The 288,358-nt window shown below is 40.6% G+C and overlaps 1 protein-coding gene across 1 annotated transcript; it reads right to left on the bottom strand.

Annotated features, from left to right (window-relative positions):
• Nucleotides 1–69,582: 69,582 nt before the first annotated feature.
• On the bottom strand, nucleotides 69,583–277,720 carry LOC124720295. The gene is made up of 9 exons (XM_047245608.1): nucleotides 277,599–277,720; nucleotides 273,590–273,667; nucleotides 243,915–243,994; nucleotides 215,277–215,383; nucleotides 186,315–186,835; nucleotides 136,451–136,521; nucleotides 117,617–117,828; nucleotides 91,801–91,899; nucleotides 69,583–69,918 (listed from the first exon to the last, which is right to left on the bottom strand). Exons 2-7 carry the CDS (start codon nucleotides 273,629–273,631, stop codon nucleotides 117,666–117,668), a joined length of 984 nt encoding a protein of 327 aa, XP_047101564.1. The 5' UTR covers nucleotides 273,632–273,667; nucleotides 277,599–277,720; the 3' UTR covers nucleotides 69,583–69,918; nucleotides 91,801–91,899; nucleotides 117,617–117,665.
• Between the last annotated feature and the right edge of the window lie 10,638 nt (nucleotides 277,721–288,358).

The raw sequence follows: 288,358 nt of genomic DNA, 5'->3' as shown, positions 1-288,358 counted from the left end.
CACTCGCCCTTAACGAACTCCGTACGCGACAGGAACGGGAAAAAGTATCGAAACTTGTTACCGTTCCAAGTACTCTCTGCCATGCACTTCAGACTGGTTTGGAGTGTAGTCCGGGGATGTAAATGTGACGGTCAACTTGGTGCTAGTAAATACGTCGCGTAAGTGGACGATTTAATAGCAAAATTGTGTACAATCTCGCGAGAAATGCAGCCATCAACAGAAATATACGGCACTTTTCAAAAGTACACTTTTACGTCTCCATATGCGTTTTAGAATCTGGTACGACGGTGATGTATTCTCGCCACCGTGAGTGATGTAATCGCTTGCCGATTCATGGACAAAATGTGAATATTAAGTAACTGAACATACAAATATTTTTTGCTGGGGTCCGCCTTTAACAAAACACTATTTTGTTTCAAAACCCAAACATATTTCACTATAGTTGCTGCAATATCAGTGGGCTTTTATTTTATGGCTGTTAAACATAAAGAATGTTCTTTGTTGTTTCTACACACGTAAATATTATTTTATGAAATCGCAATTACATCTTTTTGAAGGACATTTCTTATGTATTCATACCTTTTTAACACATGTTATAGTTTTCCTGAGGTATTATGTCTTTACAGTCCTTGTTTCCTTTCACAGTTTGTCATCTGCAACCATATAGAACTTAATGTAGACAAGTTGTTTAGCAAAAAGTACGATTTGGAAACTGTTATTGCTATGCCTGAAATTAATTATTTCTATGTGTGTGTGTGTGTGTGTGTGTGTGTGTGTGTGAAGGGTAATGTGGGGGGAGGCCTTTTATAGGTTGGAGTTACCTAATAATTCTTTGAGGGCGGAGAACAGAGTTCCATTGCAGAGAACTGTATATTCATTTATTACCTTTTTTCCTTCAACTATGGTTTTTTGTATTTGATACTTTTCTTCAATTATTACTTTATGTGGGGTGCTGTTGCCGCACATGAGAATTTTCAATTCAGTCCTGATATCTGTTGGGTTATTTATCTTGTACATAATGTGTTCAGCAAATGTGGAATGACAGTAGTTATTTTTTAATGCTCTTCTGCGTTCTGTGTATCTAGTATTAAAGTTTCTGCTTCTCTGTCCTGTATAAACTGATTTGCTATCCTGACATGTTAGTTGGTAAATACCAGATCTGTTGTGTTTATCTGTCTTTTGCTGGTTGTTCTTGGCTTTCTCTGTGATGAGTTGTCTGTCCTGTAGGCTAATTTTAACCATTGTTTTTTGAGTACGTTGCCTATTCTGTGGGCTACCTTGTTGTTGTAGGTGAAAGTGAACCAGCTGTTTATTTTTGTGGGTGTTTCTAGTTCATCTGTGCTCATATGTGTGTTCTGTTTGTTTGTAAGTTGGTGAGAAGGCTTTTGTTTTTATGTGTTGGGTGTCCTTCTTGATTGTGTTTCAATTTTGTGATTCAATTGATCTATAGCATTTGTATCGCATCCATTCTGTACACCTCTCTTTCAGCATCTGCCACAGGAGTTGGGTGAGGATCTCCGGGATGCTTTCGCGCTCACTAAACGATCCTGTCGCGAAACGTGCTGCTCTTCTCTGGATAATCTGTTTCCTCTATCAGCCCTACGTGGTACGGATTCCATATTGATTAGCAGTATTCAAGTATTGGTAGAACGATTGTGTTTTATGCTACTACCTTTTTGATGGATTATATTTCCTGTGGATTCTTCCAATGAATCTCAGTCTGGCATCTGCGTTTCCTCATTTCTACAAGCAGTTTATCTTTGCAGATCGCTGGAGCAACGAAGGGCATTTAACGACAGGAGGAAAGCTCAGGGTCGTACGACACATGAACATAACTACAGACTTTTATCGTTTACGTAAATCTGTTTAAAAATTATAGGACATGTTCAGCGCGACATGTTCAGCGCGCACTATTTTGACGTTCTTGGGTAACGAAAATATTTTCTATAAAAACGCATGCGGATTCTGCAAACAAGGAGTTTGCGAAACTCAGCTCGCTCTGTTCCTCAACAAGGCATCGTTGCTCAGGTTCATGCCGTGTTTGTTGACAGCGGGAAGGCATTTGACACCGCCCCACACTGCCGTTTAGTTAAGAAATGCGAGCTTAGCAGGTATCGCAATAGATTTGCCACTGGCTACGAGACTTCCTTACGGACAGAACTCAACACGTCGCTCTTAACGGAACGAAATAGACAGATGTAACTGTTATTTCTGCCGTACCACAGGGATGTGTCATAGGGCTTTACCTTACACAGTATGTAAATGTTGTAGAACGATGCTTCATGTGACGTTCATGTCACATCCCTGCCGGCGTTTATTACATTTTTGTTGGTGTGTTTTAATGCACGATGTAGGAAGATTTTGCTCCAAGAAGCGAATCTTTTATCACCTATATTTACTGCTTAAATATTAATCCAGAGCTCTAGTGGTGCTGATGACGTTTCTTGCAGCTAGAACATGTTAATAACAACGTCTGATGGTTTATAAGACGATTGTGCCTCTCTTCCTACGACAGCTGTACCACTCGCAATAATAATTTATGAGACATGTCCGTCCATCATTGATTCCCGGTCAGTATTATTTCTTATCGCCAGCAATCAGTTATTTACGAAAGATTATACTTAGTAGTAGGGGAGCACCAGGCTTATAAAGTATGTGTTTGTGCTCTGACATGTGCAAAGGAAATGACTGTGTCCAGTAGTAAGGAAGGTATGGATTTGACGTGGAATACTGTGATAGCAAAGCAAAGAGTATGTCAAGTCATAATAATGGTACAATATTTGAATTTCCAGAGCCACAGCCGTCAGCGGGGTGTATTTCTGATACTTTGCCCATTGTAGCATGTCATCCAATTGAGACCGTGATCCTAATATTTGTTTGTAAGTACAGTGACGAAACATATAAGTGTCCGATGTCGTAGGATGTTTCTGTGTGTGAGTGCTCGGCGCGGCGGTGGCTGTGGCCTGCAGTGGGAATGACCCACGTCTGCCACTGACGGTAGGAGCCCTCCGAATGGAGAGGCCGTCCTCCAGGTTACGTTTTTTATGTGGACTCGGTGTTTGTGCATTGCATTGTTTTTGGGTGTTTAGGAATTTTGAGGGTTTTTGGATAGCATTACACATGCATTATTTCGGTGATCTATGAGCAGTTTGCATGTATGTATGCTGTGTACTGGATTATTACGGTTATTTACAAGTTTTGCGTCTCTGCAGATCAGAGTACTGCATTATTTACGAGTAGTTTCCTGGTCTGCAAATTGTATATTTTGACCCAAAGCATGTCAGGGTTACTGTTTTGTATCAATGTAATAAATAAACTACATGTAATCCGTCTCTAAATAAATTTTTCAAAAAATAATGTGCACTCCTTCCTCTCACCAGCAGACCGAAACAGGCTGACTCCTTATCCCGCAATTTTCCCCTCCAGACCTCTGGGGCGATGAGTAGGCTGGGGCACAAGTGCGGCCAAGAAAAATACGTTACGTCATTATGATACTGTGCTCCTATGGACTGAACTGCATGATCATGTGACCCATAGCGGTGCCCTCTAGCAGTGAACTCGCCAATTAGCTCAGTTCTCTGGTCTGGGGGACTGGAGGGAGTTGTCTCTTTTGTAGTGGGGGCTTATTCATAGGTTTTAGAAATGACAGACAATTCCAGCAGAGACAGATGTTTCCACGCATTGTGTTATGCAAAGCATTTATTTGCAGGACCTTATTCTTCTTCCTCTTCATATTTTCATGCATTAATGCCCCCTTCCATTCTTCATGCATTGAGCTGTGGATGCAGTCCTTGGCTGGATGAGTGCATGTAAGACAGCTATTACAACTCCCCCTGTCTGGCATCAAAATCTCGCTAGTTGAACACACGCTAATTCCACACCTATAGGTCAACAAGCGCTGATATCTCAGCCTCTTGTGGTCATAGCACTACACTAAGCCACTAATGCTGGAGGTGAATAACTAATTTAAACAAATTTCGACAGATTTATACAAATTCGAACAAATTTAAACAAGAATGAGAGTGTGCACTGATATGAAACATTCTGGCAGATTAAAACCGTGTGCCAGACTGAGTTCCTCATTTAGAGTCTTGGTCTGGCACACAGTTTTAATCTGTCAGGACATTTCAAACTTATACAAATTTATACAAATTGAACGACATGAGCAGACTCTAGTGGGGGCAACACCATCTTATCCCCCCCTCAGCTGCATGAGTAAGTTCTTGGAGCAAAAATCCCTCCAAAATTCGAAATCCCCACCCATTTCCCAAGAGGATGACACACCATTATGCAACAAAGTCGGGAGGGGTGGGGACCCATAGAAGCACGTAATTCAATTACCCGAAAAAATCTAATCTTCCAAAGATGGTGGCATGGCAGGGGGCTGCCGTGGTACTTCCCTGCCAAAAGCCGCCATCTATGATATTGGTACTCATGTCATCAGATGACGTGACGGCCGCAATCATGGATGATGTCATGCTCTGTTGCCAAGTCTACAGGCCGCCATCTTGGATGACGTTATCGCCGCCATCTTGAATACATTTGACAACAATGGAGAGTGGGGTGGCATGAATGTTACCCTTCTACACATGGATTCATGAGGTCGTTTTCATACCTGTACGTGTATGAGCAGAACTGCAATGTGAAATGAGACTCGTTCGACCAAACAATGTGTATCCTGTCATCAAAAGTCCAATGTCAGTGTTGACAGGCATATGGCGATGTGTAAGGCTTTTTGTTCTGTGCTCATCAAAGCTGCACGATTGGGTCATCGGCTCAGAAAAACAATATCGATGATGTTTGGTTGAGTGGTTCACATGCTGAAACTTGTTGGTGCCCCAGCATTGGAATCTGCAGCAATTTGCAAGTTGCACTTATGTCGGGTTGAACGGTTCTCTTCACTCGTCGTTGGTACCGTTCTTGTACAATTTTTTTCCAGCCGCAGCGATGTCAGAGATTTGATTTTTCACCGGAATCCTGATAATCATGATACACTCGTAAAATGGTCGCTGGGGTAAATGCCCACTGCGTCGCTACCTCGGAGATGCTGCGTCCCATCGCTCGTGTGCCGACTGTAACATCATAACAACGCACCAGGCACTTGTAGTCTTATATAGGCGATGCCGACCGCAGCGCCGTATTCTGCCTGTTTAGGTATCTCTGTATTGGATACGCATGCCAATACCAGGTTCATTGGGGCTTCAGTGTATTCGCAATACGTTACATCTGTTTGTGCTGAGGCTCCTTTGTTGCTTCCTGCGTCGACCCAATGCAGGTCTCGCTGCCTTTCGCTACAGTCCTCTACCGCCGCGACTTCTCTGCATACAACGGCATTACACGAGTAAAGCCTCATGGAGCGTCTGACGATATCTACTAGGTTCTCCATATATATCGTGAAAAGTAACAGTCCTACGACACTCCCTAGGGGCACAGACGAAGTTACACGTATGTCTGACTGGAACGCTGAGTTCTGTTTGCTGGAAACTCTCCAATCCAGCCACACAGTTGGTATCATATTCTGTACTATAGTATTTCGTTGACTATCCGGCCGTGGGGAACTGTGTGGAATGCCGTAGAGAAGTGAAGGAACGTGGCTGCCCCTACCTGGGCGTCCGCGTCTGCTGCTCTCTGCGCCTCGTGGACGAACGGAGCGAGCTGGGCTCCACACGGCCGTCGCCTCCTGGGCCCACCTCGGTCGCTACACGGGAGTCTTCCAGTCCCCAGAAACGTCACAGTCCGAGAGCATGAGAGATACGGGCCTATAGTTTTGTGCGTCTTTTCATCGACCTCCTCGAAAGACTTACGGCCCACTGCTGCTAGAATAGGGACAAGTTTCACGAATTCTGTGGAGAATCGAACTGGTGTACCGTCACGTCAAGTGGCATTCCCCATGTAAGAGCGATTTCAGTTGCTTTCCTGTCCCTCTGTTACTTATTTGCATAGCTTTCATTTTGTCGTTCGTGCGTCGTTTAACGGGAGTAACTGCAATGTGATGTTTCCTCTTCAAAACATAGATATGCACATGCTGACCACATCTTAATCGTGAATCCAAGGAAATGCGTGAATTGGCGGAATACGAGAGCCGTCGAGTGAGTAAAGTGGCAAACTGCATTTGCGAGAATAATGCTGAGTATTATCAGACGAAAATTACAGTGGTTCAAGTTCGTAATAATACCGAGAAACTGAGTAGCCAGTGTGGATAACTGGAAAGCAAAACGTAATAACATTTCATCACTACCTCGCTAAATGTATGCTTCAGGAAGAAACCATCAAGGTGCCAGATATGTCCACTATTGTCTCTTCTCATATAAGAAACTTGGATACGAATATCGCTGTTGCAAAAACTATTAATATCAACAGAGAAAACCTTACTAGGCATAAAAGAATTGCGTCTGCAGAAGCAATAGAGTCAATACAACTTTTAGAATTATCATTGTCTTTCAACTATTTCCAATTCAATGATAAGTATTACTATCAGGAACAAGCTTTGGTTAGGGGGTATTATCTTGCTGGAACCTTGTCAGATATTTTCTTCAACGACCTTGAGAAAAATCTTTACTAAATACCAAGTATATGGGAAAACACAGTCTATTTTAAGCGATATGTTGACGACATTGTAGCTCGAATCCAAGGTGATAAGTAATATGTAGAGATTTATTTACAATACATCAACAATATGCACACAAAGCTGCTGTACACCGTTGAATTAGAAGATAATGATAAATTAAGAGTTTTGGCTTTGACATTGACAGATCTGGTGGTACGCATTCGTTTCAGATGATCAGGAAACGACGTATCACTGATGTCTGAATATAAACATCGAATCTTGCAGCAGCTAGCCTATCAAATTCTGGCAGTTCGCCTATATGGAGCACTTGCAGCAGTATAGTCAAAACAGTAAGTGTTAACCTCCATCCAGGAGAGAAACATGACAGCTATTATTATTATGTTTGTGCCACACTTATTTAAGAAGATACCAAGAGGATTTCCCATCTCTGTATTTGTCACTCTGACTCAGATTCATGAACGAGGGCGTACTGAAAAGTTATGCCTCCGAAATTTTTATGTGAAAACTGTTAAAGATTTGCAAATAAAACAAATGATTTTATCAGTCTACGTCTTTATTTTTCTGAGCTACATACTTGCAGCCCTCTGCTGCTTGACGGCTCCGAATTGTAGCGTGTAACATGGTGGTGCGTAGTGTAGATATGTCGCTGTGTGAGATACAGTGCAGAAAACTGAGAGCCTTAACGACAGCCACCAACTCACTCAGTGGCAAAGGCTGCCGCACACTACCAGTGGCTGGTGGCAAAAGATAGGGGGTATGAATGTGTTGTTACTCGATTACAAGTATTTCTGGACATCCCTAAACGCCTGAAATTTTGGGTGGAATACTCTTACACCAATGACCACCTCGCACTTGTTCCACAACAAATGTAATTTTGGTCGCCCAATAAAGCACCTCCGAACCCTGTAACAGACATGGATAGCAGTTTTGAACGTCCCTTTGTGTGCAGTCTCCTCCTCTTCCTCTTCCTCCTCCTGCTCCTCCTCCTCCTCCTCCTCACGCCCGTAAGAAATCCATACCCTCCATTAATCGTTAACGTCTCCCCTTCATATTAGGAACACACTTATCAGTGCGCTGCACCAAGGACAGTTGCACCACAGAGACCGTACGTGAAAAAATTCTGAAGCTCTCAGCATGGAAGCTTGTTAGGACTGTCAAAGGATGTCAAACTAAACACCTTTCAGACGTCAAATTTCCAACATTATTTTATTTGGCAGCCAGTTTCAGCATTTTACTACACTATCTTCAGGCCCCTGACCGACGTGTAGGAAGAATCTGTGTTGGTTGTGATCAAAACAGGGGTAGGAATACTGGTACGAGTACATCACAACCCAGGTAGATTTCTCCTATACGTCGGTCAGGGGTCTGAAGATGGCATAGTAAAATGCTGAAACTGGTTGCCAAATAAAATAAGGTTGGAAATTTGACGGCTGAAAGGTGTTTAGTTTGACATCCATTATCGAACAGCCGAGTCCCGCAACTATGTATTAAAAGGCGGACAAACAACGACTTATTAGGACTAGGAACGCCGATTAAGATTCAACATGTAAATACGACTAGAGAAAAATGGTTTCCGAAATTTTGTTAGTCTGAATGTTGTGTCGAATGTAAACGTCGTATCCGTCGTACTGTTAACACTGTGTTGTCAGTAAATACATCGAAACTTTGCAGCAAATATTAAATTCTGGTAGCCCACCTTGATGGAGACCATGAGGCAAAATTTAATAGCTTTTGGTGTAATCAAAACGGTTAATAATTGGAACACTGTCTGCCTCTGGTCAGGAAAAAAACGAGGGCTACTTGTTTCCATAAATTATTGTCCTTGTTTCGTAGGTACATACAAGAGGAGTCAATAATACCGTATTTAACAGTCACTGAGTCATCACTTCTAAATTAAAAACGCTATAAAACTATTTAGTCTTTACTCACGATGAGGGGAGTAATGTGACCGACGAAGTTAAAAGCTTTGTTCCAATTTCAATTATTTAGCAATTGATGAACGGTATGTAGTCTCTCCTTTCATTAATAACGATTGTGTAGGTTTGCTTATGGTGCCCTGTAACAGCGTGACACACATTCTTGTCTCGGTGTTTTTACATTTCCTACTGCTGTAGACAAATATTGTAATCAAGGTACATATGTCTTACTTTGTAGCACCTTTGTTACATCTATCGCATTTCCTACTGTCTACTAGATTTTAAAGTTCTAACTCACGAACATCGTATTCCATAATTATGCCCCTTTTAGCACATGTTACCAAAGAATAAGTATTGGACACCTGAGAATGCGATCATCCTCTCTCACATCATCTCAGTCGTATACAACGCTGCTGGATGACAAAACCTCGCCCAACGAGCCCTGCTGACGTTAAGCCTTTTCTCCCAGTCGGGCCGTCCGCTTACGTTCTCCACATCACTGCAACGCCAGCACGAGCACCACAAAGTCACGTAACCTGTGTCAGATTCGGATGATTATACTGGTTTGGAGTGCATTCAGTCACAAATGCAGATCACAGTATTGCAGAGGCTGAATTTACTTTTCCGTCAGTTCCCCACCACCCGTGGGCAATAAAGCTTTGTTGCTGCTGGCTCTCCGAAACATTGACAATTAAACTCACTCGCGAGTAATGGCGGTCTTCTGACGTAAATGGGAAAATTTTGTACAATCTCCCCACGGCAGGACACCGCGTATCCCGCCAGTTGCGAGATGCGTGTCCATTCCGACATGTGAATCACACTTGCTAATTGCTGGCCAGTTGTACTATTTTAATGCATCCGGACAGTGCTGTTTTGACCCGCACCTTCAGTGGTGGCCTTCAGCTTCAGATGGCTCCAGTTGATGTCAATCTAAACTCCTGAGGGGGAGGATATTGGGTGCTAAGATCTTCCACAATAGAAATCATCAAAAGATACCGCAAAACATTTTTATTCCAGCCAATTAACGTATATGATATTGTTCGACTATGCGCAACTGGATCACACGCGTTGTCCAGTAAGAGGTGTAACTACTTATACTCCAAGATTATGAGGACTAGTAACGGCTGGAAAGAGTCCTCTCGAGACAGGGCGAAATCTTAATCCTGTGTATCAGAGGGTGTGGCTTGAGCCCCCTACTGTCTTCTGCAGGCCTGGCTGTCCAGAGTTGAAGGCGACGTCGGGCTGCCTGGTTGTGTAGTTCCAGCCTCGCCCTCAAACGAACATTATGTTAATGGGCCGAAGTTCTCCACTCATCAAATTATGTTCCATTACCGAACACGCTCTGCTCCACATATATTCAAACAACACAAATATTTTAATATACATTTTGTAAAGTAACAAATGGCTAGGGAAATGATTACTTGTCGATTACTAAACGAAGACCATCTTTTTCATACATTGCGAGGCACAGACTTTTACTTTATCTGTGCCTGACAAAATTTGATTTTAAAGTGATAATATACACTGGAAACGAACAATTATTACAGTTACTGTAAACTGTATAGCATTTGCCACAAACCATGAGAACGAGTATTAAACATTCTTGGAAGAAGTATTGTAAATCTTCGTTCATTTACATCAACGTCATTACAGAACAAAGTATATACAGTTGTTGAGATCAGCGTTACTTCAGATATCATCCGACAAGACGTCAAAATTGGAAATAAATCCGACTGCCAGCTGTCTGTTGCTACTGGTCGGCGGACGGCGCCCCACACAGCTGTTGTGGGGCGTCGCCAAGAGATGGCAGAGCGGTAGCCGGTCCTTTGCTCACAGCAGCACGTGTTGGTTACCTAAGTAGTACTAACACCTTCTAACAATACCACCACTTGCAAAGTAGGTTAGAAATCAGATTAATAATGTTGCTCACGCAGCATATGTTTGCTTTATCAGGCAACAACAAAGTTATTGACTGTGGATGGTATCGTCATAATGGAAATAATGAAGTCACTGTAGAAAAATCATTAATTTTGGCACTTATCTTGAATGGATTCCCACGTAGATTTCGTCGAAGTTGTTATGGCTCATCTTGTTGATTATAGGGTGATTCCACTTTGACTGCTAGAAGATACAGATCTGTATTTTAGCAATATTTGAAGACCTAACAAATGAGTTTTTCAGGAAATTCCTAATGATCAAATAATCCCAGATCAGAATAATGGTATGGTAGAAATAATTTTTTACTTGGTGTTCACGATCCACATTTCTAATATACTTCTTGTAAATACACATATACTTCTTAATTGTCACATCATCAAGAAAACAGTTTTGTATAAATCTTCATATATTTAATTTCCACTTTAACCAAACACAAGACTTGACTGCTCTTTTACAAAGCGAAATAACACCTTAACTTCTGCAAAGTGAAACAAAGACTGCTCTGTGTGCAAGTAAGTCAAAGATTATGACAGTCTCACAGAAATGAATACACGCAAGAACCATATCACTGTAATGTACCGATACATCGGCGTATCTATACATTAATGTACCAAATGTAAATATTGTCACAAAAATATCTCAGTTACTTCGCGGAAAAGTAGTACGATATTACTGGTATCGAGAACTGGGGTTGGAATGCCGTATTGGTCGCGTAAATAATGAACCATTACAACCTGTATGCAAGAATGTAGACCTCTTGGCTGATACCTTGGTTGCCCAGTAAGGGGCAGGCCGATGGCACATAAACCACTGTTCTGTCAAAGTTCAAGCTAGTTAAAACATATTTTAAATTACATAAAAACAGATGGCTATGAAAGATGATTGTTCTTTTAATGCATACCCTACCCGGAAACAACGTCCATATCATCCCTGGCTCTATGTGGAACATACACGTTCTGACGATGTTCACATTGAAGTTTGACAGTCTTTCTCACCTTCTCCAAATGTTTCTGGAATTCAGTTTCCACCCTTTTCATAACACAAGACTTATTTCTAGCATTATCACACTTCCAGCGCATTTGACATTTCTCAATCCTTTCACTAAATTTGTAGAAGCTCTCTGTTCATCTAAAAAATCTTCGACTGTGGGCCACTAAATACACCCTTCGGAAAACGATGTTTCTTCTTTCCATCTGCAATCGGCATCCATTGACAAAGAATCTCTCTACAGTTATTCTTCAGAGAAGAAAAGTAAGCCACATCTAAAGACTGCATAAGACTAGTAGCTTTCGGGGGAATGCAAATGAAATTTATGTTGTTTCCCTCACACAGCCCCATTGTTTTTATTAAGATGTGAGAAGAAGGATTATCTCTAATAATTACTCTCTGTCCTCGTTTCTCTGAGGCAAACAGGAGGAAGTTAGTCTGAAACCAACTGTCAAACACACTCTGTTCTAGCATCTCACTCTAATGTGTTCATTTTCATTCCAGAAGGCGAACTGTGAATACAGTCAGTCCATTTTGGCTTACCTTTATCAATAAGATAAGGGGGAAGGAATTCTCGTGCTGCCTTCCCAAACAATATGAGAGTGAAGCACGGTTTTGAGGTGTCCTCAGTTTACTCAGTGCGTCGACATGTCCGACGAAACAAGGGCTTTCTTTCGCAGGTATGTCACGAAACCCAGTTTCATCAAAACTGAAAACATTTCAAAAGGAACGCCTTCAACATTGGCTTTGTATTTTTCTAAAAAGACATTGATTACATTCTCATTTACATCAGCAGCCTTCCTTGAAATACAGACTGTAAATTTGTGAGACAGTTCAGAATTATTTCCCTAGAAACTACCTTTCCCCAGTCTCCTCCAAGCATATTATCAGCAAGGCAGTACACTTTTCTCCTGCAGGTATCAGGATATGATTTAACTATGCAACTAAAGTCAAAGACTGGTATTAGAAGACCTACGTCACTGACACTGATACAGTGATCAACAAACGATCTTTCTCCAATTTCGGTAAGAATGGTGGAACTTCCAGCCTTGCAGTTGCTCTTCCTTCTGAATTTGGTCACAAATGGTCTGTCTTGGAATGTCATGTCTCGTTGCTTCCCTGTGTCCAATTTGTCCAGTCGTAATTTCCTCTACTATCTTTTTCAGAATTTTCATTCGAGTAACGGGTTTCCTGTCATATCGCCAAGTACCCGGGTTTGAACTTTTTTGCCATCCCGTGGCCTTTAGAAGAAAAACATAGTAAGCCTACAGTACTATTTAAATTCGTAGCTAACTAGAGTCTTAGAATGAATATTTCGGTTTATTTACTATTGAACGTACAGTAATTTTTGAATAATTTGCAAGAGTGTAGAACGATCCTGCTTCGTTCTGCATAAGTCTCTAGCGTTTTTCTCGGTAACTGCGCTGCCTCCAGAACTGGCTGAAAGATGTTAGTTCCACTAATAGTGTACAGCGACATTGTGGTCGACATTGGACGTAGATTTAATACCCTTTAATTACACTCTCACTGAAAATTATTCACCGATATGGCCAGATTTTTCTCTCAAAAGCAAAGCAGAGTGCTACCTACTGCACTGGCTCATAGACTGCTAAAGTGTCCTGGTGTTATTAATAACACAGCACGGTCCAGTGGTTGAAACAGTTCAAAAATATTTCAAATGACTCTAAGCACTATGGGACTTAAGATCTGAGGTCGTCAGTCACCTGGACTTAGAACTACTTACTGTCACGAATTGAGCCCACGAGTGTAGACAACGCACTGCACAATATATGTGAATATTTCAGAATGTTAGTAATCGGACTACAGCACACAGCTCACGACAAGAGACACAGGTGTTGCTCCTTTTACCCTAAGCCGCAGACTGCCTGACCTCAGTTTTTTTTTTTTTTATTGAATTTCAATTCCCCCCAAAGGGGGCGGGCTGGCAGCAGCTTAGGACGCTGCTCTGCAGCCTACAGATTTTCTGACAAAGAGCAGGAGAATAAATAATAATAAAAAACAGGCGATAAAATAGGGGACTTAGTGAGTAACAAGGTGAAAAGAAAATGGGGAAATTAAAACAAGCAACAGAGGGATGATGAAGCGAATAAAAATAGATACGGAGCAGACAGGGAAAACAATAGACAGTTAAAAAAACACGGCGACAGTCTGGAGTCTGTTCGCAAAGTATATAAAATTCACACCCAGCGACAGCATGGTTTCTGTTCGCAACACAACACTGAATAGGCACTAGAACACAGCACGAAAAAGTCGGCAAAGGTGACACCACAGTCGAGAGCAGGTGGGGGGAAACTGGACAGGAGATGGGAAAACAAAAAGGGGGGAAAGGAGAGTAAAAGTGAAGGGGGGGGGGAACCGGGAAAGGAGCTGATGGAGGATGACGACCCATAAGAGGGGTAGGGGGCAGACGCGACAGGGAGGGGGGTAGGCAGAGGAGGGGAATACAAAAGGACTGGGGGGGAGAAGGGAGGTAGGGAGAGCTGTAGTGGGGAGGAAACAGGACGGAAGGGGGGGGAAGAGGGAGCCCAGGGAAAGGACAGAGGAAAGGAGGGGGAGGGAGGATCAGAGTTGATAGGAAGGATAAATGGAGGGAGAGGGCATCATCCGGGAGGGGGAGTTGACGGAAGCCACCTCGGGAAAGGAGATGGAGGGTGTAGAGATGGAGGGTAGGGGGGACACAACGGTGAAGACGTGGCAGGGGGCGGGGATGGGACCTGATCTCAGCTGTGCTAGGTCCATATATAGCTTGGACTGTGAGTGATATGTTCTACACTACTCATTATTGATGGCAGCCATCTTGCTTAAAATGTTTTATAATCCTCAAAATACTGAGCTTTCTTATTAGCTAGTTGATTAACAAATACTGCACGTCAAGTAGAACATAAAAAATTGTTAACAAAATTATAATGGGCAAGTTCAGAACCTAACAGTAATATGCCAGGAAGTTTCATATCAGCGCACACTCCGCTGCAGAGTGAAAATCTCATTCTGGAAACATCCCCCTGGCTGTGGCTAAGCCATGTCTCCGCAGTATCCTTTCTTTCAGGAGTGCTAGTTTGGAAGGTAGGAGACGAGATAGTGGCAGAAGTAAAGCTGTGAGTACCGGCCGTGAGTCGTGTTTCGGTAGCTCAATTGGTAGAGCACTTGCCCGCGAAAGGCAAAGGTCCCGAGTTCGAGTCTCGGTCGGGCACACAGTTTTATTTTGCCAAGAACTTTACATTTCGACATAATTTGTAATTGTAGTTAGCAGTGGTCTAAAACTGTAATGATAAGTAATTCTGAAGATAATTAGTTTCGAACAGGTTTAGATACCTTTCGGAAACGTTGGAGGTACGGACTTTTAAACGATAGTCGTTAACATTTTGAAATACACTGGTGTCCCAAATTAAAGCAACAAACAGCCGCAATTTGTAGAGATCGAAACTGTATCACGAAGGCCAGAGCATGGCCGACCGTGTGTGACATCAGAGAGAGAGAGAAGTCTGTTATGGCTACCTGCGGAGATTCGTTGTTCTCGAGGGTGCTTAAGCACTTGACGCTGGGCAGTCGGTGAGTGTCGTTGGTAGCTTAACACTGAGCTTAGAGTGAGTTGTGTAAGTCTTATGGCTAGCTGAAGTAGTAGAGTGCACCTTTTATTACAGCGATACGTGCATTATATGATCCACAGTTTACACGGGATGGACCACGGTGCAATTTACCAGTTTTAATAAGTGTCTTCTGGCACTTTCTTTGTGCTACCGGAACTTTTATTGTGCAAAGGCTTCCCATCTAGTAATGCTGACATTACTTTGCAGAAGCTTTTCATAAGTGAGTAGGTGTGCATGGTTACATTCTCGTGTGAATGTTTCATTCATTACTGCAGTTTGAATGCTTTCGGTTTCACCTGTGATTTGAAAAATTTACCCTTATGCTTCGCACCACATGGCGCGAACTCGCATCCCGTGTTTGTCAGTGATAATCAGTCGTGTTGCCTTGAGTGAATTTAGGTTTTGTTGAATTCTCTGTGTAATTAATGGATTTTAGAGAAACAAATTTCTTGCAGTTCATTTTATCTCCTTGTGCGGTGCGCATGTAATTTAACCGTTTTGTGAAAATATTGAGGCACCTGGTAAATGTGACCCTTTTTTAGATCTAGTTTTAAGCAACTGCATTTTTTTCGAAAGATTACTACTTCGGAAGGAACGAATCTCTTTCCATGACTCTTTGGTGAGGGCGTGTTCTTTAGTATGGATCTTGCGTAAGTACGTGCATTTACTCTTTCCTCTTCCCAGAATTTTCACATACCTTCCCCTTCATGTGGTCCATCACCATTTAACCATTTGAAACAGTATTAAATTGAACTCATGCAACGGCAACCGTTATTGCAATCTGTTTATTGTATAGTGTTTAACTTGTGTTCTTGCTTAAAATACACTGTGTTTGTACTTAATGTGTTTCCATCAACGCAGCCACCCCTTCCGAAATCGAACTCTGTACACCCAACCTGTCGTTATCAAAGCGCAGTAGTCTAGCAGGCTCAATCTCTGAATTTTAATTATATTCTAAAGAATTATGTTTCAGTTTAACTAACTGCTTTCATTCAGTGTGATCACGCTTTTGAGTAAATTGATTTCAGAGTTCATTTGATGAGAGTACTGACATCTTAATGATTTCTACGCAACAAGTTAAAAATTTCTTTAATTAATTGTAATTGATTTATTCCTAACTTCGTTGTGTGGCAACCCTAAATAATTTACTATAAAAGAAAATAACAGAGTGCTTATTTGCATTAGCATACGGTGGTCCAGTAAGTTTAAAAAGCCACGTACCGCGTTTCAGTATAACCCATTTATATGGCCTACTGCTGTCACAGGGTGAGACTGCCAGAGGCAGTAATGAGAAGCAATAAGTAGTTAGGATGTACTAACCGACACTTCTTGTTCTCTAGCGCTCGAACAACTTCCACGTTCTCCAGAGAGGAAATTTCTGATCAATTCACAGCGTTTTTTTCTGCCTTATTTTTGTGAATTTTTGGGGGTTCTTTTCATGTTATTGCTGTACGCCGATCTATTATGTGTGGCTGTATGTGCTAGGTTGCGTGTGAAATTGTGAGTAAGACATTGCCTTATACTTTGGAGATGCAGGGTTTGTTAGTGTTATAGCAATCCTTTTGCGGAGGTAGGATTGTTCATGGAGACGCGTAAGAGGTCTAAGAGCGTTAGTACACGTATTAATATGAATAACATGATTTTGTAGTACCGGACTCTAGTAATGCCGCCGCACTCTTCAAGCTTCGAAAGTGAGCGGACAACATCCCCAGATTCGTCGGACAGTGCTCGGAAAAGTTTAAGGTGCAGTATCGAAAGCGCGGTCGAAACCAGAATCAGCCCTACGGTTGCACCCCTTTCGATATGGCATAACTAATGAGAACTGCAGCAGATACGCACAGATACAAAGAAAATATCCGACGAAAATCAGAATGTTACAAGAAACCCAAAACATAAGTTCTCCGAGGAAAATCAAAACCTAGCAAAAAAGTTGTCATCAAAAAATCAAAATCATTAAAAAACTTGCGGAATAGAATGAGAATCATGCAAAAAAGTTACCCAAGGATATGGATTAACAGTTTAATAGTTTCGCAGTGAAAATTAGAGAGGATATAGTTACCGAATTTAAAGATCATATTGAAATAGTCGATCGGCGACTTAGTGCACTGGAAGCAGCTCAGGTTCGAGTCGACTAGCAACGTAGCCCGCGGGAAGAACAGCATCTTAGTGATTTCCAAGCAGTAAGTGAGTGGTGCAGCCAGCAGCACAAGGAACTGCTAACAAGAGTAGAAAGGGTAGAGGCGCAGGTATTGGAGGCCATTGAGGTCCAGGTGACGAGAACGCACAGGCGATCCCTGTGCTGGGGGCCGAAATGGCAAAGATAATAGTGAAGATAGGAAATTTGTCTATCACCGACACGAGTGACGAGACTGGACCGTTTGGGGAGGGCAAGACGTCAGAAGTGCGATCCCTAACGAAACTGCCACGAGGTCAGTATGAGATAAATGGGCAGCGTAAGGAAGTTACACACGACCTTTGTGAACGCGTAAAGCATTTAGAGGAACGGCCCAAGTGTGACACTGAAGCAGGGTAGCGTGTACCCAACTGATCCCTCCCCATCCCTGTCGCGAATGGCGAATGTTAAAAATGATTGTCGGTAGCGTTAGCTCTAATTTCTCCAATTTTTTCGTTGTGGTCATTTCGCGAAATGTTTGAGGGAGGAAGTAACGCTCCGTCCGACTCATCCCTTCTCGAAATTTCAGCAGCAAAACTCTCCGTGGTACCCAGCGCCTCTCTTGTAGCGTGTGCCGCTGGAGTTTGTTGGGCACCCCTGCGACGCTCTCGCGCCGACCACACGATGACGAGACGAAACGCGCCGCTCTTCGTTGGTTCTCCTCTGTCCCTTCTATCAGTCCTACCCAGTAACCGCCCCAGATTGTTGAACAGTACCCAAGAATCGACCGTACAAGCATCTTGCAAGCCACGTGTTTCGTGGATGCGTTGCATTTCCTAATTCTTCTCGTTATGAGACTACTCATTGGTTTACATGGTCATTCCACATAGGGTCGCTCTGGATAGTTACTCCTAGATACTGCTTCTATCAATTTGTAATCAATAGTGTAGTTGTGCAGTAGTGGATTTCTTTTCCTATCTATGTGCAATACGTTACATTCATTGACGTTCTGGGTCAACTCATAGAGGTTGCAGCATTCATCAGTCCTCTGCAAGTCATTAAGCAAATCGGTACTGTCTTCTGGCGTCGCCACTCTCTTATAGACCGCCGTATCGTCCGCAAACAGTGTCGTAAAGCTTCCAACAATAACACTACGACAAGAGGGCTACAAAAGCTCTTGTTCAGTATATCGTTTGCCACTTTAGTCACACATCCACACACAGGGATGCAAACCGTAACTCTATCACGACAGACAGCGGAATGAATGTTTGAAATATCGTCTGCCACAATACGTAGACGGGGGTGCACAGTGCCCCTATGTGTGATTCACGTATCGAAGACCAGTGCGTCCTCCCCACACTTCTGGTAACTGATTTGTAGTCGACTTTCTTACCTCGCGTCTCGTATGACTTGCCCGACTAGGTTTCTCTTCCACCGGTCGCGAGCTCTGAAGTTTGAGCTGTAAACAGTGCATAATAATGTGACGGTTGGGTAGTTTGAATGCTAAGCATAATAAGAATCTTGAAATGGTAGGATTCCAACGAAATTTCAAACTTTATTTGACCTACCGTAATATTAGCAAGACGATTTCTAACGCTACTCTATCGTTAGTATCCATGACAAGATTCCTGGTCATTAATCGTTAGTTCCCGAGCAAGAATCAACATGAGAACGCACGGACAAATCTAACAATTGAATCTGTCTTTATGTGGAGCTGCACACACAAGTTCACACGTTGCTGCTTTGGAAGTATCTACATCGCGACGTATTTACGAGCACCGAATATTCACCGTCACGTCTACATCTACATCCCCGTACGTAGACTGCAAGCCACTATGAAGTGCATGGCATTGGGTGCTTGGGACGGTAACAAATCTTTAGTTTTTTTCCCGTTCCGGTCATGAACGGAGTGCGTTAAGGGCGAGTGCTGAGACGTCTCCGTGCTGTGGCCGGCCTGACTCTGCCTTCAGCCTCCTTACGGCAGCTACGGGTAGTGGCTGGAGAGCGCCTCTGGACTCCTCGCTTAGCAGTCGCCTGCGACATTTCGTAAGCGGCCTCTCGTGGGACAGCTTGCGTCTCTCATCATTGAGTTGTTTCAACAATTGCGTGACACTCTCCTGTGGGTCAAACAAACCTTTCACGATTTCTGCTGCCCTTCTCTGTAGACGTTCATTAGCCGCTGTCGGTTCTGGTTGAAATGGTTGAAATGGCTCTGAGCACTATGGGACTTAACATCTATGGTCATCAGACCCCTAGAACTTAGAACTACTTAAACCTAACTGACCTAAGAGCAGCACACAACACCCAGCCATCACGAGGCAGAGAAAATCCCTGACCCCGCCGGGAATCGAACCCGGGAACCCGGGCGTGTGAAGCGAGAACGCTACCGCACGACCACGAGCTGCGGACATGTCGGTTCTGTGTGGTATATATCCCACACAGCTGAGTATCGTGCTACGACGGGACCCACAGATGTTTCGTAACCGATATCGGAGGTCCGAAGTGATCGTCACTATATTTCAGACCAGCTCACCAGTTTTCAGTCCGTAAGGATCAGATAAAGGAACAACTAAGATGACATGTAACGAAAAAAGTGCCCCCAAAACAGCTCTAGGTCGAAAATTTTGTTACAATCGGAAACGGAATTTCTGACGCTCACAGTATTTCTGTTGCGTCAAATTTGAACAAAAATGAAGATTAGGAGGATAACCTCCGTCGGCTTTTGCCAGAACAGCTGACTCGAATCCTGCTGGGACTCTGTTTCTGCACAACGAGACGTAAATAATACTGCAAATTCCTGTGTAGTCTCTTAACCTAAGACAGTACCCGCCCTGACAGTTAAAGTTATTGCTCACTTTCATAACGTGACGGCCTCCGTTGACGGAAATGTGAGCACTGTCAGTTGGATTTGAAGTAATGTGAATAATTGTGGCTAAAACTTAACAGCGGATGTTTACAATCATTGCTAACTATTCTTTCGCATTACTTGAGGTACACATATCGAAGCATCGCAATGTTTCCACTACTGTCACACGAGCTTGAGAGTGTCGGCGAGCAATTGCACGATATGCAACAACGAAAACTCATCGCCATCTGAAAGACATATGCTGACGTCAAACACATTTGCGACGCTATAATTGCTGTATCGTTCAGTAAATGTCTAGGCTTAACATAGCATAGCGATATGAAGAAAAATCGTGATAAAACAAAAAAAATAACGTTATAGAAAAAAATGTTAGACAGTACATATTGATATTAGCAACAAAAACTACTAATTTAACTAAACTCAGAGGACCTCATTTATGGAAAAAACATTGCAGATATCATGTGAAAATTTCTACCACCTATTATCTACTGTATAATCAAATATTCGATACCAGAAAATGAAAGAAGCAGAATCGTATCTCACCGAGAGAGTATATTTTAACTATCGTCCATTTTTGCAAGCATTATTTATTACTTTCATCAAAAACTTTTTGGCATTTATGTTTGCGATAGCACTAAAAAAATCGACTGAACAATACTTAGTTTTTGGTTAACGTTCAATTGTTTTAGGAAGGTTATTATGTATTTTGTTTTTTATGTTGACGAATGATAAATAATTTTCCACTTTTATAGCTCATTTAAATAATATTTTTCAATAACGCTTCTTTTTTTAGTAAACCTACCTAACAAGTTACAAAGATCGATAATTCATCGATTTGCAAAAAAGTTTCCAGTGGGAGAGGGTGGGGGCGGCGCAGCTGTGGCGGCTCTGCAAGAGCCACAAGGATCAGCCCCGCACCGCTGTGTGGGACAGGTGAGGAGGGAATTGGAGGCGAGGGCAGTGGGTGCTGTTGGATGGTGACGAGTTGTGCGTTGCACATTAGTAATGTGTCGAGAGTTAGTCCTAAACGTTTCACTGTCAGAAACAGTGCAACACTGTCGGTTGCAGATGGAGAGTCGGAAACCGGGGCGACGGAGGTGCCGACCGCTCAGCCACGCAGCCTGCAGAGCTGTGTCGCCAGTCGCGGTGCTGCGTGGAGTGCCGGCAGTGTTCAGGGAGCGCCGCGGTTCCGCGCTGTGCGAATTACGGCGCCGCCAGAGCTCTGAGAGTCTGGGACCTGACGCAGCGCCGCCTCGAAACAAAGCCTCACGGCGCACGTCTCAGGCAGCTGTGACGTCACAACACACCGAACTCTTTTGAATCTTTTGCAAGTCCCACATGGTGTGTTGTGCTTCGGGTCGAGGGATTGTTTACATTTTAGATTGTGCTGAACAAGTTACAGCGCTGGTCAGAATGCCACGATGGTGTTGCGTGCCAAAATGGAGAGGCAATTACGGCAATGGACATAACGTTTCTGCATTTTATTTTCCATCTATGAGTCTCTAAGACTGAAATGGATCTGGGCTGTTCACAGACAAGATTGGATGCCCAATAAACATTCAGTTGTAAGTATCGTTGTTTTTCTTAACTACTATAACACCATTACATAAATCGTAACCCATAACTTTTATTCTGAAATATATTATGAATGAAAGCAATACACAGTGCCGCCCATCTTAACGGTCATTTTCATAACATCTTTAACAATCAACTGGACGCTTCTTTTAAGGTCTGTGAGCTGCATTTCAGTGAAGAAAGAATATTAAGCAGTACAAGTATGTACCACCCAAGAACTGGCAAACTGTTAACAGTACCATTGGATCGTTGACGTTTAAGAAAAGGTAGGTTAAAGAACCAAATGTTAGGCAGAGGCTTACATTTGCAAATTACAGTATCATAGGGAGGAAACTGGTTGAATAGTTGCATCTCATTTGATGTTAAGCTTTGCTTTCTCAGATGCTGTACCTTCAAAGTTACTGGGATGCCCTACATATTTGTCCAATACGCCAACATCAGGCCGAGGGGACCCAGAAAGTCTCAGGGAGCGACTAGAAAACAGTGCTCTTCTCACTGACATTCGAGAAACGCAGGAGAAGTTGATAGAAGCGACTTCTCTCTGTAATTTAGAGCAACTAAAAAGTAAAATAAGTGACTGCAATAAGCATAGTGACTGGATCATTGATCACAAATTAGACAGTGTGTGCTTATTTTTAATTAACCACAATCCTTACCCTAGAATTGTTTGTTACTCTGTTATAAACTGTAATTCATTTCTCAAATTTTTATTAATGCAGTGGAATTGAATGTGTTGGAAAGATGATACTTCCAAAAACAGTCTGCACCACACATAAGAGGTGAGTCATGCTCTTAACGAAATTAATTTGGTGTGTAGTAAAGATGAAATCCCTGTTGATAGTTTTCAGTCGTTCGCTGAAGATAATTTGCAGAATTTAGTAGAGATGTTGCCAGAAATGCAAACTGAAATATATTTTTTAAAGGGACAGGTTTCATTCCTGAAATGTAGAAGTTCATCTCAGTTTGGGTATTATGCTGACTCTCTGATTATGTGGTCATTATTAATATGCCAAATCCAAATACACTGTCCAGGCTTTGTACTAAGCTTTTAACGAGACCAGTCATTGAAAAACAAAGTGATCAGCTTATGAATTATATCTCACAGGAAGCCTCACAGGATAAAACAGTTCTTCTGTTAATTGATAAAATACATTTCAAATGCCAGCTTGATTACGAAGGTGGAAATATTGTAGGTGGTGCCTTCAACAGTGACAATTTTTTGTGTGCAACAACTGCTTATGTTTTTATGATACAATGTTTGGATTTACCTCACAAGGATGTTGTATACATTCTCCCACTTAAATCAATTCAGGCTGATGTACTTTTCTCATACATAAAAGAGGTAATTCTTAAATTAGAAGCAGCTTGATTTGAGGTCGTTATTTTAGTGGGAAGCAACAATTCACTTTACAGAAAACAAATACGTAAGTTTAGTACTCTGCCAGAAGTGAAGTACTGTTACCCTGCACAAACTTCTGTAGATCGTCCACTATAGTATTTTGTGGATGCAGTTCATGTTTTAAAGTGTATCTGTAACAACTGTTTCAATGAAATGGAGCAGATTCTGTGTTTTCCTGATTTGAGTGAGAGCATGGAGGGAGGTTTTGCATCAACACTAAAAGAGCTACACATGATTGAAAAAGATGATCTATTGCAATATGGACACTCTCTAACTTTAAAAACTCTGTTTCCAAATTCAATTGAAAGGCAAGTTTTCTAAACTGGTGCTTCGTAGCTTTAATGATATGACAGTTGTTGGTTTGCAGAGACTAGGCTCGAAGAAAGGAATTCAAAATTGGGAAAGCACTGCGACATTTACAAAAATTCAAAATCTTCGGTGGTGATTGTGAACGTGAAAACATTATCTATGAGTCAGAGGCTAATAACTGTTTTGCAGGGACCTGTAAGTTCTAATTCCCGTGTGATATTTGATTTTTTTTTTTTAACTTAGTGTCTTGGTTATGTTTGTGGCATGGGTTGAATGCTGCAGGACACTTTGTAAAGAGACACACTTTGCTCTAAAACATACAACAACTGCTTTGAGTGATTTCAGTGACTATTGTCTGTCTGACCAAAACAGGTCTTATTTGTGCTTGGAAGAGTAAAGACTGACAGTTTGGAAGATAGGTTCGGTAATTACCGCCAACTAAGTGGGGGAAATTATAGCATTTCTCTTAGACAGGTTTTTGAAACAGAGCAAAAACTTAGGGCTGAGAGCACATTGTAAAGTAGTTGAAGATGTGGTTACTAAGGTGTCAGATATTTTTGAAACAAGTTTTTCAAATTCAAGAGTTAAAAGATTTATTAATTGTGGTACCAGATGAGAATGATTTTGAAGGGATAGTAGAGGACACCTAGCCATTATTGCCCTACATACAAGGATATTGCTCACGCCAAGTGCTGAAAAAAACTCACTGTGACTATTGGACTGTGCGTATTTCTCATTTCAGATGAAGTAAAGCACGATGATCGTCTGATAATGGCAGGGGATCGAAGAGGCTTGTCATACCCCAAAAAAGATATAGTGGCATGTGTAGCTTACATTTACTTTGTTGTTGTTGTGGTCTTCAGTCCTGAGACTGGTTTGATGCAGCTCTCCATGCTACTCTATTTTTTGCAAGCTTCTTCATCTCCCAGTACCTACTGCAACCTACATCCTTCTGAATCTGTTTAGTGTATTCATCTCTTGGTCTCCCTCTACGATTTTTACCCTCCACGCTGCCCTCCAGTACTAAATTCGTGATCCCTCGATGTCTCAGAACATGTCCTACCAACCGATCCCTTCTTCTAGTCAAGTTGTGCCACAAACTCCTCTTCTCCCCAATTCTATTCAATACCTCCTCATTAGTTATATGATCTACCCATCCAATCTTCAGCATTCTTCTGTAGCACCACATTTCGAAAGCTTCTATTCTCTTCTTGTCCAAACTATTTATCGTCCATGTTTCATTTCCAAACATGGCTATACTCCATACAAATACTTTCAGAAACGACTTCCTGACACTTAAATCTATACTCGATGTTAACAAATTTCTCTTCTCCAGAAACGCTTTCCTTGCCATTGCCAGTCTACATTTTATATCCTCTCTACTTTGAGTGTCATCAGTTATTTTGCTCCACACATAGCAATACATCTTTACTACTTTAAGTGTCTCATTTCCTAATCTAATTCCCTCAGCATCACCCAAATTAATTCGACTACATTCTATTATCCTCGTTTTGCTTTTGTTGATGTTCATCTTATATCCTCCTTTCAAGACTGTCCATTCCGTTCAATTGCTCTTCCAAGTCCTTTGCTGTCTCTGACACAATTACAATGTCATCAGCGGACCTCAAAGTTTTTATTTCGTCTCCATGGATTTTAAAAGCTAATCCGAATTTTTCTTTTGTTTTCTTCACTGCTTGCTCAATATACAGATTGAATAACGTCGGGGAGAGGCTACAACCCTGTCTCACTCCCTTCCCAACCACTGCTTCCCATTCATACCCTTCGACTCTTATATATTCTCCTTTCGTCAATTAAATTCAATAATTCTTTTGTTACCCAAGGATTTCTACTAGCCCTCGTCTTTTTACCTACTTGATCCTCTGCTACCCTCACTACTTCATCTCTCAAAGCTACCCATTCTTCTTCTACTGTATTTCTTTCCCCCATTCCTGTCAATTGTTCCCGTATGCTCTCCCTGAAACTCTGTACAACCTCTGGTTTAGTCAATTTATCCAGGTCCCATCTCCTTAAATTCGCACCTTTTTGCAGTTTCTTCAGTTTTAATCTACAGTTCATAACCAATAAATTGTGGTCAGAGTCCACATCTGCCCCTGGAAATGTCTTACAATTTAAAACCTGGTTCCTAAATCTCTGTCTTACCATTATATAATCTATCTGAAACCTGTCAGTATCTCCAGGCTTCTTTCATGTACACAACCTTCTTTTATGATTCTTGAACCATGTGTTAGCTATGATTAAGTTGTTCTCTGTGCAAAATTCTATCAGGCGGCTTCCTCTTTTATTTCTTAGCCCCAATCCACATTCACCTATTACGTTTCCTTCTCTCCCTTTTCCTACTACCGAATTCCAGTCACCCATGACTATTAAATTTAACCTTTCAAAAAATTGTAAAAGAAAATGAAACTTTGTTTCTCCAGTAGGCAAATAAAAGGTGTGTGCTTTCGAAGATAGCATTCTGTAATATTTCCAGTGATTTGTTTAGTGATTTCCAATGTAAAAACAGACATAGACTTGAATCTGTCAGATGTTCCATACAGCTCTGTTGTATAAATATCGTATTAAATAGTCATACTATGAGAAGAAAGGATGCAACTATAAAGAAAAACATAATTGTTTTTAAAAGAAAGAAAAATGTAACTAAAGTTTACTTTAATTCTTTTGCTGACACGCAAAAGAGTGTTTTGGAAATCATATTATAAGATGAATTAAAAAATTCACTTTTACTTTTTTATTTAATTATGTTCCATTGCTTCCCACCCCTCGCTTTGTGTGTGTGTGGTTTTTTTCTGTTTGTGCGTGTAAAACTTACATGTAACATAATTTCTCAATTATTTAAATAGTCATGAATGTGTGTTTTCTTAATCATTGATGACATTACATGAAGGAATAGATTCTGTAATGTCTGCATTAATTTGTGTGCTGCTTCTTTAAATTCGTATGAAACAAACATTTGGTGGCTAGTTTTCAGCTAATTCGGTAATGTTCCAGTAACAGAAAATGAACATGGTATGCTCCTGCTATATTTTACAATTAGTGATTCACATCTGCGCTTGTTTCCCACTAAAAGCTGTTAATGTTTTATTCTGATCAACCATATACATATAGACATTTTAACATAAAACATGCACAGATGTGAATCGCTAATTCAAACACAAAAAGGTGCAAATTACGATTTATGTATTGTCACTCTATGAGCAAATGTTAAAATTACAATTTTGCACCTAAAAAAAGTCGAAATATTGCGAATATGAGATTTGCAGTCATAATAGGCATCAGTGAAGGAAATTATGAACATGTATATTTGAAATGACAATTTCTATTTATGCAAGACGCATTAAGTAATGATACATTCAATTAATTGGACAGTCCGTTTAGCAGGGCGTGCCAAAGTTCCGATATTTGCTTGACCCCTGCTGTGACAACACGACGACCGCTGTGAGGCTTTGTTTCCAGGTGGCGTTGCCTGACGACGGCGAGCTCTACGCTACAAACTGCAAACAGAGAGACGTCGCTCACGACAAGCGTTGAGGCTGCTTACCGTGCTGCCATCTTGTGGCGCCGGCCTGCAATAGGGGTTAGTCGCGTGGCGCACCGTTCGATGGCAGGACCATCTGTAGCAGATTCCATTACGTTTTCTTACGCTTTGTAGGAGCATGTCTTAACCAACTGAAGTTCTCATACTTACATCCATTATTTACTTTGTTTTATTTACAACGCTGATATATGTGACAGTGAAGTGTAATCGTTCGAAATTTTGTAGAAGTGTCTGTGCCTCGTTGCAGAAGAAATTATGAAAATTTGCCACGAGTAGTAAAAATGAAAGTAGCAACATTAACGTTTTATGCGAGCAAGTAAATTTAATGGGTGTCCAAAAGAAGGATTACAGATACTCGGCAGATTGTTTTATGTTTTGTACTTACACTTACGTGGATATAAGGAACACACACTGTCTTGTGCTACCCAATGCTAATACACTGCATAAGATTTGTCGGCATTTTCAAACACATTCAGCAGGTTAGAAGCTAGGTGACTGTTACCTATTGTATACAAAACATAAGTTCCAATCCTTTGTAAATCAGATCACATTGCTTCACTAATTAGTCTGTGTTGTTAGTGACAGAAATTCAGTTAACAGATGGGCCACGTCATTCTTTGCTTCCCCTTCTCAACTGTCAATTGTCTACAATCTCCCTTCTAATGACATATAACACATTTTTAGTTTAACATATTTAAATTAGTTTAACATATTTTAGTTTAACATATTAGAAAGTGTCACATACAACTGGATCAATAAAGAAGATCCAGATCAGACAGTAAAATTTCCACAGTTTGAAATATTTCAGAACGTACACAACTAAGTATGGCGAAAATCTCTGCAATTAAAAAGGTGTTATGACTTGGAGAGTTCACAGATAATGAATTTTTGTAAAAAAATTTAATTTAAAGTCTCATTATAAAAAGTACCTGTCAAATCTGTGCTTAATATTTTCAGTGAGAGGACCGTTCAGGGTTTGCTAGCATTGAGGGAACATCATCTTACTGAAACTTTTGACAGCACTGCTAAATTCATCAAAATAAATTTTTACATGGTGGAAAATTTTAAATATTAGCTGATCTGGTAGAGATACCTGTGTCAAGGATGCCCTGCAGAAACCAGTGTCAGATATTTAGAAAAGTGTTTATCATGGATGGATATATGGAAACGTTGTTCTCATCGCACATTTGGATTATCCAATCACACTCATCTGCACATGTCTCGTACCACTCATGCTCTTCTAGAAATGTCCATTATTGCACTGAGAACTCGAATTTTGAACATATTTTGCCAGGAGAGTTTCAGACAGTTACTGTAGAAAAAAATATCGAACAATGGTAGTATGTCACTCTTTGGCATCTCTGGGGCTGGTATTTAAAATTAAGCTAAGAATTCAGGCCTCGCTACCCTTGAAAATTCCATCATCTGTTTTGGAGCAGTTGGAACAGATTTAGATTCTTTGGAAGCTGACTGTGTAGATGGTGTCACCTTACCACCACCACGACCAGATATTGACAGTATAATGGATTTCAGTGAGGATCAAATTTTCTCTTCATAAGAATTTGAGATGTGAGACACGTAAAACATATTTAGAGCGAGATAAAACATTATCAGCAATAGAAAATGATGATGGACAATAAGGTTATTAATGTTGCCACTTCTGCTTATTGGGATGTTAAAAACATGGTCTCTGGAGAATATCAACACAGCTTGATTAGATGCTCTTCCCTGAGAAATTTACTTTTAAGATTAGCTGTCGATGCAATTAAAAAAGAAGACATCATCCTAAGGGAGTTTTGTCATAGCAAGGTGCATTACACGGATGACAGAATTCTTCAGTGTGTAATAAAAAGTAGTGTGTAATATGTTTCTCGATAATTATATTCAAAAAACGATAGCTATAACAGCAATAACAGCAGAAAAAGCAAAATGTCAACTGTAAAGCAGTTTGGAATAAATTTTGTGACAGGTAAACAAACATTAACATTTGTCATTTTTCCCTCAGTCTTAATTTTTTCTTCTTGATCTGTGTAATTGCATTGTTAACACTGAAATTGCGTAATACTAAGCCTATATTTTACTTACAAAGATTTCATTTCGTTAACGGCATTATTCTGGTACATATTTGACAGTTCTGATGACACAGACAGATGGAGGTGTCAGATTTATGAAATCTCTCTATTTGCTTTGTTGGTTAAAACTTGGTAACATGACGATTTACTATTAAACCGATCCTGGCGACAATATCGATAAGATCTTTGGTGAGTCATTTATGTCTCACTGAATTAAATTTTTTTTTTCAATGTGATTAAAATTACGATCACCAGAATAATTCGACGCGCAAGTCGCCGAAGTGGTGTCAACTCGAATGACTTGCACCCAGCGATCGGTCTACACGGCAGGAGGCCCTAGTCACATGACATTTTATTACGACAATATTCATCCTGTCTGATAACTTTTACTAAAACTATCCCTATCACGTAGTGTAAATTACAGGCTGTGTTTTATGTTGGATTTACTTGTTATCTTGCATACAATCTGAAAAACAAGAGAAGGAAATCACAGAGTATTGTAAGTAGCATAATATGCACTACAGCATACAGGATCCACATAGTTTCTTTGTAAATGATAAAAGGCGACACAATTTCTCTGTAAATGGCGTACAGAGTGGTAGTCGAGATGTAAGTCTCGTGATTTTGTTAGGCTTACATGAAAGAAGTGCCGGCTTTTGCGGTAATGCAGCGATGACCCAGCGGCGATGACGTCACAGTTGACCGTGAGGCCTGTGTATCAGAAGCTGTGGGCTCAACCCCCTGCAGTCTTCTGCGCGCCTAACTATCGAGAGCTGAATGTGACGTCGGACTGCCTGGCTATGTCGTTCCAGCCTCGCCCTCAGTCGAACATTTTTTAATGGGCTGAAGTTCTCTATTCATCTAATGAAGTTGAGAGGCACCCACATGCCTTGCTCATACTGTGGCATCAAGCAGTCAGGCCTGCAAGATGAGTGGTCTGCCAAGCGAGTGGATTCGTTCTTATTTATCGACTAACATGAACTCTCGTACTCACAATTAAGTTACAAATTACCCTCCTGTATGAATATTACACAACGGAAGCGCACATCTGACTATCAGTAATTTACAGAACTCTGTTCACTACGCACTGGCAATACCACATTTTCTTTCTTATTTAACGGCTTTGATCAACACGTGGCCATCGCACTGAATATGAATGGCGCACACATTATAAATTCTGGATATCATGACAACATACAATTCGAAGGAAAAGGCCACCAATCTTTTTCTTTTCACTATTTTATTCATTCCGATAAATTCTATAACCTAAACACACAAATTCCATAACCTACAACAATAACACATTAGAAATTCCGCCCTGTGGGCATGGCTTTACATTGGTGATTCTCTGTCTTATGGTCTCGTAATTATTTAATGCTACCGTGCACTTTCTAGATAGGATGGTGGATCTTTTGCTATATCTCACACTTCGACTCTCACAACCATCATCACGAAACTTTCCTCCATACCGAGCAGTACAAAAGGAACATGCATAACCCACTACCTCTGAAACTACCTTGCTACTCTCCCATGCAAACCACACATACTTAAATTACATGACATACACCACACTGCAACATGGAATACAACGTAAGGAATAGTAACAACACTATAATCACATCACTTTCAGCTTTCCCACTTCAATTAGTATTCATCCCAGTTTCACATGTCACTGCCCCACTTTGTAACTTTTCTTTCCTACTACGAACTCTGGACGATATATGCACGTCTTCCTGTACAATGCAAGCCAAGTGGCGTTGCTGGATAGACGGCTGACTCACCTTGCTTCTCTTTCAGAGTATTATACTTTGAATCAAGCGTCACACGAAAACATAACACGCAAAGTAACATTAAGAACATATTCATCACACACACGAGTCCTCAACTGATACCATGGACGAGTACTTCTCTTTATCCTTTGTCTCATACACAGATTGAGACTCACACAGTACTCACCACGTGGAAGTACTCGTCTCTAATTTCAAGTCCTGCACACGCCATTTCTTAAATATTTCCAACTTATAGTACACACGCTAGTAATTCAGCTTAACTTAAGCACTCGGAAGTATTTCAACTTATTGCTACACGTGGTTTCATTGTGACCGTTGGTCACTTCTGAAGATTACTACGATCCCCTTAATATTACCTGCTTGACATTTAATTCTCCCCACAAAAGTTCCTGAAATAGAGAAATTACTATTCTAAACTACTCTTAAGTATTTCACATGCATACCATGTCTCCACTCTTTTGTCCTTACGGAGCACACCTAAGACAGGTCTTACCAACACTAGATCCAGCGGCAGAGTGCTGAAACATGGCCGTTCTTCAGGTCATCTCACACCTCTGTCGAGGTGGGGGAAGACCATGCTACCGTATTGGTCAGCCACATTTCAGGCGCTCAAAGCTCCACTAAGTTTCACCTCTTTGGTTCCACCAAAGGTGGCCAAAGGATCGTCTCAAAGATGATCATATATTCACATTCACTATCTGCGGTTAGCAGACGACCATACATTCATTCATTTCACAGATCTCACCAAACTGGATGAAGGGATTTATTTTGTGGGAGTGCACATGTGATCAATTAAATAAATAAATTGTCATTCTTTCCCACACTGGTATCCGGCTTCGCTGTATTAATTGAAATTGAGTTATTATTAGAAAAAAATATGTTGTTCTGACAAGAATAATGAAGTATGTTGTACCTATTTTCAATGTCGGGCGGTACTGTACCCTTTCAATGTTCCAATATGGAACGTGCTCTGCTCCAACAGAAAGAAGTTGAAGCACGTTCTATTAAGTTCCGTGTTACAAGGGAAGTGATCACCACTGTTGAATATTATTATTTTATAGTGGCTTTATTATTTCTTACAGTGTGATTCCTTCTTGCTCGTTCGAAACGCATCAGTTATAGTGCTTCTAGATTGTGAAATGGGTGACCATTTGACATTATTGCGCATCTTAGTTGACATACATTCCTTAGGGCATTCAGCATATGAGAAATCGTAGCGACTTCAGGTGTGTGGTCAAGCACATTATTGAAGATGTCGCGGTGCAATACTGCCACAGAAAGTTTTCGCTGCCTTCAAAGGGAACTATGAATCAACAGTGACCAGATGAGCCTTTGCATATTAAGCACGATTACCTTGGTTTAGATCACTAACTACAAAAGCGTTACCAACTCTTCAAGAATTGCTTACTTGTTGAACTGTTGTGATTGACTTCACAAGCAGTCTCAGCCTGGCACCCCCAAGTCTCCAGCTAATTTATAGGCACACATCCAACTTGGTGTGTCCCCTCAAAAATTGATGAAGATCTAACCTTCGGTCCCTCATTACATAAAGTTTATATGCTGTAAGCTATATGGCATTGGCCACTGACTACGACAACGAGTATTAAATATTTTTGGAATAAGTACTCTAAAGCATAGTTCACTAATATGAAGGTATTTAAAGAACAAGAGATATTCAGTTGTTCAGCAGAGCTCTAATTCAAATACTTTGTGACAAGACGACAAAATGCGAAATGAAAGTGACTGCCGCTGTAGGCTGCCACTGGACGGCGAACGGTGGGCCACACAGCTGTTGCCTTGCGTCGCCAACAGATAGCAGCGCGGTAGTCAGTCTTTGGCTCACGGCAGTACGTTGGTTAACTATGTAGTATTAACACCTGTGTGCAAGAACGTCAACCTCTTTACAGATATATTGTAAGTAAAGTATAGGCTTAGTATTATGCACATTCAGTGTTAAAAATGCAATTATGCATATCTAGAAGGGAAAATTAGAAATCAAGGAAAAAGGACAAATGTGTATGTTTGTTAACCTGTCACAAAATTTATTCCAAACTACTTTACAGTTGACAATTTTCTCTTTTTGCTGTTATTACCGTTATGGCTATCTTTAATTTTTTAACATAATTATTGAGAAACATATTAAACCCTACTTTTACTACACACTAAAGAAATCTGTAGTCAGTGTGATCTACCTCACAACAAGAAAACTCCCTTAGGTAGAAGTCTTCTCTTTTAATTACATCAACAGTAAATTTCTCTGGGAAGAGCATCTCACGAAGCTGTGTTCATGTTCTCTAGACATCAAGTTTTTAGCAACCAAATAAGTAAAAATAACAGCATTAATAACCTCATTATTAGGGCAATATGTCCTATTTCTGTCCATCTTTCTTACTTGTTCATCATTTTCTATTACTAACAGACTTTTATCTAGCTCTAAATATGTTTTAGATATTTCAGATCTCAGCTTCTCAAGAACAGCTCTGGCATAATACCCTGGCAAGTAGGTGAAAACAGGCAAGTATTCATGAACATATTGAATTTGTTCCTCACTGAACTTCATTATACTGTAAATGTTTGTTGGTGGTGGTGGAGGAGAGGTCACATCATCTACACAGTCAGTTTTAAAAGTATCTGAATCTATCTCAACTTCTCCATGAGCAGATAATGGAATTTTGAAGGACAGCAATTAATTATCAAATACCTGACTCAAGATACCAACCACTGAGATCCTGCCATTGTTCGATTTTTCCAAATCTCGCTTCTAGAGCATCTGTCTGAATATTATCTGGCAAAACATATTTGAAATTCGAGTTCCCACTGCAATACTTGAACATTTCTAGAATGTGAGTGATATCTGATATGGCCAAATGTGTGTTACTAGATAATCCAAATGTGTGATCAGGACAACATTTCCATACATCCAACCATGATAAAAAACACTTTCTAAATATCTGATATCTTCTTCACTTGTGCTGGAAAGTGATTCCTGCAGTGCATCCTTGAAAGGTATACCTCTACCAGGGCAGCAAACATTTAAAATATTCCACCATGTACAGATTAATTTTGATGAATTTAGCAGTGCTCTCAAAACTTTCAGTAAGATAATGTTCCGCCAAGGCTGACAAACTTTGATAAGCGATCTCACTGAAACTATTAAGCACGTTGCTCAATGTCTCTTTTGTAAAAAGACTTTAAATTAATCTTGTTGGAAGATTTTATCATCTATGTACACATTACATCATGTAGTTTTTTAAGTGGCCACAAGCAGTTGTTTCAAACTGTGGGTACTCTATTGTCTCATCAGTATGTTTCTTATTGATGCAGTTGTTTCTGACACATTTTAATATGTGAACAGAATATAAAACACTAAGAGGGGTTTTGTGTCATCACAGGGGTGTTGGTAAGAATTTGACAGTTGAGGAGGGGAAGCAAAGCATGACGTTACCCATCTGTTAACTGAATTCTTGTCACTGACAACACAGACTAATTAAAGCAAATTGCATGTAGTCTGTGAACTATTTTCTTAATTAGATTGTCGATTTCATCACCATTTATGTTCCTCACTGGAGGGATAAAAACCTGAGCACTAGTTGCCACATTTTTAGAACTGAATGCAGCCTCCAAAATGTTACCTCCTGTGTAATCCAGATAAAGTTTCAAGTGAATATTGTCAACTATTAGAGAAACAACATGATCTGATTCACAAAGGAACTGGATATTCTGTTTTGTGTACAACAGAAAATTGCCACCTAGCTGCTTACTTGCTAGGTGTGTTGGAAAATGCGGACAAATCTTATGCAGTGCATAAGGATGGGGTAGCACAAGACAGTGTATGCTCCTTATATACTCGTAAGTGTGTGGTGATATTGAAAACAAAATACCACAAAACGTAATACAATCTGGCGAGTATCTATAATGTTTCTTTTGCACACCCATTTAATTCACTTTCTCACATAAAAAATTAGTGTTGCTACTTTCAGTTTCATAAAAAAACTATATTTTTCAAAAAAAAGGTTATGAATAGCAAGTGGTCCATCGTGAACTATCATTGTTCTTCCTGGTGAAGTTTTCCAAGTTGTCAATAACGTCATGTAAGTCCTCTAAATGGTTTACTGTTAATGGGAACTTCCTTGTACCAAGTTTTGTGGTTTCACTTCCACCAACTGCATACTCTGGTCAGTATTTATCACAACAGAACGCAAAAGTGTAGAAATATATGTCGCTTCTATTAGAACAAAACCAATGGCACCATCTGATTTTATAATATGCCAATATTTGGTCAGCTTGCTGCCCTCTGAGTACTTAAGATAGCCATTCATATTCGCTGTTGACTTTTAGTCACCGGTATTTGCTTTACTTCAGCTAAATCCAGAGGTCTGCACCCATGCTTTACATTTACATCAACAAGGAGGTCGTCATCGTATGAAGATCAGCGATAAATTTGTCTGTCGGGGCGGGTACTGTTACTGTTACTGCGTTAAGAGATAACACAGGAATTCCAAATTTGATGTCTCACTCTGTGGAAGGAGAGTCGCAGACATCGACAGTAGGACTGCAGTCAGATGGTGTGGCAGAAGCTAATATAGGTTTCCACCCTGATCTTGCATTTTTATCCAAATTTTACGCAGCAGAAATACCGTTAGAGTGAGTCTCTGAAATACTGTTCCCGGTTGCAACAAAATTTTCACCCAAAGCTGTTTTGGGGGCATTCTTTTTCTTGCATGTCACCTTAGTTGTTCCGTTATCTGATCCTGACGAACTGAAAACTAATAAGCTTGAGTGAAATGCAGTGAGGGTGACTTCAGATCTCTGGCAGGACACTCGGACAGTGGAGCCAGTCTGCTGTCGATATTGGTTACTAAGCACTTGTGCGTCCCGTCATAGCACGATACTCAGGTGTGTGGGACCCATATCAGACAGCACCGATAGTGGCTACTGAACGTATACAGAGAAGGGCAGCACAAGATGTCACACGTGTGGCTGTCCCAAGGGGGAGTGTCACGCAGGTGTTGAAACAACTCAATCGGCAGACGCTTGAAGAGAGCCGCAAGTTACCCCACGAGAGGCCGCGTGTGACATTTTGCAGGCGATTGTTAAGGAGGAAAGAACGAAAGATGTATAAATTTATTTAAAAAATCATTACAGTCATATTTATCAATATAGAAAACTAAAACTTTGTATGTGTAAAGCAAAAGAGCTGTGATTTAACGGAAAATGTAATAAAATATGCAGGATTAATATTTATATTTTTATGGGTTTTTATAAAAAAGCCATAACTCAAATTCTAATCACGCAATTAATCTGGAAATTGTACTGAACTACAGTTTTTAATTTATAGTATAAACTGTATCATTAACAGAGTTTTTAACTTTGCACATCTAAAATTAACTGTTTCTCCTACAATCTAAAAATGAGAATGTAATTGCAGGATCTCGTATTTTTTAGTTCCAGGGAGACAACAACACGTTGTGAACAGTTGCATAAAATTTCCTAGCATTAGTGCATATACTTTTAGAGGAAAGGCTTCTAATAACATAAAAAAAATAGGTTCAAAGATTTTCTTCTCATACTTCTACATGCAATAAGCTTACCTCCATTTTGAAATCCTCCGTACTAATACTCCTCATCCTCCAGGTTTATCGTCTCGCCTCTTCGAATCTGCCTGGCTTGTATGTGCCAGTAAGACACTGATCTTTTGGCTTTATGGTCCCTGCTATCGTCGATGGTGTAAAAAGCTTTTGTTGTAAACGTACCACTATCTAAACCAGCTCCATTAAGTACCTCAATTCTGCCATTATTTCCGTTATTGTAACATAAAACTGCATCATAGACACTTATTTTAGTACTTCAAGTCCACAGAAAGTCCTTTTTGAGCATCCAATCCAAATTAAATTATTGAGACTTTCATTTGCATTTTGTGTCTTTCCATGAAGACACTTCCTCAATAAATCAGGGTATGCAAGAAACCTGAATGTGGGCTTCATTGCATTCATAACAGGTTCTGGTAGTGAGTGTTTATATGAATACATCTCATTTCCGTTGTTGAACTTAAACCAATCGTCTTTCGGACACAGATTGTGCATTGGTGTTTGGTCACTGGATAGTTTGTGGAAAAGAGTTGCCCACACAGCACACCTCATTGCCTCTAAATTATATGTGTTTTTCCTGATAGCTCTCCTATAAAATAATTGTAGCGAATCAGTTTCTTTCAGAGTAAGCCTGCTTCTTCCTCCTAGTTTTTTTCCATCCTCAAGTACTTCAGCTTTCTTCTCTTTCAGCAAGCGACGAAGCCTGCCACCAAGCCTCTTTTGATTGTGGTCATCACATTCCAACTTTTCTATTGTTGTATTGTACAGCTTTATATCTGTTACAGTTGTGAACTTAGAGGAGTCACCATCAGGAAAGTATTTAGTATATCTAACACCATACTGGTCCTCAAATCTGGAGAACATCCTCACAACTGCAGCAGCCTCCATGCCCTCACTTGAGCCACTATAATTTTTAGATCATGCTACTGCATGCTTTTGTTGCCACAGTTCTCACTGTGTTCATTGTTGGAAAATTTTCCTTGTTGCACGCTAGTGGCAGTATTTAGAAATAATTTCTACTTCTAAAACTTTACTGAGTCAATCCCATTAACAGATACTGCCACTGCTCCATACAGATATGTGTGACCCCTTTTCATTCAGGTCCCATCTACAAACAGACACTGGTCAGTAACATTAGTGGGAGATTCACTGTCATGAATATCCATTCCATGATGTATTTTTATTTTGTTAATTTTCACTGATTCCTTCACTGCTTTCTTCATAGAAACTGTAGCAGTATCGCATATAGCATCAGACATTCCTATATTTGTTATTTCACACCTTACACAAGATGGAGGCAATAATTTACCTGCTTCCATGCCCTGTCCAAGTCCATCTCACAGCATATGCTAACCTAAAATTGCTTTCATTCGTACCAGTGTCAGTGTTTTGAAGGAGGAAAATGAAAATTCATAGCCACACGAATTACAAATTAATTTAAAATCACAAGCCATTCCCACTCTGCTTTCTCCAACAAAAATCATTCATTCCATATTTTTACAGCAGATATATGAACATGAAACCTTTATAGCCTGGCAGAGAAGCTCTAAATCAATAAATCGGAATCCAGCGGAATCCATATCAACATCATTCACGCACCTGTACAGTTCTCCTGTTTTTTTTTTTTTCTTTATTGTGATTTCATTCCCCTGCCCCATACGGGCAGGGGAGGGCTGTCAGCAGCACAATCCGCCGCTCTTCAGCCGAGTGGCACGACAACTAAAACAAGAATAAAATAATACATACACAAGGAGATAAAAAGGGGAACATAAAACAGAGTAAGGGGAGAAAATGGAGGTAAAAAGACATGGACATGTAGACATTCATGGGGGACAGTTAAAAAAGTCACCAGAAAGTTAAAAAACACAGTTGGCGATTCTTAAAACACAGAGAAGACACTGGATGCTCATGCACAGGTTAAAAGTTGGCCACAGTATTAAAAACACTCCGAAACAACACACTTAAAACCCACTTGGATCACACACGACGAAGAATAAAAATACCAGGTGGGACCTGCCGAGGGAAAGGTCAGAGAGGATGGAAAAGGAGGGGAGAGCATGGGGCAGCTGGGGAAGCGGCGGGATGAAGAGAGGAGGGGCAACCGTGGGTTCAGGAAGAGGCAGGAGACACATGGGGCGGGAGAGGAAAAGGAAAGACAGGGCAGGAGATAGCGCAGAGACACTGAAAGAAGGCACAAGAGATGGAGGGGGAGTAGGAGGGGAGATCCGCTCAGAAGGAGGGAGGGGAAGGAGATGGAGCCCGGAGGAGGAGGCAGGAAGAGGGGGTTAGAGTTGGTAGGAAGGGTAGATGTCAGGGCGAAGCTCATTATCCGGGTGGGGTAGACGGTGGAAGTTGTGTTGGGAAAGGAGATGGAGGGTGTGGAGATGGAGAGAGGGACGGACACAACGGTAAAGGCGCGGCAACTGGTTGGGAGTGGAGAGGAAGGGAGACACCAGGGGGTGAGCGGGATCAAGGCGGCGGACAATATATAGTGTGCGGATGTGTTCAAGGAAAAGTGAAGGTGTGGGAAGGGGATGAGGTCATAGAGGATGCGCGTGGGGGACGGAAGGCGGATGCGGAAGGCGAGGCAGAGTGCATGGCGTTCGAGGATTTGAAGGGCTTTATAGAACCAGGGAGGGGCGGAAATCCAAGCGATGCTGGCATAACAATGGATGGGGCGGATCATGGATTTGTAGGTGTGAAGGATGGTGGAAGTATGCAGACCCCACGTCCGGCCGGACAGGAGTTTCAGGAGGCGGAGGCGGTTGTGAGCTTTTTGGATGGTAAGGAGATGGGGAGTCCAGGTGAGGTGGCGGTCGAGTGTGAGGCCAAGGTATTTGAGGGTAGGAGTGAGGTGGATAGGACGGCCATAAATTGTATAGAAATCATGGAGGTGGAAGGAGCGGGTGGTGCGGCCTATGATGATCGCCTGGGTCTTGGAGGGATTAACACGGAGGAACCACTGATTGCACCAAGCGGTGAATTGGTCAAGGTGGGTTTGGAGGGTACATTGGGACCGTTGAAAGGTGGGATAAAGGGCTAGGAAGGCGGTGTCATCAGCGAACTGGAGAAGATGAACAGGAGGGGGAGGTTTGGGCATATCAGCAGTGTACAGGAGATAGAGGAGAGGGGAAAGGACAGAACCTTGGGGCACACCGGCAGAGGCATAGAAAGTACGGGAGTTGGAATTGTGGATAGTCACATAGGAGGGACGATGGGAGAGGAAGGAAGCAACGAGACAGACGAAGTTGATGGGGAGAGCATAGGTCTGGAGTTTGAAAAGGAGCCCGGGATGCCAGAAACGGTCATAGGCGTTCTGGAGATCAAGGGAAACAAAGATAGCAGAGCGACGGGAGTTAAGTTGGAGGGAAAGGAGATTGGTAAGGTTAAGGAGCTGGTCGTCGGCAGAGAAGGAAGGCCGGAAGCCACATTGGGTAAGAGGAAGGAGGCAGTGCTGGTTAAGGTGGCGGTGAATACAGCGAGAGAGGATGGCCTCAAAGACCTTACTGAACACGGAGGTGAGGCAGATGGGATGATAGGAAGTGGTAGCAGAGGGGGGGTTTGTTAGGCTTAGGGAACAGCAGGACATGGGAAGTCTTCCACAGGTCAGGGTAAAATCCAGTGGAGAGGAGGACATTGTACAGGGTAGCAAGGACAGACAGGAAGGATGGAGGGGATTCCTTGAGGTGACGCTAGGTGATGCCATCATGACCAGGGGTGGTGTTGCGTTTGGAGAGGTGGACGAGTGTGATGTCTTGCGTGGTGATGGGAGTGTTGATATCTGAGGGGGGTAGCCGATCCAAGTACTGGAAGCTAGGGGCGAGTGGGGGGACAGAGGTGTCAGTGTGGTCAAGGACGATGGGGAAGAGGGAGTAATCAAAATGGGGATCATCAGGAATGGAGAAGACCTCGGATAGGTGGGAAGTAAAATGGGTAGCCTTACTGAGGTTGTCAGGAAAGGGTCGATCGTCATGGAGGATGGGGTAATGCGGGGTGGGATGGCTACCAGTAAGGTGGTAGAAGGCTGACCAGTACTTGGAGGAGTTGACAGTGAGGGTGGAGTTGAGGCGTGTGCATGTCTGACGCCAGTCCCGGCGTTTCTTTGCTGTAAGGACGTTCCGGATATGTTGCTGTAATTGCCAGTGGCGCGTGAGAGTATCCCGGTCACGAGTGCGGAGGAAGGAGCGGTAGAGCCTGCGGGATTCACGCAGAAGAAGGACGGCCTGTGGAGGAAGCGTAGAGCGGTGAGGGTGGATGAGTTTTGTAGGGACATGAGCCTTCACAGCGTCAGTGATGGTCTTCTGCAGGAAGGAAGAGGCATGGGTGATGTCATCAGGGTTGTGGAAAGTGAGGGGGTGGCTTTTGACCTGTAACGCAATGGATTCCCGGTAGGCATCCCAATTGGCACGGCGGTAGTCATGGACAGACTTTGGAGGGGCAGCTGGGCGGGTGGCTGCAGTGGCGGGACAGGTAGAGGAGATGGTGAGAAGGATCCCACTATCGACGGGATCGAGGACATTAATGGCAATGCGACCAAGGAGGTTGGGGGAAGTGAGGATAACATCGGGGGTGGAGTTACTTTCAGGACGGGTGTGCTATGGGAGAGGAACAAGGTCACCATGGAGGGTGGCAAGGAACTGATGCCACCGCCAAAGGGTGGCAGGGTTACGGCTGTGGATGTTGAGGTCAGCGGCGATCACATAGGTGGAGAAGGTATGGTCAACATGGGAAATAAAGTCAAAGAGGAGAGGAGCTGCGGGACGGATATAGATAGTGGCACAGGTGACGGTGAGGGAGGGAAAAAATAGGCTGAGGAGACGGTGTTCAGTAGGGTCATTGAGGAGGGGTTGTGGCCGGACAGGGAGATGCCGGAGGTGGCCTATAGCAACCCCGCCTCGAGCTAGGGGAAGGGGATTGTCAGTGCAGTGAAGGAGATAAGGGGAGATGTGGACTACATGGTGGGGTTGGAGGAAGGTTTCATTAAGGATGAAGGAGTCAACCTGGTGCTGGAAGAGGGTATGCATGAAGAGGTATTTGTTTGCAGGGAGGGAGCGAATATTGAGGTAGAGGAGATGATACTGTTGACGTGCCATGAGGTTGGGGGTGGGAAGGGTTCGGGAAGGGGAGAGAGAGGCTTAAACGAGGGTGTCTAGGCGGGTGCAGGTAAAGTGGGCCTGGTTGTGGGAGTATGTGGTGTAGGTGTTTAAGTGGAAAACTGAGTGGGCGGCAAGGGAAATCTGCTGGAGTGTGTGGGGGCGCTGGAAGGGGTGGATGTTCTGCAGGACGACGGTGAGGAACCGAATGATGTCTTCTGCTGTAGGGGGAGGGCGGAGGGAATTGTTAGGGTGGATGGGTGGGTCAATGGGGCGAACGGGGACAGTGAGTTCAGGGTTAGTGGGAGGGGGCTTGGCTTTGCATTTGGAGGAATAGGTGGGGTGAGGTTCATTGCAGGTGTTGCAGGATGGGGGGGGGGGGAGGCGAGGTTGGGACACTGTTTGAGGAAGTGGGAGGCTTTACAATGGGGGCAGGTGGGTGGGTTCTTGCAGTTTTGGGTGAGGTGGTCATTGTACAGAAGACAACGCTGGCAGCAGTAGGATTGAGGAGGGGAACGGGACAGGTCAACAGGATTGAAAATCAGGGCTTCCTGCGTTAGGAGGTGGTCAATGGAGGAGGCACACTCTGTAAAGATACGCATGAGGAAAGTAGGGCCAGAGGAGTTGTAAATACGGCTGGCAGAGCAGACTTCCAGGGAGGGGTGGGCATTCAGTTCCACCAACACTTCAGCCTCCGTGACCACAGGGCTGAGTTTTGTGATGACGGCAGTGAGGGTCGGCGGACGACGAGGCGGTTGGGGTTGACGAGGAGAGGAGGATGTAAGGAATGGGGTGAGGGATGCGTGGGGCCCAAAGGTGATGCAGGGAAGGCGCCAGAGGAGATCAGTATGGAAGGACGAAGAGGGAGACTTTATGAGACAGAGTCTCTGCGAGGGATAAGTTGGGTGATGGGTGCACTGTGGATGTACTTCCGTATTTCAAGGGTGAGGGTGCGGGCATCCAGGAATTTCGGATCAGGGTTGGCTAGGACAAAGGTATACAGGGAGGGGGCTGGAGAGGAGGGAGGTGGGGTGGTATCCATAGTGGGGTCGGTGGGAGGTGGGGCGGGCAGTGGCTTTTTGGATGAGGGAGTAGAGGAGAGGTCGCCACTGGGCCGTTTGTAAGATTTTTTGGCGGGTGTTGCCTGGGAGGTGGGATGAGGGACTGGATGAATGGGGAGGTGGTGGGAGGCAGGGCCCTCCTGTGAGGCAGTAGCACCGGATGAGAGGGCAGGGCGCTCTGTGGCGGCGACTGTGGCGCGGCGGGCGGAGACTCTGGCAGGGGAAGCAGTGGTAGTCGCAGGAGGGAGAGGGGGAAAGTCGTCTCGGCGGGTGACAGGAGCGGGAGGGGGGTTGGGAGCAGGGACAGAGGCAGGAGCGGGAGCAGCAGCAGGGGCAGTAGCAGGGGTAGGAGCAGGAGTGACGTACAGATGGGGATGCAGTGATGGAGAGGAGACAGATGGGGAGGAGACTGTGAGTAGGGGAGGTGCATGAGATGGGTGAATCCCAGAGGAAGCACTCCATGACGTTACAGTGGGGGCAGGTGAGGAGAGGTGTAGATGATGGTGGTAGTTGGGGCGTCCATGATTGCAGGCGGCAGCGAACACCGAGAGACGGCGACAGCGACGGCGGCGGCAGAAGAAGCGGCGAGCACCGAGACGGCGACCAGGCGGCGGTGGCGGCGGCGGCGGCGGCGGCAAGCACCGGGCGGCGGCGAACAGACGACGGCGGCGGCGGTGGGCAGCAGGCAGCAGTGACGGCGTGCAGACGGGCAACAACGCGACAGGCACGGTTGGGGGTCTTCCACGTCGAAGATACACCCTGAGAGTAGCCCAGGCAGTGCGAGTCCTCGATGAGGAAGGGAGGGAATCCAACCCTCGAATCCAGTTCTCCTGTCTCAAGTTTCGATGATGAAGCTGAAAGCTTATGTTCTTCATTTCGAGCTCCTTCCTCTTTTTTGTTGGTTAACCGATTTCCATAAAACCTCCGTTTCCTAAACACAGTTTTTCTACTACCATTATGCGTAAATCTTGACTTCGTAAAGGTTTGCAAATTCAGCCTTCCACCTACGAATATGTGTTAGTACTGTCAAAAGGTAAACAAACCAAATGCAAGAAAGTTTTCAGGCAAAGATGTAGTTCTCAGCCAGAGATATAGATGTCACCCAAAAATATCTAAAGAAAATAGCCTTCACACAGACATGAACACAGCTGAAGTAAGTAGTTTCGTAAATGTCAGAAAATACGGGAGTGGCCGCCAGTGCAGAGGTAATCATTATAACAATTTTTAAAGCTGCTATCGTGATAAAATTCAGACACCGTCAGGTGGCTTGCGGAGTATGGACGTAGATGTAGATGTAGATTAAAGAGAGTATATCATGAAAATAATATTTTTGAAAAATCGATTTTTGGACCAAAATCCATTACATTTCCCCTCATGCGAGGAGTGCAGAGGCGGTCTCCAGCCACTACGCGTCGCTGCCGTAAGGAGGCTGCAGGCAGAGTCAGGCCGGCCACAGCACGGAGACGTCTCAGCACTCGCCCTTAACGCCCTCCGTTCGCGAACAGAACAGGAAACAACTTCAAACCTTGTTACCGTGCCAAGTACCCTCTGCAATGCACTACATAGTGGTTTGCAGTGTACGGATGGGGATGTAGATGTAGATGCGACGGTGGATTTGGAGCTTCTAAAGACGTTGTAAGTGGATGATTTAATGTCACAGTTGCGTACATTCGCGTGAGACATGCCATTAACGGAAATACAGGGCACTTTTCCAAAGTACACTTTTACGTCTCTGTATGCGTTTAACAATATGGTACGACTTTGAGGAGTTCTCGCCACCCTGTATGATGTAATCGCTTGACGTAATAACAATGGCATATGAGGAGGGCCCCCCATCTGGTAGACGGCTCGCCTGGTGCAATTCTTTCGATTGGACGCCACTTCGGCGACTTGCGCGTCGATGGGGATGAAATGATGATGATTAGGACAACACAACACCCACTCCCTGAGCGGAGAAAATCTCCGACCCATCCAGGAATCGAACCCGGGGAATTAGGATTGACAGTCTGTCGCGCTGACCACTCAGCTACCGGGAGTGGACGATTCATAGAGACAGATATGAATACACACCCTTAAAAAAAAGTTTTGCATCACCTAGGTTCCCAGAGCTTCTGAAGATAGACGTTGACTGTGGATATTGTATCATAGACACAGTCCCTTCGACTGTTGAGAAATGTCACTAAATGCGCCCAAAGATGTAAACAACCACGCATGAGCAGCTCCTATTAGGCGGAGGGGTTCGACAGCTGATCAGGTCCAGACATTCCACCTGGAAGGAGGTATATGCCTTATGGTGTGTGTAGTTGAATCATGCCTAGGCGGTCAGTGTTGCTCTTCGATCGCGTCCGCATTGTTACTTTGTGCCAGGAAGGGCTCTCAACAAGGGAAGTGTCCGGGAGTCTCAGTGAACCAAAGCGATGTTGTCCGGACATGGAGGAGATACAGAAAGACAGGAACTGTCGATGACATGCTTCGTTCAGGCCGACCAAGGGCTATTTCTGCAATGGATGGCCCAGAGGAACCCTGACAGCAACGCCACCATGTTGATTACTGCTTTTCGTGCAGCCACAGGACACCCTGTTACGACTCAAATTGTGAGCAATAGGCTGCCTCATGCGCAACTTCAGTCTCAACGTCCATTGTCGGGTCCATCTTTGCAACCACGACACCATACAGTGGGGTACAGATGGACCCAAAAACATGCCGAATGGACTGCTCAAGATTGGCACCACGTTCTCTTCACCGAAGAGTGTCGCATATGCCTGCATCCAGACAATCGTAGGAGACGTGTTTGGAGCTAAACCGGTCAGGCTGAACGGCTTAGACACACTGTCCAGCGAGTGCAGCAAGTTGGAGGTTCGTTGCTGTTTTGAGGACGGTATTATGTGGGGCTGCGTACGCCGCTGGTGGTCATGGAAGGCGTCGTAAAGGCTGTATGATACGTGAATGCCATCCTCCGACCGATAGTGTAACCATATCGGCGGCATATTGGCGAGGAATTCGTCTTCATGGACGACAATTCGCGGCCCCATCGTGCACATCTTGTGAATGAGGTCCTTCAGCACAAGGACAGGTCATTCCAGTTCCAAGGCGGGTCGCACGACAGGTGCACATAATTATAGACTTATAGCGTTGATGTCAATTTGCTGAAAAATTGTGGGACATGTTGTGTGCTCTCGTTCTTGGGTAACGGACATATCTTCTATAAAAGTGCTCACGGAATCGGCAAACAGGGACCTTCAGAAACTCAGCTTGCTCTGTTCCCCCGCAAGACATCGGCGCTCAGGTTCATGCCATGTTTGTTGACTGCAGGTAGGCATTTGCCACCGTCGCGCACTGCCGCTTAGTGAAGAAAGGCGAATTTAGCGAGTATCGCCATAAATTTGCCACAGGCTGCATGACTTCCTTACACACAGAACTCTACACGCCGCTCTTAACAGAACACAATGGACAGATGTAGCGGTTGAAACTTCCTGGCAGATCAAAACTGTGTGCCGGACCGAGACTCGACCCCGGGACCTCTGCCTTTCGCGGGCAAGTGCTCTACCAACTGAGCTACCCAGGAATGACTCACGCCCCGTCCTCACAGTTTTAAATCCGCCACTACTTAGTCTCCTACCTTTCAAGCTTTACAGAAGCTCTCCTGTGAACCTTGCAGAACTAGCACTCCTGGGAGAAAGGATATTGCGGAGACAGCCTGGGGGTTGTTTCTAGAATGAAATTTTCACTCTACAGCGGAGTGTGAGCTGATATGACAATTCCTGGCTTATCTAAACTGTGTGCCGCTGTAGAGTGGAAATTTCATTCTGGATGTAACGGTTATTTATCCACTACCCCAAGCAAGTGTCATAGGCCCGCACGTGTATGAGCAGAACTGCTCGATACACTTTGAAACGAGACTCGTCCGCCAGACATCATGATTCCAGTCATCAGCAGTCCAGTTTTGGTGTTGAGAGCACAGGGTGATCCGTAAGGCTTTGTGTTTGCAGCCATCAAAGGTAGACGACTGGGCCTTCGGCTCCGAAAACCCATATCAATGATGTTTGGTTGAATGGTTCGCACTCTGACACGTTTATGTTGCAGCACTGTAATCTGCACTAATTTGCGGAAGGGTGCACTTCTGTCATGTTGAACGATTCTCTTCAGTCGACGTTGGTTCCGTTGTTGCAGGATCTTTTCCCGGCCGCAGCAGTGTCGGAGATTTGATGTTTTACCGGATTTCTGATATTCATGGTACACTCGTAAAATGGCCATACGGGAAAACCCCCACTGCATCGCTACCTCGGAGACGCTGTGTCGCATCGCTGGTGCGCCGACTATAACATCGTAACAATTGCGCCAGACTCTTGTTGTCTTATATAGGCGATGCCAGCCGCTGCGCCGTATTCTGCCTGTTTACGTATCTCTGTGTTTCAATACGCATGCCTACACCAGTTTCTTTGGAGCTTCAGTGTATTCGCAATACGCTACACCTGTTTGTGCTGAGGCTCCTTTGCCGCTTCCTGCGTCGACCCAATGTAGGTCTCGCTGCTTTTCGCTACAGTCCTCTACCGTCGCGACTTCTCTGTATACAACAGCATTGCCTGCGAAAAGCCTCAAGGAACGTCTGACGTTATCTACTAGGTCCTTCATATATATTATGAAAAGTAACAGTCCTATGACACTCCCTTGGGGCACAGCTGAAGTTACACTTATGTCTGACTGCAACACTGACTTCTGTTCGCTGAAATCTCTTCAACCCAGTCACACTGTTGGTATCATAACCCGTACGCTCGTATTCCGTCAATTATCCGGCCGTGGGGAACTGTGTCGAAAACCGTAGAGAAGTGAAGCAACGTGGCGGCGCCTACCTGGGCGTCCGCGTCTGCTGCTCTCTGCGCCTCGTGGACGAACGGAGCGAGCTGGGCTCCACACGGCCGTCGTCTCCTGGGCCCACCTCGGTCGCAACACGGGAGACTTCCAGTCCCCAGAAATGAGACGTGTTCCAGATTTATACAAGAGACTCGCGTCAGATACGGGCCAATAGTTTTGTGCGTCTTTTCGTCGACCCTTCTTGAAAATGATATGGCCAGTGCTTCTGTACAGTCATTGGGAACTCTCCACTCCTCGAGAGACCTATAGTGCACTGCTGCTATTATAGGGGCAGGTTCTTTCATGAATTCTGTTTAGACTCGAACTAGTGTCCCGTCACGTCCAGTGGCTCTATATAGGAGCGATTTTAGTTGCTTTCCTATTCCTCAGCCCCTTTTGAATTCTCCCTTAGAACAATTAGCAAATGGCGAGGAACTTACTATTTTCAGATCCATTGCCTATAGAAATAGATATGGGTAATCCTAAGTAGATGATTATATAACAGGTTATACCAAAGGAATAAGATGAAAAATGAATAACATTTGCTGGTTAAAACCAAGTTCATACCAATGACCTACCAAGGTAGTGTCTCAGACAAGATTGAAAGAAGTCTTCGGAAAACAAATATGAAAGTGGTCTTTGGTACTGCAAATAATTTACAGTTTAAACTACGCCATTACGCTGGATCACCCAGAGATGAATACAGCAAACCAGGTTTGTACAGATTACATTGTGGTGAGTCTGATGGTTTCTACGTAGGGGAGACCAGTACATCCTTTTTTGCGAGATTTTGGTTGCATACAAGTAATCATAATAAAACAACTATTTGTGAGCATTTGTGGCTCTCCAATCATACAGCCCATGACATGGGGCACCGACTGAAAATACTGCATAAAGCACCCAAAGGTAAAAAGTTAATGTACAACTTTTGCAAATATAAAAATCCTAAAAACACCCTAAGCAATGCATTTTGAACGGAAGCAGGAGACCACTACTTCTATAATATTTTTGAAGGTGAATTGTGAAACTGAGTCCCCTTACTGCACCTCCATCTTTTCCTTCACAACCCCTATATCTAGTTCTCCATCAGACCCTCCACCCTCCTCTTTTTCCCTTCCTGATCACCCCCTGTTTACTTCCCCAACTGCCATCCTTCACTGCCCCCACCCCTTTTTTTTCCATCCCCCCTAGATTTCAGACCACCTACCGCCTCGTGTGTCACGACCGTAAATGTATGGTGCACAACTATTTTTAAAATTCCAGTCATCCTTGTTTGCTTATTGATTTGTTCTTGATGAATACCATAGCCACCAACCTGCAAAAAGTTTTATATAATACTGGGGGCTTCTCTTTCAGTAAAGTATTACAAATGATCACACCTGTCTTGTATTATACTGATAAACTTTGAAACAAAATATTTCTGCATGTTAATATCCACAAAATATTTTTTCCATTTAAATTCTCGAATTACACATATCGGGTCCATTGGACCTAGGGTATGAAAATGGGCAGAAAATATATGTCATGCACAGAAGGATTAAATGTCTTAATTGACATTATAGATAACTTGGAAAACTTCACCAGAAGGAACAATGATACTTCAGTAACAGACTAATTACGATACTTCAGTAACAGACTAATTAGTATTCATAACCATTTATTTGAAAAAACGGAATATTTTTTTCTCATAAAACCGAAAGTAATTTCTTATAATGGCAAGTGAATTTAATGGGTGGCCAAAAGAAGCATTACAGATACTCGGCAGATTGTATTTTGTTTTGTAGCATTTTATCTTCAATATGACCACACACTTACTAGTTTATAATGAGCACAAATTGTCTTGCGCTATCCCTTCCTAATACACTGCATAAGATATGTCTGCATTTTCAAACACATTCAGTAGGTGAGCAGTTAGGGGCAATTACCTATTGTATACAAAACTGAGGTTTCAATATCTTTGTGAATCAGTTCATGTTGTTTCACTGAGTAGTCTGTGTTGTCAGTGACAAAAATTCAATTAACAGACGAGCCACGTCATTCTTTGCTTCCCCTTCTCAACTGTCAATTGCTTACAATCTCCCTTGTAATGACTGACATCCCCTTTATTAGTTTAACATTCCGTTCACATATTAAAATGCGTCACATACCATTGGATCAATAAAGAAGATCCAGATCAGACAATAAAGTACCCAGAGTTTGAAACTGTTTCAGAAAGTACGCAAACCCTTATGGCGAAAATCTCTGTAGTTAAAAAGCATATGACATGGAGTGTAAAAAAATAAAAAATTTTGGCCAAAAACTTAATTTAGAGACTCTTTATAAAAGCAATCTGGAGTGTCAAAATTCCAAACTTGTGTTTAATATTTTTAGTGAGAGGACTGTTCAAGGTTTGATGGTCTTGGGGCAACATCATCTTACTGAAAGTTCTAGAACACTGCTAAATTCACCAGAATTAATTTGTGTGTAGTGGAACATTTTAAATATTAGCTGACATGGTAGAGATATCCGCTTCAAGGATGCACTGCAGAACTACTTTCCAGCACAATATCAGATAATCGAAAGATTTCTGTCGTGGCTTGATGTATGGAAACGTTGTCCTGATCACACACTTGGATTATCCAATGACACTCATTTGCACATCTCTCATAGCAGTTATGCTCTTCTAGAAATGACCAAGTACTGCATTGAAGACTCGAATTTTAAGTAACATTTGCCAGGAATAGTTTAGAAGCATGCTGCAGAAAACATGATATGGAAAACACCGAACAATGGCAGTATTTTACTGTTTGATATCTTTGAGACATCTATTTGAAATTCAGGCCCCACTACCCTTGAAAATTCCATTACGTGTTCTTGGAAAAGTTGGAACAGATTAGATTCTTTGGAAGCTGACTGTGCAGATGATGTCACCTTACCACCACCACGAGCTAATTTTGACAGTATAATGGATTTCAGTGACGGTCAGAGTCAGTCTGTCCAGGAATATTTGCCTTTTTTTTACACATACCTGTCAGAGTACTGTGCAAATGCTGTTCTTAAGAATCTAAGATGCGACACACGTAAAATGTATTTAGAGCGAGATAAAATATTATCAGCAATAGAAAACAATGAAGGATAATGAGGTTAATAATGTTGTTATATCTGCTTATTAGGTTGGCAAAAACTTGGTCTCCAGAGAACAGAAACACAGCTTCATTAGATGCGTTTCCCAGAGATATTTACTTTTTAATAATGGAAATTAAAAGACTTTTTCCTAAGTGAGTTTTCTTACAGTCAGGCAGATCACACAGATGACAGAATTCTTCAGTGTGTAGTAAAAGTACCATGTAATATTTTTCTCAATAATAATGTTCAAAACTTAACGATAGCCATAACGGTAATAACAGCAAAAGGAGAAAATCGACTACTGTAAAGTAGTTGGAAATAAATTTTGTGTCAGGTTAACAAACATTTACATTTGTCATTTTTCTCTCATTCCTAATTTTTCCTCATTTACCTTATCGATATGTGTAATTGCATTGTTAAGACATTAAAAATTGTAATAATAAGCCTATATTTTATTTACAGATATTTCATTTCATTAACGGTAGAATTCTGGTACATATTTGACAGTTCTGGTGACACCAACAGAGGGAGGTGTCATATTATGAAATCTGCCTTTTGGCTTTGTTAGTTACAACTTTGCTACAAGAGGGTTTACTATTACACTATTCCCAGCGACAGTATTGATACAGTCTTCGGTGACTCATTTCTGTCTCAGTGAATTACATTTATGTGAAGTAACTGAACTTATTATCACCTGGATAATTACTTCATCCTGTCTGCTAACTTTTACTGAAACTATCTCTATCACAGTAACTCTAATAGTGTAATTTACAGACTGTGATGTATGTGGCTTTCACTCGCAACATTTTTCTTAACGAGAAGTAAAAAACACAACAGAAGGAAATCACAGAACACTGTAGCCACCATAACATGCATTTTGCACCACAGCATACCAGAATGGCATAGATTCTTTTTAAATGATAAAGGCGGCACAATTTCTTTGTAAATGCCACACATATTGATAGTCGAGAACAAAGTCTCGTGATTTTATTACACTTTCAGGAAAGAAGTGCAGGCTCTTGTGGGAACACAAATTTCAGGCGACGGCCTAGCGGCAGTGGCGTCACAGTTGGCCGTGAGGCCTGTGTATCAGAAGTTGTGGTTTCAACCACCACCACCACCACCACCTAGAGAGAAGGCTGCGGCGTGCTCTTGTGACGTCACACAAAGCGGGCCAGTGTTGGCTTGGCTCTGCCCTGAAAGTATCGAGATGCACCGCCTGCAATCTTTGTAAAACAGTTTTACAGAATCTGTTCCGTGAAAAATAAGTGATTTATGAAATACTTGTAACTTTATATGGCAGCTTCAGGCTGAAGTACCGATCATTTTGGCAATGGTCATAACCATTGTGGTATTTCACATATGAGTATCAAATTTGAGAACATTCCAATCAAAAATAGAGGTAGCTTTGTTTTTTTTTGTTGTGCATATTATACATTCTATTGTTGAGTATGAAATACAGATGAGGTTTGAAATTTTCGTAAAACTTTGGATCAATGGCTGCCCCAATCTCGAAAAAATTGAGCATCTGCAGTAAGTTCACTTCCAATCGCCGGCGGGCGGCAATGAAATATTCATAACGCCTCTCATATCTCGTAAACCACTGGAGATATCGAAACGAGATTTTGGCAAATGATCCCACGCAAAGAGGAGAGTACTTTGCCGTATGGTTAAAATACGGAAGTTTATCCATCGCGATACAGCAGAAGCTTTAGTTTATAATTCTTTTTTTTATCGGTAACCTAATTGCTTAAGACTTATCAACAGACAATGGAAACGTACAAGTGCAGGATGTAAATAATATTGCGATATACATGATGAAACAGGGTACATTTGTGAAAAATACACTGTGATAAACTACAGTCTTTCTGGGCCAGACGACTATTATTTGCACTCACTTGAAAAATTCTGCACTAATACTGTGTATATATTAAATTCCTCGGCCTTCAGATACTAAATAAAATATTGTGTAGCTGTTTAAAGAGCTCACAAAGCAAAGCTGAGTACATTCTTATTACTTTTAACTCACCTGTTCTCAGAAAGCCGAAAAATCATGCTTTGTTATTGTAACGTAAATTTCCTTTCCTGTAAAAATGCGGCAGGTTTTGAGCATGTAATGAACCGAATGCAGTTTTTGACTTTCTCACAAGAGTTGCAAAGAACTTTAAAAGCCTGATGGACGATACCCTACAGATAAAAGAATTAACAACGTATGTTTAAGTGAACTTTCGTATGTCTCCCTGACCGTGATGGCCAACTGTTCAAAATGCATGCTGTAAGCCCTGCAAACAACAATAGTTTCATCAAGAGGACGTATATATAAGTTAACAGTGAAAATCTACAAACCTTCAGCAGACATTTGCAGCAGTCGGAATGAGACAATGTATCAAGCTAAAAACGTCAGTAATATGGTAAACCTATTTCTAGGTTAATTTGTTCCATTGTTTGGGAGTTGTTTGTTGCATTGTTGAAGAGTGTTTCATTATGTGTGTACCTACGTGACGGCAGGAGACAGTGACTCATTAAGGAAATCAAGCTATCCTGTAAAACAAAGGTAATGCTGTATAGGATATGAAGAATTGTATTAAACTTCAGGACAAGGGACACTGCAATTCACATTTGCACTTTAGTTACTCCAGGGATGGATCAGAAATCACTGCTGGTGACTACAGCAAATTTAATTCTTTGTAATATGTAGACAAATTACTGTAACATGAAAATTGTAGTCCGCAGCATGCTCAAAATAATATGATTATTAATAGTTTAAGTTAATGTAAGATGTATAAAATACTAGAAGTAATGAACAATAATTTATTTAAGTCAGACATATGTACATGTTCTTCCTGAAAAAGCTGTTACAAAATCCAGTGCAGAACCTGGTTCCATTACAGAAAGACATCACAATTACCATCTTAAGAGGGAGCCAGCCTTTTCTACATTCACTGGAATTACACAGAATTATTGATTAGTTGTACACAATTGATATATTGTATTACATGAAAAATGATGCAGTTACAAAACATGTCATACACATATAACAGGTTACATTACCAGTCTTACTGTCTATAAAATTCAATAATTGTGACTAAATACGACTGATCTTGGTGACAAATGTAGTAACTCCGACAGAGTAATAGAGCAACAAACGTTTGTTGGAATGTACCCACCATGATACAAAGGCGTCACTGGGATGATGCACTATTGAAGGACATTCAACAAAGTGAAAATGTAGCTAGTCATTGGAAACTAGTAAGTAATGGCAGTACTGAGTACGACAACATATCAGTATGAGTATCCTGAAAGTGTGTGGTGATTTGATACATTTAATTTGTCGAAATGTATCGCTGACTAAGGCAGATCTACTTACATGAACGACGTGAACCCTTCCTCTCACAAAGCACACTTGGCTAACTTCCACATTCTGTCGCGCGCGCTGTTCTCGGCTGCTGAACGATATACGGACCATTGTGTTGTGCCACGTAGCAAAATGGCTCTGAGCACTATGGAACTTAACTTCTCATGTCGTCAGTGTTCTGCCACGTAGCAGTTGTTTACCTTTCTCAGTAACTACTACTGTATTCGCGAATCACACATTGTCAGTTCGGCAAGGCATAGGTGAGTAACCAGCATCTGGCATGTGCCTATCATTCCGCCTGAAGGATAAGTTCCTCATTATTTTAATACTGCTCAGATGAAAAAAGGAATAAAATCCTTTCGTAAGTTTCCATTCAGGGTTAAAAATACGATTGGTTCCGGGAATTCAACCAAAATTGCAGCCGAATAGGCAGTTTATTTTTGTGCCAATTATTAACGTTTTCTCATTCGAAGAAGCATCAGCATTTATGAGTAATGGTCACATTTCTCTTATTGACATGTTTAACTGTACTCCCTTTGCCAAAACGCAGCGTAATTTGCACAAACTCATCTCACAGCAGCTATTTCGACTGAATTCTGAAACAGAGTGACTCATTGAACAACTAATTAACAATCAGAGAGCTAAAAAGCTTACGAAAACTTCATAGCGTCGGTTTGCAGTAATATAAGAGATTTCATGTTTATTTTCATACAAGGAAACTCATGTTTCAGTAGCTCTCGATAACTCTTAAAGAATTTCACTGGAGTTAAAAAAATAAAAAAGGAAGTTTAATTACTGATATATCGCCACAGATAAGAAAGTTCCGTGTGTTTACTAATTGGCAAGATACACTCCTCTTCCTGTGCCATCATTCGCCAAACTCTCGTTTCGACGTCTCGAGCGTTTAGGAGATATCAGGGATGTTACGAATATTTCATTCCAGCGAGCGTGAGTGCGCTACACAGCATCCATTTTCTCGAGATCGGAGGCAGATAGAGACCTCCTCCCAAGTCTAAAGAAAAATTCAGCATGTTAGCTAAATTTCATACGCAGCAACATATGGTGCAATGCGCACGGAACGCAAAATCATAGCGATCCCTAATTTTCATTGCAAAACGTTTCCAATTTTGCGTAGCCTCTTACTAAAATGTGTAAACCACAGGTATGAACGTTACCATCGCAAGTAAACGTGATGAATAGTGAGAGCAGTTGAGATACCACACACACGTCTCACAGAAAGGAAAACAACAAATAAACGGCTGTGAACTATATTACAACAAGAGTATTCAAGAGTCAAAACTTCCAACATGAAACGCAACTTAAAAAAACCGTTAAAAACGTATGTTTTGACAGAGCACAGAGAAACTATGTGACAACTGTTGCGTTCATTTGTTGCAGCTTATGAGACAAATTAATATATTTTCAGCATTTCCTTGGAAGTGATCACATTCACACGGTAACGTATTCTTACCACATGACTCATAGACTATTCTATAACCAACGTATAGTATGACAACTGCTTAGCCAGCAGAAAGAGAAGAAACACTGACGGGACGGACAGTTCATAATGTTGTGAAGAAAAGAAAACAAAAGTAAATGGCACGAGAGAGTTTCCAACATGACCCATTTACTTGATAGTCCAACACCATGACCACTTAACCATGACACCGTGGCTATTCAGATCAATATTGCACTTGTCCGTTCACTGTTCGTATTTTTTTCTTTTTTCACAGTTCAGAACACTTTCTTCCTGTTTCCATGCTTGATCTGTGTTCATTTTTAGACGGGCTATCCACTGAGCCACCAAATCTGATGGGGCTGCCATTGGGAGTTTCTGTTGTAAGAACCCTCGGCGGTATGAAGTGCTACGTTACAGGGCAGTTTATTTACGATTCTCCTGTAACAAGAAAGTGCTAGTAAACTCCCAAAGACCTGACCTTCTGCAGAGATAAGTCTTATATCTACACAAAAAAGCAGAGTTTTATTCGCGACGCTTCCAGCTATATCAGTAAATCTGGAAAGTAGGAGACCTACATGGAATGTAATTCCTACATTATTTAACGGAGCATACAAGGTCCCACAACTGTAGCTTAAGGGAAAACCACGCAGCCGTAATAGTAAATCGTCAAAAGTAACAAAACTGTTTCTCGACATGGAACAATTCATTTCAAGAATTATTTGCTAAACCTGGGCCACGAACGGCAAGAATCTTCAACACGTGAACTTTTGAAGCAAAAGTAATTACATTTACAAAAGTACTTGTGGAATAGGAATGTCGAGTGAAGTGTTGGAAAGGGCGAATGACTAGATTCCATAAAATTTTAAGTGTCTTGGAAAGTACCTACATAATAACAACAGACACATATGCTACCCATGCATGACATGTGTTTACATTCTCTTTCTTTCAGCGGAGTACGCTGCAAATACACCTATTCGAAAGAATTTCTTAATAAATATGTTATAGTTTATATCATTGAATCAGTGTGGTTCGGCTGTTTCCACATGTATTTAATGATACTTCAGGTCTCTTGATAACTTCCTAATGCATGAAACTAAGAAATGTGACAATTGTTTCCTGAATTAAGTAGAAAATAAGTAAAAACAAACATTATCCTTAAGACGCATGTGATTGCTTTCTCACCCCTCAGGGCGCTAGAATTACTCTAGCTGTCAAACGGTAAGGGAGTGCGGCCATAAAATCTAGAGCTGTTCCTAAAATATCGATATCTTTTCCAAAATACGAGGGTTATTCCAAAAGTAAGGTCCGATCGGTCGCGAAATGGAAACGACTATGAAAATCCGATAAAGCTTTGCACAGATGTGTTGGGTAGTGTCTCTAGTATAACCCCAGTTAGCATCACGTCACTCTTCTCATTTCTGAGCTCGCAGTGAGTGCGTAAAGATGTCTAGAAAATAGTGTCTGCCGCCAAGTACGAGGGCCTGGTGAGAAATTTCGCCTGAAGCTATGCAGCCAACATTACATAACTGTCGTGCTGTTTCATCTTCACAACAATTCTCAGCCGCATTCTGCAGGGGCAATGAAGATGCTCCTGCATCGTTTTCAAATGGAAATGTTAGATTACCCACAATACAGTCCGCAATTGTCTCCCCCTGAGTTTCATCTCTGGTCACATGAACCGCTGTCTTCGAAGACAACATTTTGACACAGACAACGAGGTGTAGGCCAGCGTGGAGAATTGGCGGAAAGCACTGGCGGCTGCCTTCTATGATGAGGCTATTGAAAAGTTGGTACAACGCTATGACAAAAGTCTAAGTCAGAACGGCGACTACGTAGAGAAGTAGCTGAAAGGTGTAGCTAATTGTTACAAGTAAAACATTTCTGATGTTCACTGTGGTTTCAATTTGGCAATCAATCGGAGCTTACTTTTGGAATAACCCTCGTATATCGAGTTTCAATGACTTGAAATTGAACGCCGATATATCGATATATTTATATTAAAACGGCAATATCGAGTGCAGATATTTTTATTTTATATTCTTTTTCTACTATATTTCCATTATTTATTTTTATTGTTTTCTTTTTATTTTATTTATTATTATTTGTAAGTCTATTATAATCTCTTTTCGTAATTTTCGTTAAATATTTAAGCTGTTTTTTTTTAAATTACAGTAGAACATAATTTATCTTTCACTGTGTGAATGAGTAATTTATGTCCGAGTGAACCACATTTTTGTCGAAGTAATTAAACTTACGATCACCAGAATAATTACGACATCTTATCTACTAAATTTTAGTGTAGATATCTCGGTCACAGTAACTCTGTTAGTGTAATTTACATACTAAGGTGTCTGTTTCAGTCAAAACGTTTTTCTTAGCAAGTAGTAAAAGTTTGCATACGACCTCCAGGAGAATAGAAGGAATTCACAGTGTACTGTAACTAGCTTAACATGCATTTTGCACCTTAGCATACGGCAATGGCACAGTTTCTTTTTAAATGATAAAGAGCGGCACCATTTCTTCGTAAATGGCACTCCGATTGATAGTCGAGAACAAAGTCGTTACACTTTCGGGAAAGAAGTAAACGCTCTTGCGCTGATGCTGGTTTGCAGCAGCGACCTACAGGCAATGACCTCCCAGTTGCGCCGTGAGTCATGCGTATCAGAGGGTGTGGGTTGAGCCCCCTGCTGTCTTCTGCAGGCCTGGCTGTCCAGAGTTGAAGGCGACGTCGGGCTGCCTGGTTGTGTAGTTCCAGCCTCCCCCTAAAACGAAAATTATGTTAATGGGCCGAAGTTCTCTATTCATCAAATTACGTTCCAAGTTCCGATACCGAACATGCTCTGCTCCAGCTTTATTCAAAAATTACATAAATCTTCCAATATATTTTATGAAATCACAGTTAACGAGGGAAGTGACAACCTGTCGAAGTAAGATCATCAATCACATACAGTGCGAGGCACAGATTTATACTCTATCTCTGCCTGCCAAAAATTGGTAGTTACGCCAGCTTTGTTACTGTAAACTGTATAGCATTTGCCACAGACCAAGAGAACGAGTATTACACATTCTTGGAAGAAGTATTGTAAATATTCGTTTATTTACATCAACGTCGTTACAGAACAAAGTATATACAGTTGTTGAGATTAACGTTACTTCAGATACTATTCGACAAGACGTCAAAATTGGAAATAAATGCGACTGCCAGCTGTCTGTTGCTACTTGGCGGACGGCGCCCCACACAGCTGTTGCGGGGCGTCGCCAAGAGATGGCAGAGCGGTAGCCGGTCCTTTGCTAACAGCAGTACGTGTTGGTTATCTAAGTAGTACTAACACCTTCTAACAATACCACCACTTGCAAAGTAGGTTAGAAATCAGATTAATAATGTTGCTCACGCAGCATATGTTCGCTTCATTGGGCAACAACAAAGTTATTGACTGTGGATGGTATCGTCAGAATGGAAATAATGAAGTCACTGTAAAAAAGTCATTAATTTTGGCACTTATCTTGAATGGATTCCCATGTAGATATCGTCGAAGTTGCTATGGCTCATCTTGTTGATTCTAGGGTGATTCCACTTTGACTGCTAGAAGGTCCAGATCTGTATTTTAGCAATATTTCAGGATCTAACAAATGCGTGTTCCAGGAAATTCTTAATGATCAAACAATCCCAGATCGGAAAATGGTATGGTAGAAATAATTTTTGACTTGGTGTTCACGATTCGCATTTTTATTTGACTTCTTGTAAATTCACACATACTTCTTCTCAATTGTCACATCATCAAGACAGTTTTGTATCAATCTTCATACATTTAATTTCCACTTTAACCAAACACAAGACTTGACTGTTCTTTTACAAAGCGAAATAACAACTTAACTTCTACAAAGTCAAACACAGACTGCTCTGTGGGCATTCGCGCCGAAACGGTTACAAGTGAGACAAATATTATGACAGTCTCAGAGGAAGGAATACACACAAAAACCATATCACTGTAATATATCCATACATTGGAGTACCTATACATCAATAAAACCAAATGTGAATACTGCCACAAAAACATGTCTGTTACTTCGCAGAAAAGTAGTGCGATATTAGTGGTATCGAGAACTGGGGTTGGAATGCCGTAATGGACGTAATGTTGATGCAATAAGTTGTTCTGAAAGCGGTGCCGATATTCAAGGCAATAAAAGTGGGTTAAAAGCTGTGAGCTATCTGGGGAAGTTAACCTTTCATTACTGAGCAACTGTTTCCCCAGGTATCCAGTCTAGCTTACCAAATTCCCAACCAGACTAACATTAATAATAATCTTTTAATAGTCATCTTAAGACAACCGGTGATATGTATATAAAAAGAGAATTTAAATAAAAAGAAATAAATCAGTTTATATTTGGTCATTTATATTAACATTTATCATTGTTCCGTTAAAATTTCTGCATATTAAACTTGATTCATAACTAAACTGGTGCCTTATTTAGGATTGTGAAAATGTGAGTTTGAGCACATCAAATATAGAGCCAAGACTGGGAGACTGCATACAGCACTGCATTCATAAAATAACACACGAAGAACGTTGAAACATATGCAAGATGAAATGAAGCACAACCAACTGATTAAATTTTCACCCAAAGAAATTATGGTCGTAGCGCAGTCCTGTCTGCCATGAAATTACACTCACTGGTATACTAAATTCATACTAATTGTCTGTGAAATCTTCTCGAAAAGAATACCTGAGGGCTACTTTAATGATTACACCACATGCTTCACGTGGTCAACTTAGTTTACGCAAAGAGTGTAACTCCACAATAATTTTGAGAAATACAATAAATTACATCGAAAAGAAAAACCTTGAACTGGTTACTATCGTTATACTATTAACCTGATGGGTCAAACAATTATATAAGCACGTGGTACTGGTCTCACAAACTACACGCCACGTGGGTTGAACATAAAGAGAAGTTGCTATATTGCAAAAATGTTTTCAAGACGAGACATTATAATCTCACGCACATTCACATTTAAGACTGATGATCTTAGAGTTACAGATCATCAACACGTGGTTCCACTTTGCTTACAGAGTAGTGACTAAGCAACTACTGAAAAATATTCTGAACTTCACACTCGAATTACACTGCATTGCAAATTTAAGATAACATAAGATATTTTAGATCTAAACCTGAAACAAAGGTGATTAAATTTTCAGTTAGGCTGAAGTTAAGAAATCCATTGTCCTACAGACTTAGCAGAGACGCACTTAGCCGGAGATCTTACCACTTCAGACGCTCACCACGGACAGACTCCCGTGGGTCCCTACCGAGGGTGCTTCACAGATACAAACGGAAGTAACCAGAGAGGCAGCTTCCTATACCAACATGACAACGGACGGACAGGACCATACTAAGAATAGAAACCTCTTTGCTTTTAGAAAGCATAGCTACCTGTTCCGATGTTGGTCCTACTGTTCTCTAGCAGACAGGCTTGTCTGCTACCATCAAGCATGCAACTAGAAATACATTTGCTCATTCATCCTTTCACACAGAAGGGAAGGGGGATGACAGTATCTTATCGTATACACTATATAAAAAAAGCGCATGTAGGTTCCATATGAGACTGCATGGCATGAATTACATATAAATTGTGTTTTAAAGTGTAGTAGTGTGACAGATCGTTCTTGTTTATGTGTAAAAGTAACACGTTTCACTGCTCAGTCTCCTCCCAGAAGGAGTCAGAAACACCACAGTAAATTCAGAAGGGGATTTAAGAAATTAACATGTAAGGTATCCAACAGAGACCTTTCATGGTCACATAAATAATGAACCATTACAACCTGTATGCAAGAATGTAGACCTCTTTGCTGATACTTTGGTTGCCCAGTAAGGGGCAGGCCGACGGCACATAAACCCCTGTTCTGTCAAAGTCCAAGCTAGTTAAAAAATATTTTAAATTACATAAAAACAGATGGTTATGAAAGATGATTGTTCTTTTAATGCATACCCTACCCTGAAACAACGTCCATACCATCCCTGGCTCTATTTGGAACATATACGTTTTGACGATCTTCACATTGAAGTCTGACTGTCTTTCTCGCCTTCTCCAAATTTTTACTGAATTCAGTTTCCACACTTCTCATAACACAAGACTTATTTCTAGCACTATCACACTTCCAGCGCATTTGACATTTCTCAATCCTTTCATTAAATTTGTAGAAGCTCTCTGTTCATCTAAAAAATCTTCGACTGTGGGCCACTAAATACACCCTTCGGAAAACAATGTTTCTTCTTTCCATCTGCAATGTGCATCCATTGATAAAGAATCTCTCTCCAGTTATTCTTCAGAGAAGAAAAAAAAGCCACATCTAAAGAGTGCATAAGACTAGTACCGTTCAGTGGAATGCAGATGAAATTTATGTTGTTCTCCTCAAACAGTTGCATAGTTTTCATTAAGATGTGAGAAGAAGGTTTATCTCTAATAATTACTCTCTGTCCTCCTTTCTCTGAGGCAAACAGGAGAAAGTGAGTCTGAAACCAGCTGTCAAACACACTCTGTTCTAGCCACTCACTCCAATGTGTTCATTTGCATTCCAGGAGGTGAACTGTGAATCCAGTCTGTCCATTTTGGCTTAACTTTATCTATACGATAAGGGGGAAGGAATTCTCGTGCTGCCTTCCCAAACAACATGAGAGTGAGGCACGGTTTTGAGGTGTCCTCAGTTTTCTCAGGACGTCGACATGTCCGACGAAAAAAGAGCTTTCTTTTGCAGGTATGTTACGAAACCCAGTTTCATCAAAAGTGGAAACATTTCAAAAGGAACGCCGTCAATCTCGGCTTTGCATTTCTCCAAAAAGTTATTGATTACATTCTCATTTACAGCAGCAGCCTTCCTTGAAATACAGACTGTAATTTTGTGAGACAGTTCAGAATTATGTCCCTAGAAATTACCTTTCCCCAGGCCCATCGAAAGCATATTATCAGCAAGGCAGTAAACTTTTCTTATACAGGTATCAAGATAGAATTTAATCATGCATCTCAAGTCAAAGACTGGTATTGGAAGACCCACATCACTAATACTGATACAGTGATCAACAAACGATCTTTCTCCAATTTCGGTAAGAGTAGTGGGCTTCCAGCCTTGCAGTTGCTCTTCCTTCTCAATTTGTTCCCAAATGGTCTGTGTTGGAATGTCATATCTCCTTGCAGCTTCCCTCTGTCCACTTCGTCCAGACGTATTTTCTTCAAATATCTTATTTAGAATTTTCATTCGAGTAACAGGTTTTCTGCCATATCACCAAGTACCCGGGTTTCAACCTTTCTGCCATGCCATGGTATGTAGAAGAAAAACGTAGTAAGCCTACAGCACTATTTAAATTCGTGGCTAACTAGAGTCTTAGAATGAATATTTCGGCTTGTTTGTTATTGAACCTACAGCAATTTTTGAATAATTCGCAAGAGTGTAGAACGATCCTGCTTCCTTCTGCATAAGTCTCTACTGTTCTTCTCGGTAGCTGTGCGGCTCCAGAATTGGCTGAAAGATGTTAGTTCTACCAATAGTCTACAGCGGTATTTTGGTGGACATTGGACGTAGATTTAAAACACTTTAATTGCACTCTCACTGAAAATTATTCACCGATATGGCCAGATTTGTGTCTCAAAAGCAAAGCAGACTACTACCTACTACACTGGCTCGCATATTGTTAAATTGTCCTGGTGTTAGTAATAACACAGAACGGTCCAGTGGGTGAAACGGTTGAAAAATGGTTCAAATGGCTCGTAGCACTATGGGACATAAAATCTGTAATCATCAGTCCCCTAGACTTAGAACTACTTAAATGTAACTAACCTAAGGACATCACACACAGCCATGCCCGAGGCAGGATTCGAACCTGCGACCGTAGCAGCAGCTTGGTTACGGGCTGAAGCTTCTAGAAGGACTCGGCCCCAGCGGGCGGAGGAACAATTCTTATGTGACAAAAATTTAACATATCAGTTCACCATGTCACTGCCCTCATACACTTTTAAGGAACTCTGAACAATTAAGATAGTGCAAGACAATAATCAAGTCCCTTAACACTGCCCTGCTAAGTGGTGATTGTTCATAGGAGTCAATGATCAACGTGTAAAAAGTTCTCGCTCAGAATTAATTATTAATTACTGTCAGAAAAGTCACGAATGAAGCCCATGAGTGAAGAAAACGAACTATACACAATGTACGCGAATATTTCATAATGTTAGTTATCGGACTGCAGCACACAGCTCACGACAAGAGACACAGGTGTTGCTCCATTTACCATCAGCCGCAGACTGCCTGACCTCAGTTGTGCTAGGTCCATATACAGCTTCGACTGTGAGAAATATGTTCTACACTACTCATTATTGACGGCAGCCATCTTGCTTAAAATATTTTATAATCCGTAAAATACTGAGCTATCTTGTTAGCTACTTAATTAATAAATACTGCACGTCAAGTGGAACATAAAAAATTATTAACAAAATTAAAATGGGCAAGTTCAGGATCTAACAGTAAGTTCGACAAAAAATTAATTTGGAAGATAATTAGTTTTGGACAGGTTTAGATACCTTGCGGAAACGTTGGAGGTATGGACTTTTAAACGATAGTCGTTAACATTTTGAAATACACTAGTGTCCCAAATTAAAGCAACAAACAGCTGGCAGTCCATAGAGATCGAAACTGTATCCCGAAGGCCAGAGTAGGGGCGACCGTGTGTGACATCAGAGAGAGAGAGAGAGAGAGAGAGAGAGAGAGAGAGAGAGAGAGAGAGAGGTCCGTCATTTGACTGTGAAGGCACAACGGTTCCGCAATAGTTTTGCAAGGCAACTGGGATCTGACCTCGCACCATTGAAAGGTCTCTGTGTACTGCATCGGTATTAAAGTACTAATATTATGTAATTGTTCACATGGAAGCCCTCAATTAGATTTACACTGAATATGAATGAATGCTCCCAGATTTCCATCCTTCTCATTACTGCCCGTGTGAAAGTGCATGTGTATGTATTTTTCGTGTTTCCTTTGGTAGCCAGTAGTATGGAACTTGCTGTGTGCTGTGGTCAGTCTGGCCAATTTTGGGTGTTCAGTCAAAGGAAAGAGGCTTGTGCCTTCTGAGTCGTGTTTATCGACAGTGGGTAGGTTGGTACTGGAAGCAACCCCTTTGGTCTGTTCTGGCTACCTGTGGAGATTCGTTGTTCTGGGGGGTGCTTAAGCACTTAACGCTGGGCAGTCGGTGAGTGTCGTCTGTAGATTAAGACTGAGCTTAGAGTCAGATGTGTAACTCTTGAGGCTAGCTGAAGTAGTATAGTTCTCCCTTTATTGCAGCGATAGGTGCATTATATGATACACAGTTTACGCAGGATAGACCATGGTGCAATTTACCTGTTTTAATAAGTGTCTTCTGGTACGTTCTTTGTGCTACCAGACCTTCTAATGTGCAAAGGCTTCCCATCTAGTAATGCTGACATTACTTTGCAGAAGATTTTCCTAAGTGTGTAGGTGTGCATGGTTACATTCTCATTTATTACTGCAGTTTGAATGCTTTCGGTTTCACCTGCGATTTGATAAATTTACCTTTATGCTTCGCACCACATGGCGTGAACTCGCCTTCCGTATTTTTCAGTGATCAGTCGTGCTCCCTTGAATGAATTTAGTTTCTGTTGAATTCTCTGTGTAATTAATGGATTTTAGAGTATTTTACTGTGTGAAGTTTCAACTGGTTGCTTTGTTAGTCTGAACTAGGTGCTTGGACGGGGCAGTTGAGCCCTCAGATCTCTGTGTCCACCGAGGGACAAATTTTTTGCGGTTCATTTTGTCTCCTTGCGCATCGCGCATGTAATTTAACCGTTTTGTGGAAATATTCAGACACCTCGTAAATGTGATCCTTTTTTTAACTCTAGTATGTCCCCCCGCCCCCGCCCCCATTCCCCTCTTGCATCAGTTTTATTTGTCTGTGAATGTTTAAGCAACTGTATTGTCGAAAGGTTACTACTTCGGAAGGCACGAATCTCTTTCCCTGTGTCTTTGGTGTAGGTGTAATATGTCTTGATCATTGTTCATTAGTATGGATCTTACGTAAGTATTTGCATTTATTCGTTCCCCTTCCAAGTATTTTCACATACCTCCCCCTTCATGTGGTCCATCATCATTTAACCATTTGAAAGTGTTAACTTGTGTTTGTGCTTAAACTCAATTGTGTTTATGCTTCATGTGTGTCCATCAACGTAGCCACACCCTCCAAAATCGATTTTGGTACACCCAACCTGTTGTTACCAAAGCGCAGTATTCTTGCAAGCCCAAACTCTGAATTTCAATTAGATTCTAAAGAATTATGTTTTAGTTTAACTAACTGCTTTCGTTCAGTATGATCACGCATTTGAGTAAATTAATTTCAGCATCCATTTTATGAGAGTACTGAGTTGTAAATGGTTGCTATGCAACAAGTTAATAATTTCATTAATTAATTGTAATTAATTTATTTCCTACTTCGTTGCCTAAATAATTTACTTTAAAAGAAAATATCAGAGTGCTTATTTGCACTAGTATTCACGGGTCCAGTAAGTTTAAAAAGCCATGCATCGCATTTCAGTATAACCCATTTATATGGCCAACCGCTGCCACAGGGTGAGACTACCAGTGGCAGTAATGAGAAGCAGTCAGTAGTTAGGATGTACTAACCGCACACTTCTTGTTCTCTAGTGCTCGAACAACTTCCACATTGTTCAGAGACAAAATTTCTGATCAATGCACAGCGTTGTTTTGTGTCTGATTTTTGTGTATCTTTGGGGGTTCTTTTCATCTCATTGCTGTACGGCGATCTGTTGTGTGTGACTGTATGTGCTAGGTTGTGTGTGAAATTTTGAGTGAGACATTGTCTTATATTTTGGAGATACAGGGTTTGTTAGTGTTACAGCAATCCTTTTGCGGAAGTAGGATTGTTTATGGAGATGCGTAGCAGGTCTAAGGGTGTTAGTAGACGTAATAATTTGAATAACATGATTTTGTAGTGCCGGACTCCAGTAATACCCCCGACTCTTCAAACTTCGGAAGTGAGCAGACAGCATCCCCAGATTTGTCGGACGGTGCTCGGAAAAATTTATGGTGCGGTATTAAAAGCGCGGTTGAAACCACAATTAGCCCTACAGTTAGCACCCCTTTCGATATGGCACAACTAATGAGAACTGCAGCAGATATGCACAGATACGAATCAAATATCCAAGGAAAATCAGAATGTTACAAGAACCGTAAAACATACGTTATCTGAGGAAAATCAAAACCTAGCAAAAAAGTTATCTGATCAAAAAATCAAAAGCATTTAAAAAAACTGGCGGAATAGAATGAGAATCATGCAAAAAAGTTATCCAAGGGTATGGATTAACAGTTTAATAGTTTCGCAGTGAAAATTAGAGAGGATGTAGTTACCGAATTTAAAGATCATATTGAAATAGTCGATCGGTGACTTAGTGCACTGGAAGCAGGGCAGGTTCGAGTCGACGAGCAACTTAGCCTGCAGGGAGAACAGCATCTTGGTGATTTCCAAGCAGTAAGTGAGTGGTGCAGCCAGTAGCACAAGGAACTGCAAACAAGAGTCGAAAGGGTAGAGGCGCAGGTATTGGAGGTCATTAAGGTCCAGGTGGACGAGAACGCACAGGCGATCCACGTGCTGGAGGCCGAAATGCCAAAGATAGTAGTGAAGATAGGGAACTTGTCTATCACTGACAGGAGTGACAAGACTGGAGCGTTTGGCGAGGGCAAGACTTCAGAAGTGCGATTTCTAATGAAATTGCAACGAGGTCAGTATGAGATAAATGGGCAGCGGAAGGAAGTTACACACGACCTTTGTGAACGCGTAAAGCATTTAGAGGAATGGCTCAAGTGTGACACTGAAGCATGGGAGCGTGTACCCAACTGATCCCAACCCTCCCCGTCCCTGTCGCGAATGGCGAATGTTAAAAATGATTGTCGGTAGCATTAGCTCCAATTTTTTTGTTGTGGTCATTTCGCGAAATGTTTGAGGGAGGAAGTAACGAGCCATCCGACTCATCCCTTCTCGAAATTTCAGCAGCAAAACTCTCCGTGGTACACAGCGCCTCTCTTGTAGCTTGTGCCGCTGGAGTTTGTTGGGCACCCCTGCGACGCTCTCGCGCTGACCAAACGATGACGAGACGAAACGCGCCGCTCTTCGTTGGATCTCCTCAGTCTCTCCTATCAGCCCTACCCGGTAAGCGTCCCAGATTGTTGAACAGTACCCAAGAATTGATCCTACAAGCATCTTGTAAGCCACGTGTTTCGTGTATGCGTTGCATTTCCTAATCCTTCTCGTTATGAGACTACTCCTTGGTTTACATGGTCATTCCACATAGGGTCGCTCTAGATAGTTACTCCTAGATATTTTAAGGTAGATACTGCTTCCATCAATTTGTAATCAATAGTAACCGGCCGCAGTGACCGAGCGGTTCTAGGCGCTACAGTTTGGAACCGCGTGACCGCTACGGTCGCAGGTTCGAATCCTGCCTCAGTGATGGATGTGTGTGATGTCCTTAGGTTAGTTAGGTTTAAGTAGTTCTAAGTTCTAGAGGACTGATGACCACAGCAGTTAAGTCCCGTAGTGCTCAGAGCCATTTGAACCATTTAATCAATAGTGTAGTTGGGCAGTAATGATTTTCTTTTCCTATCTATGCGCAATATGTTACATTCATTGACTTTCTGGGTCAACTCACAGAGGCTGCAGCATTCATCAGTCCTCTGCAAGTCATTAAGCAAATCGATACTGTCTTCTGGCGTCGCCACTCTCTTATAGACTGCTGTATCGTCCGCAAACAGTGTCGTAAAGCTTCCAACAATAACACTACCACAAGAGGGCTACAAAACCTCTTGTTCAGTATATCGTTTGACACTTTAGTGACACATCCACGCACAGGGATGCAAAGTGTAACTCTATCACAACAGACAGCGGAATGAATGTTTGAAATATCATTTGCCACAATACGTACACGGGGGTGCACAGTGCCGCTATTTGTAATTCACCTATCGAAGTCCAGTGCATCCTACCCACACTTCTGGTAACTGATTTGTAGTCGACTTTCTTACCTCGCGTCTCGTATGACTTGCCCGACTAGGTTTCTCCTCCACCGGTCGCGAGCTCAAATGTTTGAGCCGTAAACAGTGCATAATAATGTGGCTGTTTGGTAGTTTGAATGCTAAGCATAATAAGAATCTTGAAATGTTAGGATTCCAACTAAATCTGTTTTATTTCACCTACCGTAATATTAGTAAGACCCACAGATGTTTCGTAACCGATATCGGAAGTCCGAAGTGATCGTCACTATATTTCAGTCCAGCTCACTAGTTTTCAGTCCGTGAGGATGAGATAAAGGAACAACTAAGATGGCATGTAACAGAAGAAAAAGCCTCCAAAACAGCTCTAGATCGAAAATTTTGTTACAACTGGAAACGGAATTTAGGACACTCACGGTATTTTTGCTGGGTTAATTTTGAATAAAAATACAAGTTTAGGATGATAACCTCCATCGGCTTTTGCGACAACAGCTGAGTGGATCCTGCTAGGACTCTGTTTCTGCACAACGAGACGTAAGTAATTCAGCAAATTCCTGTATAGTCTCTTAACCCTAAGACAGTACCCGCCCTGACAGTTAAAGTTGTTGTTCAGTTTCATACCCTGATGGCCTCTCCTGAAGTCACACATGGTCGGCCATGCCCTGGTCTTTGGGATACAGTTTTGGTTTCTATAAACTGTCAGCAAATCCGAGAAATGACAGAACGATTCACATTATGCCATTGGTCCAAATCGGTTTCCTGCTGTCCTGTTTCCCTTCTTTCTATGGCCCACCACTGCAGAGTGTCTGGTAAACATCTTCTCTGCACCATCTGTGACTGTGTACAAAGCTATTGTGGCTGTTGGGCTACCTGGCAGACACTACCTTTTTTGATAGGTGCCCTGACATCACCATTGGCACAGTTGTCAGTTGACTGGAATGCCATCTTATATGTAGAACATGATCGTACGGACATCTGTTTGACAGTTTGTATGATTATGTTGTGAACTGGACACAGGTTGGGGACATAACAGTTTGCTGCTTTAATTTTGGACACCAGTGTACGTTTTACATTCTTTAAATTGGGATACTGAAATAATCATCTTACCTGTAAAATCATTGCTCATATCACTTGTTTTCATATTTTCAGTTTTCTCGGTGGTGCACTTACTATTTTCATCATTGGTGGATTCTTTACTATCTTTGCCTAGTACTGAGACTGTACTATTTGGCTTTAATTTTCCATAATTTATTTTATTACTTGATTGGATACTACAAGAAACTTCATTCTTACAAACACCATCATTCTTGTTCTCATACATTATATCATTAGAACCTCCTTTTTGTTCACTGATTTGTTTGTTTCTACTCTTTAGAACTCTCCTTTCTGAATTTCTAAAATGAATTGGGTTTTCAAATTTATTATTTAGACAGTTATTGCCATCTAAAGAATCACTATTCACATCTTTGTCTGAGCCAGGTAGAGATGACTGTCATTCTTTTTTACTTTTCTTTACATTTCTGTCAACTAATTCTTTCTTTTGTTTTGAGTTGACTGCATTTCTTATGCTTTTTGGTGATACTGCCCCTGGATTGTTCAACATCTCACATTTTTTCTTGTCATCTGCACTTTGTACTCTGTTGCTTTTCACAGCCTGTAAAAATAATTAAATAATTAAAAAATGCAAATCAACTGCATTCAAACATAAATCAGTCGCCTACATTACATCATCACAAATAATGATACATACAAAACATTTTAAAATAAATTAAAAATACAGACGGGGAAAGCTTTTAGTTCAATAATTTGTTAATAACTACGGGTGACGACAATCTACTATCACACAGATGGTGTGTTAAGGAGCATACAGATACATAATAGCTACAGACACTACTAAAGCTGGAGCAATCAAAAATGGTGACCGCCATCGTACACAGCCCCAATTTCTGTTACAAATGTCCTCTGCCTACTTCTACCCTCTTGTTCCATTCACTTTTTGCTCATTTATCCCATCAGATCCCACTGATATTCTAGTTGAGAGATACATTCAGACCTTTCACATGTGTGTAAATAGGAAATACATTTCTCCACATTCTGCATGTCCGCACTCTTGCACCAAGCATGTAACAGTCATGCATAAAATCATGTATTACCTGCCCTTTGCATGATTACAAATATTTACAGAGACAAGGAAGATGACTTTAAAAAACTGTAAGATCATTCAGTCATTTGATAAACTGATGCACTGGATAAATGGAACGAAATGTGAAGGCACAGTGATGTGGTAGGCTATTCATCCAGTAGAAATGTCATCGGTTATTTGAGAGATGAAAGAGGAATGAAAAGGTGGGTGAGTATCATGGTGAATTAATAACCACTACTCCACTACAGCCAGTCCATCCGTTTTGTGGCATTCATATCCTAACAAGTCAGTGCAGAGTGTAAATCTCATTTCAAGCTACTTTTATTATTTTAGGACTTGTTGTCATCAAACCCCATGTTATTTTGCTAATTAGTGTACTATGCAGCATATAGTCCATTACAAGAGTGAAAAACTTTGTGCATGTTCACATTTTGTTATGATTGTCAGCCAACAACATGCTTCTCCTTTCACAATAGCAGGGGCTGGCATTGAACTAGCACTAAACAGATTCACTGATTAAATTTTTTCATGTCATTTTGAGCTCACTTTTTTGGTTTTTCTATACAATTTCCTTCCAGGGATAATTTTCTGGATTCAACACTTTATATTATTAATAATACATAAAAACAATCTGTGAGTGTTCATGTTTCCCACTCACTGATACATTGTTGTCACTTCATTAGTTTTCCTACAGTTTCCTGCTTCACCTGACATAATTTTAAGTTTCTTTGTGACTACATAATTTGAGTGTTTACTGGGTGGGACTGAATAATTTTTTAACTCGTTGTTGTTTACGGTAGCTCTAAAATGCTATTTGTTTACAATACAAGACTTCATGTACACTCTCTCCCTTCTAGATCAAAAGTACACAATATCTTAACAATTTGTGAAGTTTTGGGCTGACTCATGTTGCAGATACTTTCTGTTTTACTAAAACAGTAATCTTATGGTTAACATAATATGTGATTAATTAATTTGGATTAGAATGGAATTTAAGTTTGTAGCACTCCTGAAACATTCTTTTTGAACATGATAACATCATAGATAAACATAAGTTAGAACATAATTATCAACAAAATATTCACCTACAACAGTCTGACAATACAGTTTATAGTTAATGTAGTCACTTAGCCCAAGATGTTAAAGCATTTTCGTCCAGACAGAATTCTTATTACTGATTTTTTGATAGGGAGGGAAAATGTGTGCATCTGAGGTTCAACATCAACAGGGATGCAGGAAAATATGGAATACACATTCTTACAGTGTTAGGAACTCCCATCAGAGAGCCTCGCTCCAGGCATATTCCAACTGGTAATTCAACAATTAAGTACAATTTTAATGTAGCATTTCCCAAAGTAAAGAGACAAGAAAGGCAGCAAGATTAAACACAGTGGATTACCAGTGAAACGCTAGAACAGGGAAGGAAGCTTCAGGATGTGAGATGAATGGGTAAAGCTGAAAACTATAAAATGTTAAAAAAGAAGTATAGAAAAACAATAAGAGAAGCCAAAGCAAGAGCAATTGACACCACTATAGTGAACTCAAAAAACAAGGCAAAGGCAGCTTGGAATGCAATCAATGCTGAAAGAAAGAAAAAAGATGGGTCAAACAAAGAGGAAGGTATTAGGTGAATTAAAATAGACAACACAGTGATCACAGATGGTATGGAAATGGCAAACATACTGAATAATAACTATATCAGTGTAGTAGAAAACTTAAAATTTGAAAGAAATAGTCAAAAACAGAAGGGTATTAAGGTACCAAAAAAGATCATGCAGGACTATGTTCTTAAGACCAGTCACGGAAGATGAATTGTGGAAAACTATACAGAAACTGAAGTCCAAGAAATCAGCTGGTGATGATGAAATATCAAATCATGTAATAAAGCTGGTATGTGAGGAGATAATAACACCACTGCTGAACATAGCAAACTGTTCTTTCAGAGATGCAATTTTTGCAGAAAACTGAAGATAACCAAGGTAGTGCCAGTGTACAAGAAAGGGTATAAGGATGATCCCAACAACTACAGACCAGTTTCACTGATATCAGGTTACTCAAAAATCCTAGAAATGCTTATGTATACCAGATTAGTTAACTATTTGGACAAACATAACATTCTCATACCATCACAACATGGTTTCAGAAAGGGTAAATCTACAGAATCAGCAATTGCCAGTCTAACAGAATACATTTTACAGTCCTTAGATGAGAAAAAGGTTGTCTCTGCAATGTTTCTGGATCTTTCAAAGGCATTTGACACCACAGACCATGAAATGCTGATACAAAAATTAAGCAACTATGGCATTTGGGGGCAACCAGGTGAATGGATAAAATCATACTTGTGCAACCACAAGCAGTATATATCATTAGGAAACTCATACCAATCAGAAACCAAATCCATCAAATATGGAGTGCCCCAGGGTTCGGTAATGGGGCCATTGTTATTTAATGTGTTTGTTAATGATATAGGTGTTGAGGAGGAAGAAAAGAAAATATTGTATGCTGATGACATGACAATACTAAATAGTGACCAAAATATGGAACAGCTTGAGAGAAGAGCATACATATCTGCAAATGTCACAGCTCAATGGCTGTTGGAAAATGAACTGGGTATAAATCTAAAAAAGACTATGTATGCAGTGTTTAAAAACAAGGAAAAGGCTGTAGACATGGATTTAGAGGTTGATGGAACACGGCTGGAAGAAGGAGAATCTGCTAGATTCTTAGGTTTTCTTGTGGATAATGAACTGAAATGGAAAAAACATATTAATAATGTCTGTAAGAAACTGAGCTCTGTCATATTCTTAATGATGCAGCTATCACAGTATTCAGACAAGAACATTCTGTGTACAGTGTACCATGGACTTTTCGAAGCATACTTACAGTATGGAGTGACTGTGTGGGGAAACTCAAACAAACAAGAGACAAAATGAGTGTTCACTTGACAAAAAAAAAGCAATTAGGACCATTTTAAGAAGAAAGACCTCTGAAACGTGCAGAAACTGTTTCAAGAATTTAGGTATCTTAACTTTTTCATCATTTTATATATACAAAACAATAATGTACATCACAAAAGGTAGTGAGGACTGGATTACAAATGCTAGTGTACACACCCACAATACAAGAAGGAAGAACGAAGTACGGAGCATACCCCACCGACTGGCAATGCTAAAAAGGACCCCAGTACTCTGGTATCAGACTACTAAGAAGTCTGCCCAAAAACCTGCAAGATAGTGTACTTCACAAAGACTTTCCAAAGAAACTTAAAGACTATCTCATTGAAAAAGAGTTTTACAGTGTTGCAGAATACTTATGCCATTAAATTTGTATATATTGTTATTCATTATCAGTGATGTAAAAATGTAAGCTAAAGCTGTAGAAAACTAAGTGATAAAGAATGTTAATATTTTGACATGTCCTATATTATATGTACATTTACTGTACACAATGTAATGTTACAGGATCAAATAAAATTCAATTCAAAACCACCTGAGTGTACAAACAGTGTTTCCTCGGGAGAGAACTGGAAGCTACAGGAAAAGTTCAAAGCGGAGCCACATGGAGCTGGTGATTGGCCAAGGCGACACATTGTGAATTACACCAAATGCAAAAACCATTAACATACAGCGCACACCACTGGTCTGACAGACGCGACTAGCCTAATGACAGCAATGAGGAAGAGTGTCACACTCAGCATGGAGCCCTGAAGGACACTGTTCTCTTAAATCTGTGGGAAGCTGAGTGATATATCAACCCTGACATGAACAAACCAACAAAAAAAATCAATATGGAGCCCCCAAAATCACCTGTTATGGACAGTAAGTAAAATGTGATGATTCCAAGTGGTGTCCTACACCTTACGTACATAAAAAGAAGACTGCAATGAGGAGTTGGCATTAAAAAAAGCGTTTCTGACTGCTGCTTCCCATCTAATCAAATGGTCATTTGTGGATTGTCCCTTCCAGAAATTACACTGACAGGGGACAACGGAAAACTCAACAAAAACCATCGTGCTATAATCTTTTCAACCAATTTGCAGAGCATGTTGGTGAGGCTAATTGGCCAGTAGATGTTGATGGATGTGGGGTTTTGTCTGGTTAGAATTGGGAAGTTCACAGTCAGTGAAAGATTTTTATATGATTCTGAGTGGTGAGGGTGAACAATAGGGATATATCTTCAACTTTCCCATTATGCAGTCATAAGGTAGTTGGGTAAGAAGAGCTAGAGCTCACAGATGCTGATACAGAATGGGTTGCAAGGCGTTCAGCAAGAACTGACACCAGTTGTTAATCATTGGAGGCCCAGAAGACTATGGAGCTTGGTCTGTACACAGAGAATTAAGACATACATTCCCAAGGTGCATATATGGTGCTCCCAGCATTCCTCCTTGCTGTGCTTAATTAGACTGTGAGGCTTGTGTGCAGTCACTTCAAACTGATGAGTGTGGTCTCTGAATGATGTCACTTGAGACACGCAGTGCCCTTAAATGATCCTGAATTGTTGCTGCAGTGTCTTTGGTCAACCACTGCCCGGTGGCAGTAAGGGCCTGTAGAAATGGGAATAGCAGTTCCTGGAAAGCAGACGATAGGTTAGGACACGTCACTCAGAACATCATTGGTGCTATATGACAGAGAGGGCATGAAGTGGTAGCAGAAATATGCAAGTGCCAGTTGACCATTCAAAGATATCCAAATGGTACATGATCTGTTATGCTGACGAAGAAGTATCAGGAACTTTGGAAAGTGGCCACTACGATAAAAATCATTGTGTAGTGACCATTGCAGTGAATCCATGAGATTGGGGGGAAAGTCTGGACTAGAGCTATTCCATTAGAACACCCCTACCAGACAACATAGTACTTCCCTACGAGGGGAGAGGTGGTGGTGGTGGTGGTGGTGGTGGTGGTGGTGGTGGTGGTGGTGGTAGTGGTGGTGGTGGCAGCGGAGGGAGCACTTAAATGCCAACACAGGAGAAAAATGGGAGGGGGAGGGAGAGGAGTTGTGGGATTAAGTTGGTCACCTCAACGTAGGTAAGTGACCTGCCTGATACAGTTGACCATTCGAAGAGCTCAAAATGGTACATGATCTGTTATGCTGACAAAGAAGAGTTGCTGTTGCATCCAGTGTGGAAGCAAACAGGTACAAGCATTATGGTTGAGTGGCCTTGCACATGGGCAGGGCAATGTGCAAAAAGCACAAACAAAGGTGGGGATTGGTCAGTGGTCAGACATTGGAGAGTTGTGGTAGATGCATATGTGTGAACATGAGAGAGAGCCATTCTGTGTAACAGTTCCTATAGCATTTATTTAAATGTTAGTGGTATCAAGACTGAAGATAGCTGGGTTGGATCATAGGAAAATTGTCTCAGTTATGTAAATACTTGATTTGCAGGAATGTCTAACTGAACTGATGGTAAATTTGCATGTGCCAAACCAATGTGTAATGGTGTAGAAATGCACAAAGGAAAGCATTAACAATGGCTACCAGAATAGAGACATGAAGACATCATCCTGCCACCATGGCATCTCAATTTGTAACAAAAGAAGGAAAGTTATGAGACTTTTGTTAATAATTTTTATAATCTGAAAATTATTTCAAATCTATGCAGAAAACTACCAGTCAATAATTTCAATTTTTGATCAATTTAGTAGTAATATGGAACTAGTTATTGGAATTCTTGTAAAGTTATTTTGCCTTAAGCAGCATTCCTCTTTCTTAAAGTAAATTGAATTTAAATATCAGTATTACTATTCAAGTTTTCTTGTAGCACAGTATAAAGCAAAAAACTTGTCGTCTTATCCAATGTTACATTATGATGCTGTATGCTACTTTAGAGCAGCAGTATTAGTGCAAAGACAATAGGGTCACCTGTTTATAGGTCATTTGTTTAAAATTATCTGTCACTGAATTACAAAAGTTCTTGCAAAGAAATACTTAAAGTCAAAATAAATTCAGTTCATTTCAGTCAACAATATTATTCCATGAACCATGGACCTTGCTGTTGGTGTGGGAAGGCTTGTGTGCCTCAGCAATACAGATGGCCATACCATAGGTGCAACCACAATGGAGGGGTATCTGTTGAGAGGCCAGACAAATGTGTGGTTCCTGAAGAGGGGCAGCACCCTTTTCAGTAGTTGTAGGGGCAACAGTCTGGATGATGGACTGATCTGGCCTTGTAACACTAACCAAAACGGCCTTGCTGTGCTGGTACTGTGAATGGCTGAAAGCAAGGGGAAACTACGGCCGTAATTTTTTCCCGAGGGCATGCAGCTTTGCTGTATAGATAAATGATGATTGCGTCCTCTTGGGTAAAATATTCCGGAGGTAAAATAGTCCCCCATTCGGATCTCCGGGCGGGGACTACTCAGGAGGATGTCGTTATCAGGAGAAAGAAAACTGGCATTCTACGGATCGGAGCGTGGAATGTCAGATCCATTAATCGGGCAGGTAGGTTAGAAAATTTAAAAAGGGAAATGGATAGGTTAAAGTTAGATATAGTGGGAATTAGTGAAGTTTGGTGGCAGGAGGAACAAGACTTTTGGTCAGGTGAATACAGGGTTATAAATACAAAATCAAATAGGGGTAATGCGGGAGTAGGTTTAATAATGAATAAAGCAACAGGAATGCGGGTAAGCTACTACAAACAGCACAGCGAAGGCACTGTTGTCGCCAAGATAGACACGAAGCCCATGCCTACTACAGTAGTACAAGTTTATATGCCAACTAGCTCTGCAGATGATGAAGAAATTGATGAAATGTATGATGAGATAAAAGAAATTATTCAGGTAGTGAAGGGAGATGAAAATTTAATAGTCATGAGTTACTGGAATTCGAGAGTAGGAAAAGGAAGAGAAGGAAACATAGTAGGTGAATATGAATTGGGGTAAGAAATGAAAGAGGAAGCTGTCTGGTAGAATTGGTTCAAGAATCATAAAAGAAGGTTGTATAAATGGAAGAATCCTGGAGATACTAGAAGGTATCAGATAGATTATATAATGGTAAGACAGAGATTTAGGAACCAGGTTTTAAATTGGAAGACATTTCCAGGGACAGATGTGGACTCTGACCACAATCTATTCGTCATGAACTGCAGATTAAAACTGAAGAAACTGCAAAATGTTGGGATCTAAGGAGATGGGACCTGGATAAACTGACTAAACCAGAGCTTGTACGGAGTTTCAGGGAGAGCATAAGGAAGAAATTGACTGGAATGGGGGAAAGAAATACAGTAGGAGAAGAATGGGTAGCTATGAGGGATGAAATAGTGAAGGCAGCAGAGGATCAAGTAGGTAAAAAGACGAAGGCTAGTAGAAATCCTTGGGTAACAGAAGAAATATTGAATTTAATTGATGAAAGGAGAAAATACAAAAATGCAGTAAATGAAGCACGCAAAAAGGAATACAAACGTCTCAAAAATGAGATTGACAGGAAGTGCAAAATGGCTAAGCAGGGATGGCTAGAGGACAAATGTAAGGATGTAGAGGCTTATCTCATTAGGGGTAAGATAGATACTGCCTACAGGAAAATTAAAGAGGCCTTTGGAGAAAAGAGAGCCACTTGTATGAATATCAAGGGTTCAGATGGAGGCCCAGTTCTAAGCAAACAAGGAAAAGCAGAAAGGTGGAAGGAGTATATAGAGGGTCTATACAAGGGCAATGTACTTGAGGACAATATTATGGAAACGGAAGAGGTTGTAGATGAAAATGAAATGGGAGATATGATACTGCGTGAAGAGTTTGACAGAGCACTGAAAGACCTGAGTCGAAACAAGGCCCTGGGAGTAGATGACATTCCATTGGAACTACTGACAGCCTTAAGAGAGCCAGTCATGACAAAACTCTACCATCTGGTGAGCAAGATGTATGAGACAGGTGAAATATCCTCAGACTTCAAGAAGAATATAATAATTCCAATCCCAAAGAAAGCAGGTGTTGACAGATGTGAAAATTACCGAACTATCAGTTTAATAAGTCACAGCTGCAAAATACTAACACAAATTTTTTTCAGACGAATGGAAAAATTGGTAGAAGCTGACCTCGGGGAAGATCAGTTTGGATTCCATAGAAATGTTGGAACACGTGAGGCAATACTAACCCTATACGACGTATCTTAGAAAATAGATTAAGGAAAGGAAAACCTACGTTTCTAGCATTTGTAGACTTAGAGAAAGCTTTTGACAATGTTGACTGGAATACTCTCTTTCAAATTCTAAAGGTGGCAGAGGTAAAATACAGGGAACAAAAGGCTATTTACAATTTGTACAGAAACCAGATGGCAGTTATAAGAGCCGAGGTGCATGAAAGGGAAGCAGCATTTGGGAAGGGAGTGAGACAGGTTTGTAACCTCTCCCTGACATTATTCAATCTGTATATTGAGCAAGCAGTAAAGGAAACAAAAGAAAAATTCGGAATAGGTATTAAAATCCATGGAGAAGAAACAAAAACTTTGAGGTTTGCTGATGACATTGTAATTCTGTCAGAAACATCAAAGGACTTGGAAGAGGAGTTGAACAGAATGGACAGTGTCTTGAAAGGAGGATATAAGATGAACACCAACAAAAGCAAAATGAGGATAATGGAATGTAGTCAAATTAAGTCGGGTGATGCTGAGGGAATTAGATTAGGAAATGAGACACTTAAAGTAGTAAAGGAGTTTTGCTATTTGTGGAGCAAAATAACTGATGACGGTTGAAGTAGAGAGCATATAAAATGTAGACTGGCAATGGCAAGGAAAGTGTTTCTGAAGAAGAGAAATTTGTTAACATCAAGTAGAAATTTAAGTGTCAGGAAGTTTTTTCTGAAAGTATTTGTATGGAGTGTAGCCATGCATAAAAGTGAAACTTGGACGATAAATAGTTTGGACAAGAAGAGAATAAAAGTTTTTGAAATGTGGTGCTACACAAGAATGCTGAAGATTAGATGGGTAGATCACATGACTAATGAGGAGGTATTGAATAGAATAGGGGAGAAGAGGAGTTTGTGGCACAACTTGAAAAGAAGAAGGGACCAGTTGATAGGACATGTTCTGAGGCATCAAGGGATCACAAATTTAGCATTGGAGGGTAGTGTGGAGGGTAAAAATTGTAGAGGGAGACCAAGAGATGAATACAATAAGCAGATTCAGAAGGATGTAGGTTGCAGTAAGTACTGGGAGATGAAGGAGCTTGCACAGGTTAGAGTAGCATGGAGAGCTGCATCATACCAGTCTCAGGACTGAAGACCACAACAATAACAACAGTAGCAAGTGTGCTAAGAATATTAAAATTTCAGTTCTGAGTTTACAGAGAAATAAAATTTCATTCTTGCAAGTGACTCATCTAAAGTTGTTAAATTTAATTCAAACGGGAAACAAAATTTGCTCCTCTAGAGCTGGAGACCGATCTTCATTGAATTAGTTAGTTCTCCACACGGGATATCTCTTGGTAAGTGATCAATGCTCTCTTCAAAATTTGCTTAGGCTGTCTGCTGTTATGGCCGCCAACTGGGATTCTAAATCGATAGGAAGTGTGACTTTGTATGAAATGTAAGGCAGTGTTCTACCTAGGATTGTTTATTGTTTAGTAATTGTGTTTGAGAACAGGTGAACATTGTGTGTAGTGTTTCACTAATGCTCAACTGAGTGAAGTGACAGCATAATAGCTAGTAGAAAGCTGCCAGCTTCTTGGCAGCCAGCAGTTATATGAACGAATCCCACGTGACCAGTCATGGCAGCAAAAAATTTTTCCAAATATGCTGGTGTAGAAGTAGTACATGGCTGCCAATTCCAGCAAAGTTACCACAGTAAAATTGGAATCATTCACTAAATTTTGTCAATGTGAGTGATAAAGTCGAGTGGTGACACTAGGGGTAAAGAGAGTCAGTTGCACTTGACATTACAGGGATGGAAGTGACATTAGAATAATAACGCACAAGCAATGTGATTTGGGTTTGTAATTCAGGTTTCAACTGTTGGCACCCCAAATTTAATTATATTAGCAAATAATTTTTATACCATTGCACCTGTCAACTGCGTGACAGGATTTTTAAAATTTGTGAATTGCTGCAGTAAAATGGTAATTTACATAACCTTCAGTTTTGTAATTTTAGCATTGTAAAACAGGTAGAAAATTGTTAAGTCCATGCGATAACCTGTATAATAATAGGAAACCAAACATTTAGAACAGTTGTACAGGTGAACATTATGTGTACAGTTTGTACTTCACTGCATGAAAATTTTAGATAGGCACAAATGAGAGCAGCACAAGATGATGTCAGGTCCTAATGTACCAGACGAGGAATTGCCTTTCGATCACAAGATGTCAGAAGGCAGTGTAAGACAGAACAACAATTTAGAAGACAGTTCTTGCATAGTGTTACCAGCAGTGCCAACAGAAATATTTTTTGCTAGTGGATGTAATGACATACATGGATTAGACAATCCATTAAGAATATTTACGCTGATTATAAAAATGGAACAGGATTTCAGTCAAGTAAAAATTAAAACTGAACCATATGTGACAGTGGAGGTGATGCAGATGGATATCGGTGTTGATTTAGTGACTTTGTTAAATCATATAGTGACTCGAATAACGATATGGCTACAGGTATTACCACCGATATGAACAATGTGAGTGTAGGTTTCAAAAATAAAGCAAACCAGCTGGAAACTAACATGAAGACTACTATGATGCAATTAGAGTGTAAAATAAATACTGGCCTGGATACAAAATTGACAGAAAAGAAAACAAAGATGACTAAACTGAAAGATAAAATTGATATTCAACTGAAAACCGAGTATATCAAAACAGGGCCCATGATATCCAATTTGGATTGAAATCTTTCAGGCAAGATTGATACAAATTTGGAGATGCATAACTGACGTAAGCCAACTGGTAAACAATATGAAGACTAATGTAACTAAAATTCAGACAAAAATTGCCAATATCAAAGAAAGATTTGATTTGGAAACTTAGAGAGTAGAAGGAGAGGTAGAACCTGTTATAGAAGGACTGCTGCAAGTTACTGAACCCACAGTTAGGACTGAAATTTTGGACGAAAGACAAGCCAGACTGGAAGCATTATGCAACACAATGAAGAGTATACTAGAGAACATGGATTCTTGCATTCAATAGCAAGAATCCCCAACAATTCATACTGAGATGGAATTGGTACATTTGCAGGTACAGAATCAGACACCGAGTAGTTACATACCATTTGTAACAAAGAATTCTGGGATTTTAAGTAAAGAGGGTAAGTTTGGCCCTCAGAAAAAACAGGGAGGTTGGCATCCTACCGACTTCATCAAAAACTGTATGTTGGGTTGGGTTGTTTGGGGAGGAGACCAGACAGCAAGGTCATCGGTCTCATCGCATTAGGGAAGGATGGGGAAGGATGTCAGCCATGCCCTTTCAAAGGAACCATCCTGGCATTTGCCTGGAGTGATTTAGGGAAATCATGGAAAACCTAAATCAGGATGAACAGAGGGGGGATTGAACCGCCGTCCTCCTGAATGAGAGTCCAGTGCGCTAACCACTGCGCCACCTTGCTGTATGTGTTACCCACAATGTCAGGCAGAGAAAGGACAAATTAAGTAATTAATTTGTTAGCAGGAAATGCTAAGTGATGGGGACTGAATTTGGATGTGGAGAATTTTCCATTCTCTGTATTTAAGAGTAAGTTTCTGGAATAGTTTTAGTCTGTCCAGAAACAAGTCCAATTGTGGTGAGAGCTTATCATCGCCAGAATGCCAAAACATGGATGAGGATCTATGAAGGAATGTTGCGAATCAGAGTTTAAGAGCTTGGCGTATTTAAAAAGCAGAAGGGCCAAATCTGAGATAGCCTGAGAACTCGAGAAGAAGCTGCCAGCCGATTCCAAGCCATATGTAGGATGTTAACTGGAATACTCTCTTTCAAATTCTGAAGGTGGCAGGGGTAAAATACAGGGAGCAAATGGCTATTTACAGTTTGTACAGAAACCAGATGGCAGTTGTAAGAGTCGAGGGGCATGAAAGGGAAGCAGTGGTTGGGAAAGGAGTAAGACAGGGTTGTAGCCTCTCCCCGATGTTATTCAATCTGTATATTGAGCAAGCAGTAAAGGAAACAAAAGAAAAATTCAGAGTAGGTATTAAAATTCATGGAGAAGAAGTAAAAACTTTGAGGTTTGCCGATGACATTGTAATTCTGTCAGAGACAGCAAAGGACTTGGAAGAGCAGTTGAACGGAATGGACAGTGTCTTGAAAGGAGGGTATAAGATGAACATCAACAAAAGCAAAACGAGGATAATGGAATGTAGTCAAATTAAGTCGGGTGATGCTGAGGGAATTAGATTAGGAAATGAGACACTTAAAGTAGTAAAGGAGTTTTGCTATTTAGGGAGTAAAATAACCGATGATGGTCGAAGTAGAGAGGATATAAAATGTAGACTGGCAATGGCAAGGAAAGCGTTTCTCAAGAAGAGGAATTTGTTAACATCGAGTATAGATTGAAGTGTCAGGAAGTCGTTTCTGAAAGTATTTGTATGGAGTGTAGCCATGTATGGAAGTGAAACATGGACGATAACTAGTTTGGACAAGAAGAGAATAGAAGCTTTCGAAATGTGGTGCTACAGAAGAATGCTGAATATAAGGTGGGTAGATCACGTAACTAATGAGGAGGTATTGAATAGGATTGGGGAGAAGAGAAGTTTGTGGCACAACTTGCCTAGAAGAAGGGATCGGTTGGTAGGACATGTTTTGAGGCATCAAGGAATCACAAATTTAGCATTGGAGGGCGGTGTGGAGGGTAAAAATCGTAGAGGGAGACCAAGAGATGAATACACTAAGCAGATTCAGAAGGATGTAGGTTGCACTAGATACTGGGAGATGAAGAAGCTTGCACAGGATAGAGTAGCATGGAGAGCTGCATCAAACCAGTCTCAGGACTGAAGACCACAACAACAACAACAACAACAACAACATGTAGGATGTAACGATCATAATTTTGAAGACTTTCTGGAAAAGTGGAGAGCGAGAATATAGAGCGCAAAACTCGCAATCGAAGAGGATTCAGGAATGTCCCTGAATGAGCTAATAACAATCAGCCACAAACAAATATGATGAGAGGAACAGTTAGAGAAGGCTGAGGAGATTGATACCACCAGGAAGGGGAAACTTAACTGGTAACAGGGTGCAAGATGAACTGGAAAATTAAGATCTGCATAGATATTAGTTAACAAGTCGATGAATTGCGATGAAGATAAATCATGAAGGAAGAGGAAGGCAGTAAGGGGAAGGATGATACTGACATGCATGCATATTAAGAGATTATCTCTTTCATTCAATACGCTCAACAGCTGGAGAAGCAGCCTGCTAAGAATTCAGCAACTTCCATAGAAGAGACAAATTCTGACTCAAACCTGCAAATAATAGAGAGCCATGTCAATTTCAATAGGCAATAGTGATAGCAGTCATGCATAACCAAGAAAACAAGAGATCTGACAGAAAAAAGATGAGGTATCCCGAAACTGTTGGAATTTATACAACTGACGTACTATCGTAGACATCCTACATAGATTAGAAAATTTGCAGGAAAACAAGGAAGATTTGAGCAGCTGCAATGAGGAGGTCATTTTTCCTGACAAAGAAGTGGATGCAATTGTTTTAAACCTGTGCAAACTGTTCAGAGAACAGATGGGGTAAGAAGAACAAGAAATTGGTCAAAATCAGTATCATTAGACAGCATCTTTTAAGACTAGCAAGATATGTATGATTCTGATGAATTGTAAACAGAGAAAGATGAACAACTGTGAGAAATATACACTCTAACAGTAAAATTTGTAGTGTCAATTTGAGCTAAAGAAAATAAAACCAAAATCCATCAGGAAAACAATGAAGATGTAGTAGGTGAGGAAGTTTCTGATACCATGGTGGATGGGCATAACCAAAATGACACTGTAGAAGAGGATGAGTCTCAGAATATGTAGTCATTGAGCTATGAGAGAAAGCAGAGCAGGATGGTTGAAATGGAGAATGAAACCTCCAGATAATACTTTCACTATAAAGATGGATCAGATATCACAGCAAGGCCTTGCTGTTGAAAGGATTTATTATGGGAAAATGAAGAAGACCGGAGGGAGGATACTAGGGTGCAAACCATCATTCCCATTGCAGTACATGGACAGGAAATGTTTGTACTTTTGGATACAGGAATGCAAATAACTACTGTTTCAAATGCTTTTCTTGAAATAACCAGGCACAAACTGGAAATATGTCAGTGGCCGGTGTTAAGGTTATAGGTACCACAGGAGAGAGTAGCAAACTTATAAAGTACCAAGTATTATTAGACTTTCAGATACAGAGAGATATATATTCGAGCTGAGCTGGTGACCCTCGCTCACAGCTTCAGGCTGCGTTGGCTTCCATCACACAGCTTGAGACTGCTGCCAAGGGGTGTCACTGAGGGGGTTTGGATGTGGGGATGCAAGGGACGTCGAGCACATCCTACATGTCCTCCAATTGGACCACTGCAGTGACCTCCCCGGGCACTACCTGCACTGAGGTTGACTCCTCACCCGTGGTCAAGTGGGAGATCATTCCAAAGTCTAGCAGGCAGCAAAAAACTTTCCATGGGGCCAATTGTAGGACCTCCCAGGTTCGTTTGGTGAACAGGTTTCGGGCATTATCTGTGGCTGACGATGTCTCTGAACCGAATGCAGTCGTCCACCCCATTCCAGAGGAAGCTTCTCGGCCCACAAGGTCTGGGAATTCACAGAGGGTGGGTTTGCTGGTAGTTGGGAGCTCCAATGTTAGGCGCGTAATGGAGCCCCATAGGAACATGGCTGCCAAGGAGGTGAAGGAAGCCACTGTGCACTCTGTGTGCATTCGGGGGGAGTCATTCCAGATGTGGAACGGGTGCTTCCAGATGACATGAAGAGTACAGGGTGCAGCCAACTGCATGTGGTGGCTGATGTCGGTACCAATGACGTGTGTCCCTTTGGATCGGATCAAATTCTGTCTGGTTTCGGGCGGCTAGTGGAAATGGTAAAGACTGCCAGTCTTGCTCCCAAGATTAAGGTGGAGCTCACCATCTGCAGCATTGTTGATAGAACTGACTGTTGTCCTTTGGTGCAGAGCTGAGTGGAGGGTCTGAACCAGAGGCTCAGGCGGTTCTGTGACCGTGTAGGCTGCAGATTCCTTGACTTGCACCATCGGGTGGTGGGTTTCCGGGTTCTGCTTAATAGGTCAGGAGACGACTACACGGGTAGTGGGGGCTATGTGGAATGGACTGAGCGGTTTTTTAGGTTAGAGGGTCTCACGGAACCACAGAAGGGGCATCTGTCAGAAAGTGGGCAGGTAAAACACAGTAAGGTAGTTGTAGAAACGATTGGTATTGTAGTTGTAAATTGTCGTACCTGTGTTGGGAAAGAACCAGAGTTCCAAGCCCTAATAGAAAGCACTGAAGCTCAAATAGTTGTAGGTACAGATCTGGTTAAAGCTGGAAATAGGTTCAGCCTAAATTTTTTCAAACGATCTAGCAGTGTTCAGAAAGGATAGATTAAACACAGTTGGTGGTGGAGTATTTATTGCTGTCAAAGGTAGTTTGCCTTGTAGCGAAATTGAAGTAGATAGTTCATGTGAAATAGTATGGGTAGAGGTTATACCTGACAATTGGAATAAACTATTAACTGGATCGTTTTACCGACCCCCCGACTCAGAAGACATAGTTGCTAAACAGTTCAAAGGAAACTTGAGTCTCATTTCAAATAAGTACCCCACTCATACATTTATAGTCGGTGGTGACTTCAATCTGCCCTCAATATGCTGGAAAAATTATAAGTTTAAAGCCAGCGGCAGGCATAAAACATCATCCGAAATTGTAGTGAATGCTTTCTCAGAAAATTATTTTGAAAAATTAGTTCATGAGCCCACTCAAAGTGTAAATGGTTGTGAAAGCATACTTGACCTTTTAGCAACAAATAATCCTGGATAGATAGTGAGTGTTGTGATGAATACAGGAATTAGCGACCACAAAGCAGTTGCTGCTAGGCTGAATACCGTAACACCTACAACCATCAAAAAGAAATGCAAAGTATATCTATTTAAAAAAGCTGATAAAAATGCTCTTAACACCTTTTTAAGAGACAGTCTTCACTCCTTCTGATCCGATCATGTAAGTGTAGAAAAGTTGTGGAATGTTTTCAAAGAGATAGTATCAACAGAAATTGAGAGATATATACCACATAAATTAATAAGTGATGGTATTGATCCCCCATGGTACACAAAACGGGTCAGACTGTTGTTGCAGAAGCAACGAATATAGCATGTCAAATTTAAAAGAACACAAAATCCCCAAGATTGGCAAAGTTTTACAGAAGTTTGAAATATGGCACGTACATCAATGCGAGATGCTTTTAATAATTTCCTCAATGAAATTCTGTCTCGAAATCTGGCAGAAAAGCCAAAGAGATTCTGGTCATACATAAAGCACACCAGTGGCAAGACACAGTCAATATCTTCACTGCGCAATAACAATGGTGAAGTCACTGATGACAGTGCCACTAAAGCATAGTATTAAACACGGTTTTCCAAAACTTCTTCACCAAAGAAGATGAAGTAAATATTCCTGAATTTCAATCAATAACAACTGCCAAGATGAGAAACATAGAAGTAGATATCCTAGGCGTAACAAAGCAGCTTAAATCACTTAATAGAGGCAAGGCCTATGGTCCAGATTGTTTACCAGAGTTCCTTTCAGAGTATGCTGATAAAATAGCTCCATATTTAGCAATTAGATACAACCACTCGCTCACAGAAAGATATGTACCTAAAGACTGGAAAATTGCTCAAGTCACACCAATACCCAAAACGGGAAGTAGGAGTAATGCACTGAATTACAGGTCTATATCATAATGTCAATTTGCAGCAGGGTTTTAGGACATATACTGTATTTGAACATTCTGAAGTAACTCGAAGAAAATGATTTATTGACATATAGTCAGCACGGATTCAGAAAATATCATTCTTGTGAAACACAACTAACTCTTTAAACTCATGAAGTAATAAGTACTATCGACAGGGGATGTCAAATTAATTCTATATTTTTAGATTTCCAGAAGTCTTTTGACACCGTTCCTCACAAGCATCTTCTAATCAAACTGATGGAGTATTACCTCAGTTGTGCGACTGGATTCGTGATTTCCTGTCAGAAATGTCACAATTTGTAGTAATAGACGGAAAGCCATCGAGTAGAACATAAATAATATCCAGTGTTCCCCAAGGAAGTGTTTTAGGCCCTTATTGTTCCTGATCTACACTCCTGGAAATTTAAATAAGAACACTGTAAATTCATTGTCCCAGGAAGGGGAAACTTTATTGACACATTCCTGGGGTCAGATACATCACATGATCACACTGACAGAACCACAGGCACATAGACACAGGCAACAGAGCATGCACAATGTCGGCACTAGTACAGTGTATATCCACCTTTCGCAGCAATGCAGGCTGCTATTCTCCCATGGAGACGATCGTAGAGATGCTGGATGTAGTCCTGTGGAATGGCTTGCCATGCCATTTCCACCTGGCGCCTCAGTTGGACCAGCGTTCGTGCTGGACGTGCAGACCGCGTGAGACGACGCTTCATCCAGTCCCAAACATGCTCAATGGGGGACAGATCCGGAGATCTTGCTGGCCAGGGTAGTTGACTTACACCTTCTAGAGCACGTTGGGTGGCACGGGATACATGCGGACGTGCATTGTCCTGTTGGAACAGCAAGTTCCATTGCCGGTCTAGGAATGGTAGAACGATGGGTTCGATGACAGTTTGGATGTACCGTGCACTATTCAGTGTCCCCTCGACGATCACCAGTGGTGTACGGCTAGTGTAGGAGATCGCTCCCCACACCATGATGCCGGGTGTTGGCCCTGTGTGCCTCGGTCGTATGCAGTCCTGATTGTGGCGCTCACCTGCACGGCGCCAAACACGCATACGACCATCATTGGCACCAAGGCAGAAGCGACTCTCATCGCTGAAGATGACACGTCTCCATTCGTCCCTCCATTCACGCCTGTCGCGACACCACTGGAGGCGGGCTGCACGATGTTGGGGCGTGAGCGGAAGACGGCCTAACGGTGTGCGGGACTGTAGCCCAGCTTCATGGAGACGGTTGCGAATGGTCTTCGCTGATACCCCAGGAGCAACAGTGTCCCTAATTTGCTGGGAAGTGGCGGTACGGTCCCCTACGGCACTGCGTAGGATCCTACGGTCTTGGCGTGCAACTGTGCGTCGCTGCGGTCCGGTCCTAGGTCGACGGGCACGTGCACCTTCCGCCGATCACTGGCGACAACATCGATGTACTGTGGAGACCTCACGCCCCACGTGTTGAGCAATTCAGCGGTACGTCCACCCGGCCTCCCGCATGCCCACTATACGCCCTCGCTCAAAGTCCGTCAACTGCACATACGGTTCACGTCCACGCTGTCGCGGCATGCTACCAGTGTTAAAGACTGTGATGGAGCTCCGTATGCCACGGCAAACTGGCTGAGACTGACGGCGGCGGTGCACAAATGCTGCGCAGCTAGCGCCATTCGACGGCCAACACCGCGGTTCCTGGTGTGTCCGCTGTGCCGTGCGTGTGATCATTGCTTGTACAGCCCTCTTGCAGTGTCCGGAGCAAGTATGGTGGGTCTGACACACCGGTGTCAATGTGTTCTTTTTTCCAGTTCCAGGAGTGTATGTTACAATCAAATACAAAAGATGCAGAGTTGTCATAACTGAGGTATTGCACTACTGAGATCTGTGCATACAGAGAGCTTGAAAACTACTTTTATTTTAACTTTATGTATTTTATATTTTTATCAATATTGAATGTTTTGATGCAGGCAATGGTCTGAGGATGAACATTTCTGTTGGAAACTAGGCAAAGACTATATATAACTATGAGTGAAAATATTTCTTCTGTTATCCTTACTTTCTACCCAGTTCCCTCCTATGTATCTTTTATATTTTTCTGTTCCACAATGGGTGCTCTTATCAGACATGTCCATTCCCCTTCAACTGACCTGCCTATAGTGGTATTCATTATTATAGTATCAGCTGTTTTAGATAACTTCAAAAGCACATAATCATTACTCAGTAACAGTGATTCTTTTAAATGACTCCCTTATACTACAGTCTATTCTTCATCATTATTAAACTGTGATCTGACTTTTTATCTGCTCCTAGATAAGCCTTACAAACCATTATCTGATTTTGGAATCTGTCTAACCACACCATAGTCCAACAAGAATTTTCCGATGCTCCAGGTCTTTTCCAAGTACCCCTCCTCCTCTCGTGAATTTTGAACACTGTATTTTCTACTACTAGCTAAATTTTATAGCAGAACTGAATTAATCTTTCTCTCCTGTAACTGTTTTCTATTGCTTCCCCTACTACAGACATCAGTCACAAATGATTATGTATATTTATATAAATCTCTCTCTTTCTCTCCCTAGTTGGACCTGAGTTGCTTTCAGTTCTGATGACAGAAAACATATCGCTGAACTTTTCACAGTAGCTCTCCCTGCCCCACCTTTCTATTCATGAGTTATTCACCTAACCAGAAATGCCCACCTTCTTTCCATTTAACTTCTCTGACCCACACTATCACACTATATCTACACTGACCCTTTGCATTTTCTTTTTCAGATTTCCTAACTTGCCTGCCACATATAGACTTCAGACACTCCATACTGCAATTCATAGAATATTACCCTTTCGTTGACTCTTCAATCTTTTTCTCATGATCACTCCCCCTTGCCACATCTGAATGGGGAATTAATCCAGAAACTTTTATCAATGGAGAGACCACGTCTGTTTTATTACAAGCCACATGTCTTGTGGATATGCAACGACAGCCAGTCAAAATAATAGCAAAAATTACCTTAATTAAAATTGACTTTATAGTATAGAAAGGAGTGAATGATTCACCTAAAAAAATCTTTCATTACCCGATGATATTAAATGCGTGACATATAACAAAGTTAAATCTGAAAGTAAGCTGAAGAAGTTCCTTTCTGGAAATTCCTTCCATTCTTTAGAAGACTTTTGGTTTATAGGGGTACAATTATTGAACTACATGAAATGAGATTGTCATAACTTCTGAACAGTTTGCTTTAGGATGTTCAGACTGTATGATTGGCCAAGGAGCACAAATGGACTATTATGCACTGTATGGTGTGGTTTAGTAATAAAGCACACTTTCATTTGGATAGGTTTGTCAATAAACAAAATTGGCACATTTGGTAGACAGAGTATCTGCATTTCACGGTCAAGAAGCCTCTTCACCCTCAATGGGTGACTGTGTGGTGTGCAGTGTCCTGTCACGGAATAATCAGTGCAATATTCCTTGATGGCACATTTACCACTGAACACTTCGTGAAGGTTTTGGAAGATGATTTCATACCCAATATTCAAAGTGACAATGGTTTCCACAAGATGTGGGTCATGCAAGATGCAGCTTGACCCCACCGAAGCAGGAGAGTGTTTGATGTCCTGGAGGACCACTCTGGGAACCGCATATTCTCTGGATCTGAACCCATGCAACTCCTTTTTCTGGGATTATATTGAAGACAAGGTGTATAACAATAACCCAAAAACCATTGCTGAGCTGAAAACAGCTGTTCAGGTCATCAACAGCCTTGTTCTGACACTTCAGTAGGGCATGCGGAATTTCGCTATTCGTCTGCACCACATCATCATCGCCAATGATGGCAGGCATATCGAACATGTCATAACATAAATCTGAATATATGAATTGATGTTTACATGTTCAATGATGTGTGTGCATGCCATAGTTTGTACCCCCTTTTTTTCTTTCTTCTCCCCCATATAGTTCAATAATTGTCAGCCTGTAGAAACTAGTAGCATATTTAGTGCAACAGCTTTACATACACACTTGTTTTATCAAGATAAATAGTGTATCCTATTATGTGAATTCCTTTGTAAATGGTCAGCATGCAATCAAAGTTAAATATCAATTAAGTAAGTATCCTGTAAACTACATCAGTTCAATATCATTATAATATATCATCCAAGGTGACTCCTGGAGCATGTAACTCATAACATTAATTTCTTTGGTATTTCTCTCAATTACAATGGATCCACCTATCACATTTTATTCCAGTTACATTTGTTTCCTCCCTACAGTCATATTTAACGTTTTCTTCTTCTTCTTCTTCTTCTTCTTCTTCTTCAACATGAGCTTCAAAGGATAACATTTTACCTTAACTTCTACTCCTAAATGTCCAACAGTATCTGATTCAAAAACTGTACACTCTATTTTATTAATTTCAATCGTGTCTGTGAAATACACAGGTACGGGTCAAAACTGTTAATTATGCCATTTAGCTTTGTAAAATTAAACAGTAGAGGCAAAAATAGATTAAAAAATTAATTACCTTCAATGTTGTCAGCATAGACAATCCACATATCTAAAACTTTATGCCAAAACCGTGGCATTCCACATTTGAACTTAGACGCAATTTGTGCAGGCAGACCTGCAAAAGAAATGTAACAAAAATATACTACACCCGTATCTGGATTGTAAAAGAAATTCCACTTACTAAGTTTCAGCACACATTGAGAAGAAAAGAAATAAAAGGTGACACAATGCTTTGGATGCAGTGTTGCTTGTCTTGTAATACAGCTTCCATTTATGCAAATTTCCATTTCATCATTAGATTAATGACTACGAGTTCACCTGCTCTGCAGTACGCCCCTTTCTTACAACCTTTGTCCTTCAGTCTTGCTGTATTTATCTTTATCTCTATGTTTATTTTCCTTAGATTTTTCTTTACGCCATTATTTCCCTCTTGTTGTAAATCACTCTGCATTATGTTGGTTCATACCTCCATATTTTGGTTTAATTAAAATGAGTCAACAGAAAACAAAAATGCCCAACCACTATAATTGAAGAGTGAGATTAAATTATGTTGAAATTGTTCACACTAATAATGGTAATATTAAAACAGAGAAAAGAAAAGATTGCATAGGGCTGAGACAGGTGGTACACAGATACACCACCAGACTTTACTCTGTCAGCAAGGAGTTGATAGTACAGTCACACTTCTTCTTTGTCTCCATGAAACACTCAATCAAATCTATTCATTGCTGGCTTTCTAATGACTTTCCGAAAAGTTGCATGCCAACTGAGACAGAGAGAGACAGAGTGCGGGGGGGGGGATTGTTATATTGTTATGTATACATGTGGTCTTATGCACAAATACATGAAAGATTTCAATTTATATTCGTATCACACACTAAGAAGAGAAATAACTAACAGACATCAAAATGTATATATTCATACCAGACTGACCACAGCCCAAGTATAGAGAGATCAGAGCAGGCTGAACGGAAATAGGGATTATGGAACCTTTTTATGACAGAGTGCAGACCACCGCAGCCATCCATCACTTTTGAGAAAAACTCAATGTCGTAACAAGTACAATGTTTTTATTTATTTTTTTCATTTACAGGAAATTACATATATTTGTTTGAGCATTACTAACATGAAATAATTGGAAGTAAGCTGTTGTCTCTCAAACCAACATTAATAGTTCCCTTTAACAATTTTTAGGTGTATCAAGGTGTCGTACTAACTGTATGGGAAGTGAAGATTTATTTGGAAAAATTGTGACTTCTGACACAGGAGCTGAGAAACTGAGTAAAAAATTACAAACTTTGTATCAACAATGACGGCAACTACATGAATATGCTGGAAAAGAAATAAACCTTGAAAACATAGCACAGAGAGTGAGAGAGAGAGAGAGAGAGAGAGAGAGAGAGAGAGAGAGAGAGAGAAATACAAAATTCAAAAAGTCAGTAAATTATATGTTAATGTACTTAAAACTATAATAATGCATGGAAAGTTCTGGTTAATAATAATGAATTATTTAGGAATAAAGGAACGATTCACCGAAAGGCAGAAGCGCTGCGTTGTTGACAGATACACAAACAAGAGGTTTGTTTGCTAGCTTTTGGAATGAAATTCCTTTCTCAAGCTATAGGAGAAACACACACACACACACACACACACACACACACACACACACACACACACACATGCACATTCCTTGCTCCCTAAAATCAGTGAAAACAGAACAAAAGAGGGATGACTGAGGGAGCTGGCAATGGAGTATGATCAAGGGTTCTCCAGGCCCAGCAAGCAATGGAAGATGTCCTAATGCCAACCACTTTGACCTCACAGTAGTTTAAACTGTTCTACTTGAGAATAAAATCCACTTTCAAAGAGGAAATGAAGTACGACTTCAACAGTCTGTGAGCCATTCGTCAAGATTAGAGGCAAGAAATCTGGAAGACCACACTTAACATGGAAAGCCAAAAGGAGCGGGCCTCCCACCCAGACATGAACTTATTTTTGTACAGCTCAACAACCATGATGTGGGGGTGGCTCATTATGTAACATAAAACTATCAATTCATTTGACACCGTCAATGACTAACTGACATAAGATGGAGGACTCATTCTGGGAGGAATGGAAGTAGTAGTGGTAGTGTAAAATTTATTAGAGGGGGCAGTAGCCCAGCAGATGATGAGTAAGGAAAGGTCATATTTGCACCCACAAATTCACACCCTGTGATCACCAAAGCAAATGTTGGACAATAATCACTTCTCTAGCCTTTCGTTCGATCAGTGCATTCCCTGGGATGCTCTCAAGATTTTGGACCCAGAGAAAGGCAACTGGGCAGGCACTACAACCACCATCTTTCTCTCAAGAGAAGTGAAAATTAATGTGGATGAGAAGCTGCTGAGGTTACAGCATGGTATTCAATGTGCCATTACGTTGCAGATCATGAAATAAATAATTTAGTGTGTTAGATTTTAGCCTCAAGGACAGGAATGTGGCTGATGAGATGTGTTACTGCTACATGTCACAAGCCGAAAAAAAGCAGCCACCATGCTGAATGGCGTTAAATATCATATTTGGTGCGTTTTATTTCTCACTGAGTACATGGTATGAATATAAGTTGGTTCGAAGCACCAGCAAATAGAAGATCCCCTCAAAATGTATTGTTTTAGTTACCATTTGTTATAATACAATGACAGGAAACTCAATATTCATAGGTAATGGCTTCCTGTTGCTGATATATTAAGTGTTATAACTTGAAATCTATAAAAATGTATCGTTTCAATGCTATGGCACAATGACTGCCTACCAAAAGCACATCTTTTTGGTACAATTTTCATATTAAATGTGAATTAATGACATTTGTAGGTACAGTTCTTAATCTGTGTATGTCATTAACAGTGATCCAGTAGCTATGATGATACTGTAGCTCATGTGCTGATATTCGTGAGAGAATATAGCACATCCCTAGCCAGCTCTACCTTCCTTCAATGACATGGTTTGATACACAGTTTGTGGTAAGTACTCTTCATATACAAAATACGTAATATTCATATCAAAGGAAAAACAGTATCAAGTCATAATATCAAAAATGAGTTTATTCGTGATATGTACAGTTTGATGTTAGAAATAGTGTGTACTGTGCATTGGGTTTGAAAACGCCAGAGCAACAGTGGCAGACTTGCTGTAACAGGGTATGGTGTTGTTAAAAGCTGGTCATCATATGCGCAAAGCTTATAGCCATGCCATGCTGTCAGATGTCATTGGGATAGCGGCCTTTAATTATCATTAAAAAAGATATTGTGTTGTAGAACGAAAAAAAGATGAAAGACTTTGTATGATCTTAATTCATGTATCAGTTATTGCCTAGTTGTGTTCACAGAATTAAGTAGCACACATACATGTGAGCAGCCTGAGTTTCTGTTATTACATTGGTGATACAGATGTATTATGGAAAATGAATAAAATTTAAAACCTTTATTGAGAAGTTGTTTGTCACAAGAGTGTTTGTGCAAGGTGCTCATCATGTTACATCCTACCCAGATCATGTCATTGAACAGAACCAAAATCATAAATTAAGTGAGGCTGAGAAAAAGGGAAGTAGACTGTCTTCGAGATGATTGATTTTTAGTGAAATGACTTTGGATGTTGGAGGCAGTATTAGTAGCCGTGATCAATTTAGAAAGGCTAGTACATGCTGTTTAAGTGATATACAGTTTTCAATAGTGAAAAGGTGCCATAACATTTCACAATGGTGTAATGTTAGCTCAAAGACATGAGTTACACAGCTGCACTTATGAATGATTAGTTGTGTGTGCTAATATCACTGGTTGCCTTAACAACAGATGACAATAACTATATGATGAACTGTGAAAAATACATTATTGCTGGCAATTATGAGCAGATTTATTATCACTGTTACACAATTAATGCCTGCTAGTCCAATTAAACAAGAATCTGTTAGGATAAAGCATTTATTTGGCAGAGGCAACAGTGATATTGACCCAATAAGTATAGGTGGAACTGTTTCCAACATCTCAAAGTTAATGCCTGAACACGGTAACCACCTCTCCCCCCCCCCCCCCCCCCCCTCTCTCTCTCTCTCTCTCTCTTTTTATGTGGGCATGTGGGGGACAACTAAATGGTGAGGTGGTCAGTCCCGTGATTCAAAAGTTATTTACCTAAGATACAGTGTCTGTTAAAAGTGGGTGGATACAGTGAGAGGAGTGAAACTATAAAAGGATGAATTTACAACAAATGCAGTGGAAAGCATAAAAGGGTAGGCCAAATGTAAAAACTGGATAAACAGAGGTATAAGAGAGTGGTCTTTGCATAGAAAACACAAAGAGAGGCTCCAACCACAACCACCTTGCCCCTGATCCAGGAGGAAAGCAAAACTTATAACTGAAAATAAAATCCACTTTTAGGTAGGAAACTGAGGAACAGTTCAACCATCTGTGAATCGCCAGCTAATACTAAAGACAAAGAATCTAGAAGACTAAACGTAGTATGAAGGGCCAAAAGAAGGAGACATTCCACCAATATATAGAATACATTCAGTCTGGCTCCACAGACACATTGTGGGGGTGGCTTGTTACACAAGAGAAAACAGTGGGTGAGCCTAGTATGACTGATGCATAGACAGCATAAGACAGTGGACTCCTTCTGAGAGGAGCAGAAGGAAGAATGCCAAACTGCAGTAGTCTCCTTGACTGTGCAGAGTGTATTACTTAGAGCAGCAGTGCACCGGATGTCATTTCACTTTTTGGCAAAGACAGAGTTGACGAGTATCCTCTTATATGCACCTGAAACCATGAAAGGGAATGGGTGGTAAGTATCTGTCTCTCTAGCCAGACAGTCTACCAGTTCATTTCCTGGGATGCCCAACAAGACTTGGGACTCAGAGAAAGACAACAGAGCAGGTGGCAGGGCCAAGGGCAGAGAGGAGTTCATGGATAGCAGAGACCAAAGGGTGATGTAGCCTGCAAGCTGCTCACTGAGTCAGCATATATTTAAACACTGCAAAGGGAATCCTGAGTAATGAAATGGAGGGCCCTCTTAATGGCTAGCAGCTCTGATGTGAACACACTACATGATCCCAGCAGCATATGGTGTTCCATGCTATTAGGAGGCGTAAAAGTGTATCCTGCCTTTTTTAATCATTTTAGAACCATCAGTATAGAGGATGGCAGCACTCTGGAATTCTTCAAGGATGGAACGTATAAGATGCCAGAATATCATAGGGGTGACAGAGGCCTTAGGGCCCTGAAATAGATCAATCCTAACTGGTTTTCCAGGCATCATGAAGGAGGGGGGGGGGGGGGGGGGGGAGAGATACACAGGGCGCTTTCCAATGCATGGAGATGGAGATTTTCCAATGAGTGGAGATTCCAACAGAGGATTGGTTGGTAGGTTGGCTTAAAAGAGGGGGGAAGGGACCAAACTGCTAGGTCATCGGTCCCTTGTTCTGAATAACACAGTGCCACAAGGGTGAGAATAAAACAAGTGAGACTGACAACACAAAATGGAGAGAAAGGAAAAACCACAAGTACTACAGAAGGGCAACAAACACTTAACTGCACAAAGGGGAGAAGAAAACCGCAGAAATGCAAGAAACAGGTGGATAGATTAAAACGACAAAACAGATTACCATGGCTGGCTGACCATAAGAATAAAAAGGAGAAGCCAGCCACTGTGCAGCACATTAAAACCTCCAGCCTAAAAGCACTAGGAAGTAGAACACAGAGGAACAAAGGACATGTGCTAAAACTTAGATCAAGTGTAAAACTAAATCAGCCAATGAGGCATTGTCAGATAAAATTAGTGGCAACGAGTCCGGCAATCAAAGATTTCGTCACAGTGGGGCAGTGCACCAGAATTTGGGCCACTGTCAACTGGGCACCGCATCGAAACTCTGGCGGGTCTTCATGGGGCAGGAGATAGCTGCAGGTCATCCAAGCGTGGCCAATGTGGACCCAGTAGAGAACCATGAGAGGCCTGCATGGAGCACTGCCACACATTAGTAGTCTCCTTACTGGCATGCCATCTGTTGTGCATACTGAGACTATGCCATTCTGTCTCTCAGAGCTGAAAAACCTGGTAGCATAAAAACGAATGCAGGTCAGTTATTGGAATGCCAATCTCCATAAGCAGTTTCGGTGTAGCCAGTTTGGCCAGCCTGTCAGCAAGTTCATTGCCTGGGATTCCGACATGTTCTGGGGTCTGCACAAACACCATTGAACAACCGGACCATTCCAGGGCATAGATGGACTCCTGGATGGTCACTACCAAAGGATGATGCTGGTAGCACTGGTTGATGATAGCTTGTAGGCTGCTCAAGGAGTCAGTACACAGAAGAAACGAGTCCCCAGGACATGAATGGACGCGCTCAAGAGCACAAGATATAGCCACCAGCTCTGCAGTGAAAACACTGCAGCCATCAGGCAAGGAATGCTGTTCAATATGTCCTCCGTGGACATACGTGAAGCTGACGTGACCATCAGTTGTCAAGCTGTCGGCATAAACCACTTCATGGCCTCAGTACATGTCAAGAATTGAAAGGAAATGACACAAGAGTGCTGTGGGGTGAACTGAGTCCTTTGGGCCACGTGAAAGGTCCAGACAAAGCCGCAGCCTAGGTGTACACCATGGAGGTGTACGTGAATGGACCTCGAGTATAGGTGGTAAAGGCAAGGACTCTAGTTCAGATAGAAGGAATAATGTGTGCAATGTAACTGGCGAGCAGTTGTGCACACCTAATCTGCAATGGAGGGGCTCCAGCTTCCGCCATGACGCTTGTCACTGAACTCGTCCTAAAAGCTCCTGTAGCTAGTCAAACACCAGAGTGGTGCACTGGGGCGAGTAAATGCAATGCTGAGGGCACCGCTGAACCATAAACCAGACTCCCATAGCCAAGGTGGCATTGAACAAGGGCTCTGTAGAGCTGCAGCAGCGTAGAGCGATCTGCACCCCAATTGGTGTTGCTCAGGTAGCAGAGGGCATTGAGGTGCTGCCAGCACTTTCACTTAAGCTGATGAAGGTGAGGAAGTCAAGTCAATAAGGCATCAAAAACCAATCCTAAGAATTGATATGTCTCTACTACAGTGAGGGAATCATCTGTAAGGTAAAGTTCTGGTTCAGGATGAACAGTAAGACGCTGACAGAAGTCTATAACACATGACTTTGCAGCCGAAAACTGGAAGCCATGGGCTAGACCTCATGACTGTGCTTTGCGGATGGCTCCCTGTAGGCACCACTCAGCAACACCAGTACTGGTGGAGCAGTATGAAATGCAGAATTCATTTGCATACAGAGTGGGTGAGACGGATGGCCCTGCAGCTACTGCTAGACCGTTAATAGCCACTAAAAGAAGGGATAAACTCAATACACAGCCCTGTGGGGACCCCATTCTCCTGGATACGAGGGGAACTATGGGAGTCACCGACTTGGATATGAAAACTGGAAGCGACAGGAAATTCTTTGGATAAGAATCAGGAGCAGGCCTCGGAGACCCCACTCGTATAATGTGGCCAAGGATATGATGTCGCCAGGTGGCACCTGTATTGATGAGGCAGAGGTCAAGTTGTGACAGTAAAGTTTCAACATCTCTGCCTTTGCAAACAAGCACAGTGTCACCCCACAAGGGTCTATGAGTGTCAAAATCTCCCAAAAGTAGGAAAGGTTTAGGGAGCTGATCAATCAGTGCAGCCAGTGCATTCAGGTGTACTGCACCATATGGAGGACAATACACACTGCAGACAGTTACTCCCTGCATCGTACTTATTCTGACAGCCACAGCTTCAACAGGTGTTTGAAGGGGCACAGTTTCACAACAGACTGAGTTCAGGACATAGACACAAACTCCACCTGACACTCTATTATAGTCACTAAAGTTCTTGTAATATCCCTATAGCTGTGGAGGGCAGGGATCTACATATCTGGGAACCAGATTTCCTTAAGGGCAATGCAGAAAATAGCTTAAGAGTTGCCGTAGCTCAGCCAGATGGTGGAAAAAACCGCCACAATTCCTCTGGACAATGACATTATCGTGAGGCTGGGAAGGCATGAAGCACGCAAGGAGGCAGGTTAGGCCTCAGGGTCATCTGCTGCCACTAACTGAGTATTTGTTGCCATTTCTATGCTGGATGAGGCATCAATGAGATCCAGGTCTGCAGGGGATGCTAAGATCTCCACTGCATCCTCAGATGCAGAATTGATAGGGAGTTGTGGTGTTGAGGCCACCAGAGGGTCCTGTTTCTTATCAGACTACTTCTTAGTTTGATTGCTCTCTTGCTTCTCTTTGGGGCCTGCTGGGAAGATTTTTCCAAAGCAGCTTCAGGCACAGAGAAAGACCGTGAACCTCTTTGTCCAGCAGCTTTTGGCTCCTTGAGCCACTGGTGAGTGTCTACCATGGCATTAGTGGAGACCTTGGGAGAGAGGGCCCTAAGGGATCCCTTCCGCACGAGAGGAGCCAGAGGAGGCTGTTGCTTCTCCAGCAGGGGGGAGGGAACCAAAGTCCCCTGCATTTGGGGATGACTTTCTCCCAAAGTAGGTGCTTTGGGAGCAATGGAGGAAGATTTGCCCCCTACCACCAAGGGGGCAGATGTATTCTGGTGGTCCAGAGGGCTCACTGTTCGTGGCACAGAGTGAGGAACCATTGGCACTTGGGATGGTGATTGTGACATAGCTGCAGCATATGTTAACGTCAACTGAATGGGGCATAATCTTTCAAATTTACATTTAGTTTCTGTGTAAGTAAATTGGTCCAGGGTCTTGTACTCCATGATTCTCTGCTCCTTTCGGAGTACTGGGCAGTCTGGTGAGCAGCAGGAGTGGTGCTATCCACAGTTGATGCAAGTGGCAGGTGGCGCACATGGAGTATCTGGGTGCAGTGGATATTCACAGTCTCAACATGTGGCACTGGAATTGCAGCGGGAAGACATGTGCCTGAACTTCCAGCTCTTAAAGCACCACATAGGGAGAGGGACGTACAGTTTAACATCAGAGCAGTAAACCATCAACTTGACCTTTGCAGGCAATGAATCACTATCAAAGTCCAATATGAAGGCACAGGTGGCGACCCTGTCTTTGGGTCCTATGTAAACACGCAGGATGAAATGAACACCTCGCTGTTACAGAGCTCATCATCAGACTGCAAGAGGAGCCCGTGATGGAAACTGATCCCCTGGACCATGTTGAGGCTTTTATAGGGAGTGACAGAAACAGGAATATCACTCACAAGTGAGTAACACCTGGGATTGGGCTGGGGATGCTGTCTGAAACAAGACTGCACTGTTTTGCATCTTGAACAACGCTGTCACTTCTCCAAACTTATCCTCAACGTGTTCAATGAAAAACTGAGGCTTCGTAGGTAGAAAGGAGTCCCTATCAGTTCTGCTACAGACTAAAAACCGAAGCTAATATGGCTCTCTGTTCTGTAGCCATACGTTCCTTCCATGGTGTAGCATTGTGTTCGATCTTATCCTTCTTAGAGACTGCTGGTGACATACGGTCATCAGCAAGAGATGACTTAGTCCGCTTCACTGCAGGTCATTCGCCCTAATGCCACCCACTCTGATCCCCTGTGAGAGTCATCCAGCCACAGCAAAGGCCAACTGGCATGATGGCCATTGCTGGGAGTCCTGATGCCCCAGGAAGACAGGTATCTACTCCTTGGCATACATGGGGAGTTTCCAACTCAGTCATCAGCAGTGTGATCCCTATGTTGTCAGGGGGCTACCACCAAATGGATACATGATGACCCAACCACAATGGACTGGCTACCATGCTGGATACTGAGTGCAGAGAAATCCAATATTGTCATGGGGGCAAAAGAGGACAGGAGGCAACGGAAGAAGATGACATACCCCAGAAAGTGTCCTTGCCGAAATAGCTGAATTGCAGGTGGAGATGCAAAGCCATGACGAGAGATTCAGGAGATCGAATCTAAGGGCATTATGGATAAGTCGTGCACCACATAAGGTGTCCTGCCCCATATGGCCCACATTTTCATAGAATTTTGAAAGTGACAGGTCAAACCATAGAATGGGACCTGAACTCATAGGGCCAAAAAGTGTGAGACTTCTTTTAGTCGCCTCTTATGACAGGCAGGAATACCTTGGGCCTATTCTAACCCCCAGACCAGCAGGGGGAGTGGGAAGTGAGACACATTCCAACCAGCAGTCCCACCTGAGTTTGGGTATCTTAGGAGACATCCCTCATTTGCAAACATGATGGGGTATATAGGATGGTCAGGGAACTGTCAAAATGGTGACAAGAGACTGTTGATGAGACTACTGTGAAAGGCACACCATATAATGATGAACAACAGGATCATGTAGTTTCAAAGTGGAAGGAGCTGCTGAGCCATAAACCACACAAGCATAGTCTAGTCTGGACAAACCCAAAGCATGGTAAAGATGGAAAAGAGTAGCACAAACTGCAACCCACAATGTGTCCACCACAAGACAGAGCACATTAAACTTCCGCATGCAGGTAATCTTCTGGTGGTGAATATAGGGCAGCCATGTCAGCTTTTTATCAAAAGTAAGGCCCAAGAATTGAGACTGTGCTCCAACATCTAGGTGCTGGTTCCCTAAATAAAGTTCTGGATCAGGGTGCACTGTGGGTCGACAGCAAAAATGCATAACCCGCATTTTGGAAAGAGGAAACTGAAAGCCATGGGAGAGGGCCTATGCAGAGGCCTGTCAGATGGTGCCTTGGAGCAGGCATTCAGCAGATGCTACCAAGTGGGAGCTGCAAAAATTGTCGATATATAATGCCAGGGTAACCTGATGGCCAACAAAGGTTAATAGCACATTGCTGGCTATGAGGAAGAGTGTGACACTTAAAACACAACCCTGTGAGATATCATTCTTCTGAATCCGAGGGGTGAATGTCGACTCAAACACTGAAGAGCCAGTGGGATAAAAACTCGCAAATAAAAACTGGAATGGGCCATGAAAGCCCCCGTTATAGAGGGTAACTAAAATTTTATGGCACAAAGCCGTGTTGTATGCCTTATGTAGGTACCGTGACAGTGAGTTGGCTGTTAGTACAAGCCTGTTGGATTGCTGCTCCCAATCTGAGTGAATGGTCAGTTGTTGACCATCCTTCCCAGAAGTCACACAGATACAGTGATAAAAGGCCCTGAGATTCAAGTACCCAACATAATTTGAAGCTAACCAACCTCTCAAACAGATTAAAAAGTACATTGGTCCGCATAATCGGGCAGTAGTTGTCAAGAGATGTTTGGTTCTTCCCGGGCTTAAGGATGCGGATAACTATGGTGTCTTGACATTGAAAGAGGAAGGCACCAGTGAGCCAAATGCGATTAAGACCCTGAGTAAATGTTGACCCTGAGTAAATGATGTCTCTGGGTAACATCCAAGTGTTGGATCATCTGGTTGTGGATGGCATCTGGGCCTGGGGCTGTGACATGTGTAGCGGTAAGAGCCTGCAAGAACCCATTCAGTGAAGGCTTCATTGTAGAATTCAGCTTGGTGAGGGTTGAAACCGAGGGGGGGTTTCTTCAGCTTGGCATTTCTGCTGGAGAAACATAGCAGGGTATGAACAGGATGATGATGGTATTGCAAAGTGTGTTGTGAAATGTCCTGCAAGGATTGAGGGAGAAAACATAGTGCTCCAAGCATTTGTCTTCTTACTTTGCTTAAAAAGGTAGCAAGCCTTAGCATGGAGACACTTCAAAGCAATAAGGTTGGTCTGTGAGCAGTGACATTTAAATTGTTACAGGGCCTATTGGCCATCCTCGATAGAGACTTGCTACCTCCTTGATCCATGATGGTATCAGTGAACGACAAGGACCTGTAGATAGGGGGATAGAAGTGCCAGTGTCATGAAGAATAGTTGCAGAAATGTCTCACACAACCGCATCACTGCAATCCAACATAGAGGTGTCAAAGTGCATTGCAGAAATATATATAAAGGCCAACTGGCTCTGTGGAATGCCCAGCATGGGGGCCTGTCTACCGGGCAGCAGCAGGGGAATGATACAATCATCAGAAAGTGATCACTGCCACAAAGACCATCATGGGGTGACCAATGTAGGGAAGCAATCAGAGCAGGGGAGGAGATCGTGGGATCAACAGCAGAAAAGGTGCCATGAGTGGCACTGAAGTGGGTAGGGGAACTGTCAATGAGGACAAAAATCAAAGTCTGTAACATGTTATTCAATCAGAAGATCTCTACCCATTGAAACGCCACTCCGTCAAAGGGTGTGGCATGTACTGAAATCCCCGAGGAGGAGATAAGGAGGTGGGAGTTGCTGTATCAAGGGAGGCAGTCAACAAAAGGAAGTGGTGTATCTGGAGGGATGTAGACACTGCAAATGGTGATTGCTGGGGTCATTTGCACTCATGCCACTATTGCTTCTTCGTTAGTACAAATGGGGATCCAGTCACTGATGACATCGGTGTGAACCAAAATGCAGACCACTCCAGACACTATCCCATGGTCAGCATGGTTTTGACAGAATGCCTGATACCCATGAAAAGTTGGAGAGTAGTCATCAAGAAAGTGCGTTTCTTGATAGGAAAAGACACAATGCAAAGTAAGAGGAAAAAAGCTGTATTTCTGGTAGGTGACAGTAATATCCTTAGCAGTTACACTTGTTTATTGTGTGGTTAGAGACCAGTTTAGACATAAAGAAGCTGAGGGGAGGTCAGTGGTCATCACCTACGAGAGCGGGGTGACATCCATAAATATCAGACTCAAGTTGCAAATGGGGAGACGGCACCTCATGGGGCACCGGGAAGGGGAGGCGTCTTCATCATCATCATCTTCTTCTTCTTCTTCTTCTCCTCCTCCTCCTCCTCCTCTTGGAGGTTGAGGAAGGCAGGCCACAGATGGATAGCAGGCTCCCACAAGGTCTGGAACTGAAAGAGAGCGGGCGACCTTGGGGTGTACAAATGGTGCACCCCATTGCTGAGTTGTGGTAGCAGGCCTACGGCTGGAGAGACACAGGGGTGGGTCCCAAGGGACGGGGTGAGGGGGGCATCACTGGCACGTGCCAAAGAACAGGGCACTTATTCATCCAGGGAGGGTGAATGGCAACCAGAGGAGAGGGCATGGGAACCGCAGGGGACGTGGAGGTGAGAGGGGGATGAAGCTGGGTAAGGAAGTGGCAGGAGGGGGAAAGGATGTATCAGAGGCAAAAGTGGAAGAAATCAACACTGGATGGAGTTGGCCACATTTTTGGCGAGCCTCAGAATAAGACAGACAATCCAGGGACTTAACCTCTTTGATTTTCTTTCTTTCTTGTAAACTGGGCAACCTGGCGAGCATGGAGAGTGGCAGTCATGACAATTTACAACACAGGTGGAGGAACACAGGGTCTTCCCTCATGGAGTAGGTGGCTACAGTCACCGCACTGAAAGCTCCTCATGGGTGGCAGGACGTACAGTTCCACATCACAGGGGCAACACACAACCTTAATTTTCTCTGGGAGGGTATTCCCCAGAAAGCCTAATAAAGGTGCCAATAATGGTGCAGTTGTCTTTACGACACTTCTCCACATGTCAAACAAAATGAACACTGTGTTGCTCCAGGTTAGCCCAGAGCTACTCATAAGTTTGCAGGATGAGATCCCTATAGTCACTTCCTGGATCATATGCAGACACTGGTGACAGATAATAGAAACTGGGAAATGACTGAGGCAACCACAAACACAAAGAGCTGCAGATTGGGCATCATAAGAAGCTTTGATCAACAGGGAGCCTGACTGCTTATTACTGTGAGACTCTACTTTGCCAAACTTCTCCTCTATATTCTCCACAAAAGACAACGGCTTTATGGTGGTGAATGTGAATCCTAATACAGACCAGGTAGTGGGGAAAGTGTTTCATCCAAAGACTGTGAGCCTGGCCCTCCTCCCAAAGTACAGCCAGGGAAGGGAAAGCTGCAGGATCATATGAAGCAGCATTCAAGGATCCCCTACCACTAAATGTGATGGTCTTTGGAGAACGGCCAGATTTCTGCAGCTTGATATGCTTTGTACACCAAGCATCCACCTGACACCACCCACTCTGATCAGGGGCTCTCCCCATGGGCACCACCCAGCCACAGCAAAGGCCACCTGGCAGGACAGCTGTCGCTGGGAGTTCTGATGTTCCAGGATGACAAGCAACTCATGCATCAGTAGTGTGATTCTTGTATTGTCAGGGGCCTAGGCCAGATGAGTACATAACAGCCACACCACATGGACTGGCTACACATGCTGGTGAACTAGTGGAGCAGTGGGGGTTATGGTGGAGAAGAAGAGTGGAAGGCAGGAACGGAGAAGAATCCACATCATAGACACTACAGAGGGAGATCTTCCCCAAATGGATCACACTAAAGACAGAAAATTTAGAAGTGGAGGTCAAACACCAAGGGTGGACCAAAAACGCCAAAAAGGTTGAAAGAGAGCAGGCAAGAGGAACAAAATCACAAGGAATGCAGGTAAACAGGTGAATAGCCAGGTCAACATAAATAAATACGCCAAGAGAGGGGAAGGAGGGAGCAGAGAGGAGGAGCATGGTGAAGGAAATGCAGCCCAGGAAGGAAGAATGGGCCCTGGGAGCACCATGCATGAAATCACAAAAGAACTGTGAACCCCTGGGGAGAGGGGGGTCGCAGAATAACCTTATTAGCTAGAGTGAAGACTAGTAAGCTCCTAAGAGTGTTGAAAGAACTGAATCGATCAACACATAACATCAGACTTGTTAACATCATTGCAAACATATTGTTATTAACAAATTACAAAGTCAGGCCAACTGACAGACACAGTGCAGAAATATTACATGCACATCGACCCGCTGCACACAGCTGAAAGCACCATGGGCTATGAGCTGTGAAAAGAAAGGTAGCAGGTTCACATCCACTTGCTTCTATTCCTTTCTTTCCTAAATAATTAAAGTAGAAATACTATCTCAAAAGTTGATGTTATTTATTATAAACAATGTATCTGAGGCAATTCTTGTTGCAAAGTGGCCAGAAACCTTGACAAGCCAGCCAGAGTGTGCCAGAAAGTAAAACAAGTTAAACACTAGAAGTTTTTACTGTTATGAAACATCTTGTAAAATATGGGTTTATGGACTGGCTTATGTTTTTATCTTGTTGGTAAATATCTTTTTCAATGATGGTATGCAACTTTGATAAAATCTCGTCTTCCATTCACATGAAATTACAAAACAAGTCTTGAACTTGAAATCTGTGCAATAAGGTATGTTACTTCAGAGTGCTGGTAGTCAATGCGACATGAGAATACTGACATTAGACACTATACCATAAGTGTATTAAATTTAAAACTGAAAATGGGATGGAAATCCAATTAAGTTAACAAATAACAATATCTCAGATTGTTGGACAGCATTACGTATTGTTCCAGTGCCAGAAATTCAACATTCAAGCCGCTGATCAGTCCAGAACCTTTATTATGATTTTCTCAACTTTTCTTTGACAATCACTAACGCAGCTGACACAGCTATTTTATGTGCCTCTATTCTTTTGGTAATGATGTGCATTGCAAATAAAATAAAGATAATGGGTGCACAAGAGTGCTGAGAGCACAAATCATGTTAACCAGCTCATCCCATGTGCTGAGGTCACATGTCCTGTCCACATCCACGTCAATGTTAGCTGCCTTGTCCCATGGGAGGATGGATTAAGGTCTAATAGAGAATGTTGTGAATAGCACACATCATAGGGTGACAAAAGTATCATCAATCAACAGCCTGGAGACTGCTCACTGAGTTACTACAAATTAAACTGCAGTTGAGGGTGGTCCATTTGACACAATGTAGGGCTCTATTAATGGCTGTCACAACTGCCATAAAAACATTAGATCATAGCAAGCAGAAGAGAAAGTGTGCTGCCACCCGGTGTGTTAACACATGTAGTGTAGGGCAGATGGCAAGCCCGTAAACTACGAGCAGAACTGTCACTTCAGTTGACATGATTTTGCCATATTGGAAGGTGTATGTCGGTAGTGTCTATGCTTATTTTGCAAGTTTGTTTGAAATGTTGTGAGTGCACATCACAGAGTTGAAGGCTACAGTGGCAAAGTGGTGTTAAGAGTCTTAGTTATTCATTTTTGAATAAGAAGAAGAAGAAGAAGAAGAAGAAGAAGAATGAAAAATGCCTTTGTGCATTGTTCTAGTGTGCAGATCAGGCAATAGAAAAAGTAAGGGTAAGCATGTTTTAAACCTCCAAAAAATGTAGCAGAGTTTTCCAAATGAGCGACAGCAATAATTCGGAAAGATAGAGATCTGACTCACAGTTGTTTTGTGTGTGATTCACATTTCAGTGAGGAACTTCTCACAAAAGCAGACTTGTTTGTCATCAATAGTAAACAAGTTAAAATTCCAAGACAAAAGTGGTCTCTAAAATGAGGAGCTGTTCCTCATTTATTTCCCAATATACCATAATATCTATCAGAAGTATTGCACAAAAGAAAATCACCAGTAAAACACTCACAAGAAAGAAGCTGTGGCAAAGAAAAAATATTGAATAAGAAGTTATGATCTCAGTGTTTCTTCTGTCAAGGGAAGTTTGCAGAACCAAACAGTTCCAGAAACAGCAGTAATATCATTAAAAAGAACATTTAAGTATAATAAACTGGAAGTTGTGTGATTATATATTGAATTATGAATAGCGAATGCTGAAATAAATCTTCTGCTGAAGCACCCCTCAGACAAAAAGCATATGACAATTCAGTCACATCTCTTGGATCATTCTAAACTAAGCAAGAAACAGAAAATCATAGTAGTCACAAAATAAAGAAAAGCCTGTTGGAAAACAATAAGGGAATGTGGATGATAACAGAGTTTCTTCTGGACAGCGTGCTCTTAAAAATTAAGTCACCCAAAGGATATAGACATTGTTTGAAGCAAGGATTGTTGCCACTTCCTTCCAAAACACCATCTGCGAAGTTTAGTAATGGGTCTCAGATGCTCATATGGAATCAATATGCCTGCTACCAAAACAATTAAGAATTATTCACAGGAAGGATGAGATGAAAAGAAACACATAGGTGTGCTGATTTTTGATGAAGTTAAGCTCCAAGAAGAAGTGCATTTTAATAGCACTTTGTTCAGTGTTGATGGGTTCATCAATATAGGGGAATATACTCCAGAAGACTCCTATGAATAAACTTGTAAATCATGTTCTGCTGTTTATGTTTGTAGCTCTACTGCATAACTGGATCCAGCCTGTTGCTGTGTATGCTACTTGCAATGCAAGTACTGATGACTTCATCTCACAGAAATTGATTCAAGATCAAGACAGAACAAGAATTACTGCATTCACTTCTGATGGCAGTCAGCCAAATAAATAGGTCTGGCAGCGTCTAGGAATTAGTGACATAAAAAATAGCTACCTGCTCTGTATCAAATCCAGTTGAAGAAACAAGAAGAATTTGGGCAGTTTCAGATGATGGGATAAGATGAATAAGGATCCACAAAAGTTCATCTCATGGAAGGTAAGTAAAACGTGATGGTGCCAAGCAGTGTCATATGCCTCATGCAATAAGTGGTTGGCATTTTGAAAAATGCCTGCCAGATTGCTGTTTTGAAACCAACCAGATGGTCAGTTGCGTATCCTGTCCATAAACCCACACTGACAGGCAACAAAAGGCTCTGTGATTCGAGATCCCATCATATTTGCCAGGTTACCATCCTCTCAAACAGTTTCTGAGCCTGTTGGTGAGGTTAGTCAGACACTAGTTGTCAACAGACTTGGAGTTTCATCTGGCTTAAGGATTGGGATGATGATAGTATCTTCCCACTGTGAAGGGACTTGCACTGTGAAGGGAGAACACTTTCTAGCCAAATACAGTTGAAGTCCATGAGTAGACAGGGTTTTTGAGTGTCATCCACATGGTGAATTGTCTGATGATGTTGCTCTAGCAGTCCAAGGAGCATCTTTTGAACATATTGAAGAGAAGCTCTCCCATGCTCTAGAAATTCTAAGTGGCTATTACCAAGACAACCAGCTGAAGCCAAATCCAGCAAAAACACAGATTTGTGCATTCCATCTTAGAAATAGACATGCAGCAAGGAAATTGCAGGTATTCTGTGAAGATAAGTAATTAGAACACTGCTTCACCCCCAAATATTTTGGAGCACCTCTTAATCAAGCACTTACCTACAGAATACATTGCCTGAACACCAAACGGAAGGTATCTCCAAAGGCAACATGGAGTGGTCGCGCGGTTAGAGGCATCATGTCACTAATAGTGCAGTCCCTCCCACCAGAGGTTTGAGTCCTCCCTCGGGTATGGGTGTGAGTGTTGTCCTTAGCGTTAATTTAGTGTAAGTAATGTGCAAATATAGGGACTGATGACCTCAGCAGTTTGGTCCCTTAGGAGTTCACATGCATTTGAACATTTGTCTCTGCAAGGAACAACATTTTCTGGAAATTATTAGGTACAACCTGGGGGATGCATCCTTGCATCTTAAGAACTTCTGCTGTAGCTCTTTGTTATTCAGCTGCAGAATATGCTTGCCCTGTCTGGTGCAGATCTAGTCATGCTAAACAAGTATATATCAAACTTCCTGGCAGATTAAAACTATGTGCCCGACCGAGACTCGAACTTGGGACCTTTGCCTTTCGCGGGCAAGTGCTCTACCAACTGAGCTACCGAAGCACAACTCACACCCGGTACTCACGGCTTTACTTCTGCCAGTACCTCGTCTCCTACCTTCCAAACTTTACAGAAGCTCTCCTGCGAACCTGGCAGAACTAACACTCCTGAAAGAAAGGATATTGCGGAGACATGGCTTAGCCACAGCCTGGAGCTGTCGGGCACACAGTTATTAGGTCGGGCACACAGTTTTAATCTGCCAGGAAGTTTCATATCAGCGCACACTCTGCTGCAGAGTGAAAATCTCTTGCTGGAAGTATATATCACCTTGAATGAAACCTGCAGACTCAGTACAGGATGTTGAGATCTACACCACTTGATAAAGTTTATGGTCTAGCAGGCATCCCACCTCCAGGTACCCATCGTGAATGTGCATACAGACTGGAAACATCTAAGGCACTCAACGTGAAGACCCACACACTACACGGGTATCAGCCAGCAGTACCAAGGCTCAAGTCAAGGAAAAGCTTTCTCCATTCAACTGAAAGCCTCACTGAACTACCTTCGAACTTCAGGATCAACTCATGGCATTCCAGAACCAGCCACTATGCAGGGTGGATGATCCCAACTGAACACCTCCCATCAGGTCATGAAGAAAGCTGGTCAATATGGAAGACCCTAAACAGGCTGCATTCTGGAGTTGGAAGAATGAAGACCAACTTGAAAAAGTGAGGATTTGCATGCAACTCCACAGCATGTGAATGTGGTGAAGAACAGACGAGTCATCATCTTGTCTGCAGCCTATTCCCAACGTCATGCATGCCACAGAATTCCATCGATGTCACCAAGGATGCATGGGAGGTTGCTACATGCTGGTCACAAAACATTAAATTGTAATTGTAATGCTTATAGTACCATGGTTTGGAACATTTTATATAACTTGTAAGCTATAGAGTGAGTTCCTGACATGATTAAATAAAAAAATTGTCTGGTTATGAATCAGATCAGTGCCTGGGGCTGTATGATGAGTCAAGAGCCTGAAGCACTTCCCAGACAGTATAAGGTTCGTTAGATAACCAGCATGACAGATAGTGAAAGACAGAAAGATATCCAATGTAAGCATTCACAAGGTACCCACATAAGAAGAGGTCACAGATGCTGTTGGAAAGTAGGTCACAAGGTTTTCAACAAGGACCAAAGCATTGGAACAAGTAACACCATAAAGAAAGAGACTGGGAACACATGTTGATATTTGACAGCCATGGAGACTATGAAGCTTGACTCACACCTAGTATTAAGAGGCATATGTTCCCAATGAGAAAACGTAGGGCTCCAGCATTCTTCCTCACTTTGTTTACTTGCATAGTGAGCCACAGATGAAGAGCCGTTTGCAAGTAAAGAAGGTAGTCAGTGAAGAATGTCGCTTGAGACATTTAAAGGCCCTTCAATGATCCTGAAAAGCTGTTGCAACATCTTTGGGGTCTATAATGGCACCATTCAGTGGTGGTGGTGGTGGGGGGGGGGGGGGCTGTATAATGTGGAACAGCAGTTCCTGTGGTGTAGGTGATCACACCCATGCCAGGGACGTTCGACACCATGTCATCAATGCAAACTGACAGAGAGAAGGTGAAGGTAACAGAAGAGGTACACAAATACTATTTGACCCTCTGAAGAGCTCAACAGGTTAATCAGTCCATCACGTGGTGACAAGGGAGTGAGAGGACCTTCGTAAAGTGCTTACTGTCACAAAGATTGTCACATATCAACCATTGCAGTCATGCCACAAGACTGTGAGAAGAGATCCTAAAGTTGACAGAAATGGGGTATCCAATGCCTCTGGGATCACCGAAGTATGTTTCTCCTGATATTTCTTTTTTGTCTCTTACACAGCTTTTGGCCATTGAGATCCTTGAGAGGGTTTATTTGTTCTGGGTGTAGGATTGGAAAAGAGTGGACAGCCCTGGGACCCAAATGGTGTGGCTCTCCAATCCACTGACCAGTGTTGGGACACTGATTTGTGGATTTCTGGCAAGAGGGTTTCCTAAATGGAGTATTTTCACTGGTGATGGCAGAATGGCAGAGGAGAAAGTTACTTCTTTTGCTGGGTATAGCTCTATAAAACTACTTGCAGTGTCTAATGCAACTCATATGCAACAACTTTACAGTACCGTAAATAATTAGCATTGTCTCGCAGATTATTATTTCGTTACTGTATATCATCATAGATTGCTAGTCATTTCATTTACTGATTAATCCATCAGATATTATTGTGAACCATTGTTATGATCTATCTCATGGTATCTGAGTGGTTTTACCTTATTACTTTTTGTGATAAATTCAGAAAATTTTACTATATAATTATTCTTGTTTATGACCTTTGCACTAGTATTTAGTTTTAGTGATCCAGTGTGTCCTCTTACTTTTATTTTTGCAAAGTTGATATTCCAAAACTTCATTTGTAACATTACCGTTCTGTATCTTTCTCTTCATCATAAATTGTTTTCTCCACAGTCTGATCACTTGAACAACTTGATAGTAAGAATTTTCCTTCTTATCTCTTACAAAGAGTTAGTTACTTTATTGTTTATTGAAAACATAGTCTTCAAGGATGTGATTTTGTGGTATTGTGGCTGCATCAGCTACATGTGCCTATCGTATGTAAAAAAAAAAAAAAAAAAAAAGTAAAGCACTTCTGACATTAAGTATACTAATTAATAGAATGGAACAAGTAGTTTTGGTTGCAGATGAGACACTGTCATTTTGTGCTGCTCTGTATTTAAGGTATTAATTGGAGTTTAACCATTAATTTCATCCACATTATGAAGTGGCCTTTACAAATGTCTGCTTATGTCTGTGTATGTGCGGTTGGATATGGGTGTGTGTGTGAGTGTATACCTGTCCTTTTTTCCCCCTAAGGTAAGTCTTTCTGCTCCTGGGATTGGAATGACTCCTTACCCTCTCCCTTAAAACCCACATCCTTTCGTCTTTCCCTCTCCTTCCCTCTTTCCTGATGAAGCAACCGTTGGTTGCGAAAGCTTGAAATTTTGTGTGTGTTTGTGTGTTTTTTTATTGTGCCTATCTACCAGCGCTTTCCCGTTTGGTAAGTCATGGAATCTTTGTTTTTAATATATTATGAAGTGAACAAGTGTATGAATGCCACTTCATGTTCATATTACAAAAGTATCCCTTTTCATATAGTATAATTCATTAAAACTGAAAAGTTCATAAGGTGGGAAAACACACACTCTGATATAAATTAATTTACAATAAATGTGGGATGAAGGTTGTCTGGGTATATCTTTGGCACTCCCATTTCATTTAAAAGACTAAGTGTTGTAGTACTTCCTATTTATCTACAGAAATTAAAGCAGGTTTGATTACAGTGTGACAAATAGGCCACACTTCTCTTTGTGTGTCAGCAGTTGTCAACACAGCTGTAACAGACCCATTATGTTGACACATATCAGTGTAATTTAATTTAGTTAATAGTTTGGTATTGGTGTGTGGGTGGTGACTCTGAATTGCCTTGTACTGATACAACTGCAGTGGGATAGGAGAAGGGATTTCTAGTGAGACTCTTCACAGGGATATGTAGGTTTCTTTGTAAAAGACATGAGGTTCAAGAACAACAGGCAAAGACTTGTGGCCTTCAAGCTGAGATAGTATCAGAAGTGACGGGGATAAGCTAGGTATCACAACTCTCACACAAATGTGGGCTAATCTTGGATGAACAGAGCAGTCAGGGGAGCACTGAATTTCTACTGACATTGGTTGTTGCTCACATTGAAGCTGTGCACATTGCTGCTATTGGGAGACAGAAATAAACAAGACAAAACTGTAACAGGAGGGGAAAAGATACATCAGCTGAACTGACAGCTGAAAATGTAAGGGAGAGCATGGTCAAAAATGGTATAATTTCTTTGATTACAGGTATGAGAGACTAAATACCTCATTCAGACAGACTGCTTTAAAAGAATTCTTTATAAATAAACCATACCACACATAAGAGTCTTGCACCTAAGTAGCTCACAACTCTTTTATGTGTATATGTGTGATGAGCATGGACCCACAAACCATTGCAGGACCTTTTCATTACCTGTGGTGAAGTTTTACTCTGACTATATATTTTCTCTGACTTATACTCTAACACAGAAACTCTTCTGCTAACCTAGCCACGGTGTCATGCAGGATAGGTCATCCACTATCCAGCAACATAGCTAGTCCGGATGGGGGGGGGGGGGGGGGTATCATCAAGTATCCGTATGCTGGTAGCCCTCCTGACCACACATGGATCACACTACTTATACCCAAGCCTTCACCTCCTACTTACACAAAGTAGTAGATGCTTGCCATTTTGGGGTATTGAGACTTTGGGCACTGACCATTGTGCCAGGTGGCCTTTGCTCTGACATGGTGGCATGCACTGTCAGAGCCTTCGTTCTGAGTATTTGTGGAATTGTGGTGAACGTCTTGTGTCATGTAATGACCAAAGTTGTCAGCTGGTGGCCATGAATCCTCTGCAGACGTTTTGAACAGATTGCAATTTAGTGCTTATTATTGTGACCCTAGAAACTTTTTCTCCTGGGCTACACCATGTGAGGAAAACATAACCTAGTGACTTGTCAACAGTTTATTCCCCTATGTTTCTGGTTTGCATCTGAACAGATGGATTATACTTTCTCTCCATTAAATCAGTGTTTTTTTTTGTGGAGATTATTGAAAAAGTTACTGCCAAACTCTGTTCCCTTTGCAAACTGCTGTGTGATTAAATCTTAATTAAGATGGCAAATGCTACCCATTCCCAGACATTCTTTTCTTGTAAACAAGTTGGTTATGTACATGTTACCATCACACTAAATAAGAACGTCAAAATGGTACAAGAATTAATTTTTCAGTGGGAACTAACCCTTCATACAGATGAAGGACTGCATGAACAATTGGAGAGATGAGGGTTTCACTTTGTTTATCATGCACGTTGAGACCCACCAAAACAAAGCAAACACCAGCACATTTTCCTGACTTTTGAGAGGGATTCACCTTGAGGAAAGGTAAAAAAAAAATTTTGTGTTACTGATGCAAAGTGAAGCTGGATTCCCATCCCACATTCGACATTTTTAAAGGGTGGCACTTGGGGCTGATGTCTTCCCAGTGTACATGTGATCCTATTTGGGCAGATTGTGGTCATCCACATTATGAAAATTTATTGTGAGATCACTACCCCGTCTGTGTCAGTTGTGGGAACGACTACCCTCCTCAGTTGCAGAAGTGTGGTAACTTAGTCAACAAACACAAAAGTGAAGAACTAAAGCTGACAGATGCTCTCATATTTAGAAGCCCTGGAAAAGTATGATTGCCTCAGTTCAATCTCAGTGATGATATTGACCCTTGTCACTACTGTGACCAAGTTGTCAGTAGTTACAGGAGTATTTATTACATAGACATCAAGACATCCGGTAGCACACAGATAAACTTGACCATAGGGGAGATAGGCCCTCCCTTCTCAAGGTTCTTGCAGCACAGTTAATTTTGGGAAAAACTCCTCCCACCCAGCAAAAGAAGTAACTTTCTCCTCTGTCATTCACCAGTGAAAATACTCCCTTTAGGAAACCCCCTCACCAGAAATCCACAAATCAGTGTCCCGACACTAGCCAGTGGATTGGAGAGCCACACCATATGGGTCCCAGGACTTTCCACTCTTTTCCCAAACCTACAACCAGAGCGAATGCCCTTAGAATCCTATCATCAGTGTGTAACATGCAGTTCTCTTAGTTACATATTATTTATATGTACACTCAATAGTTAGCTTTGGTATTCTTTTTTGGGGAACAAATGCACAAAATATGATCACAATTTTCAAACTCCAGAAAAGAGCCATAATAACCAAAAATACTAGTTAAGGTCACTGTCAAGATATGTTCAAAACACTGGGGATATTAACTGCTCCATGTGAAGACATTTACCAGTCAGTTATACATATCAAAAATAACATTGATAATTACTGCACAAACACCTCTGTCCATGACCATGCAACAAGACATAGACTCAACTTACATTTACCAAGAAAAAAATAAACATAAAACTCAAAACAGCATTTTCTACCAAGGAATAAAACTGTTCAATAAATCACCAAAAGAGATTAAAGAAATTGCAGAAATACACTTATTTAATAAGGCAGCTAAAAGTGCCTGTTATGCAATATATTTTATACATTGAAGGATTACGTAGACAAAACAGAGTAGGGGTTTCATAAAAAAATGTTGTAGAAATAAATAATAATAATAATAATGATGATTTAAAAAATCCAACATTCCACATAACACCTTCACTTTACATTTTTTCCTTCTTTTTTCTTCTAGAAATACTTACCCCCAAGCTATGCATAGCACAATTCTAACACCTCTTCCTCTTTCTGAGCTCAACATCTCGCTCATTATGGAGGGATGCTGACTCAGTTTCTCAGGATAGCAAATGGGAAGTTGTGGTACAGAAAATTGCCCAGAGATCACCAGTGTGTGTGTGTGTGTGTGTGTGTGTGGTGAGGGAAGTGTTATGAAACAATGTGTGTATACTGTGTACAGTGAGTGATAGTGAAATATGAGTGAACAGTGTGGTATTACATTATTTAATACGTTATTTGTAAAAAATGTATTGTATACCAGGAGTAAATCTAATGATTATGTCTAACTAGAAGTCTGTAAATATATGTGTATATGAATTCGCTTATTTTAAATTGGTCTAAACTTGTAAATACTTTGACATGTCCTATATACTTGTAAAAAGAACTCTATGGATGAATAAAGCTTTTACTACTACTACGACCACCACCACCACCACCACCACCACTACTACCCAGGTGTAGATCTCTCTGTCTGAAGCAAAACAAATGCCATGGATGTCTTTCTTTGAGGCTCAAAAAATATGGAAATCACATGGGGAGAGATCAGGAATGAATGGCGGATGTGCAAGAGCTACCCAGCAAAATTTCTGCAGCATACTCAAGACAACCTTGGCAATATGTGGAGGGGGCAATACGTTGCAAGGCAGTTTCTACAGTAGTTTTGCTGGGAAGCCTTTGCACATCCTTCATAGAGTTGCAATCTTACCAACATGATTTCCATATTTTTGAAGCCCTGAAGAAAGACATTTTTTGCCGTCAATTTGCTCTGCTAACATTTTTCTGTGATGGTATCAGTCATCTTGTCTCACAGTCAGATAATGTATTAACAGTTATCATGATTACTTTTTAAATCATAAACAGTTTTCTTACTTTTTTGCCATCTATCTCATTTTCATTTGACTAGCTCTTACGTAACACCTTAAAACTGAGATACAAAACTGTAGACATCCTTGCAATTATGTACATCATGAAACTGTCCTATGAGCTTGCAGGTATTGCCATCAACAAGTGTCACAGTATCACTTTTGAGTCTTGATTTTACTGAAGCTGTTGTGTGATCAATGTACGTGCTTCCCATAGACCTAATGAACACAAAAAAGAAATAAACAGAAGTCTGCACTCACATTACATTACATTACATCTACCAAAAGAACAAGATCAAAGTAAATTTAAGAGTAAAATACAGGGTGACACAAAAGTCTGTTAACATTTGAAAATGCACTAATACACAGAATAAAGAAGGTAGAGAGGTACAACTTGTTACACATCTGAAATGACATGGAGTTTTATTGAAATCAATAATGAGTGCAAAAACCCGCCAACAAGTCAATGACACTGGAAACTCAATGGCTTGATGGGGAAGTCATAATGTGGTGTGGATTTACCACATCACTCATGATTGGGCTTTTTTTCTTTGAGGAAATGCGTAGTACTGCTTTTTGAATTGTCAGCATGGCAGGTGTGAAGTATGCCAATATGTTACAGGATCACACCATCCTTAGCCTGGCTGATAAACACCTGCTGGAAGGTATGACTTTTATGCAGGATGGCACTGCAGCCCACATTGCTACATGTGTGAAAGATCTCTTACGCACATCATTAGGTGAGGATTGTGTGCTGAGTTGATACTTCCATCATGTTTGGCCTCAATCCATGTGATTATTGTTTGTAGGTTTACCTGAAGTCAGAAGTCTACAGTGATCATCTGACATTACGGATGTTAAAAAGATGACATCTGATGGCAATTTCTAACATATCTATTTATATGCAGCGCAATGCTGTTCACAACATTGTTCCTTGACTACAGGTGTTATTGATGAACGACATCTGACATGTTGAGCATGTCTTAAGCAAAGATCATCTTGCTAAAAATCAATTTTTATGTTAATTTTTGTTTTTGTATCCTATGAAGCACCATCTGTTGGTCTTTCGCGAACTTTTTTCTGGTTTCATAAACCCCATGTCATTTTAAGCATGTGTGTCAATTTTTACCTCACTACCTACATTAATTGGTAAAATATTGAATTTCAAATGTTATCAGGCTTTTGGGTCACCCTCTACACTTTAGGGCAAGAAAAACGATGCACTACGTAATAGTTATGTAAACTGTTCACAAATTGATATTTATGCAGGTATCGACAGATGGTTGGTTGGTTGACTGGGAAAGGGGACTAAACAGCGATATGATCGGTCCCACGATCTAAGGTGGTAGGAAGAAAACCAAGGGAGAAACAACACAAACACCACAGTCCAGTCATGGGGAAGGAAAAACGGGCTAACAAAGAGGTAGAAGGAAGATTGGGGCAGCAGGGAGAGGAAAAAAACATCGATCCGTCCCGAACTGCATATTATATACCACCATCACAACATTATGGGGACAACACCGGAGGAAGAAGATACATGAAAATGGGAAAAAACTGCACAAAACGTAGTGGAAATGGTGGAAAGAATCTAGCTGGTGTGGAGGCAAGACCATGGCCTCCATAACCAACACCAACGCCAAGGGACTCCAATTCCAGACAAAAATTCAAGAACTTAAACCTGAGAGGACAAAGCACTTTCGCAAAGAAAACTGAGGACGGACTAAGCATCCAAGGATTGGCTACTGGCACCTCGCAGTGGCACATTTAGTGCAAAGGACCAAAAGGCAGGGGCAGTCCAGCAAAATATGTATCACCATGAGGGGAGCAAAATATGTATGACCATAAGGGGACGCCCACTACAGGGATGGGGGAGGGGGGGGGGATCATTGTGTAGTAAAAAACCGTGTGTCAACTTAGTACGGCCCACACAAAGATGGCAGAAAATGGTAGATTCCTACCGGGAAAGACAGAGGTAAGAATGCCATGTAGTGGGAGTTTCGTCAATTGAGCAAAGTTTATTACACAAAATAAGCAAAACTGTAAACTTTGGTGGTCGACAGGTGGATGTATGATGCTGCAATGAAATTTCACCACACAGTTGGCAAGGTTAGTAAACTGTGGATATGTTGATACCAAGACATACAGTCATTGCACATTCCATTTAGTGTACTCAGTTTGACAGTAGCTATGCCTTACAGAGTGCCACGTGAACAATACCAATACACACAGATGACAGCGCATAGTTGGATTCAAAAAAGACAGTCGGAGTAGCCAGTGAATCACTCACAATGAATACGAGTGATGCCAATATTCGACTATGTTGGCAGGAATGGGTTAACCATGGCTGAACACAGCATTGGGATGGAAACAGCTGACCTAGAGAGACAACAGAATGAGAGGACTCAGCAATCATTACAGAGGCACTCAGAGCCCCTGACTCACCATCACTATTAATCTGACGAGCAACTGATGCTTCAGTGACCACAAGGACCATTAATAGGTGGATCTCAGAAAGGGGTCTGAGCTCTCAGTGCCACTTGTGCTGACCACCATTGATCCTTGTACAACAACAAGCCTGTCTGCAGTGGTTTCGGGCATATACGACCTGGAATCTCACTGACTGGAGTAGAATTGTCTTCAATGATGAATCCAACTTTAAATTGAACCCCAATGACCGGCAAAGACGTATCTGGAGTAGCCCTGGACAGTGGTGGGATACCAACCCAAATGTCACCTGTCATATGGCCAGACAACCAATTGTGATTGTCTGGGGTGCCATGTCATTTCACAGCAGGACCTGTTAGGTTGTCATCTGGGGACTTTGTTGCCCTTGATGGGACACCATCCTGAGCTTACATTTCAACAAGATAATCCCTTCTCACAGGAAGAGTCTCTATTGCTTGTCTTTGTACTTACCAAACCCTACTTTGGCTAGCACGGTCACCGGATCTCTCACCAATTGAAAACCTTTGGAGCATTATGGGCAGGGCCCCCAACTAGCTTTGGATTTTGATAATCCAATGCACCAGTTGCACAGAATTTGGCACCATACCCCTCTGGAGTCTCCCCCCATGAACTATGGGCCTTGCCATTGATGGTGAGGCTTGCATGCCTCAGCGATACAGATAGCTGTACCGTAGGTGCAACCACAACGGAGGAGTATCTGTTGAGAGGCCAGACAAATGCGTGGTTCCTGAAGAGGGGCAGCAGCCTTTTCAGTAGTTGCAGGAGCAACAGTCTGGATGATTGACTGATCTGGCCTTGTAACAGTCACCAAAACAGCCTTGCTGTGCTGGTACTGTGAATGGCTGAAAGCAAGGGGAAACTATAGCCGTAGTTTTTCCCGAGGGCATGCAGCTTTACTGTATGGTTAAATGATGATGGCGTCCTCTTGGGTAAAATATTCTGTATGTAAAATAGTCCCCCATTCAGATCTCCGGGCAGGGACTGCTCAGGTGGATGTTGATATCAGGAGAAAGAAAAGTGGCATTCTACGGGTCGGAGTGTGGAATGTCCAATCCCCTAATCGGGCAGGCAGGTTAGAAAATTTAAAAAGGGAAATGGATAGGTTAAAGTTAGATATAGTGGGAATTAGTGAAGTTCGGTGGCAGGAGGAACAAGACTTTTTGTCAGGTGGATACAGGGTTTTAATAGAAAATCAAATAGGTGTAATGCAGGAGTAGGTTTAATAATGAATAACAAAAATCAAAATAGGAATGCGGGTAAGCTATTACAAACAGCATAGTGAACGCATTATTGTGGCCACGATAGATAGAAAGTTTACGCCTACCACAGTAGTACAAGTTTATATGCCAACTAGCTCCGCAGATGACGAAGAGATTGATGAAAAGTATGATGAGATAAAAGCAATTATTCAGATAGTCAAGGGAGACAAAAATTTAATAGTAATGGGTGACTGGAATTCGACGGTAGGGAAAGGAAGAGAAGGAAACGTAGTAGGTGAATATGGAATGGGGGTAAGAATGAAAGAGGAACCAGCCTCGTAGAATTCTGCACATAGCATAACTTAATCATAGCTAACACTTGGTTCAAGAATCATAAAAGAAGGTTCTATACATGGAAGAAGCCTGGAGATACTGAAAGGTTTCAGATAGATTATATAATGGTAAGACAGAGATTTAGGAACCAGGTTTTAAATTGTAAGACATTTCCAGGGGTGGATGTAGACTCTGACAATCTATTGGTTATGAACTGTAGATTAAAACTGAAGAAACTGCAAAAAGCTGGGAATTTAAGAAGATGGGACCTGGATAAACTGAAAGAAGCAGAGGTTGCAGAGAGTTTCAGTGAGAGCATTAGGGAACAATTGACAAGAATGTAGGAAAGAATAGGTAGCTTTGAGAGGTGAAAACGTGTAGGCAGCAGAGAATCAAGTAGGTAAAAAGGCGAGGGCTAATAGAAATCCTAGGGTAACAGAAGAGATATGAATTTAAAGGAGAAAATACAAAAGGAGAAAATACAAAAATGCAGTAAATGAAGCAGGCAAAAAAGGAATACAAACGTCTCAAAAATAAGATCGACAGGAAGTCCAAAATGGCTAAACAGGGATGGCTAGAGGACAAATGTATGGATGTAGAGCATATATGATTAGGGGTAAGATAGATACTGCCTACAGGAAAATTAAAGAGACCTTTGGAGAAAAGAGAACCACTTGCATGAATATCAAGAGCTCAGATGGAAACTCAGTTCTATTCAAAGAAGAGAAAGCAGAAAGGTGGAAGGAGTATATAGAGGGTCTTTACAAGGGTGATGTTCTTGAGGTCAATATTATGGAAATGGAAGAGGATGTAGATGAAGACGAAATGGGAGATATGATACTGTGTGAAGAGTTTGACAGAGCACTAAAAGACCTAAGCCGAAACAAGGCTCCGGGAGTAGACAACATTCCATTAGAACTACTGACAGCCTTGGGAGAGCCAGTCCTGACAAAACTCTTCCATCTGGTGAGCAAAATGTAAGAGACAAGCAAAATACCCGCAGACTTCAAGAAGAATATAATAATTCCAATCCCAAAGAAAACAGGTGCCGACAGATGTGAAAATTACCAAATTATCAGTTAAATAATCCATGGCTGCAAAATATTAACACAAATTCTTTACAGACGAATGGAAAAATTGGTAGAGGCTGACCTCGGGGAAGATCAGTTTGGATTCTGTAGAAATGTTGGAACACGTGAGGCAATACTGACCCTACGTACTATCTTAGAAAATAGATTAAGGAAAGGCAAACCTACGTTTCTAGCATTTGTAGACTTAGAGAAAGCTTTTGACAATATTGACTTGAATAGTCTCTTTCAAATTCTAAAGGTGGCAGGGATAAAATACAGGGAGTGAAAGGCTATTTACAATTTGTACAGAAACCAGATGGCAGTTATAAGAGCCAAGGGGCATGAAAGGGAAGCAGGGGTTGGGAAGGGAGTGGGACAGGGTTGTAGCCTATCCCCAATGTTATTCAATCTGTGTATTGAGCAAGCAGTAAAGGAAACAAAAGAAAAATTTGGAGTAGGAATTAAAATCCACGGAGAAGAAATAAAAACTTTGAGGTTTGCCGATGACATTGTAATTCTGTCAGAGACAGCAAAGGGCCTGGAAGAGCAGCTGAACAGAATTGACAGTGTCTTGAAAGGAGGATATAAGAAGAGCATCAACAAATGCAAAACAAGGATAATGGAATGTGGTCGAATTAAATCAGGTGATGCTGCGGGAATTAGATTAGGAAATGAGGAGCTTAAGTTAGTAAATGAGTTTTGCTATTTGGGGAGCAAAATAACTGATGGTAGAGTAGAGATGTCGAAATAGAGATGATATAAAATGTTGACTGGCAATGGCAAGGAAAGCGTTTCTGAAAAAGAGAAATTTCTTAATACAGAGTACAGATTTAAGTGTCAGGAAATTGTTTCTGAAAGTATTTGTATGGAGTGTAGCCATGTATGGAAGTGAAACGTGGATGATAAATAGTTTGGACGAGAAGAGAATAGAAGCATTCGAAATGTGGTGCTACAGAAGAGTGCTGAAGATTAGATGGATAGATCACATAACTAATGAGGAGATATTGAATAGAATTGGGGAGAAGAGAAATTTGTGGCACAACATGACTAGAAGAAGGTATCACTTGGTAGGACATGTTTTGAGGCATCAAGCGATCACCAATTTAGTATTGGAGGGCAGCGTGGATGGCAAAAATCGTAGAGGGGGACCAAGAGATGAATAAACTAAACAGATTCAGAAGGATGCAGGTTGCAGTAGGTACTGGGAGATGAAGAAGCTTGCACAGGATAGAGTAGCATGGAGAGCTGCATCAAACCAGTCTCTGGGGTGAAGACCACAATAACAACAACAACAACAACAACAACAACAACAACAACCGCTCTGGAAGACATCCAACAACTCTATCAATCAGCGCCAACCCAAATAACTGCTTGCATAAGGGCCACTGGTGGAACACCTTGTTACTGACTTGCTCAGTTTGTGAAGTTCTTTCTCTTGAATAAATCATCCAATTTTTTCTGAAATTGTACTCATTTGTTCATCTGTACATGAATATCACATCTACCAATTTCCATCCCATTAGGATAATTCTTTCATAGTGTATTGATTCTTTCTGTCTTAGAGTGTACTTCATAGATACTTAATAGTTACAAAACTAAGTTTGAAAATCTGATCACTTTCAAATTCCCCATTTCACAATATGCAGATAGTGGAAACAACGAGCTCTGTCATGTATGTTCTGCAGGAGCCCCTAACATCTCCTTCAACTTCAATGTTGACAGTGAGGCAGATCCATTAAGCACTAGTCAACCCTCCTAATCTATCAGTTCCTTACAGCTGTTGTTGTAGTTGGGCAAAAATGGTACATGACGTCAAAATTACAAGAGTGGTTGTTGACAGCATGTCCTTTGCTTTGTGTATGTACCACAAATCGGGAGATTTAAACTGATCCAAACTTTACAATTTTATATTACATCCAACTCTGCCTGCTGTATGTGAAGTTGAGTGAGTCACATGTATAAGAAATAGAACAGGACACAAAATTAAACCGTATGTGACATTCTGAGGTTTGCCCTGTGACTGCTCCACACTGGGATCCTAAACAAAAATTTATTTACTAATTCTCCTCTACAATCCTTAGAAGCCTGTAATAGAAATTGTGAAACACACTGTATACCTGTCTTGCAAGTGCAGTCAGAATGCCTAACTTGTGGGAGGGGCCTCTAAAGATGGCTATAGGTGAAAACCACACATTTCTTTCACTGCCTACTGTTTCACAATCAATACTGTTTACATTGGCAATGAGTTACCACACAAACTCATGCTACATACCATTAATAACATTACGTAAAACAAGATACAGACGTGTTTCTCTCACAAATTAGCAATTATGCAAGTAGCAACGGCTGTTGAATTTAGCTGTTTGAGGGGCTCGCTAATATGTTTTGTCCACTGCAAATATGCGACAACAAGCTCAACCAGAAACTTGAGCATTTTAGCCTATTCACTGGCTCCTATTAATGTTCTTCATTAATTACTGCTGTTAAGTCCCTTTGTTGCATATAAGTGAATATTATGTTTTTCATTTGTTTTCTTTTTCAAAACTAAGACACATGTCATTTAAAATTCTTAACAACTTCACCTGCTTCTGTCTCTACAACATGGTTAATTGTAACTGCTGTGCCACACACCAAAAGAACTTACTATGCTTGATGAATGTGATGTTGCGTCATTCACCTGTATAAGAAAGAGAAGAGGATGCAAAATTAAACAGTATGTGACTTTCTGTGATTCGCCCCATGACAATTTTTTTTGTCATTCTAGTATCTGCTTCTTTTTATTAAATATGTGCAAACATATTATTCATCACCGATTCTTTCCACAAAAAATAGTGTGTTGATCGACATCATCAAATGCCCTGGACAGATGATACAAAATATTAATAGATGATATTGCCACAAGCTGTGCCATAGGCAGTGTGAAGTTATAGCTAGCATCCCCGCTAGCCTTCTGCAGATCACCAATTCCAATCCAATTACCACTAAATATTTGTTATATAGTATTCATAATTTCTACAAGGTTCTTGAAATATATTGTGTTTGTTATGTTCACATATAATGAAATAGTTGATGTTTGTATAAACAACAGCACTCTTCGTATCAGTGTGTTGGTACTTATAGATGGCCGTGCTTTCTGATTTGGACTCAACTGTGATTTTTACATGACCCTGTTTGGTGGAGATGTTGGTTATTTCAAAACATCTGTATCTTCTGGCTTCAATTAGGCAACATAAAAGGTGTTGTCTTGATGAACAAATCAACAGTAAGTGAACAGCACATCAGACATCCTCCAGTGCCTACTGGAGACAATGGTCAGGACCCAACAAAATGGCTGAAAGGAGTCAACTAATTCACCAAGTATAACAGATGGGATGATGTCAGATGTTTTTCATTCATATACTTTCATGTGGGTGGCACAGCCCAACTGCAATTCAAGAACAACAAAGAGCAGCTCATTGGTTGGGACAAATTCCAGGCCTAACTGAAGAAAACATTCCATAATAATCAGCCGCAGGTCCACTTAGTGGAAGAATAATTGAAGAATGGGGCCCAATTCATGAAGAAATGACTCAATCATACATAAAAAATATTTTGGCTTTATGCCACACAGTGAAAGCGAATATGACAGAAGCTAACAAAACAGATTATGTATTGAGCTTTTCTGGTAAAGGATGTCACAACAATCAACAATTTCATGTAATGTTACCAGTGCATGAAGAAAACACACAAGACAAGACTCAGACGAAAGAAGTATGATCGCCATCTCAATGTGGTCCCCATGGCAGTTGTGGAAGTCCATCATGACCTCACCTCTCTGACACACCAGGTAATGATATATACAGCAGTTTATGGCACCCAGGAATGTTGCACAAAGTGCACGAGGGATAGCAGCTATGAACATGAACCCCATACTTCAAAAAAAGAATGTTGACAAAGAGATGTACCAATCCTTAGCCCCAATCTAGGGCACTAGTTGAATGCACCATGAAGAATGGACTCTACCAACTTGGATTATGGCATATCCTTCAAATGAAAACCCAGCATTTCTACAATCTCGACTACAACCAACTCCTCTGCCAAGTACAATGCCCTGTAGAAGAGACATCTGGTGGTCAGAGAACAACACACTGGTATGTCTTCACTGTGGGCACCCTGGAGTCACTGTATGCTAGTGCAGAGAAATGAGACTAGCATATGATGATTATTGTGCCTTGATACGTCAAGTATCAAAAGAGTTCTATTCACACTAGTCAACTGCAGATGGTTAGAGTCAACTTGTGAGATGACGCCAGTTGTTGTACACGGGGAAAAGTCACCCATCAGATGCTGACAGCCGTTCCCTTTTGCCATACACAGGTACCAGCCACTCACCTAGAATGTGATCTCATAAAAGCTAAGTGAGGCAACCATCTATGGAGGTGAGGCTGTCACAGACAAAAATCCTCCTTGGTTGGCAATCATCACAGTGTAAGGAAACCACAGTGACATAGTCACTGGCGACCAACCTGTCTGGGCACTGTTCGACTCCAAGGCTTCTTTTTCTGCAATGTTGAATGCTTGTTATCATCAGCAACAGAAGACAATATTCCATGATACAAAAGCAGTTGTGCTGATGGTTGCAAGTGGGAAATACATCCACATGATGTACTGCAAGAATAACTATCATTTAAGAACAACAGCCCTTTGAAATTTTTTGTTTTAACATAACGTAATCACAATGCTGTTTTCAGATAGGAATTCTTGCTGACATCACACGCAGTCAGACTGTGCAAAATCAAAGTTCCACATACACAAAGCTATTCCAACAAGCTCTGGGTGGTTATTTGCTACTGAAGATGACATCCCATTGTCATCAAACTGATGAGCTCCATTCATCAGTCAAAATACTCAGTCAAACTGTGAATCTCTTGTCAACTACAGAAAGATACTCAGGCCCAAAAAATAAATCTGCATACATCACTAATTGTCACAAGCAAATACAGTTGTTCCCTAAATGTAATTGCATTGGAGCAGCTAAACTAGACCAGAGTTGGCAGCTGATTGCCACTGGTGGAGAATTGTGCTCTGCTACCACTACAGATGATGAAGAGTACAATGTTATTATCAGACAGCTAATAAGATCTGGCCTGATGGAGGAAAAAGTCTGTGTGTGTAGCCATTCCATGCCCATTTTTGGGTGCTTTCAAACTTGAGTGCAGAAGTGAGAGATCATGTGGACCATATCAAAATGGGGCAGAATCCATGAATTAGTTAGCACGTGTATGAGATCACTGGCTGAGTGACACACAACTCATGAGGAAGTGGAGAAAGTGCAACAAGACGTCAGTCTTGAACTTTGAGGTAGCACTTTATCCTTCCTGTGGTTCTCATGACGGGCGAGGATGGTGCGTGGTGTTACTGCATCGACTACTGACACTGAACAAAATCCCAAAAAATTAGATAAACCCATTGCTGCATACTATACTCTAGACTGCTTGAAAATAGCAAAGTATTTTTTTAACGATGATCATGCAGACGGGCTGCTGTCAAAATTGAGATTGACGAGGCTGATAGTGAAAAGACTGCCTTCATAATTCCTGATGGCCCCTCTGAGTTTGAAGACATGTCACTTGCACTGTGTTTATGTTTCTGTTCGACCTGCAGGGTTCCACCTGAGTCTGAAAAAGTGCCCATTCACCACCCAAAAAATAAAAACCTTGGGGCACCAAGTGAATGGCAACTGAGTCCCACCCTGATCCCAGTGCTTCATATAGGGCCTGTGCAGCAAGGCATGTCCCTCGCCAGAATTGCTATGCAGAGACACTAAATTTTCCTGGAATGATGTGGGAGGAAGACGTTTCCTCGCTGATAAGGAGACGCTAACATCTACATTGGTAACACTGTATGACAAAAATATTGAGGCAAACACTGGCAGTTATGGGATGTTGGCAGATACAGTCGAACAAAGATTGGGATACATATTGCCCATCATAACATCTGTGTATGACCAAACAATGCAAGGTTTCACACTATTCTTTCTGCTCCACGGTCACAAAGCTGAAATTACAACAGATACATTGTTACAATTTCAGCAGATACATTGTTACAATCCCCCCATGAACCATGGACCTTGCTGTTGGTGGGGAGGCTTGCGTGCCTCAGCGATACAGATAGCCGTACCATAGGTACAACCACAATGGAGGGGTATCTGTTGAGAGGCCAGACAAACGTGTGGTTCCTGAAAGGGGGCAGCAGCCTTTTCAGTAGTTGCAAGGGCAACAGTCTGGATGATTGACTGATCTAGCCTTGTAACAATGACCAAAACGGCCTTGCTGTGCTGGTACTGCGAATGGCTGAAAGCAAGGGGAAACTACGGCCGTAATTTTTCCCAAGGGCTTGCAGCTTTACTGTATGATTAAATGATGATGGTGTCCTCTTGGGTAAAATATTCCGGAGGTAAAATAGTCCCCCATTCGGATCTCCGGGCAGGGACTACTCAAGAGGATGTCGCTATCAGGAGAAAGAAAACTTGCATTCTACGGATCGGAGCGTGGAATGTCAGATCCTTTAATTGGGCAGGTAGGTTGGAAAATTTACAAAGGGAAATGGATAGGTTAAAGTTAGATATAGTGGTAATTTGTGAAGTTCGGTGGCAGGAGGAACAAGACTTCTGGTCAGGTGACTACACGGTTATAAACACAAAGTCAAATAGGGGTAATGCAGGAGTAGGTTTAATAATGAATAGGAAAATAGGAATGCGGGTAAGCTACTACAAACAGCATAGTGAACGCATTATTGTGGCCAAGATAGATACGAAGCCCACACCTACTACAGTAGTACAAGTTTATATGCCAACTAGCTCTGCAGATGACAAAGGAATGATGAAATAAAAGAAATTATTCACATAGTGAAGGGAGATGAAAATTTAATAGTCATGCGTGACTGGAATTCGAGTGTAGAAAAAGGGAGAGAAGGAAATGTAATACGTGAATATGGATTGGGGCTAAGAAATGAAAGAGGAAGCCGCCTGGTAGAATTTTTTACAGAGCACAACTTAATCATAGCTAACACTTGGTTTAAGAATCATGATAGAAGGTTGTATACATGGAAGAACCCTGGAGATACTAAAAGGTATCAGATAGATTATATAATGGTAAGACAGAGATTTAGGAACCAGGTTTTAAATTGTAAGACATTTCCAGGGGCAGATGTGGACTCTGACCCCAATCTATTGGTTAAGACCTGTAGATTAAAACTGAAGAAACTGCAAAAAGGTGGGAATTTAAGGAGATGGGACCTGGATAAACTGAAAGAACCAGAGGTTGTACAGAGTTTCAGGGAGAGCATAAGGGAACAATTGACAGGAATGGGGGAAAGAAATACAGTAGAAGAAGAATGGGTAGCTTTGAGGGATGAAGTAGTGAAGGCAGCAGAGGATCAAGTAGGTAAAAAGATGAGGGCTAGTAGAAATCCTTGGGTAACAGAAGAAATATTGAATTTAATTGATGAAAGGAGAAAATATAAAAATGCAGTAAATGAAGCAGGCAAAAAGGAATACAAACGTCTCAAAAATGAGATCGACAGGAAGTGCAAAAAGGCTAAGCAGAGATGGCTAGAGGACAAATGTAAGGATGTAGAGGCTTATCTCACTAGGGGTAAGATAGATACTGCCTACAGGAAAATTAAAGAGACCTTTGGAGATAAGAGAACCACTTGTATGAACATCAAGAGCTCAGATGGAAACCCAGTTCTAAGCAAAGAAGGGAAAGCAGAAAGGTGGAAGGAGTATACAGAGGGTCTATACAAGGGCGATGCACTTGAGGACAATATTATGGAAATGGAAGAGGATGTAGATGAAGATGAAATGGGAGATACGATACTGCGTGAAGAGTTTGACATAGCACTGAAAGACCTGAGCCGAAACAAGGCCCCCAGAGTTGACAACATTCCATTGGAACTACTGACAGCCTTGGGAGAGCCAGTCTTGACAAAACTCTACCATCTGGTGAGCAAGATGTATGAAACAGGTGAAATACCCTAAGACTTCAAGAAGAATATAATAATTCCAATCCCAAAGAAAGCAGGTGTTGACAGATGTGAAAATTACCAAACAATCAGTTTAATAAGCCACAGCTGCAAAATACTAACACAAATTCTTTACAGACGAATGGAAAAACTAGTAGAAGCCGACCTCGGGGAAGATCAGTTTGGATTCCGTAGAAATACTGGAACACGTGAGGCAATACTGACCTTACGACTTATCTTAGAAGAAAGATTAAGGAAAGGCAAACCTACATTTCTAGCATTTGTAGACTTAGAGAAAGCTTTTGACAATGTTGACTGGAATACTCTCTTTCAAATTCTAAAGGTGGCAGGGGTAAAATACAGGGAGCGAAAGGCTATTTACAATTTGTACAGAAACCAGATGGCAGTTATAAGAGTTGAGGGACATGAAAGGGAAGCAGTCGTTGGGAAGGGAGTAAGACAGGGTTGTAGCCTCTCCCTGATGTTATTCAATCTGTATATTGAGCAAGCAGTAAAGGTAACAAAAGAAAAATTCAGAGTCGGTATTAAAATCCAAGGAGAAGAAAGAAAAACGTTGAGGTTCGCCGATGACATTGTAATTCTGTCGGAGACAGCAAAGGACTTGGAAGAGCATTTGAACAGAATGGATGGTGTCTTGAAGGGAGGATATAAGATGAACATCAACAAAAGCAAAATGAGGATAATGGAATGTAGTCAAATTAAGTTGGGTGATGTTGAGGGTATTAGATTAGGAAATGAAACACTTAAAGTAGCAAAGGAGTTTTGCTATTTGGGGAGCAAAATAACTGATGATGGTCAAAGTAGAGAGGATATAAAATGTAGACTGGCAATGGTAAGGAAAGCGTTTCTGAAGAAGAGAAATTTGTTAACATCGAGTATAGATTTAAGTGTCACGAAGTCATTTCTGAAAGTATTTGTATGGAGTGTAGCCATGTATGGAAGTGAAACATGGACGATAAATAGTTTGGACAAGAAGAGAATAGAAGCTTTCAAAATGTGGTACTACAGAAGAATGCTGAAGATTAGATGGGTAGATCACATAACTAATGAGAAGGTATTGAACAGAATTGGTGAGAAGAGGAGTTTGTGGCACAACTTGACTAGAAGAAGGGATCGGTTGGTAGGACATGTTCTGAGGCATCAAGGGATCACCAATTCAGTATTGGAGGGCAGCGTGGAGGGTAAAAATCGTAGAGGGAGACCAAGAGATGAATACACTAAGCAGATTCAGAGGGATGTAGGTTGCAGTAGGTACTGGGAGATGAAGAAGCTTTCACAGGATAGAGTTGCATGGAGAGCTGCAACAAACCAGTCTCAGGACTGAAGACCACAACAACAACAACAACATTGTTACAGTTTTAACTGGCTGATACTCGGGAAGACTATGTGAGACACCTCATCACCAGGACTGAAGAAGCTAAACAGCTGGCTCGCATATGGATCCTGGAAGCCCAGGAGAAGGACCAAGAGCTGCATAATACGAAAGTGTAGCTATCAGAAAAGTTAGTAAAATGCCAATGTGGTTCCTATTGTAACCTTCATCTCTTCTCAGAAATCACATACAAAGTAGAGGATTATGATCCTTCACCAAGAAGTCAAAAGTATAGAGATCTCATCAATGTCATCCTTATGAAGCCCTGCTACACTCCTGAGGCAAAGACTGACACTGGGGCTTCTCTTTCAAGGACACTGAAGGCCCACCAATGACTGTGAAGCTTATTATCATTTTATTTTATTTATTTATTTGGCCTTCAATGTGAGTTAACTACTTAGAAATTAAGAGTTAAAAGAAAAATTGGAATTTCCTTAACTTGGATGTGAACGTATTTCATTAAAATAACTAAACATTGTTTTGACAGAAGGTCTACCTTTCATGCTCATGGAAGGAAAGAGAACATGACAACAATACATGACTTGCTGCCAAATGGAAGACCACTGACAAGATCTAGATCCAGGATGTTGTATTCAGCTCCAGTGAGAAGTTCTGAAATGGGCTGGCATCTGTTTCATCATGAGATGGAGCAATGACAGAATATGCGCTGCATGGAAGTGCAGTACCAATCAGCACCATTGGCTGGCATGCTGCAAATTATCAGTTCAAATCCAATCACCAGCAAATATTTCTTATTTACTATATATCATTTTTGGAAGGTTCTCAAAGCTTATCAAGTTCATAATGTTTTCAAACTCTGGAATATATGATGGTTACATAAACAGCAACACTCTCCATTCAGGATCCAATTCTGTACTCTCTAAATGTTGGTGTCTGTAATAAATGTACTTTAAGTGTTAAGTATTGTACTTCACTGATGATCCTGCATTCTGCTTTGGACTCAGCTGTGGTTATGTCAACACTTATTTTTTTATTTAATGCTTGTAATATAAGTGATGAAGTCAAGAAAGATCTGAGCATTTTAGTTGGATGGAGACAGACAACATTCACCTAAATGTGCCAGTCCATGCAGATTGAGAACTTCTCACACCTTTCGCTCCCACCCCAGCTACCATCTTGGACTACATGGACATACGCCACCTACTGCCACAGTAGACATAAGTTGGACCATGCAGCAAGTATAATGCACACCGACATTCAAAGGCATCGCCGCAACTACCGGTACACAAGATGGCTTCAACGGGTAGCCCGATCACTGACTGCCGGCACCTGGTCCACTGTGCTGTGTGCAGAGGTCTCGAGGCTTTCAATTGTCAGTGATTTTGAGATGTGTAACTACCTCCACCATATTCTTGCTAGTGTCACATTGTAACACAGTAAAGTGTATCTTTCTGTTCCTAGTTAGAACAGTAGCTTGAGTGATTCCTCTATTGAATTAATATCATATGTACATCTTTTTGTGGTCCTCTTCATTTATTTACCTATCCTAATCAGACTTGGCTTTCAGGGTTTTACTTACACCAGGCCAGTGGTTACTTATTTCGTTGTTCGAAAAGTATCATATTAACAAGTACAAAGAAGAAGAATGGGTAGCTTTGAGAAATGAATTAGTGAAGGCATCAGAGGATCAAGTAGGTAAAAAGGCAAGGACTCATAAAAATCCTTGGGGAACACAAGAGATACTGAATTTAATCGATGAAAGGAGAAAATATAAAAATGCAATAAATGAATCAGGTGAAAGGGAATACAAACATCTAAAAAAACAAGATCGACAGGAAGTGCAAAATGGTTATGCAGGAATGGAAAGAGGACAAATGTAAGAATGTGGAAGCATATATCACTACGAGTTAGATATTGCCTACAGGAAAAATAAAGACACCTTTGGAGAAAAGAGAACCTGCTGTATGAATATCAAGAGCTCAGATGGAAAACCAGTCCTAATCAAAGAAAGGAAAGCAAAAAGATGGAAGGAGTATACAGAGGGTCTATGCAAGGGACATGTACTTGAGGGCAATGTTATGGAAACGGAAGAGGATGCAGAGGAAGATGAAAAGGGAGATATGATACTGCATGACGAATTTGACAAAGCACTGAAAGACTTAAATCTAAACAAGGCGCTGGGAGTACACAACATTCCGTTAGAGCTACAGATTGCCTTGAGAGAGCCATCCATGACAAAACTTTTCCATCTGGTGAGCAAGATCTGTGAGACAGGCAAAATACCCTCAGACTTCAAGAAGAATTTAGTAATCCCAATTCCAAAGAAAGCAGGTGCTGACAGGTGCGAAAATTACCAAACTATCAATTTAGTAAGTCACCGCTGTAAAATACTAACACGAATCCTTTACAGACAAATGGAAAAACTGTTAGAAGAAACCCTTGGGGAAGATCAGTTCCGATTTCAGAGAAACGTAGGGACACACGAGGCAATACTGACCCTACAACTTCTCATTGAAGATAAGTTAAGGAAAGGCAAACCTATGTTTATAGCATTTGTAGACTTAGAGAAAGCTTTTGTCAATGTTGACTGGAATAATCTCTTTCAAATTCTAAAGGTGGCAGGGATAAAATACAAGGAGAAAAAGGCTACTTACAATTTGTACAGAAACCAGATTGCAGTTAAAAGATTCAAGGGGCACTAAGGGGAAGCATTAGTTGAGAAGGGAGAGAGACATGGTTGTAGTCTGTCTCTAAGATTATTCAATCAGTATACTGAGCAAGCAGCAAAGAAGACAAACAAAAACTTTGGAAGAGGAATAGGGAGAAGAAATAGAAACTTTGAAGTTTGCCAATGGCCTATGCCAATTCTGTCAGAGACTGCAAAGGACTTGGAAGGGCAGCTGAATGGAATGGACAGTATCTTCAAAGGAGGACATAAGATAAACAGCAAATGAGTTTTGCTATTTGGGAAGCAAAATCAGTGGTGATGTTCAAAGTAAGGAGGATATAGAATGTAGACTGGCAATGGCAAAAAAAAGCAGTTCTGAAGTAGAGAAATCCGTTGACATCAAGCATAGATTTAAGTGTCAGGAAGTCCTTTGTGAAAGCATTTGTAAGGAGTGTAGCTTTGTATGGAAGTGAAACATGGGTGATAAACAGTTTAGGCAAGAAGACACTAGAAGCTTTTGAAAAGTGGTGCTACTTCAGAAGAATGCTGAAGCTTAGATGGGTAATCACGTACTGGATGAAATTGGGGAGAAGAGAAATTTGTGGTACATACTAATTAAAAGAAGGGATCAGTTAGCAGGACACATTCAGAGGCATCAAGTGATCAAAATGGTTCTGAGCACTATGGGATTTAACTTCTGAGGTCATCAGTCATCAAGGGCTCACCAATTAGTACTGGAGGGAAGAGTGTGTGTGTGTGTGTGTGTGTGTGTGTGTGTGTGTGTGTGTGTGAGGGGAATAAAATCATTGAGAGAGACCAAGAGATGAATACACTAAGCAGATTCAGAGGGATGTAGGTTGATGAAGAGATGTAGGTTAATGAGTAGATGAAGAGGCTTGCACAGGATACAGTAGCATGGAGAGCTGCATCAAACCAGTCTTTGGACTGAAGACCACAACAACAACAAAGAAGGTAGGTCTGAAAAGCCCCAGATGCTAAATATCCAATGTCTTCTTTAGTACTTGCATATACATAGCGTCTACTTGTTCCTGTTTCACAGGTTAACAAATTCTTGTTAACCTTTGAAGTCACATATTGCCAGTATACGTATTCTTGAATAATTGGGTGAAAGCAAACAGGATGGGAAAGAGATAGGAAGGAAGTACTGACTTTTGGCCACATAGGGCATTGCAGCTATGCAATGGTGAGAGTTGAAAATTTGTGGTGCCACACCCTGTCTTGAACCCTGATGCTCCGCTTCTCTAGAACAGTTGCCTTCACCGCTTTGGTCATCTGGGCATTCTTTCTGTATTCCCAACTTCCCACTCACCGCATAGCAACAACCACCACCCATTACCCTCCTACTCGCAGATTTCTGATTCCCATAGGCGTTCTTCAAATGTTGGTTATGCATTTGCACCAAAACTTTTTCCACATTACTTTTTAAATAGTGGCATCTGATTACTTCATGCAACCCTAGCATACAATCGGACTCCTTTTTGTGGAGACATTAAGATCATGATCACATTAATTACATTGTGGATTGCACATCACCACAATTATGTGTGATCTTTCTCAACAGTGAAACTAGTCAGAAAAATGGCTTCAAGTAAGAAGAAAAACAAGCATCTGCAAAGATGCAGCCTGCTCATGTTATATTATATACCTGGATCTATGGACATAAGTTAAATAAAAATAAATAAATAACATGTACATTAAAAATGGTCTTTCTCAGATGTATCTATACCTGACTCCTTTGAAGCAGAGTTTTCTCCCATTCAAGACGGGCAGCCACTTCTCCAGCAATATTTCACTACCCTGAAATAGAATGGGTCTGTGTAAAAGTTATATGACAAAAAATGTAAATTTACAAAACTCATGCAGTATTACACATTTGCCATTTGAGAATCAAAGTCTAATATCTTCCCAAAGACATTAGAGATTAAGTAACAGCGTAGTAGGAGGTTCATGAAAAGTGACTAACACATCTCAGAATGATTTACGGAAACATCAGAAAATCTTAAAGTGAGTGTCACATGGACTTTGTATCTTATTTCAGTTTGCTGTTTAAGTGGGTAAAGAAGACTCAATGAATCAGCAAGCATTCACAAATTTTACATGGGAACCATAGGTGAGCACATTCATAAGGTGTCACTACTCATTTGGCAGGCAATTAAAAAACATTGCTACCCACTGACTGGATATTTGAGCACAGCCTACATGGTTGTCAGATCTCCTACGATAATGTCTCAAGGTCAATTGTTAGACTCAAAAATCAATGGGAATTTATTCCCATTTGCTGAGGAAATGATAACAGCTACATTAACCTTCCCCTAACTTCTCCCATTTCTACACCAACTGTGAGAGTCTTGTCATTTGTGTTCTGTTCAATGAAGGTTTAGCATCATAAAGTGTCATCAGAGATCAGCCACTGACACCCCCCCCCCCCCCCAAGACAAAATAAAAAGGATGAGAATTAATCCATCTCTACTCCACCCCCTCTAAGTGTGTGTGTGTGTGTGAGAGAGAGAGAGAGAGAGAGAGAGAGAGAGAGAGAGAGAGAGAGAGAGAGAGAGAGAGATATTTCATGATACTTCTTTTTTTCCCTTTTTTCAGATATATTGTGGCAGCAGCAACATCTATGTGAGTTATCTTTTGGCTTTGAGTCTAAATTACCGCAGCAGCATCCCACAATAGGCCTATCTGAAAGGATGCCACTGTTTGTTTCTTCAACCCACTGAGCCACAGTTAAATGGTCCCAGTGTACTACTAATCTTTGCCTTTATGCATAATTTCATTGTCAGTAGATCCAACTGTGCAAATACAAGCAGACTGTGACTGCCATGTAGTAAAGGAAACTGAGAATGTTATACACAGTGCTAAAGTGCAGTTTAAACATATGGAGTAGGATAAGTTAAGTCGTTCAGTGCCATACACCGATTCTCATATCATGATGGAGTATTACCCATCTTACTCTCCCCCGGATATTGGCTTCTCAGGTGTGAAGCTATCCATCATATGAATGAACAAGGATGCAGCACTCAAGGTAACATCTGGAGACTTTTCCATTTATTGACATCGTTCAAGACTTATTAACTCACTGGCATATGCGGTGCATTACAGATTGTTTTTGACAGACTGAACTAGTGGCAACCATATGACAAAGCTGTATTCAGTGAGCCTGTGTGTTACATATATGTACATAATGTACATGTAGATGACTTAACAGTGTATAAACTCATGTGTCCATGCAGTGCAAAACTGACTGCAATCATGCCATATGTATTAAATCCATAAACCAAATTTACAGATGGCATATAAGTTTTATATTGGACCCATCTGTCTGAACACTGTAGAGACGGAATTCAGGATGAGTGTCTGAACACTGTAGAGACGGAATTTAGGATGAGTAAGAAACAATTTGGAAACTACAGCACAGCTGTTGATGTAGTGGGGTAAAAGTGTTCTAATAAAAAAAAAAAAAAAAAAAAAAAAAGGGAAAAAAAGGATGATGATTTGCTGCACACAATGTAATACAATGAATAATATTATTATCTTACAAAACTGTTTATTTTTTCACAATCCCATCCTGTCACTTAATGTGATTTAAGCATTTATAAAGACATGCAGTCACTTTAGTTCCACAAGTAAGGTGTTTGTTCCTTTATCACAAATCCATACAGAAAGAGTGTCATTACCATCCTTCCACCAACTTGCTAAGCTGTAACAACTGGACTTTTTTGCATTTTTATACCAAAAACAAAGATCACATATAACTAAACACTTTTTTGTGTTTTAAAGTTGCATATACTGCTGCTAATGCTACATATTTACAACAGTTGATAAACAGTTCACCTGTTTACATAACAACTCACAAAGGCTGAAAATGTCTCAATGGGTAGTATTACTCCTTGCCTCAAGATGACCACTAAATAAGTATTAGTGGCAATAATTAGTCAGAATGTTGTCAGTTGAGACAAAGTCATCACAGCCACCTGACATAAAAATTATGCTGTTTAATTCTAAGTATAGTTAAGTAATGGCAGGAAAATGGATCAGTGTGGGAATGAAGTCAAATCACGAACTCTACTCAATGTTGGCTTGCAAAAACCTGAGTATTGTGATAGGAGACTCATATTATCATACCAACTGAACCACCAAAATTATCATGTTCATCTTCATGTTCCTGAATGCATGATGAGTCCGCACCTCTCACCATATGAGGGTATATCCATAACCACCACTCAACCGAACACGTTCTGATATGAGAGGAGCACCTGATCCCACTCTTCATCGGTCCAGTCCCTATGTGACCACTGAAGGGGATGGACATGCTGCAAATGCACTCCTGAGTCTCTGAGGTGTGACTTAACGATGCAGGCGCAGATGTGTGTGGCACCCTATGGCCAATACGAACTACTACTATGCATTGAACATGTATCTTCTGTGGGCTCAAAACTTCATCATTTGCGTGTTTTGTTCACAGTTTCTGTACTTTCCAAGGAACAACCAATTACCCAAAATGTTATTTGCTCGTGTGAAGACATTCTTGGAAACGTTAAAGGATGGGTGGGAGTCAATGGTACATATGCAGGACACTAAATCATTCAGGACAGTGAAATTGTAAACCTCGTCATTGAAAGTTGACACTTCCAGCATCTCATCAATTAGTGGCCCGTAAAATGAAGATGAGAAATATGCTGTTTTCTTCTGAAACAATTACATGTTTAGATTCTGCCTTGTGACAGTTTCAAGCTCAAAATCAATGTGAGCAATATCATGTACCTGTCCTGCTCGTAAGCAGCTAAGCTTGTGTAGAGAGGTCACAATTAAAGATTTTTGTGTTAATTCTATACATATGTACTGCACATGTAAAATGGACACACATTACATATTTTTTGTTTACTAGGCTGTAGAACATACATTCTTACTGCAAATGCCTATGTAATAACAATAATAATAATAATAGACATTCATTTCATTAAGAATGTAAGTAGTTTTTATTGTTAAATTTGTAAATAAAAGTATACAGGTCAATCAACCAAATAAATCAGTTTTCTAAACACATACAGACAGGTGTGTGTACCCTGTGGCCACTATATGCTGCACAAAAATAGAATATGCAATTCCTACATATGCTACGACTTTTTCCCTGTTCTTCTTGGAGGTTATTTGTGCTTTTCTAAGAATTTGCACTGAATACACATTGAAATAGTATGTGTATGCATTCAAGAGACTGCAACCATCACGGGTGGACAGTCTTAAGTGACATTTTCCCTGAATAATCACATCTACTAACAATTAAGTGTGCCCTACAAATAAAACTGTTGGACAAGTGTGTGTGAATTTCTTTGCACCATATTTTAGCAAAGGAGTGACCGAACAAAAATTAGACCAACATGGGGTTTTTAAATAAGTGTATCAAGACTGTACTTACCATTTCAGTGGAATTGCTGATAACATTTGCACTATATTGAGGGCCCAGCACAGTCAAACAGCACAGACACTGACTATAACTGCCTTTCCAAGTGTCACAACAGTGGACTGATGCACCGGACCACCATGCCACAAGGGGTGACAGCCGAGTCAGTGGCGCTTGCTGAGACAGCTATGTCAAGTCAGCAACACTGGCCCATTCAGTGACAGTTGGGTGAGCTGTGCTTGCCCAGAAAGTGACAGTTGAGCAAGCAGGGCTTGCTGAGAAAGTGACAATCAAGTCAGTGTACTTGCTCAGACAGTGACAGTCAAGTGAGTGGTGCTTGCCGAATCAGTAACAACTGGTGGGAGACCAACATTACTGCCTGAAGCCAGACATCGTAATTGCCACAAAATGCTAGATGGTGTGGTCTTGTGTCCAAAGAACACCAATGTCAGTGGCTCTGTAAAGGTGGCACGGGTTAAGTCACAAATGCACGTATTAAACACTACTGGAAAGGGGCTAATGGAGGATGACTATGTCTCCAAGCCATAAAAACTCAGCAACAGACTCCATTCCAAAACTGGTACAGAATTTAAGGCAGAACATGTCTCACCCATGCTGCTGACTACTTGAAGCGTAAACTATATCCCTTTGCCTTCCAACTCATAACACTTGAGGCCAGGGTAGGACTCCTTCAGATTATTCCAGGTGTGTACTTTACCACTAGTCTGACACCCACCCACAAAGTATAAATGAAAAGTATTATCATATACTACTTGTATTTTGGAAAGCAAGAATAAGGATTTTCATGCCATATATCCCATACTACATACTAGACACACTGACCGATGGAGAACTTTTAGAAAGCCTCTTTAACAACAAAATTTCCTGAATGACACCACATGTGAGGAGTGTGACAGGATCATGAAAATTAGATTCCAGGCAGGACCAAAGTCATGTGGCTACAACCACCAGGTATACAGACTGAGACACTGGCAATTAAAGTCTACATTGCTGTTGATCAGTGGTTTAACTGCCACGACCTCAGCCACAGCACTAAGGAAGCGAGAGATAACATGCACAAAATATGGACAATCAGGACACAAATGCACAGAGTGCAGCTCAAGTGAGACCACTGTCTGCATATCCTGCAAAAACAGATGCCATACTTGTAAAAGGGCTACAGCAGGGGACTACCAAACATACAAACAACTACACAACAACTACTGTCGATTAGAAAATATTGATTATGACAGTTAAATTCAACTAAATAAGAGATGTGAATGCAGTAAAGGATACCTCAACCACCAAGAGAAGCTACTGGAGAGCAATATCCTGACAGGCAAATAGGCCTCCAAACATATAACTTCATAGATGACGAGCAGTTTCCCACTCACACAAGTATAGGGCAGTTACATCAATACACCAGAATACACATATGAAATGACATCTGGAGGATATGTTCTCTACAAGGTAGCCAAGAAAATCAAAAAACAAATGTATTACTGCATGGATTTTCAGGCATCACTCATACAACATACAGAGGAGCTCAAGAACGAACCTCACAAAAGAAAGCACAGAAAGCAGACTGTATAACAAAACAAACCAACCAGACAACTGGAGGACAACAAACAAACCATCACACTGATTACACCAAATCATGAATAAGCATATGGAACTCGTAAAAGTGAATATTACATTAAGCCAGTAAAATTCTGTTTCTGGAGGCATTCTTAACCCAGGCAATGAGATAAAAAAATGCTCACCTGCATTATGGGAAGCAAACACCTCAAATGAGATTGACCAAAAAGCTTCATTTGCAGGGCAGGAAACAAACACCTCAAACACCACAATGCCTAGATTAATCAAAGTAGGCAAACTAAATGAGTAAAAATACAAAAGCAACACATGTGATTCATGCAGAAATACTAATACTTATGAAATATCTAATCCCCCAACTATATCAAGAGACACCACCATTCACTCATATAAACATGGATGACATAACCAAGGGAAATGGTGTGATGAAAAGAGACACATGAGATGTGTGTAACTGAAACAAGTGTAACTGTGTGCACCTCAAAGAAGATGCTTAAAATAATTACCATCATGGCACAATATCACACTCAGCTTTCCATCCAATTATAACACTCGCTTGCTGTGACACAAACCAATGTTACCCTCTGGGAGGATTTTTAATTTTGACTGTGCGTGTGTCTAATGGATGAAGGTATCAGACAGTAATGTTGAGTATATTGTAATTAATAAAAAAACTAAACAGGCTCTTACTTTGGGGATAATGAAAGTAGTAACGTTCATACGAATGAAACAATAAACGGTCACCAGCCCAATTAGGCACATTAAATTGAAATATAATGTTCAAGAAAATTGAATATTAGTTGTTGTAGTGACTTTCATTACGACTCCCTTTGAATAGCACACTGGATACACATGAATACAGGGCAATCTAAGTTGTGGGTAGCAGTAATTACCATTAATGCACAAATCAGTAATCCTAGAAAGCAAGATTATACCCCACTCATAATAATAACAGTTACAATCACTATCATTACATGACTCAGTACTGAGATGTTACTGCAGGAAGCACTGAATTAAAGTTGGATATGGAAATGTTTCTGACTTAACTGACATATAAAAACCACAAATAAAATTAAATAATACTACAGTTACACTGTTTATACTCCCATTTGTAGAAATGTTTCAGATTTCTTTAGTAGCGATAATAGTCTAATTATCTTTATAATATGAGAATAATATGGTGGGGACACATAAACTGATAATGTATCATTGGTCAAACTCGATGATCATTTCAATTGCAAGATTCAATACAACTAAATTTAATTCTGAGCTCCACTTGGAATAGTTTATGTTTTCATCCTTCAAATCAAATTTCCCAACACTAAGTTCTATTAACCTAAAATATTGAATATTACATTTACCCAATGAATATCACAATTACCAGTGTACCTACACACACCTATGTGACAATGACATAAGGGAGCAGCTAAGAGTGAACCATACCTATCCCAGCCGAGGTATTTGTGCATTTTTTAACTGGATGTGGACCTCATTCCATGAATTTAAACCACGTGAGTCAGGCAGACACCAACCTGTACATGTGGGCAAGAAGTATCCCAAGAACATACAGCCTGTCCTGCAGACAGTATACGAACATCAGACACATATTATACCAAAACTACATAACACATAACCACAAACAAGAAATAGGACAAACTTAACACATGAAAAGACAACATCTCCAAAGCTACATGAGAAAACTACATATAAACACAAACCTATTGATGGTGAGCCTATACACGACCTCATGACAGATTCCATAGGGGAGTTGCATAAGAAGAAGAAGAAGAAGAAGAAGAAGAAGAAGAAGAAGAAGAAGCAACAATTCACCTACAACAAAAGAACTTTGGATGATTGATATGACCATACTATACTATAAGTTAGTATGAGATCCACCCCAATAATGCAATCTAAACCTGTTTATACGATCAAGTATAAGAAAGTGGATGTGTATTGTCACAAAAATGCACTATAGATCAACAGATACATATACAATAAAATTCTCAACAGATAATTAGGATGATGATGATGAAGATGATGATAATAATAATAATAATAAGCCCGTGGAGGCCCAGGAAAAGAATATGCCTCTGGTACGTTCTGCCAGTCGTAAAAGGCGACAAAAAGAACAAACCACTAATAGGGCTAACCCCCCTTTTCGTGTGATTACTTGGTTCAGGACAGAACTAAAGAAGCCTCGGACAAGCGCCGTCATGGTCGGGGACGACGCTTGAACCCTATGCCCGCCCACAATGGTAATGACACTGTTAGCCAACTGGAAAATGATTTAAATCCAAATAGAGGTGTTTTGCAGGATATGCTTCCTGCAACCACCCTAGAAGGAAAACAATGACAGAGGATGAGACGGTCAGATGAGGTTAATCGACACCTCATGTTCTGTTATTACCAAGCAACAAATCTAGGAACCAACACAACTGGATACAGATCACAAGTATACATAACATTTATTACCAGATACCCAGAATTAAAATTTTTAACAGAACAATGACTAGCTGATCAGATCCGTGTAATAATCAAAAATAACAGGATACCCCAGTCAGAATTAGAAAACATCAAACAACAACTACAACAAATACTGGAAAAAAAATAATGTGCGATCAGAAGAAGAAGAAAATACAGTAATGGACTCAAACATCCCAGAGCAAACAAACAAAGACCAACACGCATCAATTAAACAATCAGAGGAAAATGAAATCTTAAGACAGCCACCGGAACAAAGCACAAATAGAACACGAAGTGACACACATGTTAGATATAGAAGAGAAATTTCAGCTGACATATATAGAATACAAAGAGACAAATACAGACATTAGACTATTCTTGCATAGACCACCAAATAACCCACAAGTCGAAACAACAATAAAAACTATCAACACAATCATACACAACAAAATAAATGAAAACAAAACTATGGAAGAGTTACAACTACTGGTTTATATAGGAGCACTCACTACACTAAATATACATACTAGGCAGAGATCAGAACCAACCAACACACAGAAGAAACCCACAAAACCAGCATGGCAACACAGGCTACAGATCAGAATAGAGAAACTGAGAAAAGACATCGGACAGCTAACACAATTTATAAGAAATGAAATGTCAGAAGAAAAACGTAAAAGGTTAGATAAAATCTCACAACAAGAAGCGATAGAGCAATTAGATGAAAAGAAGCAGAAATTACAAGCATTGGCCAAACGACTTAGAAGATACAAAAAAAGTGAAAATAGAAGGAAACAAAACCAAACATTCAACACAAACCAAAAGAAATTTTACCAGACAATAGATAACACACACATTAAAGTACACAATCCACTAAGCATAACAGACATGGAACACTTCCGGAGCAACATATGGTCAAACCAAGTACAACATAACAGGCATGCACGGTGGATACAAGCAGAAACAGACACATACAAGATGATACCGCGGATGCCTGAACTGATAATTTTGCAACATGAAGTCACCCAAGCAATTAATTCTACTCACAATTGGAAAGCCCCTGGAAAAGATAAAATAGCAATTTTCTGGCTAAAGAAGTACACCTCAACACATTCACATCTAACTAAATTATTTAACAATATGAATATAATAGAGGGAAACATTCCACATGGGAAAAATATATCTAAAAACAAAGATGATGTGACTTACCAAACGAAAGTGCTGGCAGGTCGATAGACACACAAACAAACACAAACATACACACAAAATTCAAGCTTTCGCAACCAACCGTTACTTCATCAGGAAAGAGGGAAGGAGAGGGAAAGACGAAAGGATGTGCGTTTTAAGGGAGAGGGTAAGGAGTCATTCCAATCCTGGGAGCGGAAAGACTTACCTTAGGGGGAAAAAAGGACAGGTATACACTTGCACACACACACATATCCATCCGCACATACACAGACACAAGCAGACATTTGTAAAGGCAAAGAGTTTGGGCAGAGATGTCAGTCGAGGCAGAAGTGCAGAGGCAAAGATGTTGATGAAAGACAGGTGAGGTATGAGCGGCGGCAAATTAAAATTAGGAATTAGCGGAGACTGAGGCCTGGCAGATAACGAGAAGAGAGGAAATACTGAAGGGAAACTTCCCACCTCCAGAGGTCTGACAGGTTGGTGTTAGTGGGAAGTATCCAGATAACCCGGACGGTGTAACACTGTGCCAAGATGTGCTGGCCGTGCACCAAGGCATGTTTAGCCAATGGGTGATCCTCATTACCAACAAACACTGCCTGCCTGTGTCCATTCATGCGAATGGACAGTTTGTTGCTGGTCATTCCTACATAGAAAGCTTCACAGTGTAGGCAGGTCAGTTGGTAAAACACATGGGTGCTTTCACACGTGGCTCTGCCTTTGATCGTGTACACCTTCCGGGTTACAGGACTGGAGTAGGTGGTGATGGGAGGGTGCATGGGACAGGTTTTACACCAGGGGCGGTTACAAGGGTAGGAGCCAGAGGGTAGGGAAGGTGGTTTGGGGATTTCATAGGGATGAACTAAGAGGTTACGAAGGTTAGGTGGATGACGGAAAGACACTCTTGGTGGAGTGGGGAAGATTTCATGGAGGCTGGATCTCATTTCAGGGCAGGATTTGAGGAAGTCGTATCCCTGATGGAGAGCCACATTCAGAGTCTGATCCAGTCCCGGAAAATATCCTGTCACAAGTGCGGCACTTTTGGGGTTCTTTTGTGGGAGGTTCTAGGTTTGAGGAGATGAGGAAGTGGCTCTGGTTATTTGCTTCTGTAGCAGGTCAGGAGGGAAGTTGCGGGATGCGAAAGCTGTTTTCAGGTTGTTGGTGTAATGGTTCAGGGATTCCAGACAGGAGCAGATTCGTTTGCCATGAAGACCTAGGCTATAGGGAAGGGACCGTTTGATGTGGAATGGCTGGCAGCAGTCATAATGGAGGTACTGTTGCCTGTTGGTGGGTTTGATGTGGACAGACGTGTGAAGCTGGCCATTGGACAGGTGGAGGTCAACGTCGAGGAAAGTGGAATGGTATTTGGAGTAGGACCAGGTGAATCTGATGGAACCAAAGGAGCTGAGGTTGGAGAGGAAATTCTGGAGTTCTTCTTCACTGTGAGTCCAGATCATGAAAATGTCATCAATAAATCTGTACCAAACTTTGGGTTGGCAGGCCTGGGTAACCAAGAAGGCTTCCTCTAAGGGACCCATGAATATGTTGGTGAACGAGGGGGCCATCCTGGTACCCATGGCTGTTCCCTTTAATTGTTGGTATGTCTGGCCTTCGAAAGTGAAGAAGTTGTGGGTCAGGATGAAGCTCGCTAAGGTAATGAGGAAAGAGGTTTTAGGTAGGGTGGCAGGTGATCGGTGTGAAAGGAAGTGCTCCATTGCAGTGAGGCCCTCGACGTGCGGAATATTTGTGTATAAGGAAGTGGCATCAATGGTTACAAGGATGGTTTGCAGGGATAACAGACTGGGTAGGGATTCCAGGCGTTCGAGAAAGTGGTTGGTGTCTTTGATGAAGGATGGGAGACTGCATGTAATGGGTTGAAGGTGTTGATCTATGTAGGCAGAGATACGTTCTGTGGGGGCTTGGTAACCAGCTACAATGGGACGGCCGGGATGATTGGGTTTGTGAATTTTAGGAAGAAAGTAGAAGGTAGGGGTGCGTGGTGTTGGTGGGGTCAGGAGGTTGATGGAGTCAGGTGAAAGGTTTTGTAGGGGGCCTAAGGTACTGAGGATTCCTTGAAGCTCCGCCTGGACATCAGGAATGAGATTACCTTGGCAAACTTTGTAAGTAGTGTTGTCTGAAAGCTGGCGCAGTGCCTCAGCCACATACTCCCGACGATCAAGTACCACGGTCGTGGAACCCTTGTCCGCCGGAAGAATGACGATGGATCAGTCAGCCTACAGATCACGGATGGCCTCTGGGCTTCAGCAGTGGTGATGTTGGGAGTAGGATTAAGGTTTTTTAAGAGGGATTGAGAGGCAAGGCTGGAAGTCATAAATTCCTGGAAAGTTTGGAGAGGGTGATTTTGAGGAAGAGGAGGTGGACGGAACTGTTCCAGGCAAGGTTCAATTTGGATAGTGTCTTGGGGAGTTGGATCATTAGGAGTAGGATTAGGATAATTTTTCTTCGTGGCAAAGTGATATTTCCAGCAGAGAGTACGGGTGTAGGACAGTAAATCTTTGATAAGGGCTGTTTGGTTGAATCTGGGAGTGGGGCTGAAGGTGAGGCCTCTGGATAGGACAGAGGTTTTGGATTGGGAGAGAGGTTTCGAGGAAAGGTTAACTACTGAATTAGGGTGTTGTGGTTCCAGATTGTGTTGATTGGAATTTTGAGGTTTTGGGGGGAGTGGAGCTGGAAGTGGGAGATTGAGTAGATGGGAGAGACTGGGTCTGTGTGCAATGAGAGGAGGTTCAGGTTTGCTGGAAAGGTTGTGAAGGGTGATTGAGTTGCCTTTCCGGAGGTGGGAAACCAGGAGATTGGATAGTTTTTTGAGATGGAGGGTGGCATGCTGTTCTAATTTGCAATTTGCCTGTAGGAGGATGCTCAGAACAGCCAGTGTGGATGTGGGAGAGGAAAGACTGAGGACTTTTATTAAGGATAGGAGTTGACGGGTGTATTCATTGGCTGAGTTGATGTGTAGGTGAAGGATTAGGTGGGTGAGGGCAATGGATTGTTCAGTTTGGAACTGGTATAGCGTCTGATGGAAAGAAGGGTTACAGCCAGTGATGGGAACTTTAAGTGTGAGGCCTTTGGGGGTAATGCCAAATGTCAGACAATCTTGAGAAAATAAAATATGGGAGTGTAATCTGGCTAGGGCGAAGGCATGTTTGCGGAGGGAATATAAATAATACTTAATGGGCTCGTTGTGGGGATGGTGTGAGGGTGACATGGTATTAGAAGGTGGAAAGTGTAACACGAGGCTGAAATGAAACTGAAAATAAAAATATAAATATATGGGGAGAGATAAAGGTGAACTGGAAAGCAGCTGGAGATCTGGTGTGAAAAAAGGCGAAAAAGTGCTGGTTATAGCTGGGCTTGTTCATCCTGTGGTGAACTTGGGTTGGCAGACAACGATGTGCACAAAGGTTAGGTGGTTGTGTCGCCGCCAAAACACGTAAAAGGGTGGAGCAATTCGGGAAAATTTCGAAAAAACTGCGTGCAAATGTATTAAAAGGAGTGGTTTTGTGGTGGCAGCTTGTGAAAATGAGGCTAACAATTGTCTGACGATAAAATAATGACGTTAAAACCTGTGGGAAGCGGCTAAAAAAGATCAGTGATGTGGGAAAAACGGAAATGGAAAAAAAAGGCGAAAGTTATTAGAACTAGCCGAAATGGCTGTTTAATAGCTGAAAGGAACTGTTTGTGAACTGGAAACGGTGGATTTTATAGCAGCGGTAGTGTTGAAAGCGGAAAAAAATTTTTTGGTTATGGTTTGGAAGTGGGTTACGTATTATTGAGTATATATAGGCGGGATAAAATTGTATGGTAGATTGAGTAACGAGGAGAAGGTGAATACAAAGTAAAACTACTTGCAAAAACAGAAAAGTAAAATAAGGTGACAGGAAAGATTTCGAAATGTCACAGTGACAATAACAAACGTAATTGTTGGGTTCAAATTAATGATATGAATATAATAGAGGGAAACATTCCACGTGGTAAAAATATATCTAAAAACAAAGATGATGTGACTTACCAAACGAAAGTGCTGGCAGGTCGATAGACACACAAACAAACACAAACATACACACAAAATTCAAGCTTTCGCAACTAACCGTTGCTTTGTCAGGAAAGATGGAAGGAGAGGGAAAGACGAAAGGATGTGGGTTTTAAGGGAGAGGGTAAGGAGTCATTCCAATCCTGGGAGCGGAAAGACTTACCTTAGGGGGAAAAAAGGACAGGTATACACTCGCACACACACACACATATCCATCCGCACATACACAGACACAAGCAGACATTTGTAAGGGCAAAGAGTTTGGGCAGAGATGTCAGTCAAGGCAGAAGTACAGAGGCAAAGATTTTGATGAAAGACAGGTGAGGTATGAGCGGCGGCAAAGTGAAATTAGAAATTAGCGGAGACTGAGGCCTGGCAGATAACGAGAAGAGAGGATATACTGAAGGGAAAGTTCCCACCTCCGGAGTTCTGACAGGTTGGTGTTAGTGGGAAGTATCCAGATAACCCGGACAGTGTAACACTGTGTCAAGATGTGCTGGCTGTGCACCAAGGCATGTTTAGCCACAGGGTGATAGTCATTACCAACAAACACTGTCTGCCTGTGTCCATTCATGCGAATGGACAGTTTGTTACTGGTCATTCCCACATAGAAAGCTTCACAGTGTAGGCAGGTCAGTTGGTAAATCACGTGGGTGCTTTCACACGTGGCTCTACCTTTGATCGTGTACACCTTCCGGGTTACAGGACTGGAGTAGGTGGTGGTGGGTGGGTGCATGAGACAGGTTTTACACCGGGGGCGGTTACCAGGGTAGGAGCCAGAGGGTAGGGAAGGTGGTTTGGGGATTTCATAGGGATGAACTAAGAGGTTAGAAAGGTTAGGTGGATGGCGGAAAGACACTCTTGGTGGATTGGGGAGGATTTTATGAAAGATGGATCTCATTTCAGGGCAGGATTTGAGGAAGTCGTATCCCTGCTGGAGAGCCACATTCAGAGTCTGATCCAGTCCCGGAAAGTATCCTGTCACAAGTGCGGCACTTTTGGGGTTCTTTTGTGGGAGGTTCTGGGTTTGAGGAGATGAGGAAGTGGCTCTGGTTATTTGCTTCTGTACCATATCGGGAGGGAAGTTGCGGGATGTGAAAGCTGTTTTCAGGTTGTTGGTGTAATGGTTCAGGGATTCCGGACTGGAGCAGATTCGTTTGCCACGAAGACCTAGGCTATAGGGAAAGAACCGTTTGATGTGGAATGGGTGGCAGCTGTCATAATGGAGGTACTGTTGCTTGTTGGTGGGTTTGATGTGGACAGACGTGTGAAGCTGGCCATTGGACAGGTGGAGGTCAACGTCGAGGAAAGTGGCATGGGATTTGAAGTAGTACCAGGTGAATCTGATGGAACCAAAGGAGTTGAGGTTGGAGAGGAAATTCTGGAGTTCTTCTTCACTGTGAGACCAAATCATGAAAATGTCATCAATAAATCTGTACCAAACTTTGGATTGGCAGGCCCGGGTAACGAAGAAGGCTTCCTCTAAGTGACCCATGAATAGGTTATATCACTTTGCCATGAAGAAAAATGATCCTAATCCTACTCCTAATGACCCAACTCCCCAAGACACTATCCAAATTGAACCCTGCCTGGAACAGTTCCATCCTCCATCACAGAGGGACCCACCTCCTCTTCCTCAAAATCACCCTCTCCAAACTTTCCAGGAATTTATGACTTCCAGCCTTGCCTCTCAATCCTTCTTAAGAAACCTTAATCCTACTCCATACATCACCACTGCTGAAGCCCAGGCCGTCCGTGATCTGAAGGCTGACCGATCCATCGTCATTCTTCCGGCGGACAAGGGTTCCATGACCGTGGTACTCGATCGTCGGGAGTACGTGGCTGAGGGACCGCCCCAGCTTTCAGACAACACTACTTACAAAGTTTGCCAAGGTAATCCCATTCCTGATGTCCAGGCAGAGCTTCAAGGAATCCTCAGAACCTTAGGCCCCCTACAAAACCTTTCACCTGACTCCATCAACCTCCTGACCCCACCAACACCCCGCACCCCTCACCCCTGCCTTCTACCTTCTTCCTAAAATTCACAAACCCAATCATCCCGGCCGTCCCATTGTAGCTGGTTACCAAGCCCCCACAGAACATATCTCTGCCTACGTAGATCAACACCTTCAACCCATTACATGCAGTCTCCCATCCTTCATCAAAGACACCAACCACTTTCTCGAACGCCTGGAATCCTTACCCAGTCTGTTACCCCCGGAAACCATCCTTGTAACCATTGATGCCACTTCCTTATACACAAATATTCCACACGTTCAGGGCCCCACTGTGATGGAGCACTTCCTTTCACGCCGATCACCTGCCACCCTACTTAAAACCTCTGTCCTCATTACCTTAGCGAGCTTCATCCTGACCCACAACTTCTTCACTTTCGAAGGCCAGACATACCAACAATTAAAGGGAACAGCCATGGGTACCAGGACGGCCCCCTCTTACGCCAACCTATTCATGGGTCGCTTAGAGGAAGCCTTCTTGGTTACCCACGCCTGCCAACCCAAAGTTTGGTACAGAATTATTGATGACATTTTCATGATCTGGACTCACAGTGAGGAAGAACTCCAGAATTTCCTCTCCAACCTCAACTCCTTTGGTTCCATCAGATTCACCTGGTCCTACTCCAAATCCCATTCCACTTTCCTTGACGTTGACCTCCACCTGTCCAATGGCCAGCTTCACACGTCCGTCCACATCAAACCCACCAACAAGCAACAGTACATCCATTATGACTGCTGCCACCCATTCCACATCAAACGGTCCCTTCCCTATAGCCTAGGTCTTCGTGGCAAACGAATCTGCTCCAGTCCGGAATCCCTGAACCATTACACCAACAACCTGAAAACAGCTTTCGCATCGTGCAACTTCCCTCCCGACCTGCTACAGAAGCAAATAACCAGAGCCACTTCCTCATCTCCTCAAACCCAGAACCTCCCACAAAAGAACCCCAAAAGTGCCCCACTTGTGACAGGATACTTTCCGGGACTGGATCAGACTCTGAATGTGGCTCTCCAGCAGGGATACGACTTCCTCAAATCCTGCCCTGAAATGAGATCCAGCCTCCATGAAATCCTCCCCAATCCACCAAGAGTGTCTTTCCGCCATCTACCTAACCTTCGTAACCTCTTAGTTCATCCTTATGAAATCCCCAAACCACCTTCCCTACCCTCTGGCTCCTACCCTTGTAACTGCCCCTGGTGTAAAACCTGTCCCATGCACCCTCCCACCACCACCTACTCCAGTCCTGTAACCCGAAAGGTGTACACGATCAAAGGCAGAGCCACGTGTGAAAGCACCCACGTGATTTACCAACTGACCTGCCTACACTGTGAAGCTTTCTATGTAGGAATGACCAGCAACAAACTGTCCATTCACATGAATGGACACAGGCAGGCAGTGTTTGTTGGTAATGAGGATCACCCATTGGCTAAACATGCCTTGGTGCACGGCCAGCACATCTTGGCACAGTGTTACACCGTCCAGGTTATCTGGATACTTCCCAGTAACACCAACCTGTCTGATCTCCGGAGGTGGGAACTTTCCCTTCAGTATATCCTCTCTTCTCGTTATCTGCCAGGCCTCAATCTCTGCTAATTTCTAACTTCACTTTGCCGCCGCTCATACCTCACCTGTCTATCAACAACATCTTTGCCTCTGTACTTCTGCCTTGACTGACATCTCTGCCCAAACTCTTTGCCCTTACAAATGTCTGCTTGTGTCTGTGTATGTGCGGATGGATATGTGTGTGTGTGCAAGTGTATACCTGTCCTTTTTTCCCCCTAAGGTAAGTCTTTCCGCTCCCGGGATTGGAATGACTCCTTACCCTCTCCCTTAAAACCCACATCCTTTCATCTTCCCTCTCCTTCCCTCTTTCCTGACGAAGCAACGGTTGGTTGCGAAAGCTTGAATTTTGTGTGTATGTTTGTGTTTGTTTGTGTGTCTATCGACCTGCCAGCACTTTCGTTTGGTAAGTCACATCATGTTTGTTTTTAGATATAAATTATTTAACAGTTACATTGCAGACCCATACACATTTCCTGATACACTTACACATGGAATAACTTACCTGAAACCTAAAGATCAAGCAGACACAGCATAATGAGCTAAATATCGCCCCATAACATGCCTACCAATAATATACAAAATATTAACTTCAGTCATTACAAAGAAATTAATAACACATACAACACAGAACAAAATTATAAATGAAGAACAAAAAGGCTGTTGCAAAGGAGCATGAGGATGTAAAGAGCAACTGATAATAGATGCTGAGGTGACATATCGAGCTAAAACTAAACGAAGGTCACTACACTACGCATACATTGATTACCAAAAAGGTTTTGATAGTGTACCCCACTCATGGTTACTACAAATATTGGACATATACAAAGTAGATCCTAAATTGATACAGTTCCTAAACATAGTAATGCAAAATTGGAAAACCACACTTAATATACAAACAAATTCAAATAATATCACATCACAGCCAATACAGATTAAGCGTGGAATATACCAAGGAGACTCATTAAGTCCTTTCTGGTTCTGCCTTGCTCTGAACCTACTATCCAACATGCTAAATAATACAAATTATGGATACAATATTACTGGAACATACCAACACAAAATCACACATTTGCTATACATGGATGATCTAAAACTACTGGCAGCAACAAATCAACAACTCAACCAATTACTAAAGATAACAGAAGTATTCAGCAATGATATAAATATGGCTTTTGAAACAGACAAATGTAAGAAAAATAGCATAGTCAAGGGAAAACACACTAAACAAGAAGATTACATATTGGATAACCACAACGACTGCATAGAAGCGATGGAAAAAACAGATGCCTACAAATGTTTAGGATACAGACAAAAAATAGGAATAGATAATACAAATATTAAAGAAGAACTAAAAGAAAAATATAGACAAAGACTAACAAAAATACTGAAAACAGAATTGACAGCAAGAAACAAGACAAAAGCTATAAATACTTATGCTATACCAATATTGACCTACTCATTTGGAGTAGTGAAATGGAGTAACACAGACCTAGAAGCACTCAATACACTTACATGATCACAATGCCACAAATATAGAATACATCACATACATTCAGCAACAGAAAGATTCACATTAAGCAGAAAGGAAGGAGGAAGGGGATTTATCGACATAAAAAACCTACATTATGGACAGGTAGACAATTTAAGAAAATTCTTTCTAGAACGAGCAGAAACTAGCAAAATACACAAAGCAATCACTCATGTAAATACATTGGCTACACCACTGCAATTTCATAACCACTTCTACAACCCTCTAGATCACATAACATCAACAGATATGACGAAAGTAAATTGGAAAAAGAAAACACTAAATGTCAAGCACCCGTATCATCTAACACAGCCACACATCGGTCAAGATGCATCCAACACGTGGCTAAGAAAAGGCAATATATACAGTGAGACGGAAGGATTCATGATTGCAATACAGGATCAAACAATAAACACCAGATATTACAGCAAGCATATTATTAGAGATCCCAATACCACAACAGATAAATGCAGACTTTCCAAACAACAAATAGAAACAGTAGATCACATCACAAGCGGATGTACAATACTAGCAACTACAGAATACCCCAGAAAACATGAATGACAATGTAGCAAAAATAATACATCAACAGCTTGCCTTACAACATAAACTTATAAAACAACATGTTCCCACATACAAGTATGCACCACAAAATGTACTGGGGAATGATGAATACAAATTATACAGAACCATTATAACAGATAAAACAACACCACATAACAAACCTGACATCATACTCACCAATAAAAAGAAGAAATTAACACAACTAATCGAAATATCCATACAAAATACAACAAATATACAAAAGAAAACAGGAGAAAAAATTGAAAAATACATCCAACTGGCTGGGGAAGTCAAGGACATGTGGCATCAGGATAAAGCTGACATTATACCAATTATACTATCAACTACAGGAGTCATACCACACAATATCCACCAGTACATCAATGCAATACAGCTACATCCAAACTTATATACACAGCTACAGAAATCCGTAATTATTGATACATGTTCAATCACCCCGAAGTTCCTAAATACAATATAGCATATACCGTACAGTTAAAAGGAAGTCACGCTTGATCAAGGTCCACGTCACTTTCCAGTTTTGACCAGACATAACATCTGAGAAAAGAAAGAAAGAATAATAATAATAATAATAATAATAATAATAATAATAATAATAATAGACTAAACCAATACACTGCTTGAGTATCAACCATATAGCCAATGCACAGTGTCTCTTCTACTCTTAACTATTAATGTTAAGAATTGTGACTAGCAGTCATCACCTCAAAGCAACAGTTCCAAGGAATTCATCCCCAGTCATCTATAATGTGTCCTATCTTCTATTATTTTCTTCATAAATATCAAAACATTATTTACACTTCTCCAAATTTTATGTTCTATTAACTGGTTTTAAAAAATGCTGCAGAAAAGGAAAATTAAAATGAAAAATATGAAAAAATAATAATACAATAAAACTTGCTCAAAATGGAGTCACATGGGACTAAATTAATTTTCCAAATTGGACAAGTTTCTGGATGACACAAAACACACTAGACTATGTAAAATTTGTAAAGTACCATACACAAACATACAATCTGTAACTATGCACCTATTTAGATACCTTTACTCCTACACAGTTGATGTGGCTTAGAACACCAGATCATTACAATACTGCTATGTGATACAGCATATCTGATTTTTACTGTAACTTTCAATCTGCATACACGTCTTATTCCCTTGTTTATTTGCTAAACATTTTCCTGTTCAAAATTGTTTTTTAAGAAATATTTTACACCACAGAATAGTTCCAACAGCTTGAGAGAATTTGTATGTGCTGCAAATTGTGTAACATTGTTTATGCTTGCAACAGCCTCTTCAGGTGTATTAATTTTTCTAGGGACATTACTTTGCTCCTATTCTTCTTCTTTCTTCCCTTCTCATTGTCTTCTGTGTTCTGGTTTTCTATTACACCTACTGCTTTGCATTTGAATTAATTCAGCACTTGCTGCAAAAATTTCTTGAGCCTTGAATAGTACAGAAGCATCTTGTTCATTACTTCCATGCCCCATTTTGTTGAAGCACTTGATGACAGTTTTGGACTTTATTTCCCTTACTGCCAAACCAATCCAATTTACTGCATCCAGTACAGAAACTGACTGTACTAGAGGATATGCACTTTTGGCATCTTTATCACTAAGAATAAGAGACTACATCAGTAATCATATGTACTGGGTCTTGAATGTGTAATTAACCCTCTAGTCCATGGGTTGTATGAGGCTGGTTGAACTGGGCAGGAACCCAGTCAATTTCACATTTGATAACTTGACTTTCAGTTTGCAGGATGCATTGTCTAGGAAAAGGAGAACTTGGCGACTTCCTTTTTTAATTTTGGCACTGAAAAAGTTCAGCCACTGTTCCATAAGACACAAACACCATCTATGCCTTTTTATTGTTTAGCCATTTGACTGGAAGCTTATTGATGTCTGTGTTTTTGATACAAGGGGGTTTTTCCACCTCCTCAATTACCAGTGGCTTCTCCATTTCACCCAACATGTTTCCACGCAGCAGTATAGCGAGTCATTCCTCGGACATTTTCCACTGATGTACTTTTCTTGAATTACTTCAGATTTTGTAGGCAGCACATGATAAAATAAACCCTTTTCATCAGCACTGGGCAAATCTTTTGGGTCATAATTTACCATTAGGTTGTGCAGTATTGTACTCCATTCTGTTGCTACATTTACTGCACATCCTTTGCTTCCCCATACAACGTTATATCTAGCTTTGAAATTGTCCAGGCATGTCGTGGATGCCTTAAATATGTATTCCCTTGCTCTTTACAGGCTTTCAGAGCCCCTCTCTGCAACATGGGTCCAGCCAAAGGTAAGTTTTTTTGCCCACATACGTATGAAAATCCCCACACAATCTCTTTAATTTTTTCATTTTTGTCTTAACTTGTCTTTTCACTTTCCCATTCCCTTTGACTCATGTGCAGTGCCAGAGTTGTCCCACTAGCTCAGTGAGATGAGCAAAGCTATGGAGAACAGATACGCAGACTCATCAAAGTTGAAGTTACGTTCACGACAAACTTTCTTTTCTTTTCCAGTTAAAGCATCAAACTGTATCAAATTAACACCCCTACAATGTGGTATCTTCTTTCTGTTACTGTTACCTTTATTTAAACATTAAGACATAAGATAAACTTTCTACAGACACGAATGACCACTGTGTTTCATCCATGACACAAGTAAAGCTGACAGAAAATAATAGTTGATACATTAACCGTGTCTGTATCAATGAGGTGCAAAAAACACAATAGACAGGCTGAACTAGATTGCACATTGTGCTATGCACAATAATTCTATTCTGTATGTTTGACATCAGTCAGCCAGTACGTACACATTTGAGCTACATTCACTTTCGAAAAGATGATCAAATCAATCACCTCGCATTTGCTAACACTTTGCCACTTCCTGGATCATACTTTGCTCAACCCTATGCAGGACACCGGCATCCACTATTGCCAAAGCAGCATCCACGCGAGCTATTACATCCTGTACATCCATAGGTGGAGTGCTATAAACTTGCTCCTTTAAGTATCCTCACAAATGAAAATGTAGTGGATTAAGGAGCGCTGAACAATGAGGCCAGAACAATGGACCTCCATGGTCAATCCATGGCTCTACAAATGCTTCATTTACACAGTTACACACATTCATTCCGAAGTGTGGTAGTGCACCATCATGCTAAAGCCATAGCTGTTGCTGAACACCATGTGAAACGTTTTCTAATCCATTAGGCAAAGTATTGCAAAGAAACATATGATACAGCAGGATATTAAACTGGCAATAGGTAAGAGCCCAAAAACACTCTTCCCACACTTCCAACCCATGGGTTTATGTCAAAACATGAAAAAGCCACGTTCAAGGAAGACATATGGTTGTGTTCTGACTAATAATGGCTGTCGTGGGGGTTCAACATACATTCATGAGTGCAGCTACATTCATCTGTACATACCATGTTATTTATAAAATGTTCGTAATCTTTCATGTGGTGCAAAAGCCATTCACAAAACTGTATTTTTCGAATATGGTCTTATGCTGGTGTTGAGTTAATGTGTAATTACACGGATGCTGTTCTTCATCATGCAACTTCAACAACCACTCTTTGAGATATCTGGAACTGCCTTGAATTATTACGAGTAATTTTCCGAGGTGACTGGTGAACTGTTTCAAGAATCACGACCTCTGTGGAGTAAGTCTGGTCCTCGGATGACCTGTGTCCATTACTTGTGGAAGAAGATTACCACGGTGATGCTCCAGGTGACAAAAAACATTTTTATCAGGATGGCGCCTTTGATGGCGTACATATGAGTAGCCGTAGCAGCAACAACATCTCTGTTATCAGATCCATCAGCACCAAAAGCATATTGACGTATTCATCATTTGTGTACTCTACTGGGAAGCTGCCTGACATGAACTTGAGAAGACATTATGGTTGGGCACTGAGTGATTAGTAGACACGTGTAGCATGAACTGTAGTGGATCCCACTGTCATGTGATGTCCAAGATTATAAAAGGGTATTATGTGAATCACCCTATATGTATTATGACGATCCCAACAAAATAACACAATGGAAATGACTGCTCAAAATATCAACCACTGCAGGGGATACAGCTCACACGAATGAAATCATATCAGTCATTTCAGATCCTCGAGAAAGATGCGTTGTTGAACAATTATTACAGAGACAACAGTAACTCCACAAAGCAGAATGTGAAACATTCTCGTGTGGACGTGCTGACATATGGCAGGCAGATCACATAGATATCAGGGCTTGCTGATTTATGGCAGGTAGATCTCATAGATATTATGGCTGTTGATAAAATATCAGCAATATCTTTTTCACCAATATATTGATATCAAAATGGCAATAATATCAAGTGTCGATATTTTTATTTTATATTAGATTTTTTGTATTTTTGGTAAATATTTGAAACTGTTCTTTTGAAATTGTAGTAAAACATAATTTTACTTTCACTGTGTGAAGGAGTTTTACTTCTTTTTAAGCTTTCATCATGTCCAGTCTTTCTCTTTGACTGTGCGAAGCAATTTGGTGGCACTAAGTAGTAGTCGAGTTCCACTCAGGGGAGACAGTGTGAATGGAATAACAAGACTTCCAATGTGAAGAAACAGCACACCAGTTGGGTTAAAAAACAATTTAAAATGCAACTTGTGTGCTATTTCTACACAGCAACATTATTTAAAAAAATATAGGTGTAGGCTTCCGCAGCCATTATCACTGTCAATGAAACAGCTCAAGGACTGTAAAACAGGAGTCAGCGTTGTTAAAATAAAACAGGAATTAGCGCAGAGCAAGCCCTCAGGAAGACCACTTACAACAGTGGTCTAAACTTTGTACAATTTTAGATATTTACAATGCTGTCAATAGCCCTAAAGAATTTTATTGACAATTGCAGAAAAATATGAACAAAAATCTAAACGACGAGATTGGTCTATGTGGTAGGGCGAGAGGTGTGAGGAGGAATGCTGCTGTAATCGGCTAACAACAGAAACTGCAACGTTTAACTTCACCACACAATTTTGACATTACTACTGCTAGGTTGCTGGCATTTGCAGAAATAAAAAAAAAACAGGGTGCAGAAATAAAAAAAAAGACATGGAAGTCAACATGAAGTTTTTTGGACAGATCTGATATGTGACGAAACCAAGTGATGTACCTATCGGACACCTTTTATTTACGTGCCACTTACATGCAGTTACCATTGTTAGCAAAGTGATTATCGCCAAGCACGAATGTGCATAACTTTCCTCTCAATTCTTGCTCCAAGAGAGATAAGCAGGTTGCTAGCTTGTTGATGAACAGAACATCTAACAATAAATCACTACCGTACTTAAAAGTACAGCTCTAAAACTGGCCACACATTTACAATGTACGGCTGATATTTTTATAGGCCAATGTTTTTTTCATCGATATATCAATAATTTTTTTGAAAACGACAGTCTTCTAAATATTGATATATCGGATTCACAATATTTTTATAAATATTGACAGTCCTAATAGATGTCACACGATATGCATGAGCAAATAAAGGATTTACATATATTTTAATGGTTGTAGATACATATTCCAAATTTCCCTGGGCTCTACCAGGGAAAGCAAAGAGTGGAACAGATGTTGCATGGGTGTTTGAACAATTGCTGTGGAGAGGGATCAATTGTTGCCTAGGCAATCTTCAAATCGGCCATGTAGGTTGTGATGTACTTTTCCCATTTCTTGTTTTCATGTTTTTGATTTCTTCAAACGCAAAGAGAAGCGGTGAAGTGGTAGCCCAGCATAGAGCCTGTGCCTACCATCATGTATTTTTGATTGTCAAGTGTTAAAAAACAAAAGATGTTTTTCCTGTTTCTTGGTAAAAGGAAGGACTCGCTCTCTGTTAATGAATGAAGGTAGACGCATGTTATTTTAAGAGTGTAATCTGCCATTTTGGTTGTGAGAATAAGTAAAAAGTCTGTATTTTTTATGTGCATCAAATGACAAATACAATATCATTTTACTAATTGAAACATTATATGAGTTAAATGATTAAAGGAAAATCTCATATAAAGATGTGAAACAAATACTAGCAAAGAGATAGAGGGGCTGGCCAGTACTTACCTCAGCTCAGTACAGCTGATAGATACCGTTTTGTGTATGTATCGGCTCTACTGAGCTGAGGTAAGTACTGGGCAGCCCCTCTATCTCTTTGTTAGTATTTGTTTCACATTATATGAGTTATTATTCCAAGTGGTACTGTAATATATAAAAATCCAAGAAGCCCACCTGTGTACTTTGGAGTTACAATGAAGATCCGATTACAATGTCGTAGACATGGTCAAGATTTTGTAGGTGGATACGGTGATCACACGTAGTATTATTAATTGGTAAGCATAAATCTACAACAACAGGAAGAGTACTTCGTCAATGCAGAACTAATATGAACCCATTAAAGGTATAGCCCAACTTATTGTGCTTGTCTAAGTGCCGAAGAATTAATCTCATTATTTTGATACATATAAACATATTTATATTATTGTATCATATATTTTTATTATATTATAAGGTGAATCTTACAGTATGTAATTCAAGGAATGGAGTACACTACTATTCAACATTCTCCCATCTGAAACTGAGTACCATGGAACATTTGTACAGAACAATAAAAACCACAAATGTATGTGTTTTAATCTTTGTGGTTCTAGATATTATCCCACAAATAATTTGGCAGTATAAGCATACTAAATATCACTGATAAGAATAAAATTATCGATGTTTAGGATAATGGGCTTCTTTATCTATATTACTCTACGAAGACAAGTCATTGTTTAATATCGTTATCAAAAATCTTGGAAAGTTTTAGACCAATTTCTACACAATAATATAAAGTTTGAATGGACATAATATATACTCTAATAAAATTTCTGACAGACATATGCTACATGTATATATAAAGGGGAAACGCTGTTAACAAAAATTTCAAAAAGCTCTTGAACAATTTACATCAAACATCTACATGATACTCTACTAAATGTTCAGACAGATCTATGATAGCAAAGTATTTAAACCATTAGACAAACTTTTCCTCTCATATATATGTATTCTTTTCCTCTATATATAACTTTAAACAAAAATTGTATACACAGTAATGTGCTTTTTTTTTCTTTTCTTTCCTTGCAGTTGGTTTGTGCAGAATACAGGTAAGTTGTATTTATGGCTTATCAGCTAATAATTAGAATACTACTACGCAACTGCATTGTCTGAAACTTTGTAATTCACAGATTAAAACCATATGAATTACTGTCACTGAAGCTACTATCTTCACAGATCCAGCAGCTGGAGATGTCTCTCTCATACCCTGCATACCAACAAACCCAACCGATTTACCCATTCATTTTAAGTGACTTCAGTTTCCAATCAAGGTTTCATTTACAATAACAATAAACAAGGCTCAAGGTCAAGGACAGGTAAGAGTAAACGGACAGAGGGGGGGAGGGGGATTGTTGTAGACAGAGGCAAGAAGGAGATGGACAGAGAGAGGGGAGGAGGGTATGGAGTGAGAGAGGGGAGTACATGATGGATAGAGAGAGGAGAAGGAGATGATGGACAGAGAGGAAGAGAATGAGGAGGAGATGGGCAAAGAGAGGGGGGAGGAGGAGATCACGATGTAATCCTATTCCATACATATTTAGCAACTGTGAAGCACTGATGGGTTCCCTAGTATGGTATACAAATGTGTTAAAATGGTGGATCAATGCAAGCAAAAATTTAATGCCCCTGATTTGGAACACATTTCAAAATATAAGATGGTGTTTGAGAAATCTTGTCAACTGAACTGGTCAACAGAGATATTTACAGTTTCCAAAGTGCAATGAACAAACACAAGAACTTACATCTTAAAGGACAGTGAAGCTGAAGATATTTCTGTTAGGTTTTTATACAGAAGAATTACAGAGAAGCTCTAAACCACATATGGTCCTCATAGAACATGTCACAGGACATCAGAGGAACAGGGCTTCAGTTAAATGTGTTGACTTCTAAAATTCATTAAAAAATTTCATAGAGTGTTCATACAGAATATGATACCAAGGGCAAAGTGGAAATCTAAAGAATGCTGGACTGTAAACCTACATGTTGCAGGGGCATTTCGTACTCAATGTGCTGCATACGTAAAAAATGGAATAAAATCTACTAGTCTGACTCATTCAGTGATTTAAATCCATCACAAGAATTGTGCCACAATTTTACCAACAAACACATGTTCTACAGTGTTTGATGCCATCAAGACTCTGATACATATCTCATTTGATATTCCTGCCTATGGCCCTCCTGATAACCGTACATGTGTCAGTTGATGTTTAGATGTGATGTCATACCTTCTGACTTTAAAAGAATGTTCATAAGTATTCAGCACAAATTTTATTAGCAAATTTTGTTACACCACCTGTGTGCTTTAATAGTTTAGTTCCTTGAGTTTCTGCGTGTAAATTTAATATCTAATAGCCTCTGTCCTCGCATTTTCATTTGCGTCAGATAGTAAACTGATTTTGTGACATATTACAAGTTCCTAATTGGGGCGAATTATTTAGTTTCACCTGAGTGCTTCAGTAGTTAGGTTTTCGAATATCTGCGTATTATTAGACACAGTTCCTGCGTTTTCATCAGGGTCTACAGTAGAGTTGCGCAGCACGTGCCGATAGTCCATTTATCTGATAGTTTGTCTTTTGTATGGACAGGGACTGCAATTGTTGTGTGCGGATGCGAGCTGAGTTGGTGACACTTCGCTCTCAGCTTCAGGCTGTGATGGATTCGGTTACACAGCTTGAGGCTGCAGTGGATGGGCACCACTTGTTATGGGCCAGCCGTGGGGATCTGATGGGCCTTCAGCACGTCTGAGTCCTCCAATCGGTGGCCAACCCAGTTGCTGCTCACACTGAGGCTGACACCACACCTGTGGTAGAGTGGGAGGTCGCCCTGGGGTGAAGCAGGCAGCAAAAGACTTCTGAAGTGGCCGCACATAAGGCCTCTCCGGTTTGTCTGACAAAGAGGTTCCAGGTGCTGTCTGTGGCTGACACTGTCGCTGAGCCAGATGCTGTTGCCTGTCCTGTTTCAGAGGAAACCACTCAGCCTGCAAGATCCGGGCAATCACAGAGGGTGGGATTATTGGTAGTTGGGAGCTCCAACATTAGGTGCATTATGAGGCACCTTTAGGGACTTGGCTGACAAGAAGTGTAAGAAAACCTATTTGCACTCCGTGTGCGTACCGGGTGGAGTCATTCCAGATGTGGAAACGGTCCTTCCAGATGCCATGAAGAGCACAGGGTGCAGCCAACTGCAGGTGGTTGCTCATGTTGGTACCAATGATGTATGTCACTTTGGATCAGAAGAGATCCTCTCTGGTTTCAAGCAGCTAACAGAAGTGGTAAAGGCTACCAGTCTTGCTGAAAGCAGAGCTGACCATTTGCAGTATAATCGACAGGACCGATTGCGGACCTCTGGTACAGAAACCAAATGAAGGGTCTCAATCAGAGGCTCAGATGGTTCTGTGACCGTGTAGGCTGCAGATTCCTTGACTTGCGCCAAAGGGTGGTTGGGTTTCGGGTTCCGCTGAACAGGTCAGGTGTCCACTATATGCAGGACGTGGCTACATGGGTAGCAGGGGCTGTGTGGCGTGCAGTGGGTGGTTTTTTAGGTTAGAGGGTCTCAGGAAAACACAAGGAGGTCTTCAGTCAGAAAGGGTGCAGGCCGTACACAGGAAGAATGTAGATACAGGAACCACTGGTATAACAGTTGTAAATTGTCGTAACTGTGTTGGGAAAGTACCAAAGCTCCAAGCACTAATAGAAAGCACTGATGCTTAAATCATTATAGGCACTGAAAGCTGGCTAAAGCCGGATATTAGCTCAGCTGAAATTTTTTCAAAGAACCTAATGGTGTTCCGAAAGGATAAGCTAAACACAATTGGCGGTGGCGTGTTTGTTGCTGTTAGAAGTAGTTTAACTTGTCGCGAAATTGAAGTAGATACTGCCTGTGATTTAGTATGGGCAGAGGTCATTGTTCAAAACCAGAATAAAATAATAATTGGATCCTTCTAACGACCACCCAATTCAGATGAGACAGTTGAAGAAAGGTTCAAAGAGAACTTGAGTTTGATTTCAAAGACGTACCTTACTCATACGATAATAGTTGGTGAGGACTTTAATTTATCCTCGATATGTTGTTGAAAGTACATGTTTAATTCCGGAGATACACACAAAACATCATCCGAAATTGTGCTAAGTGCATTCTCTGAAAATTATTTTGAGCAATTAGTTCATGAGCCCACGCGAATAGTAAACGGTTGTGAAAACACACTTGACCTCTTAGCAACAAATAATCCTGAGTTAATAATGAGCATCAAAACCGATTCAGGGATTAGCGAACACAGGGTTGTCGTAGTGAGATTGAATATTGTAATCCCCAAATGCTCGAAAAATAAGTGAAAAATATACCTACTCAAAAACGCAGATCAAAATTTACTTGACACCTCCCTGAGAGACAATCTCCACTCATTCCAAATTAATAATAAAAGTTTAGACCAGATGTGGCTTAAATTCAAAGAAATAGTATTGGCAGCAATTAAGATATTTCTAACAAATAAATTAACAACAGAGCTGATCCTCCTTGGTACACAAAATGGGTTAGAACACTGTTGCAGAAACAAACATGCCAAATTTAAACAGATGCAAAATCCCCAAGATTGGCGATATTTTATAGAAGCTCGAATTTTAGTGCAGACTTCAATGCGAGATGCTTATAACAGTTTCCACAATGAAACTTTGTCTCAAAATCTGACAGAAAATCCAAAGAGATTCTGGTCGTATGTGAAGTATGCTAGTGGCAAGAAACAATCAATGCCTTCTCTGTGCAATAGCAATGGAGATACTATCAAAGACAGTGCTGCCAAAGCAGAGTTACTAAACACAGCCTTCCGAAATGCCTTCACAAAAGAAGACGAAGTAAATATTCCAGAATTCTAATCAAGAAAAGCTGCCAACATGAGTAACGTAGAAGTAAATATCCTCTGAGTAGTGAAGCAACTTAAATCACTTAATAAAAGCTAGTATTCTGGTCCAGACTGTATACCAATTAGGTTCCTTTCAGAGTATGCTGATGCATTAGCTCCATACTTAACAGTCATATACAACCATTTGCTTGACGGAAGATCCGTACCCAAGGACTGGAAAGTCGCACAGATCACATCATTATTCAAGAAAGGTAGTAGGAGTAATCAACTAAATTACAGGCCCATATTGTTAGCATTGATATGCAGCAGGATTTTGGAACATATATTGTGTTTGAACATCATGAGTTACCTGGAATAAAACGGGCTATTGACACACAGTCAACATGGGTTTAGAAAACATTGTTCCTGTGAAACACAACTAGCTCTTTATTCGCATGAAGTGTTGAATGTTATTGACAAGGGATTTCAGATCGATTCCGTACTTCTGGATTTCTGGAAGGCTTTTGACACTGTACCACACAAGTGGCTTGTAGTGTAATTGCGTGCTTATGGAATATTGTCTCAGAAATGTGACTGGATTTATGATTTTCTGTCAGAGAGGTCACAGTTCGTAGTAACTGATGGAAAAACATTGATTAAAACAGAAGTGGTTTCTGGCAGTCCCCAAGGTAGTGTTATATGCCCTTTGCTGTTCCTTATCTATATACAGGATTTGGGAGACAATCTGAGTAGCCGTCTTCGGTCGTTTGCAGATGACGCTGTCACTTATCAACTAATAAAGTCATCAGAAGATCAAATCCAACTGCAAAACGATTTAGAAAAGATATCTGAATGGTGCGAAAAGTGGCAGTTGACCGTAAATAACAAAATGTGTGAGGTCATCCACATGAATGCTAAAAGGAACTCATTAAATTTCAGTTACACGATAAATCAGTCTAATGTAATAGCCATAAATTCAACTAAATACCTAGGTATTACAATTATGAACAACTCAAATCGGAAGGAACACATAGAAAATGTTGTGGGGAAGGTTAACCAAAGGCTGCATTTTATTGGCAGGAAATTTAGAAAATGTAACAGACCTACTAAGGAGACTGCCTACACTATACTTGTCCATACTCTTTTAGAATACTGCTGCATGGTGTGGAATCCTTACCATATAGGACCGATGGAGTACATCGAAAAAGTTCAAAGAAAGGCAGTACGTTTCGTATTATCATGAAATATGAGAGAGAGTGTCACAGGAATGATACAGGATTTGGGCTGGACATCATTAAAAGAAAGGCATTTTTCATTGTGATACAATCTTCTCATGAAATTCCAATCACCAACTTTCTCCTCCAAATGTGAAAATATTTTGTTAACACTGATCTACATAGGGAGGAATGATCACCACAATAAAATAAGGGAAATCAAAGCTTCATTCTTTCCACACGCCATACAAGATTGGAATAATAGAGAATTGTGAAGGTGGTTTGATAAACCCTCTGCCAGGCACTTAAATGTGATTTGCAGAGTACCTATGTAGATGTAGATGTAGAAATTACTTTCCACCAACAGATCTAGGCAAGGGCCCTGGAGTATTGCACTGATCGATCTTGAGACATACAACAGATTTCCTACTATCCACAAGGCAAACAATAAACTACATCTAGGAGTTGGTAAAGTTGTGGAAATATGCCCGGCTCATATGATATTGATGATTTAAATGGATTTATAAGAAAATCATCTGTAAAAGAGTGCAAGTTACATGCAAATGTTAATATGTGTAAAATGAAAATAAAATTGACAAAACAGACAACAGACTTTAGCCATGAGGGTTCCATAAGGCCACTATAAGCATTCTCAAGGATTCACATTTTGGAGAAGAATTCAGATAAATTTTAAGGATCAGAACTACCTGTGGATGTACAAGCAGTTAGCTTGACTAGTGTCGAGCATACCATCGCAATGAATCTGTATCTTCACTACAAAAGCCCAGGATACAAAATTGTTGAGATGTGCTAAGCAAACTGATACACCTCCAAGTGACTTGGGAGGCACCAGACCATCTCAATTTGAATACTGTTGACCGGGACAAGAATACAGTTGATTTTTACAAGAGACAACTGCGATACTACTTCACTTTAAACAGCATGGAAGTAAGGTACAAAAGGGATGCACACAACCTCCAGTACATCTCATCATTTCAGAAGCTCAATGTTGTAACATGGGAGAATTACAGGTTCCTTAAATTAATAGGATTGAAACCACATAGTGATGTCTGGCTCCAGTTTGTGAATCATTTGCTAGGAATATTTCTCTCATAAGCCTTTTCTTCAGCAACATTTAATAATAAAGATGGGATAAGAATTCTCATTCTACACACACAATGGTTTAACAATTGCGAGCAACAGTTTCCTATACTTGGAAGGGAAATTTGAGAAGAAAGATGGAGGAACTATACCAGCTTCCAGCTTACATGTAATATTTTTGCCTTTATCTGTCAAGAAATAAGATACTAACTGGATGGCATCGAGGTCGACCATCAAAACATATGTTTCTGTGTCAACTTTGTACTTGAGCAGGATGGTACAAACACAGATGAATAAGTCTCTGCTTTAGAGTATGTATCCCACAAAAATGTTTATGGGGTGTGTTTAGGATACAAGACACATCATGAACACTAAGCAAAAACTAATTCTGGTTTGAAGTACAACAGATAACTCAATATAAGAGCCTAAGCCCAAAGAGAATAAAAGCTCATCAGAGAAATTGGTATGGGAAATGCCTCATATTCCTGTGACAGTGGAAATGCCTCATATTCCTGTGACAGATAAGGAACACTTGAATTTTTTATGGGTATTGAAATCAGAAATTTAATTACCAAGAAGTTTATGTTCATAGGAACTGTCTGAATATTCAGTTCTAGAGCAGTTCAACTAGACCTGCGTCGATTCCTTATCCTGGCTCTCCAGACAGGATGTGACATCTGAAAAAGTATTCGAGTGTGTTCAACAATTGTAAACTAACCAAAGCCAAAGTGTACTTAATTCTGAATTCTACCTATATGATAATTTACAATTTGACTGGGGTACTAACACTCGTGGCCTACTCTCTGACATGTGTACAAGGTTTCACTCCAATTAGATATATTGTTCAAAGCAAAATGAAAGTGAAATCAGGACTAAGAGACACATGTGTTGAATTTGAATCATCAGATAATTTCCCCAGGTATCGCAGATCCATAGCATTTCGCAATGACACCTTGCAAGTGTGAACATCATTGCTGACACACAGGGTTTCTACAAGTAACGAGGAAAAAGTTGTATTTGAAGATATCATCTTTACTGTATTCACAAATGTTGGACATGTAATAATGACATTCTCTGCAAGTGTGACAACATCCAATTGTTCAGAAAAGTAATGCGTGCCAAGACAAAAAATCACATTGTGGTCAGCATATTGTCACCACAGGAAATACTGGAACATCCCAGGAACAGCTTACAATATAATCCATCCAAATCTTTGTACACAAAGACAATGTCGTTTACATCAAAGTTAATGAAAAGGTGATGTGGATATGTAATTATAAGAATGCTTCAGTTAGCAACCGGGAATAGCATCCATCTGTCAAACATATGTATGAATTTGAGTGACCAGCAAACGATATTTTCTTTTTCAAATAAGCTTTGTATTTAATCAGTTCAATATCCTTCTAAATCCTCCTCCACCAACGGGTTTCAACATGTGTGCAAACAGGGAATTATTCACAGTAAGTATTTATGTTCATCCAGAAACATTTAGATTTCCCATCCAAAATAGTAGAGTTTTAGATGTGGCTTCTACATGTCTTTGGAATCAGCAACAGTCTCCTGCTGCCTCTTTCCGACACACTATCCAACCCATTCTGAATGCAAAATTCCATGTATTTATTGCACAAACTGAGGTGCACACCTCATACTTAAAGTTCACTTTTTTCATCATCACTGCACTCATGCTGGATAAAAACCACCCAACATTTATGTCTCAGCCCTTTAGATAATAATGTAACACTGGGCAGTGCATACAGACACAGCAGTGTCCTATGCACTTGAAGCAAGAACTCTAATAATGAATTCAAGATATCCAGACACTGTCGCCTCCAGTACATTATCGATACCTCTGATCTTCTAACCCAGCATACGAAGTGCATTTTGGGCCTGAAGACAGCATACTGAAATGCTAACACTGGAACTCAAAATAAAATAAAATCACTTCTCAAATATGTATGGCTATGTGGCAATCTTCCTCAATAAAAGTTTTTGGATAGGTCTATGGCAGCAGCACATCACAGCACTGCTGCAATCCATTACTTGACTAAAGTAACATCAAGTACATAGGAATGCGCAGATATTTAAAATGCCCTCTTGATTTTTGGTGGTTTAAGATATCTTCTTTAAAAACAATAATGAAAGAGTGTGTGTGTGTGTGTGTGTGTGTGTGTGTGTGTGTGTGTGTGTGTGTGTGTGTTGGGGGGGTGGGGAGGGGGGAGTGCAAGCTGGTTATCTACTGGGGGATGAAGCTCACTCTCTCCTCTCCATTCCACTCACTGACTCGAAACTAAAAGGACTGTAGGAAAAACATTGCCATCAATTAGGCCTCAAAAACAAAGAAAGCAAGCAAGGCCTGTTGATGTTAAAGGAGCTGGATTGGCTAAAAGGCTGTAAGGAATTACTGAATATATCAACGCAGAGTGCAAAGCAGATGGCAGTCCTCCAGGGCTCTTACTACAGTGAGAGTCTTTCCCTCCACATTTGCGATAAACACTAACATAAAGCTTAACGAACTTCAAACTGGGGTAAAATCCGCTTTCTCTAATGAATCTTAGAATTCATCCAATACTCGCTTCACCGTGTCAGTAGTTCATCAATATATTGGCCAGTGTGAGGAGGGGTACCCAGATGGATCCTCTTGCCATAAGAGAAAATCGTTACCGAGCCTTGTATGTGTGATCGACAGACTGCATAAAGTGGCAAAATTCTTTCCTCAAAGTTCAGTAGTGGTTTCCTTCATCATTCTGATTTTACTGCAGGTAGTAAAATTTTACCAATCAGACTCCCTTCCTGTTATGATTAGATGCATTTCTTGGTGTATTAGGTCAGTACCAGGTATCCTAATGCCTAGCAATTCACTCACAGTTGCTTCCTCAGCAAGATGAGCTGTGAGCTGCTTACGAGCATAGGAGTGTGCTTCAGTGAGCACATGAAAGTGATGGCAGCACCCAATGGAGGAGGTCAATAGTAGATCCTGAACACTGACAGGCGTTGCCTTCCTTGCACAGTGATGGCTAACAGATTGAAGACAGCTCTATGAGTCAGAGACCAACAGGGACTTTTTGGTTACAATGTGTTATAGGGCTTTGGTGACAACTGCCTGCTCCACAGTGAACGCACTTCACAGAGACCAGAGTTTGTTATTGCTACTGTACACAAACACACACTCAACTCTACAATAGTTCTATAGCCATCTGTGTACATGGTTTCTGAATTAATATACCCATGAAGGATTAAAAGAAACAGTCACATATAGACATTAAAGTATGTGTTCCCTTCAGGTCCACAGAGCAGGTCGAGGTGTATGTTTGAGCTAGCTATGCACTATGGAGTAGTTCGAGGAAAAATATGTGCATACAGTTGATTGGAGGTATCTAAAGACAATTCCTCAACACTTCCCAGCTGTTCTACTACCCCTGAGACATTTCACTTAAAGTCTAGACTTCTGATTGCCAGTGGCAGATGGCATGGATCACTAGGTGCCTACCCAAACATTATTACATAATTAACTAGAAGTTAAGAATTTTGACAGAACTGTAACGGTACAGTCACCTTACCACAAGGTTCCATTATGGAATATTAGAGCGATCTTAGAGCGTTGAATTTTTAGAGATAGTAATTTTATTTGGCACCCATGTGATAACCATTTTAGTTTCTCATCAAAAAAGCCTCAGGCGTGATACAGCTCCACCACTTCTTCTACCTGATTATATAAGATATGTTTAGGATGTGGATACCTAATTCAGAGCTGTATCTACATCTACATCTACATAGACCCTCTGGAAGCCATCATATGGTGTGTGGCAGAAGATACCCCATACCACTACTAGTCTTTTCCCTTCGTGTTCCACTCAAAATATATGTCTCTGTATGAGTCCTGTTTCTTGTATCATATCTTCGTGATCCTTACATGCAACATATGTTGGCAATAGTAGAATCGTTCAGCAGTCAGCTTCACATGCCAGTTCTCTAAATTTTCTCACTGGACAGAATGTTGCATTCCCTTCAGAGATTCCCATTTCAGTTCACGAATATCTCCGTAACACTTATGTATTGCTTGAACCTACCAGCAACACATCTAACAGCCCCTCCTGTGAACTGCTTCAATGTCTTCCTTCCATACAACACAGTGACCGCCCCTGGTAGCTGAGTGGTCAGCATGACGGAATGTCATACCTAACAGCCCTATTGACATACAAGTCGCTGAAGTGGTGTCAACTCGAAAGACTTGCACCAGGCGAACAGTCTACCTGACAGGAGGCCCTAGCCACACGGCATTTACATTTTATCTGACATGGTATGGATCCCCAACACTCTAGTAGTACTTAAGAATAGGTCGCACCTCTGTCCTATATGCAGTCACCTTCACAGGTGAACCACTCTTTCCTAAAATTCTTCCAATAAGCCAAAGTCGACCATTCGCCTTCTCTACCACAATTCTTGCATGTTCATTCCATTTCAGATCACTCTGCAATGTTAGGCCCACAACATTTCAGATTTGTTCTTTCCATTCATCTGCATTTGACCGTCATTCATTATACCAACCAGAAATTTTGTCTGTCATCTAGTATCTTCCTACAGTCACTCAACTTTGAGGAAAACATAATGTGTTCTTTTACTTACGAAATCTTCGAGCCACTCACACATCTGTTAACTTATTCCATGTGCTCATACCTATGGCAACAGCTTGCAATGCACCAATGTACCAAATCTAGAAATATGGAATCTGTCTGTTGCCCTCCATCTACAGATTGCAGTACGTCATGTGACAAAAGGACAAGCTGAGTTTCTCACAAGCAATCCTTTCTAAACCCATGCTGATTCTTGGACATAAGCTTCTCAGACTCAAGAAAGTTTAATACGCTCAAACTTAGAATATGTTCATGGATTCAGCTACAAAACGAAGTTAGGGATATTAGTCGGTAATTTTTTGGGCCTGTTCTTTTACTTTTCTTATTTACTAGCATCACCTGTGCTCTTCTCCAGCCACTTGGGACTTTGTGATGAGCAAGAGATTCACAATAAATGTAGGCTAGGTAGAGGCCCAATACCATAGAATACTCTTTGTAAAACCAGATTGGGATTCCATCCAGACCTGGTGATTTATCTTCTTTCAAACCTCCCAGATGTTTCTCTACGCCAGAGATGGTTATTGCTTTGTCATCTTATGAGAGTCAGTCTGATGCTCAAATGACTATATCTTTGCATGATTCCCCTGTGTGAACAATTTCTTGAACGCAAAATTTAAAACTTTGGCTTTCGTTTTGCTATCTTCAACTGCCATGCTGGACTGGTCAACAAGGGACTGAATGAAAGACTTACATATGACTAGAATTTTCTCAGGTACTCTGCCAGAGCTTTTGCTGAGGTGTGACTGCGATAGTCGTTGTGTGCTTCATACATAGATCTTTTCACAGATGCATTAATCTCTACTAACCTTCACTTGCCATCATTTGGGCATTTTCTTTTGAAGTGAGAGTGCAACAGCCTCTGTTTCCTCAGCATCTACCAAATTTCATTTTTAAACAATGGAGGTTCCTTTTTATCCTTCATCCACTTACTACGCAGTTAACTCTCCAGACCATGATTTACAATATGCTTAAACTTTGCCCGTAATTCCTCTATATCCACCTTACTGGAACTAAGTATTGTCAATTCACTCTCTAAGTGAGATGCTAACTACTGCTTTTCTGCTCTATCTAGCAGAAATTCTCTCCTAGCCTTCTTTCCTGATTTATTAACTTTAGAAACCATAGTTGCTATTATGATATCAAGATTGCTAATCCCTGTTTGTATACTGACATTGTTGATAAGATCCATCCTATTTATAGCTACAAGGTCTAAGATATTTCCAGTGTGTGTGGGCTGCTGAGTTGGCTGCTCAAGATAGATTTCAGAAATCATGTTCAAAAGTATTTCACATGATTGGCAGTCTATACCACCCCAATGAATCCATAGGAATCCCAATCTATACTCAGTACGTTAAAGTCACCTGCAACTAGTCTTGCACAAAGTCAGTATTTATGCGCTACTGACAAGATTTTCTTTGAATGACTATAGAACTGTCACAGCGGAATCGGATGGCTGGTAGGAAAATCCAACAATTAACATGGTTTCACCTACAGCTATTATATGGAAACAGATAACATGACTCGCTAAATATCTCAGAGCTTTCCACCTTGGGTTTCAGCCAGCTCTCGATCCATGAATAATTTGAGCATAAGAACTTTCCCGGAGGGCAGTAAATATGAGAACTGTATTCAAACACTTCGACAGTTTGCTGATATTGTGACAGTTGAAGTGCCTTTATTCTGAAGGCCGTCTGGCTTCCTTTGCTGTATATCGACTGCGAGTTGTCATAAGAGGACCTCAAAGTACCGTTTAGCCTAAAAAACCTTCATGTGCACTCCTCAAGTACTCTGCTACCTGAGTAGCTGCTTAGTTTGTGTAGTGCACCCCTGACCCATCAAGGGGAGTTCTACAAATCCTAACAAGATAATGCAGGTCTACAATTCTGCAGCCAAGACCATCACAGAGTCGACCAAGACTTGGTTGAGACCTTCCACTTGGCTGCAAACCAAAGGATCCTGATCAACTCTGGAAACAATACTGCAAAGTGTAACCTCTGCTTGTACCCCACACGCGAGGCCAGCAGTCTTCACTACCTCTGCCAGTCACTGGAATGAGCTGAGGATGGCTTCAGGCCCCAAGCAAAAGGCGTTGTTGGTGCCGATATGAGGCACAACTTGCAAATGACTGTACCCTGCATGCTCGATAGCCACAGGCAAGGCCGCCTCAACATCTCAGATGAGGCCTCCCGACAGATGTATTGGGTGCACATTGGCTTTCTTTCCAGCCCTGAATGCTCTGCTCCTAAGGGGCCCCATAACGGGCCTAGTGTTGGAGCTCCTGATAACTAGTAATCCCCCCCCACCCTGTGTGCCTGCTTGGACCCTACTGAAGAAGCAGAGGAGTGGTCACCCGTCCACTCACAGGATGAATGGACGAGGCGAGGCGACCAGTCTCCACATTGGTGGTGTGGGTTTTTGTAGAGAACTGGGTGCCACTGTTCAGTATCCAGTCTGGAGCCTTCTGAACACCTCCCTAGAGCTGACATTTTGTTATACCAGTGATGTGGAGCTGCAATGTAAAGAGAAGTCATCAACACACAGCAATCAACAAACCACACAGCTCACCATGGATATGATGCCACTGACACCAATTACAAAATATTAGATATTGATGATGCCTGAATGCTTTTTAATTGGATATATCAAGAGTATAAGATGGTAAAAACTGCATTGATACTGGAGTAAATATTGCCTGAATTGGAGAATTTGGCAGTTCATCATCCTTTTGAAGAGTTTGTACATTCCATTCAACAGAGAGATCATGGTGTAGTTGTTCAAAAAATGAGGAACCTTTGCTGACCTCAAGGCTGCAATAATGCAACTCTTTAGCCATTAGGAGGAAAATACCCCATCTCACCATACCAAATTAGAAGACTGAGAACGTGCAGTTAATTCCCATGGCTGAGATGTTTTCATTTCTACTGACGTATTGGAAAATAATGTAATGCACAATGCAGCTTCCATGGACTGTAGCACCACAACCCCTTTGGAATCCTGTATCCTATTCCAGACTCATCTCCACTCTCCCATGAGGGTATATATGTAATATTAGTAATTTACACCAATTTAAAATGTTGCTTTGACTTTGACTACGTTGTGTCTCACCAATACATAGAATAAAGGAAACATATTTCTGGTTATCTGTATTCGAATTCACCAAAGCAACTCTGAAATTTACATTAATTTAAATTATTGTGGTGACATTGTTTACGTTGGGCCTCACCAGTATATCGAATGAAGGAAACATGTTGGATTAAAAACTAATGTACCATCATAATTTGCACACAATACAAACTACAGGCACACGGAAGGAATAAATTTGTTATTGTAGTTATGGAGTAATTAGCAATTAAAGTTATGATATTTCAAGTCATCAAGAGACAGCTATTTTTATGTTTTTTAAGTCAGAAATTGTTCATTCTCCAAACAGAAACATGACACAATGCTTTTTCAGACAGAATCAAACATGTTTATGTTTTAATTGGTGTTAGTCAATAAAACTGTACTAACAACTGTATAGAAATGTAAAATTTTACTCATACAAAATTTAATTCCTTCCTGTCTTTGTATAAAATTATTCAGTTATTCTATGTAATTTTCTATGTGATTTGGGAAGATGTATGTAAAAACTTTAATTGTTAAATATGCAAAATTCAATGTGTAACAATAAAAGTAATTGAAGGGCTCAGAGAGATATAGTCATAAGCCACAACTTTCACGAAATTGAGTTTTTCATGTTGCGGCATTCTTAACAATGTCTTTTTCACAACATGTTGAACAAGTTCCATGTTACTGCAACAGATGGCAGGCTATGATGGAGTGCAGTTCTATGCTGTGCCATCTGGTGGTAGTTTCAGAAGATACATAGTCACAAGCCACGGCAAAAGGGCAGGTGGGTCAGGAACGTCGGAACCGTCTTCGGGTCTTCAACGCATATTTGACACAGACAGTAGTGGAAGTGAAGAGCTTTACCCTTTGTATCCTGACAGTGATGAATCTTGGCATCCATCGACCAGCAGTTCCAGCTTAGATGATGTTTCGGTAAGTATATAAAACGGTTTATTTCTGCTGATTAATTTCCTGTGGCTTGTGACTTTGTTTCTCTCAACATTGCCAACGCATTTGACAGCCATCCTGTGTGTTAATGATGAAACTTGATGGGCACATTTATATTACTGCTTAATGGTGCAATAATGTAGTTTCTAAGGCAAAAGATGTGTAAAAAATATTTTCTCATTAAATTGATTTTAGCGAAATTTAATGTTTTGTGTGGCTTATGACTATATCTCACGCAAATTCTTAGACTATTTTGTTCTTCATATTATAGCTTGAAATAAGTAGAATAAATGAAGAATCACCTGAAAAACCAAAGCCTTCATGGAGAAGAAAGCGAAATATTGATCAGTGGAAGAAAAATAAAGCAAAACATCGACGAAATGTTGGTCAGCAGTATAAGTCTTTAAAAACCCACAAGACTGTTCAGGCTGCTACTATAGGAAGTCCCTGTACTTGTTTAAATAAATGCTTCACAAAACTGCTTGGTGAGGAAGAAAACATTTTTCATTCATTTTGGAACAAAGGAAACTTTAATGAACAGAATACTTACCTGATGAGCTGTATGAAAATGGAACCGAAAAGGTGGAGGTTTGTTCACTATTTAAATAAAAATGGTTCAATATTTTGTATATTTATTCCATTTTGTTATATTAGTCATAATTTCTTTCAAAGCTATCCAAAAAAGACTTCCAAGAAAATATGTGAGGGTATGCGGAATAGAAGCCATGATCTGCAAGGAAGCTTTCCTAAGGGTTCATGGCTTACAGATACACGCACAAAGAGTGAGGAATTTGCAATATCAAATGAAGCAGGGATTTGCAGTGCCAAAAGAAGATGGAAGAGGTTTGTATGTTACTCTGTGCTATAAGTTAGGGATGTAACCAAACTGAGTACTATACAAATATTTCTATTAGGAAGAGGATATACACTCCTGGAAATTGAAATAAGAACACCGTGAATTCATTGTCCCAGGAAGGGGAAACTTTATTGACACATTCCTGGGGTCAGATACATCACATTATCACACTGACAGAACCACAGGCACATAGACACAGGCAACAGAGCATGCACAATGTCGGCACTAGTACAGTGTATATCCACCTTTCGCAGCAATGCAGGCTGCTATTCTCCCATGGAGACGATCGTAGGGATGCTGGATGTAGTCCTGTGGAACGGCTTGCCATGCCATTTCCACCTGGCGCCTCAGTTGGACCAGCGTTCATGCTGGACGTGCAGACCGCGTGAGACGATGCTTCATCCAGTCCCAAACATGCTCAATGGGGGACAGATCCGGAGATCTTGCTGGCCAGGGTAGTTGACTTACACCTTCTAGAGCACGTTGGATGGCACGGGATACATGCGGACGTGCATTGTCCTGTTGGAACAGCAAGTTCTCTTGCCGGTCTAGGAATGGTAGAACGATGGGTTCGATGACGGTTTGGATGTACCGTGCACTATTCAGTGTCCCCTCGACGATCACCAGTGGTGTACGGCCAGTGTAGGAGATCGCTCCCCACACCATGATGCCGGGTGTTGGCCCTGTGTGCCTCGGTCGTATGCAGTCCTGATTGTGGCGCTCACCTGCACGGCGCCAAACACGCATACGACCATCATTGGCACCAAGGCAGAAGCGACTCTCATCGCTGAAGACGACACGTCTCCATTCGTCCCTCCATTCACGCCTGTCGCGACACCACTGGAGGCGGGCTGCATGATGTTGGGGCGTGAGCGGAAGACGGCCTAACGGTGTGCGGGACCGTAGCCCAGCTTCATGGAGACGGTTGCGAATGGTCCTTGCCGATACCCCAGGAGCAACAGTGTCCCTAATTTGCTGGGAAGTGGCGGTGCGGTCCCCTACGGCACTGCGTAGGATCTTACGGTCTTGGTGTGCATCCGTGCATCGCTGCGGTCCGGTCCCAGGTCGACGGGCACGTGCACCTTCCACCGACCACTGGCAACAACATCGATGTACTGTGGAGACCTCACGCCCCACGTGTTGAGCAATTCGGCGGTATGTCCACCCCGCCTCCCGCATGCCCACTATACGCCCTCGCTCAAAGTCCGTCAACTGCACATACGGTTCACGTCCATGCTGTCGCGGCATGCTACCAGTGTTAAAGACTGCGATGGAGCTCCGTATGCCACTGCAAACCGGATGACACTGATGGCGGCGGTGCACAAATGCTGCGCAGCTAGCGCCATTCGACGGCCAACACCGCGGTTCCTGGTGTGTCCGCTGTGCCATGCGTGTGATCATTGCTTGTACAGCCCTCTCGCAGTGTCCAGAGCAAGTATGGTGGGTCTGACACACCGGTGTCAATGTGTTCTTTTTTCCATTTCCAGGAGTGTAAGTTCATCTTTTTTTTCTTTCAGGAAAACATGGAAACTACCCACATAAATTTCAAGACGAAGCAATACAAAGTGTTAGACAATTTCTCTATGTCATACCGAAATATAACAGTCATTACAGTAGGCAACAGAACCCCAATAAAGTGTATTTGGATTGTGATCTCACAACTGCTTCCTTATTTCGAGATAAATACTCAGAATACTGCAATGAAAAGCAGGTTCCTGCAGTACCTGAAAGTAAATTCAGAGAAATTTTCGTATCTGAATTTAACATAGGCTTCAAACTACCAAAAAGTGACACCTGTTCAAAATGTGATGGATTTCTAATTGCATTAAATAACCCAGAATTATGTGCAGAAGAAGTCACAGAAAAGAAACAACAATATGAACTGCATCTCAAAAATGCTGACAGAGGACAAAATATGATTGCGTCTTTAACTGCTCTGGCTAAATAAAATTCGAAAGAGCATCACGTGATAGCAATGGATATGCAGCATACGTTCCCCACACCTAAACTAACAGTTGGTCCAGCATTTTCCTAGAGGAAAATACGGACTTACAACTATGGTATCCATGACTGTGGATCAAATAAGGGTTATATGTTTATGTGGAGCAAGAATGATGGAGGACGGGGCTCAGATGAGGTTGGGAGTTGCTTATTGAAGTACTTGGAGATACCTAATCCTCAGACAAAACATCTCCACATAATCACAGACAACTGCAAGGGTCAGGCAAAGAATTGGACTATTATTGCTTTGGAAAGGTCCCTTGTTGCTACCAAAAGATTTGATTCTGTCCAGCATTACTTCCCTGTGGTAGGTGACACCATGCTACCTTGCGGTCGTGATTTTGGTCGCATTGAACGGTATGCAAGAAACAGACGTCCAATAGTGTACACTCCAGATGAATGGGCAGAAGTAATAAAATCTGCGACTCCTAAACATTTCATTGTAACTAAAATGGTAAGAGAAGACTTCAGAAGTTTGGAAAGCCTGAAGACATTGATCTCAAAATGTACAGAATCCACATCTGGAGATCCCCACCATTTCAGTGAAGCTACTCAATTTAAAATTGAGTCTGAAGATCCCTTCAAGCTATGTGTAAAGCACTCTTATTCAGACATAGGAGCTTTCATGTCAGTGGATATTCGTGTCAAAAAGAAAGGAAGGCTAGTCGAACCAAATACATATCAGCTACCAATAAAGTACAGAAAGCCACTACCAATTAACCAGAAAAAAATTGATGATGTACTGTCTCTTATGCCATACATACCTGCAGCAAATCAAGATTTCTTTTGGTCATGTACTGGAAATAACCTGTACAATGATGTGGTAGGGGAACTTCCTTGATGTAACTGTATCAATGAAAAAGTAATTTATACGTCTCAGATACCTGATATGTACATATTAATGTGCAAAAATTATATATTCTGCTTGCTGTGTAAGAGTAGTTAAGATAAATCCTTACAAATTCATACTTTATGTTTTAAACAATTTTTTGGGAGATATAGTCATAAGCCACCATTGACTACATCTGAATTAGAATCATTCTAAAATTAATATTTTATAGCATGCAGAGAGTTGACTATTTAACAACATGCTTCACAAGTATTAAGCAAGTGTTTGCAGTAGAAATAACTTTTCTATTTTGTATTAAACATTTTCAGACCTCCGTGGAACTTTAAACTCGCTGTATCTCAAAACCAGTTCGATGTGGCTTATGACTATATCTCTCCGACCCCTTCAATTGTTTAAAATCATATAAATAGAGGCGATTTTTACACTGCCAGAGGTTAGTCCTACATCAGTCTTAAGTCTGCCTTGGACCGAATTTTTGTATTAACAGCATGTAGTCAGACTTTGTATGTTCACCGTCAAACATCTAGCATACAAAATAAAATTCTTTGTGTACAAGAAGTACTGAAACTTACTTACTTCATTACACAATTCCCACGTGGCAATGCAGTAACATCAAGTTGAACCTAGGGCAGCATCAAGAAAAAGCACTCTGGATTACACAAGATACGTCCTTTTTCTTTTTTCTTTTTTCTTTTTTTTTTTTTCTCTCTTTGGCGGAGGATATCTTTAATAAGATGTGGCATATTGACCATTGTTTTTCTTGTGTTAAGCAGTGATACACATTCCAAACTTCAGCACAAAAACATTTTCGCCACATTATATTACAACTGAATGAAACACACAGTAAGACAAGAGCCCCAGGGTGCTTCTGAAAAATTCTTCTACTGCTGATAGATAATCAATGGAAAGTCTTGTGTCTGCTACGATAAAATTTAATAAACAGAGTTGATGGGCATGTATTTATGCACGGAAGTTTTAACTCTGTGAGAATCCATTATAGTTCCATGTCTCATCTTTGAGAAAATTGCTTGTACTTCTGAGATATCCATGACAACTGGTAGTGACCATACATATTGGATGCTGAATCCCCAATCTGGCTTGTTCTAGTTTGAACAGACGCTTTCTATGCAGACCATATGTCACTGGTTTTGAGGAACTTCACATTCATTCTTGTCATGTGTCATAATTAAGCACAGTCTATGAGTGAGACAGAACTATATCGAATAATTTTGTGGAATACCTATTCATGAATAAATCTTCAAAAAGGTAACAACTTGCTCAGTAAGACAAAATCTTAATATGCTCTAATGTCAAAATGGTGATGTACACAGGCGAAACAATACACCGCAGTAATACACACAGCATATGATTTATTATTTTAAAACAAAATTACCTTGGAAACTATGTTGACATCATCTTTAGTAAAACTGCAGCAGCCAAAGCATAAAATTCCCTAAAATAAGTAAATAAGTCATGATCAGCCCTAACTGGTGAGGAGAGGCAGAAAGAGAGAGAGAGAGAGAGAGAGTGTGTGTGTGTGTGTGTGTGTGTGTGTGTGTGTGTGTGTGTGTGTGTGTGTGTGTGTGTGGTGTGTGGGAGGGGGGGGGGGTTCTGTTTGTAATTCACTCAAACATTACACAGCCCGAAGTGCTGTGACTGACCCCATCATAAGTTTACAGGATTCAGACACAATGGCGAGAAATAAGGCAAGGTATTCATCTCTGACACAAGAGCCAGTGATAATTTTATCATTGGTAAGAACACCCAAAAGTATTTTACAGAGCTGAATACTGTAAATGTGGCAAAGTTCGGCCCATACTAGTGAAGATGAAGTGTGAACTCTTGCTAAGCTGTTCCTAACATTTCTTTTTTCCTTTCTTATTAAAAATCAATCCCACACTTAGTAAGGTTTTCTGTGGAAGAATGACATTTGAACCATTGAAGTGCCCATCTCCATGCTTTGATGGCTGCAGCAATCAGTTCTAGCCACCACACCACAAGACACTTCCCAAAGAAGTGGGAGATTGTCACTTGTAGTGTGTGAGATTTATTCTCACTTTTTCTTACACAATATCATCAATTCCCTTCAACTGATTAAATTCAAACACTATTTTGGTGGCAAAAATTGACCAATCAGCTTTTCTGAGAGACAGCCACTGACACAGTGATAATTGTGACTGTGTTAAATAAGGGAGTGATGGTTGGGATAAAATTTGTGACCACTAGGGTATCTTTGCTGAAATGAATTTTAACTCCAGTATTGGGTGGGCAATGATCAAGTAGTGCAATTAATTTTTCTATTGTTTGACCTCTTTAGACTTATTTGTATCATCCCATTTCTTTGTGGTACATTAGTTCAATTTATCTACACCACAAGAATTGCTCAAATGAAATATTTCAACCTAAACCAACTTTATTGTTGGTTTATCATTATTTCTTTACCTTTAGCTTTAGCTTGTTTTGCCTCTTGTTTAGCTGAAACTAGTCCTTGTCGTCAATTACAAGGAATGACTGTTTCTGTCAGTTTTATCAAATTGAGACTCTATGAGTACTTCCATCACCTTTTTGCACTTTGAAATCCTTTGCCTATGGTGAGTTGTGAAATTATGCTCAAACGCTAGCAATGTAGTCAGCCATTCAGTTGATAAATACGTGGAACCATTAGAAATCACAGTAATTCATTCTTCGTTTGAGATTTATTTGCAGAAGACAAACAATTTACTCTTTTACCACCCACTGAACTGTCAACCTTCTTGCATTTGAAGGCAAGGCCAGGTACTGTGCGCCACATCTTCACTGAGACATGACAAAGCATTGAAATCAATATTAAGGGCATAGTTCTCATCGCTCCTACTTTTGCAATTATTACTGATTAATTGGTGCCTAGTTTTACACATAACCTGAAGTAAAATATTTGTAATCTGCTTTGGACTTTCTGCTAAGAAACTTACATTAAGGGCAGTTTCTCCTATGTACACAATTGTTTGAGGAGACCGAAGTATCCTTGGCTAAGCCCCTCAGTATTCAACGAAGGATGAGGCAACATGAGTGTAGTGAATGAAATGATCTTCATTAGAACTGGAGCAGATTCATTTCAAACCTTCACCGAGGTATCTGTTCTTACTTTCAATAAATTGAATTTTTATAGTCAAATAAGCTACATTTGCTTACAAAATACATTACTTGATGATTGCCCTCAGCTTAAGTCGGACAGAAAAGCACCCAGTATATTACAATAACTAGTAAGCTCTTAGGGAGTAATACGCACTTCGAAAAAAAGGTGTCACGAAATTTTAACCCAAAAGAAATAATGTTGTGTAGGTCAACAGCGCACCATTTATAAACTATGGAAACTTGCTGCCATGCACTTTGATTGACTGCGGGTTTGCCCTGTTGCCGATGGTCTGGAGAATGCATAACTGTGAATGCTTTGCCTGCCAGAGATCACAACGTATCCAAGGCATCCCACACACTCGATGGTACTGTGCCAGCTTTCCACTCTGGGGGCCTCGGGGCAAATCCACCAAGGTCCCGACACATCCATTGCAGTTTCATGATAAGACGTTCTGGGAACAAACCCATCAACAGCTGTTAGTTCATGTACAGAAAGCCTTTTACAAATTGTGTCGGCACTGAAAAGAGCCTTTTTTGTAGCTAGGACACTGTTTACTAAAGCAGGTGCTCAAACTGGCGACCCTCTGAAGTGACACAAGCTTGGTAATGCCGAACGGTGTTTTGCCGAACTCTTTCAAAGATTCCTGGCATTGTCCTGATGTGATTGGTGGCATGCTGAATGTGATACATTAATTCCTCTTCATTTGTAGGTGGTTCACATCCAGGTGGGTGAAATAGAAACTTGAAGAATCCCCATAGGAAAAAGTTCGGTGGCGTGAGATCTGGTCGCCAGGGCCATGTCCTACAAGCACCTCTGCCACTGAACTGGCCGTCGAAGAGTTCATTTAAATATATGTGCACAGCACAACTGTTATGTGCGGATGCCCCATCATGCTGCAACCACATGCGTAGTCAGATGTCCAGGAGAACGTCTTCCAGCAGGCTGGGTAGAGTTTCTTACTAAAAATCATGGCAATTGGCCCCAGTAAGTTGAGGAGGTAGACGGACTGGCCAAATCAGATGGTTGCCCACAATGATTACCTAAAAGTTAAATGAAAATCGTTCCTGGTTTCCCTGGACGCATGTGACATGAGGATTTCCCCTTGCCCAGTAATGAATGTTTTGAGTGTTGTAAAGGCCATCTTGACAGAAGGTGCACTCGTTGGTAAACAACACAATGGTGGGGAAGTCAGGACCTCGTGCAACACTTAACAGAAACCACCGGAAAAACCCTAGCCTGTGGTCATAGTCCGCCATAGGATTTAGGTCTTTGACAGGGTGGAAACTAAATGGATGCTGGCCGTAGTTACTCAGAACCTCACAGACTAACTGATGAGTGACCCCCAAGTTGTGTCCAACCACTCGAGGACTCGTCGTAGGTGCTTCCTTGAAGTGCTTGAGAACAGTCTCTTCAAATGCAGCACCCTATCATGTTCGAGGTCTTCCAGCATCATCACGATATCCCACTAATGAGCATGTTTCACTAAGTTGCTGGTTAATTGCTGTAAACATCTGGGGGTTTGGGTGGCGTCTTGCTGCATACCGTTCCTCATACAACTGTTGAGCTTCATGCGCATTAGCACTGGCTAGTCCATAGACAAAACTCATATCTCATTGTTCCTCAAATCAATACTGTGCTGCCATGCTTACTGCATGACTAAATCACAGGTGATGTTTGTGTGCTCTGAAGCAAAGCTTATGTGTGAATGCCTCTGATGTGAGGTGGAGACAAACAACAAGACCAATTCGACGTGTGTGTATCACATGGTGGCACTGACGGGGGGAGGGATGTTTGTATGTGTGAACCGACAACCATAGCACTGCCCGTCAACCGATGAACAGCAACAGGGCAATCCCACAGCCAATTGGAGCACGTGGTGATAAGTTTCCATAGTTTAAAAAGGGCGCGTTGTCGACCTACACAACATTAGTAATTTTGGTTCCTATTGGCATCAGCTATCTAGGGTTAAAATTTTGTGACACAATTTTTCTCCATCCTGCTGAAATTATCAAGAAACTGCTTACTAGACAATGGACTTATTTTGCGAATCATGATCATGGCAAAGAAGTCAAAACAAGATCTGAGGGATCATCATATGGACAATCTACTGGGAGAGTATGCCAAATAGTGAGAATAGCTGCATAGTTACTTTTACATGGCACTGTGAAATATATGCTGAAGAAACGAAGGTATTTTAGTGAACTACTAAATGACGTACATTAAACTCAAGATATCCCAGAGATGAGAAGATTAACCTGAAATGTGTGTGCAGAATCATTTTGAAAACCAGGTTAATATTTTAAGAAGATTATATGCTAAAAAATCAAATTTTTCCGATGTAATATCAATATCAATGCTCGTCCTCCTCCTCCACCACCACCACGACGACCACCACCACCACCGATTAAACTTACCACCAATGTCTGAGGTGTATTAGTTCTTCTCATGACAACCGATTGCTTCTTATTTCCATACTGATTATCATTGATTTTTGCCTCTTGACAATTTGTGTCCAAGTCAACAATGCCATTATCTTCATCACTTGAGTCTTCACTATCACTAATAACATCGAAACTTCTTTCAGCTGCCAGAAAATGATTCTTTGTAGTTGTAACTGTGTTGCTACATTCTGGTTTATTTCTTTTGGGGATTACACAATTAGTTCTTTCTTCTTCTAAACGTGGCTGATTTCCAGTACTTTTAGTATCACATTTTTCATCTATAGCATTATTAGAACCAAGTCCATGAACTGTATCTGTGAACTTATTGTTGGCAGGTAAGGGTGAAAACGCAAAATTCCTCTTTTGAGTTTTGTTTCTGAATTCCTCACAACTACTTTCTTGTAATGATTGTCCAGGGGGCTTTTCTAAGGAGGAACAGCTGTCTAAAATAGCTGCATTGTCATTTCCCTTCCACTGAAAATCATGTGGTTCTCCTGATTAACAGACAGAAAACAAAAAAAAAGATTAAAACTGAAGTGATTATAATGAAGTGGTCAACTTAAGGCATGAATGTGAAACAGTCAAAAAGAAATAAAATAATTAATTATTGGAATTATCATATCATTTACAATGTGATATAAATATTTATGTACAAGAATTAAATGATAAACAAGCAAATCTGTGAAACTAAAACTCTTAACTGGTAACTAAGTCAGTTAAATGAGTTTAAAATGAACTAAGACAAAATCTGGCAGAAAAAGAAAGCAAGCTTTCTCAGAATCTACATAAAGATAACCACTAACCATAAAGGCAGGGTACTGAATAGACAACATGCACATAGAACAAGACTGGAAATTTTGTTGTGTTTTTGGACAATGTTCTTCTTAGCTTTCAATGTTCTCCTTCTAAGCTGATGAAAAACATAGACCCATTGACTCAAACATGCACAGCTACATTGACCCAACTGATTACATAGCCCTAGGGCAGCAGCCCAATGGTGTGAGGAGTTCTGTTGGATGGAGAGGGTGAGAGGAGCAGTGAGGGTGAAAGGCAGTGGGAGGAAAAGGCAACAATGGAAAGAGATAGGTATGCAGAAACAGAAGACCCACCCATGAGCAGACGCCACAGGTTGTGCAATAACCAAGAAGTCAAGCCTGTTGCGCTCAGCAACATGTTCTGCAACTGGATAGTCAATTTTGCTCTTTGTTGTAGTTTTAGATTGGTTATTACTCAAGTGTCAAGTTTACATAAAAATCTGTACCAAAGTCACAGCTGAGTTGGTATACAATATGACTGCTTTCACAGATGACCCTGTCTCTGATAGGGTAGGATATGACTGTTGGGGAGGGATATTCTACAGCTACACTCTGTGGACCACTGTGAAGAGCACTGTACTATATAATCTTTTTCCTATTCCATTCCCACATGGAGCACAGGAAGAATGATTGTTCACAAGCCTCTGTGTGTGCTGCAATAAATTTAATCTTGTCATCACAAAACCTATGAAAGCAATCTGTAGGAGTTTGCAGTATATTTGAAAGAGTCAAAATTGATAGCAATTCTTGAAACTTTGTTAGGAGATGTTCTCAGGACTCTGAGGCTGCCAGTTCACTTCTTTCAAAATCCATGACTCTCTTCTGTGGATCAAACAAACCTGTGACCATTCATAAAACAAGCCTGTGACCATTCAAGCTGCCCTTCTCTGTATGCATTCAATATCCCCTACTAGTCCTAATTGGTAAGAGTCCCACACAAGCAATATTCTAAGATGGGTCACATGATTGATTTTTAATCTGTTTCCTTTGTAAACTAATTGCATTTCCCTACTATTCTACCAGAAAACTGAAGTTAGCTACCTGCTTTACCTACGATCGACCTTATGTCTTTTTCCCTTTCATGTCCTACCAAGTGTTACACTCGGGTATTTGTGTGAGTTTACAAATTTCAACTATGATTCACTGATATTATGTTCATCTGATACCATGTTAATTTTTTATTTTTCATTTTGTTAAGTGCACAATTTTACATTTCCAACCATTTGAAGAAAGTTGTCAATCTTTGCAACGCTCTGAATATTTTTGCAGTTTCCTTCAAACTGTATTTCATTGTAGATAGCTGCATCATTGAAAAAAGTTGAGGTTACTATTAATATTGTTTGCAAGGTCATAAATATGCAACATGGACAGCAAGAGACCCAACACACTTCCCTTGGGTACATCCAAAGTTACTTCAGTTCTATATTTGTCAATAGTTCTCTATCCAAGATAACATGCTGCATCCTTCTTACTAAGAAATCTTCAACCCAGTCAGATATTTTGCCCAATACACCATACTTGGGTTCAGAATATGTTGTAAGTTTCTGCTACAAATCAATGTTCAGGATACTGGACAGTAATTTTGTGGATCACTTCTGCTAACCTTCTTATAGACAAGTGTAACCTATGCTTTCTTCCAGCTACTGGGTATGGTTTTTTGTCTGAGAGAACTACTATAGGTTGTAGTAACAGAGGGACTAACTCAGATGAAAACTGGGCAGAATCTGACAGGTACTCCATTGAGCCCTGGAGCTTTGTTCAAATTTAATGATTTCAGCTGTTTCTCAATATCACTGAAACTAATACTATTTCACTCATCTCTTCAGTGGTATAAAAATTTGACTGGTGCAATACTCCTGTGTTTGCTTATGTAAAGGAACATTTGAAATCAGAGTTAAGAATTTTTGCTTTTGCATTACTACTCTCAATTTCAGTTCTCGTCTAGCCCGCGAGTGGCTGGATGCTAACTTTCATGCTACTAAAAGCCCTTACCTATGAATGTTGCTCACTTAACTGCCAAACACATTTCATTTAGCATCTCTATCTGCAGCCCTATGGTTTCTTTTACACACATTATCCAGTAGTCTGTTTCTTTAGAAGATTCTCTACAGTGATTGTATACCATAGAGGATCTCTCACATCATGAACTGTTATACTGGGTATTTAACTTTCCAGTGTATAGTCAACTATTCTTTTAAACTTGAGCCATAATTCCTCTACATGTCCCTGTACTGTGCTGAAAGTTTCCAGTTCGTCACTGTGATATGACACTAGTGCCTCTCCATAGATTGAACATATAGAAAAAGATAGATTGCTACGTATCGTAAAAATGACATGTTAAGTTGCAGATAGGCACAATTAAAAGATATGTAACTTGAAGGGGCATCACTGCTGTCTGCTGCAGTGGGACATTAAGCAGAATCAGCGGCAATGATATTCATCATTTTAGGGCACTATTAAATGAAGGTAGACGCTGAGCTAAAAATGTGGTTAAGTTGTTTTAGTCCAGAGTAACAATGGGAGCATTCCACAGCAACTGGTTCAGTTGACTGGTTCAAGGATTAGGGCCATATGTGGATATGCAACAGGAGATATACTTGTAGACTAGGTTTGCAATGGAGTGACTGTGAAGGTTCTGCCAGCATACCATAGGTGCACATTGCCTGTTACTCCAGGTATGACATCAACATGTGGTCATGGTCTATTGGAGGGGATGGCTGCTAACAGAATAAAGTACTGTTGATGGTTTGTAGTCTCAATGACAGAGGTACTCACAGAGCCATCAGAGAGATGGAGATTATTGTCCAGTACGGTGGCACACCAAGTTAAAGAGGACCATGTGAACGGAAGAGGAGAGAGAGTCTGGATGCTGTGGAAGAATGAGGATATAGTGTCTTGGCCCAGACACAGATCAGATCATAATGATATCATCAACAAACACAAACATGGCAAGGGCATAGGATCTTTGGGTGGCTAGTAAGGCTTCCTTTAATGACCCATAAACAGACTGGTATGTTTTAGACTGGTAGCACTTTAACTTTTCTGCGGTTTCCTTAAATTACACTGACTGACCACATTAAGCGTGCTGTCAAAGGGTGGTACATGCTTCAGTGGCAGCTTCTCAACTACTGTAAAGTACTGCATGTCAAAGCATGTCAACAATGATCTGAGCATTTTACAAGTAACATAGTATCAAATGTTACTGAGTGGCAAATTTTGATTTCACAGGTATGTGCTTTTGAACAAAGGGCCTTTACACTGAAGTGACAAAAGTAATGGGATAGCAATATGCACAAATACAGATGGCAGTAGTGTTGTGTACAAAAGGTATAAAAGGACAGTGCACTGGTGAAGCTGCCACTTGAACTCAGATGATTTATGTCAAAAGGTGTCCAATGAGATCAGGGCTACAAGAGATGAATTAACAGACTTTAGATGTGGAGTGGTAGTTGGAGCTAGACACACGGGATACTCCATTTTGGTAATAATTACATAATTCAATTTTCTGAGATCCACAGTGCGGAGACTGTGCTGAGAATACAGAATTTCGGGCATTACCTCTCACCAAGCACAATGCACTGGCCAACTGCCTTCAATTAACAATTGAGAGCAGTGATATTTGCACAGAGCTGTCAGTGCCAACAGACAAGTGACACTGCGAGAAATTACCACAGAAATGAATGTGGGATGTACGATAAACATACGCATTAGGACGGTGCACCAAATTTGGCATTAATGAGCTCTCACAGCAGATGACCAACACGAGTGGCTTTCCTAACATCACAAAATGGGGCTTGTGAAGACGCTGGTTGGACCCTAAATGACTGGAAAACTGTGGCATAATCAGACGATGCCCAATTTCAGTTGGTACAAACTGATGGCAGGATTCGAGTGTGGTGCAGACCCCATGAAATCGTGGACCTAAGTCATCAACGAGGCACTGTGCAAGCTGGTAGTGGCTCCATAATGATGTGGGCTGTGTTTACATGGAACGTACTGGGGCCTCTGGCCCAACTGAATCGATCATTGGCTGGAAACGGTTATGTTCGGCTACTTGGAGAACATTTGCAGCCATTAATGGGCTTCGTGTTACCAAACAACAATGGAATTTTTATGGATGACAATTCATCATGTCACTGAGCCACAATCATTTGAGATCGGTCTGAAGAAGATTCTGTACAATTCGAGCAAACGATCTGGCCACACAGATCGCCCAACACAAATCCCATTGAACATTTATAGGACATAATTGAGAGGTCAGTTCGTGCACAAAACCCAGCACCGGCCACATTTTCACAATTATGGATGGCTATAGCAGCAGCATACTTCAACATTTCTACAGGGGACTTCCAATGACTTCTCGAGTCCATGTCACATTGAGCTACTGCATTACACAAGGAAAAAGGAGGTCTGACACAACATTAGAAGGTCTCCTAAGTCTTTTGTCACCACAGTGTATTTTGGTTATTGTGCTGTTTCTGTGACCCTAATCTTCCATCCTACAACTCTTTATTTACACAATCCCTTCAACAACAAGTTTCATAAACAAGGCATATAGTAATATGTACCCAACCATTTTCTCTTTTCTAGTTATAAAGTTCTTTACTTGTCATATTTCTTGCTGACTTAGTCCGTTATTCAATCAGTCTCCTGATTTTCAATAAACTCCCTTGGAACACCAAAATTTACAGGCTGTAACAATTTTTTTCTGATTTTCCAGCATACATGCTGTGCTCCAAACAGACTTTCATTAATCTTTGTCTGACCTCTGCATATGGGGAAGCATTTAAATAGTGTTCTATTTTTATCTTATGGGACCAAATTGCTTAGGTTGTCGGTCCCTATGGTGTTCCATAATTCTACATAATTTCATCAGCAATATTTATCCACAATTTTGTATGCCTGTCTAACGATCATCCTGAAACACTAAGGAACAAGAATTGAAAGAATTACCATCCTTTCTCGTAATTGATCTTTGGACAGCTGAGTAAAGGACTCTGAAGTGACTGTGGGGCAATGAATGAGACAACTCAATTATTGAAACACTGACAAGTAAAGACTCATACATACAACAAAATATCATGTAAAACTATAACAATGAAAATAATCATTTTTTGAAAATATATTGTAGTCTTTTCTTCTCATCCCGGCCAGTAAGTCTCCCCTGACCTGGGGTTCTGGCTGATTTTTCTGAACTCTATCTCTTTTCCTAATCCTCAACAGTTCTTTTTCCTTCAGCTCTCTGCCTAAAGCTTGCCTACGTAATACCTTTCTTACGTGTGTTCCCCTGCCGCCGCTCAGTGACAAGATTTTTTATCCATCCATTTATATTATGTATAATTATAAGTATCAGTACATGACACAACCATACTGTAATGCCTTCAGTAAATTTTGTGTGTCACTGAATTAAAAGCAGCTCCATTGCAGCCATACGCAAGGCAAGCAGTCGAGCACAGAAGGGGTGACATGTAATTCCACAAGCGAGTCTGTCTGTACACTGTGGTGAAAGGCCGCACAACTACAAACCAGCCTGCAGAATATTCCCACAGCATTGAGACACTGAGATGTTGATATGTATGTGCCTGGGAACAAGGCAACGGCACAACGAGAGTGTTATTAATCACCATAAATACTCTCTGTTTCTAACTCAATTATGCACAGTCTGGCAGCACCTTCCACGACATCAGCTGTGTGCAATTCTCCATCATATTACAGGCCAGCCAGCAGCTGATACCAATCTGGGCAGCCACCTCCACCAGACCAACTCACGGTTTTATGTCTGCACCTGTAGACTCGGAATGACACAACAGATGAGCCACCCCCAGGCTCTGAGCTCCGATGCATCACCACACTTCTGCCTTGGAGGGCAGCAGTTTGCAACCATGGAGGTATGGCAGCGACCATTACACACCAGAGTGAGTTTCTAAACCAGTAGCAGTGGCTGCCTATGAGAATTCAGTGGTTTATGCATCACTGGCACTGCTCACTAAGGGTCACATAATGCTAACTTAGCCACGCACTGCCAAGTGAGGTAAACAGTGTCAGCAACATGAGACAAGGACATCAAACAGCCATCCTGCCCCCGTGACCCTCTGATGTCCATGGCACTGCCAGTAGACCACACACCTGAAGAGGGTAAATCTGGGAGCATCACAGCACTTCAACACTGCAGCTCGTGGTTAAATAAAATATGTCGTATCTTGCAGCAAAGTTTTCCTAGTCGATCTTGGCCAGCACTATCATCTCCAGGTACTATGTGCAATATGATTTAGGTGTTATTATTTACTGGACATTAGAATATTTGTTGGGGGTGGGGGGGGGGGAGGGGAGGAAAGAATGATTTCATAAATGTTTGAAGGGATAATGCAATAATCATTAAAAATGGAGTAGCACATCTCAGTGCACGTAACTGATCACTTGGCTTCATGAATTGTAATTTATTCTTTGTGTGTGTGTGTGTGTGTGTGTGTGTGTGTGTGTGTGTGTGTGTGTGACTGGTTAAGTAATAAGTTGAGGGCATTAAATATTTATTTTCTTTCAACAATCATTTGTTCATGTGAACAACACTACACGCTTGCATCACACGGAATATTACAGATTTATGTGGCAAACTGATCAGTTGTTTCTTTTATATCTAACACAAAGATAATAAAACCAATTCCAGCAAAGAGGTAAAAGAAAATGTGGACCACTACAGGATTATTATCTGTGTGGTCATCATAAATAGTTCTGGAGCTAACACTTGGATAAAATTCAATAAGATAAAATACACTCATCATCCCAGTTTCTCAAACTCCTGAACATTAACATTGACTGTGGATATTGTATCACAGACACAGTCCCTTTGACTGTTCAGAGATGTCACTAAACCCACTCAAAGATGTAAACAACCATGCATGAGCAGCACCTATTAGACGGAGGAGGCCCGGCAGCTGATCAGTTCCAGACATTCCACCACGAAGGAGGTAAATGGCTTGTGCTGTCTGTAGTTCAACCATGCCTAGACAGTCAATACTACAGTTTGATTGTCTCTGCATTGTTACTTTGTGCCAGGAAGGGCTCTCAAAAAGGGAGTGTGCAGGGGTCTCGAAGTGAACCAAAGCGATGTTGTTCGGACATGGAGGAGATACAGAGGGACAGGAACTGTTGATGACATGCCTCACTCAGGCTGCCCAAGGGCTACTGCTGCGGTGGATGACTGCTACCAACACATTATGGCTCTGAGGAACCCTGACAGCAATGCCACCATGTTGAATAATGATTTTCATGCAGCCACACGATGTCATGTTACGACTCAAACTCTGTGCAATAGGTTGCGTGATGTGCAGCATTCACTCCCGATGTCCATGGCAAGGTCCATCTTTGCAACCATGACACCATGCAGAACACTACAGATGGGCCCAACAACATACCGAATGGCCCGCTCAGGATTGGCATCACCTTATCTTCACCGACGAGTGTTGCATATGCCTTCAACCAGTCAATCACCGGAGACTTGTTTGGAAGCAAACCAGTCAGGCTGAACACCTTAGACACACTGTCCAGCAAGTGCAGCAAGGTGGAGGTTCCCTGCTGAGTTTGGGTGGCATTATGTGGGGCCGATGAACGCTGCTGGTGGTCATGGAAGGTGCTGTAATGGCTGTACGATATGTGAATGGCATCCTCCGACAGATAGTGCAAGCATATTGGTAAGGCATTCATCTTCCTGGACGACAAATCATGCCCCCATCGTGCACATCTTGTGAATGACATCCTTCAGGATAACGACATCACTCAACTGGAGTGGCCAGCATGTTCTACAGACATGAACTCTATCGAACATGCCTGGGATAGTGTGGAAAGGGCTGTTTATGGACAACGTGAACCACCAACCACTCTGAGGGATCTGCGCTGAATTGCTGATGAGGAGTGGGTCAATCTGGACCAACAGTGCCTTGATGAACTTGTGCATAGTATGACACAATGAAAGCAGGCATGCACCAATGTAAGAGGATGTGCTACTGGGTATTAGAGGTACCGGTGCGTATAACAATCTGGACCACCATCTCTGAAGATCTCGCTGTATGGTGGTACAACATGCAATGTGTGGATTTCATAAGCAATAAAAAGGGTGGAAATAATGTTTATGTTGATCTCTATTCCAATTTTCTGTACAGGTTCCAGAACTCTTGGAACCAAACTGATGCAAAACTTTTTTTGATGTGTGTAATTACTAAATTAAATTACAAAAAATAAAACTAAACTAATTCCTAAATAAATATATCCAATGTTCTGTTCTCTCTCTATGACATTGCATGTCATAACATCATTACATCACAAGTCAAAGCCAACACCAGATACAGTATGTTCAAGCGACCCAAAGCAACACGTATACAAGCTCAGCTACACTGTCCTAGACAGCTTCATATTCGTACCTCAGCAGCCTAGTTTCTTTACTCCTTCCATTATTCCACTATTTTTCAGTATTGGAGAGTGTTATAAATCATTTTAGTGATTTACGTGCTGAGAGGTGACAAAGTAGTGAGATGTGGCACAGACCCAATGTGTTTCACTATTGATGTTTGGTCGACTGTCACAAAATCACTAGATTTAAACCAAACCGAAGCCTTGTTGACAATAAAACCTGAACACAACCCAGACAAGAGTCAAGAAAGAAAATGAATTCAAAAATAAAATACTAAATATCAGTTCAATGAAAAATCCTAAGATATTTAGGACTTAACACACCACCACTTCAGTCATATGCTTCCATTGTATTGTTTCAAGTCTTTTAATGTTACCTATCCATTATCTACAAGTACAGCATCTCTGATCTTAATCTAGCGGATTCCGGCAAGTAGCTTGCTCGGTCCATCTGCAATCAAATTGTGTGGCTACAAGTCCTGTCCACCTCAATTTCATTTTTGTTAGCATTATCAAATTAATCTTCCACTGAAGTCTGTTTCCTGAGCCACTGGTATGTTTCCTCTTATCTTCTAGTAATTCCCAACGTGCATCTCCTTATTGCTCGATGGACAACCTTTGAGTGTTTGAATGGTTTTTTAATTTAATGGCCACGTGCCACTGCTTTAGAATAAAACTGGTAACAAACACTGATTGTAAACTTTAATTTCAAACATGTCAGAATTTTTAATGTATTTAGGAACAAAACAGGGACCATACTCAGTCCTTTATGTTTGTCTTCAGCTCTCCATCCAGCTGTAGTCAAGAAGTGATCTGAATAGGAAAACTAAACTGTTCTATGGCTCAGCTGTCAACTTGCACCATTTTCTATTACATGTTTTGTAGGTCTACTTCTAAACTTACTGTATTAAGTGTTTTCATTAGTTATTGAACTCTGCATGGACTACACATTAACAGTGATTCTGTACTATCTTGTGTATATTTTTTTTAGTTATGAACAAGTCTGCAAAGTTTCAATGGATGTGGCACTACAATCCTGCAGACAAAGAGAACAAGATGTTTGTGTTAACTCTGATACAGATCACTTTTAAAAGGTTTGTTCTGTATCTTTGCTAACTTACCCTAAGTGCAGCAGACCGTTCTCACACATGAAATGTGAATGTTGATTGTGGAAGAACTTCAGCAATAATATTTGGCATACAAGGTGAGGAGAAGTGACTGAACAGTTCCTGATCAACAGAGGGAATCTCGTGTCTTGTATTCAATCTTGCAAAGGAAAAGGTGCAGGATAGGGTTCACTGATTTGGCTCAAATTTTGTGAGTAGAAGCATGTGGATGTCCCTTTCAGGTGCCTAAAATATCACATCTGAGTAGGCCATAAAAAACTCTAGATATTTGTGAGTACAACACTCTAAATATTTGCGAGTACAACACTCTAAATATTTGTGAGTACAGTCTGACATTTTTTTGAGCATTCCAAAGGATATTTCTCTCATACTGTCATGTCCTTGACTGATATGAAGAAAGTGATTGATTTTGCTGATGCTCTTCCAAAATGTAAGTTCCTGTTATTAAAAATAACATAGTTGCATTGAACAGCTTCGAAACGTACAAAGGGTTTCAGGGTTCAGTGGGCTGTTATGAACAGCTGATGAAGAGAACATTACAACAATAGGCAATAGCAATGCAAGGAGAGGGAAAAAATTAACAGTGGGAATCGAATCAGAGAGAGAGAGAGAGAGAGAGAGAGAGAGAGAGAGACCAACCACATACCTCTTCATAAAGATCTTGTTTGTTAGGTTCAGTGCATAATGTCATATCTCCATTATTTACTATGAAATTATCATTCATAATTTCAGTAACCTGCTCTGCAATTGCTTGACCCCTAGATATTTCTACAGGAGTCACATAGGCAGGAAAATTGTTGGTGATCATGCCTTTCTCTTCATAAATTGAGAAAGTGTCATGAAAAGTTGTAGTTTTGATGTTTCCACCCATAACATCACTGGTAGAAGATTCTTGCTGGGTTTCCGTTTTCCAATAAAATAATAATTTTTTATGAAAATCACTGCAAACATGAGGCAATACAGCATTCATAACTGTAGAGACCACTACAGAAATGTCAGGCAACAGATATAGCAACAACAAACTGTACGGGATTTGAAACAGCTGCCAGAGCCATGTGCTCTGACCCATAGAAGAGAAACAAACAGGAAGGATAAAGTGAGGACATGACAACAGAATATTGCTGCTGAAGGACAGTTGAAACCACAAACCATCAGAAATGTATCATTTAAAATAATTATTCTTTAAATATATTAATTAATTAAAGTAATCATAATTAAATTTAATATATCAAACAAGGAAACTCCAGGTCAGAATATCAACAATGTAGGAAAAGACAGATTGCTACTTACTGTAAAGGTGAAACATTGTGTTGCAGACAGGCACAATTAAAAGACACTTACACATAAATTTTTAGACGCCACCTTCATCAGAAAAAGATGAAGGGTATGGGTGAAAGTATAGTGCAAGTATACTGTTACATTTAAAGTATTAATTTTAAACAGTGAAAACTCAAGGCTCGAATATCGACAATATAACGAAAAAACAGATTGCTATTTACTGTAAAGATGACACGTTAAGTTGTTCACACAAGCAGACACACCTGATGCCTACATCTTCACTGCCATCTGTGGCATGCAACTGTCACATAGAAGGGAAGCAGCAGCCTGGAGGGGGTGGGGAAAGGGAAGGGACTGAGATAGCAGTGTACATGTGGGAGGAGAGATAAGCCTGTCTGGCAGGCCATGCAGGGGACTAGGCTGGTAACAAGTGTTGCTTTGGGAGGCTGTGGGGAAGGGAATTGGGGGGAAACATGGAGCAAAAAGGGAGAGAAGTGGGGAATGGGAAAGATGGGTGGGTGTGTTGGCAGAGGGTGCCAAACAAAGAGGTTGGGAGACAAGAATAGGGATGAGGTAACAGAATAGTGGAGGTGAAGACTGTTAGATGGAGGGTGTGGGAAGAGTATGTTGCCACAGGGTGAGGTCGGGATAACTTCAGGTGCAAAGAATGTGTTGTAAGGATACTCCCATCTGTGCTCTTCAGAAAAGCTGGTGGTGCAGGGGAGGATCCAGATAGCTTGGGTTGTGAAGCAGCCATGAAAATTAAGCGTGTTATGTTCAGCTGTGTGATGCGCCACAGGGTGCTCTACTTTGCTCTAGGCCACAGTTCAGTGATGGCTGTTCATCCTGGCAGACAGCTGGTTGGCAAATACAACAATATAAAAAGCTCTGCAACAATTGCAGCAGAGCTGGTATATGACGGTGGCTGCTGTCACAGTTAGGCAGCCTCTGAAGGGATACAACAAGCCTGTGACAAGACTGGAATAGAAAGTGCTGGGTGAGGGACTGGGTGGCTCTTGCACCTGGGCCTCCCACAGGGATGTGATTGGGATTGAGAGTGGTACAGAAATGGACTATAATGCTGAGGAGGTTGGGTGTGTGATGGAACACTACTTTCAATGAGGTTTGAAGTATCTTGGGTTGGATGTCTCTCATTAATCATTAATTTTATATATATAAATGAACTGTTTAATCATATTTACATTTTACAATTGATAGATTAACATTGTGAGGTCCTTTGATATAGTTTATGTTGATATCTGCCTCTCCCATCTATCCACCCCCAAAGCACAAAATATAGTAGTCCCCTTACTGTTATTTGAGAGGAATAGGCAATGTGCCATTACAAGATTTCACCATCTTCCGTCATATTCGGACTCATCCATGATAATGCAAGGCATAAACACAAATGATACATCACAACAAAGAAACAAAAAGAAACATAGACTAACGCAGGATAAAATTCCAGTTCGAATAAATGACTATATTACTTACAAGATTCAACTAGTTCCGTGCTGCATGGTGTCATGGTTGCAAAGATGGACCTCGCCATGGACGTTGAGACCGAAGTTGCGCATCATGCAGCCTATTGCGCACAGTTTGAATCGTAACATGACATCCTGTGGCTACAAGTAAGGCATTATTCGACATCGTGGCATTGTTGTCAGGGTTCCTCCGAGCCATAATCCATAGGTAGCTGTCATCCACCGCAATAGTAGCCCTTGGGTGGCCTGAGCGAGGCTTGTCATTGACAGTTCTCTCTGTATCGTCTCCAGGTTTGGTCAACATCGCTGTGGTTCATTCCAAGACGGCTGGACGCTTCCCTTGTTGAGAGCCCTTCCTGGCACACAGTAACAATGTGGATGTGATCAAACTGTGTTATTGACTGTCTAGGCATGGCTGAACTACAAACAAGACGAGTCGTGTACCTCATTCCTGGTGGAATGATTGGAACTGATCGGCTATCGGACCCCCTCCATCTAATAGGCGCTGCTCATGCATGGTTGTTTACATCTTTGAGTGGGTTTAGTGACATCTCTGAATAGTGAAAGGGACTGTGTCTGTGATACAATATCCACAGTCAACATCTATCTTCAGGAGTTCTGGCAACTGGGATGATGCAAAAGTTTTTTTGATGTTTGTATATACGGTGAAAATTGCTGATGCAATTTCCTGCTCCATACTAAAACAGACAAACGGAACACCTTTAAAAAGTGGCCAAAAACTGGTTGTTCTTAACACTTTTCACAAGTTCAGAGAGGAAATTGGCTTTGAAATTTTCTGAGGAATTTTATTTACAAAAGTTAAGGCATATTTGTGAATGAACTGCATGGCTGAATCGCTAGCATTAAAGAATTGTGGCTGGATGTTGTACTGATCACTGGTTTGAAGCTTGTTCTAGTCTTTCTCTTTTCATTGTCCCCCCCCCCCCCCTCCCCCAATTCAATTTGATTACATAGATTATTTAAATATAAAATTCTCTTAGATAATTGAAACATAAAATTCATCAAATGTATGCTATTTAACACTCATCTAATCATCATTTCCCTTTCTTTCTTCTTTTTTCTAACTACACATATTCCAGCTTTCATTGCAAATATAAAACTGTAATTATCGATATTTTGCATAAAGTTTGCTATTAAAGAGTGTTTAAATTAAGAAAACACTAAAAATAAATTTGTGGGACAAAAATGAAAAATCAAATTCTCTTTATTGGGACTAAATCCACCGTTTTACATCACACATGTGATCAAGAAGCCAGAGGGATAAGCCATGTTAGAAACATGCAAAACAATAGTTTTCATGACACTGTGCATACCATACAACTGCTGCATCTTTATAGCTGCCACCGTACCACTGCAGTCTGCACAGAACTGAGTTAAAGTTATTTTGTGAGAAATAACATGAAATTTAAGCTCCCAGATGAACTGGAGTAAATGTACGAAACTTTGTCGTATGTCAATGCTGAATGCTGGCAGGATGCAGAAAAGCATGCACAAAAAATGGAGGAAAAAAGTGATGCTTGAATGGCTTCATGGATTCTCTTGTTGAATGCCTTGTTATCAACATAGCTAATAACAGTTCTTAAACTGTACACTATTTTAACTATACGGTGAAATCTCTGCAATGCACTTTTATGTTATACATATCTGGTGCAGAAAAATTACCCTGTGTTTAAGTTGTACATCACTATGTTAGCTACTGTCAACATTATGTTATGTTTTCTGTATTGTCTTGTAAGAAGCATACTGCCAGAGTTTTGCTGTATATTATTTCATTCTATTTAAAAATTAAATGACATTCAAAGCAGTATTGTTTGTCTGCTCATCTGTTTTTACGTCATAACTGCCATGTTCAAATCACTACTGGTTAGTTGGGCCAGCTAATTGGCCAGTGCAGTCCAAGTTTAATGTGCTGGTAAAACTGTTGTCCTGTATTATCATTGAGTCAGTGTGTGAGTAACACAGCATAAAACAAACCTTCTGGTACTTAACCAAATCAGTGCCACCCTTGAAGTGAAGTTCATCTCACAACAAGCAGGCTTTCATGCTGGCAAGTCATGCAGTAGTCAAATCTCGAATCTAACCCAGCACATCGAGAGGACGGTTTTGAGAGTTGTGAGATTACCAGAGTTGCTTTTGTTGATCTAACAGCTGCATATTGCACTGTGAGTCATGGGAAACTGTTAAAGAAAGAGTATGACCCTACTAAGGACTACCAACTAATATCCCTTATTAGCACCTTCCTCCAGAACAGAAGATTCTAAGTTTCATTACAGGGTAAGAGGAGTAGATGGTGAACACAGAAGAATGGTCTCTCCTAAGGCAGTGTGCATGCTCCAGCATTGTACAATATCTACACAAATGCTCAGCCAATACCAGCAAGTACTAGGCTCTTCATCTATACCTATGACACAGCAGTAGCTATTCAGTGGACAGACTTTAAATAAGTAGAGGGAAAGCTGTCTCTACCAATGGATGAACTCTCCAAGTACTATGATGACAACCACCTGAAGCCCAATCCCAGTAAAACTCAAGTGAGCGTATTCCACTTATGAACCAGCAAAGTGAAGCAAAAGATGGACATCACATGGTGAGGAGAGCAACTGAAACATTGCCCAACACGTCAATCTAGCTGTTATGCTGGAAAGGGCTCTAACGTACAGGCAGCAATATCTAAATGTGGAACAAAAAGTCATTGCTCGCAATGGGATACTTCAGAAGCTGATTGGCAGCAGCTGGGGAGCCAACCTGCACCTCCTAAGGGCTTCTGCACTTGTGCTCTGTGTATCAGCTGTCAAGTATGCTGCTCCTGTGTGGAAGGCTTCAGCTCATGCTAAGCAAGCCGATATTGTGATCAATGATACTGCAAGGATCATCTCAGGATGCTTGAAGCCAACAACAGTGCATAAATTGTATCCGATTGTCGGAATAGCCCCACCCAACATCTGGAGGGCCGCTGCTGCAGACAGTGAGAAAACACAGCAGGAGAATGACCGCCGACATCCTATGTATGGTCATCAGGCAGCAAGATCATGCTTTAAAGAGTGCAAGAGTTTCCTTCCTAGGACTGTGCCACTGGAGGGAGCACCAGAGGCAATTCATCTTGCAACATGGAAGAGCTCACTTCCTGTAGAGGTATCGCCAAATGAAGAACTAGCTCCTGGCGCAAACCTACAATATCCTGTATGGAGGTCCCTCAATCACCTAAGAGTGGGCATCCCCTGATGCAAGACCAGCCTGAAGAAATGGGGAACCCTTCCAGTGAGCGCAGACACCTCTTGCAACTGTGGTGCTGAAGAAGATCCAAGCCTCCTCCTGGGCAACCCGTGCACAATACAAGATATTTACGAAGAAAATGACAAAGCTATCACAACTGAGGTTTTTTGGAAATGCTGACCACACACAGAAATGAATGAATGAGCATAAAACATATACTTCTTATTGTACTTCACTGTACTCCAGACAGCTTGGCTTCCACTGCATGTGAAATGCAATCCCACAAGATTCTAGCACATATGCAAGTATATATAATGTAATGGTTATAATAGAAGGAAACATTCCACGAAGGAAAAATATACCTAAAAACAAAGATGATGTGACTTACCAAATGAAAGTGCTGGCAGGTCGACAGACACACAAACTAACACAAACATACACACAAAATTCAAGCTTTCGCAACAAACTGTTGCCTCATCAGGAAAGAGGGAAGGAGAGGGAAAGACGAAAGGATGTGGGTTTTAAGGGAGAGGGTAAGGAGTCATTCCAGTCCCGGGAGCGGAAAGACTTACCTTAGGGGGAAAAAAGGACGGGTATACACTCGCACACACACACATATCCATCCACACATATACAGACACAAGCTTGTCTGTATATGTGTGGATGGATATGTGTGTGTGTGCGAGTGTATACCCGTCCTTTTTTCCCCCTAAGGTAAGTCTTTCCGCTCCCGGGACTGGAATGACTCCTTACCCTCTCCCTTAAAACCCACATCCTTTCGTCTTTCCCTCTCCTTCCCTCTTTCCTGATGAGGCAACAGTTTGTTGCGAAAGCTTGAATTTTGTGTGTATGTTTGTGTTAGTTTGTGTGTCTGTCGACCTGCCAGCACTTTCATTTGGTAAGTCACATCATCTTTGTTTTTAGGTATATATAGAATGTAATGTTTACATCATGTTTATTCTTATGATATTAAGAGAGTCCTATCATGAAGTACTGGTTCCCGCCATCAACAGAGCTATTAATTCAAAAGTTTCTGTTGAGTCCCAGTTTACATCTTTTGTGAGTCAGAAGGATAGAAAGGGTGGGGGGTAGATGAAACAACAGACACACAGAGAATCCTCACATTTGTAAAGTGGAATCTGTGATCTGATTTCATTAAAAGAGTTTTGTGTTGCAGCTTTATCCATAAACATAAGAACATGTTGCATAGGTTGGAGTAACCACAGACAGTCAATCTCCATCAGAATTACGCAAACAATTTGTGTTTGACACATAATCATATGCTAATGTCATATGTGCATAAATTGGTGTGAAGACTGGTTATTTTCCAGTGTCACATACATGTCTGTCATTGGAAAATCCCACCCACTATCTAGTACGGAGGGGTCTGACGATCGTGTCATATCGCTGAAACCAGTAGCCTATAAAATAAATTGGAGATAAAATTTCAGCTGACTGTGTTTTTTTAAATACAAATTAGCTGTTGTCCTCAACTTCAGCAAAGCAGGAATGCAGGCACACAAACTGCTCAAATCATGTCCAGCTGTCACCCAGAAAGTGTTAAGCAATATAATGCTAAATTTTTAACAACATTCCACATCTGAAGTTGATTAAATCTGATGACAGTTATTAATTATAAAATGATGATACTTTTTCAAAGCATTTGTACCTAACAATAAATTAAAAGATTTGCTGCATCAGCTGTGGGAATGTAAACAGAGTACACTACACTCTCATTTTTGTAAAATGTGTCATTATGGCCCACAGTTTACTAACTGAACTAGTCATTTATAAAACGCTATTACAAAACAACATATTTCCATCACTACAATTCAAATAAGGAAACAATAATGTGCCCATTACAGTAATGAAATCTCAGGGTCATTTTCCCTAGATTTTAGTTAATGCTCTTACAAGGTGTAATGTGATGATATTGCTTAAGAGCATAATATTACAAAGTGATGACCAGTCCATCATCAGCGCAGGTATTGCACAGTGCCCACGCGTGTGCCCCGGAAAAAGATAGTCTCTACGAACAGTGGTAGCCAAGTTTCACAGTGGCAGTCAGTTTGGGTGGGACAGGTGGCTACTGTCTATGGCACTTGCTTGCAATGATCACTTCACACACACACAAAATACACGAGTGATCTCCCAGTAAATACTTAAGTGCCTTACATCATGTTTAGCTCATCGAGGGCTCACAAGTTAAATCTTTCCCCAAGCAACCATAAAATTTGCAACGGTTGTGTCCGTCTGACTGGCAAGCTCTGATTCACTGTTTCATCAACTGAGTTACTTAACCACAACTTACGACGTTTATGTTCATTACATAATGCCATGACAGACACTACTTTCAGATCAGTCTTTGCAGGTGTAAGAACAGGTGTACATTTAAACTGGTGATATAGTAACACAGATCTGCTTATCAGTATTATGACTTGCATCCAAATATCCAATATAAGTAACACCATGCAACAGCCTTCCTCAAAGTGTAACAGACATTTCATATCCCGCTGCTGCTACTACTGCTACTACTACTACTACTACTACTACTACTACTATTATTCTTGAATCATACTGTAAGAGACAAACAACATCATTGAACCAAAGTTCATTATCCTTCTGCCTAGAAGCGAATAACAGATAATAACATAGACACAAACATAGAAACAAGCAACATACTGATATAAGCAGCTGCTGAACACAATATGAAGACGAATGCCTGCTGCAATGTGCTTATAAAGACTAGTGCTCCAGTATATGATGTGGCAGATGCCGTGGCATGTGCACAAGTCACACGGCCCACTGCAGACGGCCTCTGGTGGCCAGTCCATGCAGATGCCACTGACGAAAAATTCGAAGTATAGCGTGCCAGGGGCCTGGTGCCACAGCATATACCCAAGTACTATATCCAGAGTTCTACCAGGCTTCCTCAATGGGGAGAGAGCATTCAAATGATGTGGGCAACTCTTGAAATATCCACAGCCTCTGTGACAGACACCACAAATGATGAATGTAATATGGAAGGAGATTCAGGGCTGGAATCAGTGAGTACAGGTGCCGAAATGGTATGGCTGCGGACACATGTGGCGTCTGCTCCCCTGTGAAGTCCCATAAGAGAGGAACGATAACACAAGTATTGGTAGCATCTTGATGTCCAGTTCTCGACATGCTGGAACTGTGCCTATGGTGCAAGTGCTGGCATCTCATTTGGGGGCACCAGTGTCGAAGGGCCTGAAGGCACTGGCTCAGTTGGTACCAATGGCAGTAAAGCACTGCGGAAAGGCCTGGCAGCAAGCATCAGGGCAGCTGGATCCTGGAGGAAAATCAGGAGGTGGCAACATCCACATGGAGGGTGGGTTCACCCCTGCAGCAGGGATGCTCTATGAGGCTAGAACAGGTGCTGATGGTAGAGGCAGCAGGTACTGTTAAGCAGTACTGGTATTGGTGCCACACTGTCAGCCTGCCACTGGTGTGCACAATATAGTGGCAGTGGCCTCGGCAGCTGTGGACCGTGGCCATAATCCACTTCGGTCTTCAGCCAAACACCAAAGCCCAGTCCGTGGAGCCAGTAGCATAGCACAGAGAGAGCTGTGCCTTCGGATTATGGCTGAGTGGCATGAGCAGATGCAATAGGGTGCATTCCTGGCAACTACAGACCATCTTGGTTGGAATCCGATCCCTGTAGGAACTTGAGAAGCATATCAAGGTCTTGTCTATGTAGGAGGCCACCACAAGGTACTTTTTCATTTGTATGTTGAAATGTGTGGACAAGACATCCCATCTCACCATTACACCACACTGTGGAGCATCATCTGTCATGCATTTTCGAGACAGCCTGAATCATAGCTGCGGCTGATGTCTGAGGGCAGTGAATAACATATGGAAATTTATAAAAAGCATGGACAACCAAAAACCTGGAAAAATTTAGGATGGGTCTCATGAAATCAATATGGACACAATCTCACATACTCTGCAACACAGACAACAAAGAGAGTGTCACTCACAGCGCTGTCTATTGTGTAGCAACAAGATGTACAATGTCAGCATCGATTCCCCGTCAAAAAACACAATAACCTGGTACCCAAGAACACTCAATGTCCCCGATATAGGAGCTGAAGCACATTCTGCTGTAAGGCAGCCAGAATCACAACCGTAGACGACAACTCATTTATAACTAAGAAGACACAATCGTCAAACACTGAAAGGTTGTGACATAAGGCAAAAGAGTTACGTAAAGAATCAGAAGTCGTACCCAGAGGCCTGTCCAGCCAGCTGTGCTGAATGAGGTGAACAACTTGATGCAAGACCGTATCAGCAGTGCCAACAGCTGCAATCCAGGAGCCTGTAATAGGAAACCCTTCCACTGTACATTGCACCTCAACATCAAAGTGAAAACAAAGGAGTTCACCCTTATAAAAAATAAGATCTGGACACAGTGGAAGGTAAAACAGTGCATCGGTGTCAGTAGACCGAAAATGAATTTCATGCTTGTAGCGAGTCAGAAATGAGACCCACCAATGAAGGCAATGTGCTGCTTTGTCAGGCAACAATGCAGAAGGGTTAAACAATGAAACCGAGGGCTTGTTGTCAGTGAAGAGGAAGAACTTGCCACGAAAGTACTAGGGCTCAAACAAACAGATCTGTATCAACGTTTGGTTACAGGAACATTATGTACCTCTGAATGTGCTGGTGGGTGTTGGTTTTCTGCAAAACTCTGCAGTCATGCTCTAGATATCACTGTAGATGTAATTGTAGATGCCATACGCCATCCTTTCAGAAGCTTTTCGTATGTGTAGAAACCTCTTACATAATAATCATCGTACATGTTCTCCAGTGTGTTGTCATCAAACGCCGTGATGATACTTGCAACTTTAACCTTCTTCTTGGGAGACAGTTGGTATTCACTGTCACAGCTTCCATCGCTTCTTCTTGCACTTGCAGTAGCACTACTGTTTGCAAAGAGTTGTTCGTCAGTATCGTCCCTATCATCATCATTATGTGTTAGTGTTACAACAGTATCTATTTCTAACTTATGCTCATATTTCTGCACTATAATAGATACCAGAAAACATGCGAATGATTCATCTTCTACACCAATACCATCTTCACAAAGGAGGGTTCTTCGTAACTTCATCTCAACCAATCGCAATACATTAGCAGGATCGATTACCAATCGCCGAGCCATCTGACACTTCAATACACAAAAAATGTCACAAAACGCAACTTCAGAGGCACACTGCACTGTCCCTACTGGTCCTGACTGGCGTACCAGCAGGTCAGTGTGCAATGCGGCATGGCATACACAGAGGCCTCTAACGAATGACTGCAGAGTTTTGCAGATGCGGGAGTATCACTAGTGCAATAAGAGACCTTTACATTATTTCTCACATGAGTTTGGTATATTTGTGTTTGTTAGAGCCCAAGTACTTTCCTGGTTAGACCCGTACAACACATCATGAAACTTTTTGAGTGCATAAAGTACAAGTGCTTCTTCCTCAACTCAGGAGTTGCACTGCCGAGCGAAGTTGAATATTTATGGCAAATTAGCTATTGGACGTTCGGAACCATCCTCACCTTGAAGTGTAAGAAGTCTGTAATGGAGGTCTCCATAGCCAAAATGTCATCATAGTGCATGTAGAGTTCTCTCACTGCACCTCTACTCCATGCCACGGTCTAAGTCACAAATGTCAGTTTGTTACTAATTCTCATCACAATTCCTATGCCAATTGTACAGTCCTTGGCACCATCATTAAGTTGGCTCCCGAAACAGAGATTCCAAATGTAATGTAGATTTCTAAAGCGTGAACACATGCTCCCAGGTCGGTGTCCACTGATAAGAAAGGTTCTTGTGAAGAGAGACAAGAACTCGGAAAACAGAGAGTCTAATTGCAAGAAAGGAACGTGTTCGGGAACAAGATACACCATATGTGAAACGGAAAAATCAAAGGTACTGAAAGCATCTAGACCAAACAAATGTGCAGTACAATCATAGTGTCTTCCAAAAATCAAGGAACAAGTCACAGACAATACATAGTGGGAGCCACAAATAGCTCAAAAAGTGGAATGTACTGCTTGTTTTAGGTCGCCAAATGTCAAGTAACTGGAGACAACAATGGAGACACAATTAACGTCAACAGGAGGGGGCTAGGAATGATAAACAGACACTAGATGCCCTTTTTTCCTTCACTTGTTGCCAAGTCACCAAGTGCTTAAGGAACATGGCCTTACCATGTTGCACAAAAGAAAATGTGCAAGATAGGAGCACGAGGTGCTGCTGTTGCTGTGGTGGTTGTTTGGCATGATGTGGCATGGAGGCTGCATTTGTACAGCTGTCACATCATCCTCCCCGAGAACTGACCAGCACACCAACAACCAGGAACAGGAGCCACCATAGCGATGTCACACCGAGTCTCAATCTGATAACTAGCAGCACAAGATACATATGTTGGAACTTAAACAGTGGCAACACTGTTGTGGAGACACTATGCAATGGAATCTACTATTGTTGCTGACAGCACACGTTGTTGACATACCTACCTTACCTCCAACCAAATGGACTCGCCCATCCCACGTCACTGGCATGCGCACAGTCGAGAGAAACACAGTCACTTCTGAGTGAGCAGTCTAATGTAACGGTGCCACTATGTTTTCGAAACAGGAACAACGGAGTTGGATCAAGATTGAATGTGGCAGAGGTTGTACAGAACGACAGTGTCATCAAGGTCTTCAAGTGGCATGTGGGGAATCGGTATCGCTGTGCAGAACAGTGGCACATTGGGTAAAAGCCTTCAACGAAGGTCGGCAAACTGTGGCAGACACACATCAGGTAGGCTGTCCTAACATCTCTGAAGAAGAAGTGCATGCTGTTGCCGTGTTAGTGGGCAGTAATCGGTGCCATACGATTCATGAGCTCACCCGTGAAACCGGATTAGCGCATATGACTGTGCTTTGCATCCTGAAGGAACGCCTTTGCATGTGAAAAATTGCATTACGATGGGTTACACGTGACTTGACGGGCATACAGAAATGGATGCATTAGGACACAGTTCAGACATACTTGGACTGCTATGAGTGCAAAGGAGAGCTTTCTTATGCCATATCGTAACACTGGATGAGACATGGGCCACATCATATGAGCCAAAACAGAAAGTCCAATCCAGTGAATGGTATCATTATAGGTCACCGCAAAAGTTGAAAGTGCATCAGAGCCCCAGTATGGTGAAAGTTATGGTGATTCTTGTGTATGACTGTGATGGCATTATCCTAACACATTACATTATTCCATGTCAGACAGTCAATGCACAGTATTACTGTTCATTTTTGAAGCATCTCCTGTGGCTAGCTTTGTGAAAGAAGTGACGACACTTTTTGGGCAACCCACCCATCATTTTGCAAGACAATGCGTGGGCACATACGGCGCAAGCTGTGTCTGCTCTGTTCGGTCGATGGGACTGGGAAGTACTGTACCATCCACCATACTCCCCAGACTTAAGTCCTTGTGACTTTGATTTGATTCCGAAGATGAAGGAACCACTTCATGGCATTCACTTCAGAACTGTTCCAGAGTATGACAGGCAGTAGACCACTCCATTCACACCATCAACAGAACACGCTCTGCGAACAGTATACTATGCCTTCCACATCACTGGCAACGGGTTCTACACAATGCTGGTGACTGTTTGAAGGACAGTAACAGGAGCTAACATGTAACTCTTTTGTACCAGTTGTGAGTAAATAGTTGCCACTATTTAAGTTCCAACCCTTGTATCTCGAAAGATTGAACAATATTTAACACTTTGCTCAAAGATGGGTTTTAAAATTGTAGTGCGCACTGACTTTTCATGAGCCAACCAAATGATTGTGCCATGATCCATAGAACCGGCATAGGAATCATGATGAGAATTGGTAACAAACTGACATTTGTGACTTAGACCGTGGTGCAGAGTTCTGCCACATCGGCCCTGTAGGACTGGGGAACAATGACAGAACTCTACATGCAATGAAACATGTACATTCAATGATGATAATTTGACAACTTAAACACTTCGTCAAATGAAAGTGACGCAAGTTCCTGGAGTGTGGCTAACTGTTAGGTGCATCCATTTTCATTTTGAGAAATATGGGTGGTGCTCTTCCTTTGTCACACATTAAAAATTCCAATTTATCCAGAATTTTTTGTATTTTAAATCTTTCAGGACTGCTTAGTAGAATAAATTCACATTCTCACTGAAAAGAACACTGGAGGGTGTGATTTTCATTAAATTGAACAAAGGTGAGTCCAGGTGAGAATACCAATAACTATGAAAAGGATACATTGCTACTCAATGTGTCATCTTTATGGTGAGTAGCACTCTTACCCATTTCATTAAATTGAGTGTTTAATTTATAAAAGTGAATTACCACTCACTGTGGACGCGGTGTGAGAGTGATGACCTTGCTTTGTTGGGATACTATTATACACTGAGTCCAGCATGTTTTGTATAATGCAGTGTTCTATAATTTATATGACAGCTGGCAAGTTTTGTGTTGCAATTATTCTCTTAGAAAACTTTTGTCATGGATGAAATAATCTTCCTGCAGTTGTTTCCTGACTCATTACATAGCCAATATATTTCTATTGTTGGCAATGTATAATACTGCTTGTAATCCTGTTAAGTCATAGTACAAGTTGATAGGGTGGCATCAGAGTCCAGATGGTTGGGGGGGATTAACAAACAGTTGTAATGTTTGCATTTACAATGTTAAGAATTGGCCTTCACATGAAAAAAGAAAAGAGATGTAATAACAAATCCAAGCCGTGTTCCTGTAAACATTCTATTAACTTTTGACAGCCACTGTAATGTGAATTTTTAGTTAAGTGACTATAGTAAGAAATTTCTAATAATGGTCATCAATATGTATTTGCTTAAAAAATTAATAGAGAGTGTTTTAAATCTTGAAATAGTCACAAACATAGTGCAAACAAATTGCTAGTAGGTGGAAAAGATGCAGAATGAAAAATGAAATATTGCTGTCACTGTTGCAATAGCAGCCATTAATATTCTTATTATTATTCATGAAATGCTACTTAGCATGCACAAAAAAGGAAAGGACAAATGGCTTCCACTGCAATGATAAAGCAAAATTTTCTCTCCACATACTAGTAAATTACTTGCACTCTGGTGGTGCCTATTTCAAGATTTAAAACAACCATTACAAGAAATTCCTTGTTGTTGTCACTGAACTTAAAATTCACATTACACTGGCTGCCAAAAGTTAAGAGAGCGACTGAAGAAATACTGCTCAGATTTATTAAAGGATCTCACTAACATTGTAAATGCAAACATTACAACTATTTGTTTAAACCCCATGCCCCCTGGACTGTGATTCTACACAATCAACTTGTCGTATGACTAAACAGGATTACATGCAGTATCACACATCACTGACAACAGAAATATACTGGTTATTTAGTTGGTTCATTCATGAGAAAAGAAAATAAATGCAACACAAAACTTGCCATCCGTAATATCCTTTATGGAACACTGCATTACACAATAGATGTTCGACTCAGTATATAGTTGCATGCCAAGAAAGCAAGATCATCACACTCACACCATCACATCCATAGTAAATGGTAATTCAGTTTTATAAATGAAACACTCAATTTAATGAAAAGGATAAGAGTGCTACTCATCGTAAAGATAACACATTGAGTAGCAATCTGTCCTCCTCATAACTGCTGATATCGCAACTTGGACTTTCCTTTGCTCAGTTTAATGAAATGTACATCCTCCAATGGTTGTTGCATTGAAAAATGTGAAACTCTGTATTAACTCCTGCATCTGTACATCATTACTTTCCTGTTCCTTTACCCAGTCCCAGCCTGCCTTCTCCTCCTGGTGTAGAAACAACTAAAAACATCAAAACCTAAATTTTCAACATTTCCTTTTCCATTAATGTGTGTCAGATATACACCACTCATTCTGGATTCCAAATCTGTTGAACCCTTATTCTCCCTGAAATGGTGTTAATATTAAATTTTGACAATATTTTGAATTAAATTATAGACTATATAACAAAATGGGTATAATAAAAACCAGTTTGCGAAAAAAATGATTGCTTCTATGTCAAATGATTTGGTGTAAGCTCATAATGACTCCACATTTCCAATTTTTCAATGGAAACAAAGGATGCCCAAATGCAAGATAAAATGCTGTATATGTCGAGCTATCAGAAATCCCATGAAATCATCAAATTCAGAAAAGAATAAATCCTCAGTATAAATATGTTACAACACCTCTACCACATTCCTTTCGTTTTGTCAGTGCACAATAATGCTGTGCTATATTATATTAACCAGCTTAGTGCCCACTGCTTCACTCGTGTAGACTGTATGGCCTGCAGAGATCAAATTTTTATGCTGTTCACAAATTGCAACACCTTCTACACTTTTCACACTAATTAAGGCCACATAAGTGTGGCCTTTTCTGAATGTACTTCTGACCAAAAAAAGCAATTCTGGAAGCTAGAGTCCAAAGTATTCATTAATCATGGCTTTGGCATTTCTTAAGGAGATATTTCTACACCAACTTTCATTCCCCAATAAATATTTCTTTATATCTAACCAAATGTGAAATACCAATTTTTGTAAATTTAGCTTTAACATTTTTTTTAATGTAACGACATATTTTCTTAAAAATTTTTGTCCCCATTTTGTACTCTCTTAGACACTGAATTTCCAGAAACACTGAAAGCTGCATTATTATTATTATTATTTCTAACTGATAAGTCAAATACCAATTGTTATAGATAAAGCCTTAAAAATCCTTTAGTAATTACTTAATTTTCATGAACTTTTCACCCACTATTATACGCCCTTACTTGTTGAAGTTACAAAACGTGCTGAAACACATATTTTTATTTTCTGAAAGAAACCAAATACCACTTTTTGCAGTTTTAGCTTCAAAATTACCTTCACAGCAACATATTGTAAAAATGCCTTTTATCCCCAGTTTCACCCCCTTAGGAGTGGAATTTCAAACAATCCTTTCTTAAATGATGCCTACAGTGTAAAATCCACACACTCTCCAAACTTCAAGTTTCTGTCCTTAGCAGTTTGGGTGGGCAATGATAAATCAGTGAATCCATCTGACCTTATTTCACCCCCTTATGGACTTAATTTCCAAAAATGTGAAACATGTATTTTTAATCTCTAACCAAAAAACCAAACACCAAATTTCAAAGATTTACCTTTAAAAATGCTTTTGCAATGAAATATTTTCATAAATGTCCCCCCCCCCCCCCCCATTTCACCCCCTTAGGGGCTGAATTTCCAAACACAGTGATTTGCATATCTTTTATTCCTAACAGAGAAACTTAATACAAATTTTTGTACATTTAGTTTCAAAAACGCTTGCACAGTGAAATATTTCCAGAAAAACTTTCATTCCCTGTTTCACCCTATAGGGGTTGAATTTCCAAAAACAGTGAAACACTTTTTTTTATTTCCAACTGAGAAGCCGAATTTAGATATTCACAGATTTAGCTTTGAAAATTATTTCATAATAAAATATTTCCATAAAAAATATCATCTGCTTTTTCACCCCATAGAGGTTCAATTTCCAAAAACACTGAAATAAATATTTCTTTTATTTGTACCCGAGAAGTCAAAATACCAATATTCATAGATATAGCTTTAAAAATACTTCAATAGTTCCTTACTAATGATACACTTTCAAAAAAAGTTTTCACCCACTATTTCACCCCCACAGGATTAAATTTCCAAAAATGATGAAACATATTTCTTTGCTTCTGACCATGAAACCAAATACCAATTTTTGTAGGCCTAGCTTCAAAACTGACTTATAGTGACATTTTAAAAAGAAAACTCTTCATACCCCATTTCACCCCTTTAGGGTTGGAATATCAAAAAATCCCTTCTTAAACAATTCCTACAGTATGAGATTTTCACTCTGCAGCGGAGTGTGCACTGATGTGGAACTTCCTGGCAGGTTAAAACTGTGTGCTGGATCGAGACTCGAGCTCAGGACCTTCGCCTTTCGTGGGCAAGTGCTCTACTGTCTAAGCTACCAAAGCACGACTCACGCCCCATCCTCACAGCTTTACTTCTGCCAGTACCTCATCTCCTACATTCCAAACTTTACAGAAGAAGGTTCGCAGGAGAGCTTCTGTAAAGTTTGGAAGGTAGGAGATGAGGTACTGGCAGAAGTAAAGCTGTGAGGACGGGGCGGGAGTCGTGCTTGGATAGCTCAGATGGTAGAGCACTTGCCCGCGAAAGGCAAAGGTCCCAAGTTCGAGTCTCGGTTCGGCACACAGTTTTAATCTGCCAGGAAGTTTCAATTCCTACAGTATAAGATCCACACTTTTTTCAAATTTCAGATAACTGTCCTTAGCGGTTTGGGTAGGGCAATGATGAGTCAGTCAGTAACGACTTTACCTTTTATATATAAAGATTGAGATATATTGTATCACCTGCAGTTATGAGCCATGTGTCCTTTGGAACAATTCAATCAGATTCAGTTTGTACCAAATATTTAGAAAATAAACAATTTTTTCCATAACAGTGTAATAAAAAATGGCAGAACATACCACAGTCTTCATCACTGAAATTTTTCAATTTGCATAAAGAATTTCGACTGGCCACAGTATGGGAATTTATTCGTTTTATTATTGGTTCAGTCTGAACTATACCACTCCTATAAAGATAAAGAAGATAAACAATAAAATGATTGAATGCATATTGTAACACGTATAAAATTAACTGTGTATAGATATGCATTACAAAACCAACATTTAATGCACCACTACATGAAAGTTATTTTTAACATTTATCATATTTTGCGAATCACTGATCTAGTTTAGCAGCAGAATTTTATCCAAACAAACTTAACCATATTTTCTGCTTGTTAAATGTCACAAGAGCAGGGATCTTGCATTAATGAATAGTAATTTTACAAGTCAAAAGGTACTCCACTTTTATTATTTCACAAAACATATTTGCAAACATATCTGCAGGACCTCAAATTACATATGGGGCCTATAAAAGTGGCAAACAGTATGTATTTCTACCATGAGATTTGTTGCGCAAACTGTTCTTATCACTGTAATTCTCTGAACATCCGAGCTTTAGACAATAATTGTCATTACCTTCATCAAGAGAGCAACTGACTGTCAAAGAAGTAACAGGATTGCACAGATACAGCAAGTTTAGTGGTGCCCACTAGGAGCAGAGATTATATTGGTGTCAGCAATGAAATGTAGCTCTTTGCATCTGTTTTCATTACAACATTTAACATGGGATGTGCTGTTAGATATTGTCATGTTTGCCCAAGTATTTTTCCCAGAATCAACAAAACCATCCCTCCTCATTCTATGAGGGTCACTCCAAAAGAAATGCACACTATTTATGTAAAAATACAGTTTTCATTCTGCATGTGTGAAAGTTTTACAATGTGTAGATACATTCTTTCAACTTGTTTTCAAACTTATTTCAAACTTATTTCAAACTGTTCCCGTGAGTGCCACCATCACAGCATGTCTTCAAGATGGCTGCTACACTTGACGTTCGTCAGAAGCAACGTGCTGTGATAGAATTCCTGTGCTGTGAAAACGAGACAGTGCGAAACATCCACAAGAGGTTGAAAAAGGTGTATGGAGATGCTGCTGTCCATCACAGTACAGTTAGTCAGTGGGCAAGCAGGTTACGTGATGAAAGCGGGCATGGCAATATTGAGGATTGTCCTCGCAGTGGCAGGCCTCGTGCTGCACACACTCCACGATCACAAAACTCGGATGGACAACACTGAAACATCCGCCTTACAGTCCTGACCTGGCTCCATGTGACTATCATCTCTTTGGGAAACTGAAAGGCTCTCTTCATGGAACAAGGTTTGAAGATGATGACTCCCTCGTGCATGCTGCCAAACAGTGGCACCAACAGGTTGGTCCATAATTTTACAGTGTGGATATACAGGCGCTGGTTCCAAAATGGCATAAGGCAGTTGAGAGGGATGGAAATTATGTGGAGAAATGAAAATATTGTTCCTAAAGGATATATCTACACACTGTGAATCTTTCAAACATGTATAATAAAACATGGATTTAAAAAAAAAAATAGTGTGCATTTCTTTTGGAGTGACCCTCGAATTTGTAAATCCACCAGACATTCACAAAAGTGCCCAGAAATTCACCCATATAAGACATACTTATCATACACTACCTGATCAAAAGTACACGAAAACCTATTAGTGGACATTAATATGGGGTGTACCCTCGCCTTTATGACATCTTGAAATCTGTTGTGGACACTTTCAATGGTGTGGCTGAATGTCAGTGAAGGAATGCCAGACCATTCTTCCTCCAGCAAAAAACCAGAGAAGGTAGTGATGTTGGATGCTGGGTCTGGAGCAAGGTCACTGTTTAAACTGTCCCCAAAAGTGTTCCAATAGTTTCATTTTAAGACTCTGGGAAGTCCAGTCCATTTCAAGAAGCGCACGCGCGCGCACACACACACACACACACACACACACACACACACACACACACACACAGAGAGAGAGAGAGAGAGAGAGAGAGAGAGAGATAGAGAGAGATAGAGAGAGAGAGAGAGAGAGAGAGAGAGAGAGAGAGAGAGAGAGAGAGCGCTAGCTGTACGCAGTATACAATGCAGTAAAATGTGTTTATAACCATCCACAATTAGCATTTTTAAGCACAATAAGGTAATATTACCCCAAGCACAAGAAATACCTCCATAATGTAACACCACTGCCTTCATACTTCACTATCGGGACTACACAGGATGGTGCATAAAGTTCTCCAGAATTCACCAAATACCAAACCCAAACCTTTCCATCGAACTGCCACAGGGTATCGTGTGATTCATCATTCCCACTTATTCCCAATCATCCAGTGTCCAGTGGTTTTGGCCTTCGCACCACCTCAAGTGTTGCTCAACACTGACCATAGAAATTTGAGGCTTGTGAGGAGCTTCTCAACCATGGCACACTATTTCTTTTGAGCTCCATACGAACAGTCACTGTGATAGCTCCACTGCTAACAATTTGAAATCCCCAAGTGATTCCCTTCACAGACTTCATGTAATTGTTTACAATCTCCCTCCCACAATGGTCAATGGTACCTTTCCATCTCAACATGAGGTCTACCAGGACTGGTTTACTGTGATTGTTCCTTTACAGTTACATTTCACAATCACATAACAAACAGCTGACTTGGGCAGAGCTTTAGAAGGGTTGAAATGTTGCCGATGGATTTGTTACTCAAGTGACAGCCAATCAGTAGTGCATGTTCAAAGTTGCAGCATTAAGCTTTCCTGACTGACTCGTTCTGCTGTTAATGATTCTCTACTGACAACACAATATTCCTTGCCTTCTTTTATACTGGTTGTTCTGCACACAATACTCCTTGCCTCCTTTTATACTGGTTGTTCCACCTCTTGTGATGTCTAGTGGTTAATTCCACGTTACATGGAAGTGTTCAGGTACTTCTGGCCAGATAGTGTATGTCTAGCTTGTATCCACACAGTTGTTAAGTATCACTCAAAAGTTGCCACATACTGCAACTTAGTGCATTTGAGGCACAGAATAACACTTCTTTTGAAGTCACAATCAAAGACAGAACTACACTGTATCTTAACCTCATTACCCAGGCACTAACAGCATTTTCATTCATTACTGATGCACAAAAAAAATGTAATTCATTGCAAGATGGACCATTTAAGTAGAGAAAAGGAGAGCATGACACTTTATGCAAAAATTCAGGCCATTTCTGTGATCTTAGCAAATTTAGTTGATTAACTTTTGAACTGTTCAGTAGTTGTACCTAAAGTAGAACTTTCAATTACACAAAAGAAGTTGAAGATTCCGTGTCAACAGAAGTAGATCCTTAAACATATTAAAACAAAGTATGCTCTGAATACTCAATAACAGCAGAAGCACTGAAATTATCAAAATAAAATATTATCAAATTTTAACACTTGTTCTCTGAGAAGATCTGGGAAACTTGAAAACATGCAGAAAAATGGCAAATAGCTCTAATCCAAACCCTTCATTAAAAAAGAAAAAAATAATAATAATAATAAATAAGGTGTTTATAACTACAGAGAAATATTGATTTCATCTATTCTATTATGAAACTGTAAATAAACCTTTGAAAAAAATTAAGAGAACATTTATCTAAACAATTCCTAGAATATCAGGGTGACTTCAGAAAGGGAAGATTAAATCAGAATCCTACTCTAGATATAAGATCAATAATTTCTCACAGCAGTTTATGGAGAAAACTATACACTTTAATTTGCTGACTTACAAAACATCTGACCCTGTAGATAGAGTAACCCAGGATAAAAATATCACAGAATTTGAAGTGATAGCAAAATTAGTAAACATTATCTGTGAAAGCCATTGTCAAAATTATGGTATTTTCCAGATTTTTCAAGTCAAATCTTTCCCAAGTTTACTTTTTCACTAAATTTGGCACCAGAGCGTCCTTTTTTTTACAGAAGTATATATTGACAATTCTTAGAATATCTATAATTAATTATTTTTTGAAGTATAAATCAGAGAGGAATTGGTAACAGGTCACATCAAAAATGAAGAGATAAGAAATGAAACATTTTTAAAATATTAAATATTGTATTTTGATTTAAAGGCAACAGAAAATATCGAATAAAAATTACAAATTCTGTTTTTTTCAAATATAGATACATTATTAGTTACTCATTAAAGGGAACAAACTCTCAAAATATGTCATAATAAAATGAATATAACACTTCATTACATTTTGTATTTCTGCCGAAATCTCTGACGCTTTGCTCAACATAATTGCTCCTTTTGTTTCTAATTCTTTGATTTCAGCTTGCTTTCACTTGTTCGGTAATCATTCCTTCTTTTCTCATTCACATTCCTTCTAATTTTTTAGGTCCTCTTTGCACAAAGAATGCGCATGCGAAAACAGGATATAAGACTTTTCTTGATATCACCATTTCCATAATAGTTTTCTTTATGAGCCAAGAAGCAATTCTATACTTTCCCCTTTCAGGTGGTCTTTATGTAGCTCAGCAACATACTTCTTCAAATGTGGAATATGTTGTTTAAGTGCTCTCTTCATGACTTACAAAATTTCCAACCCATCTTACAGAACAAAATTTGAGAGGGAGCTTGGAAAACCCTGTAATATTTGAGAAGGTTGTCCTCCTTGATGGAAAATACTTCATAAAGTACAGAATCACCCTAAGAAATTCAAGAACATTCCAGGCACTTTCATTATGAGCAGTTTTCAAAGCTTCATTCACTACATGAGGTGAGCAAGTGAAACAATGAAATATTTGTGTTTGATTATCTTCTTCATTGAATAGAAATGCTTGAAAATCACGAAACATATTCAAGTTCACATCTGGTCCATCCACAGAAATTTGGATTATATTCTTAGGTGACAAATTCAAACCATTCAGATCCTCCAGGAAACCTGATTGTAAATCAGAAGATGTGGGAAAATTCAAAAACACAGATATTAAATATCTTGTGGATATAGACCGATATTGCTCATCCCTGAAACAAACCACCAAATCCGTCTGTGCCTTTTGCACAACTTCGCTTAAACTCTCATCATATGACACACAAAAGAATCAAACTTCCCTGACTTTGTTAAGTAGGAGTTTCAGGAAATGAGGGCCAAGTCCACAAGTAATTATATGTGACAACCTACACTTGTGTAACTGTATTTTTCTGATAATCATGCTGCCATAAAACATAATTTGGAATACGTCTGTTGTGTTTCCAGAACTTCTCACTGAAGAATGAGTCATGACTTTATTCAAAGACCATAAATCTCAGATTTTACTTTCTCATCAATAACTAAAAAATGTTTCAATGAGTTTGTTTTGGAACCCTCTTCAACTGAAGTTCTAGATATTGTAGTAAGAGCAAGTGATTGCAATTTGTCACTACCATTTAAATTCCTTTCAGAACAAACTTGTGACTGTGCTGTCACTTTTTCTACTATATCACAAGACAACTTGTTTTGTTGCCTTGAAACTAATGAATCAACCAATGCTGAATGTCTCTTTCCTCTTGCACGTGTTTTTACATTTGAAATGCCACTGGTACTAATGTCTAAGTCACATTTGCACAAAATGGTCAACAGATGCCAAATTATAGTCTGCAAGTAGTACTAATATGGTGTGGGAAACATTTTAGTTAGCAAGAAAACAATTTTACTCTGATTGCCCTTAACATCTTTAAAATGAGATTAAAATTACAATAGTTTTATATTAGTAATTAAAAACTTCTAAGGAAGTGTCTTTCCAAAAAAGATGCAGAATGAAGATATTTAAACAGAAGTGGGAGTGGACAGAATTAAAGGAACAGTCGATAATCCTCCAGCACCACATGGGATGACAGCACTGTCATGGGTGGAAATACAATTTATATGTCATTTCCACTAGGTGTATGTGTGGTGTCACGTATAGCTCAATGAAGTCACACCTTCACATTTCTCAATTTCCTCTCATGGTTGCAAACTGCAGTAGCAGTCTTTGCTAACATGGCTTGAACAGATGGACACTTAAGTTTCCTACACATAAGTTTCCTACACATAATGAAGACCTAAGAGATCTGGCGAATCTTTATTATGTTGTTGTTGTTTTGTGGTGTTCTGTCCAGAGACTGCAGCTCTCCATGCTACTCTATCCTGTGCAATCTTCTTCATCTCTAAGTACCTAATGCAACCTACATCCTTCTGAATCTACTTAGTGTATTAATCTTGTGGTCTCTCTCTACGATTTTTACCCTCCACACTGCCCTCCAATACTAAACTGGTGATCCTTTGATGGCTCAGAACATGCCCTACCAACTGATCGCTCCTTCTAGTCAGCTTATGCCACAAATTTCTCTTCTCCCCAATTCTGTTCAGTACCTCCTCATTAGTTACATGATCTACCCATATAATCTTCAGTATTCTTCTGTAGCACCACATTTCAAAAGCTTCTATTCTCTTCTTGTCTAAACTATTTATTGTCCATATTTCACTTGCATACATGGCTACAATCCACACAAATACTTTCAGAAAAGACTACCAGACACTTAAATCGATACTAGATGTTAACAAATTTCTCTTCTTCAGAAGCATTTTGCTTTCCATTGCCTGTCTACATTTTATATCCAATCTACTTCGACCATCATCTGTTATTTTTCTCCCAAATAGCAGAACTCATCTACTACTTTAAGTGTCTCATTTCCTAATCTAATTCCCTCAGCATCACCTGATTTAATTCGACTACATTCCATTATCCTCATCTTGCTTTTGTTGACAATGTCTGTTGCGGTCAACTGCTCTTCCAGGTCCTTTGCTGTCTATGACAGAATTACAATGTCATCGTCTAACCTCAAAGTTTTTATTTCTTCTCCATGGATTTTAATTCCTACTCCAAATTTTTCTTTTGTTTCCTTTACTGCTTGCTCAATATACAGACTGTTAGCATTGGGGATATGCTACAACCCTGTATAAGGTAAGTGGTAGGGTCAGTATTGCCTCACGTGTTCCAACATTTCTACAGAATCGAAACTGATCTTCCTCAAGGTCAGCTTCTACCAGTTATTACATACATCTGTAAAGAATTTGTGTTATTATTTTGCAGCTGTGACCTATTAAACTGGTAGTTCGGTAATTTTTGGATCTGTAAACACCTGCTTTCTTTGGGATTTGAATTATTATATTCTTCCTGAAGTCTGAGGGTATTTCACCTATCTCATACATCTTGCTCTTCAGATGGTACAGTTTTGTCAGGGCTGGCTCTCCCAAGGGCATCAGTAGTTCTGATCGAATGTTGTCTACCCCCAGGGCCTTTTTTTGACTTAGGTCTTTCAGTGCTCAGTCAAACTCTTCACGCAGTGTCATATCTCCCATTTCATCTTCATCTACATCCTCTTCCATTCCCATAATATTGTCCTCAAGTAATTCGCCCTTGTATAGACCCTCTATATACTCCTTCCACCTTTCTACTTTCCCTCCTTTGCTTGGAACTGATTTTCCATCTGAGCTCTTGATATTCATACAGGTGGTTCACTTTTTTCCAAAGGTCTCTTTAATTTCCTTGTAAGCAGTATCTATGTTACTCCTAGTGATGTATACCTCTACATCCTTACATTTGTCCTCTAGCCACCCCTGCTTTGCCATTTTGCACTTCCTGTCAATCTCATTTTGGAGATGTTTGTATTCCTTTTTGCTTCCTTCATTTACTACATTTTTATGTTTTCTCCTTTCATCAATTAAATTCAATATCTCTTCTGTTACAAAAGGATTTCTACTAGCCCTCATCTTTTTACCTACTTGATCCTCTGCTGCCTTCACTATTTCATTATTTCCTTCCCCCGTTCTTGTCATTCAATCCCTAATACTCTCTCCAAAACTCTCAACAACGCCTGGTTCTTTCAATTTATCCAGGTTCCATCTCTTTAAATTCCCACCTTTTTGCAGTTTCTTCAGTTTTAATCTACAGTTTGTAACCAATAGATTGTGGTCAGAGTCCACGTCTGCCCCTGGAAATGTCTTACAATTTAAAACCTAGTTCCTAAATCTCTGTCTTACCATTATATAATCTATCTGAAACTTTCCAGCGTCTCCACACCTCTTCCACATATATAACGTTTTTTATGATTGTTAAACCAAGTGTTAGCTATGATTAAGTTATGCTCTGTGCAAAACTCTACCAGGCAGTTTCCTCTTTCATTCTATTCCTTAATCCCATTCCCTATTCACCTATAACTTTTCCTTCTCTTCCTTTTCCTACTATCGAATTCCAGTTCCTCATGACTATTAAATTTTCATCCCCCTTCACTATCTGAATAATCTCTTTTATCTCGTCATACATTTCTTCAATCTCTTCGTCATCTGCAGAGCTAGTGGGCATATAAACTTGTACTAGTGTGGTAGGTGTGGGCTCCGTGTCTATCTTGGTTACAATAATGCATTCACTATGCTGTTTGTAGTAGCTTACCCATGCTCCTATTTTTTTACTCATTATTAAATCAACTCCTGCATTACCCCTATTTAATTTTGTATTTATAACCCTGTATTCACTTGACCAGAAGTCTTATTCCTCCTGCCACTGTACTTTTCCTTTTTAAATTTTCTAACCTACCTGTCCGATTAGGGATCTGATATTCCATATTCTGATCCACAGAACACCAGTTTTGTTTCTCCTGATAACAATGTCCTCTTGAGTAGTCCCAGCCTGGAGATTCAAATGGGAGACTATTTTACCTCCAGAATATTTTACCCATGAGAACGCCATCATCATTTAACCATACAGTAAAGCAGCATGCTCTCAAGAAAAATTACAGCTGTAGTTTCCCCTTGGTTTCAGCCTTTTGCAATGCCAGCACAGCAAGGCCGTTTTGGTTAATGCCACAAAGCCAGATCAGTCAATCATCCAGACTGTTGCCCCTGCGACTACTGAAAAGGCTGCTGCCCTTTTCAGGAACCACATGTTTGTCTAGACTCTCAACAGATACCCCTCCGTTGTCGTTGCACCTATGGTACAGCTATATGAATCGCTGAGGCATGCTAGCCTCCCCACCTAAGATACAACTTACACATCACCACTTGATTGTCATCCTTCATTATCTGGCACAGTTCACAAGTTCTGATAACTGTTAAGACTTTCTTACTTAAGCTCTTAAGGGGACATGCTTGTGAAAATGACCAAAAATTTGAAAAAAAAAAAAATTCTTGGTCCATAGAAATAAGCATTTCATGCTGATTTCAAGAATGTATAGTTAATGGGCATTATCATTTTCCATTTGTTCTTAAATTTTGGTTGAACGTAATTCTGCACAGTGGCCATTCCCATCTGCCAGTTTGAAGTGCAACAGAATATGTGATGCATTATTCTGTTCCGTTTTTTTTTTTTTTTTTTTCATCATTAGTTAGGGATCATTAACACACGTGTATTCTAGAAGGCACTGACTCCAAGAAACAAAGTACAGGCATGTCTAGAAGGCTGTGGTTTGAATGTTTACATTAGTGGTTTTATAGTAATTGTGTGTTGTTTTGTTTCTCTGTGTGTGTGTTTCCTGTGCTACAAATGCCGAGAGTAAAGATATTTAGCCTCAAACGAAAGTTTCGCGGCAAACAGTTCCAAACATAACCAAATAATACACATCAGTTGCTTCAAAAGTCACCCATGGAAACTGTGTCTACAGACAGTGCTTCTAGACATAAACTTTCACTTTCTGAATGTAATAAGAACAAGCCTAGTAGTATTGTAAGCAGCAATAATGACGGAAATGTTGTTGTGAACCTAAATAACCTGTCAAAGACTTTTGAAGAGTGCTTACACAAAGTGAAATTTATTCTTTGACTTAATATTATAGACTAGCAATAAGGAGTAATGTAGGAAATTTTGTGTACAGGTGGTCAACAGTAAATGAATTACTCTCTTTTATAGGAGGTTTAGATACCATGAACAATGAAAAAAGAAACCAAAATCCAGAAGAGACAAATCACAGCAATAGTAAACATAATTCAGAATTTCAGGGAAAGAAAAAAGCAAACTTTTGTCAGGTAACAAATTATACTTGGGGCAAGCATAAACAACTGAGTAATAGGCTGAAAAATGCAAATGCAAAAACACTTAGTAGTACTAAAAGGGATGATGATAAAACAATATTTTGATGATATACACAGTGATGAGCCACATTATTTGAGGAAGATGGGCAGTGTCCTGGTCAAAGAGCCAAAACCGAGGATGTACATGGATTGGAACTTTAATAATGGCAACTATTTCTTTACAGCTTATACAAAATAGATGTGTGTTTCAAAGTTTTACTGACCTTCAAAGTAGTCACCAGCATTGTGTATAGCCCATTGCCAGTGATGTGGAGGTCGTAGAATACTGTTAGCAGTGCCAGTTGTGATAATAGTTTGAGCAGAGTGGTCTGCTGCCCAACGAATTTGTGGAAGTTCTGAAGCGAATTCCGTGAAGTGTTTCCTTCGGTTTAGAAATCGAGGGCTTAGGTCAGAGGTGGTATAGCACTTAGCAGCCCCATCAGTCAAACAAATCAGTAACAGGTTACAATGAAAGTGCTTGAGCATTGTCCTGCAAAATGGTGGTCTGGTCCTGTAGAAAGTGTCATACTTTTGTCTCTATGCTGTTCATTTTTGGAACACAACCTATGATCATCTTAGAGATAGAAGTGATGACACTTTCTGGGACCTGACCATCATTTTGCAGGACAATGCTCAAGCATGTACAGTGCAAGCTGTTACTGACTTGTTTGACTGATGGGGCTGCTAAGGGCTATACTGCCTACTGCACTCCTCTGACTTAAGCCCTTGTGAGTTCAACTCGATTTCTAAACTGAAGGAAACACTTCATGGAATTCGCTTCAGAACTTCCACAAATTCGTTGGGCAGCAGACCACTCTGCTCAAACTGTCATCACAACTGGCACTGCTAAGAGTATTCTACAACCTCCACATCACTGGCAACAGGTTATACACAATGCTGGTGACTACTTTGAAGGTCAGTAAAACTTTGAAACACATATCTATTTTGTATAAGCTGTAAAGAAATAGTTGCCATTATTAAAGTTCCAATCCTTGTACATCCTGGGTTTTGGCTCTTTGACCAGGACACTGCCCATCTTCCTCAAATAATGTGGCTCATCACTGTGTATATAATCGAAATATTGTTTTATCATCATCCCTTTTAGTACTCCTAAGTGTTTCTGCATTTGCATTTCTCAGCCTATTACTCAGTTGTTTATGCTTACCCCAAGTATAATTTGTTACCTGACAAAAGTTTGCTTTTTTTCTTTCCCTGAAATTCTGAATTATGTTTACTATTGCTGTGATTTGTCTCTTCTGGATTTTGGTTTCTTTTTCCATTGTTCATGGTATCTAAACCTCCTATAAAAGAGAGTAATTCATTTACCGTTGACCACCTGTACACAAAATTTCTTTAGGTACATAGTAAATTAAACATCTAACTAGTATCTTCGCTATATTCTCGAGAGGGTAGTCTACAGACTTCAATCGGATAAGGTGACACACTGCACACTTTTTAAAATTGCCCCATGAACTATTATAACATTTTAAGTGCAGTAATTCTAATGTTAGTTTCTTCTGTATAGCTCCTGATCTATATTTTCGTTTAAATATTTCCTGAAAAAAAATTCTGAGATGTAAATTCCTCTGTGTGTGCATTTCCTCACACTGTTGCATCCCCTACCAAGTAAGTCAATGCAGAATCTATGTTCTTAGAATCCTCCTACTTTTGTTGTAAGGTCCTAGAAAATACTATCAAGAAATAAGTAGAATGTACACTCATGTTCAGAAAAAATCAGAACAGCTTGAACGACTAGAGATAGGACATTGATATTCACAGGGCATGTACATTAGTGTGTTCTGCAGAAATGATTAGCATTTCAGTCACCTCGTTCCAGCATGCCTCTTGTTGCCTAGTAGGCACAGGGCCTGCCACGGGCACTGGTAACGCGTTCCACGCATGATGGCATAGATGCATATACGATGTGAAAGGAGTCTTGTTGTAAAGCCATCCATGCTCCATTCACTTGGTTCCAAAGTTCATCTGTGGTGGTCAGCACTGGGTCACAGCACTGCACCCGTCATTTCACCACATACCACATATTTTCGAATGGTGGCAACGTCTGGAGATCTGGTGGGCCATGGCAAAAGGCTGACACCAAGAAGGTACAAGTTCAAGCAGCAACATGTGGTTGTCCATTATCTTGCTGAAAAATGGAATCTGGGGTGTTATTCAGAAAGGGCAAAGCTATGAGTCACAAGAAGTCACACTGGTCACGGTGCCGTGGACTAGCAGCAAATGTGATTTGTAGTTGTACCCAATAGCACCCCACATCGTGCTTTTCCATCATTGATATTTGCTTAAAGTTGGTGCTGTGTGTCTTTTGCAAATGTAGTCACTGTGATGTCACTCCCTGTCTGCAGTGAACCAAAATGTGGCCATCATTTTCAAATAAACAGAACTTGGATTCATCCAAAAACACTATCTGATGCTATTCCTGTCCCCAGTGACGTCATTCCATACACCACTGAGGTCTAACATGTTTTAGCCGTATACACATTTTATCAGCAGGTGGTGGTGTGCCGTGATATTGATGCTGACCTTCAACCCGTGGGCCGACATGAAACAAATGCTAATCATGTCTGCCGAACATACTAATATACATGTCCTGTGAATATGAATGTCCTATCTCTAGTCATTCGAGGTGTTCTGTTTTTTCTGAACATCACTTTACATTACCACCAGGTTTAAATTTCACAAAATGTTTCTGCATATTCAAGTTACTTCCTTCCTAATTACACTGTAGGAAATACTGCAACCAGCCCCAAATATTTTTAAATTATTTTATTAAACCATTACTAGTTACAGAGCTGCCTAACATCAGATAGCAGTACTGACTTCTTTGCAAGTTTTACATTTGTGTCCTGAATTATAACAAGGTATTTGTGTTACACTGTTTACAAAAGGCTTTACATTTGTTTTATAAAATATATCAAAGTTTTTATGAGTAAACAGTTTTATGCCCATACATGCTCTATACATAGCACTTACTTCACAAAAAGCCCTCCTTTACATCTTATAAGGCAGTGGTTTGATTTTCTTTTACAGTCCATGTTGATCAATGAAGTGAGCTAAATACGCGATGGCTCATACATTTGTTTACATCGGCAGCTGATATAGTGTACCAAAGACTGATATATATGAACAGGTATGGCACACTTTTAGAGCTACTGCAAATGTACTTTTAATGGTACATATAATTCCATACAGTTATACATTTAATTATTAAGGTTTCAAAGATGCTGATAATGGTCAATGAAGAATTTTCTCTCTGTCAATTAATTATTACTGATATCATTTAAAATTATAGGAGCTGTATGAAATTTTGGAGGTATATTGGATTTCTTTCTTTTCTGTTCTAGTTAAGGAAATATCCCTAAGTCATCTTTGATGCTTATTTCTGTGTTTCCACATTGGATCATGTGACTAGCAAAATTTGACTTATTTAGGGTGTCGAGCCTGAGAGCATCTATGTGTTCACAGTTATTGTACATTAAACCACTTACCAGTTTGCCTAAGTTAAAGTAGGGGCACACAGAACAATTTAGTTTATAAATGCCAGACGTATGCTGTACTTCAGTTTTTAAATTTAAGTAGTGAATAATTTTGTCTTTCATTTTATTGTTTGTGGAAAAATTAATTTTGATATTTTTTTGCATGGAATAAGTTTGCAATATGATATGATGCTTTACCAATGAATGGTAAGCAGATATATTTCACAGAATTCTGAGGAGCTATTTGAGCTAAATTGCTGTTTTATTTGGACTTAGAGCTATTTTTGTCACTGTATTTCTTTTTAATTCTGTTGTGAAGTTTAGTGATGGTGTCAGAGCTCTAACCATCATTATGGGTGATTAGTTTGATTGTTTTTAGTTCTTGCAGTTTATCTTCAGTGTCCAAATGGATTTTTTTCCATTCTGTTGAGTGTTACCCTATAATACACCATTTTGTGTTGCTCAGGGAGACATGATTAGCTGCTGTCGTGGCATCCATTGTAGTGGGTTTTCTATATATTTTAAACTTATATTTACCACTGCATTTACTAATTTTTTATCCAAGAAATTTATGCCACTATCAATTTCATGCACAACAGTAAAATTTAGGTTTCGGTGGGATTTGTTAACCTCTTTTGAAAACTAACTAACTTCTTCTATCGTTCCATCAAATAAGGTAAGTGTGTCATCCCCATAGCGTCTGTAATATACGACTTTTTTCTTTATTGTCATATTGGCATTGAAAAGGATGTTTCTAAATGATTTATGCAAATATTGGCTAGCAGGCTAGCTAGGCACCTGCCTACTGCAAGGCCATCTTCTTGTTCATACAAATTGTTATTAAAGCTGAACTAGTTTTGTGATAGCACTAAGATTATAAGTTTAACTAGATCATAAATTTCTGGTATACTGATCTTTTTTATGTTTAAGCATGTTACTTTTAATTACAGAGATCGTTTCTTTTACCAGTACATTTGTAAGCAAGTTAAATATCAAAGAATGTGAATGTGGCTATGTGTGGTATGGGGATGTCTTTGACGTTTCCTGAAATCTCATGGCTATTGTTTTCGCTAAAAATTATTTTCAAATGTAAAGGCCTTGGTGACGATCTCATTAAGTTTTTTTTTTGTTTTTTTTGTTTTTTTAGTAAGTGCTCTTGAGGTCACAATCAGATATATAGGACAATGCTCTTTGTGAATCTATGATTGTGATCAAAGTCCTGAAGGTGGAGGGTACATTATTGCGCATTCAGATTTTTCAATTGAGACTAGGATGAAGTTGCACTCTCTGAGGGCTTTTTTATGCTTAGCCTATAATTTTAGGTCTGGCTAAGTATTAATTTCTTTTATGTTACATTTCTGAAAAAAATCTACATCTACATCTACATCCATACTCTGCAAGCCACCTGACGGTGTGTGGCAGAGGGTACCTTGAGTACCTCTATCGGTTCTCCCTTCTATTCCAGTCTCGTATTGTTCGTGGAAAGAAGGATTGTTGGTATGCCTCTGTGTGGGCTCTAATCTCTCTGATTTTATCCTCATGGTCTCTTCATGAGATATACGTAGGAAGGAGCAATATACTGCTTGACTCCTCGGTGAAGGTATGTTCTCGAAACTTCAACAAAAGCCCGTACCGAGCTACTGAGCGTCTCTCCTGCAAAGTCTTCCACTCGAGTTTATCTATCATCTCCGTAACGCTTTCGCGATTACTAAATGATCCTGTAACAATGTGTGCTGCTCTCTGTTGGATCTTCTCTATCTCTTCTATCAACCCTATCTGGTACAGATCCCACAATGCTGAGCAGTATTCAAGCAGTGGGTGAACAAGCGTACTGTAACCTACTTCCTTTGTTTTCGGATTGCATTTCCTTAGGATTCTTCCAATGAATCTCAGTCTGGCATCTGCTTTACTGACGATCAACTTGATACGATAATTCCATTTTAAATCACTCCTAATGCATACTCCCCAATAATTTATGGAATTAACTGCTTCCAATTGTTGACCTGGTATATTGTAGCTAAATGATAAGGGATCTTTCTTTCTATGTATTTGCAGCACATTACACTTGTCTACATTCCATTGCCATTCTCTGCACCATGCGTTAATTCACTGCAGATCCTCCTGCATTTCAGTACAATTTTCCATTGTTACAACCTCTCGATATACCACAGTATCATCTGCAAAAAGCCTCAGTGAACTTCCGATGTCATCCACAAGGTCACTTATGTATATTGTGATTAGCAATGGTCCAACAACACTCCTCTGTGGCACACCTGAAATCACTCTTACTTCGGAAGACTTCTCTCCACTGAGAATGACATGCTGCATTCTGTTATCTAGGAACTCTTCAATCCAATCACACAATTGGTCTGATAGTCCATGTGCTCTTATTTTGGTCATTAAACGACTGTGGGGAACTGTATCGAATGCCTTGTGGAAGTCAAGAAACACGGCATCTACCTGTGAACCCGTGTCTATGGCCCTCTGAGTCTCGTGGACGAATAGCACGAGCTGGGTTTCACACGACCGTCTTTTTTGAAACCCATGCTGATTCCTACAGAGAAGATTTCTAGTCTCCAGAAAAGTCATTATACTCGAACATAATACGTGTTCCAAAATTCTACAACTGATCGATGTTAGAGATATAGGTCTATAGTTCTGCACATCTGTTCGACGTCCCTTCTTGAAAACGGGGATGACCTGTGCCCTTTTCCAATCCTTTGGAATGCTACGCTCTTCTAGAGACCTATGGTACACCGCTGCAACAAGGGGGGCAAGTTCCTTCGCGTACTCTGTGGAAAATCGAACTGGAATCCCATCAGGTCCAGTGGCCTTTCCTCTTTTCAACGATTTTAATTGTTTCTCTATCCCTCTGTCATCTACTTTGATATCTACCATTTTGTCATCTGTGCGACAATCTAGAGAAGGAACTACAGTGCAATCTTCCTCTGTGAAACAACTTTGGGAAAAGACATTTAGTATTTCGGCCTTTAGTCTGTCATCCTCTGTTTCAGTACCATTTTGGTCACAGAGTGTCTGGACATTTTGTTTTGATCCACCTACCGCTTTGACATAAAACCAAAATTTCTTAGGATTTCCTGCCAAGTCATTACACAGAACTTTACTTTCGAATTCATTGAATGCCTCTCGCATAGCCCTCCTCACGCTACATTTTGCTTTGCGTAATTTTTGTTTGTCTGCAAGGCTTTGGCTATATTTATGTTTGCTGTGAAGTTCCCTTTGCTTCTGCAGCAGTTTTCTAACTTGGTTGTTGTACCACGGTGGCTCTTTTCCAGCCCTTATGATCTTGCTTGGCACATACTCATCTAATGCATATTGTATGATGGCTTTGAACTTTGTCCACTGATGCTCAACACTATCTGTACTTGAGACAAAACTTTTGTGTTGAGCCATCAGGTACTCTGAAATCTGCTTTTCGTCACTTTTGCTAAACAGAAAAATCTTCCTACCTTTTTTAATATTTCCATTTACTGGTGAAATCATCGATGCAGTAAACGCTTTATGATCGCTGATTCCCTGTTCTGCGTTAACTGTTTCAAATAGTTCGGGTCTGTTTGTCACCAGAAGGTGTAATATGTTATCGCCACGGGTCGGTTCTCTGTTTAACTGCTCAAGGTAATTTTCAGATAAAGCACTTAAAAAAATTTCACTGGATTCTTTGTCCCTGCCACCTGTTATGAACGTTTGAGTCTCCCAGTCTATATCCAGTAAATTAAAATCTCCACGCAGAACAATAACATGGTGGGGAAATCTACTTGAAATATTTTCCAAATTATCCTTCAGGTGCTCAGCCACAACAGCTGTTGAGCCAAGGGGCCTATAGAGACATCCAATTACCATGTCTGAGCCTGCTTTAACCGTGACCTTCACCCAAATTATTTCACATTTCGGATCTCCGTCAATTTCCTTCGATGCTATTGCACTTCGTATCATTATAAACACGCCTCCCCCTTCACTGTCCAGCCTGTCTCTGCGGTATACATTCCAATGTGAGTTTAGAATTTCATTACTGTTTACATCTGGTTTCAGCCAACTTTCTGTCCCTAGCACTATGTGGGCATTGTGACCGTTTATTAATGAGAGCAGTTCGGGGACCTTTCTATAGATGCTCCTGCAGTTTACTACTAGCACATTAATATTGTTATTCCCTGTTGCATTTTGCCTACTCCTACCTTGCCGTGTCTCAGGAGGTGTCTTGTCGGGCCTAGGGAGGGAATTCTCTAACCTAAAAAACCCACATGTGCACTCCACACCTGCTCCGCTACCCTTGTAGCCACTTTCTGCGTATAGTGCATGCCTGACCTATTCAGGGGGACCCTACATTTCTCCACTCGATAGCGGAGGTTGAGAAATTTGCATCCCAGATCTCCGCAGAATCGTCTGAGCCTCTGGTTTAAGCCTTCCACTCGGCTCCAAACCAGAGGACCGCGATCGGTTCTGGGAACAATACTACAAATAGTTCGCTCAGATTCCACCTTGCGAGCAAGGCTTTCCACCTTCACCAACTCCGCCAACTGCCTGTATGAACTGAGGATGACCTCTGAACCCAGACGTCAGGAGTCATTGGTGCTGACATGAGCAACAATTTGCAGTCGGGTGCACCCAGTGCTCTCTATCGCCACTGGCAGGGCCTCCTCCACATCTCGGATTAGACCCCCCGGCAAGCAGACAGAGTGAACACTGACCTCCTTCCCCGACCTTTCTGCTATTTCCCTAATCACCCGCCTAACGTTCGAGCACCCAATCACTAATAAACCCCTCCCCCCATGTGCCTGCTCAGTCCTTGCTGAAGGAGCCGCCACATGTCCACTCACAGGCAGAGTGGGCGATGACACATGGCCAGCCTCCACATTGACCCTCTGCCTCGTGCGCAGTGAACGCCACTGAAACCGCCACTCCCCTTGGGGAGAGGGTGGCCCAACTCCACCCAGTACCTGCGAAGATGTCTCAACAGCAGGGACAGTGGGTGAAGCATGTAACACCTGGGGTGTACCATGCGACACACCAGACTCCCCACAGACTCCCTCCAGACTACACTCTGAGGCAGCAGCCTGAAGACAGCTGACCATGGCCATCAACACGTTCAGCTGTTCTCGAACAGTGGCCAGCTCCTCCTGCATCCGTACACAGCAGTCACACATCCTATCCATCCTAAGAAATCAATTTACTGTAGAGAGTTAATCAACTGTTAACTAGACTGCTAATTCACTAAAGGCGGCTGACAGTTGACTAAACTGTGGTTACTAGACACTTCTTGTAGAAAATAATGAAAATAGCACTACCTGTCTCTGGACTGTATTCAAAACAAACACTAGCACTACTGGCACTATGGCTGACTAAAGGGACTCTCTCTAACTGTATTCAAAACAAACACAAAATCTATGGAACACTATTACTAGCACTCGACAATTAAAGCTTCCTAAAAGCAAAAACACACGGAAGAAGAAGTGAAAAGTAGGAAAACCACAGTTAATACTTAAATTAACGTAGCTCGCTGCACAGCAGGCATGAAGCAGATGACGACACTGACACTACTGGCACTATGGCTGACTAAAGGGGCTCTCTCTGGCTTCATTCTAGTGTTTGTTTATGTAATCGTCTTCATACATTATCACTGTAGAGCTTTGTTCTAAATGAGTTTTTTATTTATTTTTCTGAGATCAGTTGAGTATTGCAAAAATTTGCATTGCGTCTTGTTTGTGTCTGTGTGTTCCTGGATTAGCTCGTTTATTTTATTACCTACAGCATTTTCACTGCAATTATTTAATTTAGTTATCTCACATGCAATTCTGGTTTCAACGATTGCTTCTTTAATGTTAATTTTTACTTGTTTTAGTTGTAATGTTATGTTTTGGGGCCTTGTTTAGCAGATTTTGTTCAAAATTAATGAAACTAATAGTTCTAAAGTTGATAACTCTATCAAAGAAACAATCTTCAACAGATGATGGGTTTTTGTACGACTTCTTGCTTGAAATTAGGGCTTTTATGATATGATGTTTTGTCGTAATGAAAACACCAGTTTCGTCTACAATGCATATGAAATGCACAGGAAACAGCAAGTTATTTCATTCTAAATGAAGTACATACATCTGACTATTCAGAAGCTCTTTCTGTTTGTACTGAGCTCTCATTTCACTACGTAGCCAACACAGTACACACTTTACCTTTGCTAGATATGCAGTTTTACTGATGTTCTTGACGTTCACTTTGATATACTTTAGAATGACTCTTTCAGCAAGACGCTTTTTGTTAAATGCTACAGTAAGTATTACTTTCATTAGCTGAAGCTTGCACTTTTCACAAATCATGCACAGATCTCCTTACCTGGTGACATAATAACAAAATTATTTTATCCACCTTGGTGAGAGAACACCGGAGCTGTTTTCGTAAATTATACTGTGGGAGTAACATTGACGTTTTTGGAAGTTTTACATTTTTGACCTGAAGTATAACAATGTTTCTGTGATTACATGCTTTACAAAAGGTTTTACATATGCATCCTAAAAGATAACCAAGTTATTGTGATTACAAAGTTATATACTTATATACATTCCATAAATTGCACTTTACATACTATAAGATGAAGGTCTAATTACTCTTTTACAATCCACGTTGATTAATGCTGCCATATACAAATGTATCCACCACCTTGTATTTAGTTCATTGACCAATGTGAAATGTAAAAGAAAATCAAACCTCTGCCTTATAATATGTAACAGAGAGCTTTTCATGAAGTAGACACAATGTATAGAACATATATACGTGTAAATTTATGCAATCATAAAAACTTTGAAATATTTTAGAACACAAATGTAAAACCTTTCATAAATTAAGCAATCACAAAAACTTTCTTCTGTTTTAGGACACAAATGTAAAACTTGTAAAGAAGTCAATGCTACCCATCTAATGATGGGCTCGGGCCTTAAATTAGTGCTGGCACAATTTAAAAAAATCTTTTAGCTGGTTGCAGTATTTTTCCTAAAGTGTGATTTATGAAAACAGATGTGGTGTTCTCTAACTAAAATGGATAAAATACTATCTAATTGAAATATTTTCAATAATGTACTAGTGGCACAGGATTTTCCCAGATACTGATTTACTTTCTATTGTGGTTTTTGCTAACTCATCCCATAATCATTTGAATTCCATGTTTTGTTGAGTAGCCTCATTCCCCAGAAAGTTTGATACACTACTGGCCATTAAAATTGCTACACCAAGAAGAAATGCAGATGATAAACGGGTATTCATTGGACAAATATATTATACTAGAACTGACATGTGATTACATTTTCACGCAGTTTGGGTGCATAGATCCTGAGAAATCACTACCCAGAACAACCACCTCTGGCCGTAATAACGGCCTTGATACGCCTGGGCATTGCTGGAAATAATAACGGCCTTGATACGCTTGGGCATTGCTGGAAATAATAATGGCCTTGATATGCCTGGGCATTGAGTCAAACAGAGCTTCGATGGCATGTACAGGTACAGCTGCCTATGCAGCTTCAACACGATACCACAGTTCATCAAGAGTAGTGACTGGCATATTGTGATGAGTCAGTTGCTCTGCCGCTATTGACCAGACATTTTCAATTGGTGAGAGATCTGGAGAATGTGCTGGCCAGGGCAGCAGTTGAACATTTTCTGTATCCAAAAGGCCTGTACAGGACCTGCAACATGTGGTCATGCATAATCCTACTGAAATGTAGGGTTTCACAGGGATCGAATGAAGGCTAGAGCCACGGATCGTAACATATCTGAAATGTAACGTCCACTGTTCAAAGTGCTGTCAATGTGAACAAGAGGTGACCGAGATTTGTAACCAATGGCACCTCATACCATCACACCGGATGATACGCCAATATGGCAATGACGAATACATGCTTCCAATGTGTGTTCATCACGATGTCGCCAAACACAGATGCGACCATCATGATGCTGTAAACAGAACCTGGATTCATCCGAAAAATTACATTTTGCCGTTCGTGCACCCAGGTTTGCCATCGAGTACACTATCGCAGGTGCTCCTGTCTGTAATGCAGCATCAAGGGTAACCGCAGCCATGGTCTCCAAGCTGATAGTCCATGCTGCTGCAAACATTGTCGAACTGTTCGTGCAGATGGTTGTCGTTTTGCAAACGTCCCCATCTGTTGGCTCAGGGATTGAGACATGGCTCCACAATCCGTTACAGCCATTCGGATAAGATGCCTGTTATCTCGACTGCTAGTGATACTAGGCCATTGGGATCCAGCACAGCATTCTATATTACCCTCCTGAACCCACCAAATCCATATTCTGCTAACAGTCATTGGATCTTGACCAACGTGAGCAGCAATGTCATGATACGATAAACCGCAATTGCGATAGGCTACAATCCAACCTTTATCAAAGTCGGAAACATGATGGTACGCATTTCTCCTCTTTACACGAGGCACACAACAACATTTCACCAGGCAATGCCAGTCAGCAGCTGTTTGTGTATGAGAAATCAGTTGGAAACATTCCTCATGTCAGCACGTTGTAGGTGTTGCCACTGGCGCCAACCTTGTGTGAATGCTCTGAAAAGCTAATCATTTGTATATCACAGCATCTTCTTCCTGTTGGTTAAATTTCGCGTCTGTAGCACATCATCTTCATGGTGTAAAAATTTTAATGGCCACGAGTGTATTATCCAAGTTCTTTTCTTTTTCTCAAAATTTCTGTTCTACTAATTCTTGAATTTTTTCCTCCAAACTGGTAAGTTTGGTTCACCATTTTCACGCCACTGTTCTAATAATTAGATATGGCCTTGTGCATCTGAGATTGGATCCTTTACATATTTGCAAACCTTCTCAGTCAAATCACATAAACGATCTACAATGATTTGTGATTCATTAATATAACCATGTATTTCACACCTTACCAAATCACACTGCCATAAAATTTCAGTGTGTATCTCCTCTTTTAATGCGGACAGTTTTTCATGTAATTGATTACCTAGCCTCATCTCAACGTGCAATTTCGGAACCTCACAAGTATCCCAAATCTATTTCTTTAGCTCTTCTACTAATTTTGCATTACTATTTTCTGGCTTTGATGTACACTCTTGTTTTTGAAGCATTTCACTACTAAGGTGATTGCCTTGAGCCATAATATTATATTTCATAATTACAACTTCACAAGAAAAACTGCTATATTTATTCCCTGTCCCTCAGGGGTTATTTTTCTAGTCATGCAAGTACAGTGGGTCTGTAAAGTCACGGTGCAGTTATGAACACATGTTGTGGCTAATTGAAACCAAATGAAAGATTGGAACTTGCACTACTTGGACAGTATAGCAAAGTGTTTCTGTAGTATGATGTTCAATGATGTGTGTGTATGTAAGTCATGAAGCAACCCAACAAACCGGGTAGCAGCAGCAGCTGATCAGGCCATGTCAGTCGAGATGTTGATGATACAAAGAAAAGTTTAGTGTAATTCGTGGCATGCTTAATCCAAATCCATGGCCGATGTTCAACTTGAATATCATCACACGCACAACAAAGAGCCACCACTTATAAAAAAAAAAAAAAAAAAAAAAAAAAAAAACATTAATTGGTGGGATACCCAGTTAAAGGAGACTGGCAGTTTCTTGATGAACCATGTTCTGGTAGGCAGTCACTACGCACAGAGCCCGTAGAAGCTGTAATGAGACCCAAAAAATCTGGTGTATGTAGCATTGAAAATTAGACCTAAAAAAAAAGATCAGTTCATAAGGGCTGAAACAAAAGCTCATCTTTTTAGGGTTACAAATTGTGGTTGTTGCACAGTATCAAACTGACTGATAGGTCCAAACGATTGAAGTTAGTTACACATATGCTTAATGAGATTGATTATGATGAACAATTTATGTAGAAGATTGTGTATAGCTATGATGCCACATTCCATTTCTGTCATATTCATCACTGTTCATCAGAATATGGGCTTCAGAAAATCCTTGTGCCTACGCTGAACATGAGGTCAACACATGGTGTGCCCTGATGCATAAGTTTTAGGCCAATTTTTCTACATGGTGCAGACTATGACGTCAACAACTACCTTGACATGTTGCACTGAAGGCAGTGGCAGTGCCACAATTTGCAGAAGGTATCATGTTTGAACATGATGGCACTCCTCCACACTATATCAATAATGTTTGCAAATTTTTGGATACAGAATTTCCCCCCACAAAGAACAGGAAGGGGTGGTTTCAACTCATGACCACCATGATCCTGGACCTAGTATCATTAGAATTTTACTTTTGGAGTTATGTGAAGCAACAGGTGTACAGTGAATATATCAACGACATTAATCACAGAATCGCAGATGCTATTCGCTCTGTTACACCAGATGTCCCTACACGTGTGGTAAGAGCTAGAATATATCATTTAGATGTATGTAGTGCAACAAATGGAAGCCATTAGAACTGCGCTGAACATGTATGCACACTTGGAAAGTTTGGCTTTCACTTTCATCTCATTTCACATTTCTACCTCATTTCACTACATTTCTGCAACCAATTAAAACTGCACTATGACTTTACAGACACACAGTACACTGTATCTCCTATTTACCAAATTTAATATCACTTTTCCATTATAGTACTCCCTGCACAAAGTCACTTCATTTAAAGTGCAGCAAACATTAACAGTTAATTTCTTTACTCTATTTACACCACCAAAACAAACATATTTACCTTAAAATATATTAACCACAGCCCACCCTAAGATGAGAACTGTGTGCTGGTGATGAGTTGCATGCTGGTGTGCTGCAGACTCATCACATCAAGCAGCTGTCACAGGCTGCTGTTGTAGTGCGGCTGGCAACCAAAAACTGTGTGGTGCTGTAGGCTGCATGCCGAGTCAGGAGTGGACACAATATTCGAAGACTGCCATCCTGTCACCATTCTTCTTCACACAACTCACATCGTCATCTTCCTTGCCGTAACACCAACTGTATAAGGATTGTAGATCTTTTTCTTTTGTCACACATTTACAATCCTTAGCGGTGGACTTTTGTTACTATTATCAACTGTGCTTTTCTGTTTAATCTTTATTAGTACCCTTCTTTTTCTTCCCAAATTCTTGGCAATTTGTTCTCCCCTATTTCTTTACCAATTCTTCTTATCTGATTATACTACGTGTCTACAGCTAGATGTTCCATTGTTGGTGTCAGATGCCCTTGGCAACTGTACTTCTCCTTGAATATAAAAGGAAAATCTTTCTTAAATTGATGTTCTTTTTTGATTTTCCACTCTCCTTCTACCATATTTCCTTTCTCCTGGCCTATATTGTCAACATATGCAACTTGGTTTGGGTCTTAGTTTGTCCTCAGACTGGATGTGTGTGTATCATGTTCACACACAAGGGCGTTCACACAAAGGAGCTATACAAGTACCTTTACTCCCTGAATTCCATATATGCTCGCACAACAAAACTTCATTGAATATACAGTCACCTATATTATTTATTACAGGATCCACAGCTGGTCCTGCTATTCACTTTCAGCCTCTCTTCTTCTTTGTGCCTTGATGGGGACCCCCACCCTGACAATTTAAGAAATACACTGAAAGAGATGTCAATTCTAATCTAGCACCTCAAACACCTCTTTCCACTTAAAACTTATATTCTCGCATCAGTTGAGAATACAACTTGGTAATATTACATCGGCCAGCCTTGCAGACGTCAATTTAAATATTTGCCTCCACCTCAAGTACTTGTTCCATACCAAGATCAACAGCAAGGAGAACAAGAACAACTGAAGAAGATATCAAAGATACATTTTTACGTTGTTAATTCAAGTCTTATGTCTTCTCCATGACCATTTTTCATGATACTTTACACTCATGGCTGCACAGAATAACATACGCCCACTACAGCAGATGGAGACACGCGCTGACTATCCACTTCCACTAGATGGGCAGCTCTGCACAAACAGAAAGCCTAGCGGCAGTCTACAGCTCTCAATCATTCTCCCTTAATTTAAAACTTTTCTCTTTATTCACATGGATATTTTCATCTCTTGCAGAGCCTAAGAGATGTACATTGCCATTTTCCAATCTAAATGACATGTAACACTAACAGTAACACTATCTCCATTTGCCTACATGTTCTTTTTTATTATTTCTTTTTTTGTGCCATTATCAATTGCAACTGGGAAAGAGACCAGTACATATCACTAACAAAATATTACATTCAGATCTGTAAAGATAAAGCAGGCAACCCGAAATGCCTAACATGTACTAATGCTTTTCCCAGTTGCATTTGGTAACAGCTCAAAAGCCTAAATTTGGGAAATAATAAAAAAACATGCATGCAGATGGTGGCAGTGTTATCATTTTAAAACTTTATTATGACTTTGGTACAAGAGTTGAAAACTGAACAACAATAAGCTGTTTGAGAGTTCCAAGAAGAACCAAAAGTAATAGAAGTGGTTTGTTTGCAAAGCACTTTCACTTTCAAGAAAACGGTCACTTACTCCTTTGGTTACAGTGTACATAGGGTAACCTTTGCATTCTACGAATTAATGCTGAATATCACCACTGCAGAAAAAAACAAATTGCTACTTACCATAAAGAAGACACATTAAGTTGCATATTAATTATGCCTGTCTGCAACCCAACGTGTCTCCTTTACAGTGAGTACCAATCTACCTTTTCCTAAATTGTTGACATTCCTACCTGGAGTTTCCATTCTTTAATTAGTTCCAAATGGAATACAAGAACTTATATGCCACAAGTCATCAAAGAAATCAGGAAAAACCACAGAATAATAGCCAGGAATATTTTAATAATTGTTGCATTTCAGCTGTGAAAGTTTACAACTGATAATTCGATACTTTTTACATCACCAAAAGTCATTAATATCAAATATATAAGACCAAAGGGAATTAAAAATACCATAAAGTTGCTAAAAGCAGCAATACTTTTCTATGGCAGTGTTTCTAGCAGGTTAGTAAAATCTTGTGAAAGCTTGATAGAATTAATCTTGAGCCGCATTCATAATCAGTCCTTCACTCAAGCAAAATTTGCTAACTACTTTTCAGTTTCACATACCGACATATACCCTTACAAATGAAAACCTAGCAGAACTACAAACAACCAAAATAACCTGCTGGTATATTTTGTGACCTTACTGAAGCCTTTTACGTACCGTATTTACTCGAATCTAAGCAGCACTCGAATATAAGCCGCACCTGAAAAATGAGACTCAAAATCAAGGGAAAAAAATTTTCCCGAATCTAAGCCGCACCTGAAATATGAGACTCGAAATTCAAGGGGAGAGTAAAGTTTTAGGCCGCACCTCCAAATCGAAACAAAATTGGTCCATTGTAATATGAGACAATTTAGGTCGAATGAATGACGATACAGCTACAGTAGTTTGGTTCGCGTAGTAAGCTTAGCAGTTAGGCTTTACCAGGTAGTCATTGCTATCCGTCAGGCGCTCCGTCCATATTTATACGGGTACCCTTCCTTTTTCACGTGCTTCGTCTGGTTTGGATCGATTGCTTATTTTTCTTTGATCTGATAAGTGCCGTTCTCTTTGTTATAGGTGTTTACGTCACTCTAAGCTGAAAATGCATTACTGTACTGTGTCATGCACTGTTTGTCGCATTCTGATTATCAGTGTTTGCGGCCTGTCGCCGCTCGCGGCTCGGCTTGCTTTTGTGCGCACTACCGCCGCCTACAATTAAAAAAAGAAAAAGAGAGGAATCGTCTAATTAGCAAAACAATGGCAAGAGACTGCTATTTGTTGTTACTCACTGCTGCTTTCTTTGACGATCAACAAGAACCAAATAATAGACTGCGTATGATAGAAGATGTTCTGAACGAGAGTTTAGCGAAAATTTTTCTCTGTTCGAAAATCTTTGCAGACGTCTCTTTAGTACATAACATTCTGCACAGAAATTAGTCACCTTAGATTTAAAAATCTAGTCAATTGACGTGCTTCATTTCTGACTATCACTATTAGTCATAAGAATAATACGAATATAGACATGAAATGATATGTATATTCTTCGCGTTTGCTGTTGTCTCACTCTAGTTTCGTAGTTTATTAAGCAGACAGGATTTAAATGAGATAGCAGCAAACACGAAAGAATACATGGCAAAATGTTTATATACGTATTATTCTTATGGTGAAGAGAATACTGCATGTGATTCACAATTCATAAAAGTTCCTATTAGCAACCATCTCTTCTCATAGGTAGAAAAAATTCAGAACGTAGAGTTGGCCATATTGACAAACATCACAAACAGTCTTGCCAGTCGGATTTTCGTAGTACAGTACATTGAAATGTTGCTACATTCGAAGACAAACAATACGGAATTTGTATTTACTTCGTTGGATAATGTATGAAAATGCAGTGGTCGAAACTCGTGGCGGAGAAAAAATTTCGTCTTCCACCGTTTTTTTTTTTATTTACTGACGCAGAGGTTTTGGCGCCAGTATTTATCTTTGTGCCTGAAAAGCATGCATGTGAATCGCTACATATATTTGATGACAGAAGTTAGTTGTGGCGGCACCTACCAACATTTTTCAGAACTTCCGCTTACTTTGCACTCGATTCTAAGCCGCAGGCGGTTTTTTGGATTACAAAAACCGGAAAAAAAGTGCGGCTTAGATTCGAGTAAATACGGTAACTAAACTGTTCAATTTTGTGGAACAAATCTGCAAATTTCCTTCACAATGAACAGCTAACTGCATGTTCAAAAATGGTTCAAATGGCTCTAAGCATTATGGGACTTAACATCTGAGATCAAAGTACCCTAAACTCAGAACTACTTAAACGTAAATAACCTAAGGACATCACACACATCCATGCCCGAGGCAGGATTCGTACCTGCGACCATAGCAGCCGCGTGGTTCCGGACTGAAGAGCCTAGAACCACTTGGCCACAGTGGCCGGCCTGCATGATCTAAGGTGAGTTTTTGGCTTCAAAGGACCTGATGACAAGTCATATAAAACTAAATCACAAAATAGAGAAACACGAAATTAGTTACATATCAATGTAATCTACATTTTGAACGTGACAAAAGGCAGTCATTGTAAGCAACATGTCAGAAACAAGTGAAATTTCAAACATGCTTACTTGTTCTCCACAGATCCCTGAATGCAGAGATCAAGTTCGTCTGTTAAAACACACCACCATCTTTCAAAGGTCATCACTTTCTGGAAACAGAGGAAAGATAAGTCTTAATTATTGCATAAAATATATCATCGATCTAAGTTTTATTTATACAGTGATCATTTTTTATTCATGCAATTAGTTGCACAACCAAGTTCTTTTCTTTGCTGCAGTAAACGGATGAAACAATTGTACTGAGATAATCAGTGTTGGTTTAAGGCCAAAGTGACTCAAGTGTCCATTTGCAGCACCGTTGGTGCTCGTCATGCAAAATTTGTAAACAAGGTGTCTCATTATAAGTAGCAAACATAATCAGTTTCTATGCTCACTGGATTTAGATTTATTATTAAAGGTCTTACCAAGCTATGGCAGGTAATGTACAAGGCAAGGAGTGAAAGAAAAAGGGGTGTTACAAGTGATACAAGTTGAGAAGGGGTGGGGGGTGGGTGCTAAATTTTTTTGCCACTTGTGTGGGAAAATGTTTTTGAAATAGCACTGGAGATGTTCTTGTTGTTGTGGCCTTCAGTCCTGAGACTGGTTTGATGCAGCTCTCTACGCTACTCTATCCTGTGCAAGCTTCTTCATCTCCCAGTACCGACTGCAGCCTACATCCTTCTGAATCTGTTTAGTGTATTCATCTCTTGGTCTCCCTCTACGATTTTTACCCTCCACGCTGCCCTCCAGTACTAAATTGGTGATCCCTTGATGCCTCAGAACATGTCCTACCAACCGATCACCCTCCTTCTAGTCAAGTTGTGCCACAAACTCCTCTTCTCCCCAATTCTATTCAATACCTCCTCATTACTTATGTGATCTATCCATCTAATCTTCAGCATTCTTCTGTAGCACCACATATTGAAAGCTTCTATTCTCTTCTTGTCCAAACTATTTATCGTCCATGTTTCATTTCCAAACATGGCTATACTCCATACAAATACTTTCAGAAACGAATTCCTGACACTTCAATCAATACTCAATGTTAACAAATTTCTCTTCTTCATAAACCCTTTTCTTCCCATTGCCCATGTACATTTTATATCCTCTCTACTTCAACCATCATCAGTTATTTTGCTCCCCAAATAGCAAAACTCCTTTACTACGTTAAGTGTCTCATTTCCTAATCTAATTCTCTCAGCATCACCCGACTTAATTCAACTACATTCCATTATCCTCGTTTTGCTTTTGTTGATGTTCATCTTATAACCTCCTTTCAAGACATTGTCCATTCCATTCAACTGCTCTTCGAAGTCCTTTGCTGTGTCTGACAGAATTACAATGTCATCGGCAAACCTCAAAGTTTTTATTTCTTCTCCATGGATTTTAATACCTACTCCGAACTTTTCTTTTGTTTCCTTTACTGCTTGCTCAATACACAGATTGAATAACATCGGGGAAAGGCTAAAACCCTGTCTCACTCCCTTCCCAACCACTGCTTCCCTTTCATGTCCCTTGACTCTTACAACTGCCATCTGGTTTCTGTACAAATTGTAAATAGCCTTTCGCTCCCTGTATTTTACACCTGCTACCTTCAGAATTTGAGAGTATTCTAGTCAACATTGTCAAAAGCTTTCTCGAAGTCTACAAATACTAGAAACGTAGGTTTGCCTTCCTTAATCTATCTTCTAAGATAAGTCATAGGGTCAGTATTGCCTCACATGTTCCAACATTTCTACGGAATCCAAACTGATATTCCCTGAGGTCGGCTTGTACCAGTTTTTCCATTTGTCTGTAAAGAATTCACGTTAGTATTTTGCAGCTGTGACTTATTAAACTGATAGTTCAGTAATTTTCACATCTGTCACCACCTGCTTCCTTTGGGATTGGAATTATTATATTCTTCTTGAAGTCTGAGGGAATTTCACCTGTCTTGTACATCTTGCTCACCAGGTGGTAGAGTTTTGTCAGGACTGGCCTTGTTTCGAATTAGGTCTTTCAGTGTTCTGTCGAACTCTGCACACAGTAACATATCTTCCATTTCATCTTCATCTATATCCTGTTCCATTTCCATAATATTGTCCTAAAGCACATCGCCCCTGCATAGACCCTCTATATACTCCTTCCACCTTCCTGCTTTCCCTCCTTAGAAATGGGTTTCCATCTGAGCTCTTGATATCCATGCAAGTGGTTCTCTTTTCTCCAAAGGTCTCTTTAATTTTTCTGCAGGCAGTATCTTACCCCTCGTGAGATAAGCCTCTACATCCTTACATTTGTCCTCTAGCCATCCCTGCTTAGCCATTTTGCACTTCCTGTCAATCTCATTTTTGAGATGTTTGTATTCCTTTTTGCCTGCTCCATTTACCGCATTTTTGTATTTTCTCCTTCCATCAATTAAATTCAGTATCTCTTCTGTTACCCAAGGACTTCTACTAGCCCTGATCTTTTTACCTACTTGATCCTCTGCTGCCTTCACTATTTAATTCCTCAAAGCTACCTATTCTTCTTCTACTGTATTTCTTTCCCCCATTCCTGTCAATTGTTCCCTTATGCTCTCGCTGAAACTCTGTACAACCTCTGGTTTAGTCAGTTTATCCAGGTCCCATCTCCTTAAATTCCCAACTTTTTGCAGTTTCTTCAGTTTTAATCTACAGTTCATAACCAATAGATTGTGGTCAGAGTCCACATCTGCCCCTGGAAATGTCTTACAATTTAAAACCTGGTTCCTAAATCTCTGTCTTACCATTATATAACCTATATGAAACCTTCTAGTATCTCCAGGCTTCTTCCATGTATACAAACTTCTTTCATGATTCTTGAACCAAATGTTAGCTATGCTCTGTGCTCTGTGCAAAATTCTACCAGATGGCTTCCTCTTTCATTTCTTAGCCCCAATCCATATTCACCTACTATGTTTCCTTCTCTTCCTTTTCCTACTGTCGAATTCCAGTCGCCTATGACTATTAATTTTTCGTCTCCCTTCACTACCTGAATAATTTCTTTTATCTCATCACACATTTCTTCAATTCCTTCGTCATCTGCAGAGCTAGTTGGCATATAAACTTGTACTACTGTAGTAGGCCTGGGTCTTCATGTCTATCTTGGCCACAATAATGCGTTCACTGTGCTGTTTGTAGTGGCTTACCCGCACTCCTATTTTTTTATTCATTATTAAACCTACTCCTGTGTTACCCCTATTTGATTTTGTATTTATAACCCTGTATTCACCTTACCAAAAGTCTTGTTTCTCCTGCCACCGAATTTCAGTAATTCCCACTATATCTAACTTTAACCTATCCATTTCCCTTTTTAAATTTTCTAACCTACCTACCCGATTAATGGAACTGACATTCCATGCTCCGATCCGTAGAACGCCAGTTTTCTTTCTCCTGATAATGATGTCCTTGTGAGTAGTCCCCGCCCGGAGATCCGAATGGGGGACTATTTTACCTCCGGAATATTTTACCCAAGAGGACGCCATCATCATTTAATCATACAGTAAAGCTGCATGCCCTCGGGAAAAATTACGGCTGTAGTTTCCCCTTGGTTTCAGCCGTTCGCAGTACCACAACAGCAAGGCTGTTTTGGTTAGTGTTACAGGGTCAGATCAGCCATTAACCCTGACTGTTGCCCCTGCAACTACTGAAGAGGCTGCTGCCCCTCTTCAGGAACCACACGTTTGTCTGACCTCTCAACAGATACCCCTCCGTTGTGGTTGCACCTACGGTACTGCTATCTGTGTCGTTGAGGCATGCAAGGCTCCCCACCAATGGCAAGATCCATGGTTCATGGGAAGGAGCACTGGATGTAACACACATGAATAAACAATACTGGAGCATTATTATTTTACAATGTTTTCAGTGCACAATTGCAACCACAAAAGCAATGGGGTAAATTTTGTCTTGGTGCTATCTTACAAGATTCGGCAGTGGGTCAAGAGGCAGGAAACTGCTTGATAAACAGGAAGAAAATGATATCTAAGGCCTAAGATGTAACTTCCAAATGCTTCAAGATAATGTGACAGACTTAGTTACATTTTATATGAACAATGAATAACATTAACATGGGAAGGCTATATTGCTATTCATCATATAGAGGCAGCATTGAGTTACATTTTTTACAAACAATGAATAACATTAATATGGGAAGAATATATTGCTATTCATCACCTAGAGGCTGTGTTGAACCACAGAGAGGCAAAATGAGAAGCCTGCTAAAATATTAAATCTTTCAGACAAAGTCCTTCTTATGCATTAAAAAAAAAAAAACACACACACACACACACACACACACACACCTACTCACCCTAGCATAGCTCACACACACATGACCACTGTCTCAGAGCACTAGAGTCCAACTGCGACTGCGACTGCATCTGCGTCTGATGAAACAGCAATCTGCTTGGATGGGGCAGTGTATGAAGATGTAGGTAGTGGAAGGGAGAGGGTGGAGTATCAGGTTGTGGGTGGGGGATGATGCTGGTGCTGCCTGTGAGACTATCCAAGTGGGCTGCTAGGAACAGCATCAGGAAACTGTGTTGGAAGAGTGTGGAAATGGGGAGGAGGAAAGGGAGGGTACAGAAGCGGGAAAGAACTTCTAGATGCATTGACAAGATAGGTATTTCAGTGGGAGCTGGGAAGGGGGTAGGCAGGTGGAAGAATGGAAGGTGGAGGTGAGGGGGGATTCAGGAATAATGGATATATTGTAGGAAGATTTCCCTGCTTGTTGGCCTAATAGTAGTCATGCCCATGCAGAATGTGGCACAGTGGTTGTAACTAAGTTTGTAGGTCTCACAGCTGCTTACACAGGTGGTCCTGCCTTGGATGGTGTGAGAGAGGCTAGTGATGGGATTGTAGTAGGTGGTAACAGAAGGATGTATGGGACAGGTCTTGCATCTGAGTGTATTGCATAGATATGAGGCATGTACTAAGGAGTTGGGAACTTGGGTGGACTAGGGATGGACAAGTACATTTCATACATTGGGTGGGTAGTGGAATATCACTTTGGGAGGGATGTGGAGGACATTTGTGATTTCATTTTTGAATGTCTCCCGACCTGTCCTGAAATATCCTTGCTACTGTCTTCCCCAACCCTCCCATAATGATATCTTGTTGCCCACCAGTCCTAGACAATACTCTTATCCATTACTACTTCTCTCTTGCTCCTAGGCCCTTGCCTCAAGGCTCATATCCCTGCAACAGACCCAGAAGCCATATCTACTCCAGTCCTATCACTGGCATCTTTTATTTGATCAAAGACACAGCCACCTGTGAAAACAGCCATACAATCTACCAAATAAGTGGTAACATCTGTGGCACATTCTACATGGGCACGACCACTAACAAGCTATCTGTTTGCATGAAAAAGCCACTTTATAAAAAGGGAGAAAGGAATAATGTGAACAATTTTAGACTTATTTCTATGCCAACAGTGTTTGCTTAAGTTATTGAAAAGGCTGAGTATGTAAGGATAATTGATCACTGTATTTCACATAATTTGCTATTAAATGTCCAGCTCAGTTTTAGAAGTGGTTTAACAACTGAAAATGCTATATTCTCTTTTCTCTGTGAGGTACTGGATGGATTAAACATAAGACATCTAAAGCATTCAGTGTGAGCGTAGGCCATGTTACACGGAGCAGACACAATGTTGTATTCAGCAGTACTGCCTGGAGCACATCAGCTCTGGGGCAGAGAGACAAATTGGCAGTCACTGAGCACAGTTTGGAAGAAAGCTGCATGTTGTATTCTGAATGAGCAAGAGTGCTTTGTAATGCAATGTAGTTTGGGACAGCATGATAAAAGAATCCATCAAATTTAGGGCTAATAACGGCCTCAGAAACAGAGATAGTGGCTATTAACAAAGTTCTGCTTTGGATCTGTTACTTGCCATAACACACTATGAGCACTCAGAGCTGAGAGATATCTGTACAATGTGCTAGTTGGTCTCTGACTGAACATGCTGGGATTCAAGTACACTCCCTCATCTGCTCCAATCTGAGCTGGGTCAAGGGCATGGACAACTCAACTCGCTGCAGTACCTGTATAAGATCAAGCAAGATGACATTTCAACACTTTACCATAAGACGATGGTAGCGACACTCATTGAACTGTCGCATCTGGAAACCCGAGAACTTTATATTAGTTCAACACACAAGAAAGATGACGATGTTTTACATATACATGTTGGCACCAATGACATTTATTTGGTTTTACTATTTTGTCATGTATTTTGTATAATATGTGGTTCTTTAATACAGGATGTCACAATCCCTTCGGGTCAAAATAATACCAACAGTAAAGGACACTAAAATGAGTATTTTGAGAAAAGAAACAAATGGTTTGAAGTGTGTATTTCAGGTAGTATAAGGTCTTGAATGTACAACATTTTTGAAGTAAATGTGTGTAAACTGCTTATGCTTAGTAGTAAAGCAACTGCCTTCAACTGACAACTGTAACACTATCTTGAAAAATAATACACTATTGCCTACACTCTGTTCACAAAGGAGTTGACTGATTGTAAAAGGTATAACATTTCTCATTACAACAAACTAAAGACGTGCATTTAATGTATGATGTTGCAGCATGCAGTGCCTAGAAAGACATACAAATGTAGCGAGAAAAGATTCATAGTACATATCTTGTCAACTGGAAAAAAATTATCATCACAGACAGAAAATTACAAGAAATTGGATTATTCATACCACAGACAGTCGGCAAATGTTCTCAACAAAGATTTGTTTACAGAGTAGAATTTGACGAGATGGTGTTCGATCCTGTGACAGGACATTAATCAAGCACTAGGGTCATTCCATTTCAAATGTATCAGATTTAAAGATCGTCCTCACTTGGCCATTTCTGAATCCAATGGCTTTTTTGGTGTAGGTTCAATGATGTCTTGGATGAACATGTACAAAGTTTCAACTTGATATTTCTTTTTGTTCCAGTTCTTCAGCTTCTCATAGACAGGGGTCTCAGTTTCCACAACCTACATGCATGCCAGAACGTTAACTGGATAACATTCATGAAAGGTGCTCTTAGCTTATAAGATCCTGCTTTTCTACACTAAACAATATTTTGTGCTGAATAAGAATACATTACTAATTACATGGAGAGCTGCATCAAACCAGTCTCAGGACTGAAGACCACAACAACAACTAATTACATCTTTAAATACAGAGTTGGCCAGAAAAATGTATACACACTTTAAGGAACCATGGTTACTGTACATGTTCAAAATGTTCACTGTTGGCGACTATGCACATAACAGAATGACGAGCAGTCGCCGCAATACATCAGTCAATGTTGCAGTGGAGATCGCTGCACATGTTGCTGTAATCTCCTGGCAAAGTACCTCCAGCATGTGTGGCTTCCTTTGATAGACATTATCTTTCACAGTTCCCTACAAGTAAAAGTCCATAGGTGTTAGATCTGACAACTGAGGAGGGAACTTAATGGGCCTCTTCATCCAATACAATGCCCCGGAAAATTGTCATCCAGGAAAGCTCATGGGGCTAGGTGGTGCACCATCCTGTTGGTAGAAGACCTCTTCATCAGCTCTATAAAGTGCATATATATCTGGCAAAATTGATGTGCATAACATTTCCAGGTACACTTCACCAGTGACAGTAGCATCAAAGAAAAAGGGTCCTACAAAGATTCTAGATGATAGTCCACACCGCACATGAACCCCTAGTAGATTGACTGCTTTATCCACTTAAACATGCAGATTTTCTGGTGCCCAGTACACACTGTTATGCCGATTCATGGTTCCCTTAAGTTTAAATTGTGCCACATCAGTCCACACTACCTTCATCACAAATTGTTTGTCATCAGTTACCAATTGCTGATAGGTTTCAAAAAATTGCATTCAGTGACCAGGATCATCATCATTAATCATGTGCAGTAATTGTGGAGTGTCAACTTTCCATTTTGCAACTTTCAGAATTCAATGTACACTTGTACTGCTAACCCCCACTTCACGTGCACATTGCATAGCAGACTTCTGTGGAGAATTAACAAACGCCAACGAAGCAGGACTTGTAGCTGTATGCTGTCTTCCTGATCTTCCTTTGTGAATATCACAATTTGTTCCATGCAATTAAAACTTGACAATGATGCTTTTAAATGCTAGGTGGGTTGGTGGTTCAGTTTCCAACTACCGCCTCCACTGATGTCGCACTTCAAAGTTGAAAAACAATTTCACAATAAATCTTCATTGCTTGAATGTCATGTGTGCTCCAGCCATCTCATTTTATCAATACTGAGATGAAAGTGCTAACATCTGTTGAGCCAAAGAACATACTACAACACACTCGTAACTCAAATGAAACAACAATATTGATATCGCGATAGAGCCTGACAAAAGAGAGTGTAGATTTTTCTGGCAGACTCTGTACATGTGTTGACAGCTGTAAAACTTCAAAAACAGTAGAAAATTCACTTTGCGTCTATGAGAGTCCCTCTTTAATCAGCCATAATTCAAAATTTAATCAGCGGATTCAGCCAAGAATTGGTAATATGATACACAACCATGCTGTCTTCTTGTGCCTTTCTGCAATAGCCTCAGTTCTTCTCAAAGAAAATATATGCACCTGCCAGTTTAATGAAAATATTTTGGGTGCCAAATTTTGGATAATTATAGAGGTCTATATCTCAGCTGTATGTTCTTTGATATTTTTTTGTCTTGCTGTCCCTGCAAAGTGCAGAAAAATTCCAACATTTCAGGATGGACATTTGTCCTAGTTTGTACTAGTATTTTTGTGTTTTACATTTAGGAATCTTAAGTTTTTGAAGTCAAGTTTCTGTTTTAAGCAATAAAATAACTCTTTTAATTCTAACAAATACAGTGTTCAGATATACATACTAAATTGTCTGCAAAATAATAAATAAAACTAATGCATTTCAACATTTTCTGCAATTCTTTCCTTGGGAACATAAATCATTCCAGTTGACTTCATGCAGTGTGTGGCATAATGAGCAAGGTTCCCTGCAGTTTGTACACTGAAACACTTCCTGCAGCACATCTCGTACACTACCGGTTTCAGTAACAACCGAAACACACACCTCTCATTCTTTCTATTGCTTCCAACGTACTTCCTCATACATTTCACTGTCATCTGTAAGATTAATTAGCCTGGGATCACTGGCTTGTAACTTACAATTAATAGAATTTTGTGCCACACTCTTTTCTTTGCCTGTACTACAAACCAATGCTTTGATAGTATTTCGGAAATTTGGAAATTCATCACTTAAACATTTAATAAGAAACTCCATATTTGCATGGTACTTTCAGGTACAGATATTATGTGGCATTTTAGATGTCGGCAAAACTTTAGTAGGTCTAGGATCAAAAAATTACGTTTTTTCACCACAGCTACAAAATGTGGAAATTCAGATTTAAAAAGTTCATATGCTTCCATTACTGTTGTCAACATTATTCACTGCTGCACCTTATACTTTTTTTGGTAATTATATCTCTATGAACCAAACAATCTCTTTTTCCTGAAAGATTTCTTGAGAATAAATTTTGGACTTGTGAAATACGTCCCTTTGTATAAATTTTACACCCACACAGTGGTATTTCCATTCTGGAAGAAGAAGCACCTTCAGTTTCTGGATACTGTGATAACAGCTTCTTCACCACAGTGCTTCTTTTGTTGGGGCTCTTAGGCAATGCTTCTTTGTGTACTAGCTACCTTTCCTAGTGAACTTGCTGGCTTGTACGGTTGAACTAATGAGTTACTGGACTGTTCTTTCTTCCTCATTCTAAAGTGCTGTTTTTGTTCTCTCTTTTGTTTTCTTTAATTTATGAAGTGCTATATTGTCATTCACTGTTTTTCTTATCATTTGGTTTCTTTGCTTATCATGCTTCTTTTTGTTTGCTAAATGTAGCTGATATGCGTCCTCATTTTTCTTCAACTTTTCTCTGAACTTTTGGACTCTAGTCTTTGATGTCATTACTGCTATGTATTGTAATTTGAAATTTAGTTAAAAATATCTATTATTATTGTGGTGTCACCGCCAAACACCACACTTGCTAGGTGGTAGCTTAAATCGGCCGCGGTCCATTAGTACATGTCGGACCCGCGTGTCGCCACTGTCAGTAATCAGACCTAGCGCCACCACATGGCAGGTCTAGCGATACGTACTTGCGCTCGCCCCAGTTGTACGACTTTGCTAGCGACTACACTGACGAAGGCTTTATCTCATTTGCCGAGAGACAGTTAGAATAGCCTTCCGCTAAGTCCATGGCTACGACCTAGCAAGGTGCCATTAGCCTTAAAGTGCTGTACTTAAGTCTCTTTATTATCGTCAAGAGCGATGTACCAACAGGATAAATAAAGTTAAGTAATCGCTGAGCTGCATACTTTTCTTATAGCATTCATATGTATCCTGTTCCAGAATTCAGGCAAGCCGGCGTGAGTTAACGCGTGCCTATCGGCTACCTCCGAGTGGCGTGGCTGTCTTACACGCCACAACAATTATGTTGTTATTGTTGTTGTTGTTGTTGTTGTTGTTGTTGTCTTCAGTCCTGAGACTGGTTTGATGCAGCTCTCCATGCTACTCTATCCTGTGCAAGCTTCTTCATCTCCCAGTACCTACTGCAACCTACATCTTTCTGAATCTGTTTAGTGTATTCATCTCTTGGTCTCCCTCTTATGATTTTTACCCTCCATGCTGCCAACCAATACAAAATTTGTGATCCCTTGATGCCTCAGAACATGTCCTACCAACCGATCCCTTCTTCTAATCAAGTTGTGCCACAAACTTCTCTTCTCCCCAATTCTATTCAATACCTCCTCATTAGTTATGTGATCTACCCATCTAATCTTCAGCATTCTTCTGTAGCACCACATTTCAAAAGCTTCTATTCTCTTCTTGTCTAAACTATTTATCGTCCATGTTTCACTTCCACACATGGTTACACTCCATACAAATACTTTCAGATATGACTTCCTGACACTTAAATCAATACTCGATGTTAACAAATTTCTCTTCTTCAGAAACGCTTTCCTTGCCATTTCCAGTCTACATTTTATATCCTCTTTACTTCAACCATCATCAGTTATTTTCCTCCCCAAATAGCAAAACTCCTTTACTACTTTAAGTGTCTCATTTCCTAATCTAATTCCCTCAGCATCACCCAACTTAATTCGACTACATTCCATTATCTTCGTTTTGCTTTTGTTGATGTTCATCTTATATCCACCTTTCAAGACACTGTCCATTCTGTTCAACTGCTCTTCCAAGTCCTTTGCTGTCTCCGACAGAATTACAATGTCATTGGCAAACCTCAAAGTTTTTATTTCTTCTCCATGGATTTTAATACCTACTCCAAATTTTTCTTTCGTTTCCTTCACTGCTTGCTCAATATACAGGTTGAATAACATCGTGGATAGGCTACAACCCTGTCACACTCCCTTCCCAACCACTGCTTCCCTTTCATCTCCCTCGACTCTCATAACTGCCATCTGGTTTCTGTACAAATTGTAAATAGCCTTTCGCTCCCTGTATTTTACCCCTGCCACCTTCAGAATTTGAAAGAGAGTATTCCAGTCAACATTGTAAAATGCTTTGTCTAAGTCTACAAATGCTTTCCATAATCTAGCTTCTAAGATAAGTTGTAGGGTCAGTATTGCTTCACGTGTTCCAATATTTCTATGGAATCCAAACTGATCTTCCCTGAGGTCGGCTTCTACTAGTTTTTCCATTCATCTGTAAAGAATTCGCGTTAGTATTTTGCAGCTGTGACTTATTAAACTGACTGTTCAGTAATGTTCACATCTGTCAACACCTGCTTTCTTTGGGATTGGAATTATTATATTCTTCTTGAAGTCTGAGGGTATTTCACCTGTCTCATACATCTTGTTCACCAGATGGTAGAGTTTTGTCAGGACTGGCCCTCCCAAGGGTATCAGTAGTTCTAATGGAATGTTGTTTACTCCCGGGGCCTTGTTTCGACTCAGATCTTTCAGTGCTCTGTCAAACTCTTCATGCAGTACCATATCTCCCATTTCATCTTCATCTACATTCTCTTCCATTTCCATAATATTGTCCTAAAGCACATCGCCCTTGTATAGACTCACTATATACTCCTTCCACCTTTCTGCTTTCCCTTCTTTGCTTAGAACTGGGTTCCGATCTGAGCTCTTGATATTCATACAAGTGGTTCTCTTTTCTTCAAAGGTCTCTTTAATTTTCCTGTAAGCAATATCTATCTTACCCCTCGAGAAATAAGCCTTTACATCCTTACGTTTGTCCTCTAGCCATCCCTGCTTAGCCATTTTGCACATCCTGTCGATCTCATTTTTGAGACATTTGTATTCCTTTTTGCCTGCTTCATTTACTGCATTTTTATATTTTCTCCTTTCATCAATTAAATTCAATATTTCTTCTGTTACCCAAGGAGTTCTACTAGCCCTGATCTTTTTACCTACTTGATCCTCTGCTGCCTTCACTATTTCATCCCTCAGAGCTACCCATTCTTCTTCTACTATATTTCTTTCCCCCATTCCTGTCAATTGTTCCCTTATGCTCTCCCTGAAACTCTGTATAACCTCTGGTTTAGTCAGTTTATCCAGGTCCCATCTCCTTAAATTCCCACCTTTTTGCAGTTTATTCAGTTTTAATCTACAGTTCATAACCAATAGATTGTGGTCAGAGTCCACATCAGCCCATGGAAATGTCTTACAATTTAAAACTTGGTTCCTAAATCTCTGTCTTACCATTACATAATCTATCCGAAACCTGTCAGTATCTCAAGGCTTCTTCCAAGTATACAGCCTTCTTTTATGAGTCTTGAACCAAGTATTACCTATGATTAAGTTGCGCTCTGTGCAAAATTCTACCAGGCGGCTTCCTCTTTCATTTCTTAGCCCCAATCCATATTCACGTACTACGTTTCCTTCTCTCCATTCTCCTACCACCGAATTCCAGTCACCAATCACTATTAAATTTTCATCTCCCATCACTACCTGATTAATTTCTTTGATTTCATCATACATTTCTTCAATTTCTTCGTCATCTGCAGAGCTAGTTGGCATATAAACTTGTACTACTGTAGTAGGTGTGGGCTTCATGTCTATCTTGGCCACAATAATGCGTTCACTATGCTGTTTGTAGTAGCTTACCCACACTCCTATTTTTTTTATTCATTATTAAACCTACTCCTGCGTTACCCCTATTTGATTTTGTATTTATAACCCTGTATTCACCTGACCAAAAGTCTTGTTCCTCCTGCCACCAAACTTCACTAATTCCCACTATATCTAACTTTAACCTATCCATTTCCCTTTTTAAATTTTCTAACCTACCTGCCCGATTAAGGGATCTGACATTCCATGCTCCGATCCGTAGAACGCCAGTTTTCTTTCTCCTGATAACGACGTCCTCTTGAGTAGTCGCCACCCGGAGATCCAAATGGGGGACTATTTTACCTCCGGAATATTTTACCCAAGAGGACGCCATCATCATTTAACCATACAGTAAAGCTGCATGCCCTCGGGAAAAATTATGGCTGTAGTTTCCCCTTGCTTTCAGCCGTTAGCAGTACCAGCACAGCAAGGCTGTTTTGGTTAGTGTTGCAAGGCCAGATCAGTCAATCATCCAGACTGTTGCCCCTGCAACTACTGAAAAGGCTGCTGCCCCTCTTCAGGAACCATGCATTTGTTTGGCCTCTCAACAGGTACCCCTCCGTTGTAGTTGCACCTACAGTAGGGCTATCTGTATTGCTGAGGCATGCAAGGCTCCCCACCAACGGCAAGGCCCATGGTTCATTGGGGGGGGGGGGGGGGGGGGAGGGGGGATTATTATGTTATGTGGCAAAATAAGTGCCAAAAACATGTACCTTCATTCTAAAACAATATTCCTCTTAACCCATTTTCTGACAAACCTTCAAATACTGGAGAGAATACAGTGCATAAAGTCTCACCCATAAAATGCAAATGTTATTCTTAACATACTTTAATTTTACCAGGTGGAATCCTACATGCAAACTAGCTAGCTTACACAGTGTTCTCTTGCAAAACTTAATGATGTTCTGCGTTATGCGTGGGACAATTCATATTAAATTAAAATAATTAATTTTGAAACAATACTCATATCAAATCAACTTCTAATGCACAAATCTACTTCTTTTTGACTTGGTTTTTAAGAGTCTGTCTTGTGCTCTCAAGAGTGGCCCACTGGACTACAAACGGGGTTGCAATAATACACTGTTCTAGTGTTCTGTTCAGCAGAGAAAAGGAAATAACGGATGGTCAGATTTGTGTGTTCTACAATGAATGTTTTGTAAAGGGCTAATTACAATATAAAATATGTACTTTCAGCTTTAATTTGCCCATTTTTGAAACTTATATTTCAATAAATATATTTTCAAAGAAGTGTCCCTGTTTTTCTGGACCTGTTCAGCAGTCTTTCAGTTTCAGCAGCTGACCCTTGTCTGCTTACGGCTGTAAAACCTTTTTAAAGTTGTAGCTTTTCATAAAGAGTGTACATGCTCAAAAGCAACATTAATGAGTAAATAGAAAGTAAAATGAGAGAAACCAGCTTTTAAGCCACAAAAATACAAGTGTAGTTATGTACAATAACTTCAAGCAATAAGCAGCAATAAAACAAATGAAAATCCAGAAAGACAGAACTTTAAACACAATGTATGACTGGAATAATGTGTTTGCACTTCAGACTAAATAAATTACAAATGCCGTCTTATTTAGATTCTGAACAAGTATGTTGCCTTCCTGATGCTGTTGATGGTGCTTTTGATTTTAAATATGTGATGACCCAGAATCCATTAAGTACCTTAGGTAGATGGACAATGGAAGGAACGGACATGGCCACTGGGATGCAAAAAGCTGATAAGTGCTGGAATTTCTTCACCGACTTTAAACGCTTTGACTAGGAATACTACAAAATCATTCTAACCTCTGTTTCCTCTAATATTGTTTACAACAATGGGCTTGAACCGTTGATTTTCTCTTACCCTAGCAACTCTGTGGACTTCAGCATACCTTTCTTGATCAAATTCTATTTCTTTAATTTCTTTCTCTGTAATGTAATACAAGATGATGCTTGAAATGCTGTCCTTGAATTTAAATAGATCAAGACTATAGTGTAATCTATCACTTTGTTAAAGTAATGTATTGCACAGGGTATTTAGGACTGATGAATGATGACCATCAACTACTGGAGCACATTTATTTAAAGTAGTTTGGATAGTGGGACATTCATGTTGACCACTGGGTTTTTCTGCATGTGTATGTTGACTGAATGGTAAGGTAGACTATGTTGCTACTGGACAGAGCAACACTGGAAGTGGCTTCCGTTTGGCCACACTTGCTACTCTTAATGTTTTCTCTGTGCAGCATATCTCTGTTTCAGATATGTGTCAGCCTCCTAGGATGAAGACACATGTGACAATGCAGCAGACATACACAGAACCAAGAAATGCTATAGACTGTAACTTGGTTTGTTGCAAATGATGTTGAAATATACTAGTCAAGCAAACAGAGCAGCTTGATATCTTTCCTGTGTGTAAAAAGCTATAATAATATATGTGGTTTACAGAAGAAGAAAATTCTCTTGTGTAGTAGTGTGCACAGTAGTAGTCTGTTGTTGAGTCTTCACCACTCAGCAGCATGCCAAAAAGGAGACAGTGTCAGAAATACAAGGAAAAAGGTGTTTTGACAATACTGCCCTCCTCAGAGAAAATTGTCATGTAGGTACCCAGGAAAAATTTCGTTTGTGGTGAAAGCCTCACAGAATGGCAAATCTGCAAAAATTTGTCAAGGTACTTGAAAGAAATTAGTATTTTTGTCATAATGAGTTACAGTAGAAAAGGGCACTGTCCATGACAATGTGGTCAACTGTGAAGGTTACTCAATGCAGCAATCATTAATAATACTTTATTCAAGAAAAGTTTATGAAGAACTGAGCTGTTGAGGAGAAAACTTTATAGACTTCTCAGTGATACAGAAAGAACAGAAGAAATTTAGTTGTCCATACAAGAATATTAAATCACTCAACAATAATTACAACACAGAATAGAATACATGTCTACAATCCAGAAGATCGACGATTCTAGCCGGTGGCTGTTTTCTAGTCTTCAGTTCCTTGTCATCACACACCAGTTACACTGGTGGCATATCAAACACCAGAGTTGGCCACTGCTGCAGCAATTTCTATTGTAGCCTTCCCACCATGACGGTCCCACTTCGCACTGGCAGTTCGCCATGCCTAGTGCCACTGAAAGTCGTAAGTGAGCTGTATTTGAATCAAAATAACATGCCTTCAAATGGTACTATGTGTTGTGAGAAATTTGAAGTCAGTGGCTGGCCAAAAAATTGTGTGTTATTGGGCTTAAAATACTGAGTCAACAGACAACTCATTAGCGTTTTTACATTACTAAATTTTAGACAACAAATGAAACTAACTTGCTAACATTTTACCCACTTTACAAGGGTAGTTAAGTACTAAGATAAACCAACTATGTGATCTTGTAAGAAATGCTGGTTTTAAACAATTAAAGGAGGTAGGTCAGAATGTAAAACATATATGAAAGAATTAACTAAACAAATGTTTACAAGAGTAAATGAACAATTCTTAAGAAACCCAAATGTGGTTACATGTGTTAGAGCAGGGTAAAAATTTGGACATAACAGCTTTACCAGGCTCCACTTTTAGAACTTTGGAGGCAAGAGTAAGTGAATTAATTACTCAAATGGTACAAGAAACAACAGATTTATGTCAGTACACTATGGCTCACAGTTGATTTAGGAAAAACAGAAGAGGAACTAGGTAAGCTCTGGGATGGACTCAATAAAACCAGAGATAAATTAAGTAAATGGAAATTCACCAGAACTATCAGACGAATTAAATTTAGATGGAGAAGATTTAAGACTTATTTACGCTCTCAACCTAGGAGGTGGTACTAGTATTTCATCTGGAGGGCATCATAAAACACTACTGACACAATGTCTCTCACATGGCCTGGTGTAGTATTATTTAGTTAATAAGAGTATACAAGGATTTTATTTACACTGGTATTAATTATAGCCACATCACTTATTTATTTATCTGTTATTTAAAAATACCAGGTGACAAGAAAAGTGGAACTCAGAATATTAGGGACAGATTAACAAACTATGCAAGGAAGAGATTGCACCAATAATAATCAAGACCCTCTTCAACAGAAAAGGATGCCTCTACAATATTGACACTGTAAAGAAGAATATTACATAAAAGCGAAGTACTAAGCTAGATGAACTACTGCTTGTCACATTCTGGGATACTTATATACCCTACAGATATTGCAAGTATCTTCAGATTTCATACAAACAGTAGCTCGAGTAGCATTTTCTGGTCTCAAATAGATTACTAATTGGTATGAAGATCATTAGACCACTTGCTGTACTTGATGTTTTCCCTGTGCAGCAGATTCCCACCTCAGAGTTGTGACTGGCTCCTTGGAAGAAGACATTCTTGACAGTGCTTAAAAAAGTCACAGAACAAAAGAAACATGAGAGTAGGGTGTGTTCTAATCTGTAACTCTGTTCATTGCAAATGTTGTCAAAATGTGATTATCAAGCAGACAGAATTGTTTGAAGTCTTTCTTGCGTGTAAAAAGCATTACAATATTTCAATATTTCTTGTTTGCAAAAGAAGAAATTTCTCTCATTTAGTAGGGTGCACAGAAGCAGCCTGCTGTAGAGTTTCCAGCACTCAGCAAAAATGAAAAGTCAGTGATATGAGGCATACACGGTATACTCAGATGTCAATTTGGGGATGGGGGGTGGGTGGGGGGGGAGAGGGAGGGAGGGGGGGGAGGGAGGGAGGGAGGGAGGGAGAGAGGGAGGGAGGGAGGGAGAGAGAGAGGGAGAGGGAGAGAGAGAGAGAGAGAGAGAGAGAGAGAGAGAGAGAGAGGGGGGGGGGGGAGGGGGACAGGGGGAGCGGGAGAGAGAGAGAGAGAGAGAGAGAGAGAGAGAGAGAGAGAGAGAGAGAGAGAGAGAGAAAATGGTGGCTTGTCTGACCATGACTTTTTTTATTTATTTTCTTTTTTAAAGAACCAGTTTCTCTACAAACTCTTCTACAGTTGATTGATGCATCGCTAGAACATTCTTATCAGTATAAACCCCTGTTTGTACTGTATAATTTCTTCTGGGTCATATGCTTTTAAAAACACGTACTGAATAAGATTCTAGCTCAGGTTATCCAGGACATGATTCTCAATATTGGAGCATGCATTCTTTGATTCCAAATGGCACACAGTTTTTTTGATTAATTCCTCATAGTTACCATCCTTGATAGCTGCTGCAGCCAACACCACTTGGCCATTTTTATGTATTACACATGCATGAACTGAGTGTACCAGCCAGCATTAGGGAGAAAATAAAAATGGGTTTAAAAAATGAAAGAAAAGTAGTTGCAATTGGATTTTATTGCTTTCTTTTCAGATTTATGATTACACAATTCAATATAAATGCCTATTACTACTCTATTCAAAACAATAACCCATTCTTACAACTACTTTATTAGTGCCTCTTTTCATGCCCTGCCAGCAATGCACCTGAAAGAATCTTGCCCATCTGCCAGTTCATTTGGGCACAATTAATAAAAAATTTAGGAGACAAAATAACTGAGAAATTGGTGAAGATCTACAAATTTCTGTATGCTTCCAAAAAGTAGTTAACTGTACTTTACTCTCATTACAATTCTACATCAAGTTAGTTTCTTTTTGCTGGGAGTGTAAATGTTATTTTAGTTGCATTTCTTAAATTGCAAGAAAAGTTAAAACACAATATTAATAAAATAAATTCTTCTGACACTACATATTTGCCTTCAGTAAATATGATGGCTCTCTTTAGTTCGTGTAAGGCTAACTATCTAACATTTTGATGTTAATTAAATTTTCATATTAGATACAGTTGGGTTTTATTGATTGTTTTACAATGGGTTTAAAAACGCAACCTTTTTGGGTAAGGTTAAATTACAACAACTCTGATACCAGCAGCACTACTTTGGCCTGAGTTCACAAAATTTTGAGAAGACCAATTCCAGAACAATATATGTCTAAAAGTCATAAAAACACCAAAACATCAGGAATCCAATATATTTACTCAGAATATGAACAAGACAGTAATAGCAATTTATTCATTCTGATGTGAAGAAGAATTATTCCAGTTGTGTTTAGAGTTCTAACATTCTGGATTTTCATTTGTTTTATTGCTGCTTATTGCTTGAAGTTGATTTGTACATAACTACATTTGTATTTTTATGGACAGAAAAAAGCTTTCACTGATTTATCTTCCTGTTTATTCATTAATATCACGTTTGAGCATAAAAATGTGTGTGAAAAGTAAAAACTGTGAGCAATTGTTTTTTCAGTCATAAGCAGGCAAGAATCAAAAATTAAAACTACAGCACCTCTGAAGTTGAAAGACTTCTCTTTTTAGATACAGAAAGATTATAAAGATTAAAGAACATACAGTTGAGATATGGACTCCCAAAACTACACAAATTTGGCACCCAAAACATTTTCACCAAATTGGTAGGAGCATATAATTTGACAGAAAAGGCCCAAGGCTATCGAACAAAAAGCACAAGAAGACAGCACAGTTGTTGGCCAAATCTGTTGATTAAATTGTGAATTGTGACTGGTTAACGATGGGCTCTCAAAGTCACACAGTTAATTTTCTATCATTTTTGTGGTCTTACGGCTGTTACAGTTTTCATTTAAAAATGTCAGCAATAATATCTTCTAATTCAGCACAAAAAGTTGTTTAAGTGTACAAAAGCAAGGGCTTGTAAACTGAAAGTACCTTTCACAAAAGTTATCCAAAGTTCACACTTTGGCACATGTGTAGGTGGTGCAAACTCGGGACCCCTATTCACGAGAGGCTATAGAAAGGAACCAAAGGAGATATGGAGCTGAATCTTAGTACATATCCATTCAAGACATTGTGGAACCTTCCAATAAAATTTCATTATATTCAGAAATGGTCCAGCAGAGACTCCCGTTACTTGAAATGGAATGAGCCAATTTTGAAACTGTCCATGTACTCCACACCCTAACAAGGACTGTACAGGTGGAGCAGAAAGTGCACTGCAGTCATAAACAATATTCTTTATTTATTCAGAAACGTATTTCGTTAGAAGTGATTTTAAGGTGGGAATCAGTTTTTAAACACCAGACTGTGCTTCTCTCTGTGTATGTGAGTTCGGAGGAATGATGGTGAGACAAGAATTGAGGTTACAGGATGATTCAGGAAGTGGGGTGGGGGGAGTGAAGGTGGAGGGGAGGGATGTATTGTAGGATCACAGTTAGATGGAAGAGTATACCAAGTAAGGCTGGGTTCAGTACTAGTTTTGAGTTGGTAGCAAAAAAGTGTTTCCACTTTAGGGAGGAGAGTAGGTCTTTAACAAGCTCAGAATGACTGAATTTGTGAATGTGGCAAAAGACAAGCCCCTTTGAAATGAGGCTTTTGGAGGAGAGGTTCACTACCGTGTTACAGGACTGTTTAGGCCCTGGGTTCGGTAGGATGGTGGGTGGGAGCTTGTGAGATTGTAGCATATGTAGTTCTGCAAGATGGGGTCAGGCATCTATTAACTGATGTAAAGGAGGTTTGACAGAGGTTTTTGTAGTGGTGCTGGATTGTGGTAGTCCAATATAAGTGTACAAAGTGAATAGACTTTACAGTTTTTAAGGTGGCACTGTGCATGCTGCTCTTGTTCCTGCAGTACGTGGGTTTCAAATTTGGCAATGTGATGTGGTAATTGGTACAGCGGTGGAAATATTTGACAGGCAGTGCTGAGGCAGTGACGAAATGTTTAGGACTCAATTATATATTGTGTAGGGCTAAGTTGGTGAGAGCTGTGGAATGACAGAATTATAACATAGAATCACTGTGGAAAGCTATTTGGGAGCAATTCCACAAACTAAGCAGCAACACAGAAACAGTTATGTGGGACTAGGTTCTGTATAGGGGTAGGGAAACTTTTCTGTATTTACACAGATGGAAGGAACAAAAATCGATTGTGGAGAAATAAAAAATAGTAACAGAGCATTAAAACATATGGGAATATTCTGAAAAATTGGAAAAAGACAAAACCAGATGAAGTATAGTGAAGGAAGGATGAAGCTACATGAAGCACAGTAGCAAGACATCAAGATGTAAATAAGACCAATAAGAAAACTGGACGAGATTAAAATGAAGACAGGAATAGAAATAAATAATAATACAATGACAGTGTGAGATGCATGTTGGTATGTAGGTATGAGTGAAGCAGGCAGCAGTTCTAAATGGGTTGGGCATGGTCAGCATGGTGTGTGCACAAATATTGGGAAGAGAGGGTAAGTGGTCCGTTAAGAAGTCAGCAACACAAAATGCGAGACCCCTTGCCTTTTCGTTATGATGCACTGTAAAGCCTGTCACACAGCATAAAAGGTAAGAAGACACAGTGCTGCCAATGTACTACCAATTCACACGGGTCCATACTGTACCCTATAGCAAACAAAAAGTGAGATATCAACTGACCTGAGTTAGGAGTTAACATAAGACTAATTTCAATTAAAATCAGTGCCTTAATAGAAAGGTTCATTTTCTTCTACCATAAAACAAAGAATGAAAATAGTCATCTACAAGCATCACAACAGTACAAATATTCCTCAGGATGGATGTATTTATGTGTTACATAATGTGGAATTCATAAACTGATTTAGTAACTGATTTGAAGTTTTATTTTTCCCAGAGCATTTTAATGCACTGGAGGCCACTGGCGCCAATCATTTTTGGACTGGTTGCATACCAGTCTCTGCCCACCAGGTCTGTTGGGTGCTACGAAGGTCACAACTGTTGCTGTGGCAGAACACTGGCATTTCCTTGAAAGTGAAGGTTTCATTCTTATTTTTGCCCCCGCTAGTTTCAACACTATCTGATTTTTAACAATTAAAATCTTAATTTCAATATAAGATGAATAAAAGCCAGTTGTCATGCCATTTCCTTTTTTCATTTATTATTAATACAACAACATACTAGTCATCGTACAGAGCAACAAGTTAAGTCTTTATGAATTTCCTTCTTTCCCTTGTAGTACATTTACTAAATTTAGCATATGCTGCTCTGTTTAAGAGTTTTAATTTCACATTTTTGTAAGGAAAAAATCCTTCAGCCTGTAGCGCAGAATTGCTTACTGAACAGCTAGCTAATTAATGCATCAATACCCATTTGTGACACATCAGGAGGGTAACAAGTTGTGTATATGGGCTTCTATCTGCTTTTATAGTTTGCTTCTCAGTTGGTATAACTAGGATGGTTAGGGTGTGTGCATCCTGTATGTGGATGCACGAGGAGTTGGCTGTGGTCCGCGAACAGCTTGAGGTGCTTCTGGCTGCGATTAGTGACCTTCAGACTGCTGCCTCAGGGTACAGTGGTAGTGGAGAATCTGGCGTGTTGTATGGGACACTTGTTTTGCCCGTGGGCTCTGCTAACCAGGCACCTCCTAGTGTACATGATGCGGTGGATTCACCCTCACCGCAGGTTGAGTATAGGGAGGTAATGCATTTACATCAGTCAAGGTGGAGAGCCAATGAGGAGACTGGTCGCTTGGCCTCGCCTATTCACCTATTCGCCCTTTAAGTAAATATGTGGCTGCTGCTTCAGTAGGATCTGGGCAGGGGTTTACTAGTTATTGGGAACTCCAAAATTAGGTGTGTTGTGGAGCCCTTAGACAGACACTGTTCAGGGCTGGAAAGAAAGACAATGTGCATTCGGTAGTCTCTCGTTGAGCCTCATCCGAGATGTGGAGGCAGCTCTGTCTGCAGCTATCGAGCATGCAGGGTGCAGTAGTCTGCAAGTTGTGGCTCAGATCAGCATCAATGATTTCTGTCGCCATCCTCAGTTCATACAGGTGGCAGGGGAGGGGTGGGGGGGAGGGGGAGGGGGGAGGAGGGTGGGAGGAGGAGGAGGAAGTGGTGGTGGTGAAGACTGCTAGCCTCGGTGTGGGGTGCAGGCAGAGCTTGCAATTTGCAGCATTGTTCCCAGGGGTGATTGGGTCCTTTGGTTTGGAGCCGAGTGAAGGGTCTCAACCAAAGGCTTCATTGACTCTGTGATTGTCTTGGCTGCAGATTTCTAGACCTGCATTATCTGGTGGGGATTTGTAAGATTCCCCTTGTCAGGTCGGGGGTGGACGACATGAAGGAAGCAGAGTGCTTATGAAGTGCACATGAGTGTTTTTTAAACTAGACAGTAGTTTGAAATACTCTGAAGAACACTCACCAGTCAATACACAGCAAAGGATGTCAGACCACTTTAGGTCTAAAGAAACTTCGTCTGTCAAAATTTTATCAGTAAACTGTCAAAGAATTCATAACAAAATTTCTTGAATTTCCTGCCCTACAGGAAAGCTCTCATGCTCAAAGTATTCTTGAGACCAACAGCTCACTGCAACCTAAACTGGAAAGATCTGAGAGATTTAGAAAGTCAGGGAACATATGTCGTAAAGACAGATTAGATGCCATAGCAAGGGGAGTGTTTATTGCAGCTGACAAAAATATTACCTCTGTTGAGGTTGAAGTGGAATGCAACAGTGAAGTTATCTGGTCCTGTATAACACATGGATGTTTTTAGAGGCGACTCAATTCCACTGTGACAGTTTTAAGTCTTCAAAGAAAGTCCACAGTCAATTGCGCATAAATTCCCAGACCATGCAATACTAGTTGGAGATGATTTTCACCTATTGAGTATAGACTGGTATATCTATGGATTCATTGAAGAGGATACTCACAATCAGATGGCCAAAATAATTTTGAAAACATTTTCTGAAAACTCTTTTGAGCAGTTAGCTTGGCAGCCCATACACAATGGAAATATCTTAGATCTGGTAGCTACAAACATGCCAGAGCTTACTGACAATATCAGTATAGAAATGGGGATTAGCAATCATAACTAGCAATTAACCATGGTTATGAAAGATATTACATCAAGTAAGAAGGCTAGGAGAGTGTTTCTTGTAGATAAGAGTAGATAAGCAGTTGTTAGCATCTCACTTAGCCAGTGAAGTAACGTCACTTAGTTCCAGTAAGATGCATGTAGAGGAGTTACAGGTAAAGTTTAAACTGATTGTAAATCACGGTCTGGAGAGTTATGCACCTTGTAAGTGGATAAAGGACGGAAAAGACTCACCATGGTTTAATGATATTTGGAAGATGCTGAGGAAGCAGAGGTTATTGCACCCTCAGTTCGAAGGAGACCGCAAAAATGACAACAAGAAAAGATTAATAGAGATTCGTATGTTTGTGAAAAGATCTATGCGCAAAGCATACAACAACTACCACTGTGATACCTTAGCAAAATATCTTGCAGAGAACCTGAGAAAATTCTGGTCCTATGTAAAATCCCTAAGTGCATCTTACACTTCTGCTCAGTCCCTTGTTGAACAGTCAGGTGTGGCAGTTGAAGACAGCAAAACGAAAGCCAAAGTTTTAAATTTCACATTCAAGAAATCATTCACACAGCAAAATCATACAAATATACAGTCATCTGACCATCGCACAGGCTCCTGGCACAGAGAAACAATTGAAAGATTTAAAAGCAAATAAGGCACTAGGTCCGGATGAACTCCCAATTTGGTTTTACAAAGAATACTCCACGGCATTATCCCTTATTTAGCTTGCATTTATTGCGAATCTCTCATCCAGCACAAAGTCCCAAGTGGCAGGAGGGTAAAGGAACACGCCTGCAAAATTACAGACAAATATCAGTAACTTCAGTTTGTTGTAGAATCCTTGAACATATTCCCAGTCTGAATATAATAAATTTTCTTGAGACTGAGAAGATAATGTCTACAAATCAGATTGAGAGGGCACTGCTCGTGTGAAACTCAGATCAACCTTTTCTCACATGATATAGTGTGAACTACATGTGAAGGGCAACAGGCAGAGTCCATAGATTTCTGGAACGCATTTGACATGGTGCCCCACTGCAGGCTCTGAATGAAGGTATGAGCATATGGAATAAGTTCACAGATATGTGAATGCCTCGAAGACTTCTTAAGTAATAGAACCCAGTATCAGGGACAATGGTATTGTCAGGAGTGCTCCAGGTACGTGTGATAAGATCACTGTTGTTCTCTATATACTGATAAATGATTTAGAGGACAGGATGGGCAGCAATCTGGGGTTGTTTGCTGATGATGCTGTGGCACATGGTACTGTACTAATTAAAAGTTATCAACTGAAAACTTCACTATTATACGAGATAGGAAATTTAGAATGAGCTGATCGATATAATCTGAAGCAGTGACACCACTCACCGGAAAGCACTCATTCCATTCTCTGTGAGAAGATATTTTGATTCACTGGAAAATAATTCAATTAAAATATATACATACTTAAAGTTTGGAACCAGGCACACTATTATCTTTTGTGTCATAATATCTGTTTACTTCTGAAGTTCACCTATGCATTTTCATAGACATTATTTTTATGGACTGAATGGCATCCTTTATTAATCTGTAAAGTCATTAATTAAAAACTTAATAAAATTAACATAATGCATTATACATTTAAATATGACTGCCAAACTTTTAGCTGGGGTGTTCCTAACATGGATGAATAAAGTGGTTGCATGAATTTTTCTAATGTAATAACCCACAACATATTTCATAAACCCAATTTTGGCCTGAGTATACAGCCCATCCAATGCAGTAAAACTTAACCTAGTCGTTTTCAAATAATTACAGGATTCCGAAAGCAGCAAAAGCAGCAAAAATCTTTACACCACCCTTTATAAGACCAATCCGACCCAAAGTATTCAGTCAGTGGCAATCTCTCACATGATTAACATATCAGCATTCACATTATCAAAAGTCAGTCCACCCAACATCTTCATTAACATCTTCCTTTTCTTTTTCTACAGTCTTTGCAGTGACATGCATTACCTTTAACTTTTTGGAAACATTCAGTAGGCAGCATATGGGTTGTGTAATTGTGTCAACATTATGAAAGACAGTGTCCATGGGTTACATTCCTGGAAACCGGATGTATCAGCACCAGGAATACTGTGGTTATGTTAATATGTCACTCTTCATCTGATGAAGGTGCTCTGTGTTTAAATCAACACTGTCACACTACTATTTCAGATTGTGGTTTTTTTTACTGGTAATAAACATTTATCAAAGATCTGAGAGTGGTCATCAATTTGACTTCAAGGAATAGATACTCAAAATAAATTATAGTATTTATTTTGGCATACATTACAGGACAACTTTACACAGAACTGGTTTTCAGCAATAGTGCGATCTTCTGTCAATGCGAGAGCAAATGCAGAATACAAAGTTGCAGCTAAGCAATGTCCCCAGATGGTTGTCACAGCAATCAGAAACTGTGTCACAAACAAAATTTAGTTTCTGTGTCATTATCAAAAAATAGGAAATGCAAGTCATTATCCATTTCTGAGCAGATGGCTTCAAGCATTTCTTTTTGTGCTATACAGTTCTGTTTCTTTTATTTCTAATCACATTTTTTCAAGATTCTAAACAATACATGATCACAATAATATCTTTGTAGAATTTGCTTTCAATTCAGCACAGTAAGGTCATAAACGCATTTTTCTTTTTAGTAGCATACACACAGTGAGCAATATGTGGAAATACAACATAAGAATGATAACGACAGGACATGAACAACTGACTTTTGCTTTTGTTGATCTATGTTGTTACCTGGTCAAAAACTGTGCTCTGAGTTGTTGCTTCAAATTGTTGTGTGTGTTTGTATTACATCTGAACATTCTATCATATAATTATCTTTAATTATTTTGATAAAACTTTATTTTTTTATCACTTAGCTGCAGCAGTAAAGGTTCACTATTCACTGTCAACATTTTTGGTTGTTGGTATGAATGTACGGGGACTATAAACAGAAAGCACGAATGACGCGACAGCTAGCTTATTTTCATCTTACATTTAAATTAATATTTTAATTGTTATGTCTACCACAGTTTTGAAACTAGCAGAGGTGAAAAACAGAATGAAATCTTCACCTCTCAAGAAAACAATCAGTGTTACGCCCACCAAACAGTAGCCACTTCCCTGGCACCTGGCAGGGCCGATGGGTGAACACTGTCACACAGCCGGTACGAGAATGGTTGGCCTCAGAGGCACCTAGTACTTTGTAATAAAGGGTGTAAAGCAGGATCACGCTAGTCTAGCCCATCAACACAGAAATGCTGTTATTACTAGACCAAATGGTTAGTGGTTTTTGTTTTACTTAAATGTTTGCAGCTGGAAACAATAGGAAAAAATTATATGGATCTTAGTGCAGCTACAAAGACTACATTAATACACAACATTGTTCGCATATAGACATAACATCATGTTAATACAGATAAACAAATATGCTTTCAGTTTTTGTCTTATCCTTGTCTGGAGATGTGATTATCAGCTCATTAGTGATTCACTGAACATCCCTCTGAAAAGTCTAATACATTCGAACTGTGGCATCTCAACTCTTGTTTGTATTATCTCCATTCACTAATACTACTTTGACACGTGTGTAGAAATGCAAGTGTCAGTTGTCAAAAGCTTAAAATGCTATAGGAGGGAAAAATAAAATTGCAGATCAGTTACTAAATCCATTTACAACTCCACATCATGTCATACAAAGATGTGCACATCACGAGCAATGTTTTTACTGGCTGTGATTCTTGTGAATTGCTCTTTTCCTTCCTTGTTTTATGGTGTAGACATATAGTTGTAAAAATATAGTACGTTGACAGCACTGTCTCTCCTTTCCTGTTATGCTGTGTGACACTTTACAGTTCAGCATGTCAAAAGGCAAGGGATCTTGTAACTTATGTCACTGAATATGTGAGAATATATGTGTGGTGCAGGCAGGAGCAGGAAAATACAATGATGGTGAAGAGAAGTGGTGAGATTAATTTGAAGATCCAGAAATAAACCTATCAGTCTTAGCATGCGGAGATCATAGTTGCTTTCGTGGTGTGTGTGTGTGTGTGTGTGTGTAATTTAATTTAGTATTACATACATGTCAATCAAAAACAAATATAAAATTAGACTTTATTACAAATCATATAACACTGTTCCCTGATTACACAAACTTTGCATTGGATTTCTCAAATTTAAAGAACTTTTTTTATGAATTATAGAACATAGAATGTATTATTAATCATGCACAAACAAAACCAGAAAGACATAACTTGAACAAATCAAACTACATTCCAAATTTTTCTGTCTTAAAAATTAAGACAGTAACATGATTATTACACAAAATTTTCTTCTTCTTACTTTCAAATAACGTGTTATTATCTCTTAGGAATCTTTATTACTTCCAAGCAAGTTAAAAGATTTCAGTGCTAGTTCTATTTCACACATTTCTGTACTACAGAAAAATTCATCAGATCATAATGTGGGTCACATTTTCTTCTTATATTATGGTTGTGGTACATTTGATTGTGAGAAAGTTATGATTGAAGAGAGAGAATGTTTGGTTGTGGTCAATGTCCCCACTTTCTTAAAAAGGCTAAGACAGGAGATTTCTTGGGTGATGAGACACATGTAACTCTTTAATAATCTCATTTTGGGTGTAGACATTTTTCATTGCCCGTTAACTGCCTTAGAAAACATTCACAAATCCACAAGTGAATGAAAATATTTCATTCATATTAGGAATTATTCTGATGGCGAGTGCTGCAGACCACATACTTTTAATTTTCTAAATTAGGAGCATGTGCAACTCCCAATTTTGCTACAATCAACACAACACATCACTGTTATCCACCTATACTATACGGCTTGATGATGGCATCCCCTTGGGGGCAATATTCTGGAGGAGAAATGCTTTCCCTTTTGGATTTCCCAGTTGGTAAATACTAAGGAGGAGGTCACCAGAAAAACATTTCAATTTTGTAATGGAGGGAAGTTGGAGGGGAGGGGGCAGGGGTAACATTATAAAGGGAGAACAAGTTTTGACAACAGCATGCAGAGCCAAATGGATGTAGACTGCAGTAGTTATACGAAGACAAAAAGATCTGTACAAAAAACAAGAAGAGCTGCATCAAATAAGTCTTAGCCTGTTGGCTACAACACACTTCTGACATCAGTTGTAAAGCTGTTGGAAACTGTCAACAAATTTTCTTGTGCAATCGCTCAAAGCACTGTGGTTACACACCGTTGCATATCTGTGGCATAGCAGGTGATGAGACCTGGTGCTACCAATAAGATCCTGAGACCGAGTGACAGTCAGTGGCACAATGTTTGTTGTCTTCCCCGCCTCCCAAAAGGAGTCTTCTGTCAAAATCCAAGATAAAAGGATGTCGATTGCTTTTTTCAAAAGCAAAGTCTCGATCTATCATGAATTTCTATCTGAGGGAGGTGAGGGAAATGCCTGTCGCTCAGTCTACGGATCGTACTGGTAGCACACGGTCTCACCTCCTGTAATAATGTGGTAAATCCAACAACGCATGACCACGTTACTTAAAACTATTCCACAAGTAGTGTTTATGAACAGTTTTCAATAGCTTTACAATTAGTGTCACAAATGTGTTGTAGCTAATGGTGATTACTTTGTAACTCTCATTTTCTTTATTTTCTGACACTATTCATCGAACTTATTGGATGCACCTTGTATATTTCAGAGTATAATAGCACACTGTAATGTTCTTGTGTTTGAAAAGATGGTTTATGCCACCTTACCTTATGTAAACTGCCTTTCAAAAGAGCTGCCCTGTCTTTCATTTTCTTGTACTTCTCAACAAATCCTTCAATCTGCCACTAGAACAAAACAAGAAAGAAAATTGTTGTGAACAAAACCACAGGAATTTGCCCACGTATTCTATCTACAGTAAAATTAACTTGAGGAAGCAGCTTGGTCCAAAACTACTTGTAACCACCTGTCAAAAGCCCAAATAGCCATCTTTCACAGTGAGGACATGCATGGAGAGTGTCAGTGAGGTTGCAGAAGGTACCAACAGGGATGTGGACCCACTCCAGTTCCACTATCATGGCCAAGTGTGCTATGTTTCACAGCTGAGGGCCAAAGATTCGTGGCACAAACAGTATCAAAGTAGTCACCGCATATTCTCAACTGGGTTTTGAATTCAGCCTTAGGGTAGAGGAGGGGGCAGGGAGGGGGTGGGGGGAGGCAGGGGAGCATGAGCACAGTGAACTCGCTCTGGTGCTCATGGTACCACACATTACACTACGAAGTGTGTGACATACTCCATTGTTCTGCTGGTAGACGCTAACTTGCCAAGGGAAAATAAATTGCACGTATCTACATCTACATCCATACTCCGCAAGCCACCTGACGGTGTGTGGCGGAGGGTACCTTGAGTACCTCTATCGGTTCTCCCTTCTATTCCAGGTGGTGAGTGGATGTGGTCCTCAAGGATTGATGCTTACTTGTGTTGAACCACTGTGCTTTCCAGAATGATGAGATCACCCAGGGAAGACCACAAAAATATTCACAACACCATAAACCCCCTCCACCGGCCTGAACCCTTCAACAATTGTTGCAGTGCCATACATGCCAAAAGCCGTCCGTATGATGGAGCATAAAACACGATTCATTTGAAAAGGCCATCTTTTGCCACTCAGTAGCATGCAAATTCCTGCCTTTCTCGATGATGGACAGCAGCCAGAATACGTACATGAACCAAACCATTGCTGCAGAGGCCCATATGCATCAACATTTGTTGAACGGTCCTTGAGGAGACACAGTTGGTAGCCCCTTGGTTCATCTGGCCGGTCAGTTGCTCAACAGTTGCATATTCATTCACCAACACATATCTTTGCACCACAGTTGCCTGCATGCCAGTTTTTGATAGCACTAATTCGCCATGCACAGTATACTTTCACCACGGTGGCATGAAACAGTTTACAATCTTAGCCTTTTTGGAAATGCTTCCACACTTGGCCTGAAAACCAATGATGTCCGATAAATCGCTCTGTTTCAGCATTACGACAACATCTGCACTGTTTTCTGCATCACTCCTCGACTCACTTTATATATACTCCAATGCTAATGCTCGCATCTGCCATCTGTGAGCTGTTACTGCATGTTGATATAAAACATAGGCAGTGCTCACCTTAATGTGACTGAACTGTGTATAAAATTACAAAGAGACAGATCGGGTGGGCAGTACTTACCTTTAGAAAGTGGAATTTCAAGTACTGCTGATGGACACTTGTAAGTGTATGGGGCAGGAAAAAAAAAATTCGAATTCATTAGTTTCCTGATGTCTGAGGGACCTCTTCCAATCATCCCCAAGCTATCAATCTTTCCTCCCTGGGGAACAAACAAAGTTATGAGATATCCGCCTTCCTCATTCCCCCTCATTTTGTGTGTGACAATCAGCAGCACTGGCAATTTCACCTCCTAAATAAAAGTAGTGGTCGGCCATAGTGTATCACCGGAATTAAATACTTTCCTGCTAGCAAAAATTACACCCCATACAGAATTGCAGTCAAATAAAATTAGATATAATTTTTATTTACCAAGCAGCTGTAGATACAGGCATACACAGTGAAGTATAACAGCGCCATTTTTCAGGTTCTTTCCAATGAAGAAAGTACAGAAGTAGGAATAGTAACTGAAATTAAATGGAAAGAATGAAAGGAAAAACAAGTGCTCTTACTGTGTTGTTCACCTCCTCCTTGCTCCAGGAACTCTTGAGAACTTTTTCTATTTAATCTCAGTATGCACTGTTTCATCCAACCTGTCTTCTCTTTTCAAATAATGGAAAATCCAGGATGGAATATAACAATATTATGGAAATGAAAGTCACCACTCACCGTATGGTGGAGATGCTGAGTCATAGATAGGCACAATAAAAAGACTGTCACAAATAAGAAGCTTCTGGCCAGTAAGGCCTTACTGGCCAAAACCTTCTTGTTTGTGACAGGCTTTTAGTTGTGCCTATCTATGACTTAGCATCTCTGCTTTATAGGGAGTGGTAACTTTCCTTTTCATAATATTGTTACTTTCTTCTCTTTTGGCAGATTAATATAACTCCAGTTTCAAAAAAAATTATGTTTTCCTTGACTAGGTTTTCCTCGTCTGTGTGAATGTCTTCCTTGATGGTTGGTAAGCAGTTTCTATCAATATTTGATATAACACAGGAGATTTCAAAATACAGGGTGTACATAAAGTCTAGGAACAGTTTCAATTATTTATTGCACAGAAACCAAGCACTGTACAGATATCACACATATGTCATTTTGAAGGGAAACACTGAAAGTTTCTTTTTTTCCTCCTATGTTTAGAACCAAGTACGGTAAGAAGCCAACAACAAGAAAGGCCATGTACCACTGCCACAACAAATTCGTTATGACAGGTAGCTTGTGCCTGGTGAAGAGAAGCGGACATCCTAGTGTGAGTGCAGTGAATGTAGAGCACTTATGAGAGACATTCATAAGGAGTCCAAGGAAATTGGCGCATCGTGCATCCTGTGAACTGGAAATGACTCCAATGACAGTGTGGAAAGTTCTGCTACAGAAGCTGTCTATGAAACCATTAAAATTGGAGCTAGTGCAGAAGCTCAATGGCAACGATAAAGACAAGCATTCTGAGATTTGTTCACAGTTGTAACAACTGAATGAGGATGGGTATGGCATTGTTGAACACTTAATTTTTAGTGACCAAGTCACTTTTCACAGTACTGTGAAAGTGAACAGGCACAACTGTCAAATCTACGGTATGAAGCATCCACACAAATGCACTGAATTTGAGCATATTCCCCAAACACAGGTGCCAATGCTAAGGAAAAGGTAATGTGGGTTAGAGGGCAGAAGGAAGTAGTAGTAAACCAGTTCATTCAGAAACTCGGAGATATTAAGTGGGACTGTAAATATAACTGTCAAATGGGAATAAATAAAACTGAAACTGCTTTTAAGAACTTCATTAAAAATTATTTAGGTTTGTGGTATTCTTGTACTCAATAGTTTGTGTACAATGGGTTACTATCTCATGAGGAAACTAAATCTTCTCACTCTTTGATGTGATGCCAAGACGCAGTACCAATATTTCTGAAGCAGATGTGAACACATTAACCAAACCCAAAAAGGGCTTCCAATGACTTTGTCACCATAATAACCCAGGTGATTGACTGATTCTATGCGATAGCCTTCGGCCTCAAACAAGTTTGAGGACTTCAGAACCATCATTAAACAGGGTTGGACAGTATTATCTCATCCATCCTACAGCCCTGACCTAGCGCACCTCCTACTTCCATTTGCTTGTCTCATTAAAGCATCACATTTGTAGATGACATTTTGAGGATGACAAAGATGTGATTCTTACAGTGGAGAAATGGCTTCAATACCAGAACAAGGAGTGGCACTGACAGGGTACACACACCTTTGTGTCTCGATGGAGGAAGGCCATAGAACAGGGCAGCAATTGTGTGGAAGTATAGGGAATGTAGAATAAACAACATTCTTTCTTTTGTGTATTTATTATTGTGTTCAATAAATAATTACTGAAGGAAAAAATGTAGTGCCTCACTTTTTGGGTAACCCTCACATTTATTTTAATAGTTATTCCATATTATTTTTACTACTTTGTGAATGAAGCTTGTGGTCAAAGCACGAACTGTTGGTAGTAAAATTTAACAGTGAAAAAGAGAGGGATGGCTGTACTGAGCTGAGAAGACACATTACATTTCAATGATCTGTCACCCTGATGCTACTCATAAACATTTACCTCGAGTCAGTTTCCTTCTTGTAGCTTCTCCATGTTAAGGACCTGCTATGCACTGCCACCATGTCTTGTCACATGACTTTGTTTCCATTTGCAGAGGATTGAGGGCTGTAAGACAGCTCTCTAGTCTTCAAGCTACAAAATAATGTAACTGCCTTTTAAACAACTCTTCTGTATTTTGTTGCTCTTATGTCACATTTATATGCATTAAGTAAACAGATCTCATTGACAAGAACAACATTTTCAAATTGAATCTCATAACACCACATTGCTCTTCAGCCTTGTTAAGCTTTTTCTGGGTGTTGATATTGCAGACAGTGCCTCTTCCTCTCTGCCTTCCAAAACACTGCCAAGCCACAACCCCAATAAGTAAATAACCCCTTCATAGCAGGAGAAGATGTTATATATCTGTCACACTTTGACAATGTCCTAAGACGACAATTCTTTTGTCATTTCTGAAAATATTACACCACGAAGTACACACAGAGGGGAGTTCTTTATATAGTAACTAGCTAAATAATATTTTTAAATGAACATCTTTATCTGATCACGAGGAAGAAATCGGACATGTTTTTATGGACAAATAACATGTATCGCCTAAGTAGGCTGGGATCTACGTTATGTTAAAAGATACCGGATACCATGTTAATTTACATATTCACAAAACTTAAGTGTCACATTCAGTGTTTTTCATATTTATACTTTTGTAATTCGAAAATATATAGTTTAAATGATGCACCATATTAAAGTCTCACAAACACCCATTTTTACACAATAGTCATGTAAAAGGCTCAGGAAATGTCACATCTATGGCTAAAACTGTTATTGGAAAGTAGTTTGTTTGCAAGGTGCTACTCCAGTCTCCGTAAGCAAGAAATTACTATTACTTCATTTTACAAATGGGCTCCCACTCAGTTTGCCGCCTTCCTGCTGATACAACAATGGGCCAGTTCATGATGGACTAGGACAAATCATCACTGTCAAGACCTACCTACCAACCAAATCATGCCACAGGATCACTTGACTTTAGACACTGACTGTTATCAGAGCTAAAGAACATCTCCCTCTTATGTTCCAAACCGCCACCTATAGCAAACACTAAATGGCTCAGTTTCTTTACCTTGGCATTTTCCCTTCTGCTCCAAGATGGTTCTGGAACTACCTTCTGTTGTCCTCCTGACAATTCTCACAATGTAATCCCTATGAGAAAATAAACTGATACGGTTTCCTTTTCCCAACATGAGTACGTATATTAATTACAAGTCCACATCACTATCCAATCCTGACTACACCCCCAAGTGGGTGTAAGAACTGGCATCTGAAGTGAGATGCCAAATTTGACCCACTTTCAGCTTTGAGGTGCCCCATACAAATTACTAAGCTGTGAACAGATGTAAGAAACCATCGTGCAGGATAGTCCGGCTCCATACTGCGGTGCAAAAGACAAGTGCTTAGCACAGTCAGCCCAAGCTGCCCACCACAGTCTACCCAGGCCTAATGCCACGCTGCCATCACTGCCATTAGGCAAGGAAATTCAACCTCGTCTGCCTCCTCTACGGTGGTCACACGAGGCCACATCATGATTATGATGTCCCAATGGCACCTCGACACCGGGCATCGCCACTGCATTGCTGCCCAATCTATTGTCAATGAACAATTTAATTGTAACAATGAAAATAATCGATTTCTGACAATATACTGTAATTGTATAGCTAAAAAATCCATTCACCAAGCAACGGTTGGAGCCTTTCCTTATCATCCCATCTGTTAAGTCTCCCCTGACCTTGCATTCTGGGTGACTTTTCAGAACCCCACCCCTTTCCCTAGACGTCTCAAGTTCCCTTCCCTTCACCCCTCTCCCTACCCGTTCAATCTTTATGCTGGAAGGAGGGGCCACTGGCTTCAAAAGCTTGCATAAGTAAAACCTTTCTCCTGCCATCACTTGGTGACTGGATTTTTTTATCTATCCAATTCCTACATATTAAATGTGCAAGCTTCACTTGTAGGGGGAAATGCCTCTGGACCAATGCTGCCACTGACATTACTGAGGTCTGTTATCAAATTTTGTGTGTGTGTGTGTGTGTCTAGTTTAAAGCAATTCCCTCACCCACATCACAGAGACAACTAGAGATGGATCCAACATATTGCAAACATGGGTGGAGCAACTCCGTGTGAAAAATGATGATCTGCAAAGGCACCTTAGTGAGGCATTAGTAAATGTGATGCTGCGAAACAGCACTGTGCCTGGAGCTAGCCTAACTTCCCTATTTCTGTGTTCCCATAGGCGGTTCTAAACCAGGTGAAAACGTTGACACAGTAGTACAAAATGTAATGGAAACAGGGAAACTGTCCCCATCGAGTGACGAAAAGTTCATAGGAGTACCAGCATGAAGTTGCAAGGAGTGGCTCATGCTTATGTAGATTCAAGGAAGGGCTGAGAAATACCAAGGCATTTGACATCCTTGCAGAATGCCTTGAGGATATGTACAGAGATAAATACCATCAGCTACTATAAGGACAATCTTTCCATCAAATATCAAAATTCTGGAGAGGATTTCGAGTGATTTTCTGCCCGAATAAGAGTTATCTCTTGTTGTACATATGTACTAACAGAAAGTAATGAAAGGAAAGAGATACCACTCAGGAAATCAGAAACTTGCTGTGCAGATTCACTCATTCGCAGGATTTACCCCACAGGTACCTGACAAGGTGAAGTACACCGAGTACACTAAGATAGGCTATACAACTCACAAAGGAGGTGCAACAATTCGTCTAATCATCCACCGGGGTAAAGCCCACTAGATGTGTATTCGTTGCCGAAGTGTACTGCACTCATTGCAAATGAGAAAAAGTTACACGGCTCCTTAGTGTTTGGCACCAGCATGTGCTTGTTTTAGAAAAATCAGACACGAGAGAGAAAACTGTCCATCTCTACAGCACTGCTCAGCTAACCAAGTAGGTCAACGAGGTGCTTGAAGGAATATGAATACGGGAAATGTGAATGGGAGCAGTTCTGCCACTGCTCCTTGCTCCCCTTCTGCAAAGCCAATCCGGTAAGAGAGATAGGAATTGCTCAGGTGGTAAACTTAAGTTTCCAAGATAAAATGAACAGCAGAATGTCTACTTTTCTCATCAATACAGGCATACCAATAAATGTTTTGTTTGTTAGATATACTCACTGTCAACTGTACCCCATTCTAGCTGACTTTGCAACTTCATCTGAAGAAAAGAAACAACTTCTGTCAAACTTCTTAATGTACCACAAGATTCCTACACATGATAACAAGCCAATAGCCTGGAAACCTTATTGCATATCCTATCACTTGCAGCCTGCAGTACACAAAAATACCTCAGATTTACTAAAAGATGGAGTAATTAAACCTTCTTTCAGTTCCTGGTTGTCACATACAGGGTGTACATAAAGTCCGGGAACACTTTCAATAATTATTTATTGCAAAAGAACTAAACATTGTACAGGTGTCATACATATTGCCCTTTGAAGAGAGACTGTGAAAGTTTTTGTTTTTTACAAACATTTGATATGCGAACCATGAGAGACCCAGCACATGTCAGTATGGTAATTGATACCTTGCCATACCCATCCTAGCATGGCATCGTTGACTGTGGCAGTCGCTTCCCGTACTCTCTCCCGGACCTCTGTTGTATCACGTGGTAGAGGCGGTACATTCACCAGATCTTTAATGTGTCCCCACAGAAAAAACTCACACAGAGTGAGGTCTGGTGATCAGGAAGGCCATTTCACGAAACAGCTGTTCCCCTTTTGTAGCAAAGCCAATCCACCAATGCAGCAGCTCCGTGTTCAGGTACCCACAAACTTCAAGATGGAAATGGGGTGGAGCCCCATTCTGCTGAAACATGTCCAAGTAGGAATAATCAGTGACAGTGCTTTCGACAAAGAAGAATGGCCCGTACAGTTTTCGACGTGACAAGGCACAAAAAATATTTACCTTTGGGGAATCACGCTCAAATTCAATGCTCATTTGTGTTGATGCTTTGTATCCCATATTCGACATTTATTTCTGTTCACTTTCCCATTTGTAGAACTACAACATACCTCAACTCACCATGCTTGTGACTAGCACCGACTATTAGCAAATTACCAAAATACGCTGTGGCGGTTGTAATGCTATTGTAAATATAATCCTGCCATTAATCTGTATATTTTAAATTTTTTGTTCCTTAATAATTTTGAAAAATTAAGCAAATACTATAACGAGAGTAAGCTTTTGTTAAGTGTAGTTTATCTGTTAAAAATAACCTCTTTGATGTAGGTGGAATAAATGTATTAAAACATATTTTGTAAATAATTATGTAATATTTCAAGTACAACTGTAATTAATTATGTCAATTTTGTATGTATGTGCTGTCATGCAATTGTAGATGGTTCATACTTAGGGTTTTTGTAAGCAGAAGTGTAAAGTGAAAATGTGTAGGGATCATAGGTAGAACAGAACTCCGTTCTGTGGTGGAATGGGAAAGGTGGTGGGGCGCGCGAGTGAGAATTGGCGCGCAAGTGACACACACAGTCGGTAGCTGCCCTGCAAGTGGTGAACATGCATTACGTTGGTCAAGCACTAGAGGCCCCGAATTTTCTGCAAGATTGGGTTTTGGCCTCGGACATGTTCTACATGATTGGCGCAGTATGGCAATAAATTAATAGCTCAGAAATTTGCAATTTTATCGTCGCCACCAAGAGGAAGATAGAGAGCTATGTACCTGTGCAATATTACTTTGCAGCACCGCCTCATACCACCTTCGACATCAGTAACAGGCAAAGTACTTTACTTAGAAGTGTATCACAGTTTGAACCATCCTTCTTCAATCAGTGGAATATAAGTGTTAAATGTACCTTTGTGTTTAGCCATAATTTTCCAATTTCATTTACCTCAGTAGGGTCCTTACCTAAACGAATTTATTCTGAGTATTCTGATGTTTACTGAAGCTTGAATAATAGTAAATTACTGGCAATAGTATTGTTTTGGTAGTAAATTCTGAAAATCATTATTAAATACTAAAGTTTGCACATATCGGTTTAAGAACCACCGCTTTGCGTGACCATGAGGATAAGTTTTCAATAGCATTTTTGAAAGTAAGGTAACATTATTGTTTAACTGCAACAATCTTAACAGTATTTGTTCGTGTTGCTTCTCCATGTCAAAGAAAGCCAGACAAATATTGGTGTTAGTTAAACGTTAAAAAGTAAACAAGTAAAAGTCCTAAAGAAATGAAATCTAGTTGTGTTAAATAATAGGTTTGGTCATATGAATAATAGCTATAAGTTTAATATTTTTTTGTATCCTTGTTGAAACATATGTGTTATCATCAGCATCATCATCATTTAAGACTGATTATGCCTTTCAGCGTTCAGTCTGGAGCATAGCCCCCCCTTATAAAATTCCTCCATGATCCCCTATTCAATGTTAACATTGGTGCCTCTTCTGATGTTAAACCTATTACTTCAAAATCATTCTTAACCGAATCCAGGTACCTTCTCCTTGGTCTGCCCCGACTCCTCCTACCCTCTACTGCTGAACCCATGAGTCTCTTGGGTAACCTTGCTTCTCCCATGTGTGTAACATGACCCCACCATCTAAGCCTGTTCGCCCTGACTGCTACATCTATAGAGTTCATTCCCAGTTTTTCTTTGATTTCCTCATTGTGGACACCCTCCTGCCATTGTTCCCATCTACTAGTACCTGCAATCATCCTAGCTACTTTCATATCCGTAACCTCAACCTTGTTGATAAGGTAACCTGAATCCACCCAGCTTTCGCTCCCATACAACAAAGTTGGTCAAAAGATTGAACGGTGCACAGATAACTTAGTCTTGGTACTGACTTCCTTCTTGCAGAAGATCGTAGCTGAGCACTCACTGCATTAGCTTTGCTACACCTCGCTTCCAGTTTTTTCACTATGTTGCCATCCTGTGAGAATATGCTTCGTAAGTACTTGAAACTGTCCACCTGTTCTAACTTTGTTCCTCCTATTTGGCACTCAACCGGTTTATATTTCTTCCCCACTGACATTACTTTCGTTTTGGAGATGCTAATCTTCATACCACAGTCCTTACATTTCTGATCTAGCTCTGAAATATTACTTTGCAAACTTTCAATCAAATCTGCCATCACAACTAAGTCATCCACATATGCAAGACTGCTTATTTTGTGTTCACATATCTTAATCTCACCCAGCCAGTCTATTGTTTTCAACATATGATCCATAAATAATATGAACAACAGTGGAGACAGGTTGCAGCCTTGTCTTACCCCTGAAACTACTCTGAACCATGAACTCAATTTACCATCAACTCTAACTGCTGCCTGACTATCCATGTAAAGACCTTTAATTGCTTGCAAAAGTTTGCTTCCTATTCCATAATCTCGTAGAACAGACAATAACTTCCTCCTAGGAACCCAGTGTGTGTCTTCTTTAAATAATTACTGAAGTATAGTGATAAATTCCATAAGTAACAGAAAGTGGAATTAATAGTACTTACTGCCAAGTGACCCAAGTAAATGGAAATTAAGTGGTTGTGTTTCAATTACATAGTAAGTCAAAGTAGTTATTTATTCAGTGTCGAAAATTGACTTCATCTTTTTGTGTGGACACTGAGCCCGATTTGGGCTGGCGACCGTTTTATTAAGAAAAACAGTTTATTGTTATAACAGGCTTTGTCTGATAAAAGGTTTCCAAAAGTAATTATTATCACTGCTTTTCCCACAAACTGTATGATTCAGAGAAAAATAGTTCGATAATTTACCATTAGGTTGAACACGGTTAAAATCTCTCTCCGAGAGTTGATGGTTTGGAGTGTGCCTGTCGCTACTTACTACACAGTTCTGACATTCCAAACTGCGGATCTTCCATCTTTACAGTGGTAGAACTTAAACGTTCTGGTACCGTACTGACGAGAACGCGAAAGAACAATTGCATGGTACACATGAAAAAAGAACTTTCAGGGTTTCTCTTCAAAATGACATATGTATGATATCTGTACAATGTTTTGTTCTTGTGCAATAAATAACTGAAAGTGTTCCTGCACTTTTATCAGGGTGTATATGCAGACAAGGAAAAAAAATTCCCGGATTTTTCACGGATAAAAATACACTTTCTCCCAGGTGAAAACAAGCTTTCTCCGTGTTAAGTGACAGTATATTTTCCCTTAGCAATCCTTTTAATGGTTATGGTTTTATACATGGGCATAGAATTTCCGGGCACTATAGAAAACGAAACTCAGGGAAAAAGACAAGATCTGGAAATATCTTTCATGTGTAGCAACATGCATGCTGCGTATTTTCGTATTACAAAAGTATACATTGGAATTCCACCAAACACCACATGTTACTTTCCAAATCATTGAAATCGAGATTGCGACGCGCTTTTGTAAGCCAGTCATAGCTCATGTCACGTGATCTCGCCAGCCGATGACAGCAGATATTCAGAGCATAGGACATGTGATGTAGTCAGCCAGTAGCATTATCACTGTTAAGTAGCACGAACACACAAACAGGGAAAGTTAATAGTTTAAATTAATATATATGGTGTTGCTACAAGAAAAGCAAAGCTGTCACATGCGAGGGCTATCCACAAAGTACATTACGTTTTGGAATTAAAAATAAATAAAGTATTGGAATTTTTTTTTATTATATACAGATGAAAGCCACACTTAAATACTACTTTTCTACATAGTTGCCATTTAAATTAAGGCACCTATCATAACAATGGACGAGCTTGGAAATTCCTTCGTCGTAAAATTCGGCCGCCTGTGCCTTCAACCACGTGGTTACCTCTTCTTGAAGCTGTGCGTCGTCATCAAAACGCTGCATAGCCAACCACTTCTTCATTGCTGGGAATAAGTGGAAGTCGCTTGGTGCCAGGTCGGGACTGTACGGCGGATGAGGAAACAACTCCCACTTAAAAGATTCGAGAACTTCACGAGTGGCATTTGCTGTATGGGCCCGGGCATTGTCGTGAATCAGCAAGATCTTTGAGCTCAACTTTCCCCTGTGCTTGTTTTGTATTGGTCTTCTGAGGTTGTGCATAGTTTGGCAATACCTTTGAGAGTTTATTGTAGTCCCTCTTTCCAGGAAATCCACAAACATCACACCTTTTCTGTCCCAAAAGAAGAGGTAACCACATGGTTGAAGGCACAGGCGGTCGAATTTTAGGACGAAGGAATTTCCAAGCTCGTCCATCGCTATGATAAGTCCCTTAATTTAAATGGCAACTATGTAGAAAAGTAGTATTTAAGTGTGGCTTTCATCTGTATATAATAAAAAAAAATTTCCAATACTTTATTTATTTTTAATTCCAAAACGTAATGTACTTTGTGGATAGCCCTCATATAATATTGGTCTCTAAGGTTAATATGCTGCAAGAGAAGCTAAGCTTTCGCATATAATGTTGATCTTTTTTGTGTGTGTTGCAGTTTGAGATACATCACACAAATGTGCCAGTAAAATTTTCAATAATGAGATAAATGTCTGATCTTCAGGGTTCAAAATTCTTCTAAATGACTCATCATCAAAGAGTTGATTTTTAAATGAGTCAAATGCTCTTTAATTTAATAAATTCATGGTACATTCTTGCACATAGTTCAACTTACATAGAAGGATATTTACTTTGAAAGTAACGCTTTTCAAACCACTAGTTGCAATATTTTCCCGTGACCTGTCAGAAAAAGGTTTGTTTCAGCAGTTGCCAGACAGCGCAAATAACAGGCGACACAGCTATCATAACATAGGAAGCCCGTATGTGCGTACGTGTTAAACGCTGAAAGATCATACATTATGTCATAAAAGAAACAAGACATTAGAAGATACTCCATGAGCATCGGAATTTCGAGAACCATATTAAAATGTGCACATTTAAAGTGCACAGTCGTATGTCCAGATTCCCAATGAAGTAGACCTCAACTTAATATTAATCCTTTCAGTGTGTTTTTCGGGATGTAAATTTTCTTGGAGCACCAGTATTGTATTATATCATATTTGGTTCTTAATTATGGCATAATGCCATATGTGCTGGGGGAAAAAAAAAAAAAACATGCACGTGAAATGCAGCAAACAGTTGAAACTAGCCAGTACGGTGGAATTAAACATTGTGTTTCAAATACATTGACTGCCACTGCAGAAAAGGTTAATAAAAGTCAAATTTCTTTTGCAAACAGACCAAAATAACTTCATTGTTCCACAAGGCGAATAATGTTTGACTGTCAGAAAGGTAGAAATAAAATAAAATCTGAAACTAATGCCATATTTAAGCCTTCCATAATTACGTGAATGTATTTTAATTCACTTGATAGCTCCCGGCCACAGATATCCGTTTTGTTTTGATTTGACATGAGAGTATACGAAGGGGAAACAGCAAAATCACTAAATGAAGACACAGATCACGTGGAGACTACCCACTACAACTCTACTCTGACTGCTCTGCGCATCAGCCCCAGATCTACGATATTTGCGGACCGGATCAATACTAAAAAAATCGAATTTTCAAAAATATGTTCATCTTGTAGCGCACATCTTTCTGAAAAGTCTGAAACATAAAACATATGTGTTCGAGGAAATGTAAGACATATTATTTGGTCTCAAGTATGGCTAAGTGCAGTGCCACGCCTCCTGATAAATCATTCTTCTTACGCATATCACTGTATTTCGCTCTGTGGAATTGAAACGTGTATATTTTGTAATGGATGCCATCAAACTACACTCCTGGAAATGGAAAAAAGAACACATTGACACCGCTGTGTCAGACCCACCATACTTGCTCCGGACACTGCGAGAGGGCTGTACATGCAATGATCACACGCACGGCACAGCGGACACACCAGGAACCGCGGTGTTGGCCGTCGAATGGCGCTAGCTGCGCAGCATTTGTGCACCACCGCCGTCAGTGTCAGCCAGTTTGCCGTGGCATACGGAGCTCCATCGCAGTCTTTAACACTGGTAGCATGCCGCGACAGCGTGGACGTGAACCGTATGTGCAGTTGACGGACTTTGAGCGAGGGCGTATAGTGGGCATGCGGGAGGCCGGGTGGACGTACTGCCGAATTGCTCAACACGTGGGGCGTGAGGTCTCCACAGTACATCGATGTTGTCGCCAGTGGTCGGCGGAAGGTGCACGTGCCCGTCAACCTGGGACCGGACCGCAGCAACGCACGGATGCACGCCAAGACCGTAGGATCCTACGCAGTGCCGTAGGGGACCGCACCGACACTTCCCAGCAAATTAGGGACACTGTTGCTCCTGGGGTATCGGCGAGGACCATTCGCAACCGTCTCAATGAAGCTGGGCTACGGTCCCGCACACCGTTAGGCCGTCTTCCGCTCACACCCCAACATCGTGCAGCCCGCCTCCAGTGGTGTCGCGACAGGCGTGAATGGAGGGACGAATGGAGACGTGTCGTCTTCAGCGATGAGAGTCGCTTCTGCCTTGGTGCCAATGATGGTCGTATGCGTGTTTGGCGCCGTGCAGGTGAGCGCCACAATCAGGACTGCATACGACCGAGGCGCACAGGGCCAACACCCGGCATCATGGTGTGGGGAGCGATCTCCTACACTGGCCGTACACCACTGGTGATCATCGAGGGGATACTGAATAGTGCACGGTACATCCAAACCGTCATCGAACCCATCGTTCTACCATTCCTAGACCGGCAAGGGAACTTGCTGTTCCAACAGGACAATGCACGTCCGCATGTATCCCGTGCCACCCAACGTGCTCTAGAAGGTGTAAGTCAAC

This window comes from Schistocerca piceifrons, chromosome 11 (assembly GCF_021461385.2).
Source record: "Schistocerca piceifrons isolate TAMUIC-IGC-003096 chromosome 11, iqSchPice1.1, whole genome shotgun sequence".
NCBI classification, from domain to species: domain Eukaryota; kingdom Metazoa; phylum Arthropoda; class Insecta; order Orthoptera; family Acrididae; genus Schistocerca; species Schistocerca piceifrons.
The sequence above is the reverse complement of the archived record's forward strand: the minus strand, read 5'-3'. Positions and strand labels throughout refer to the sequence as shown.

Bases quoted from the DNA above. Each gene is read 5' to 3' on its own strand.
- LOC124720295 (XM_047245608.1), bottom strand. From the start codon at position 273,631: ATGAAAGACAGGGCAGCTCTTTTGAAAGGCAGTTTACATAAG. The intron at 243,995-273,589 runs GTAAGGTGGCAT...CTCTGTTTCCAG, and splicing joins TGAAAGGCAGTTTACATAAG to AAAGTGATGACCTTTGAAAG. The intron at 136,522-186,314 runs GTAAGTTTAATC...ATTCTATTTCAG, and splicing joins ATACACCTCAGACATTGGTG to GGTAGTGAAATATTGCTGGA.